The sequence below is a fragment of the Ursus americanus genome, chromosome 6 (genome assembly GCF_024610735.1).
Source record: "Ursus americanus isolate L20-20 chromosome 6, mUrsAme1.1.p, whole genome shotgun sequence".
NCBI lineage: Eukaryota > Metazoa > Chordata > Mammalia > Carnivora > Ursidae > Ursus > Ursus americanus.
This window is the reverse complement of record NC_142132.1, coordinates 79,994,988-80,247,116: the sequence shown is the minus strand read 5'-3', so window position 1 is coordinate 80,247,116 and position 252,129 is coordinate 79,994,988. Positions and strand designations below refer to the sequence as shown.

The following is a 252,129-nucleotide window of genomic DNA, read 5'->3' as shown; positions in this document are numbered from 1 at the left end:
CATTGCTATCTAGAGTAAAAGCATTATAGACAGAAGGAAAAAATACGTGTAGTATATACAAATAAAACTGAAGTATATCCTAAAAAACTTTCTAGAAAGACACCCTCACTATTTATAATGCAGTTTTACATTCTATTTCAGCCTTGCATATGAACATGTTTTGCCCAAATCCACTGAAAGAACAGCCTATTAATAGATGTCATCCTACAATTTTAAAACCAAAGCTCCAGGAGTTACAAAGAAGAATGGGATTGCTGGGTCACAGAGCTGGTCCTCTCAAAGAGACCATGCCAACTCTGTAGGGCCCAGAGGACACTAAAATGGGAAGAAACATACCAGCGAGGGGAGCACAGACACAACCAAGCTCAGTGGTGACTGTCCTCTGTAGGCCAAGACTAATGGGAGGAGACACTATGGAACTGCTCTCACGAAGGCCAAAGGAGATGATGGAAGTCTGACACCGCACAAGCCAGGTGGCAACACTAACATCAAATATAGAGCAAGTAGAGGCCACACCCCATGACCACATGTCATCCTAATCCATTCCGAAGGGCCCCAACCCCTACTACCATCATATGGCGAGGCTGGCTTTCAACAAATGAATTCTGGCGGGACACAAACATTCAGTCCATAACAAGCAGAAACCAAAAATGACCTCGTCTTGGATTTATAATGCACATATAACAATTGTAACAAAAAGAACAGTGTCAGGCAGGAGGGAAGTGGACTTTTATGGTTGCAAGGTTTTGACATTTTGTGTGAAATGGTACCTTATTAACTCCAACTACAACGTGCAAAGTTGAAGATGTATACTGAGGTAGTTTCTCTAGCAACTGCTATACATATAATGCAAAGAGATATTGCTAAAAAGACAACAGCTCAATTAAAGTGGAATTCTACAAATACTCAAATTCGATAGAAAAGGGGCAAAAAATCAGAGAACAAAAAAAGAGGGACCAAACATAATGAAATTATAGAACTAAATCCATCATTAGCTACATTAAATATCAATGGAGGAAATGAGGAGAAGGATGGTAGTTTTGGAGAAGGCCCAGTATGATCCTGAAAGGCAACTGTCTCATGGAAGGAACCTGCACAGTCTCCAGAAGTGGTAGGGTATTGTATTAAAGAGAAATGGCTTCTGCAGCCAGCCTGAAGAGTTTAAGAGAACCTCTACGCTCAGAACAGCTGCCAATTTCCCCATTCTAGATCTCAATTTTCCACTCCTTTATGAGATTCCTGAATTTCACACAAGAAGTCTGTAACACCCGCACCGTTGCAATCTCCCTCCATCCTGAAGTTAAACCTTGGGCATGACTTAACAGGACACAGCCTCACTTCTCAGGACATAAGAATCTTTGGAATGCTTTTATGGAGGTCTACCATCCTTCACTGTGTGCCCCATGTTGACAGTTAGCTAACCTGAACCTGTATCTTCAAGGCTTCTAAGGCAGAGAAGTCTGTAAGTCCACAATTCACAAACTTACCATCGCCCCATCCTGTTCCAAGTGCTACCACTACCGCACAGGACCATCTACCCGTCCTCCCCTGCATCTACCACACAGGAGAATCCTCCTATTATTACAGGATGACGAGGGTTATCCTCATACTATCAGCAACGTGGCCTTCGTTGAAATGTGACTAATAAATCTAGTTTTAGATTCCAAAACTCAAGTTCTCATTTCAAGGAACACTTTTGGCACCAACAGGACTACGCTGGGTTTGCTCAAAAGCAGAGACAGACAAGGATAGGCAAAGAGAGTTTATTTTGGAGGTCACCCTGGGAAAACAGGGAAGGTAAGGAGAGAGCTGGACAGTTAAGGAGGGAACGTTAATAAAGTGCCACTGGAGAGAACAGTGTCTAACACCACTGTGGACTCTGAGTCACGCTAAAGGATGCACCTCAGAAGAGATCCTACTGAGGGATGACCGGGGCAAAATTAACATTCAGTGTGTTTCTTCCCTATCATTTTCTTACCGTTTGCTCATATTCCACTGGTACTGATGTTTTATTACTGAATGAAATATGGAAAATTACTACCTATGTTCTTTACCAGTCCTATTTTGAAATATAATTGGTCGTTAGTATTTTTCTCTTTATATATACTGAGTACCACATCAGGTGGTGGTATGGTTTTTTGCTTCCAACATGAAATAACTTAAGCAGCTTATGAAAACAGTTTTATACTTACCCATATTTTTACCCATTCCTTCTTTCTTTTTTTTTTTTTTTTTTAAGATTTTATTTATTTATTCGACAGAGACAGAGATAGCCAGCGAGAGAGGGAACACAAGCAGGGGGAGTGGGAGAGGAAGAAGCAGGCTCATAGCGGAGGAGCCTGATGTGGGGCTGGATCCCGTAACGCCGGGATCACGCCCTGAGCCGAAGGCAGATGCCCAACCGCTGTGCCACCCAGGCGCCCCCCATTCCTTCTTTCTTTTCTGAATTTCCAAGACTCCTTCTGTTATCATTTTCTTGAAAAATTTCCTTCAGCCACTGTTTGAAGGTAGGTCACCGTGCAATAAGTTCTGTTTTCCTTTATGAGAAAATATTTCCCTTTTATTCCCAATGGCTATTTTTAAAATAGACTTCACCGTAGACAATTATTTAATGGCCTGAACAATTTTACTCCATATTCTTCTGGCCTCCAAGGTTTCAGGTGAGAACTCTCTTGCCATTTGTATTGGTGTTCCCTTAAAGTTAATACACAGTTTTTCTCGAACTTCTTTCAAGATTTTTTCTGTTATTAATGTTTTTAGGTTGATTAAAATGTGTCTCTGCATGGACTTGTATTAATTTATCCTCTTGTGGTTTACTTTCCTTCTTCAATCTGGATGTTTATGTTTTCTGCCAAATTTGAGAGATTTTCAAATACACACATACTTTCTTCTATTGTGCTTTGCTTTATAGCATTTCACAGATACTGCATTCTTTACAAATTAGTTTTGTAGTGATCCTGGGTCCAGCAACACTATTGGCACCATTTTTCCAGAAGCAGTTGTTCACTTCATGTATCTTTGTCACCTCTGACTAAGTCTCACAATGCTTCATACGTGTTCATTATTATTTTTGTTATGGTGATGTGATCAGTGATCTTTGACGTCAGCACTTTAGTTATCTGGGGGCACCAGAACCGTGCCCATCCAAGGCGGCGACCTTAATCATAAATGTGTGTTCTGACTGGTCCACCGACCAGCCATTCCCCCATCTCTTCCTCTCCACGCACCTCCTTACTCCTTGACACATAACAATGTTGAAATTAGGCCAATTTATACCCTACAATGTCCTCTAAGTGTTAAGTGAAAAGTCACATGTCTCTTAAATCAAAAGCTGGAAATGATCAGAAGCCAACACAGGCCAAAAGTTAGGCCTCTTGTGTCAGTCACCAAGATATGAATGCAAAGGAAAAGTTTTGGAAGGAAATTGAAAGTGCTACTCAAGTGAACACACAGATGGTAAGAAAGCGAAACAGCCCTATTGCTGATATGGAGGAGGTCTGTGCAGTCTGGATAGGAGGTCAAACCAGCGATATTCCCTTAAGCCAAAGACTATTCCAGAGCAAGGTCCTAACTCTCTTCAATTCTGTGAAGGTTGAGAAGGGTGAGTAATCTGCAAAAGAAAAGTTGGAAGCTTGGAGAGGTTAGTTCATGACACTTAAGAAGCCATCTCCATAACATCAAAGTGCCAGGTGAGGCAGCAGATGCTGATGGAGAAGCTGCAGCAAGTTCTCCAGGAACTGAGATAATTAACGAAGGCAGCTACACTGACCAATAGATTTTCAGTGTAGACAAAGCAGCCTTCTACTAGAAGAAGATGCCATCTAGGACTGTCACAGCTAGAGAGAAGTCAATCCTGACTTCAAAGCTTCTAAGGACAGGCTGACTGTCAGTACGGGCTAATGCAGCTTGTGACTTTAAATTGAAGCCAATGTTCAATTACCATTACTAAAATCTTGGGGTCTTTAACAATTGTGCTGAATCTACTCTGCTTGTATTCTGTAAATGGAATAATAAAGCCTGCATAAAAAATTGACAAGGCAAGAAACAACAAATGTTGGAGAGGATGTGGAGAAAGGAGAACCCTCTTACACTGTTGGTGGACTGCAAATCGGTACAGCCACTTTGGAAAACTGTGTGGAGGTCCCTCAAAAAGTTAAAAATAATTGACCCAGCAATTGTGCTACTGGGTATTTACCCCAAAGATACAGACGTAGTGAAGAGAAGGGCCATATGCACGCCAATGTTCATAGCAGCATTGTCCACAATAGCTAAACTCTGGAAGGAGCCGAGATGCCCTTCAACAGATGAATGGATAAAGAAGATGTGGTCCATACATACAATGGAATATTACTCAGCCATCAGAAAGAACGATTACCCAACATTTGCAGCAACATGGACGGGACTGGAGGAGATTATGCTAAGTGAAATAAGTCAAGCAGAGAAAGACAATTATCATATAGTTTCACTCATTTGTGGAACATAAGGAATAGCAGGAAGATCGGTAGGAGAAGGAAGGGAAAAATGAAGGGGGGGTAAACAGAAGGGGGAATGAACCACAAGAGACTATGGACTCTGGGAAACAAACTGAGGGTTTCAGAGGGGTGGGGGTTGGGGGATTGGGCTGGGCCAGTGATGGGTATTAAGGAGGGCACGTACTGCATGGAGCACTGGGTGTTATATGCAAACAGTGAATCATGGAACGCTACATCAAAAACTAATATAGCATAATAAAAAAAATAAAGGCTGCATAACAGCATATCTGTTTACATCATACTATACTGAATATTCTAAGTCAATTACTGACATGTACCACCCAGATAAAAAAATTCCTGCTCATTCACCGGCAATATACCTGGTCACCCAGCTCTGATGAAGATGGACAATGAGATTAATCTTGTTTTCACGTCTGCTAACACAACATCCATTCTGCAGCCCAAGGATCAAGGAATAATTTTGATTTTCAAGTCGTACTATTTAAGAAATACATTTTAGGGGTGTCTGGGCAGCTTAGTAGGCTAAGCATCTGACTCTTGATTTCAACTCAGGTCATGATCTCGTGGGTCATGAGATCAAGCCCCACGTACAGCTCCGAGGCAGGCAATGGAGTCTGCTTAAGATTCTCTCTCTCCCTCTCCCACTGCCCCTCCCACCACTTGCACTCCCTCTCTCAAAAAAGAAAAAAAAATTTTTAAAGGCTATAGCTGCCAGAGTGATTTCCCTGACAGACCTGGGCAAAGTAACTGAAAACCTTCTGAAAAGCATTCCCTAATTCCAGATTCCCATGTGGTTCTGGGAAGAGGTCAAAATATCAACATTAACAGGGGTTTGGAGGAAGTTGATTCCAACCCTCATGGAGGACTGTGAGGAGTTCAAGACTTCAGGGGAGAAAGTCACTATAATGTGGTGGGAAGAGCACGAGAACTAGAATTGGAAATGGAGCCTGAGGATATGACTGAGCTGCTATAATCTCATGATAAAACCTGAACAGATGAGAAGTTGCTTCTTATGGATGAACAAAGAAAGTGGTTTCCTGAAATGGAATCTACTTCTGAAGATGCTGTGAAGACTGTTGAAATGACAAGAAAGGATCTAGACTGTCACATAAGCTTGGCTGATTCAGCAGTAGCAGGGTCTGAGAGGACTGACTCCAATTTTGAAAGAAGTTCTGTGAGTAGAATGCTGTCAAACAGCAGCACATATTACAGAGAAAGTGTTTGTGAAAGGAAGCATCAACTGTTGTGGCAAACTTTGCACTGTTGCCATAAGAGATCGCCATGGGCACCTGACCTTCAGCAACCACCACACTGCTCCGTCAGCAGACAGCAACACTGAGGCAGGACCCCCCACCAGGAAAAAGATTAAGACTCCTTGAAAGCTCAGACAATGGTTAGCATATTTTAGCAATAAAGTATTTTTAAATTAAGGTATGTACTATTTTTTTCTTTAGATATAATAATATTGCACACCTAACAGACTACAGTATGGTGTAAACATAACTTTCATAAATACTGGGAAACCAAAAAATTTGACTCGCTTATTGGGACATTTGCTTTATTGTCATGACCTGGAACTGAACCTGCAATATCTCTGAGGTATGCCTGTATCTAACAAAGAACTATAATCCAGAATATACAAAGTACTCTCAAAACTTATCAGAAATGGGCAAAAGACAAAAAGAACCATTTCAACAAAGAGCAACACAAGACAGCAAACATACAGATGAAAACTTTTCAGACACCCTTAGGGAAATGCAAATTCAAATGACAACAAGCAGGACGCGTAAGTGGCTCAGTTAGTTAAGCATCTGCCTTCAGCTCAGGTCATGAACCCAGGGTCCTGGGATCTGTCCCACATCATGCTCCCTGCTCAGCGGGGAGTCTCTTTCTCCCTCTCCCTGCCACTCCCCCTGCTTGTGCTCGCTCGCTCTCTCTGGCAAATAAATAAAATCTTAAAAAAGGAAAAAACTAAATGACAGCAAGCTGTCACTACACACCTTATCAGAATTTTTAAAAAAGATTTTATTTATTTGACACAGAGGGAGAGTGACAGGAAGAGCACACACAAGAAGCAGGGGGGGAGGCAAAGGGAGAGGGAGAAGCAGACTCCCTGCTGAGCAGGGAGCCCAATGTGGGGCTTGATCCCAGGACCCTGGGATCATGACCTCAGCCAAAGACAGACGCTTAACGGACTGAGCCACCCAGGCGCCCCATCAGAATTTTTTTTAAAGATTTTATTTATTTATTTGAGAGAGCACAAGAAGAGGAGGGGCAGAGGGAGAAGCAGACTCTCCACTGAGCAAGGGGCCTGATGCAAGATTTGGTCCCAGGACCCCAGAATTACTACCTGAGCTGAAGGCAGACACTTAATTGACTAAGCCACCCAGGCACCCCTATCAGAATTGTAAAAACAAAAAAGTCCTAACACAAATGATGGTGAGGATTCAGAGAAACTAGATGACTTACACGTTATTGGTGGGAACACAAAACGGTACATTCATAGCAGCTTATTTGTAATAGCCAAAAACTGCAAAAAACCCGGATATCTATCAATGAATGGTTAAAAAATATGTTACAAATAAATAAATAAATAAACAAACACACTATTCAGCAACAAAAAGGAATGAACCATTGACACTCACAATAACTTGGATGAATATTCAAGGTGGTGTGTCTAGGGGAAAAAAGCTAATCCCAAAAGTGACATACATATATATTTATGTAACATGTTTGAACTGACAATGGCAGAGCACACAGGAGTAAAGAGTGTGTAGTTATAAAAGGGCAACACGAGAGGTCCTTACAATGATGAACTATACAGTATTTTGACTATAGTGGCAGATACAGACAACCTACACAAGTGACAAAGTTGTATTGTACTGAATACATACATGCAAACAAATGAAAAGAAGAAAAACTGGAGAAATCTTTATAAGGCCTGAGAACTGTATCAATGTCAATATCCAGGTTGTGATATTTATACAACAGTTTTGCAAAATGTTACCATTAGTAAAAACTGAGTAGTGTTCCCAGGACTTACATGTATTGTTTCTTAAAACTGAATGTGAACCTATAGTCATCTCATAAAAATTTCATTAAAAAAAAATAGCAAGATGGTGTATGTTCACCTAAGAAGTTACTCAAGATTATCAGACAGGATAAGAGAGCGAGAGTCAACTCTATCCTATAAAAAAAATTCACTTTAAATAAAAAGACAAATATAGACCAAAGAAAGATGGAATTAGATATACCATGCAAACACTAATCATAAGAAGCTGAAGTGGTGATATTAATATAAAAAAGTAGATTTCAGGAAAAGGAATTTTGCCAGGAATAGGAAAATTTCACAAAGAGAAAGATGTAACAATCTCAATGTAACTGTGCCTAAAATAAGAGCTTTAAGTTATATGACAAACCAACAATAGAAAAACACAAAATCACAATTACAGCTGGAAACTTCAACATACCTTGCTCAGGAATAACTAAAACAACTGAAAGGGAAATTAAGCACTGATATGTGTAATTTGTAAAACATTATCAACCAACTGACATTTTAGAACATCTCACCCAGTAAGAGCACAAAACACAATCTTTTCAAGTTCACACGGAACATTCACCAAGAGAGATAAACTTAAGTAAAATCATAAATTCTCTGAACACAAACAAGTTAGAAATGAACACACTTTTCTAAATAACCCATGGCAGGGGTGGGTGGAAAAACCTCAAGGTAAATTAGAAAATATTTTGAACTAAATGAAAATGAACACATAACTTTCCAGATTTTCTAGATGCTAGAGTGAAATTCAGAACTTTAAAAGCTTATAATTAAGATGAAAATAGTATCAAGACCAGTGAAAACCCAGCTTTCATTTTAAGAAGTTAAAAAAAGAACTAACCCCATAGTGAATGGAAAGATAAAAATAGTAGAGAAGTGAACATAAGTCAATGAAACAGAAAAAGGACAAATAGAGAAAATCAATGAAACCAAAAGCTCATTCTTTTGAAAAACATAAGCAGTAAAACTGGTAAATTTCCTCCAAACTGATGAAGAAAAAGAGAGAAAACAAATTATCAATGTAAAAACAAAAGGGGCGATCAGTACAGATCATACAGACATCATTCTTTATGAATATTGACACAACTGTCTTTAACACAGAATCTGCAAATCAAACTCAGCAATAAATAAATGAGGACAACAACCAAATGGATTTTATTCCAGAAATACAAGGTTGTTTAAACATTTAAAAGTAAACGTAATTAATCATACTAGAAAAATTTTAAAAAGAATCTTATAATTATTAGATCTTTTGCTTAAAAGGCCAAATTACAAAAATCAACATTTATTCATGATAAAACTCTTAGCAAACTCGAGTAAGAAACACCATTCTGTGCCTGAGAAACCCACAGCTGACATGAAACACATGGTAGATGATTCAGCGCTGTCTCCTATGACTGAGAGAGACAAGGATGTCTTTTGTCACCAGTTCTCTTCAGCACTGTAGTGAGAATGCAGTAAAGGCAAAAAAAAAAAAAAAAAAGAAGAAGATGCAGACAGCATAGAGACTGAAAAGAAAGAAGCAAATGCAGGAGACATGATCATATACAATTAGAAAACTATGGAATCAAAAAAGCTACTAAAATGATGTTTGTTTATCAAGGTTACAGGAAACAAGGTCACTATACAAGGATCAACTGTATCGCTACCGATTAACAAAGAATTACTGAAAGTGAAATTACATAAACAATACTACTTATAATAGCATGCAAATCAAGACAGACTTAGGGATAAATCTAACAAAACATACAATATAGGGATAAATCTAACAAAACATACAATTATCTCAGGCAATATTAAAACGCTTTTGAGAAATACTGAAGGCCTAATTAAATGGTGAGATAGATCATATAAATGGATCAGAAAACTCAGTATTAAGATGTCAACTTTCCCCAAACAGACATATAGAATCAATAAAGTCCTAAAAGCAGTATTAAGGCAGCCTTTGTTTTTGTTTTTAGAAACCGACAAGTTCATTCTAAAATGTATGTGGAAATGCAAAAGACCTGGAAGGGCCAAAACAATTCTGGACAAGAGAACAAAGCTGGAGAATTTATACAATTTCATTTAAAGACTTAACAAAGATATGGGAATCAGACAATGTAGAGAAGCTAAACAGATCAGTGGGACAGAATAAAGGGTCCATAGGTAGAAGCCATCCCCTGACACACACAAAGACAAATAATCAACTGGATGTCTTAAAAGGTGCCAAATGAAATAATATAAATTTTGACCCTTAAAACAGTATACACAAAAATGTATTCCAAATAGATCATATACCTAACACAGAGCTAAAGCATTTAGAAAACAAGGGGGAAAATCTCTAATATTACTGGTCTGTAAAGATTTCTTAGAGAAGATTAAAACTGATAAGTTGGACTTTATCAAAATGAAAAATTTCTAAAAAGCAACAAACTAGGTGGGGGAAAAGGCACAGACTGGGGGGAAATATTCAATCAATAAAAAATACTCAAAAGTACGACAAACAATCTCCGAAGTGGGCAAATGATTTAAACAGATGCTTCTGTTTAATCAAAATAAGATAACACAAATGGCCAATAAGTAAGTGAAAGATGCATAACATTATTCTTTATCAGGGAAATGCAAATGAAAAGCACAGGGAAACACCACTATGCACATTAAAGTGGCTATATTAAAAAGTAACAATACCAAGCATTGGCAAAAATGTGAAATAACTACAACTCTCACACATTCGTCACAGAAATGTAAAATATGGAACAACCACTTCAGAAAAGTCTGACATTACATATACTAATCCTACAAACCAAGAAACTTTGCTCCTAAGTATTTACCCAAGAGAAATAAAAACACGCCTACATTAAAATGCACATGAAGTTCACTGCAGCTATGTTCATAATAATCAAAAACTGGAAAGAGAATGGATAAACAAACTGTAGTATACGCATACAATAAAATATGACTTAATAAAAAATGAAGACACAGATGCATCTCAAAATCATGCTGAATGAGAGACAGACAAGGAATGGGACATCTTGGATACCTCCGTTTATGTGAAATGATATTTTAAAAAGTCAGTCTAGCGTTAGTTACAAAAAGCGGATCATTGGTTGCCAGGGGCCAGGCGGGAGGGGGAAGTCCCAGGAGTGACTGGGAAAGGGAATGAGAAACCCTTCTGGGTAATGGGTGTGTCTCTCTTAACTGTAGGAGTCATATGTATGCATATACTCTTATTAAAACTCAAGGTGATATATTTATCCCTATTTAAATTATTGCCCAGAGTTAATTTTTAAAAATTTGGAAACATTATTATTTTAATAACACAGCTCTTAAAATTTTGAAAAGCATAAACAGGAAAGTAGACAATATTGTTATAGTCATATATTATGCTTTATTAAAATGAGTCAACTAAAGCTAAATATATCAATATGTATAAATATCAAAACCATGCACTTGAAGACAAAAGCAAGTTGCAAAACACGTGTTCCCACTGACACATTAGCAAAACAATATTACACACACACACACACACACACACACACACAGAAATATATGTAAAAAATTATTGTAAAAGTAATGAGCTGTGAGATCAATATCAACCAAATTTAGAAAAGTGCTGAAGGTGGGAAAAGTTATAGGATATGGAATGAATTTGGGGATGGTGTGCAGATACTTCAAGTATCAGTGCACTACATTACTTCCAACCTGCAGCAGACACACCAATGGTTATAGTATTCCTCATATCTGGACACACATATGAAATATTTCACTAAAACAACACTAAGTTTCTCTCCTCTGGAAAGGTGGGCTAACATTGGGTCAACAGGCCCGAATTCAAGAAAGTGGAGCTACAGTGAGCTTCCCATAAATTTCAATTGGGACACAAAGGTCATATGCCCTACAGTACTCTACTTTCCTTAACCCATTCGATGTTACTGCTGGTTCCTCAACCTAAGACGAGGAAGCAGATACATCCTCCAGACTGTCCCTGGCTGGTGGCAATGCACATTCTGGTATGGATCCAGCCCATGGGGAGAATGCTTAGAGTAGACCCCAGGATGAACCAGACCATCAAGCATTATTGTGGAGGTAACAGCATAGTCTGGGGACAAACTAATCAAAAACCTATGATGGCTCACGATAGGGAGGGCCAGGGGGTGGTGTTTCTCCCAAAGTGAAATCAGAGTCTGAGAAGATTATTGTTTATTTGTTCTTTCAAAAAGCTTCACATTCCACAGTTAATGTTTTTGTAAATGTCTGTTTTCAGCTTTATTTCTATTAAAAATTTTGAGCTCAGAGAAAAACATAACTTTAAGAAACATCTTTATGACTTCCTCCAATATCAACTGTATTGCTCAACAAAATGGCATTTCTTGATAAAGGGTCAACCATGTGTCCTGCATTCTTTGGGTATCTTCCTTATTATTTCCCTGACATACATTGAGTACAACTTGTGTATGAAGACCTCAAAAAAATACAAGATGTTGACACTTTTTCCCAAGTGTGATCTGATTGTTATTTATGGCCAAATTCTGGAAGAACATTTTCACCCATCTGTTTGATTGACAGGATTATCTCCTGTGTAAGTTCTTTGTTTAATAAGCTCTACTTCATAATAAAATAATTCCCCGTATTTCCTACATGCATTAGTAGGGTTTCTTCTACAAACAGTCACTTTTAGTTGTCTTATTTACAACAGTTTTTCAAACATTCACCAAATTCAGAGTATTTTCCACTATGAGTATTCTCTTGTTCACTTTGGAAGATGACTTATGGTAAAAGATTTGCCATTCTTTACATTCAGAGGGGTCATGTCCTTTGTGAATTTTCTGTGGTATTTTGAGGTATAAATCACAAGAGAAAGATTTCTCTCACTGCTATATTTACAAATTTTCTTCCCCTGTGTGTAACCTTGGATGTACTGTGATAACTGATTTCTTGGAGGTTTTCTCACTCTCAATACACTCGTAGGGTTTCTCTCTTATGTGTCTTCTCTGATGTACTTTGAGGCCTGAGTTGCAACTGAAGGTTTTCCCACAATGATTACATTCATAGGGTTTCTCTCCTGTGTGTGTTCTCTGATGCTTAGTGAGATCTGACTTATGATAGAAGGACTTCCCACATTCGTTACACTTGTAAGGTTTCTCCCCTGTGTGTATTCTCTGATGTACGGTGAGAACTGATTTCTCAGAAAACGACTTTCCACACTCATTACATTCATAGGGCTTCTCACCTGTGTGAGTTCTCTGATGTGATCTGAGGACTGAACTGCAAGTGAAGGTCTTCCCACACTGCTGACAGTGATAGGATTTCTCCCCTCTGTGTATTTGTTTATGTATTGTATAGTCTGACTTATGGCAAAAGGTCTTCCCACATTTTTTACACACATAGGGTTTCTCTCCTGTGTGAGTTCTCTGGTGTACTGTAAGATATGAATTCCTGGAGAAGAATTTCCCACATTCCTTACATTCATAGGGTTTCTCACCTGTGTGAGTTCTATGGTGTTTAGTGAGGTCTGATTTATTGTAGAAGGTTTTTTCACATTCATTACACTTATAAGGTTTCTCCCCTGTGTGTATCCTCTGATGTACTGTGAGGACTGATTTCTCAGAGAAGGATTTCCCACACTCACCACATTCATATGGCTTCTCCTTCGTGTGAGTTCTCTGATGTACTTTTAGACCTGAGTTGCGACTAAAAGTCTTCCCACACTGAGTACATCCATAGGGTTTTCCCCCTATGTGAGTTTTCTCATGTTTAGTGACATCTGATTTGTGACAAAAGGTTTTCCCACATATCTCACATTCATAGGGCTTCTCCCCTGTGTGAGTTCTCAGATGTACTGTAAGGTAGGAGTTTCTAGAGAAGAATTTCCCACACTGATTACACTCATAGGGTTTCTCGCCTGTGTGTGTTTTCTGATGTATTGTGAGGACTGAGTTGCTTATGAAGGTTTTTCCACACTGATTACATTCATAGGGCTTCTCCCCTGTGTGAATTCTCTGGTGTACTGTGAGATATGACTTATGGTAGAAGCTTTTTCTACATTCCTTACATTCATAGGGTTTCTCTCCTGTGTGTGTTCTCTGATGAATTATGAGGTGTGAACTTCTAGAGAAGCATTTCCCACACTCCTTACATTCATAGGGTTTCTCTCCCGTGTGGATTCGCAGGTGTAATGTGAGGAGAGATTTCCGAGAGAAGCGCTTCCCACATTCCTTACATTCATAGGGTTTCTCTCTTGTATGTATTTTCTGGTGTTTGGTGAGTTTTGACTTTTTGCAGAATGCTTTTCCACATTCATTACATTCATAGACTTTGTCTCCTATGTGTGTTGTCTGAGTTACATTAAGGACTGACTTCTCCCAGAAAGGTTCTCCCAAGTTGTTATATTCAAATATTCTCTCTCCTCTGTCAGGGAAGTCTGATCTCGCATTGAAATTATCCACTCTTTCAATATACTCATAACCTTTCACCTCTAAATGAACTCTGTGTTCCAAGAGAGATGACTTCTCAAAAGGTTTAGCATATTCATGAAACTCGTAAAGATTTTCTGTTCTTTGTGCCACCTTATGGACCATGAGGGTTGAATTATTACAGAATGTTTTATCAGATTCATTATGTTCACAAGGACTCTGTTCTATGTGAGCTTGGTTATATGGGATGACAACTGCCTTCTCATGGAAAGCTTTCCCACATTCCTTGTATTCCTTATTGCTTTGAATAAAGGATTGCTCTATATTTTTAATTCTCTGATATGGGATGAAATCTTCATTATGAATGAGATATTTTCCATTTTGAATGAATTCACAAGGTTTCTCTCCCATTTGAGTTTGTTCATGGTTAATATGAAGGAACAATTTCGCGTATGTATTGAGGTCAACAGGCTTCTTACTTAAATAGTTTTTCTTATTAATAATTAATTCTGAAATACATTTCAAATTCATAACACACGAGTCACACCTACAGGGTATTTTTATGGAAGGAACTGTGTCTGTGTTGAAATTAAAAATGCTTCCTAATACATTACCTCTGTGCATAGTCAGTGTTTTGTTGTTGATAAATGGAGCTTGCCAGAAATGTCTGTCCTGGGCTTCTTGATTCTGTTCTAGTTGGTTATCAACTTTGCAGACTTCTAGAAATGAGAAAAACAAACCATAAGCCATGAATCATACCATAATTATGATGAAATCACACTTAAAACAAATGCCCTTTTACATTACTGACTTAGTTTTGTGAAATAAGAGTGATCCAAATAGTCATGTTGCCCCATCCTTTCGGATTAGAAATAACAAAATCTGACAGGCCGGAAAAGGGGGATAGAAACTTATAACACACACATCTACATCTGGCAATTTACAACTACATACTTCAAGCTTGATATATACATTAGAAATATATATAAAGCATGGTGGAAAAAAGAAAACAGACTTAAAAAAAAAAAAAGGCTCTTCTAGGAAGGGGAAATGCAGAGAACTAGAGAAGCCATGAAACTGAGTAGGTAAGAGTACCCTACAGAAATAGAGGAATGATTTGACACTTTGAAGGATCAGACGTCACATAATTTCCCTCTCATACTTACATTAGTGCACCTAAATTCTCTCTACACTTTCCATGTTTCCAGTTTCATTCTCCTCCTTTTAAAATTACTTGTTTTATTATATGTTAATTCAGTATACTGTTAATACCATATCAAATTTCTGAAAGCACTGATTTCTTTGTGCTTGTGAACAGAGTCCTATAGTGTAGTTTCTAATTTTCCCTCTACTCACGTTACTCAGAAAAAATACAAATGTCTACCAGGAAAAGTAAAATCAAAAAGATGAGAAAGAAGACTGAAAGCCGACCAAATCCATCAGTTGTTTTCAGCTGTGGTATATTCAAGCTTATTTGGTCAGATATCCTACCGCCAGATGCTAGTTTTCCCACACTGAAAACTTGCTCTGACATAATATTAATAAAATTTTTTTTCTTTTATACCCAGATTTCTACATTTCTTGGTTGTATTCATATTTATAACCATGGAAGACCTGACCTAAAACATTCAATAATATACTTATTTACCCTAAGAATTCTCCGCTATGCTTCACGTTACTTTCTTGCTCAGTACATACAACGTAACAATGATGGCCCTGTTTAAAAACCTATTCAAAGCCCATTGTCTCCAAGCACCATTAGAGCAAACACACTGCAGTTATAATTCGGGGGGGGGGTAGCTTGTCCACAACACCATACATATTAGGTATTTAAGTGGTCACTTTACTAGTCCATAATAAATGTCTTCTTTCTAGAAATGCCAGACTACTAATTTGCCAAAAATCATTCAAGTTCTACCAAGACTTTTCACTCAGCTGCCTTATTCCCATTTTGGACTTGCTCAGAACTTCACTCTTTAGGAAAATGACACTGTCTCATAATAAGTGTTCATAAACATCTCCACCATTTTAAGCCCTGTTTACATTGAAATTTAAAATTAATCACATTCTATACATCTCATTCTATTAGAATGTTGGATAATACTCCCATGAAACTAAAATATACTCTGTTAACTGCTGAAATTTTAAATACTCCAGTATCTTTTTTTTCCCCCACTACAACCTATGGTGTCACAAGTATTTACATCTGATTTCCTCTGAATATATCTGAGTGGATATTAAAGTTGGTCCTTAACAAGTGGTGTGCTTTTTCAAAACAAAGCTCATGTTTTATATAAATCCGTAAGTTTGAACTTTTAGGTTTTATAACCTTACAGGTTTATAACCCAACATGTCCATTTAGAAGTTAATTCTTTGTATTTTTTGCATATAAAAGTTCTCTCACTCATCAAGAGGCACAGTTAATGAATTAAGTAATGATCCAATATCCATTATATGTTATATGACAACATAAGATAAGCTCTCTTTGAAAGAAATCATAATCCACATAATACCTTCTTCAGTCAACATCCACGCACTATCAGGAATCAGATTCTATAGTAGATAATGTAAATCAAAGCAAGGAAGGAACATTTTACAAAAGCTGTGGAAAGCTGAGCTTAAACTTAAAAAATGTGCTTAAAAACAATGGTAATGACATTAACAACAGGAAAAGTAACCATTACCATAAGCCAAGCACCATCCCATGTACTTTTCATGTATTAATTCCCAAGAATCTCCAACTATGTTAGGAAGGAAATGTGGACTTGTATGGCAGGAAAGCATATCTGTGGGTGATCCTAGGAAGAAGGATTAAATTGCAGTTTAGCACCAGTTTTGTGCCACAGCGATGAGATGTAGCCATATTTAAGAGTCACTGGGGCACCTGGGTGGCTCTGCTGGTTAAGCGTCCGACTCTTGGGTTTCAGCTCAGGTTGCAATCTCAGGGTTGTGAGATTGAGCCCTGGTGTAGGGCTCCACACTCACCACGGAGTCTGCTTGAGATTCTCTCACTCTCTCTTCCTCTGCCCTACCCCTACTCATGTGTGCTCACTCTAATAAACAAACAAATAAAATCTTTTTAAAAAGGTAAAAAATGATTAAGGGTCGTTAAATGAGAAAAACATAAATTTGCTATAATACATACTGGGGAAAATACAACTCAAGATATTAACATGATAAATTAGATGCTTTGGGGGGCAAAGTCTAATTGCCTTTAGGATTTAAAACAATCAAAGAGTAAAACAGTATGCCCAAGAGTTTTGGGTGGTATCAGTGCAAAGTGAGAATATAAAAAGAATTTTTTAAAGTTTACAAAAATATAACAATAGTGATCTAACATTAGTAAGAAAGGAAGACAAAAATAAATGATACTATGTCAGTTACAAGAGAAGACTCATAGAAGGTAACAAATGAAGTGGGGAAAATTAATGACTTGTGAATGCTAACTGTGATATTACTTCTTGCCACACTGAAGGGATGAGGATATCCTGAATATTCTGTATACAGACTGGTATAACACTGATCTCCAGTGGGCAAAAGATGCTGAAAATATAGGTATGTGGTTATCAGAATAAATGAAAACCTATTACCTTAGCTATAGCAAGGTATTATTATGTTTTGAAGATCCAATTTGACAATTTGTACTTCACCAGGTAAATGAAGCCTGTTTCCATTTATGATGATTACTGAAGTATATCAAGTCGTCTCTCACATTTTACTTGCTAATTTATATTTGTCACAATTTTACTATGAATTCTATTGTACTTTTCTTACTTCTTTTTGAAATAATTTCATACCTTTCCCATTTCATCTTCTTTACAACTTTAGAAGTTATACACACCTGGTTCTCAGCTTTAGGTGGCTATCTATCACATCATACCATGAACATTTAACTTAAAATCTGGAGTAATTCAGTATCTTAAACCTCTTTTTCTGAATAACAGAAGCATCAAACTCAATTTGATCACCTCTCACCTCATTTATATGCAGTTATTGCTTTGTGTATCATGTTTTTTCCTACACATTAGGTATAATTGCTTTATGTACCTATTGTTCAGATTTACCTTTATGTTTTGTCATTTCTTATCACTTACCACTCCTTCTTTCATCTCAAACATTCTTTTGGGTTTCATTTTCTCTTTTCCTGTAGTATCTCCATTAGAATTTTATTTATTTTTTATTTTATTTTATTTTATTTTATTTTATTTTTATTTTATTTTATTTTATTTTATTTTATTTTATTTTATTTTATTTTATTTTATTTTATTTTATTTTATTTTATGATGCGCTCTGACACGAACTCTCCTGTTGACTAAACCTTGGTTAGTGTCCTCTGAGCCCTATTCTCAACTAGGCCTTGACTAGGCCTTCCAGGTCCATCTGGGCTGAGCTCAGGTTTAGCAAGAATCCTTTTAGTCAATCTAGTGACAATCCCTTCATCCTTGATATCTGATCAAGTTCCTTATACCTTGCCCCTGATGTATTAGTGCCTGGTCTGCATTCAGGAAGAATCCCCCTACTGTTGATGTTTCTCTTAGTACTCTTCTAGCCAGTGGTCCCCCCACTCTGCCTGTTTTCGCAGTATTTGGAGTTGAACTCAGTTTTACTGATACTTCTTGCCTCCTATTCCAACAGCTACTGAATAAAATCTGTATCTATCACTGTTAGCTGGTGTCTGGCTTTATTTCTCATTGAAACAGCATGAGCTCAGTCGACTGCTGGAAGAGAACTAGGAGTAGAGAGATAAACCCTCTGTGATACAGGCTTGGATGGGCAGCCAAAGGCTGAAAATGGAGCACAGACATTGAGAAAATTCTCCTGACATAACAGGCCCAAGGGAACAGTATCAAATACAGCCACACATAAGTAACTGGAGTCCCAGGAAAAAATAAAGGATGAAATATATCAAACCATTTAGGAAACTGAGAAAACAACAAGAAAAATACCCAGGAAACCCCGAAAACCAAATCGAAGGTAAACCTAGAAACATCAGAGCTGAACAACTGAAAACCAAAGATGAAAAGAAAATCTTGAAGGCAACAAGAGAAAATAGAATATGAACTATGGAAAAACAAAGATTTACAAATCAGAGGAGAAAGTAAGTATGTAAGCCAGAAGACAATGAAGTGAATTAAGTATGGATGGAAAAGAGTATCGATACCGATTTCTGTAACTAGAGAAAACATCCTGCACAAATGAAGACCTGGAGGCAGAAAGAGCTGCTGCCTTGTGGGGTTTGAAGTAAAATATCACATAGGAAGGGAGGGAGGAACAGAAGCATATGGTTATAACACTGCACAGCCTCGTATAAAATAGTATGACGTCGTTTGAAATCAGACTGTGGCAAATTGAAGGTATTTTGTATTCCACAGGGCAACCACTTCAGTGGTTAAAATATTCCCATTAAAGAACAGCAGTTTTCACATTAGTTAAAAAAGACCCAACCATGTGTTAGCTACAGGAAATCCATTCTCAATGTAAACAGGTTAAAAGTAAAAAGATGGAAAAAGATATACCACGTAAACACTACAAGAAAGCTGGAGGTGCTATGTATGTTTTTTTCTTTTTTTTGCCTTCTGACTAACTATGAACTGTGGGTTCCCATGACTAGCCAGTGATAATCCACTAGAAAAGCTCACAAAGCTCAGAAAAACAATTTACTTATATATTACTAATTTATTATAAAGGATTCAATTCTGGAGCAGCCAAATGGAAAAGATATATAGGCAAGGTTTCGGGATGTGTGTGGTGCGTGGAACTCCCACACCCTCTCCGGAGCACACTACTCGAAGTTCCCCAAACTGTTGCTTAGAGGCTCTTACAGAGGCTTCATTACCTAGGCTTGATTGATTAAATCACTGGCCACTGGTGTGGCCACCCCCATGCTGAAGTGACCTAGTGGCCCCCAGCCACCCATTATCTCAGTATACAAAAGACACTTTGCACGCCAGAGACTCCAATGGTTTTAGTAGCTGTGTGCCAGGAATCACAGGCAAAGATAAAAAGAAATTTTTTTTTTGTTATATTATAGTCTCTCTCACTACTAAAAACTGCAATGGATCCCCCTTTTTTTTTTAATGAAATTCAAATTCTGCAGCATGGCCTACAACTTCAAGATCAAGTTTACAGTGATGTGTCCAACTTTGTTTCACGCTGTGGCTCACTGTGCCTGCCATGCTAGAAACACACTAGCCATCTTGCTATTGACTGAATGAGTCAGCTGTGCTCCTGCCCAGGGCATCCCTGCCTCTCTCAGGAATACCCTTCTCACGGATCTTTGCTGTCAAGATTTTTCACATAATTTAGGTCCTTTTCAAATATAATCTTGACGACGCTACCCTTGCCCACCTGGCTGAAACAGTCCTCTTATCCCCAATACCCTCTATCACATCATCCCATTTTCTTGTCTTTAAAACCCTTAATAGCATTCGGCATGACCTGAAATTATAGGATTGATTTATCAGAATCCTCTCTTCCTCTGTGGTCCTTACCTCTACACCTCCCTCCTGAATCTAAGCTCCACAAAAGCAGAGTCCTTGGCTTTCTTATTCATTGATACATCCTGGGCTTTCAGCAGGGCATCAGTTAAATGTTAGTTAAAAGTATAAACTTCCTGAATGCCTATTTTAGTAAGGCACTGTGTATTTCTATGTTGCCTCATCTGATGCTCACAAGTATTGTGACAAAGATATTACCTAAATTTACAATGAGGAAATAGAGGCTCATAGAAACTAAGTGACTTGTCTAAGCTCATAAATGGCTTAGCTAGGATTTGTGGACGAGCTGTATTAATATCAGAGTAGGCTTCTGAACAAAAAGTTCTACCAGAAATAGAGACATCATCATAAAGGGGTCAATTCATCAAGAGGACATAAAGATCCTTTTATACACTTCATAATTTTTTAAATTGATAAAGGAAAAACCAATAGAACCAAAAGGAGAAATAAATACAAAATTACAGCTGGAGACTTCAACGCTGCCTCTCATTGTGTCCCTGACAAAGCTTTTGAGCATTAGATCCCAAACCCCCTTTTCCCATTAGCCCTGCGATTTTCAGCACACCACGTTATATGCAGCAGTGGAATACACATCATGTTACAACAGAATCCACTGCATCTGTACACCTTCTTCCCTCTCCATTTTTAGCCTCCTCTTCTCTACATAGATACACAGCCTTTCTGTGTTGCCCAGATTTGCAACTGGTACAATCTCTTCTGTCATCTAGCTTCCACATTTGCTTTAAAATTACTTCTTCAGGGGCACCAGGGTGGTGCAGTCGCTTGACTGTCTGACTCTTGGTTTCGGCTCTGGTCCTGATATCAGGGTTGTGAGACAGAGCCCCTTGTCAGGCTCCATGCTCAGTGCGGAGCCTGTTTCTCTCTCCCTCTCCCCACCATGCTCACTCTCTCTCTTTCTCAAATCTTTAAAAAAATAAAATTGGTTGTTCAGTTAAATTCAGGGCCCACTACCAGCCTTTTTACCATGCTTCTTTATGCCATTCCTTCGTTACCTGATATCCACTCTCTAATAGAGGCTTCTAGGAACAAAGATCATAGAGTTCTCATCTATTCAGAAAAGATTTGCTGTATTTGTTAAAGAATATCTTCTTAACCAGGCATAATATTCTCAATGTGACACCTTGAGGATTTTGTAGAAACTGCTCTGCTCTTAGCTACAGATTTTACTAGGAAAAGTCTGAGGCTAGTTGGACTTTCTCTTGTATTGGCTGGTTGTCAAAATGACTATTTGTTTTTGAAATCTAGTCCCTTTATTAGAATATATCCTAATGTTGATGAAGATTGGTTCTTTTATGTAGATTCAATTATACATTTCTTCCCCCAGAAAAACTGCTCTTAAAATATTTTAAGTATTTGTTCTATTTCTTTCCTTTCTATTTTGGGGAATGAATTGTATGTATAGTATGAATGTGAACTCTCTTTTTAATGTAATCTTCAAAATTTATTTCATTTTCTTCTTGCTTACATTTCTCATTTCTTTCTCAACAGAATTTTGACAGTACCCAATCTTCCTTGGGATTCCTCCAATTTACTTTCTTTACTGTGATTTTAATTTCTGTTGTAATTTTTTTCTGAGTTTGATACCCCACCATTCCCTTATTAATATCTTTCTTAAATTCTTGTATCACAGAGATAACTAATTCAATTAGTTCACCCTTCGGAAATTCATGATTTAATACTTGGTCACATAATTTATCTACTTTATGACTACTTTGGTCAGATGATAATTCATTCACCAACTAGCTTTCTTCCTGATCTTTTTTCACCCTTCTTTCTTGCAGTAGTTTTGTACGCATTCTGTGCTGGTTCCTTTTCTATTGCTTGGGCTCAAACGATGTGAGCTTTTTAAGGAACAGCAAAAGGTTTACTTGGGCGAGGGAACAGAATCATGTCTTAGGCTAGTGAGGTAATTCATTATGAGCAAGTGTTTTACACACGTACTGGTCTCAGTTTATAGATCAACCAAGATGTAAGATGTGCCTTCCTTGTCAGAGCAGCCTCAGCAATGGCTTGCTCTCCTGGTAATCACGGAGTCAGGTTCCTGGGGCTGGCACTGCTGCAGCTCCAAACTGAAGAAAGTGGAGTGTTGAGCTGACTTCATAGAAACCACAAGCCCAAGAGGCTGAACTGGGCCCAGGGAGGCTCTGACTTCCCCAGCATCTGCCCAGACAAACTGACGCAATCCAGAAAACAAAGGTAGTTAAAACTCTCTACAGAACAGTTTCATCTACTGAGAGAGAGGAACAAGACAAGAGCTAGTTTCATTTCCCTTCCCCCTTTCTAACCAGCTGTTCTGGCACACAATGGTTCACATCAACACTCAGAAAACACCCTGCTGGTCGGAGCAATCAGATGTGCTAATTACAGAGCTATAGTTACCGAGGTAATCACCCCCTTGAATCTTCCCCTCCTCCTAACCAGCCTTACTCCCCTGCTTCCCTCATTTTTGCAAAAGGTCTGCACACTCTGACCAACTGTCATCAGGTAAGTTTTTGCTGCAAATTCTGGGTCCTAGGAGTATCCACTAAGATGGCATATAAGATTATTTCTCCACATTTAAGTGTCTGTGAGGTTGTTTTCCCAAAGGTACCACCTTTCTTGCATCATCACAGAAACAGAGGACTACTGAAAAATATGGTTTGTGCTTCTACACTTTACTACATCTGCTTTGCAGAACCAAACTGTCTGCAAGGGAGCTCAGCTATCTCGCGTACGGCACTGTTGTTCATGTAAGTCTTATGTTTCCCGCCTCAGAGGATGTGCTCCGTTCATGAAAAGCACACTGCCAGTCCCTGTGAGCGTCAGAAATGCTTTTGTTTTCTACCCACCTGCTGATACATACGCTCCTTGACCCTTTCATCAACTTTGCTGCATTTACACTGGTACTGATTTGGGATTTCAGATATCCACTAGTCGTATAGTTCATCAACTTTGCTGCATTTACACTGGTACTGATTTGGGATTTCAGATATCCACTAGTCGTATAGTGAAAATTGTGTTGCTCATTTTCCTTAATGCTTCTGGATGATTTGCAGGCAGAGACAAAAAATGCTGACTTTATATACCTTCTTCAAGAAGTTCATTTTGTCTTTGAAAACTGTCTTAACTTGGCTATAGGACACCACGCTCTCTGTTTCCCCCTTATCCCCAAACTGCTGCTTCTCATTTTCATGACTTCTGAACGTTAGTTCAGACCTCTCAAATCTGTTCATTCTTACCTCTAGGGACAGGTGGTTACCTGATCCCTTAGCTTCAAATGCTAAATTTAAAAACTTTAAATCCTACCATAAGTTGATAATTTCCAAATAAATATCTCCAACCTGCGGTCCTCCCTAAACTACCTCTGCTCATACAGTAAAATGCTTATTCCCATATGAACCTGTATATTTTACAATCACCTGAAATTTGGTATATGCAATCTAAACCCCTACTAACCCCTCCAAAACTGTTTCTCTCCAGTATCCCCCATCTTGGGACCTGCTACCCATTCATCCAACTGCTCTGGATGAAATTCTTGGAGTTGTTCTTGACTGCTTGCTTTCTCTCACATTCCTTACCAACTCAAAGCAACTCTTAGAGGTCCCATCTTCAAAACATATCCAGAAGCCAATCACTTTTAATCTTCTTCACCACTTCCAACCAAGGGTAAGCGATCATCACCTTTTCATAGATTGAAAAACTGTCCTGATGGTCTCACTTTCATCCCTCTGCCCCTATAGTATTTTCTCTGCCCAGCAACCAGAAAGAAAATTTAAAAGATAAATAAGCATATGTCACTTATACTAGGTAAAATTATACCAATGGTACCTCACTTCACTCAGAATAAAATCAAAGTCTTTACCACGACCCGATGGGCCTACGTAATTTGAGCTCCATGACCTCTACAACGCCAGCTCTTACCACTCTCTGCTCACTCCTCTCCCCCAATCCACAGTGATACTTGTGGGTCCTCCAAAATACCAAGTACATTCCTGCCGTCGTGGACTCACACTTAGTGTCACCTCTGCCATCAAGACTCCCCATGATATTCACCCTCATTTCATTCAAGGTGATATCATCAAAATGCCTTCCTGAACTTCCTCTTCTCAAGTATTACATTTCATTATTTTCAATCTATAACTTCCTTGCTATTTTATTGACATATTATACATAAAGTATGTGTATGTATGTACTGTTGTTTATTTCTTATCTTTCCCTATCAGAAATGTAAGGTCCATGAGGTCAGGAACAAATTTAGTTTGCTGATGTGTTCAGCACCTAAAACTTGAGTGAGGCACAGCAGGTACTCAGTATTTGTTAAATGTGAAAATGAACATATACACAAACACTTGGGAATAAAAACAATTCATACCATGTCACCTGGTGTCCACCTGTTTAATACATACTAACTCACCTGGGTAGCTCTGACTTGGGGACTCTTCCTCTAGTATCCATGGCTGCTCTCCTTGTTCCAACTTCAAGATTACTTCTGGTTTAGGGATGCAACACCCTGTAATTGGGAAATGACATGGGAATTAGGCTACGCTCTCGGGCTTCAGGGCCCTTGAAAAAGACAGAAAATGAAGCTTCCAGGGCCAATTACAATGTTTCATTGAAGAAGAAAACATTCTTTATGGTGTTTCAACAATCCTGCTTAATACTTGAATCTCAAGCCTAAATATCATTAAACTCAAAGCATCTACAGGTGTCAAACCAAGAAAAGAAGTGCATACTAGCAGTCTACAAGGAAAACAATCCCTACCCAGTGAGACAAGGTGGCTATAGTTCTCCAGCATCACATCCCTGTACAGGGACCTCTGCGCAGGGTCCAGGTGCTGCCACTCCTCCTGGGTGAAGCCCACAGTCACATCCTCAAATGACAAGGATCCCTGAAACAGCACATTTGTGTTCAAATGTAAGTAATCACAATTGGAAGGCATGGAAAAGCCATCAGAAAATTGTTATGGAATTCACTATTCACAATTAGAAAATGTGTTCTGACACGTCTCCTTTTTTTCCTTGGTTGGAGAAGGAGAAAGCATGATGGATATTCCTCACCACTGTGGTAAGTTACTGGTGTCCTGTTATGTGCCTAAATGCCATAAAGAACTCTTTGCGAATGTGAAAACCAATACAACTGTATCACTGTTCTCAAGGAGCATGTAATCTGACAAACAGACACAAACATTAAGCATCCAACTACCACACAGCACACCGTGCTACTACGGTAAAAAGATGTGCAAAGTAGAGGGAGGTTACAGAGGGGAGAAAAGTTCTCTTCCTGCTATTAGGGTGGGTTTCACTGGTAATAGGGTATCATTCATGAGCCTGGGGCAATGGCATAACCATGTACATATCTAAAACGTAGTTAAAGGAGTAAGTGACACAGAGGAAAGTACTGTTGGCCTATGTTCACATAATGAGCTAGAGTAGTCTTTGGGGAATATGTTACTGAGTAACTCTGGACATAACTCCTGTAGGACAGGGGTGTCCAAAACTTTTGGTTACTCTTCCATCTAGGAAACCTTTTTATATAAATAGTAACTTTGGAATGCCAATCAATACATTGCTTTATTATTATTTTTTCTAAGTCACTTTAATTTTTTTCAACTGAATAAATTTGGCATGTAACATTGTGTAACTCTGATACGCTTACATATTATAATGATTGCCAATGTAGCTATATTTATCACATTACATAACTGTAGTACAATATTACTATCTATATTCATTTTACTGTGTATTAGATTTCTTCATTCTTCTTTTTATGGATTAAAATAAACCCAGGGAGACCCCCCAATATTTTCTTCCCATAACTGAACAGACTGTCTTGTACAGTTCCTAGGTTATACGCCACCCACTAAGAGATGACCACCGTGGAAAATATTGCAAGCAGAAACAGAGACATGTCATTCCCAGGTTATCAAAACAAACAGCTAATCAATACTCATGCCACAAACTAAAAACTGGGTAATAGGAAAAAGAATAAACTATTATCCAGAAATGTATAAAGTATTATTGTGAAAAAACAAAGAATACCTAAATAAATGAAGGAATACAATACATTCATGGTTTGGACAATTCAGTATTATAAAAAATCTAATTTCTCCACAAATTGGCCTATGAATTCAAGACAATCAGAATTAAAATCTTAGCAGATATTTTTGTGGAAACTGGTAAGTTGATTCTCAAAATTAGATAGAAACTCAGATGGTCAAGAATAATGAAACCCATCTTGGAGAACAAAATGGATAACTTCCTACTAATTGTGGTATAAAGAATCTAAAAGATGACCTCCAGTGGATCCAACACCCTAATATAAACTCCTCGTAAGTGGAAGACACTTATGTCCCTGTGATTATGTTACATTCTATGGCAAAACAGATTTTGCAAGTATAATTAAGATCCCTTAATCAGTTGATTTTGGTCTATAAGGGAGATTGACGTGGGTGGGCCTGACCTAATCATGTGAGTCTTTCAAAGAAGGTAAAAATATCAGAGACACTCTTCTATTGACCTCAAAGAAGCAGCAAGCTACCGTGAGTTCTACAGCTGTGCAGAAATAAATTCTGCCACATATGTACAGAAGGGAACCCAACCAAACCTCAGATAAGGAGTCCCAGACGACGGGGCGCCTGGGTGGCACAGCGGTTAAAGCGTCTGCCTTCGGCTCAGGGCGTGATCCCGGCGTTACGGGATCGAGCCCCACATCAGGCTCCTCCGCTATGAGCCTGTTTCTTCCTCTCCCACTCCCCCTGCTTGTGTTCCCTCTCTCGCTGGCTGTCTCTATCTCTGTCAAATAAATAAATAAAATCTTTAAAAAAAAAAAAAAAAAAGAGTCCCAGACGACACCCTGACTGCAGCGTTATGCCTAAGAGAACCTAGTTAACCTATTTCTAGACACCTGATCCACAAAAACTGTGAGATAATAAATGTGTGTTGTTCTTACCTGTAAAATCTGAGGTAACTTATTATGAAGTAGAAAACTGATGTACTAGTGGATATAGATTTATTCTGAAGTTAGAGTAATTTAAGAGTGTGCTATCAGTAAAAGAATAAACTGAAAGATCGATGGAACTAAATTTATAGTCTAGAAACTGACCCACAAACATGGACGCCTGGTTTATAAAAAAAGTGTTTACAGTAGTGCAGTGAGAAAAGGACACGAAAAAAACAAATTTGATTTCAAACTCACGTAATATGTGAAAATCAATTCTAGATGGATTATAGGTTAAAATGTGATCAGTAAAACTTCCAGAAGATAACACAAAAAACTGTCTTTACAATCTGTGAAGAAAATTTTAAGCAAGACACCAAAAGCACTAATCATAAAGGAAAAGACTGAAATAAACTGGATGACATTAAAATTAAGAACTTCAATTAATCAAAAGGAAACCATTAGTTTAAAAAAAGCAAATCAGAAAGCAGAAAAAGTTGGCAACATATTGAAATGATAAAGGGATTATATCCAGAACATAGAAAAAAACTTCTAAAATCAACATGAACACCACAATCTAATGGAAAAGTGGAAAAAGGACCTAACAATGACTTCACAAGAGAAAAGATCTATGGCCAATAAACACAGTAAAAGGTGCTCAACTTAAACAGTCAACCACTGGATGAAAGGTCATTGGGAATGAAAATGTTCACATAGTCTCCAAGTTTCACCCAACAGATTATTAGTTTACAAAAGGAGAAAAGAAAGTCTACTTCTCAAGTGGAGATATTTGGTAGTATTATCAATAATGGTACAGTCAGACCATACAAGCAGTACACAATAAATGAGCCTAATAAAAATAGATATTCTGAATCTAAACATGAGGAAAAACAGATCACTCAACACAGACATGGGGGCATTCTACAGTCATGCTTCTCAACACAGCTGCACACTGCCAGGTGTCATCCCCAGAGTCTCTGACTTAACTGGTATGGAGTGTAGTCTCAGTACAGGAATATTCAAAGAGTTCCAGATGATTCTAAAGCGTAGTTAAGTTCAAGAACAACTACTCAACAAGACATGTGACCAGGGCTTAAAAAAAAAAAAGTCCATAATATGAAAAAATACAAGGGCACGATCTTTGATTGGATGCTAAAACCAACAAAGTTTAAAGGACACTTTAGGTACAAACAGGGGTATATCACAGATAAAGAAAATATGTGGGGAAAATGCTTGTACTTTTTAACTTTGTAAAATGTAAAAGTTGAAGTAAAAATACTTAGGCATGAAGTTGTAATAAGAAAATGAACAAAACTGGAGCTCCTGGGTGGCTCAGTTGGCTGGGCATCTGCCTTTGTCTTGGGTCATGATCTCAGAGTCCTGGGATCGAGCCCCACATTGGGCTCTCCGCTCAGCGGGGAGTCTGTTCCCACTTCTGGGAACCAACCACAAGAAAGAGGCCAAAGAAAGAGGAGGTATAGGGACAAGGCTATATCACTATTTATATTTACAAAAGACTAAAAACAACCCAAATATTGATTAGCAAGGAACTGGCTGAATGTGTTATGGTATACTCACACCATGGAGTGATAGGAACTGGAAAAAGAACTGAGGAATATCTCTAATGTAGGGCTACAGAGTGAACTCCATAATATATTATTAAGTGACAAAACAAAGTTTAAGTGAGAAAATCAAGTAAAATGTGGGACACACAAAGATCTACGTATGGGCCTGCTTATATTAAAAATAATAAAATGAGAATCACTATACTGCACATCTTAAATATAAAATTGTATGATAATTAATTGGAATTAAAATAAAAACTTAGGGGCGCCTGGGTGGCTCAGTCGTTAAGCGTCTGCCTTCGGCCCAGGGCGTGAGACCAGGATCCTGGGATCGAGCCCCACATCCGGCTCCCTGCTCTGCTGGGAGCCTGCTTCTTCCTCTCCCACGCCCCCTGCTTGTGTTCCCTCTCTCGCTGGCTGTGTCTTTCTCTGTCAAATAAATACAATCTTTAAAAAATATAAAAAAATAAATACTTAAAAAAAATGGCCACCCACACTGGGTAAGGGAAGGAATAGGATAGAGGGGGCAGAGACAGAAGCCAGACTGATCTCTAAATATGCTTTGCTTTATATTCATAGTCCACCTTCAGAAAAATATAAAAATATTTTTTATATTTATATGAAAATAATTATCAAAATGAAAACAAAACCCTAAAAACAAGGAGCACATGAAACAAATGAATCAAATTGCGTCTGAATTTGATGGTACACCTCAGAGAGGAAATATCTGCTAAATTCAAGACACAGGAATGTGACTATGTATCACAATGGGAATAACCCGAAGGATAAAAGAACTGCAAAAAACAACACAACGATGAAAAAACAAAACAAAAAGAAAAAGCCTGAATAAAAACAAAAACCATGAAAAACAGATTCACAAATCTGACTACATCAAAATGTAAAACTTTGCTATGACCAATGATATATATAAGTGGAAAGAGAAGACAAACCCTGGAGAACATATTTACTGATGAATAAAACAAAGACTACTATACAAAACTCATAAAGGATATTTATAAATTAGTAAGAAATACAAAACAAAATTTACAGAAAAATATGTAAAAATATACAAAATATATAAATCAACAAAAGGCCCAATCTTATCCATAATCAGAGAAATACAAATCAGAACAATGAGGTTTTCATCGTCCATGAGACTGGCCATAATTTTGAAATAACAGTATCAACTGTCAACAAGGAGGCAAAGAAAGCTGTTCTATCATGCAACAGCTGGTGTGAGTTGTATGGTCACTCAGACCAACTTGGCAGTACCAAGTGACATTGGAAGTCCTTAGTCTTTAGGCCCCAACAATATTAATTGTGTGTACACTACGGAATGCTTGAAATGCTTGCTCTTATATAGGCAGAGAAAATATAAAACGGTCACTGAAGAATTATACATAATGGTAAGCAAAATGACATAAGAAGAAATGGACAACTAAAATGTATGCTATCATAACAATATTAAAAGGAATCAAATATTAACCAATTTGCATAAATCCTAAATGCAACATTAAATTTTAAACACGGGGTGCCTTGGTGCCTTGGTCAGTTAAGTGTCTGGCTCTTGATTTTGGCTCAGGTCATGATTTCAGCTCAGGTCATGATTTTGGGGTCATGAGATCAAGCCCCATGTCAGGCTCTGTGCTCAGCATGGAGTCTGCTTGAAATTCTCTCTCCCTGTACCTGTCCCTCCCACTTGTGTGCACTCTCTCTCTAAAGCAAATGAATAAATCTTAAAAAAAAAAAAATAGCCAAAACAATCTTGACAAATTTGTCAAGAATTTGTTCAGGAGAACAAATTGGAGAACTTACATGTCGACTTCAAACTCGCTACAAAGGTAAAGTATCGAAACAGGATGGAACTGGCATGATAATATACATATAGAGCAAATGAACAGAATTGAGAGTCCAGAAATAAACCCATACATCTATAGTCAACTGATCCTCAACAAGGGTGCCAAGATCATTCAATGAGAGAAAAAAACTGTCTCTTCAGCAAATGGTACTAGAACTAGATATCCACATGCAAATGAATAAAAATGGACCCCTTCCTCATATCATATATACAAATTAACTGAAAATAGATCAAAGATCTAAACGTAAGAGCTAGAAACTACAACATCTTAGAAGAAAACAGGTATGAATCTTCATGATCTTAAATTGACAGTGGATTCTCAGATACGACATCAAAAGCAAATGCAACAAGGGAAAGGAGATAAACCAGACTTTACCAAATTAAAACCTTTTATGAATCAAAGGATATACTTTCAAGAAAATGAAAAGACACAACTCACAGAATGGGAACAAATATTTGGAAATCATATGTCTGATAAAAGTCTAGTATCCAAAATACTTTTACAAGAAATCCAATTTAAAAATAGGCCAAGGATTTGAATGGGCATGTCTGCAAAGCAGATATACAAATATCCAACAAGCACATGAAGAGGTACTCATTAGTCATTAGGGAAAAGCAAATCAAAACCACAGTGAGATACTACTTCAGGCCCACTAGGATGGCTGTCATAAAAAGACAAGCATTGTCAACAATGAGAAGCAAACTCTCATACACTGTTGGTGGAAATATAAAATTGTGCAGGCATTGCGAAAAACAGTTTGGCCATTCCTCAGTAAGTTAAAACTACAACTAGTGTATGACCCAGCATTTTCACTTCTCAGTAAATACACAGAAGAACCAAAGACATGTATTCAAGCAAAATTTGCACATGAATGTCCAGAGCAGCACTATTCAGAATAGTGGTAAGGCAGCAATAAGCCAAATGTTCATTAACTAATAAGTGGATAAACAGAATGTGGTCTTTTTATACAGTGGAATATACTTCAGCAATAAAAAGGAATGAAGTCTTGGTAAAAAGGTACAGACATTCAGCTACAAAATGAAGGTCTGAGGATCTAATGTATAACATGGTGACTATAGTTGATATCACTGTGTGATACAATTAAAATTTGCTGAGAGCAGAACTTAAATGTTCTCACCAAAAAATAACAACAAACAACAAAGAAATATGTGAGGTGATGGATGTGTTAGATTAGATAGGAGGAATCCTCTCACAATGTATACAAATCTCAAAGTCATCACGATGTTCACTACATAGCTCAGTTTTGTCAAATACACCTTAATAAAGCCGGAAAAGAAAAAGAACAAAGTCTGTAACATGCTCCAATACAGACGAACTTTAAAAACATTATACTGGGGCGCCTGGGTGGCACAGCGGTTAAGCGTCTGCCTTCGGCTCAGGGCGTGATCCTGGCGTTACAGGATCGAGCCCCACATCAGGCTTCTCCGCTATGAGCCTGCTTCTTCCTCTCCCACTCCCCCTGCTTGTGTTCCCTCTCTCGCTGGCTGTCTCTATCTCTGTCGAATAAATAAATAAAATCTTTAAAAAAAAAAAAATAAAAAAATAAAAACATTATACTAAGTGAAGGAAGACACACAAAAATACATATATGCACGATTATATTCATAGAAAAGATCCAGAAGAGGCAAGTCCACACTGACAGAAAGTAGATTAGTAGTTGCCAGGGTCTGTAAATTTTGGAGTTATTTTAAGGACATGCAGTCAATTTATTCTATAGAAGTTCTAGGTTTTATCAAAGGAAAACAAAACAAACCAAGACCATGGGAAAGCTGTCTACATGGGCTCCAGTAACACATTCTCCTAAAAAACATCATTAACTGGGTTCTGCTTGGTACTCTGTCTTTTGCTTCCACTGAAGCATAATTACAGGCATTTAGTTCATGGTTTGCCACCAGAGGTTGTTCATCATTTATATAAACAGACACGAAGGTTTTTTATTCAGCTTTCAATGCCAAAGTCTTTAAGTCCAAAAGGAAATCTGGATGCTCTATATGTGTGTTTTATTTTGGGGGATGGGGGGGTGGTGGGCAAGTCATGGCTAAAAGGTCAGAAATATCTGCAAGTTGGGGCGCCTGGGTGGCACAGCGGTTAAGCGTCTGCCTTCGGCTCAGGGCGTGATCCCGGCGTTATGGGATCAAGCCCCACATCAGGCTCCTCTGCTATGAGCCTGCTTCTTCCTCTCCCACTCCCCCTGCTTGTGTTCCCTCTCTCGCTGGCTGTCTCTATCTCTGTCGAATAAATAAATAAAATCTTTAAAAAAAAAAAAATATCTGCAAGTTAAGTTTGATAACCATCTAACTTCCTATGATCTGTGTGTGTGTGTGTGTGTGTGTGTGTGTATCCCTTGCCAACGTTGCCCTATTGATCTGCTAATCCAATGCTTCTCGTCTACAGACCTCAACATCACCTGCAACCTTGCTCAAAACGAAAAGTCTCAGGCCCTAGTTTATGGTTAAACAAACTTCCCAGTTTCAATATGATGCACACCAAAGTCTGAGAACCACTGTGTCATGCTGTTTCCCTTAGGTTCATTTTATCTATTTCTACTTTTCCATTTTAAATATAGGAGTCATTAGCCTACTAAGATCCATTATAAAAGAAAGCAGAAAATGACCTCAACACCAACTCACATAGGACTTCTTCATATTTTGCTGGTCTCTCTTGGAAAAATGTAGAAATCTCTGAAGGCAGAGCTGGGATAGAAAAAGAGGAATGAAGTCATTAGAGGTACAGACTGCCTTGCAGTTCCTGGACTTGCCTTCTTAAAAAGCTGCAAACATCACCACGGTGAAATGCCTCTCTGTGGGAGAATATCCTTTTCACCTTGCAGAAGGGGCCGGAAAGGACATACGATAAAGCACCCACACATCTGTGTGCAACTGTGATTTGGCCATGCAGACCTTGGGTGTGCAATTTTTCACTGGGTGAATGGAACTGTTATCTAGGACATTTTTAAACTGCGTCTGTACCCCTTTGTTCTGTTTCAAAGACATTTTAAAAATGAGAAAATTGGTTAATAAGCCAATTACAATACACTAAATGAAGGAACACTAGACCTTCAGCAAAGGTCGTACAACAAAAGTTGTTACATGTATATTTCCTTGCCTACTCAAGTTAGAGAACACAACCAAAGCTATGGAAAAAAGGATGGAAGCACTTTCAGGTAAAGGTACTTTTTAATTGTTTTTCTAAAGCACGTGCAATTTCTCAAATGGCTGTGTTTCAAGGAATGTGTTTTACCAGTGATGATGTGGGCAGCACCGACTGGGGTGGGGGAACTCAACATCTCCTCTGGGCTCTGGCCCAACACAAACCCAAGAAAACTCACTTAGACTCTCAGCACCAATTTCTCCTCAACTTGCAAGAAGAAAAACAAACTCTTCCTGTACTGCTGTCCTATAGAGAACTCATCAGCACATCTTTAAATGCCAGATTCATTGTGTGAGAATAGCTCAGAATCTGGGAGGAGTGAAAGAAAAATGGAGTGGGGGTTGAACTGGGATTGGTGAGACAAAATTGACTCACATCTAGTTTTAAGGCCCTTTCCCACATATCCCTGGAACGCCTCCAGTGAAGTTCTAGTTCCTGTGTCACCTGACGGTCCTTCACTCCTTTTAGCCCAGCTGCCCTGGTCCAGGCTTCCCTCCATCAGGCAGCCTGAGAAAGCTGAATGTGGTAACATTCTCAAATCTCACTCATTCTGAACAGGCTGTGAAAACCTAGGATCTGCTCCTCTCTGGGAACTACACTGACTGTGCTCAAAACTCATTCAAGAGGTGCCGGGGGGTTCGGTCAGTTAAGCGACTGACTCAGCTCAGCTCAGGTCATGAGCTCAAGTCCCACACTGAACCTACTTTAAAACAACAACAACAAAATCTCAAACAGTGGGATGGTTCTCTCCACCAAACATTATGCACTTAGAGATTCCTCCTTCTTACTTTACAAGAGGTGCTCTGTTCTAAGGTATTAGAGAAATGCGCCTGAGGGGTAAATTCATTTTAACTGCAACTGTCACCCAGGCTCATAGTTCAAATGTATTTGTTATTTCTTCAATAAACTCAAATCAAAGCTGCTGAGAACTGTTACAAAACTAACTCAGTTGAGAGAGACTATGCTGTCTCTATCAAAGGCTCTGAAGACATCTAGAAATCCCCGAAACAGAACTACTACATGTAAGATTCATCGTTCAGATCATTTCTTCAAAGATTATTTCTGCTAAGTGCTGTGTAGGATGCAATGCTGGCTTTTATAACCAAGACAGTAAGCTGCAAAGATCATGACATTTGGAGAAATAACTAAAATTGTCTTCTAGTGGGGCGCCTGGCTGGCTCAGTCGGTTAAACAGCTGCCTTCGGCTCAGGTCATGATCTCAAGGTCCTGGGATCAAGCCCTGCTCAGCTGAGCCCCTCACTGGGCTCCCTGCTCAGCGGGGAGCCTGCTTCTCCCTCTCCCTCTCCCCGCCCCGCTCATTCTCTTTCCCTCTCTCAAATAAATAAATAAATAAAATCTTTAAAAAAAGAACATTTAAAAAAATAAGATTTTCTTCTACTTTATCTGCAAATGTTGTGCCCACAGGGTATATAACGTTCTTCTCCGTCTCAGTTTTCTAATTTCTTACAGCAGGGAGAGCTATACCGCCCTAAGTGAGAGGTTGTAAACATAAAGTATCGAGTGATAAGAATAAGCCTATTAACAACAGCAGGCTAATATTTACTGCTAGGCACTGAGCTACAGTATTTAATCCTCTGAACAACCCCACGAGGCAGGTGTTATTACTATCTTCAGTTTTACAGACATAAAATCTCACCTAGGTTATCCTTCCCAGATGGCACTTTTTTTATATCCTGTTCAGCCCTGCACGAATCAAAGCACCCGCTGAACTCCGGCCCTTCCACGACCGAGTGCAGCCATCGCGCATGCGCAACGCGCTCTCCTCCCGCGGCCGCACAAACCACGCCCGGGCATCCACGCGGAGTCTGCATCCTCCCCGGGGTACCCAGTCCCCGCCTCCCTACCTCCCTCTAATAGAGACTCTCCCGTCCCGTGGTCCTCCACCCGGCCAACGCCTCTTCGTACCCAGTCTCTCGGATAGAACAGCCGAGGGTCCCGCCGGGGTCCGCGGGCCTCTTCCCTACTGCCGGGCACCGTCGCCCCCACCCGCTTCCTGGAGCCACGCAGGGACCCTCTTGGATCTCCTCAACCCTCTGGCCTCGCCCACCTTCCCACTCGGGCCGCACCAGTTCCCAGAGCAGCATGTAGCCCTCCAGAATCCTGGAGGTTCCGGACCGTCTCCCACAGCACGCCGGAACATCTAGAAGAGCCTGCGAGGTACTGCACATGCGCAGAAGGAGCCGCAGAAGACCGGCTCCCATGACCACGTCCGGCGGGTTCACAAACTTCCGGACTTCAGTTCCCATAAGCCTGCTCGCCCAGGACTTGGGAGAATTTCAGAAACGTTGTTTCTTTAGCAATTCAGAGATTCTGGCATGGGGTTGTCGCTTCTGTATGCAGCTATGAATTTTTTCAGTACCTCAAAGAAATCGTTTCACAACCAGTGTGCCTTTTGAACGCCAAGCGACCACAGGAGGCAAAAATGTAAATCAATGTGCGTTATGAATAGAAGTAGAAAGGGTACCCTAAATACTAGAAATCTAAACGAATTAGATACTAGGAAATGCTAGCAATAAAATAGTAATACAGGTTCAAAGTAAACAATGGATAAAATAATAGCATTTCAGCAGTGAAGAAGGTAAGCAACTGGGACCTTCAAATATAAAAATAAATCCAGACTTCGGTAAGGAGAAACATTTCAAAAAGACTGTTGCAATAGGAACAATGCTCTGACTTCAGGATCTGAAAGCATCTCAAAATCAAATACAAAAAGGCTTCTTTGGGTCGCCTGGCTGGCTCAGTTGGGGGTGTGTGTGACTCTTGATCTCAGGGTTGTGAGTTCGAGCCCCATGTTTGGTGTAGAGATTACTTAAATAAGTAAATAAACTTTAGAAAAAGACTTTCAGAGGGTGGACTAATATGGGTCAGCAGGAACTTTTGAGAAGAAACTGGGCAAGTGAGTGGGGGAGGTAGTCTGACGTGAAATGTTCCCACTGTGGTCAGCAACCTTGGGATGAGCTGTTCAGGGTGCTTGCTCAGACCTGGGAACAAAACAAAATTCAGGAGCTTGTGAAAGGAAGCAAAGCCTGACCAAAATTTAGTCAAGCTAAGTCAGTGTGCACTTGACCTCTAAAAAATTCTAAAAGGCGTCCTTTAGCATGAAAAGGAAGAGCACTAGGCATTCGATAGTAACTTGAAACCATATTAAGAAATAATACTAATAAAGATAACTATGTAGGTAAATATAAAAAACCAGTATCACTGTATTTTTTTTAGTAACTCTTCTGTTTCTCATGTAAGGTAAAAGATAAATGCACCAATGATAAATATAAAACAATGTTCTTACCAAGAAACACATAAATTACCAAAACTCAAGAAGAAATAGAAAAGCTCAACAGATCCATAACAAATAGAGATTGAATCAGAAATGAAAAACCCCTCAACAAAGAAGAGCTTAGGATCAGATGGCTTTACTGGAGAATTCAACCAAATATTTAAAAGAATAATTAACATCAATCCTTTCTCAACTCTCCCATAAGACTATGGAGAACACTTATTCTATGATGCAAGCATTCTCCGTATTCAAAACAAAACAACAAAGACATCACAAAGGAAAACTACAGATGAAAATTATCAGTATAGTTATAAAAATCCTCAACAAAATACTAGCAAGCAAACACACACAAACACACACACTCTACTAGCCCTGGTATATAAGTTAGATTGTTTCAAGATACAAAATCAATACTGAAAAATTGCTTGTGTTTCTATACAGCAGCAATAAATAATCTGAAAAGGAAATTAGGAAATTCCATTTCCAAAAGCATACAAAAGAATACCTAGGAATAATCTTAAGAAGGAAATAAAGAAATTGTACACTGAAATCTGTAAAACATTACGGAAAGAATTGAAGTAGACTGAAATAAATGGAAAGACATTCGTGTTCATGCTATGGAAGACATAATGTTGTTAAGATGGAAATATTACTCAAAGCAATCTATAGATTCAATGCACTACCCATCAAAATTCCAACAGCCATTTTGCAGAAATGAAAAAAACCAATCCTCAAATTCATAAGGAAATATGAAGCATCTCAAATAGCCAAAGCAATGCTGAAAATGAACAAAGTTGAATAAGTCACACCTCATGATTTCTAAACCTACTACACAGCTACAGAAAAGAAAAAAAACTGTGGTGCTGCTTTAAGAATAGACATATAGAATAATGAATAGAATGGAAGGTCTAGAAATGACCACATACATCCATGGCCAATTCATTTTTGACAGTACGTATTGGTATATAAAGACAGAGATCAATAGAACAGAATAGAAAACAACACAAATGCAGTCAACTGATTTTTGACAAAAGAGCAAAGTCAATTTAATGGAGAAAAGATAGTTTTTCAACAAATAATGCTAGAACAATAGGACAAACATATACAAAAGAAATGAATCTAGACATAAAACTTACACTTTTCACACAAATTAACTCAAAGTGGACCACAGACCTCATAAACTTCTAGAAGAAAACAGGTGAAAATCTAAGAGATTTTGGTGATATATTTTTATATACAACACGAAAGTATCATCCATGAAACAAAAAAAATGGGCAAGTTGGACTTTATTAACATCAAAAACATCTACTGTGTGCAAGACAGTGCTAAGCAAATGAAAAGACAACAGATTAGGAGAAAATATTTGCTAAACACATATCTGATAAAGAATTTGCCAAAAAAAAAATGTGCATCTAAATCATTCGAAGTGTTCCTAAAACACAATAAAAAAAGAGCAATCCAATTATTGTATATTAAAGTATATTGTAAGAAATAATGAAATGTAAATATTTAAAATATCACATAATATATTGTTAAATATATATATATATATATATATATATATATATATATATATATTAAAAGTGCCCAAAACCAGAATACTTACGTAAACTTAACAAACATGTATAGGATCTATATGCCGAAATCTATAAGCACAGATGAAAGAAATTAAGGAAGATCCAAATAAATGATGTTCCTGGCTTCTAACACCAATATTATGTGTTAATCCTTCCCTTCAGAACTTACTCTAAACCAGTAATATTAAAAGACAGTGTGGTATTGGTGAAAAGATGGACACAGAGATCAGTGGAACAGAATACAGGAACAAAAATACAGCCACACAAATATGGTTGTTGACACAGGTACAACGCCAAGTCAGGGAGAAAGGATAGTCTTTTCAACAAATGGTGCTGGATCAGTTAAACATTCAAATGCAAAAAAATGAAAACAAACAAAAAGAACACCAACCTATACTTCACACCTCCTGCAAAAATTAACTCAGAGTGGATTTTAGACTTCGGTAAACTTAAAATTCTAAAACTTCACAATGAACAGATGGGAGAAAATTTCTGTGATCTTGGCTTAGGCAAAGAGTATTTTTAAGTTTTACACCAAAATCACAGTCCATAAAAGGAAAAACTGATAAACTGCACTTTAACGAAAACTGAAATCTCTTGCTCTGTGTAAGATACTGTTAAACTGAAAAGACAAGCCACGCACTGGTAAAAAAAAAAAAAAAAATGTGCCAATCACATTTCTGACAAAGCATTTGTGTCAGAATATATAAAGAGTTCTTAAAAACACAAATAAAATAAACAATCCAACTTTTAAAAAGACAAAAGATGTGACATGTTACTAAAGAAGATTCACGGCTAGCACGTAAGCATGTGAAAAACATGTACAACATTTGTTTATAAGGAAATGCAAATTTAAACTGCCATAAGGCCTTTCCAACCCTATTAGAATAGAAAAACAAACAGACAAACACTAAAAATACAAATTACCACTGTGGATTTTGAGAAACAAGAACTCTTATTCATTGGAGCACCTGCATGGCTCAGTTGGTTAAGCGTCTGCCTTTGGCTCAGGTCATGATCCCAGGACTGGGATCTAGCCTCGAGTCAGGCTCCCTGGTCAGCGGGGTGTCCGCTTCTCCCTCTCCTTCTACTTCACCCTCTTCCTCCCCCCAACTCGTGCTCACATGTGCTCTCTCTCTCAAATAAATAAAATCTTAAAAAAAAAACACCTCTTATTCATTGCTGTTGGGAATGCAAAATAATACGAACATTTTGGAAAACAGTTTTACAATTTCTTATAAATTTAAACATGTACTTACCATACAATCTAGTGATCTTATTCCTGTGTATTTACCCAAGTGAACGGAAAACTAAGTCAACACAAAAGCCTCAACACAAATGTTTATAGTATCTATTCATAATCACCGAAACAGCTAAAAGCTCAGATATCCTTCAATAGGTGAATAAACTGTGAAACATCTATAAATGGAATACTATTCAGTAATAAAAAAAGGAATGAATTAATGCCTCACACTACCATATGAAAAAATCTTAAGTGACTTTTGCTTAAGTGAAAGAAGCCAAACCTCAAAACTGTATTTTATATCATTCAATCTATTTTGACATTCTCAAAAAGGCTAAATCATAGGACAGAGAACAAATCAGTGGATGTCAGGGGCTAGGGGAGAAAGCAGGGGTTGAGTAAGAACTGGTCACCCAAGGGAAATTTTTATGGTAATAGGATTGTTGCACATGGTACCATGATGATGCATTCATCGAGACTCAGAGCTGTACACCACCAAGAGAGAACGTAACTATTCAAATAAAGAAAAAAAAAATCAAACGGGTACAGATGTAATGCAGACCGTGACAAGTGATTTTTTTTTTTTTTTACAAATATAGGTATCACGGAATCTGAGGTTAGAAAATGGGGGAAAAGGAGATGACCTAAATAATTCTGTAAAAACAACATTTTGACTGGAGACGTGAAGGCTGAAAACAGAAAGAACTCACTCTAGTTGGTAAATTCTCACAGGGGTTAGCAATTCTGAAACTACTTTACACATACACAAGGGCAAAAAGAATACATATATTGTAGATAATGTAGTGTCTGCCTATGAAGTTAAAAATAAGCAAGGGGTGAGTAGGAAGGCTAAAATGAACCCTGGGTTAGACTAAAAAGTATCAGTGCTAGCTCATTAATTTTCATATATGTAGTCATGTCATACAGACTATATCATACAGATATAGAAATATGGATACTGTGAGGCAGATGACGAGCCTGGATTGGTACACATACATTTATTTCTTAGATGTGTTCACAGACAGGGTCTAGAAACAGTTTCACCCAGTACCAATCAGCACACCTAGAGTTCAGATCTTGATTTCTCCAATAAAAGGAACGAGCTCCTTGGAAAAATGCCTGATTCTGGGGCTGGGGCACAGAAAATACAAAAAAAAAAATCAAAAAAATAAGGAAGTGCTTTAGAAACAATGACAAAGATTTGTTAAAAGTACCCAAAAGCTGCGGTGCTTGGGCGGCGCAGTTGTTAAGCGTCTGCCTTCGGCTCAGGGCATGATCCTGGCGTTATGGGATCGAGCCCCACATGAGGCTCCTCCACTATGAGCCTGCTTCTTCCTCTCCCACTCCCCCTGCTTGTGTTCCCTCTCTCGCTGGCTGTCTCTATCTCTGTCAAATAAATAAATAAAATCTTAAAAAAAAAAAAAAAGGACCCAAAAGCTAACCTGTGATAGCTCCCAGTGCCCAAACTGGAACAATTTAAGCAATATAATAACATAATAGCATGGGATGAAATGAAAAGAGTGGGGAGAGGCGCTGATCTGAGAAAAGGAGCAATAACACAAATGAATCTTAAAAGAGTTTTGTGACGTGAAAAAAGCCAAATTCAGGAGATACATATTATATAATTTGGTTGACATTCTGAAAAGGGTAAAATTGTAAAACATAAAATAGATCAAAGTGTTGGGTGAGAAATGTGGGATTGAGTAACAACGGTGGAGAAGAAAATAGATTATCCATGAGCCCGTACTGACATAAGTAAATGATGGAATAAATAAATGGGGAAAATGAAAATCTTTCCTTTACAGAAGAATCCCAATAAATACAGAAGAAATAGAATAGAAAAATCACCACTTAGAACACCACAGTAAAAGTGGTTGCAGGCAAGATCCAGAAATGAAAGCTAAAATGAGTGGCCAAAACTCTAAATAGAAACAGTACATTTGGGTAGCGTCAGAGGGCCTCTCTTCAAATTTACTAATATACGTGGTGGTTTTAAAATATGACCACAAATTTGAAATGGAGCTAATTTCCTGTCCCTGAGTGTGCACTGGACTTAACAACCCACTCAAGTGTTGACTGGAAATGGAAAAATCCTAACTATATAGTGGAGAAACCTGTCAGATACCACTTAACCAAGTACTAAAGGTTAGTATGACAAATCATGTTGATATCATGTCACCTGATATATCGGTAGGGCACATCCTCCCAAAGGTATTCTTCCTAAAAATTTATACCTCAGTCCAACAAGGAGAAAACATTAGACAAACGTAAATTCAGGGACATTCTTCACAATACCTGCCCACTATTCTTCAACCATGTGAAAGTCATGAAAGACAAGGAAAGACGAAAAATCTCCCACAGACTGAAGCGGACATGATGATTAAATGTACTGTGGGATGGGGATTGGATCCTGGATCGGTAAAAGGACATTAGTGGAAAAACTGACGGAATCTGAATAAACTCTAATTTAGTTAATAGAATTGCACCCGAGTTATTTTCTTAGTTTTGATAAAAGTACCATGGCTCTGTAAAATGTTAACATTGGGGAAAGTTGGGTGAAGTGTATATGGGAGGTTGCGGGAGATGACAGCGTGCTTTTCTCAAGTTTGGTAGACGAAGTTTTTTACACATCAACTTTTTTTTAGTATTGTTTAACCATGCTGGCCACAGATACCACATATGTAAATGAAATTCAAGCACAGCTTTCCTTCTCTCGGCTTGTGTCTAAAAGGCACACTGCTTTGATGCACAGGTCGAGGGGCAAGGACAGAAGCCTGACCCCAGGCAGCTGGAGTATCTCAGTAATCTCTCAACTCAGCAAAGTCGGCAGAAACTCTCCAGCTGATTTCTCAAGAAATGGGCATGGTGTACACAGGGGAAGAGAATCTTGCGAGAGCCACTGAACAATTTATGTGCCAGACATACGTCCTAAACGCCTCTAATCTTCACTAAAACCCTGTTAGCTCGGTACTGTTAGCTTACTTTTTACAACTTTGGGGTGAGGCATCCCTTCCTTAGAAGTAAAGGCACTTGCCAGGAGCGGAGTTCAGCTACCCTCCGCCGCCGCGCCGCGCCGCTCCCTCCCTCTGCGCATGTGCATCCCCGCCTTCTCCTCCCGGCTCGTCCTTCCCCTGTCTCCAGCCCCTCGTGGGAAACCTTTCCTGGCTTCCGGGTCCACGCGGCGAGGGAGCTACCGGTGAGCCCCAGGGGGTGGGGGCGTGGGCCGAGGGGTCCCTGCGCCGCTCGGGGGTCCTGCGGGGGCGGCGGTGGTAGGAGCCCCGCGGACACTGGAGGGACCCCCAGGCGTCTGCGGCGCCTGCGGAGTTGAAAGGACGGCGGGCGGGGGCGTCTCTTACTAAGGGACCAGGGTCCCGCGCGGCAACAAGGGCTCTCGGGCTCGCAGGGCCCGCAGGTGTCCAGCCCCAGCGTTAAGCTGGCTGCGCCGTCGCGCGGCCGCAGGTGGGGAGTGCGCGTGCGTGACGTGTGCGCTGGGCCCACGGGGGGGGGTGGGGCTGGGAAGGAGTGAGTGCGCGTGCGCGACGTGCGTGCGCGCTTGGCGTTTTGACGTGTACGCGTGCGTCGTATGTGCGCCGGGCTTACTAGGAGGGGTGCGGTTGTAGGGGAACCAGGCAGGGCGTCTCATGTGAATGAATTGCTCTGACTGAAGAGTCGACCTGAGACTTCGTCTCCTTACTTGTAGAGTGTGGATGTCAGTAATACTTACCGCGTGGCATTGTTCTGAGCACTCAGATTTTGTTAGCTGCTATTGTATTTGTTTGTTACATATATAATACATGCGGCTGGAGCTTGGACAAGTCTCTGGGGCCTTCATTGCTCAGTTAACTAACTCATTTGTGCAATGGAAGAGGGAAGAGGCTGGACTAGCTAGCCACCAAGGCCCTTTCCTGGCTCTGACATTCCCCAGGTCCCCAGTTATTATTTATTATGTATTCATTTGTTATTTGTTATGTATAAGCATGGCAGTATCCTGAAGCCATCGAAGGCTGTGTGACGGTGGAAGGTCTGGGACAAATTTATGAAGAGCGAGGTGAGCTGGAGCTGAGAGGGGTGGGCACGCAGGCGACACAGGAAATGTCACTTCTTTGGAGAGTTTGTGAGGGCATGGTCGGGAATGAAAGGCTCACCAGCCATAACAAAGGCAATTCTGTCATCACCCCTCCCTGAACACCACCTCCTCCCCTCATTTTCCGTTCACTATTTCCCATTGTTGATGGCATCTAGAAAGATGCTGAGGTTCCCACTCTCCTGGCCTTATAGACGCACGGGATGGTAGTGCAGGCAAGTTTTTTTTGAGGTTATCTGTTTTGACCTTATTTGAAAAACGAAAAAAAAGATTTTAATTCTGAGAAGGTGACTGACCGAGATCATGCAGTTTGTTAGTGGCAGAACCATGGTTAAAAGTAAGGTCTGCAAATTCCCAGGCCACTGCCCATTTTGTCACTGTTAAGTCAAAGATAGTTTCTTATTAAAAGACCTTTTGAAAGTTGTAAGAAGGTTAGAACAAACATGAAACATTTTTTATCTTGCCTTAAACACCCCCATCTCTTTTTTTCAGAGTTTTCTTGGATAATCTGACCTCAAGGGGTTAATGGTGTTAAGAGGAAAACATTAACAATGTGGCTTGAGGTTTTTAATTTTTCCGTACCACATCAGTTCTGACAAATCCATAGCGTTTCCTCCTTTAGGTTACTGTTAAATGTTAAACTCATCTTCTCATGTTTTTAATTTTTCTGTGTCACAGAACCTAAATTGGTAATAAATCAATAAGAAACAAATGTTTACATTCACTCAGTGAAAAGTATCATGTCTAAGCTCAACATATATCGGAGCCACACATGGACACGTAAGTATCTTCTATGTGGAGCTGTGTAGGCAGGTAAATCCAGGAACTGCAAGGCAGGCCAAGTCTCTCCTAACTTCCTTCTCCCTTCCTTCTTCCTCAGCTCTCCCTCCTTCAGTAAGAGCGGAAAATGAACAGATCCCAGGTGAGCTTTTTGTTTATTTATTCCCACTTTGTTTTAAAATGGGTTTTCTAAAGTTTGTAAGGATTCATATTTTTAAAAAGAAAAAATAGAAATAGGCAAGAATTACTTGAAGGGAAATATGTTGAGAGTAGCAAATTCAAAGAGCAGTTGGCAGAATCAGATGCAGGACTCTTAATTTCACAGAATTGTGCAAGTTGTAAATTTTCCTCTGATTTTTCTAATAACAACAACTGAAACTGCCTATAATCATTTCTGATAGACACAGCACTGTGCCAAAGATGCGTGGATGCTTTTCAGGGGACCAAACAAAGAGGTTTGAGTAGACAGCCCTCCATGGTCTTGCTTGATGCAGGAATAAGACTTTGAAGACCTGGCAGAATGGAGGGACCACACGTCCTCCAGATAACTCTCCTTAAGTGTTTGTGTCAGCTTGGTTGTGTTTCTAGCTTGAGTAGCAGACTGTTCTGGGTTTGGTCTCTGCATTTCTCATTTACATTTCAACCTCATGCATGCATTCTTGCTCCTTCACCACCACCACTCACCTGAATCAGTTCTGGAAAAGGCCACCATATTGTAGTCAAATCCAATTTTTGTCTTTGTCTTACTTGACCGTCCTGTGGCATAATCCTCAGTCTCTCTTGTCTCTGACACCTCCCTCCTAGCTCTCCTTTCTTAACTCTGATACATTCTCTTTCTGTTCCTCATGAAGTTGTCTTTCCCTTTTGCTCCAAATGTTGCCTCTCCTTGGGTATATTGCTTAACTGTCCTTGGCTCACTGCTTTTTTCAGTCTTTTTTCTTTTCTTTTTTTTTTTTTTAAAGATTTTATTTATTTATCTGACAGAGAGAGACAGCCAGTGAGAGAGGGAACACAAGCAAGGGGAGTGGGAGAGGAAGAAGCAGGCTCCCAGCGGAAGAGCCTGACATGGGGCTCGATCCCAGAACGCTGGGATGACGCCCTGAGCCGGAGGCAGACGCCTAACGACCGCGCCACCCAGGCACCCCTTCAGTCTTTTCTCTTGACTGGCTTTGTCTCTCTCTCTTTTTTAATAAAATACTTTTGAATTAGTAATGTATTAACATGGCTAAAAGGTTAAGTGATGTTCCCTCTAGGACGGGTGACATTTATTTCTCATCTAAATTGAGACACTTCTGCCGAGAATGAAAGAGGTTCTGTAAAGTTATGATGGGACAACTGGCATATATTGGGACAGTCCCAGACAAACGGGACTGTATGGTCACCCTACTGTAGATACCCATCTTTCTTGTTTGTCCTACCAGTGTTTCTTTATTCAGTTAAAAGATACTCTTGTATGCCCCCTACTTTTATTTAGAAGGGACTCCATCATCCTTAGGGCTTTTCGAACTTCGATGCACCTGTACATCACTGGCATCTGCAAAAATTCGGATTTTGATTTAGTGGATCTGGTGGGGCCCTGGGTTTTGCATTTCTAAAAAGCTCCCAGGTGAAGCTGACTCTGCTGCTCCGGGCACCACACTTTGAGTAGCGAGTCTATACACGGTTTCCCATTCTTTCTTCGCTTTTTTTCCACTGTTTTCCGCCTATCTCAGACATCTTTCTGTAAACAGAACATGGATTGCTTCTTTTTTTGTTATAACTGCACAGTAATCCAAGCATGGACATTCCATAGTTTATTAAACTGGTTATTAGTTATGAACTATTTCAAACCTTTTGCTACTACAAACCATGTTCTAACGGATGACCTGGTACATACAGGTTTTTTCTATCAGATAAATTCCCAGAAGTGGGCTGCCAGGTCAAAGTGTGAATATAATTGATAAACTTGATCATTTGGGATTATGGTATCATTTTGTGTCACTCCCATTGACACCTCGTGAGTGCTTCTTTGTCTGCAGCTTCTTCCATAGAACACGTGGTTCAACTTTTGGAATTTTGGCAACGGATAGACTACAAAGTGGTATTTTATGAACTTTGTATCTGCAGTTTTCTTAACTGGGTGAGGTTAAATATTTTTTCATATATTTGAAAGATGTATTTACATTTCTGTGAACCCTCTGTTCATATCTTTTGCCCATTTTGCTCTTAAGTTTGTCTTTTTTTTTCTTTCTGTGACTAGCTCTTCTTCAGTGACTAGCTCTTTATATATAGGGATACTAATGCTTGTCTATTATATGGATTGCAGACTATTATGGTATGTAATTTTTCTTTTGATAATTGACCGTGGTGTTTTCTCCTCCATGCAGGTATTCTGTTTCAGGGTACCACATTTCACTTAGTTGTTTCCTTAGGCTCTCCTTGGCTGTGACAATTTCTCACTTTCCTTGTTTTTGATAACCTTGGCAGTTTGGAGGAGTACATTCAGGTGTTTTGTAGAATGTCCCTTAACTGGGAATTGTCTGCTGTTGTTTTCATGATTAGACTGAGGTTATGGGTTTCTTGGAGGAAGACCACAGAGATATAATGTCATTTGGTCACATCATGTCAAGGGTAAGCGCTCTCAACATGACTTATTATAGTGATGTATCACTGTTGATCACTTGGCTGAAGTAATGTGGTCACGAGTAGTGGTAAAGCTACTTTTTCTTTCCTCTGTTTTCACACTGTACTATTTGGAAGGAAGTGGGGAGTTACAGTATACCTCCTTCCTGCTGGAGCATCTACATAAATTATCAGGAATTCTGCACAGGAGATTTTTCTGTTCTCTCCTATTTACTAATCCATTTATTTATATCAGGATGAATTCATGGCTAGTTATTTTATATTTTGGTTATAGTATAGTGCTCCGTTGTTCCTTTTGTTGCTCAAGTTGTTCCAGGTTGGTTATTAAAAGCATCTTCTAGGGTTGGTTATTAAAAGCATCTTCTATTAAAAGCCTGGGCTGCTGAGTTGGTTGAGTGGCCAACTCTTGATTTTGGCTCAGGTTGTGATCTCAGGGTCCTGGGATTTTGAGCCCCACGTCAGGCTCTTTGCTGAGTGTGGAGCCTGCTTGAAATTCTCTCTCTGCCTCTGCTCCTCCACCCTGCTCACGCTCTCTCTCCATCTCCTTCTCTCTCAAAAATAATTAAATTCATCTTTTAAAAAGCACCTTCTGTTGGTTCCTGTGTCTTTTGACATACCCTGTTATTGTTTGAATACTTCTTCCTTTCTCCCTGGTAGTAGATTTTCCAGGTTTCCTGCTCTAGAATTAGCCTTTTTTTTTTCCTAAATAGCTCTGGTTCTTTTCATTGGAGCATAGTATGAGAAACCAAGATTGGGGGACTAGGTGTGTTTGTTGCTACTGGTGTGTCATTGCTTGCAGACCCTCTCAGGTAACTGAACAAGGAAATATATGTGTATACTCACTCGTGTATATACAGTGTCTATAAATATTTCAGTATGTAACCATCTATATCTATATTAAGCTAAGTATTAGTTCACACTGTTGTCTCCTGTTGTAAACATTGCCACATGGAACATTCTAACCTTCTCTCCTTGCTTATCTGTAATCTCCCACTCTACAAAGAGAATCCGGCTAACATCATCTGGATTTCACTTATTTGATAGTTCAATTCCAGAATACACATACATGATTTCAGAGTTGTTAACCCATGGACTCTTGATTCTTCCAGTTTGGGGCCATTGCGAATTAAGGTACTAGAAATATTCACATGTAGGTTTTTAAGCAGACATAAATTTTCAAACATGTAGAGTGTGGAATTGCTGGCTCAGTTATGTACGTATGTATGTATGTTTAGCTTTGCAGAAATTGCCAAACTATTTTTACAAAGGTGCTGTATCAGTTTGTATTCCTACCAACTACGAATCAGAATCAGAATCTTTGTTGTTCTGATTGTGGACCTGAAATTGGTATCATCATTATTTTGGATTTAATCATTCTAATAAATGTGTCATGTTGTCTGCATTTTCCCACTAATAGATGATGTTGAGCACCTGTTCCTATATTTATTTGCTATCCTTATATGTTTGGTGAAATGTTTCTTCAGCTCTTTTGCCCTTTTTCAATTGGGTCATTTGTTTTCTTATTCTTGAGCTTTAAGAGTTCTTTGTATTTTTTAGATGCAAATCCTTTATCAGATACATGTGTTGTGAATAATTTCTCCCAGTCTGTGCCTTGTCCTTTCATTTTCTTAGAAATGTTTTTCACAGAGCAGATGATTTTATTTTTAGTATTATACCCTCTAGATCCATCCATGTTGTTGCAGTTATTAAGATTTCATTCTTTGGCTGAGTAATATTCCATTGTATATATAAACCACATCTTCTTTATCCCTTCATCTATCGATGGACTCTTCCATATCTTGCCTACTGTAAATAGTGCTGCTATTCTTTGTTCTGTATTTTCTTCTAGAAGGTTTAAAGTTTTGCGTTTTACATTTAGATCTCTGATTCATTTTTAGTTAATACTTGTGTAAAGTCTGTGGCTAGGTTCATTTCTTTTGCATGAGTGTCCAGTTGTTCAAGCACCATTTGTTGAAAGACTGTCTTTCTCTTTTTATTGCCTTTGTGCCTTTGTCAAAACATTTGACTTTATTTTGGTAGACTATTCCTGGACCTTCTATTCTGTTCTGTTGGTCTATGTGTCTCTTTCAGCACTATCACACTATCTTGGTTATTGGTAGCTTTATAGTAAGTCTCAAGATCAGGCAATGTGAATTCTCATTTTTCTTCCACATTGTGTTGGCGATTCTAGATCCTTTTCTATATAAACTTCAGAATCATTTTGTCAATATCTGCAAAATAGCTGGGGGATTTTATTTGGATTGCATTGAATTTATAGATTAAGTTGGAAAGAATTGACATCTTAGGCATTTTGAGTCTTCCTATTGATGAATTTGGAATCTCTCTCCATTTATTCAGATCTGTGATTTCTTCCATCAGTTGTTTTGTTTTTCTGTATATACATATTGTGTTAGACTTTATACTTGAGTACCTTTTTGGGGGGTGCTATTGTAAATATTTTTTTTCATTTGAAAATTTGGAATTCTAATTCTTTATTCAGATATAGGAAAACAGTTGACTTTTTTATGTTGATCTTGAATCCTGTGATGTTTTGATATTTCCTTTTACTTCTAGTAGATTTTTTTCTTTCTTTTTGTAAGTTACTTGAGATTTTTTCTAGAGACAATAATATTTACTTCAAATAAAGAGAGTTTTGTTTTTCCTTCTCAGTGATACACCCCAGTTGTCTCATCCCCTCTTCCCACCCACCTTCCCTCTGGTAATCACCAGTTTGTTCTCTATATTTGGGAGTCTCTTTTTTTGTCTCTTTTTTGCTTTGTTTTGTTTCTTAAATTGCACATGAGTGAAATCATATGCTATTTGTCTTTCTTTGTCTGACTTATTTCACTTAGTATTATACCCTCTAGATCCATCCATGTTGTTGCAGTTATTAAGATTTCATTCTTTGGCTGAGTAATATTCCATTGTATATATAAACCACATCTTCTTTATCCCTTCATCTATCGATGGACTCTTCCATATCTTGCCTACTGTAAATAGTGCTGCAATAAACATATCTTTTCCAATCAGTGGTTTCATTTTCTTTGGGAAAATAGCCAGTAGTGGAATTACTAGATCATAGGATAGTTCTATTTTTAATTTTTTGAGGGAACTCCACACAGTTTTCCATAATGGCTGAACCAGTTTTCATCCCCACTATCAGTACACAAGTGTTCCTTTTTCTTCACATTATCACCAACTCTTGTAATTTCTTTTTTTTTTTTTTTTATTCTAACCATCCTGATACGTGTGAGGTGATATCTCATTGTGGTTTTGATTTGAGTTTCTCTGGTGATTAGTGATGTTGAGCATTTCTTTATGTGTCTCTTGGTCTTCTGTTCGTCTTCTTTGGAAAAATGTTTATTCAGGTCCTTTGCCCAGTTTTTAATCAGCTTATTTGGGGTTTTTTGGTGTTGTGTAAGTTATATATTTTGGATATCAGATCCTTAACGCATATATCATTTGCAAATATCTTCTTCCATTAGTAGGTTGTCCTTTTGTTTTATTGATGGTTACCTTTGCTGTGCAGAGCTTTTTGTTTTGGTGTAGTCCCAATAGTTTAATTTTGCTTTTATTTCCCTTGTCTTGGGAGACATATCTAGAAAGAAGTTGCTATGGCTGATGTCAAAGAAGTTACTTCCTCTGTGCTTTTCTAGGATTTTTATGGTTTCAGGTCTCACATTTAGGTCTTTAATCCATTTTGAGTTTATTTTTGTGTATGGTGTAAGAAAGAGGTCTGGTTTCATTCTTTTACATGTAGCTGGCTGTCCAGTTTTCCCAACACCATTTGTTGAAGAGACTCTCTTTTTCTGTTGGATATTCTTGCCTTCTTTGTTGAAAATTAGCTGACCATATAACTGTTGGTCTATTTCTGTTCTCTCTGTTCTGTTCTACTCTGAATAGCCAGAGCAATCTTAGGAAAGAAAAACAAAGTTGGATTTGTTTCACAAATTGATCACAGTCCCAGATTTCCAGCTATACTACAAAGCTATAGCAATCAAAACAGTATGGTACCGGCCCAAAAATAGACACATAGATCAATGAAACAGGATAGAGAGCCAGTCATTTATGTTTTATTTCTGGTTTTGGGTTGGTTTGGTTTGGTTTTGGTCTTCCTGCACTAGCTAGGACTTCTAGTACAGAGTTGAATAGGAGTATTGAGGTAAGACATCCTTGCCCTATTCCTGCTCTTTAGGGGAAAAGTGTCCCAGTCTCTTAACATTAAATGTGATGTCAGCTGTAAGGTTTTTATGGATGGTCTTTATCAAGCTAAGAACATTCCCCCTATTCCTGGTTCACTGAGAATTTTCATAATGAATGGCTGTTAGATTTTGTCAGATGCTTTTTTCCCATCAATTGATTTGATCATGTAATTTTTCTTCTTTGGCTTATTGATGTGCTGCATTGTATTGATTGATTTTTTTTTTAATATTGACCTGGCCTTCCATACCTGGAATAAATTCCACTTGGTTATGGTTTATAATGTGTTGTATACATTGCCAGATTTGATTTGCCAGTATTTGGGGATTTTTGTATGTATGCTAATGGGAGGTACTGGTCTTTAGTTTCTCATGTCTTTATCTAGTTTTGGTATCAGGGTAATGTTGACCTTATAATATGAGTTTGGAAGTGTTATTTACTGGAGGAGATTGTGGAAAATTAGTATTTTTTCCTTAAATGTTTAGTAGAATTCACCAGTGACACTGTTTGGGCTTAGTACTTTCTGTTTTGGAAGTGATTTAATTAGTAATTCAGTTGTTTGTTTGTTTGTTTGTTTGTTTGTTTAACAGGTATAGATCTGTTCAGGTTATCTATTTCTCCTTGTGTGAATTGGTGGCTGTGTCTTTTTTTTTTAATTTTATTTATTTATTTATTTTTATTTATTTATTTTTGATGTAAAGTTCGATGATTCATTAGTTGTGTATAACACCCAGTGCACCATGTGATACGTGCCCTCCTTACTACCCATCACCAGTCTATCCCATTCCCCCACCCCCCTCCCCTCTGAAGCCCTCAGTTTGTTTCTCAGAGTCCATAGTCTCTCATGCTTCATTCCCCCTTCTGTGTCTTTTAAGGAATTTATCCATTTCATTTAAGTTAATTTTTCAGGAATAAAATTGTTTGTAGTATTCTCTTATTATTTTAGTGTTCATAGGATCGGTAGTGTTGACCTATCATTTCTGAGATTCACAGTTTGTTTCTTTTCTCTTTTTTCTTGGTTAGGTTTCTGGAAGTTTATTAATTTACTGATCTTTTCAAAGAAGTGGCTGTTGGTTTCATTAATTTTCTTTTTTTCACGTTTTCAATTTCATTGGTTTATTCTAATATTTCCTTTATTTTGCTTCCTTTTGGCTTAATTTACTTTTCTTCTGTAGTGTGTTAAGATGGAAACTTAGGTTACTGATTTAAAATTTTTCTTTTCTAATATATACACTTGCTATAAATTTCTATGTACTGCTTTCAATTCATCCCACAAATTTTGATGAGTGGCATTTTTATTTTTATTTCATGTACAATATTTAAAACTTTCTTTCGAGTTCTCTTTGAACTACAGGTTATTTATAAGTGTGTTGTTTAATTTTTTAGTGTTCGAGTGATTTTCCAGCTCTCTCTTTACTGATTTCTTTTCCATTGTATTCAGAGAATGTATTTTGTATGATAGCTATTGTTTTAAATTTGTTAAGGTGTGTTTTATGGCCAAGACTATGGTCTCTCATGGTGAATGTTACGTATGAGCTAGAATAGAATGATAAAATGTGTGTTTTATTGTTTTGGATGGAGTATTTTGTAACTATCATTTAGATCATGTTGATGGGTAGTGCGGTTCAGGTCATCTGTATACTTACTGATTTTCTGCCTCCTTGAACTCTCAGTATTGACAGAGGGGTGTTGAAGCCTCCCAACTATGATTATAAATTTGTGTATTTCTCCTTTCAGTTCTATCAGTTTTGGGGGTATGTATTTTGGTACCCTTTTGTTAGACACATACATGTTTTGATACTCTTGTTAGATTTATATATGTTTTCCCTAATAGGATTTTGAACCCACTTAATGAGTTCTTAATTCCAGTGTTGTATTTCTCAGCTCTAGAATGCCCATTTTATCTCTGTATGTATGTGCATGTATATGTGTCTGTATACGCATCTATCATAGGTCCCCAAGACCATCCCCAGGCTCAGTGACTTCCTAGGGTGAGTCTGCAGGTGGTTCTACTTATGGCTGTGACTTATTAAAATGCAAGGATATAAAGCAGAATCAACAAGGGGAAAAGGCGCACACAGCATAGTTGAGAGGAAACCAGGAGCAAACTTCTAAGAGTCTTCTCCCAAATCTAGCAATGAGATTGACAATAAATGTGAAATATCTGCCAGGGAAGCTTAGCAGACGGTGCTCAGTGTTTTTAATCGGGAGTTGATCGCATTGGTCTTCTCTGCTTGGCGCAGAAACTTCCGGACTTAGAAGGAATGTATGTGTGCAGCATAAACCATATTGCTTACACAAACAGTTTAGGCTCAGTGAACCATTCTTATTAGGGAATTTAAGTTCCCAGATGCCAGCCAAGGGATACCCTCATAGCAGCAGACCTTTCAAAGGAGGGCAGTCTCAGGCCTGCTCTAGTAATTCTGTTCTGTACAGTACACACCATATATCCATTGAACTCCCACTTATTTTGTTCGTATTTTCCTCTGTTATATTGAACATATTAATCACAATCCATTTTGAAGTTCCTGTTTATTATTTCTGGTATCTGGGTCCCCTTCTGGTCTGCTTTGTCTGTTTTATTGTCTATTTTTTTCTATCATATAAATGATAATATTAAAGAACTATCTTTTTCTTGGTCTGCTTTCCTTCCCAGTCTACTGTGTGCATACTGCTAGCTCCTGCAGTGTATAATTTAATAAATGTTATTGTATGTATCTCCTCATTAGATCATAAGCACTTTGAGAATAGGAATGGTGTGTGTTTGTTTTCATCAGTAGTATTTGCAGCAAGGGGAACAGTTCGAGGCCTTTAGTGGAAATGCTGTTTGTACAAGATATTTCTTTTATCCTACAAAGTAAATAGCACAAAAGAAGGCATCCTGTGTATCAGTTTTTAGCAAACTCTAAAGAGATTAGCTCTTTTAAAATTCTTCCACGTCATATAGTTCTGACAGCTTCATATAGAAAAGAAATATACTATTACAGGAACAAGTGTCATTCAAAGATGTATGTGTGGACTTCACTCAGGAAGAGTGGTATCTGCTGGATCCTGCTCAGAAGATACTATACAGAGATGTGATTCTAGAAAATTACAGCCATTTTGTCTCAGTAGGTAAGAATCTTTTTTTTCCTTGTGACTACCAGTAGCATGCGTTTCTAGTTGTTGAAACATATGAACTGCCTGTGGAATTTTGATTGACACTTGAGATTCAAGGCCCTAAGATGACCAGTCTCTTTGTCCACCATAAACAATGCTGTGTTCTTTTTTTTTTTTTTTTTAGATTTTATTTATTTATTTGACAGAGATAGAGACAGCCAACGAGAGAGGGAACACAAGCAGGGGGAGTGGGAGAGAAAGAAGCAGGCTCATAGCAGAAGAGCCTGATGTGGGGCTTGATCCCATAATGCTGGGATCACACCCTGAGCCGAAGGCAGACGCTTAACCGCTGTGCCACCCAGGCGCCCCCAATGCTGTGTTCTTAACCTGCTCAGGCATTGGTTCATTTGGGCATCTCCCTTGGGCAACTTCTGAAGCTGTACCTTTCTTCCCCATCATTTTTTCAGAGTCCCTGAAGCCAGGCTATTTAGCCATCATCTTGTATTATTTTTGCTCAACAGGATATTGCATTACTAAGCCAGAAGTGGTCTTCAAGATAGAACAAGGAGAAGAGCCCTGGATATTAGAGGCAGGATTCCCAAGCCACTGCAACCAAGGTGAGTTAGTGACTGCACAGGCAGGTGGAAGACAAGGGAATGAGGTCTTAGGCCATTGGTTTAGGGTTTATTGCTTGTGAAATATTCTTCAGAAATTTCTTTTTTTAATTTTAGACCTTTGGAAGTGACTAGGGACAGTTGGCCCACATCCCTCCATTACCTTAATCACACTCCTCCACATGTAACTTTCTTGCATAAATGCTTTCCTTTGTCCTTTGATATTTTAGAGTGATTTACCAATACATATAATGCAGACTCAGTTGACATCATCTTAGGTAATTTTTCGTGGTTAATTTATCTTTTAAAATTGTTTGCCTTCCCTCTATTCTCTTTGGACACCTTTTGTTACCTGGTATGTATTCATGCTATACTTGAGATATTCATTTAACAAATATATGTTGGACACTCACTACAACCCAGTTACGTTTTTAGGTAATTAAGAGATTAACATCCCTTTTATCATGGAGCGTGTATTATAGTGAGGGACAAGAAGCATGTTTGTGTGTGTGTGTGTGCACATACACAAGTGTATGCGTGTGAATGTGTACATACAGTATTTGTTGTGGTAAGCACTGTGGAGAGAGTTAAAGCAGTGGGGAGGGGGTGGAGAATGATGGCATGTGCTAATGGGTAAGGAAGTCAGAGAAAACCTGTTTGATGAGGTCCACAGGAGGGATGAGGCCCTAGTAAAGTGAAAGTGCGAGCTCTTCCAGGCAGGTGCCAAACTTCTCAGCTGTGTTCTTAGTGTTTGAAAAATGTCAAGGGGGCTGTTGTGGCTAGAGTTGAGTACGTGTGAGGGAGAGTGATAGGAGGTGATGTCATAAGAAATAGCATGGACAATGGTAATTATGTTGAGTGATGTGAGAAATCCTTGGGGTTTTTTTTTTGGTTTGTTGAGTAAATATAAGTGAGATTAAATCATCAGATCTGATTTACAGTGTATGCAGTAAATACAATCTGGTGGTTAGGTGGTGCTTGGGCACGAGCAAGGAAGGAATACCATTTAGGAGACTACTATGTATTCCAGAGGAGAGCGGATAGTGGCTTAGGTGATGTTGGGAGGGCTGAGGAGTTGTAGGTTTGTACATATATCTTGACGATGAGGCCAACAAGATTTGCTGTTGGGTTGATAGTGTGGAAGAGAGACAGGAGTCCAGCATGACTCAACTGATAGGTCTTAAGCAACTGGGTAAATCAGGGTGCCATTTACTGAGGGGAAATTAGATTATAGGGGACTTATGACATACCTAAACTTGGACACGAGAAGCTGGAGAGAACTGCTAGAACCCAGTCTGTGTGTTGAATAAGATGTTGGTTCTATGTGAGTGTGGTGCACGTGGCTGAGGCCAGAGCCAGAAGTGCCCACATGAGAGGCGTCAGCTGTGGGTGTGGTAAAGGCACGGGGCTGGGTGAGAGCTTCTAGATGGGAGGTTGGTGGACTCTTATGTAAAGACAGTAGCACATATTTTAGGTTTGGTGAGTCACATGTGGTCCGGGTGGCTGCTCCTCCTCTTTCCTGATTCTGTTTTTCCCTCTCCTCCCCTTTCTTCTTCCTCCTCACTCCTCCCTACTGTCTCTGCTATCTTTTCCCTCTAAAAATGTAAAAAACACTCATAGTTCAAGGACCCTTGCTCAGCAGTCTTAGTGTGCAGACTCCTTTTCTAGAGAGTGGTTGCTTGCACATGAGAGCAGTGGTCCTAGAACAATTCCACTTTTACAAGATGTGAAAATCCATTCAATCTCATCATGAGAGGAGCTTGGGGAGAAACAGTCTAAGCGAGGTGAAAACGAGATGAAAACATCCTACCGTCCTATTACTACCTTAAATGGCACCATCTCTTAATTCAGTGTTCAGTGTCTCTGTCCCGCTCACCCCATTCTCTGAGCTTCCCTGAATCAGCCACTCCCAGCTCCCTGTGCTTTGAATTTGCACCCTTTTCTGTCCAGTTTTGAAGGTTTTATATTTAAAATGTTAAATGTCCTTGCCAGTTTCCATTCCCAGTTTCCACTGCAGCATGTGTTTACTTTCCGCTGAGACCAGGAGGATAAAGGAAACGTATGCTTGGATGTAGTTCACGCCAGGAAACTGAGCCTAAAACAAAAGAATCGACTACATGAAAGGGCGTTTGTGTGAGTTCAGTCCCATTAGACGTGTACTAGTATTCATAAGATGTGGTTATTTTTCTCATTTCTAGAAGACTGGAAAGTTGATGACCTGATAGACAGCAGCCAGGACAATGAAGATGAACATTTTTGGCAACTTGCTTTCACCGCCAACAAAACATTAAATATAGATAGCGGTGATAGAGTAACAAAAGCTTTCAATCTGGGCACAGATTCTGTTCCTTCAAGAAATTTTCCATATAAGATATGTGACTCGTGTGAGATGAGTTTGAAAAATATTTCAGGCTTAATTATTAGTAGAAAGAGTTATTCTGGAAAGAAGCCTGATGAGTTTAATGTGTACGAGAAATTGCTCCTTGATATTAAGCATGAAAAAACTCCAGGAGGGAAATCTTACAAATATAATCAGAAAAGGAATGTGCTCAATCATAGCCACAATCTCAGTCAGCCAATTTTTGACCAGCCTTCTGAGTATAATGAAAATGGACAAGCCTTCTGTGAGGAAGCAGCCTTTTTCACAAACAAGAAAATTCAGATAGGAGAGACGCTCTGTAAATATAATGCATGTGGAAGAACCTTCATCCACAGTTTAGAACTCAGTTTATCTCAGAGAACTCATTTGGAAATGGAGCCATATGAATGCAATATTTGTGGGAAGTCCTTCTATACAGATTTAAGATTGGGACATCAGAGAACTCTTATAGGAGAGACTCCTTATGAATACAATGCATATGGGCAAACCTTCTGTGATAACTCAACTTTCATTATCCATCAGGGAACCTATGCAAGAAAGATTCCCCACGAATACAAAGTGGGTCCTAAAACGTGGGAAAAGTCAACTCTCTTTAAACATCAGATAGTACACATGGGCAAAAAACCTTATGAGCACAATGAAAATGGAAGTAACTTCACCAAGAAGTCACATCTCACCCAAATTCGAAGAGGTCACTCAGGAGAAAAAACCTTTGAATGTGGTGAATGTGGGAAAACATTCTGGGAGAAGTCAAACCTCACTCAACATCAAAGAACACACACAGGAGAGAAACCGTATGAATGTACCGAATGTGGGAAATCCTTTTGTCAGAAACCACACCTTACGAACCATCAGCGAACACATACGGGAGAAAAACCCTATGAATGTAAGCAATGTGGAAAAACGTTCTGTGTAAAGTCAAACCTCACAGAACATCAGAGAACACACACAGGGGAGAAACCGTACGAATGTAATACATGTGGGAAATCCTTCTGCCACAGGTCAGCCCTAACTGTCCATCAGAGAACACACACAGGAGAGAAACCCTTTATGTGTAATGAATGTGGGAAGTCCTTCTGTGTGAAGTCAAACCTCATTGTACATCAACGAACTCACACAGGGGAGAAACCCTATAAATGTAACGAGTGTGGGAAAACCTTCTGTGAAAAATCAGCTCTCACTAAACATCAGAGAACTCACACAGGGGAGAAGCCCTATGAGTGTGATGGATGTGGGAAGACCTTCAGTCAGAGGTCGGTACTCACAAAACATCAGAGAATTCACACAAGGGTGAAAGCTCTTTCAACATCCTGATGTCCAGAAGCCTTTACCCGCCCTTTCAGATTCTTACACCATTTTAAAAAATGAGACGATTGAAGCCCAAAGAATGCCTCATGTTATTAGAAAGTGATGTCTTGTCATACTTCAAATAATTAATACTAGCACAAAACCTTACTGATATTTTGAGTACATGAAAGCTCTCAAGAAAAACTGAAACTTTTCATCAGAAAATTTATATTGAGGGGAAGTTTATTCACTTAAGGAATGTGGTAGAAATCTTTGTCTAGAATTTATGTTGTGTCATATTCCAGATGTGATACCAAATTTTTTGTAAATATAGTGGATGGTATTCATTCATATCCATATTCACAATGGAATCTGAAGCTTAAAAAAAGATGAATCACAACAACATTAAACATTTCTGAAGAGTCCCTGATGTTTGCAGGCCAGATGTGGGTATAATAATATAGCGGAAATTAGAGGTATGCTTAATTTGCATATTGGAGTCCAACAACTTGTGAGGAGACAATATTCCCTAATTAAATAACTACTATGGTCTATACTAGTATCTCCCACACTAAATACCACCAGTGTCTTTATGGATTGACATAATTATATATGTATATATATGTAAATATATTTATACACACATACCCACACGTATGCAGTGGTGTGTTAGAGTAAGCTCATGCTGGCTTGCAACTGCCGATGGTTAAATTTTCAGGAATTTAGTGAGCCAGTTCTTAAACATAGTCATTATTTAAAAATTAAATTATATTAAAAACAAAGGTAATAAATACTCAGCACTCATCACTTCCTAATTATAACATTTTGCTCTTTGTTCTTTAGGTCACTTACATTATTGAGTTGCATGGTAAAAATATGTCTAATGTGCTTCTGCACATCTCTTCCCACCTCTGCACTCAGTGTCGTCCCGTGGGTGGCTTGGCTTTAGTGGGAGCATTTATGCCCTGGAAATTGGCAAACTCTACAAACGGGGGTTTTATTTTCTCAGCGAACCTGTTGTCAAATACTTCCCAGCACACCATTGTGTATATATGAAAATATATCTGGACAATTTAAAGTACAAACAACATACCCCTCTCCCATATCCTGACATAAATAAATGACTATGGCCATTATTGCTGAACTGCCTCATAATAAAGAAGCCCAAATTTGTTTTTGTGAGGTTTTTTAACTACCTCTGCATCCAGTCTTACTTGTAAATACTACCTGAGTCTCTTTGTCGTTTGGCCAGTATACGTTATTTTACAACCACATCACCAACTTTCCCTCTGACGTTGCTGGCAAATAGGAATCAGTATGGCCGTTGTTACTGATCTACTACTACTTCCCAAAGAAGCCAAATGATATTTTTCTGAGGTTTTTCAGCTGCCTCTGGGCCAGTCTATAATGGTGTAAGTGCTGTTAATAACAGTGGGATTTACATGAATTTTTCAAAGGTTAACATCATTTATGAACAGGAATACCCATTGCACTCCACAAATAAAAAGCGATGGTATGTACTCGAATGCCACTTTCTTACTCTTAGTATTTCATTATTGTATCTATTTAGGCATGATCTGTATGTGACCCAGGAACTCTGTATTTGTATTTAAAATAATAAGGTGTCATACACTGTCCCTGCCTCCTTTGTCCTACTGTTTTCCCACACCTCCTTGGAACACACTGATCAGCAGTTCCAAGAGACACTGCACACCCACTACCCTGCTTCTTATGTGCTGGGCTCTGTTTTATCTCTGTTCATTCTTCCCCCAGATGATTTAGGAGTAAATCCAGAGTAATCTAAGTTAATCGTGGAGATGCTATTCTAATGATTTTGTTGAGGTGTTTGGGAAATATTCTGCGGTACTTCTGGGAAACATCTCAGTGATAAACTATTGTCATGACGTGAGAAGACACAAGGAGAGATTGTCTCTCTTATGCTGGACTTTTTCCTGTTTGTATGTTATACCAAATTATAGCTCGTGGTCCTGAAGGGCAATATCCTGAAGATAACAGTAGACAAAATGGGAAAAGCCTGGTTCAGAGGCGATGTCATTGAGCTGCACAGCTCCATCTGGACCTGTTCTCGGCTAGGACTTTCTGTTACTGCGATAATAGTGGTTGCTTATCTGTTACTTCTAGCTGAAGGCATTCCAGCTGGTACAGATGAGTACTTAGTTCTAAGTGTTCATGTTCTATACAGTGATTTGGGGGAAGAATGATTTCTTTTGACAAGTTAATACGTGGATAGCTATTTGTATCAGCCCTGCTTCTAATGACAAACAGAACTCTACCCCCACCAAGAGGATTGTAATGGTAGACGTAGTACAGTGGTGTGGGCCAGAAACAAGGGATACCGAAGCACCTAGAGACTAGCATCACCCAGAAGCCATGACCATTCTAAGTCGTAAAGGGGCAAAGGATGGAAACTAGTGTCACCAAAGCCCAGTGGGAGCTGCTCTCATGGAGGAGAAACCACCTCCTAGGAGATACTGTCCCTACCAGAATTGTGGCACCGAATTGCTGGTGGAGAACCCAACCAGATGCGATCGGCAGGTTAGCCCAGGTGGGCACAGAGAAAGTGGAGAGAAGGTCTGGGTGGAGCCAATGGATTCTAAGCAGCACGGTATTTTTTTATTTCTGTAAATTCCTATGTAAAGTCTCAGTAATAGAAATAAACTTATTCTACTAGTTGAAAGCTAACTATTTCTACTTCATTGTGCTTTTGTATCGCCATAAGTAGATTCCTTTTGGAACTGAGCACTGTGGCAGGTATGTCTCTGTTGACATGCATGAAGCAGACATTATGTTAAATGACATTATTCATATATCTTTCTGTGGTGTTTCTTGTTATATGTGTTATGAGAAAAGCAGCTCTGTATTCTTCCAAATAAACAGCCAGTTGTCCCTGCATTGTTTGATTAATTTACCCTTTTCCTTGTCCGCTTGATAGGGCATTTTTAGCATGTACTTAAATATTATGTGTAGCTGCTGTTGCTTTTTCTCTGCTCAAGGCAACTTTTCTACATTCTTGCTGTAATATAGCCCATCCTTGTGAACACAAGAGTTGACATTTATGCCAGATGATACCATCTCTTCCTGGCCCCGTGTTTGTAATGATCCAGGAATGGTCATTTGTTACAAAATAGGCCAGTGATAACTTATTCTAGAATATTTTTCACAAGTCACTATAACCAGATAATTTGTGTCCTTGTTGCTGCCAGAGGTCATATCAAGAAAATATGTCTGCAAGGGAGAAGATGATGGGGATAAGTGCTGTAAAGTAAAGTGAGAGTAGGGGAAGTTGTCAGGAAGATGTTTGATTCTACGAAGCATGGAGAGGGAATGACCTCACTGGGAAGGGTACAGTGGAGGGAGTTAGCCATTTGGTTATCTGGAGAGAGTGCATGTTTGTGTGTGTGTGTGTGTGTGTGTGTGTGTGTGTGTGTGTGTGTGTGTGTAATACATGTACATGTATAACCAACAGTTTTACATACCTATGATTTTGTTTCCTGAAACAACATCCTAATTACCTGTACTATACTTTGATGTTTTATTTTGTATTGTACCACATTCTGTTAAAAGAAATGCTTGTTCCCATATACTAAACTGATTTCACAGCCAATGAATGGGTCATCTCCCAGAGCTTGAAAACCTATGCTCAGGTGCAAAATCAGAAAAGGAATGACTGGGTCACAGGGATGGCTTTCTGAAATGGCTAAGCAATTTATGTTCCCAGTGCCTGGAAACTGTTTCCTGGTTAACTCCCTAGAACCTGACTTTTGGGAATTAGGCCCGTTTTCTATGTGGGAGTTGGCCTTCCCTTTCCCAGTGTGTTCTGTCACTTCACATACAGCCTATACTGGCACGGAAAGGTAGAGCCAGAGCCTCTGGAAAGGTTCAACCCCTGGGCATCCTAGATGCCCTCAACCACCCTGCTTGTTGCCCCCAGTAGGCAACTGCAGTTTGTAGCTGCCCTTGCCCTACACCTTTGACCTTCATGTTTGTGGGGAAGGCTTAGCCTTCCTGATTTAGCCTTAGCCTGATTCCTTTTATTTCTACGGAATCTTGTGCCACTGAGTTGACGGGACACTGTGTAATCTCCGCCTCCTCCCTCTTCCCCACCTGCCTCTTCTTTCAGACTCTGCACATCCCCAGGCTTCTCTTTCAGATGAGGAACTGGTATCTCCTCTTAGACACCACTTTTTAAGAGCAAGGTCACATCAGATACTTGGGGAGTTGGAAAGTGATGCTTGCTATCTTGCCCGCTGCACGTCTGGAGTCCATAGTTTGGGATGATTGATCCTCTCTGGTTCAGTTTCCTCATATACAAAGTGGGAATAGTTATCCCTGTCTCAAAGAGCAGGCCTTAATTTCAGCTTACTTGTAGTGACACACAGGCAAAAAATTCTCTCTTGTCTAACCCCCCAAAAGAAGTTCACTTCCTCAAAGAGCAGCAGGGGAGTTTAGGACTACCTGAACTCCAGCCCCTAGTGAAGGCATGTCCTGCTCTGTTGGGTCTCCAGCCACATTCTTTAAACTAGAAAAGGAACTTGGAGAAGCATGGCAACCATGACTAGTGCCCAGGAGCTGGTGGGACTTCCTTAGCCTTCCCAGGACTGGGTGCTCCTGTGCTGATGGTCTATACCAGCTGCCCATGTTAGGGGAAGAGGGTATTAACGATTCTTCGGAATGTAACAGAGTTATCGTCTTCTCCCCCGCCTCTCAATAATTGCCTCTCTAAAATAACTATTGGTTTTTAGTTCAGCATGCATCCTAGGCCTTTTTCCATGCATTTTAATCCATATTTGTTTACCTACAGAGAATTTATAATGGACCAGACTCTTACGGGCATTTGACTTTGGCAAATCAGAAATACTGTCAGAATATTAAAATTCTGTATTGCAAGCAAAAGTATCCATGCCGTTTCCAAATAACATGTTGTTGCCTGGAATTAGACAACTTTAAGGCTGTCATGCCCAGTGGTTTGCAAGGTGTATTTTTAATTGCTACTGAAGAGAAATAAACCGTGTAATTTTTAATAGCCTATGGATCAACAACTATTATTGTTTTATGTTATTTGGCGTTTTTTCTTTCCAGATGATTTGGTGATTTGTGCAGATATTCTATATTATTATAGTTTGAAACATTTAAAACTTCCTATAAAATGTGTCCAAAAGTTTTAAGACTGCTACTGTTAGTGGTTGTGGTGAAAACATATCTGAACCTCAGTAACTTTAGAAGAGCAGATACTATGGAAGGCTGTGAAAAACTTTTACCTATGAAACAGCATGCTGTTAGTTTAGTAGGTAACAATGAGAAAGTAATACTGCTTAGCAAATATAAATAAAATGCCATTAATATACCACAGGAGTCATAGACTTATATTCTCTGAAATGTGTTCTTCAATTTTACTTATATGGGAAAGTTAATGAAATCCTAATACTGTTCCCTGTTTTTCATCGTAGATGGGTGTAGTTTTGTCTCTGACATTTGTTTGGCTGCTTCTATGTCAGTGTTCGTTTTGGAAACACACACACACACACACACACACACACACACACACAGTATTAGGATAGCGTATATACTGTAAACTCCCATTTTTTCATTTCACGACATGTGATTAACATCTTGTCCATGTTGGCTTTTCTGCCCTTACGTGCTCATTTTTAATGACTAAGTAGGATTTTCTCCGTGGATCAATACCATTTTACCGATAAGCTATTGATTCTCACTTAGGTGGCTTCCAATATCTTTATTATTATCGGTTAACGTTGTAGAGGAATACCTTTGGCCATATACCTCTCTATATTCCTTCAAGTTTTCTTCCTTGGATTTCTTTCTAAAACTGTAATTTCTGGATTGAAAGGTAAGTTCATTTTCAGTTCTGATGAAATTGACTCCAGAGGCCTGTATGAATTTCAGATCCATCCAAAGTTTGGAAATCTGAGTTCTCCAAACCCATTTCCCTGAATGGACCCTATTCTTTCCCTTTTCCCTATTCTTTTCCAACCTTCTGTAATAGTTCTTGGATTGATCTTCTAGAGACATTGAGCAATTTAACACTCTTTATTGACTGCTCATCTTCAGTTTCTTGGTTAGTGTTGACTCATGTCCTTAGCTTCATTTTATTTGATTGATTGATTGATTGATTTATTACATTTCTAGTTTTATTGTTTTACATCAGGCTGGGTTTTCAAAAACATGAGCTGCAGATGGACGCAGGGTCCGTGTTTTGGGATTCCTGGGGCAGCCACACATATGGGGAAGGAGGTCAGCAAGTGGGTTTGGAGGAGAGGTCTTGGGCTCCTGGACGCCAGGGCACAATGTTCCTCTGGAGCAGAGCTCAAACGCCTCACTGCGACCTTGTAGCGGCAGGGGCAGGCCCACCAGGGGGAGCAAGAGCAGGAGGAATGACTTGACCGTTTGCCGTCACTGCTCCCCCACTTCCCCATGAGGGCTGGCTGCAGCTGTCAGACTCTGTCTGGCATATGCAGAAGTAGGACCTGCAATGCCTTTGGTTCCTTAGCCTCAGTTTAATTGAGGTGCTCATTTTATAATACTTGGTCATAAAAGAATATTACATCTTTTCTTGATTTATGTGCTCTTCATAATAAGAATCTATGTATTTTATCTCTGTTTACAGCAACAATGAGAACTATACATAATGGCTTTTTTCACTTTATAACATTATTCCACACTAATATGATTCCCTTTCTCATTATTTTGGAGAACACTCTAAAATTTGTCTACAGAAGGATTCTTTTTGAAGTCAAGATTTCATAAATTCAAACCTTTAAATAAGTTTTGTCTGCTGTTTGGTGTCCTGCATTCTCAACATTAAAATTATGAAACTCATGATTTTTGAACTTTGACAGTTTAAATTGCATATTTCAATTAGGAATACTTATAATTACACACAGGTGTGTATTCATTACAATATAGGAAGTAAACATCTACTCTTTCTAGCTGTCTAGAGACACCATCAGTTACCCCGGGAGGCCCATTTCTTTCTACCTCTTGTGAATTGTACAATTATTACATACTATATTCTTTTTTTTTTTTTTTGCAGGGTTGCACTTAATTTTTTTTTAAGATCTTATTTATTTATTTTGACAGAGAGAGATAGAGAGGGAACACAAGGGGAGTGTGAGTGGGAGAAGCAGGCTTCTCGCTGAGCAGGGAGACAACGGCTGAGCCACCCAGGCGCCCCTACATACTAAATTCTTACATGATATTAGGACTTTAATTTTTTTTTCACAACTCAGAACTAAAATATTTAGATTATTGTAGCTATTAAAGACACTTTGGTTCAGCTTCAGTCTGCCTTTTCACAAAATGTTTGCCTTTTATTATTCTACATAAAATTTACATTTGTCCTGGCAACAGAACACAAAAATGTGAAAATAAGAGAGTTTGTGGAGATTTTGTTTGGAATATTGTACCATAATATACTTCATCTTTTTATTTAGGAAAATGATTTGTACCTCTTATTACTCAAATCTTTTAAATTATTTTTCACTGAAGTTCAATAGTTTCCTTCATACAGACTGTACATTTCTTATTTATGTATAGATTTTTTTTCTCTGAACATGTAAACCTCCGTACTATATTATCATCATGGACATGAGGAATTTTATATTGTTAAAATATATTTACCAATAAAGATTTTTACTATGTACTATTCGATAAAGGGATACTCACAAAGCATCTTTCTCTTTATAAAAATGCCAGAGCTTGCACTTAAAGTTAACTCCAAGAGGAGGGGCGTCTTCTTTTGGATTTTATTTCTTTTTAGAATTTTTCCATTTTGTTTAATGTTTATGTAATTTTCCCAAGCAAACCTATTTTGCAGCCCAAGAGAAATCTCGATGATCATGGATATGACATTTTTTAATTGTTGGACTCTGTTTTCAGCTTTTCTTAAATATTTTACTTGTGTTCCTAAATGATGTATCTGTGATATACCTTTGTTTGTGGTAGTTTTCTGTCAATATAGACACAGGCTATGATTAAATCCCACTTTTAAACCCTGTCCTTAGGGACACCTCCAGGGAGAGGAGATTGTTTTGGCCAGCTCTAAATGAGGGGCCGTAGAGGCTAATGGGCACTGAATCTAGAACTGTAAAGAATGGGACCTCTGATGACATCAGGAAGGGAAGGCACAGCTCTTTGTTCTGCACATGTACGGTTCCATGTTGTCTCCAGCCTCCTGAGTTGCATGCGGGAGGCTCCAGCCTTTATCCTTTGGACACCTGGTTTTGGACAGAGAACTGGAAAGGAAGTTTGTGCTTTTTTGGGTTCTGTGGAATTTGGTAGTCAGAAAGAAAAAGAGTTGTAGTTGGATTGCAGTGGGTCGTGGTCACAATCTCCAAATGCTTCTCAATTGGGTGTTTAATGTGTGTAGTTTTGAGCCTGCCCAGGATTTACCTTCAGAGAAAGGCCTTTGAGGATAGGCTTTGCCAAGTGTCTGCTGTTTCAAGGTGGTGGGAAGGGTGTAGGGGAGGATGAGGACTGGCATCCAGCAGGAGATGAGCTGTGATCGCCTCTCTCACCTTCTTTGAGGAAAGCTCCTGATATGCCATGAAATGTATGGGCCTCAATCCTGGAAGGTCTGTTCTTCAGCTGCATGTGCCGGGGAGTGAGGCTCGTGATTGTGACTGAGGAGAGTTGTTACAGGCTGTCCGATAAGAGCTGGGGATTGTGGGGTCTTAGTGGTCTGTAGTAAGACACTGCCAAGGAGCATGGACTTCCCAATCAGTCTGGTCCGCATACACATCCGGACTCTACCACTCAACACATTTGTGACTTAACCACCCAAATCCTCAGTTTCTCCCTCACTAAAAAGTGAATGACAGCAGTAACTACTTTATGGGGTTGTTATAAGACTTAAAAATAAAATATGTAGGTTCATTTGCCAATCAGTAGATGTGCATCAAACAGTTTTGTAGTTGATGAGGAGTTATTTGAAAATGAAACCCAAAACTGTTGGAGAGTGATGTCACCAAGATGATGAAGTAGGGGATCCCGCCTCCCCTAGTTGAGATCCACAATTACACACCTTATTCATGAATGGAAACAGCTGGCAAAGCTCAGGTGCCCACTTACCAAAATTCAGCAACAGTAGGAAAAAAACCTGAGAATCACTTTTCAAAAAGAGAAGGAGAACAGCTTCATTTTGCCCCCTGAATCCCCCTGCCCCGGCTGGCACTGCTCAGTGCCAACAGGGAACTCCCAGCCAGAAAGGGTTCTTGCTGGGAAAGGAGGAGCCAGGTGAGCATCCAGCTTTCTGAGCCATTCAGGGCAGCATGCAAAGGACCAACTTTGGTTTTGCTCCACCCGGAGACTGGCAAAGCTAAGACATGTACAGATGGCTAGGAGCAAGGACAAGCAGGAGCTACCAGTGTCAGCACAGGGCGGTAGTGACCGCAGTTCCCAGGGACCCGCCCTGCAGAGGACCCTGGCAGCTCTGGTCACTGAGGAAACCAGTGGCCACTCAGTACTGTAGTGATGGGGAAACTTCTCGCAGACGCGTCTCACCTTGTGGACATACCTCTGAGCGTCCGAGAGTCTGCCCAGGTGATAGCAGACCCAGGCGTAGTTACTCCAGCGCCGCCTCACCGCGGCCGTTCACGTGTTGTATGTAGGCCATGAGGTTGTACGCCATCGCTCTGGAGTCCGTGTCTAAGAATGCAATCTGGTGACACACTCTGTCTTCTAGATCACCCGAGACGCCATCTGGTTTCAGTAAGTTCCACGTGAAATGGCATTTCAGCTGTGAAAGGGCTTTCTCCAGAGAATCCTTGTTGACCTCACTGTGGAGAAAATAAACAGGGTCACTGTGTTGCCGGGCGTTGCACCCTGGGCCGCGGCGACACGTTGTTCATGTGTCAGCTTGCCAGGCCGTGGGGTTCCCGGCGGTTGGTGACACATGAGCTCGGGGGGTGTGACGGTGTCCCCAGGAGAGATTAGCAGCTGACTCGGGGGACGGAGTGAGAGCAGACTGCCCTCCCCATGTGGACGGGCCTCACCGCGTCTGCTGAGCGCCTGAGTAGAACCGGAGGCAGAGGGCGTGTGCAGTCTGTCTGTCTGTCTGTGTGAGCTGGACATTGTCTTCTCTCTCCTTAGACTGGAGCTTCTACCGTCAGCCTTCCTGGTGCGCAGTCACACTGGGACTGGAGCTTGTGGCGTTATCCCTCCAGTTCTCGGGCCTTTGGACTCTGACTAGAATTACACGCTTGGCTCTCTGCTGGGTTTGTAGCTTGTGGACAGCGGACCGTGATTATGACCCTCAGCTTCCGTCATCATATGACCCAATTCTTCAGTGTTTTAATATCTAGTGAATTTTGAAGTCATTTAATAGACTTTCGAGTCTAATATTTAAATATAGAGGCTTATAGCTATATTATTGTTTTGATATCATAACTGTATTTTATTGTGTGCAGAGTCCCTACTTGGGAACATAACCTTAATTACAACATTATTCCCAATGGGGGAAATGACTTGCTGCCAAATAAAATATGTCCTGCAAAATGTGACAAATGCTTCTTCTGACAGGTGAGGACTTTAGTCCTGGCTTTATGAAATACTCAAGTAAAGATCATTCCCTTCCCTGTTCTTCCTTCTTAAATAAACAAATGAAATCAGTAAAATAAACAAAAACAGCAAAGCCTTAAGTAAATCAAACATTTAAAAAAACTTATTCATGAAATACATTGCAGTATAGCTGTATGTTTGAGTATGCATAGAAAACATCTGGAAGGATACATATTAAATTGTTAACAGGTTGCCATGGGGGTAAGAGATGCTCTTACTTTTAAATTCATATGCTTCTGTTTGTTTAAAATTTTACAATGAGAATTACTTTTATATTATTTTTGTAATAAAATAACAGAAATTTAAAAATAAAAATAGTAACAATAAGTAAAAAATACACAGTAGTCTTAAGGCAGTGTTAGTGTGGAGAGTCAAATCACACGGCACACTTTTCCACTGATACTGTGGTGGTAAATATAAGTGTAGATGAAAATCAAAGAAACGTTAGAGAAGCTACTGTCAGCAGCATCTCGATTTAAAAAAAACCCCAGGGATAAGAGCTCTTAAGCAGTAGACCCTTCAGGTGGATACTCAAACCAAACACAGGGCTTAACTATTCCTGGAAGGTCTACAGGAAGACATGTCAGTCTGAAACCTTCAGGTGAAAGACAAAGCTACACAGACGTAAGCTTGGAATAGTCAAGGAGTTAACCAAAGGCCAGAAATTGGGGGGAACCACCCAGCCCAGATCCAAAACCAATCACTGAAACCTCGGTAATCTATGGATGTGGAATGGGGATATCAACTTTACCCATTTTTTAAAAATCATTTTTCTCAATCTGCTTTCTGTCTCAATAATTTTATTTTATTTTATTTTATTTTATTTTAAGATTTTATTTATTTATTTGACAGAGATAGAGACAGCCAGCGAGAGAGGGAACACAAGCAGGGGGAGTGGGAGAGGAAGAAGCAGGCTCATAGCAGAGGAGCCTGATGTGGGGCTCGATCCCATAACGGCAGGATCACGCCCTGAGCCGAAGGCAGACGCTTAACCACTGTGCCACCCAGGCGCCCCTCTGTCTCAATAATTTTAACCTAAAATTTTTGTAGTTTTAGTTGGAATAAAATTAATTCCATTTAGGTTAAGTTTATTCTTCTAGTTAAAAGACCAGAGAAACTTGAGACAACGATTTTCCATTGTTCATTTTTTCCTCAAAACTGTTTCTAGTTATGCAGTAAACATTTTGGGGAGATAATACTTCTGATTTCTCATGGGCTCCTAAAGTTCTACATTTAAAGAAATCCTTTCCCCCCGTTTTAGTTTTTTTCTCCTTTTATTGAAGTCATCATAGATGGCAGACTTTTTACTATTATGAATTTTTTCTTTCAACAAAAAGGATTCTTTAAGTGACTGTCAGGTTAATGGTTAAATATCCTCATGAGTCAGAACTGGATAGGATCCATCTTTTGCAAGCTACATAGTTAAGAGCATAACTCATAATTTTGCACTCCTGAAAGAACGTTCTTGACCTAGGGGTCAAAGGCTTACACAGGATTATGCTCACTGCATAAGTGAGCAGTATGGGAAATTTGACAAAATTTAATCAGAGAATTATTATTATTATTATTATTATTATTATTATTTAAAGATTTTCTTTATTAGAGATACTTGGGGGGACACGCAGAGGGGGAGGGAGAGGGACAAGTCGACTCCGAGCTGAACTTAGAGCCAGACGTGGACTCAATCTCATAACCCTGAGATCATGACCTGAGCTGAAACCAAGAGTCAAACGCTTAACCGACTGAACCACCCAAGTGCCCCTAATCCGAAAATTATTATAAATAGCAGAGATAAAGGGGATATAGTCATAATGGCCATACCATTTTTGAAAGCTACAACATCTGGAATGTTTTTGTTTCCAAAAGGATTACAGTATTTTAATTAGAAAGAACAACAATACCCAAAGATTCATCACATTTAGGATGATGCCTGGTATACAGTAAACATTCAATAAAAATTGGCTCTGTAATTAACGATGGATTAAAACAATAAACAAAAATATATGAGCCCAAAATGGGAAGAAAAGCTTCAAAGAAATTTCCTAGCAATTTTCTAATTAAATAGAAAGTGGAAGCTCACGGAGAGCAGCCAGGAACTCTGCATTTTCTGGATATATCCTCTGGGCTTGCTCATAGTACTCAGCAGCTTGCCCCTCTTCTCCCTCCAGCTTGTGGACAAACCCTAGGGCACGTAAACTCTGCATGTCTGAAGCATCGTGACCAATCTCTTCACAGCCAATTTCTTCACAACACTTGTCAGTTTGGGACAGAGGGAGGACTGGTCGCTGATCTTTAAGGCCTCTAAATAATGGTGGATGGCAGTACTTTCTGATTTACAGTGAAATTCCTGAAAGCGGCCATAGTAGTAGTGGATCTGATGTCTGTGATCATCGGTTATGTTCTCCAGATGAAGGGCTTTCTGGAAAACTTCTGCTTTGCTACACTGGCCTGTCTCGACATACATGTTGGCCAGGTCTGTGTAGACAAATGGGAACTTGGAGTCTCGTTGCACAGCTACTTTGAAATGAGATATAGCCATTGTAATAAGCCTATCCAGTCTCAGTTTATCCTCCCCTTTTGGTCTGTTGTCTGTGGCCTTCTTGATTTCGATCATTTGCGCCCTATAGCAAAGTCCCATCTGGTGATGCAGGAACGAAGACATTGGTGTCACCTTCAAGGCCTTTTTCAAAACTTCAAGAGCTTTATCCCAGGAATTTTTCCTCCTGTAGAATTTGGCTGTGCAGCGAAGGACATGAGGTTGGGAAGATATTTGGTCCAGGATTTCTTCAATATACCTTTCCCCTTCATCTTCTGCTTGTACATCTTGAAGCTTCAGCGCCAATAAAACTTTAATGCAGGCGTTACCTGGGTTTAGGGTGACAGCCTTCCTCAGCGGGCCCAGAGAAAAGCTCTTTATACACCCATGTCTGTCAGTATCGTCCAGCCGGTACACTGTGATGGCATAGCCGATGTTAAATTCTGGATCATTGGGTTCTGCTTCCAGAGCCTTCTCAAAAGCCGCTTTTGCCCTGTGATAATAGTTTCCTCCAAATTTCAAGAGTGCCCACCCTTTCTCACAGTCAATCTCAGGCCTGTCCAACTTGTAGTCAGAAGGACTGGACAGTTTCTTACAGACGATCCCTATCTTGTCTAAATGCTTCTGAGCTTCCTTAAGCTGGTCCATGTGATAATACACCCAAGCATAGTTTCCCCAAGTGACCAGACGTCGCACTTCTTTTTCCGAGTGCTCTCGCTCGATGAGGTCTTCTGCTTGTTCCAAGCATTCTAGGGCATCTTCATTTTGGCCTTTTAGGAGTTTCACATAGACTAGTAGGTTATAAAGAGTAAGTCTGGATTCTGTGGTGACAAATTCAAGCTGCTGCCCAATGGTATCTTCTATGTCAAACAGAATGTCTTCCTTAAGTAAATTCCATGTAAAGTGAATTCTAACTCCTACAGAATGGCCTTCAAGGGGTCCTTAGGAATTTCACTGTCAAAGATAAAATCCTTTTTAAATTTTTGAAGAAATAGGTCCATTTTTAAACCTTAAACAGTGTTCTCTGCTTAGCAACCAAATTGTTCTTCAGTTGGAATTTACAGTTGAAGCACTAGGCCCTTATAACTTTATATTAGTTTCCTCTGTGTACAGCTATATCCTAGAAATATTTCATTAAATTCTCATTATTTATTGCAAGACCAGTTCCAGAAAGATGGCAGGGTATTGATTTCCTTCTGGCAGTCACTAACCGACAAGTACCACCTATTTTTACAGAAATTTAAATGTTTTGCTTACTAGCCTTGAAAATTAAGAATCATAGATCTATAAACAGTCAGTAACAAACACAAAAATTCCATGTCTGTATAATGAGTAGGATGGGAAAGAAGAATAGTGAGAAATAAGAAAAAGAAGTGCACTGAAGGAGACCTGGGAGCTGTACCAATATATCGTTTTTGCTGAGGGAGGAAGGAAACCCCACAGAGAGAAAAGGCCCACAAACAGATAGGAACAATCCACCAAGAGACGGGGAAAGCAGAAGTTTGAGGAAGATAAAAAGGAGAGTAACAGATTTCAAAGAAGATAGGGAAAAGGCAGAAGGAGGCTGAGTAATAAACTCAGTAGGTTTTTTGTTTTTTTTTTTTTTAAGATTTATATTCATTTGAGAGAGAGAGAGCGCACACAAGCAGGGGGAGGGGCAGAGGGAGAGGGAGAAGCAGGCTCCCCACTGAACAGGGAGTCTGAGGTGGAAACAGGATCTCTGAAACTAGGAAGATGAAGGGGAAAGGAAGGGATAGGAAATATTCATTACAGGCAGCCTTCTATGTGCAAGAGCTTCTGGATAACCCTGGGGGTGGAACCCTGAAGGAGACACAGCCCTGCTTATACAGAGCTTGTAAGGAAACAGTCACAACTCAGCATGGCAGCCAAGGCCCATGGAAGTGACCCAGGAAGTGTACACAGTCCAGTGCTGCGGACGTCTGCGGCTTCGACTTGGTGAGGATCCCTCCTCGTGGATTTCGTTTCTGGAACATCCTCTCCCTCTGCTCTCGGTTCAGGTGATTTGAGGTGGGTTGTCCACCATTCACTCCAGTCTGGGAAGGCTCAAGGTACTCCAGCCATTCCCTGGTCCCAGTGATTTACTCAGAGAGAGTCCAATTAAGATACCATTTCACTGAAATGGGACTTCGCTAGAACTATGTCTCTTCCTCCTAAAAATTTTAAACTGGTAGAATATAAGCTCAGATTTGCTGGGGGCCATCTTCCCAACCTGAGGACAGCCTGCCTGAGAAGGAATCTAACAGAGTAGAAAGCAGAGCTTCAACAGGAGGAAGGACAGAAGGCCCAAGATAGTGACTTAGCAGCCTTGCCTGGATCACCCTGTCTACCCCTGAACTTCTCTTCACCTGAAGAAATAACCCTCTTTTTGTTTAAGCTAGTTTCAGTAGGTTTCTACTATCTGCATTGGACAAAGTCCCGATTAATATTCCTAGTTTTATTTGTTTGTTTTTTGATGGCAGTGGTAAGGCAGTCAGGAAAGACTTTCTAAATCTGCCACTGGCCATAGTTAAGAAATATACAGAAAAAAAAAATTCCTTAAGGCTTCTCTCAAACAGAGGAGTGCCCTGCTTATGGGATGAACAGGGTACACTGTGTGTGAGAACATGCATGTATATTTCCCTTTCCACTGCATACAGGACCCCCATCCCCACATGTATTTGTATAAATGTTTATGGGAATTGTTGTACTATTTCCATCAAAACATTTATTGACCACCTCATGTCATCCATGCCAGACAATATTCTAGTTGTAATGGATAAAGCAGCGAGCAAGTAAGTTCAAAAAAAGGCCCTTTCTTCATGGTAATTTCATTCTAAAAGAGGCGGGAATAAAAGGAATTGAAAGAAAAGGAATATGGAAACAAATCAACAGGGAAACAAATGGACAGCATAATTCCAGATAGGGAGGAGTGTTAAAAAAAGAAAAAATCAGAGTAATGGTATTAAGTGGTGGTGGTGTGTGGGGGCGGGGGGAGGTACTTTAGTTAAGATTGTGAAGGAACAGCCCACGTAGAAAGGGGCAATTGAAATAGTAAGATCTCAACAGTGGAACAGAGGCAGTCCTAAAAGGTCTGAGGGCAGAATGGTCTAGGCCACTGCTTTTCAACCAGGGTGCTTTTGCCCCCCCTGGAGACATCCGGTGATACCTGGAGACCACTGTGGTCATTACAGTGGAGGGATGGTGCTGGCATCTGTTGGGTCAAGGCCAGGATGCTGCTGAATATCCTGCAGCACACAGGGAGGCTGCAACCACCACGAGTTATCAAGCCCACAGTGTCCATCAGACTGAGGTCGAGAAACCCTGGTGTGGGCTGGGAGACCAGCAGGTGCAAAGGCCCTGATGTGGGAACAGACTCGGAGTGTTCAAGCGACAGAAGGAAGGGAAGCGTATCCGACGCACAGTAAAGGGGCAGAGTGGGACCTGAGGCGTGGTAGTCTCAGGGACAGAGGTGCAGGGCTTGCAGGCCATGGTAAAGAATACTAATTTTACTCTCGTTGCAATGGGAAACCACCACAGGGAGATTTTTAAGTAGGGAAATGAGAATGTTTGATACAGGCTTTTAAAAAAAAATCCCTCTGGCTGCTCTGTGGAGAATGGACCATAGAGAGGTCAAGAAAGTTGGGAACCTGATAGGGAAGTATTTATTCAACAAATATTTATACAGAGCATTTATTCAGGGCACTGTTCTAAGTGTTGGGATGCAGCAGCGAACAAAACAGAAAAAAAAAAAAAAAGCCCTGACTTCATGTATCTTATATTCTAATAAGCAGTTGGCATTGGGGAGGGTGTGCCATAAGAAGACCTGAAAATAATTGAAAATATAGAGTAGGTGAGATGGGTAAGAAGTATAAGGAGAAAATTAAAGCAGAAAAGGAAAAATGGGAGGCTGTCAGGGGTCAGATAGGTAGTTAAAATTTAAATAGCATGGCTAGAACAAATCTCCCTGAAGAAGGCATGAAAGCAGCTGTTGATGGGCCACAAGGGGAGCGTGAGCTGGCCAGTGCTGGGGTTGCAGTGGAGGGTAATGAGGTCTGGATGGTTATGTCTGAGACAGATCTGACAGGTCTTTCTGATGGGTTGGGTATTGGGTGGACCAGAAGGAGAAGAGGGAATCCAGGGTAACTCTTAAGCTTTGACTTCAGGAACTGAGTGGGTAACTCGAGAGGACTATTTAGAAATGTTAATTTTGAGATGTTGACTAGACATTTAAGTGAAGAGGCCATGAATGAAGCTGGGTATTAATGAAGAAAGTACTGGGAATGAAGAGAGTGCAGTTAGAACTAGGGATATAAAACGGAGTCATCGGCATGCACATCAACTTTTTTTTTTTTTAAGATTTTATTTATTTATTTGACAGAGAGACAGCCAGTGAGAGAGGGAACACAAGCAGGGGCAGAGGGAGAGGGAGAAGCAGGATTCCTGCCGAGCAGGGAGCTCGATGCAGGGCTGGACCCCAGGACCCTGGGATCATGACCCGAGCCGAAGGCAGACACTTAACGACTGAGCCACCCAGGCGCCCCACACATCAACTTTAAAACCATGAATTCTAGAATGAAATTACCCAAGAAGTGAGCACAGGCAGAGAAGGTCAGAACAAAGCTGTACTACACTCCAGGTCAAGCAGGGTAGGGGCAGGAAAGGAGGCCAAGCAAGAGCAATGCGTGAGGGAGCTGGAAAGCACTGGTGTCATGAGAAGAACCAATATTGTTAAAACTTCCATACTACCCAAAGCAATCTACAGATTTAATGCAGTCGCTGTCCAAATACCAACAGTGTTCACAGAACTAGAACAAATAATAATAAAATTTGTATGGAACCGCCAAAGACCTTGAATAGCCAAAGCTGACTGAGGAAGAAGAACAAAACTGGAGGTACCACAAACCAGATCTCAAGATTTACTACAAAACTGTAGTCCTCAAAGCAGTCTAGCGCTGGCACAAAAACAGACACAGAGATCAATGGAACAGGACAGAGAGCTCAGAAATAAGCCCACGCTTACACGGTCAATTAATCTTCAACAAAAGAGGCAAGAATTTACAAAGGGAAAAAAAACAGTCTCTTCAAAAAATGGTGCTGGGAAAACTGGACAGCTACTTGGAAAAGAATGAAACTGGACCACTTTCTTTTACTATACACAAAAATAAAATAGGGGTGCCTGGGTGGCTCAGTCAGTTGAATGACTGACTCTTGGTTTTGGCTCAGGTCACGATCCTTACAGTCATGATATCCAGCCCCGCGTCAGGCTCCACGCTCAGCACAGAGTCTGCTGGTGATTTTCTCTCCCTCTCCGCACCTCCCCTTGCACACTTGCACGCACTCTCTCTAAATAAATAAAATTTAAAAATTAAAAAACTCAAAATGGATTAAAAACCTAAATGTTTTTATGACCTGAAACCATAAAACTCCTAGAAGAAAATATAGGTAGTAATTTCTTTTACATCGGCCATAGAAACATTTTTCTAGACATGTCTCCTCAGGCAAGGAAACAAATGCAAAATTAAACGACTGGGACTACACCAAAATAAAAAATTTTGCACAAGAAAGGGAACCATCAACAAAACGACAAGGCAATCTACTGAATGGGAAGAGATATTTGTAAATGATATATCTGATAAGGGGTTAATATCCAAAATATATAAAGAACTTATAGAAGTCAATACCAAAAAAACCAAATACTCTGATTAAAAATGGGCAGAGGACCTGGAAAGACATTTTCCAAAGAGGACATACAGAAGATCAAGAGACACATGAAAAGACGCTCACCACCACTAATCAGGGAAATGAGAACAGAGTTTCCTCAAAAAATTTAAAAGAGAAATACCACTACTAGATATTTACACAAAGAATACAAGAACACTAATTCAAAGGGGTACATGCACTCTTATGTTTATCACAGCATCATTTATAATAGCCAAATTATGGAAGGAGCCCAGGAGTCCACTGATAGATGAATGGATCAGGAAGATGGCGAGATACACAATGGAGTATACTCAGCCATAAAAAAGAATGCAATCTTGCCATTTGCAACAACATGGATGGAGATGGCGCTAGAGAGTATAATGCTAAATGAAATAAGTTAGAGAAAGACAAATACCATATGATTTCACTCATATGTGGAATTCAAGAAACAAAACAAATGAACGAAGAAAAAGAGACAAAAGACCCAGACTCTTAAATACAGAGAACAAGCTGGTGTTTGCCAGAGGGGAGGTGGATGAGGGGATGGGTGAAGTAGAATATAAAAAAAAAATCCATGATGTCATGAAAGCCTAAGGAAGAAATATTTATTTCAGGAAGAACAGATGGATATCGATATGTACAATGACCCTAAGAGGTTGAGTGATTGAGGACAGAGAAGAGATCACTGTTTGCACTGGAGCAACGCTGTGGGGGACCTTGATGAGCATTTTACTAGAAAGGCAGGGATGAAAACATTACTGGTTGGGGGGACAACAGGAGGTGAAAAAGTGGATATGGGGAATATAGGCCACTCTTTTCAAGGAATTTTACTATTAACGGAATAGACAAATAGAGCTCCATCTGGAGGGAGGCTGGGGGAACTGTCAAAAAAAAAGTTTTAATCATGAAGTTTTTAATGGCTTAATGATAAGCCATTGGGAATGATCCAGTATTGAGGGAGAGAATGATGCCTATGGGAAAGAGTGAGGATAACTGCAAGAAAGATGGAACATGAAGCAGAAGTGAAGCTATACGTTGTTAATACTCAACTCTTGATCTCCAGCCTCAAACTCCGAACCGTGGTTGCCATGCTCTTCATCATCTGTTCCATGTCTACTTCTCTAGCCTCATTTTGTACAATCTCCTCTCATTCATTGTGCTCCAGTCACACTGGCCTTTAAAAAAGGTGTATTTCCTCTGCCAAGTCTACCTACCTCAGGGCATTTGCATCTGCTTTTAACACCCTTATTCTGTGAATTCCTCCTAAGAGAATTCTAGGGATTACTTATCCTCATAATTCTGGTCTTGGCTCAAATGTCAGCTCTTCACAGAGGGGTACCCCTGACCACTCTAGCTAATGCTGCACCCCCACCTTGCCAGTCATCCTGAAGTCTAGTATATCTCATTTTCCTGTCCTGCATAGCACTCATCAATATTTGCTGGGAGTTGGGAAGGAGAAGAGTGCTTTGAATCACATACAAGATTGAGGTTTTAAACTGCATGGGACTGAGTCTTTGGGAATGGGGAAGGGACTGTCTTAATAGCTAAAAGTGACAAGAGTTAGAGAACTGGATTAGTGGCACAACCAGTAGTAGTAATCGGACAAATAAAACCATTTCATTCTTACAATCTAATCTACTCCACGAATTGTTTTCCAGCTTTTATAAAAACTAAATTTAAACCTTAATGACAATATTATCTTTAGTACACATTTAAGTTAATTTGTAAATTATTAATTTCAGTTTTATAATTTTCTTTTTTTTTTAAGATTTTTATTTATTTATTTGACAGAGATAGAGACAGCCAGCGAGAGAGGGAACACAAGCAGGGGGAGTGGGAGAGGAAGAAGCAGGCTCATAGCAGAGGAGCCTGATGTGGGGCCCGATCCCATAATGCCAGGATCACGCCCTGAGCCTAAGGCAGACACTTAACCGCTGTGCCACCCAGGCACCCCAGTTTTATAATTTTCATATTTATTGTCATTCTTTCTGGGTACATATGCACATGTCTATAGGTGCCATGTTTTATTGATTGTAGGTGCTAGACCAGAGCTTGCCAACAGAACTTTCTTCCATGATGGAAATGTTTTTATCTGTGCTGTGCAATGTGATGGACACTAGCCACAAGTGACCACTGATCCCTTGAAATTTGGCTAGGATGGCTCAGGAACTGAATTTTACATTTCCTTTACTTTTAATTAATTTAAATGACCACATATGACTCATGGCTCCTGTATGAGACAGGACACTGGAGATGCTGGGCCTGTCTGGCTTCATAGAATAAAAGGCCTCCAGCACAACAAGTTAGAGCTCTCCTTTAACTTAAAATTGTTTGCTATTTTATTCAAGGTGAAGAGCTAAATAAAATGGCAAATACAGATAGATTTGAAAAAACAACTTCATGCATATGACTGGGCTCACTGAGATTCGGCTCAAAAATGCAAATGCTGCACCATTTATAATATACTATCCAGAATCAATCAGGTGAATACTGAAAAACAACACAAAACAAACCCCTGCATAAAACTGGATGCTGCCATTCATCGCTAGTTTACTGCATGCCAGGCAGTGTGCCAAGCACCTCTAAATTACATTTAATTTTTATAACATTTTAGTATGTTCACAATTGTATGGATGGGGACTGAGGGACAGAGTTTAAACTCCATGCCCGAGGTTACTCAGCTATAAAGTGGCTGAGCTCAGACTCAGACCTCGTCCTGCCTGACTCAGAGTGCTTAAAGCTAATGTCTTTCAACCATAGTGCTGTACCAGCTCTTTAACATAAACATTGGAAGTTGTTTTTAGAATAGTTTGCTTTAAAATACAGAATATATGTAATGTATTTAAAATTCATTTTGCCTGGGGAGGCCCTAAAAAGAAAATGTGAAGGGATTCTAGAGCAGCGTAAAGAACAGCTAAGACGTCTGTGTGGCTGCCCGGGGGGGGGGGGGGGGGGGGGGGAAGGACAAGCCAGGTGTTTCCAGATCTCAGGTGAAGAAAGTGATGGCTTCAAATATGAGCCCTCAGTCAAAAGTCCCAACATTCTACATTGTTGCAGCTGTGTCAGATGGAGCCACTTCTCACCAGGACTTGCTGTGCAGAGTGCTTTAGATAAGAAGTGGCAGAGGGATTTATTTCTTGAAGGATGATTAGTGGCTCTCTCAAACAACAACAGAGCTAGGTAAATAAAGTGATCTGGGGGCATCTGGGTGGCTCAGTCGGTTAAGCTCCTGCCTTTGCTCCGGTCATGATCCCAGAGTCCTGGGATTGAGCCTCTCATCCAGCTCCCTGCTCAGCAGGGAGCCTGCTTCTCCCTCTCTCTCTGCCTGCTGCTCCCCCTGCTTGTACTCTCTCTCTCTCTGTCAAATAAATAAATAAAATCTTCGAAAAAAAAAGTGACCCGAAGGAAGGGCAGTGATCTTAGTTATCAAAGATAAAATTATCATCGAGAAATGCATTAAAATACTTTACTCCTACAATCCAATAAAGACTTCCTCATACAACATGATGACCTTTCAACATACTTCCTCAACTTCTGATCTTTCCCCTGAATTTCAGACTTAAGGAATTTTTAGTTCACATCTTCAATTAGAAGTTCAGTTGGCATCTGAAATAAACATATCCAGTACAGAAACCTGGACTCCTTAATTCTGTTCCTCCTGTCTTCCCGATCTTGTTTGGCAAATAACCTAGGAGTAATCTTTGATCCCTCCATTCCTCTTGTCTTAACCCCTCAACCAATCCAGTACAAAGTTGTGTTAATTCTACCACATCTCAAATCCATCCACTTTCCTGCATTTCCACTGCTGTTTTCCTAGTCTGAACTACAATCGCCTTTCCTTGGGGCTGGGGCCAAAATCTCTTCTCCCTGCTTCCTGTCTTAATTCCCCATAGGGTCCTAGTAAACTTTTGAAACTGTAAACCAGATCATGTCAGTTTCCCGCTTACAATCTCCCAATGGATACCCAACACCCTTAGATATCAATCCAGCCCTTGCCGTGTCCCACAGGTCCCTAAAGGACCCAGCCTTGCCTACCCATCTGATTTTTTCCCTCCTACTCTCCTCATTCACCGTATTTGAGACATACTGACTTTTCTTCTATCTCAAACACATCAAGTTTAAGGACTTTTATACCTGCTGTTTTTACTCTACTTGGGATGCTCTGCTTCTGAATTTTTGCATGACTAGCTCTTTCCTGTTACTCACTCAAATATACCCTACCCAAGAGGCTGCCAGGGCAGAGTTATCTAAAACAGCCCCCTCCATTCTAGGTCACTCTCTTAGCCCATTACACTATTTTATTTTCCTTGGAGCTCTTATCACTTTCTGAATTATGTTGATTATTTACTCACTTAGCTATTGTTTATTTCTTCCATTTAAATATAAGCACCATGAGAATAGAGACCTTATTGTGATTTAATTTTTTTCACCTCTGTGTCCGCAGCATCTATTATTCTAGGCAGATAATGGAAGCTTGGTTAATATTTGTTGAATGAATGAAAATGTAGATACATACTGGCAACTTCTGGCACGTCCAGCCCAGAGGTTAGGCTTAGCATAAAAAGCACCTGGATTCCAGATGAGGAATTCCTGCTAGTTCTTCCCTTCCTGCTAATGGCTCCAGACTTTTTCCCACTTAGTCTTCCCTATCCCGCTTGGCTTTATGTCTTGGCATGCTGTCTGGCCCTATGTTTGGATTCTGGAAATAGGTTTTGGATTGTCTTCTATGGTCCTGACTGGGAAACCTGGTATGATTATCCCTTGGTGGCTAGTGGTTTCTCTCTCTGGTGCAAGTGCACCAAAATCATGGGAGGACAACCCCTTCACAGCCTGCCCAGATCCCTGCCAATACGGGCTTACCAGCCGCCTGCCCATGCACCCTGTACAATCCCTCTCTGCTTCTGTCCTGAAGGTCAGCCCTAGCCCAGCCCAAGGAGGTTGAGGAGGGCTGTCCCGGAGAATGTGATTGTGACCGTGAGATCTCAAAGGTACATTCAGCCAGTCACTGAAGTGCTTTGCCCAACTCTGGAATTTGTACACAACCGGGTGCCCTGCTAAGTTTTACTTTTTAACTTTGTCCAGTTAGTTTTTAAACTTTGTCTCTGGGAAGCTGGCAGAGAGAGGCTCTTGTGTCTGAAAGAGGCAACATTTATCTTAAGGCAATTTTGATTTCTAGCCAGGAAGGAGCATCTTTCTTTGTTCTTGGGGGACACTCCCCAGTGGGGTCCACCGGCTTCCAGGCCATCCTGCATACACAGAGTGCACCCCTTTTCCCTTTCTTCAGGCACCTTCCTGAAACCCCCCTCCCTTCCTGCAGATGTTAGAAGTGGGGCACTGATTAAATTTCATTTTTTACTTCACATAATATTTGCAAATATTCACATGATAAGCAGTTGATTAACTCTTTCCACAGTCCTAAGATTTGGACGTCATTCGTTTTTACGGATAAGAAACGGACTCACAGAAATTAAGAAATGTTGCTTTGGGTCATCCAACGAGTGGGTGTTCAGAGTCGGGACTTGGAACAATAATTTAGCCTCTAATCCCTCCACTGATGAATGCGGACGGTTCACTAATCAGGCGCAGGGCAGGGTGCCAGCACCTGGGCGCACAAACCGGGGGAGAAGAGCAGCCCTGCCCTGTAAATTGGTAAAGGAGACCAGCTACAGACACCCGCACAATATCGCGCACTGGGGGGGTCAACAAGAATGCAGCTCCCAGGAGGGGACGAGCTGAGACCTGGAGACCTCGAAGTCAGAAAGGCACCAGGGCAGTAGCAGCAGATCCAGGTGACAAGCCGGCAGCGACAGTCCCGGGAGGGAGTGGGAGGCCAGCGCCGGTGGGGCCCGGGCTCACGGGGGCGCCCCAAGCCGACGCCCGCTGTGGGGCGCCCGAGGCTCGGCCCCTGGAAGTGCCGCGGCGCTGCGCGGGCCACGGAGTCCGAGGCCTACGCGGAGTTTGGGAGCAGAAGCGGAGAGAAGCCTCACCTCATGGGGGCGGCGGGCCGTCCTAGGAGGCGGCTGTCCCCTCGGGCTTTCTGCGGAGGATGGGGAGCCCGGGGCTGCTGAGCGGGGGGGGGTGGGGGGAGGGGTGCGTGGGTGCGCGTGAGGCGCGGGCGGGAGGGCAGGCGCGGGCGGGCGTGCGGGGAGTGCGCTTCCCGCGGGCGTCTACGGCTCGAGGTCTGTGCCCCGGGCCTTCGCCTTTATAAGAGCCGCACCCCAGCGGGAAAACGAAACTAGGTGGTCACCCTGCTCCAGGACGAGGCGGAGGCCAGAGCCCGGAAGCGAACTTCTGCAAGATCCTGGGGAAGAGGTTTGCGGAGCTGGGGGTGGTTCCGTGTGCGATTTGCAGCGGGGCCTCCGGACTTTGGTCTGGGGTCTCGCCTGCCTCGCCGAGTCTGTGTGCCACTGGAGTGACTTTTTTTTTTTTTTTTTTTTTAAATAAAATAACAGGAGAGGGGCACCTGGGTGGCTCAGTCGGTTGAGCGTCTGCCCAGGTCATGATCTCAGGGTCCTGGGGTCAGCGGGGAGTCTGCTTCTCCCTCTGTCCCTCCCGCTCGCTTGTGCGTGCGCTCTCTCTCAAATAAATAAAATCTTTTTAAAAAATAAAACAACAGGAGATTGTTCTGTGTTATTTTTGTTGTAAATGGTGGCAGTGATGTTCTTTGTTATCTCTTTGCATTCTAAACGGAAAGAAGTCCCTGCTTCCCGCCTCAATTCAACAGACAACACAGGTGTGCTGCTGTGCACCTGTGCCATTATTCCCGTTGGGTAAAGTTAGGAACTTTGGAGTCAAAGCGAATATACATTTTAGAATTTGACAGCTATTGCCGAATGGCTTTGCCGAGAGATTTCCACACCGCTTCGCGGACTTAAATGACAGTGCTCGTCTTCTGTGGCACTGCTTTGCTTAATACTTCTAATAAAGATGGGGGTGGTATTGGGGATCTAAGCAGAAAACGCCAAATACCTATACACTAAAATTTTTGTCCCCTTTGACTTTAATCATTCGTTCATTGATTCAGCAAATTATGTTGACCTGCCGAGAGCCAGACATTGTGCCGGACATGATCAATACAGCAAAGAAGAAAACAGAAGGGACCTACCTTCAGGGAGTTAATTTCTGGAGGGAGTAGATCAAGATAATAAACAACAAATAAAGCATTGTGTGTCAGATGGTGCTATGGAGAAAAAGCACGGAGAGGGTTACAGTGCAGGGTGTTTTCCATTATAAATATGTGGGGGGGGAAGGTTTCACTGAGTAACATTTGAGTAAAGAACTGAAGCAGGTGAAGAAGTGAGCACTGTGGTTATGGGGCCAAGGAAGGAAGTTCAAACCCCAGAAGGCGGGCATATACTTGCCATGCATGGATGGTGTGGTTGGAGTAGGAAGAGCAGGGAAAAAGTTATAAGAAATGAGATCAGAGAGGTACTGTCATGGGCCTGAAGGCTATTGTAATGTTTAACTGAAGCAGGAAGCCACATTTTACTTATTTTTATCTTTGTAAAGATTTTATTTATTTGACAGAGTGAGTGAGAAAGAGAGAGAGAGAGAGAGCAGGAATGGGGAGGGAGGAGAAGACCCCTCACTAAGCGGGGAGCCCAATGCGAGGCTGGATCCCAGGATCCCAGGATCATGACCTGAGCCGAAGGTAGACGCTTAACCAACTGAGCCACCCAGGTGACCCAGGAAGCCACATTTTAGAAAAGGTACTGAAGACTTTGTTGTGGGTGAAAAATAAACCCACAATTTCCTCCTTACCAAGGATGTAGAAAAATTTAATAGCACTCTAGTGCTTGAAAAAATTTTCAGTGCATTGTTTTCTGCCTCGTTTCTGCTTCTTTCCCTTCTTTTCTCTTAACCATATCTGGGCCAAGAGATTCTCTTTGCTTATTATGGTTTAGATGGATAGCAACTAAGTAATCAGAGGTAAACATGGAAGGGAAAAAAAGTTCCTGGTTACCTACTTATATTGTTTAGGAATTTAAATTCAGAAACACAAAAGCCATCTGTAAATACAATTTCAAAGGAAGATACATTTTCAGGATTGAAAAGAAACAAGCCTGGCTGTCGAGTGGGTGTTGAACATGCCAAAATTACTAGATGGAATTTGAATATTGATCTTTTTTCACAGACTGTTGGAATGGGTGAGTTCTTGGGAAAATCAGTAGTCCTTTGTCTTTTGAATTTATTCTTTTTTTATTTTAAAGATTTTATTTATTTATTCGACAGAGATAGAGACAGCCAGCGAGAGAGGGAACACAAGCAGGGGGAGTGGGAGAGGAAGAAGCAGGCTCATAGCGGAGGAGCCTGATGTGGGGCTCGATCCCATAACGCCGGGATCACGCCCTGAGCCGAAGGCAGACGCTTAACCGCTGTGCCACCCAGGCGCCCCTTTTGAATTTATTCTAATCAACACGTAAAACATAGCAGCTACCAACAAAGGGAAATAGAAAGTGAAACATGGCAGTTGATCTAAAATCTGCTTGGGAAACCAAAACATAAGTAATAACTCTTTCAAGAAATAGGTGTAGGAGAGGGTTTCTCAACGTCATGCTATTGACATTTGGGCTGTATGATTCTGTGTTGCGGGAAGCTGCCCGGCATCATGAGATATCGAAGCAGTGTCCTTCCACATACCCATTAAATGTTAGTAGCACCCTGCAGTTGTGACAAACAAAATCGTAAGGTGCCAAAAGCAACTTTTTTTTCCCTCTCAGGGCAACTTTCACTTCTCCCCTCACACCCTCCCTCCTTGAGAATCTGTGCTATAAATGATACTCTCATGTATTTGTTTGAATTCATTGAGTTAGTCCTCACAACTGGAAGAGATAGAGCTGGATTTCAGGTAGGAGAGAAAGAGTTGAACACAGATGGAGAGCAGTTGGGCATGATCCTGGAGTTCATGAGGAGGCCTGAGTAAAAGGGAGGATACCAAGGGGAATGTTGGAGAAGGCCCACTCCCTTCAGCGTGGGACTCTGGAGTGGAGGCTGTTGTATCACATTTGGTCTGGCTGGGGGCAAGCCACAGGGCTGTGGATTCAGAGTGAGGGTGGGTCATTCAAGCTGGGGCAGGCCATGGGTAGGGGCCCTCATTCCCAATGCAGTTCCAGCACCAGCAGCATCATGAGAATGGAGACACTGGTGGCCAGGGAGGGTCCTCAAGGAACTGAAGCTTGCAGTGGTGTGCTGACAGCAGTTAGCAAAGATCTGGCCTGGGGGCACCTTCACAGTAGTGAATGACAGGAGCTGTGGCTTGGCCTGATTTAGGAGACATGAGAGACATTTCCTAGGCACTTGGAGAAATTTTGGAAACTCTAAATAAAGACACCAGCTGAGGTTCTGCCAGTCATTTCCATGGGAGTAGCCAGCTCCTGGAAGTCAGCTGTCAATTTAAAGAGACTTCTTGGTAATGCCTGGAGATAGTCATGTGTAAGCTTGGCAGTAGTGTTTTCAATACCAAAAAGCATCTGTTTTTCTGGATTTGCTGCTTGTTGTTTTTCTCTGCAACATCCAGGCTATTGCAAACATGAGAGCTGCTGAGCCCTGAGGGTGCAGAGACTTCCTCCAGGATAGGGAGGGAGGGGATAGAGAGATGGTATTAGGTTATAAGACACTGTAATAACTGTGGTCTCTGCAGATTGTCAAACACACCTCACACAAACATATCATATAATCCAGAGACTTATTGCACGAATAAGCTCTGCTTTCTGGTGGCAAATGATGGATAGCAATACCTGGGAAGAGTTGCCTAGTAGAGAATCAACCAATTATCCAACAAGTATTTACCTTCAGTATTTTTCTCTCTGGGAGAGTTGGCAGCGGTCAGACTCATTTTTAGCACCACCTGGCCTCCTGCCCCAAACATAAGCACTGTAAGAAGGCCTTTTTGTTCCATCTAGTAAGTCTCTGATTTTAATTACAAGTTAAGTGGGGAAGATTGCCTCTCTGTTACTGATGTTTGCCCTTCAATGATAAAAAGTCTGGTCCCTTCAGTTCCTGTAGAATTCCGGTAGGAATCCAAAGGCCTGTGCAGTCTGTCTGTGAATTCCTTGAGGACTTGAATTCTTGTGGATTAGGATCCCCACCGAGAAGTGCAGGCTTTCCTCTTGTAGTTGAAAAAAGGTACAAAAGGGCTTGTCCCCTAGAACCTCTGGAGGCAGCGTGGCCGGGCCAACACCTTGATTTCAGTCCAACGAAACCCATTTCAAACTTCTGACCTCCAGGACTGTAAGAGAATAAATTTCTGTGGTTTTAAGCCACCAAGTTTGTAGTAATTTATTACAGCTGCAGTAGGAAGTTAATACATCCACCCCCCAAGTAAATAGAAGAACGAAAAAAGTCACATGGTTTCCTTATTTTATCCTTTTAAAAATATTGCTCGGTATACAACCCCTTTTAATAAAATGTCATAATCAAAGGTGATTGTACTGATGGTCTCTCAGATCATTTAGTATCCTTTTCCTATGTCTTGATCAAGACCAGAAAACAACTGAATAAATCGTGCTTCAAATGGCATAAAACAAGAGGAGCTGCTTGGAATAATTTGGCAATAAATTAACTTCCAGACATCTTCCTGGAGAAAGCTGACTTTTAATTGACTGTGCACTTGTTTTACTGTCTGTGTAGATTGTGAATTTCAGGAGGTTTGGGGAAGTGTCTGCTTTCTTCACTGAAGGATAACAGAGTATGCACCCCAAAATATGTCACGTTGGCATATGGATTATTTTTATTTTTAAAGATTTTATTTATTTATTTATTTATTTATGAGAGAGAGAGAGGGAAGGTGCATGCACATGAACAGGGAGAGGGGCCGAGGGAGAAGGAGAGGCTAAGCAGGGAGCCTGATGTGGGTCCAATCCCAGGACCCCGGGATCTCGACCTGAGCCAAAGGCAAATGCATAACGACTGAGCCACCCAGGCGCCTGGCACATGGATTATTTTCAGCTGAAGGCAATTAAGAAGCAGATGTAAGGAAAACTCTCTGCAACCCCCCTATCTGCCTAAAAGCAGTACATAAATTTGTAAAGATGTCCCCTTACCCTCTCTATCCAGAGAGAGAAGTTGATTGATGCCTGAGACCACTCTAGGCCCCTATCAGCCCAAGTCACTACCGGAGAAATCTACATGACAAACCTTATTAACTAGCTCTTATTTTCCATTAATCTCCCCCATGTATTTACATTCCTACAGTTTGCCACACTAGAAACTCAAGGTTCTTTTCCTTTTTCTTATCCCTTCTCTAAATGTAATGTTAGTTTGTTAGGATGCCATGTAAATCCAAGTTCTAACCACCCTTTGAGCTACTCATCACTGGGCGCTCCCATGTGTATGGGAGATGCATGTGTTAATCAACCTGTTTTTCTCTTGTTCATCTGTCCTTGTCAGTCTCACTACAGGGTCCTGGCCAGTGAACCTAAAATGGGTGGAGTAAAAAGATTTTTTCCTCCCCCACATCACCATATTCAGTATCTAACACTGAAAACTATATGTTGATAAAATGAATGAATAAAACATTTTATTTTATGTAAGTCCAGTGCTTTATTTGCTACCAGTCTACTCAAAAAACTGTTTTTCTACTAGATAACATTCACAGAGAAATGGTTCCTCTCACTCTCACATACAGAAAGGTATACATATCTGTTTCACTATCCACTGTTGAATACAAACAATATTGTATCAGGTTTCAGTATAAATGTTAAAAACTTACATCACTATAGTGGATTACTTAATATGTTTTTGAAAGCAGCAAGCAGAAAAAATGATTAGAGTTAACATGTTTACCTAAAAATCAAACAAAATGTGAACGCCGTTCATATTTCCACGGCTAGGGATCCTGTCTCAGAGTTCCCAAAGTCAGCAGCCAGCCGCAGGGCCCGCTCATAGTACTCCAGGGCCTTATTCATCTCTCCTTTGACTTTGTAGATGAACCCAAGAATGCTCAAGCTTTCTACATCAGATGCATTTCTACGAAGTTTCCTTAAAGCCAATTTCTCCAAAGATTTCATACTTTTATCCTTTAAAAATGGCGCCTTGTCTATTTTTACTGCTTTCAAATAATGGATAATTGCATTAACCTCAGATTTCTTTTGAAATTCCTGAAATTGACCATAGTGGAAATGTATCTTTTGGAGTTTTTCTTCTTCCAGTGATTTCAAGCAGAACGCTCTTTGATACGTGTCTTCAGCTCTTCCGTAGTCGCCAGCTTCTATGTACATACTTGCCAGGTGTATATAAGCAACGTCAAATGTGGGCTTTTGTTCCAGAGCAAATTGAAAATGAGATAAGGCTAATCTTATCATTCTATCAACATTTTCTCTATCCTTTCCTCTGGGCTGCCAGTTGGCAGCTCTCTTTATTTCGATCATTTGTGCCCTGTAGCAAAGCCCTATCTGGTGGTGCAGGAAGGCGGAGGAGGGGGTGGCCCGCAAGGCCATTTTTAAGAGCTGAAGAGCTTTATCCAGAGAGCCTTTTCTTCGGTAGAACTTGGCTGCGTATCGGAAGACGTAGGTCTGCGAGGACATGTTGGTCAGTGCTTCTTCAATGTACTTTTCTCCTTCAGCTTCTTGGCCTACGTCCTGAAGCTTCAGGGCAAGGAGAGCCTTAATATACGCATCTTTTGGGTTTAGCCTGATGGCCTCTTTCAGGGGCTGCAGGCAGAACGCCTCGCTAGCCTCTGCAGCTGTGCTGAAGACGTCCAGGCGGTAGATGGTGATGGCATACCCAGTGCTAAATTCAGGATTTTCCGGCTCCACTGCCAGAGCCTTCTCAAAGCAGGCCTTGGCGCGTTCATAGTTCTTCCCTCCACATTTCAGCAAGGCCCATCCCTCCTCACAGTCCATCTGGGGACACTCCATCCTGTAGCGGGAGGGAGCCTCGAACTTCTGGCAAGTGCTCTCCACCATGTCCAGGTAAGCCTGGGCTTCTGCGGGTCTGCCCATGTGGTAATACAGCCAGGCGTAGTTGCCCCACGTGACCAGACTTCTCGCATCTGATTGGGCGGCATGTTCCTGTTGGATGAGGTCTTCTGCTTCCTTCAGGCTCCCCAGGGCTTCCTGGTTCTGGCCCTTCAGGTGTTTCACGTAGGCCAGCAGGTTGTGGATCCCCACGTTGTATTTGGTGTCTAGGAAATCAATCTCATCGAAGATCCTGTTTTCCAAGTCAGGCAGTTCAGTGTCTTCAATCAGTAACTCCCAGGTAAAGTGACATCTCAGCTGAGCCAGCTTATCTTTGACCTCATCCGCATCCTCACTGTAAAAACAAAAACATTTTCTTTGTTGAATGAGGAACAATCAATAGAAAGAAGCCAGATAAAACACCTCCTTTTTAGAACTTCGCCTTGGAAAGGGCATGCCTGCTTTGGTTTTCCTTAGAGGCGTATATGTCTAGGATCTGCGCGGACTTTGAATGCGGTTTGCTAGGTCCCATACACCGGTTTCACCACTTTCCACCAGGTCACCTCTCTGCTTCGGAGTCTTGTTTGTAAGATGGGGATAGTAATAGATTTACCACACTTGAGTCTGGAGTTGGGTGAAAATAAATGCGCCTGTTTCTGTGGAGCACTTAGAGCATATGTATTATCTGCTATGAGTGTCCTATGTTCTTGTACCTATAATCGAGACAGAAACCAGTTAGAGAGGAAGAACCTTACGAAACGTTATTCACTTCAGGACCTTAGTCTGTAGATTTTGCAACAAACGAAGGCCCCCTAAAAGGGATGATATTTGTTCAACCAAGTTTTTCCCCCCTGTTTATTATTTGAAAATAATTATAGACTCACTGGTACTTGCAAAGAGAGCACAGAGGTCCAGCGTACCTTCCCCCAGTTTCTTCCAGGGATTGTGCCTGACCGAACGAGAGTACCATAGCAGAGATACTGACATTGGGACAGTATCTGTCAGTCGGTGTCATTTCATCACGTGAGTAAATCCATGGAACCGCCACGTCAATGAAGACGCAGAACTACTTTATCATCGCAGACGTCGCCCTCATACTATCCCTTTAGAATCACGCCTGTTACCCTCCCTTCTCCTTGCCAAAACCCCCTAGCCTCTGCTCACTTGTTTTTATCTCTATAATTTTGTCCCTTGAAGGATGTCATATCATGGAATTATACAGTGACATTTTGAGATTACTTTTTTTTTTCACTGATTGTAATGCCCCTGACATCTATCCAAGTTGTTGAGTTTATCAATGGTTCATTCCTTTTCACTGGGGAATAATATTTCATGGCCTGGGTGTGCCGCAGTCAGTTTATCCATGCATCGATTCTGGGACATTTCCATTGTTTTTGGTTTGGCCCTATTACAGATCAGGGTGCTATGAACAGCTGTGCAGACTTGTGTGTGGACGTACATTTTCATTTCCCTGGATAAATGCCCAGGAGTGACATATAGGTCATATGGTTAGCGTGTGCTTATGTTTTTAAGTAACTGCCAAACTATTTTCCACAGTGACTGTATCGTTTTACATTCCTGCTAGCAATGCATGAAGGATCCAGTTCTCTGCATTCTTACCAGCATTTGGAATTTTCACTTAAAAATTTTTTTTCCTTACCTCTCTTAATAGGGGTTAGTGATACGGCATTGTGGGCTTAATTTCCCTTCCCTAAGGGCTAGTGGTGTTGAAAATCTTTTCCTGTGCTCCTTTACCATCCACACATCGTCTTTGGTGAAATACCTGTTCATATATTCTGCCTGTTTTCTAATTGGATTGTTTGTTTTTTCATTGTCAGGTTTCAAGAATTCGTAATAGATTCTAGATGTGAGTCCTTTGTGAGGTGTGTGGTTTTCAAATATTTTCTCTCAGGGTGTAGCCTGTCTTTTTATCCTTTAAAGATAAAGGTCTTTTGAAGAACAAAAGTTTTTATTTTTGATGAACTATAGTTCATTGATTTTTTTCTCTCATGTATCATGCTCTTGGTATTGTGTCCAGGAACTCTGCAGCAAGCACTGAAGATTCTCTCCTATGCTTTCTTTTTCTTTTAATTAATTAATTATTTTTAAAAAGATTTTAATTTATTTATTTGTCAGAGAGAGAGAGAGAGAGAGCACAAGCAGGGAGTGGCAGGCAGAGGGGGAAGCAGACTCCTGGCTGAGCAAGGAGCCCAACTCGGGGATTGATCCCAGGACCCTGAGATCATGACCTGAGCAGAAGACAGACGTATAACCAACTGAGCCACCCACTGGGCCCTCCTGTGATTTCTTCTACATGTTTTATAGTTTCACCTTTTACATTATATCTGTGATCCATTTGGAGTTAACTTTTGCATAATGTAGGAAGATTAATGTGCTGGCTCATTTTCTGCCTATGGGTATCTGATTGTTTCATCATCATTTTTGAAAAGACTATTATTTCTTCATTGAATTGCTTTTGCACCTTTGTGAAAAATCAGTTGGCAGTAATTATGTGGGATTATTTCTGGGTTTCTTATTCTGTTTCCCTGAGCTGTGTATTTATACCTACAACGATACCATATAATTTCACTTACTGTCTTTTAAAATTGTGTAGGGTGATTCCTCTCACTTTATTCTTAAAAATTATTATCTGGTTCCTTTGCCTTTCCATATAAATTTTTTTAAAGATTTTATTTATTTATTCGACAGAGATAGAGTCAGTGAGAGAGGGAACACAAGCAGGGGGAGTGGGAGAGGAAGAAGCAGGCTCATAGCGGAGGAGCCTGATGTGGGGCTCGATCCCAGAACGCCGGGATCACACCCTGAGCTGAAGGCAGACGCTTAACCGCTGTGCCACCCAGGCACCCCCCATATAAATTTTAGATTAATATTGTCTATATTTATAAAAATCTTGCTGGAGTTTTTTTAATATTTCTTTTTTTTTAAGACTATTTGGGGGAGAGAGAGATACCGTGCGTGTGCATGTGAGAGAAAGCATATGGGGTGGTGGAGGGGCAGAGGGGGAGGGACAAGCAGACTCCCTGCTGAGCAGGGAGTCCGACTGGGGTTTGATCCCAGGACCCTGGGATCACAACCTGAGCTGAAGGCAGATGCTTAACTGACTGAGCTACCCAGGCACCCTGTTGCTGGAATTTTGATAGGAATTTTATATCAATTAAGGGAGAGTTGACAGTTTTGCTATGTTTAGTCTTCTAATCCATGAACATGCTATATTTCTGTTTATTTAGACCTTCTTTGATTTATTTCATAAGCATTTTGTAGTTTTAGGCATTCAAATCCTATACATTTTATGTTGTGTTTACAAGTAAGTAATTATTTGAAGCAACTTAAAATTATATTGTATTTTAACTTCAATTTCCACATGTTCATTGCTAGTATACATAAATACAATTGGTTTTTGTACATCAGTCTTATATTCTGCTACCTTGATGGGCTCACTCATTAGTTCTGGGAGTTGTTTTATAGATGGGGTTTTCTAGGTAGACCATCATGGCATCTGTAAACAGCGTCAGTTTTATTTTTCCTTTCTGAGCTGTATGCCTTTTATTTCCTTTTTTTGCTTATTGGAGAAGAACTTCCTTTACCTATTCTTTTAGGGTAAATCTTCTGGGGACATCTTTTAGTTTTCCTTCATCTGAGAATGTCTTTTTTTTTAAGGTTTTATTTTTAAGTAATCTCTGCACCCAACAGAGATTTGTGGAGTTTGAACTCACAGCCCCAAGATCAAGAGGAGCACACTCCACTGACTAAGCCAGCCAGGTGCCCCTCATCAGAGAATGTCTTGATTTCATCTTCATTCTAGAAGGATATTTTTGTTGGATATAGGATTCTGGGTTGGAAGTTCTTTTCCTTCAGCACTTGAAAAATGGTGTGCCTCTTTTTTCTAGACTCCATAGTTTCTAATGAGAAATTAGCTGCCATGAGAATTGTGGGTTTTTCTCCCCATTATAGGTAAGGTGTCATTTCTGTCCCCTACTTTTGTCTTTAGTTTTCAGAATTTTGACTGCTTGTGTCTTGGATTTCTTTGGGTTCATCCATTTTGGTGTTTGCACTGCTACTTAAATTTAGTATGAGATTGGATAATTTCTATCATTCTATCTTCAAGTTCATGAGTTCTTTCCCTGTGTTCTCCATTTGGTCTCTAGGTAAGGCAATGTCTTTTGTTAAGTGGGGGGAAGAACACATCCTCTTACTCTTTCTCTGTAGGATATGTATGGACTTCCAGAATAGAGAAGTCTAACCAAGGTTTCAAATGGTAAAGTTGGATTGGGGAGTGTGGGGATGCACTGATCTGACTCGTGATACTGAACTGGTGCTGCCAGTCTTTGGACAAGACAGTCAAGAACATCTAGCACAGGCAGGCACTGCCCAACAGGCCGACTGCATTGGGGAAAAGGAACTGAGAAGACAACACTCAGCATGTCCAAGTTGGCCAAGTCAGAAACAGTGTCCTTTTACTGAGTAAAAATGTGGGCCCATCTGTGTTAGCTTCTGGTCTCCACAGTTATGTTGGTCACTCCACACTTCCTGGCAAATGAGACACACAGGGTGGAGTACATTCTCAGTGAGTAAGTCTCCCATCTTCTACTCTAATTAAATGACCCTAATGCAAAAAAGCAAAAAACTCAGACAATAAAAATATAAGATGGTGATCTAGGTGGCAACATACATAGGTATGTGCCTATGTACATTTAAAAACTCTCCCAGCAAAGAAAAGCTCCAGGCCAGATGGCTTCACTGGTGAATTCTACCACACTTTTGAAGTGTCAGGAGCAAGGCGGAGCTACCAGATGTCAGGGGAGCCAATTAAAGCAACCAGCCCCAAAGGGAAGAAGTAAGCCTTTATTCATTACTGTGATAATACAAGTAAGAGGCTAAAACTGGAGAAAACGCCAACTCTGCTGTTCCACTGTCCCACACAAAGTGGCATACTGGTTGTAGGCCACGTAGATCAGCGCAGATGTGGCCAAGAGCCCCACAGAGAAGTCTCTGGCCATTTATGAACCCTGAAGTTGGGGGTTGTGTAGGTACTGAGTCAGAGTGGGGAGACGTGTCTTCCAGCTTTCCCTCTCCACCCCTCTGTCACATTGTCTCAGCAGAGGTACGTAAGGAAGACCTCCACCCAAGGCTTCAGATAAAGAGACCAAGGAATGAGGGGTCCTGGGTCAGGAACTGCAAATATGTGAGGAGCGTGGTGAGCCAGAGGGGCCTGCGTCTTGGACTGCAACTTGCTTCAGAGACTGCATTTCACTGGCTGTGCCACGTCGGTGATGGGGGAGGCAGCTGTCCCTCACGAGGCCTGTCAGGTGAAGCCTTTGTATTTTCCTATGGCAGGTCTGGAAGATCACATATGGAGATTTAACCAGGAGTTGGAACCCTCATAAAAATTCCAATTCTCCTAAAACTCTCCCAAAAAATTAAAGAGGAAGAACACTACACTTTCCAATTCATAAATTCTACGGGGCCAATATAATAGTGATACCAAGGCCAAATAAAACAAAAACAAAAAATTAAACTACAGACCAGTTTTCATTATGAATATTAATGCCAAACCCTCGATACTAGCATACTGAATTTAACAGCATCTGAAAAGGATTATACACCATGACCAAGTAGGATTTATTCCTAGAATGCAAGAAATAATAGTTCAATGTAGGTAAATCAATCACTTGAATATGACACATGAACAGAATGAAGGAAAAAATCCATATGATCGTCTAAATTGATGTAGATAAAGCATTTGACAAAATCTCAACATCTTTAAGGTAAAAACACTCAACAAACTAGAATAGACAGAAACTACCTCAACATAATAAAAGCCATATATTGAAATTCCATAGCTAGCATCACACTCAATGGTGAGAGGCTGAAAGCTTCTCCATTAAGATCAGAAACAAGGCAAGGATGCTCAGTTTTGCCACTTCTCTTCAACATAGTTCTGGAAGTCCTAGCTATAGAGCAATCAATCAAGAGAAGAAATAAAATACATTCTAAGTTGGAAAGGAAGAAGTAAAATGATCTCTGGTTTACAAATCATGGGATTTTGTACCTAGAAATTCCTAATGATTCCACACAAAAACTGTTAGAACTAAGAAATTATTTCAGCGAAACTGCAGTATACAAAATCCACATGTAAAAATCAGTTGTGTTTCTGTGCACTAACAATGAACAACCGAGGAAGCAAATTAAGAAAACAATTCTTTTTATAATGGCATCGAAAAGAATAAAATACTTAGGAATAAAGTCAGCCAAGGAGGTGAAAGGCTAGTACACTGGAAACTGCAGAACATTGCTGAAAGAAGGTAAGGAAGACAGAAATAAAGTAAGAAGCATCCTGTGTTCATGGCCTGGAAACTTTAATGTTGTTCAGATGTCAGTTCCACCCAAAGCAATCTACAGATTCAGTGCAATCCCTGTCAAAATCCCAATGGTGTTTCTTTGGCTTTTTTTTTTTTTTTTTGCAGAAATAGAAAAATCCATCTGAAAATTCAGATGGAATCACAAGGGATCTCAAATAACCCAAATGATCTTGAAAAAAACAAAGTTGGAGGTCTCATACTTGCAGATTTCAAAACTTACTACAAAGCTACAATAATCAAAACGAGGTGGTGTGAGCATAAAGACAGACATATTGATCAGTGGAACAGAACAGAGAGCCCAGAAATAAATGCTCATGTTTGTAGTTGCATTTGTCTTCTAGGGTTACCATAATGAAGTACCATAGACTGGGTGGCTTAAACAGCAATTTATTTTCTTGTAATTCTGGAGGCTGGAAGTCCTGAATCAAGGTGCCCACTGATTTGTTTCCTGATAAGGGCTCTTACTGACGTCCACATGACTTTTCCTCTGTGGTGCATGGATTGAGAGAGAGCCAGTGCACTTCCTCTTCTTCCAAGGATATCAGCCCTTTCAGATTAAGGCCCCACCCTTATGGCCTCAATTAACCCTTAGCACTTCCTCACAGGCCCTATCTCTACAACAGTCACAGTGGGGGTTAGAGCTTCAACATACCACCAGAGGAACACAATTCAGTCCATAACGATGGCCAGATTATTTTTTTTTAAGATTTTATTTATTTATCTGACAGAGATAGAGACAGCCAGCGAGAGAGGGAACACAAGCAGGGGGAGTAGGAGAGGAAGAAGCAGGCTCATAGCGGAGGAGCCTGATGTGGGGCTCGATCCCATAACGCTGGGATCATGCCCTGAGCCGAAGGCAGATGCTCAACCACTGTGCCACCCAGGCGTCCCCAGATGATTTTTGATACATGTGCCAAGACCATTTAATGGGGAAAGGTGTTTCAACTAATGGTGCGGGGGGGGGGGGGGCGCACCTGGGCAGCTCAGTCAGTTAAGCGTCTACCTTCAGCTCAGGTCATGATCTCAGGGTCCTGGGTCCGTCTGGCTCCCTGCTCAACAGGGAGTCTGCTACTCTCTCTCCTTCTCCCTCTGCACCCCCCCCCAACTAATGCTTGCTCGCTCTCTCAAATAAATAAAACCGTAAAAAAAAAACCCAACCCCCCCAAAAAACAAATGGTGCCAGGAAAGCTGGATATCCACATGCAAAAGAACGAAGTTGGACCCTTACACTGTATCCCAAAAAACAAAAACCTCAAAATGGACCAAAACTACAAAAATCTTAGAAGAAAATAGGAAAAAACTTAATGACGTTGGATTTGGCAGTCTTGGTTAGGACACCAAAAGCATGGGCAACACAAATAAACAGAGATAAACTGGATTTCATCAAAATTAGAAATGTTTGTACATCGAAGAGCACTACTGACACAATGAAAAGACAATCCACAAAACGGGAGAGATTATTTGCAAATCACGTACCTGATAAGGGATTAATATCCAGACTATATAAACAACTCTTGTAACTCAACAACAACAAAAACGAACAACTGGGGCACCTGGGTGGCTCAGTTGGTTAAGCATCCGACTCTTGATTTTGGCTCAGGTCGTGATCTCAGAGTCCTGGGATCGAACCCCACGTTGGGCTCGCTGCTCATTGGGGAGTCTGCTTGAGATTCTCTCTCTTCCTTTCCCTCTCTCCCTCCTCCTACTCATGCTTTTTTTCTCTCTCTCTCAAATAAATAAATCTTATTAAAAAAAACACAACAACTGACTAAAAAATGGGCAAAGGATTGAACAGACATTTCTCCAAAGAAGATACACAGGTGGCCTTAAGCACATGAAAGATGTTCAGCATCACCAGTCATTAGCAAAATGCAAATCAAAAGCAAAGTGAGATACCACTTCACACCGTTAGGATGGCTACTATCGCAAAACAGAAAAAACAAGTGTTGACGAGGATGTGGAAAAATTAGAACTGTTGTGCATTACTACTGGGAATGTAAAATGGGGCAGTTGCCATGGCAAATGATGATGATTCTTCAAAAAATTAAATAGAATTGTCATATGATTCAGCAGTGCCACTCTGGGATATATACCCAAAATAAATGAAAACAGAGACTTTAACAGATATTTACATACTTATATTCATAGCAGCATTGTTCACAATAGTCAAAAGGTGGGAGCAACCTAAATGGCCATGAAGGGATGAATGGATAAACAAAGTGAATGTACGTACAGTGGAATATTATTCAGCCTGAACATATTAGGACATTCTCACACCTGCTACAACATGGATGAACCTTGACCACATTATCCTGAATGAAATAAGGCAGCTGCAGAAAGCCACTTCTTGCATGCTTCCACTGATAGGAAATATCCACAGTAGGCAAATCCATACAGAGAAAGCAGATTAATGGTTGCCAGAGCCTGGAGCGAAGGATGAGTGGACAGTGACTGCTTAAAGGGTATGGGGCTTCTCCTCAGAGTGATGAAAATGTTCTTGCCCTAGGTACTGGTGATGGTTGGACAACATCGTGAATGTACTAAATACCACAAAATCGTATGCTTGAAAATAGTGAAAATGGCTAATTTTATCATACATATATGTTATCACAATAAAAAATCATGCTACTAACCTGAAGAGAAATTCTACAGGTGATATATACATATTTTTCTTTAGTACATATTGAAAGAAACACAAAAGCATTAAAACATAAAAACTAATTAGTATGCAGTCTGATATGATCTCAGGAACCCCTCACTGGTACACCTTAAGAAATATGGGTTTAGGAGCGCCTGGGTGGCTCAGTCAGTTAAGTGTCTGACTCTTCTTTTCAGCTCAGATCATATTCTCAGGGTCTGGGCTCTGCACTCATCGGGGAGTCTGCTTGAGATTCTCTTTCCCTCTACCCCTCCCCTGCCTTTCTAAAATAAATGAACAAATCTTAAAAAAAAAAAAAAAGAAAGAAACATTGGTTTAAAGGTTAAATGAGGCATCACTGAAAACAGATGCCGGTCCCTGTCTCAGCTCTATCATTTGTCATCTCTGGGATTCTTAACGTTTCTAAATCTAAGATTCTTTATTGCAAAATCAGTATGATCTGAGTACCTGCCTCATTGCTGTCTTTTGAGGGTTAAATATAATAATTTACATAATACTTTAAGAAGCCAGGCTGGCACTTAATAAGCATTGAGGAAATGATAGCTACTTCTATATTATTATTATTATTATTAATATTATTATTATTATTATTTCCTTTATCAGTGATAACCCACTCCATCAGTCTATGGACTAGGGAGAAGGATTGATCATAGGCGTGTAATTATGCACTTTCTGGAACTTCTGTCCCTTCAAAATTTTGTCCACTGGAGCAAGTCAATATTAATTAAATTAATCTGCAAGTCAATATTAATTAAATTTTTTTAGTCTGTTGATATCAAGGGTGATTTAAATCAAGATTCAGTTTGGACAACATAGAAATTCCCACATTAGGGCCTTTAGCTAAGAGAGATGTGAATGTTCTAAGTACCCAACTCCGGTCAAGCCCCGTGGCCAGCAGGATATCAAGGATCTGCAGACCACTGGCTTCCCTAGCAGAGAGGTAATCTGCTCATCTTAAATCCCGTCATACTGAGAAGACCTGCCGTGGGCACCCAGCAGTGCAGACGGTGAGACCGGAGGCCTACAGAAGAAGGTCTTGTTGTCCAGGCCGCAAGCTTCTGCTACCCCATGTCCACAGAATTTTTCTCAAGAATCTGAGAGAACCCGGGACTGTGGCTCATACACTTAGCCCCCATAGTGAGGAGCCAGCAGAAAGCATTGTCTCTTTCCAGACTAACTTTCCATTCCTAGGTCAGACAGTAGTGAGTTTAGGGAAAAGAATTTCAGAGACAGGGGGTCATTTCCTCCCTTCCTAGAAAACTCTTTTCCTGCATCCCTCTGCTTCTTTGGGCCTTATTATGAGGTAAGCTGCCTCAGGATGATGGTAACACAAAGGAAAATGCCTGAATTAATGAACACTCAGTCCACAAGCAGATGCCCAAATAGAAGAGTAAGGGAACTTGACATTACTGAAACGAGGTCTCTTGAGATGGTTTTGATTAACATTTTTTCCAAAACTTTAGACTGAAAGGCGGGGAAGCAGAGAAATCCTTACCTCATGGCTGCGGTGAATTAGACAGCAGTTCTGCAGCTCCTCAGAGACCCAGCCAGTCTTCAGGATGTTCTGGACTTAAGCCCCGTCACGGGGCTAAATAAGATCAACAGTTAATGATGTAAGCTGTAGGCGTGTTGTTACCAAATTAAACTGGAAACCAAGATAAAAACTGAAAGTGGAAACTGAAACTAGTTAGCAGAGTTCCTGCTTGGGGAAAATGAAACAGGGATTGCTTTCTTTGTTCTGTTTGAAAAAACCGATAGAGAAGAAGCTGGTGAAAGGAGTTTCACTGATCACACTAATTCCTTTCTCGGGCTCTGCATGACCTTGTGGAGAGCGGGAAGGGGGGCGATGCCAGGCGTGCAGAGTCCACTGAGTCCGGGGCCAGGGATGCCTGTGAACATCAGCTTCTGTGAACTTGCCAAGCTCATGCCCCAGATCTGTGCCTCTATTGGCTCATCTGGAAACAAAGTGTTCCTTTCATAGTATAAAATTCTGCACATATCTCTAAACTGGAGTCTGAACCCAAATTTGATGCGATTGTCCGAGAGGCTGTGTTTTACTAGTTCTACTCTGCCTTTGTTTTGCATACCCTTCCTGAGAATGGCCAATGACAGTAAGAGCCTGTATCTAACCTCTTCCTTGTTCATTGGAACAGAGAAAATGTCTGTGCGAGCATCTTGAGACTTCCAACAGAACACGTTAGGCCTTAATGACAGTATTTTTAATTGTCTCTGTGGTAGTGGCCTAAAGCTTCTTGTTTCTCAGACTTGACTCTCATAGCTGTGCAGGGGCACTGTCCAGTTCTGTCCGGTTCTCTAGGTGCCCGTGGCTCTGTTTAATCAGCTGAAAGAGTAATAGGTGCTGGGGCGCCTGATGGCTCAGTCAGGTCAGCGTACGACTCTTGGTTTTGGCTCAGGTTATGATCTCAGGGTGGTGAGTTTGAGCCCCACGTCAGGCTCTGTGCTCAGCGGGGAGTCTGCATGAGATTCTCTTTCCTTCCTCTGCCCCTCCTGCTTGTGCTCTCTCTCTCTCTAAAATAAATAAATCTTTAAAAAAAGAATATTAAGTGCTTATATAGATTTAGTATTCCTAACAACTCTCAGAAATATAATAGCAGTTAATCCAAATAAGTTCATGTGCCCTAGGATTAATCTTTTCTTTTTTAAGATTTTATTTATTTAGTTGAGAGAGGGAGAGAGCACAAACTGAGGTAGAGGCCGAGTGGGAAGGAGAAGCAGGCTCCCCACTGAGCAGGGAGCCCGATGCGGGGCTCGATCCCAGGACCCTGAGATCATGACCTGAGCTGAAGTCAGATGCTTAACTGACTGAGCCACCCAGGAGCCCCTAGGGTTAAACTTTAATAAATAAAAGCTAACCGAAGTTTGTTGGTTTAATTAAAACTGGCATGTTTTCAGAGCTAGCAGCATTAGATGTAATGCAGATAAGCAACTTTTTCTATCTGGGTTTACTAATCATACAAGGTCATGTTACCTCTGTTATAGAATTTGTCAGCAAGAAAGATAATTTAAAGATAACAGTTAGCTGTTTAATGTCTTGTGAAATGTTCATGACTCATCTAAACATAATTACTAAGAACAAGTGAATTAAATAGATATAAGTAAGATAAACTTTATAAATTAACTTTCTAGCAATATTGATGTCTTCAGAAATAGTGTGCCCAAATCTTTTTGGCAACTTAAAACTCCAACTTAAAACCTTGGAGTTTTGCTGAGTTAAATTAGATGATGGCTAGTCATTAAATATTTAGGTCATTTCCTAATAAGATAATACATTGAGATATTGATCGCTAAGCATAAGTTTATTTGCTTTTGTCTTTTAATTTTTACAGAGAGACTATATATATAGTCTCTATATAAGTCTCTATATAAGTCTCTCTATATAAGGTGTTTTTTTTTTTTGGTTTTTAATTTTTACAGAGAGGTTGTATACATATAGACTTTACATATATTTAGTCCTATTAATAAATAGGTTTTATGACAAAAGAATTTAAATTACCATGAGGAGGACTATACTTCTAGAAATTATGAAATGTGTTTATAAATTTGCCAGGCCGTTATTGTTGCTTTCTTAGTTTTCACTAGGAAATAAGAATTCTAAGAGTTAAAAATTCTAATTAGTATATGTAAAAGTAATTACCAAAAACATTTTCTTAGATTATAGGTCTGTTCTTTTTTAAAAAAGGACTTTATTTACTTGAGAGACAGAGAGAGTGCGCAGGCACACCCGAGTGGGGGGCGGGAGGGGCAGAGGGAGAGGAAGAGAGAAAGAGACTCTCCAGGAGACTGCATGCTGAGCACAGAGCCCAGTGGGGCTTGATCTCATGACCACTCCCCAAAATTGACCCCTGGCTTGAACTCATCTGCCCTCCACCGCCTGTTAATGACTCTATAAATACTCAGCATTGCTGGTTTGATGTATGCACCTGAGGGGTATATTTTTGTTTGTGGATATGATCACCAGTCTTGGGCTTATGAATGTCTTGATAGTTGGAAAGCCATTGGTGGCATGTGTTTTTCTTGTTTTTTATGTTTTTTGGCATTTAACATCCTCTTTAACTTTCTCAAAATGGCTACAACCACTACTCCCGAATCTTACTCAAGAAGGAAAAGGGCCTTATCGATAATAGATGATTACCCTGATGAGGAACTTTTTGAATATGAAGACAACAGCTGTGGTCATAGCCAAGGCTGTGACCTTCCTGCCAGATATTCTGGGGATCAGTTTAACCAATACCTTGGAATCATAAATTCATGGCTTGAAGTAGACATGGCCAACTTAGAAGTTATGATGAGAAACCATGTTAACAGAAGAGCTCGCTCCACTGCCTGAACCGTTGAGACCCAAAAAAAGCTTTAGATTCCCTAGCGCAAGTGATCCTTGGTAGTAGAATAGCATTAGACTGTTTATCTGTAGCTCAAGGAAAGCTCTGTGCCGTTGCTAACACCTCATGTTGTACATGGATAAATACCTCTTCACAGGTAGAAGCAGAACCCCTAAATTACTCAGATGAGCTAAATCCTTAAAGAGACATTCATATTTTACATCAAAATGGTTTGATTTTAATTTCACCTATTTTTAGCTGACTTCCTACTAGACGCAGAACTCTCTTATCCTCAGGATTGCAAATTTTTGTGCTGTTAATTAGTGTCTTAATTTGTGCCCTATTCAGCATCTTCAAACTATTTGTGTCATGCATTTATTTCTTTTTGCTGTTTCTCCCCAAAATATTGTGACGGTAGCTCAGAGACTGGAAATGATTGACCAAGCCTTCCCTCCTGAACATCTTTCCTCAACTGACCCACTGATGCATCTGGCTAAGGACAATGCCCAAGATCCCCTTCCCTGAGTCTCCCTGTTGCTCAAATGTGGACATGGTCCTTAGGACGACAACTCCTGCATATACATCTTTTTCTCCTCTGTGGGACATGCCGTATCGGAAATGAGCCTTCTTATGATGGATAAATATCTCTTTGCCCATCAGCTTGAAATTTGTTAAGAGGAGGGGTGCCTGGGTGACTTAGTCAGTTAAGTGTCTGCTTTTTGGCTCAGGTCATGATCCTGGGGTCCTGGGATTGAGTCCTGCATCAGGCTCCCTGCTCAACAGGGAGCCTGCTTCTCCCTCGGCCTCCTGCTTGTGCACTCTCTGTCTCTCTCTCATAAATAAATAAAATCTTTAAAAAAATTTGTTAAGAGGAGACCATTAGACTTGCTTCCCTGAAAACTGAATCTGGGGTATGTGAGACCTGTCACATAGGCATTTGGGTACCATTGTCAGCCACGTTTTTTTGTGTGGCCTGAAATAATAAAACCAGAAGAAGCTTATTGAGACAGAAGAACAGCAAGTGTTTGACATGAGAGAATAGAGAACTGAGGTGAGAGATGGAAGGTTCTGATGGTGCCTTTCGTCCACAGCTTCACCATCAAGAGTCAAGGGGCAAGGACTGTGTGCAGTGTCTCGTGGTGTTTCCAGGTGACTACAGAGTTGAATGAAACCTGATTACCAATGACTGTGGACCTGGCACCATCTTGAGGGGCGTTCCTAGTGGCGTAAAAACTCAGTGACTGGCCAGTGTTTGGACCCAGATCTGCCTCCCACCCTACAGGAGAGCTTCAGCCCTCTGTTGCCTGTCATGGAGGTTGGTGGCTGTATTCTGGATGGCTGTGTAGGAAAGGAGAGATTGAGGGAGGTAACCCCATTTTCAGTTAGTCTCCTAACTATAGAAGGAATCTACTGTAACATATAAAAACCTACTCTTACTGAAGTGGTCAGGATTCTGTTGCTTTTGGTTTCAGCCTGACAGAAATAAGCAAGCCACCTGGTTCAAGAACGAAAGGAATGAGCCAAATGCCAAGAAAGCCTCTTAATCCCTGATCACTTGGGCAGGAGTGAAGAGCAAGGTGTGGTTTGACATAAGAGTGCCCAGCTCACCGTGCATCTCAGCCCTCACCACTAATATAAGCTTCCTTGGAGGTGTCCTAAACTAGCCAGAAAGGTCTGCACAAATAAAAGCTTCTCAATACATAAGACAGGTTTATCCATATGTTCTGACAAATGCTCAGGCCATAAGCAAATGCCAAAATACATGAATTAGAAGAGCTCTCCTGTTTTGGGAGGCAGGTGTCTTTGGAATTCTTGCAGAGAAAGGCGATTGGGTTTGTAATTTTCCAAATGCACTGGATAGCATGCAGAGAAGCAGACAGAATGTCTGTCATTATTGTGCATTTGGCAGCAATCCCGGTTCTGAGGAGCTTTGGCTCAGAGTGAACAGATATTCAGAATCTTGCCCATGAGTGACATTAGAGAGAGCAGAAAGGAAATAGCCAACAAAGGACACACACATGCACGCCTGTGAGTGACTGTGTGTGTGTTTACAGTTGAGAAAGAAAACAAGAGCTGGAGAAAACAAAACTTTCAGAAAATGAAATTTCACCAAACTAGGCGATGATGAGTCCATTACCAGGAGTCTCAGACCAGCTCCCTGAGGGACTGACCAGCTGGGATGAGTCGCTTCGCCTCGGTGAAAATCAGTCTCCTCAGCTGGTAAACCAGTGATTTGGAATAGATGATTGGATCTCAACCCTCACTGCACGCTATAAGCATCTAGGGGGTTTTAAGAGTGATGCTAACTAGGGCGCCTGGGCAGCTCAGTGGGTAAAGTGTCTGCCTCGGCTCAGGACCGCATCGGGCTCCCTGCTCAATGGGGAGACTGCTTCTCCTTCTGCCTCTCCTCTCGCTGGCACTCTCGATCTCACAAAAATAAAAAATCCTTACAATAAAAAGGAGAAGAATGCTAACTAGGCCCCATCCTGGGCCAATTGAGAAGTCTGGGAATGGGCCCCCACCCCTGTCTCTGTGTTAACAGAAATCCTCAGGTGATTTTGATGCACAGCTGGGCAGGAAGCAGGCCCTAGATGATCCCTGCAATCTACTGTATAACTGGAATTCTCTGAGGGACCTGGGACTCCATCCCTGGACCTACGTCCTGTTCTGCGTGGCCCGGATTCAGTGTCTTCATTACTCTGTGCCTTATTTCCCCACCTGCACAGCAGACAATCACCTCCACAGTCTCTTCCTGATGCATAGGACGGCATGGAAGAAGAATGGAAGTTTGAGTGTCTGGACCACTGTGTGAAAAGCATGTTCTTGGCTTTTGGGATTATTCCCAAATACTTGGAATCACATCCGTGGAGAAGAACTCAAAGACACAGAAATCCTTTGTTGCGAACGGTCTAATGGATTTCACATCTTCAGCCCTTCACTTGTCCTCTCAGTCCACCTTGACCCCCAGTATGGCCTACTGCAACATAATCAAGTACTAACTGAATTTGTATCATTGCCTTTTTGACATTTCAGGCTTATTCTGAAATAATTACAGGCTCGCAGGAAGTTGTAGGAGGAGCCTTGTATGCCATTCGCTCCACTCCCCCCACCTGCCCGTGGCTCATTCCTGTATAACTGTAGTACAGTGTCAAAACCAGGAAAGTGACATTGGCATTCTGTGTATATTTTAAAGATAAAACAGACCATGAGTTCATCTTACAAATTCAAGTTGATAAGATTTTTACTTAACCTAATTGACGTTACATCTGTGTATCTTTTCTCCTGAACTGAATGTCTAAGTGATGCTGATATTCATATGATCTATTCCACAATGCACCTCAACAGCCTCAGAGTAAGAAAATCAACAAAACAACCTTCAAAATGATGGCTGAGTAGAGTTTAAGATTTTTTTTACTTTTGCTGTTCCTTTCGTCCATAAGCTATATCCTTCTAAAAATAGACAATCAAATTACAGCGTACGGAAAAATCACTGGGGTGGGGGGGTGATACTGACCTTCGGAGTGTTGGTTCCAGCACCATGGTGCCCTCAGGAAGTTCTTCATGGTGCGGAGCACTGTAAGATGAATCTGGGGAAACGCATCACCACTCTGAACGCTGCCAAGCTGGGACAGACACCTAGATAGTTTGTGTGCTCCCCCCCCTCCCCACGTGGCCTAGGCCCGGCAGAAGCAAGATCCCAAGACTGCAGTGGCTGGGAGAACTGCGACCCAGTGACTGATAGGGTCTTTCTTGGGTGCTCAGCCCTGGCCGTCCTGGGGACTTGGAAAAAGGGCCTGTCTTTGGGGAGTCAGATGAGCAGATAGGGAAGAAAGGGGCCCACACCCTTGCAGAGGGACTGCGGAGAATCGCCTGCACTGGGGAGAAGCTGCATGAGAGGGAAGCTGTCATCACTTTTGAGCAAACTGCGGCCACCATAGATAACGCAAAAGACTGGAGCAAGTTTGTCCTGGCCTATGAGCCCACGTGAGCCATTGGTACTGGCCAGACTGCAACTGTACTTCCTAAGTACACGAAACGCTCCAGGGATGGCTTAAGTCTCACGTGGCCGATGCAGTGGCCCAGAGCATCCTGTTTATTCGTGGACGTTCTGGGACTGGAGGAACCTGCAAGGAGCTGGTAAGCCAGCCTGCTGTGGGTGCCCTTCTTGTGGGTGGTGCTTCCCTCAGGTCCAAACTGGGGGACGTCATCAATGACAAACTGCGCCCCATCCATTCCCCCTACTCCTCCTGCTCAGCCAGGGACAAGGTAGCTCAGAGGCGCAATCACTGCGCACCCTACGGCCCCCCAGAGCTGCACATGCTTCTGGATGGTGTCACCTCCACCTCCTCACGGCCTAATCCAAACTGTACCCCTTCTTTACCTTTACCCCTACCCTGTAATGGTTGGGCCAGGCCTCTCCCTTCTCCACTTATTGTCATGGTTAGCACGACACAGGTGACCAAGGCGGCTCTCCTTGGCTGAGAGGGGAAAGGCGTGGAGTTGGCTCGCGGGTCCCCTCGGTCCTGAGGGCAACAGAGAGAAGCCAGCTTCTTCTCCCGTCTCGCGCCACGAGGCCAAGAGCTGAGAGCCGGGGGTGCGGCTCTGTCCCACGGAACCGACTCCTGTGTGTGTTGTGTGTTGAGTGTTTGTGAAGTTCCACGTCTGGGGAAAAGAAACACCCGGTGCTTCAAACAAATCACCTGGAATATTTTCTCTCCATGGGCTTTTATCCTCTAGCCCATATATATTTTGGTTCCCTTGCCTCATTTTTGTTTCCCTTTTAGATTTTTTTCCCTTTCTATCCGAACAGTTTTGTTTTGAGCGTCATCAAACAGAGATAAGTAGAGAATTTTACAACGAACACTAGTTGTAAGTGTTCTTCTCACCACCTGGATTCTACAGTAACATTTTACTGTATTTGCTTGATTCCATATCTATTCATCCTCCAGGTCTCTATCCATTAATTTATCTTTGTTTTTGTTGTGTTGTAAGCAAGCTGTCAGTACCACTAGCTGACACGTCAGCATGCATACCGTGATGACTTTAGTCCCATCTTGTTTGCAAGAAAAAGAGTATTCCTGCTCTAGTAGCTTTTTGCAGGTTAAATATAATAAATTCGTTCTTTGTTTAATAGCAATAAAGTTGAAAAGGGTGCTAATTACGTGTTTTGTGTTCCCTGAATGACCACCCCCAACACTGGTCAGTTCCAGGCCTCAGGGAAAAACCAGCCTTATAATCCCATGGCCTGTAGAAGTAAATCCCTACCCAATATTTTAAAAAAATTCTCGGTAGTGTTTATATTCCCAAGGCTTCTACTACCTTTGACCTTCTACTGCTCTAGAAGTTGCTTCTGTGTTTTTCGACTTCCACCCAAACATAGAATATACACCTTTAAAAAAGTTCCACCCATAAAATGCACTCAGAGACATTGTTAGCTTATCAAGTGGTTAATTTTACTGAATGTTTTGGGAGAAAATATTTTAGTTAGAAACAGGAGAAGATTATATCATGCACGCACAGCAAACACTTAAAAACTGAGTTAATGTATTTGTCACATTTAGCTGGCATGTCCTAAATCGGCTTTCCCTTTGTCTTTCCTCAATACGTTTTAATTTTTCTTAGATGTGAGTACATGTCCGGCAACATGTTTGGAACACATAGATCCTTTGTGATTGCCAGTAGCTGGACAAACGTATAGCGAAGAGTTTGAGTTCCTTAGGAGGTTAGAGACTTGGCTCACTGAGCAGCAGGTCTTGGCAGCAGGACGGCCCTGGGAAGTGGGCCCCGGGGCTGGAACACGGTAGTGACCCCCTGAAGTCCCTTCTCCTTTTTTCTTTCTCATCTTTGCTCATTTGCTTTGCCTTCAGATCTGGTAGGTCAGCGTCCCTGGCCACATGGAAAAGAAAATCCTTTCTGTTTTTGTTTTCTGTTTCCTATGCCTTTAACTTCTGAGTGGGTAGTAGTGTCAGGTATTTTCCAAATATAGAATGCACATGTGCACAAATAATCAGGAATGCGCCTGTGTGAGCTCAAGAATCAGCCAGTGTGGAGAGAGATGCATGAGGCATGTGTATATGAGTAGCCTGTGCCCTCGGTTCAGGATCACCGCCTCCGGGAATTCATGCCTTGAGTGCGCAAACCAAGCAGCAGGAGTGTCTTTGGATCAGTGTATGGGTGTCCTGTGGGTGTGTGCCTGCAGATGCCGGGTGTGTGCACACAGCTACGCTGGCGTGTGACTGGTATGTAAGACTCCTCTGTTCAGGAGACCAGACAGACTGAGGGTGGAAGGTGCTCTTCCCAATGCAAAGCCAGAGGGGAAAGGACTCTTGTTGGTCTAGCAGGTAGCAGGTGCCCCAAACAGCCTTCATCAGCCTTGGCTAATGAGTACAGGGATGTCTTATAGAAGAGTGGATGCTCCTTTCACAGATGCATGGACGGAGGGGGAAAGAAGAGGGGAGGGGATCAGCAAGGAAAGAAAGAGGAGTGTCTTTGTTCTGTGTTCTATCAACTGTTTTTTATTTCAGCATGTTCTATGTTTCTGAAAGTGGCGATCAGCAAAGATGTTTGTTCTACTTAGCTATGAGCATATTAAATAGGTAATGGTGACCTCTAGTTCAAATCACGGTGTTGAAATCAGCAGCCAGCCTGAGAGCCTTCTCATAACACACAAAGGCTTCCCTCACTTCCCCTTTCAATTTGTGGATGAACCCAAGGATGCTTAAACTTTCCACCATACAGATATTCTGATGAACACGTCTTTTAGCCAGCTTCTCTAAGGCAGTGAGAATCTTTCCCCTGGTGCTGGAGGCTACTTTGATTTTGAGACCTTTTAAATAATGGGTGATTGCTTTATCTGCAGATATCTTGTGCAGTTCTTGGAAATGGCCATAGTGGTAATGCTCAACACTTTCTGAAAAGTGTCCTCAGCCTTTGTGTATTGGCCTATTTCTGCATACAGGTCAGCCAGTTCAACGTAAGCCAACTCAAATGTGGGCTTTATCATCAAAGCCTTTTGAATTTCATCTATAGCCAAGTGAGCCAACCTGTGGACATTTTCTCTATCCTTTCCTCTGGGCTGCCAGTTGGCAGCTCTCTTTATTTTGATCATTTGTGCCCTGTAGCAAAGCCCTATCTGGTGGTGCAGGAAGGTGGAGGAGGGGGTGGCCCGCAGGGCCATTTCTAAGAGCCGAAGAGCTTTATCCAGAGAGCCTTTTCTTCGGTAGAACTTGGCCACGTATCGGAGGACGTAGGTCTGTGAGGACATGTTGGTCAGTCCTCATCCAGAGAGAGATCTTGTACTACTATCTTTATACTGGAATGCATAAAATAGATACATTTCCTGTATGATATTCCTTTTCTGGGTGCGCAAACCAAGCAGCAGGAGTGTCTTTGGATCAGTATATGGGTGTCCTGTGGGTGTGTGCCTGCAGGAATCACACACAGGAGTCAGTGTGAGGGAGAGGAGTTTGGAGTAAGTGGAGAAAATGACAGGAGAAGATTCTAGTAGAAATCCACAACTTGGGGCTCTGAGCTGCCCCTGCGGTAGAGCCTGAAGCCTCTTGGCCTGTGCCAACAGAATCAGGAGATAGCACGGCAGAGCGCACAGAAATGCACGGGAGCAGGGTGGTTTGGTTTCATACAGTTACGGGCTTGAGTGCCAGTCATACCTCTTCCGAGCTGTGTGGCCTCGGGCAAGCTAGCAAACCTTTCTGAGCCTCATACCTTCCACATTGGTTTTTAGATGCTAGCAATGGGCTTAGCACAGATCCTGGAACGTGGTTCGGAGGCCAGGACATAAGCCTGCTATTGTTTTATTGTTACTGTTTTGTAGCTTGGGACACTTACCGTTTTATCTTCCCAGCACCCTCTCCTAGGATTCGGAGAAGTTGTCTTGGAAGGTGTGACCCTGAGCTGGTGATAATGGCAGTGTCACAGTTCTCAGTGGAGACAACGTGTTCCTATATTCCTCAAAATTTTTTGAGAGCCTCGTTCATTCCAGGCACTGAGTGGCTAAGCTTGAGGGGAGGAGTCCATGGTTTCCCCTGGGGAGGTGGACCCCCGCTCCTCCAATCGTCTCTTTTGTGGACAGCCCTGGGATCTGCTGGGACATGCTGTGTGGCCACCAGGTGAACCCGCACTTCCGCCTGGCTGGTAAAATGGGGCCAGTCTCGGAGCTCTATGTCCCCACCAGCTTACTAGTTGGGTAAGGTTGGGTATGGTCCCAGGTAGTAAGGAGGAGTGGACGTCCGTGAAAACCAGCAATTTATGCAACCCCCTCTGGGTCTCCGGAGGCCCCATTGTGTGAAGTCAGGGCCCCACCAGGAAGTGCGGGGGACGTTCCCTCAGACAACGGTACACTGTAGGTGCAGAGGTGTCTTTTCAGTAAAATTGCCCGAGCAGCAAAAGAAATCACAGCGTACGCCATGTAGGTCAGGACCGGTCAATAGCAATTCTGGGAGCCTCAACACCATCTGGAGGGTGGACGGGACTCTGAGCCTGGAGGGACAGCCTGGGTGTAGTCCAGGATCCTTCTGGGAGTCAGCTGTGTGCAATCCCTGGGGATGGGACCAGGTACCCCTGCTGGCAAAACCTGTGCTCTCCCTGATCGCGACTACTGTTTAAAACCTCTGTGTCCCTGAGCACGTGTGTTTGCTTCTAGATAGCCTGTTCCTCACGTATACGCCCCCCAGCTGTAGCCGTAGCCAGTCCCCACCTTGCCCCCAACCCCACGCTCTTCCACGCTGTCCATGTTGGTTTCCATGGTAATATTCTTTATGCGGGCCCAGCACCTCCTCTGGAACCGGACACGAGAGACGGTGCTGCTCTAGGCCAAGGCTAGCCAGGCATCAGCAATGCACTGCTGGGCACTCAGCCGCCCCCCAGCCTTCCGGGAGCCAGCAGATAGTTCAGGGCTGGGGGGCATTGCTGCTTGTATAGCCAATGTAGCTTATGAAGCATCTTCCCGGAGTTCTCCTTCTGTATGAGGAAAGGGTCAAGTTTCTGACTCTCCACTCATATAGGAGATGGGAATGCCAGGCCCTCTGTCTTGCCTGGGAACTGGCATGTAACAATCTTCCCCTGCACACACACAATCAGATGATACCACTAGGAAACCATACGCATGCAAGCCTTGTAAGTGGGGTGAGGAGAGGTGGATGGTTGCTGCATGGTGGACGACACTGTGGGTTTCCCCAGCTGGGAGGTGACTACTTGAATATTTGCATTCGCTTAGGAGGGTGAAGATCTTTGCCTCCGACCAGCCTCGTCCTGGTGCCTCTTACACACAGTCAGGGAGGCCACTGCCCAGGTATTTCTGCTCAGGAGCAGCAGCTGCTGACCGGGCCCTGGGCTCAGCCAAGGCCCCTGGCCTGGAACAGGAGTCAAGGGCAGGCTGGCTCCTCCTTGGAGCTAACGGGGCATGTGGAGAATAGTACGGCATGGCTCTATCATTTACCCACTGTCCCTAGACAGAGTCCCGAAGAGACACCTGGGGAATGGTTATCACTCTTAGTCACACATGCAAACCACACAATTACTTTAATCCTGAGTTGACATTTTCAAATTTATCGTAGCATCGCTATCCAGAACACACATTTATTGCTGTCTCGCAATCAAGAATGTATATAAACACATGGCTGAAGCCGAGAGGAAGACATAAGCAACATTCCAGGGTTAGTCCAAAGGGGGCTAGTCTTTCAAGGGGTCCAGAAGGCTAGAGAGCAATGGGGCAGAGGCCGGGAGAGCTGTTGGCAGGCAGCGGCCAGCTATGAGCCTCGGTAAGAAGGGCAGAGTTGGGGGACATCTGAAGCACGGAGCGCAACTAAGACTTAGCATCATGCAGGCCCCAAGCCCTGCATCCACGGGTCATGTCATTGGAAGGCCCACTGACTAGAGGGGTGTATGCGGCTGAGATGGAAAGGAGAGACAGATATGAGGAAGCAGTTCCACAAAGTGTCCTAAAGCAGTCCCGGGGCATCCCAGGTTCCCTGACTGTGCTCCTATCCCTCCCTGCCTTTCAGCTCAGGGCTCCGGGAGCTCTGGGAGTGGGGTTGTGCGGGCCCCGGCCTGCTGCCTCACTGCCTTCTTCAAGCTCAGACGGCGGCAGGAAAAGGCTGCCTATGCCTGTGGGGCTGTTCCGTAAGAGGTAGCCCAACTCCTTCTCGAAACATTCAGCTGCCTGCTGCAGCTCTCCGTTCAGCTTGTGGACTAATCCTTGGAGATACCAAGAATTCGGTGCATTTTGTGGAAGCTGATTTCCAGCTCTATTCTGTGGTGGGTATTTCGTCTTTCCTGCCTCTGTTGATTTGGTGCTTGTGGGCAAACCCTCCAAATCACGTTGGGTAGCAGTGTCTTCAGACTTCCCATGACACCCAGGAAAGTCGCCATAGTGCTGGTGGGGTTGTTGCCTCTGGGTGCCGGGGAGCTCCTTACTGCAAGCTATCTGATAATAGTCTTCTGTTTCCAGGAGCTCATCAGAATAGGCATACAGCGGATCTACGCCCTTGTCAATAGCTTTAATCACGTAGTCAATAGCACACTGCTTTAGCTCTCCAATCTTCTCTCCATTCCTACTAGCTTCAGATTCCCCTGCATTCTGAATTTGTTTGACTTTTGCCCTGTAGCAGCACGCAATCTGGTGGTAGAGGTAACCATTGTTTGGAATGGACTTCGATGCCCTTAGAAACAGTTCAATAGCTTTGTCTAGATCACCTTTTTTTTGGTAAAACGTGGCTGCATTGCGAAGGACATCTGTTTGGCAAGGCGTGTTCCCCAGGGCCTCTAGAACCAGCCGCTCCCCATCATCCTCTTCATTCATCCTCTGCAATTTCAGGGCCAAGAGCACTTTGATGTACTGATTGTCGGGATTCAGCTCAAGGGCCTGCTTCAGAGCGTCCATGGAGAATGGCTTCTGTGGTTTATTATCCAGACAGTACGTGGCAATGGCCAGTCCGGAAGAGAATTCTGGGTGATTGGGCTTCTCTTCTAGAGCTTTCTCAAAACACACCTTGGCCCTTTCATTGTGCTTTGCTCCACACTTCAGCCGTGTCCACCCTTCTTCGCAGTCAAGCTCGGGACACTCGATACTGTATGGGTTTGAAAACTTCTCGCAGACGCGTCTCACCTTGTGGACATACCTCTGAGCGTCTGCGAGTCTGCCCAGGTGATAGTAGACCCAGGCGTAGTTACCCCAGGTGACCAGACTGCGGGTTCCCGCCTGCTCGGCGTGCTCCCGCTGGATCAGCGCCTCCGCCCGCCACAGGTGCTCCAGCGCCGCCTCGCCGTGGCCGTTCACGTGTTGTATGTAGGCCAAGAGGTTGTACGCCATCGCTCTGGAGTCTGTGTCTAAGAATGCAATCTGGTGACACACTCTGTCTTCTAGATCACCCGAGACGCCATCTGGTTTCAGTAAGTTCCACGTGAAATGGCATTTCAGCTGTGAAAGGGCTTTCTCCAGAGAATCCTTGTTGACCTCACTGTGGAGAAAATAAACAGGGTCACTGTGTTGCCGGGCGTTGCACCCTGGGCCGCGGCGACACGTTGTTCGTGTGTCAGCTTGCCAGGCCGTGGGGTTCCCGGTGGTTGGTGACACATGAGCTCGGGGGGTGTGACGGTGTCCCCAGGAGAGATGAGCAGCTGACTCGGGGGACGGAGTGAGAGCAGACTGCCCTCCTCGTGTGGATGGGCCTCACCGCGTCTGCTGAGCGCCTGAGTAGAACCAGAGGCAGAGGGCGTGTGCAGTCTGTCTGTCTGTCTGTCTGTCTGTGTGAGCTGGACATTGTCTTCTCTCTCCTTAGACTGGAGCTTCTACCGTCAGCCTTCCTGGTGCACAGTCACACTGGGACTGGAGCTTGTGGCGTTATCCCTCCAGTTCTCGGGCCTTTGGACTCTGACTAGAATTACACGCTTGGCTCTCTGCTGGGTTTGTAGCTTGTGGACAGCGGACCGTGACTATGACCCTCAGCTTCTGTCATCCTGTCAACCAGTTCCTGATAGTACATCTCTCTTTTTCACTTTGTGTGTGTGTGTATGTGTATATACATATATATATATATGTATATACACATACACACACACACATATATATATATATATATATATACACATACACACACACATATATATATTTTAAACCTGGAGTAGGTGAGAATCTTTGTTTTAATCTTTATTTTACAGGAAAGTAAAGAAAAAAGTAGGTAAAAATAAGTATGTTTAGAAATTATTGTAGAAAGAATAAAAAAGAGGGTTAAAATTCTTAGTGAGGAACACCAAAAAATATGTCCAATTATATAAAATATGTCCCTTGCAAGAAATGGGACTAGGGCTGAAGATTCAGTTTGGTTTTGCTGTTGACAAATACACAAGGTCACAGAAAACCCAGCTGAGGTCAAACGTGGTGAGTCCACTATTTGTACCTGCCTACTCTTGATGTGAGCGAGGCTGATGGCTCCAGTGCAAGGCCGAGCTGATGACAGGACAGTCAAGAGTTCTCCATCCTGGAGCCCATCCTGTCTTAACCCTCAAGTGGAAGCTGAAGAAAAAGCCCTTAGTGAAGCCTGAGCTCTCGAGTTGGCTGACTGAATTTCCTCTATTATGGTGCTCAGAATCGTCTACTTCTTGGCCAGCAAACATGGCGAAGAACCTGGAACAACTACCTTTAGCAGATGCTTGCTACCTCTCTGCAGCCTTGGTGGTGGGGCCTGACTTCACCCAGCAGCTTATATGTCTATACATGTATCTCCTACTAGTTCTGCCTCTCTGGAGAGCCCTGACTAATCCACACCCTGAGTTTTTCTAGACAGAAGAGGAGGTACCCTCCCTCTTGCTTCCCAGCTTCACCTCCTATAGCTGTGGTCTGTGCAAGAATCCACGGAGCACGTGCCTTCCACCGCATGGGCAGACATGCAAGGCAATGTGGGGTGGGGTGCATGGGAGGAGAGGAACTGGGACCTCTTGTCCTGCTCCATTAGAAGTCAGGGCTCAGTCCTCACATTCTGGGCAAGGTTGATTCAGCCATCTGACGACCCTTCACAGGGCTACTCCTTTGTGTCACTTGGTTAGTTTTGAAGTATACTAATTTCATGGACTAGCACAATATCAGAAAAAAGTTATGTGCCAAATAGGGTTGCCATCTCATGGGAGAAAATGTATCCCCAAAGATACCAACCACCTATGCTTACCAATACCGTATTAAAGAGAAAAAGAAAGAAGCATTTTTATCGTTACTGAAGAAGGAAGAAACATAAAATCAGAATAAAGGGAAGTCCTTTAACTACTCAAAATACATTTTGCTCCCTGAGGAGCCACTGACTTTATCTGACTTTATTTGGAGTTTCCCGTGGACCAGCATGGCCCACACACGCTGCTGCCCGTGCTCTGCTCTAGCTTCTTTGTCTCTCCAGCAACACCTAGCTAAGCCGTTGCTGCCCCAGTGTGATCGCATCTGAGATGCTCCATAGCGAGAGACACAGAAGCGAGGGAATCGACCCAAGGCAAGGCAAGGGAGGGTTTGCTGTCTATCTAGATACCTTTTATGGGTGGGCCTCTATTCATGGCAGTCTTTTCCATTCTCTTGGTCCCTGGCTAGAGCACCACAATGCCAATCTTTTGTCTCCATTCTAGGGTTTTCCAATTTGGCTTCATCTGGTGAGTCTAGCTGCCCTGTTTGAGGGACTACAGATCATAACTCAGGGTAGCAATTATTAGAAAATAAATATTAAGGACAAGTGACAAAAAATGATCACTGAACAAATATGTTTGTAACCGTTAAGCAATCAAGGGACAATAAAGGCATTTCTGTGTTTCCACATTAGTTAACTGTGCTGATTGCCCAATGAGGGCATTTGGAGAGAGGAAGGCAGGCACGAGTTTCAGATCAGTAGAATGTATCTGTAGACATAGGTGCCTGGAAGTAATGGGTGGACACTCTAAGGATTAATGGAGGGTATTCACCCAACTTCTCAGTGAGCCTAGAGAAGGGCAGGTGACTTTAGACGTTTTTGCTGCAGCAAAACCAGGAACCACCTTGCCAGTTTGATCACACTATCTTTCTTTTTTTTTTTCTTATGGTGGTGATGCCGGTTGACATATCAGCAAACCAGAGGGATCTTACCACACTACGTTTTTTAAAAAAGATTTTATTTATTCATTTGAGAGAGAGAGAGCACAAGCAGATGGAAAGGCAGAGGTAGAGGGAGAAGCAGACTCCCCGCTGAGCAGGGAGCCTGACACGGGAATCGGTCCCAGGACCCTGAGATCGTGACCTGAGCCAAAGGCAGATGCTTCACCGACTGAGCCAACCAGGACCCCAACAGACTACATTTTTAAGCACTTATTGGTAAAGATTCTCTCTCCAAGATGAAATATATTCCCACCCTGTCATATAGAAGCTCCAGGAGATGTCAGTGGCTGATGAAGTGTACGGCAAGCAGAAAAGCTTGCTCTCCGCTCCAGAACCTGTAAGAGCATGGAACACTTCAGAATATTCCATCCATACCACCTCTTCACCAATGCTAGAGTTGGCCATGCTAAGACATTTATGGTAACAAAGGGCAGTTTATTCAGGAAGATAGCCAACTATGTAAGTGGAGGAGTAAAAAGGTATGCTTTCAAACTTAAATTATATACCTAAAATAATCTGTTATTGATATAAGATGTTTTACTTAAGCCTCATGGTAACCACAAAGAAAAAACCTATATTAAATACACAAAAAGGTAAAGAGAAAAGAATACAAGCATACCACTACGACAGAGAAGCGTGAAATCACAGAGGAAGAGAGCAAAGGAATGGAAAGGAAGCAAAGGGATTATAAAACAGGCAGAAAACAATGGACAAAGCCATAGAAAGTTTATAACTATTCCATGTAAACGAACCAAATTCTCCAGTTGAAAGACAGAGAAGGGCTGAATGGATGTAGAGAACACACGCTGCCTCCAGCTTTCGGGACACACACACTGAAAGGGAGGCCATGCATGGGTAGCTCTGTGCAAACCAAAGGAAGCAGCGCTGGCTCTACTTACATCGGATGAAGTAGATTTCAAGTCAGAGGGGAAGACAGTCATTACGTAACGACAGAGCAGTCAGTCCAAGGATAGGATAGGACCTTTATAAATGCTTATGCGCCCAACCCAGGAGCACCTAAATACATAAAGCAAATATTAATAGCCCTGCAGGGGGATAGGCAGCTACACAGTAAGAGCAAGGGACTTCTGTACCCCTTTCAGCAGTGCATAGATCATCCAGACAGAACATGAATGAGGAAACATCGGAACACTTCAGATCAGAAGAATTTAGACGTTTGGAGAACATTCCGTCCAATGGCAGCAAAATACACCATCCTTGGAGGTGCACATGGAACATTCTCTAAGCCAGATAGTATTTTAGGCCACAGAGCAAATCTTTAAAGAGGACTGAAGCCATATCAGGCACCTTGCCTTTCTTTCTTTCTTTCTTTCTTTCTTTCTTTCTTTCTTTCTTTCTTTCTTTCTTTCTTTCTTTCTTTCTTTCTTTCTTTCTTTCTTTCTTCTTCCTCCCTCCCTCCCTTCCTTCCTCCTTTCCTTTCCTTTCCTTTCCTTTCCTTTCCTTTCCTTTCCTTTCCTTTCCTTTCCTTTCCTTTCCTTCTTTCCTTTCCTTCTTTCCTTTCCTTTTCTTTCTTTCTTTCTTTCTTTCTTTCTTTCTTTCTTTCTTTCTTTCTTTCTTTCTCAGATTTATTTATTTATTTTAGAGAAAGAGAGAAGGTGTGTGGGGAGGGGCAGAGGGAGAGAAAGAATCTCAAGCAGACTCCCCGATGAGCGTGGAGCCTGATGTGGGACTTGATCCCACAACCCTGAGATTATGCCCTGAGCCAAAACCCAGAGTCACGAGGTCAACCAACTGAGCCACCCAGGCACCCCGAGTTACTGCCTTTTTAAAAACCAATACCCATTGTAAATGGGATGGATTCCCTAATTTCTCTTTCTTCAGTCTCATTGTTCGTGTATAGAAATGCAACTGATTTCTGAGCATTGATTTTGTATCCCACCACATTACTGAATTGCTCTATAACTTCTAGTAGTTTCAGAGTAGATTCATTTGGGTTTTACATATAGAGTATCATGTCATCTGCAAAGAGAGACAGTTTGACTTCTTCTTTGCCGATTTGGATACCTTTTATTCCTTTTTGTTGTCTGATTGCTGTTGCAAGGACCTCTAGTACTATGTTGAATAAAAATGGTGAGAGTGGGCATCCTTGTTGCGTTCCTGATCTTAAGGGAAAGGCTTCCAGCTTTTCCCCATTGAGAATGATATTTGCCGTAGGCTTTTCATAGATGGTTTTTATGAGATTGAGGAATGTACCTCTATCCCTACACTCTGAAGGGTTTTAATCAGGAAAGGATGCTGTATTTTATCAAATGCTTTTTCTGCATCAATTGAGAGGATCAATAGCACCAAAAATCATACGTTATCTTGGAATTAACTGAACCAGAGACATAAAGGATCTATATTCTAGAAACTATAAATCACTCTTGAAAGACATTGAAGAAGACACAAAAAGATGGAAAAATATTCCATGCTCGTGGATCAGAAGAATTAACATAGTTAAAATGTCCATGCTACCCAGAGCAATCTACACTTTCAATGCTATCCTGATCAAAATAACAATGGCATTTTTCAAAGAACTGGAACAAATAGTCCTTAAATTTGTGTGGAACCAGAAAAGGCTCCGAATTGCCAAGGAATTGTTGAAAAGGAAAAACAAAGCTGGGGGCATCACAATGCCGGATTTCGAGCTGTACTACAAAGCTGTGATCACAAAGACAGCATGGTACTGGCACAAAAACAGACACATAGACCAATGGAACAGAATAGAGAACCCAGAAATGGACCCTCGGCTCTTTGGGCAACTAATCTTTGATAAAGCAGAAAAAAACATCCAGTGGAAAAAAGACAGTCTATTCAATAAATGGTGCTGGGAAAATTGGACAGCTACATGCAAAAGAATGAAACTTGACCACTCTCTCACACCATACACAAAGATAAACTCCAAATGGATGAAAGACCTCGATATGAGACAGGAATCCATCAAAATTCTAGAGGAGAACATAGGCAGCAACCTCTACGAATCGGCCACAGCAACCTTTTTCATGACACATCTCCAAAGGCAAGAGAAACAAAAGATAAAATGAACTTGTGGGACTTCATCAAGATAAAAAGCTTCTGCACAGCCAAAGAAACAGTCAAAAAAACTAAGAGGCAGCCCATGGAATGAGAGAATATATTTGCAAATGATACTACAGATAAAGGACTGGTATCCAAGATCTACAAAGAACTTCTCAAACTCAATATATGAGAAACAAACAAATCATAAAATGGACAGAAGATATGAACAGACACTTTTCCAATGATGACGTACAAATGGCTAACAGACACATGAAAAGATGTTCAAAATCATTAGTCATCAGGGAAATTCAAATCAAAACCACACTGAGATACCACCTTACACCAGTTAGAATGGCAAAAATTGACAAGGCAAGAAGCAACAATTGCTGGAGAGGATGTGGAGAAAGGGGGTCCCTCCTACATTGTTAGTGGGAATGCAAGTTGGTACAACCACTCTGGAAAACAGTGTGGAGGTCCCTTAAAAAGTTAAAAATTGAGCTACCCTATGACCCAGCCATTGCACTACTGGGTATTTACCCCAAAGATACAGACGTAGTGAAGAGAAGGGCCATATGCACCCCAATGTTCATAGCAGCATTGTCCACAATAGCTAAATTGTGGAAGGTACCGAGATGCCCTTCAACAGATGACTGTATTAAGAAGTTGTGGTCCATATATACAATGGAATATTACTCAGCTATCAAAAAGAACAATTTCTCAACATTTGCTGCAACATGGATGGCACTGGAGGAGATAATGCTAAGTGAAATAAGTCAAGCAGAGAAAGACAATTATCATGATTTCTCTCATCTATGGAACATAAGAACTAGGAAGATCGGTAGGAGAAGAAAGGGATAGAGAAGAGGGGGGTAATCAGAAGGGGGAATGAAGCATGAGAGACTATGGACTCTGAGAAACAAACTGAGGGCTTCAGAGGGGAGGGAGGTGGGGGAATGGGATAGGCTGGTGATGGGTAGTAAGGAGGGCATGTATTGCATGGTGCACTGGGTGTTACACGCAACTAGTGAATCATCGAACTTTACATCAAAAACAAAAACAAACAACCAAAAATCCAATACCCATTTGCCAAGGCTTCCTCACTTACTAATTTAGCTCCTACGTGTTTTTGAAAGTTGCTCCAAATAGTCTTTATATGTATATGTGTGAAATTTATGAAATTATTGAGCAATAAATAAATTCAGATATTTAAAGGGGAAAAAGCAATCGGGTTAGGATGACTGCTGCAGAAACTTGATAAAGAGAATGTCTAAGTTCAGGTGAAACTTGGGGAGTAGAATGCCCTTCCTACCTGGAGATTCTGTCTCTACTAGAAACCCTTGCATGGCGGGAGTCCTTCTGGCCCAGGAAGAGACTTCTCATGCCTCCAGCTGCAGCCAGGAGGTTTTGCTGAGCAAAGCAGGTAAACTGGCAGTGCTAATCCTCAGGAAATACCCAGATCTGACCCACTGAGGCTCCTTGTTGCTTCTCTCCCCCACCTTCCTGGATGGTGACAGTCTGTTGGCGGGACCCACGGGCCCCAGCGTAGATGCCACTTCTACTTCCAAGGCTTAGTCAAGGCCATCACTAGAGTAGAATCTTGAAATGTTCAGAAAGAGGCCCTTACCTTATAATGATAAGAGCAGGAATTTCCAGGGAATTTCTGAGGCCCCTTGTCGCTTGGGGTGCTCTGGTTATGCTCCCACTGACCATGTGCCCACTTAGTTGGTCAGAAAGGGCACCACTGAGGGAGCCCATCACTTCAGAAAGTGAGCCAAGGAACTCTCCAGAGCAGTGCTGCCTCCACTCTGATGTGCACAGGGACCAAATCACCCGAGGGCCTTGTGCAAATGCAGATCTGGATTCGGCGGGGTGGGAAGCTGTCAGGCTCGGCTCACGCTGCGAGCAGGAGCGGTAAGCCTCCAGGAAGATTTCCCTTTTTGGCAGAGATTTCCAATCACCAGTCTCTCATCCTCAAACACCCCTTCAATGGCCTTGCTTTGTATCTGCGTCCGTCCCAGGCCACCACCCCCCACCCGCTCTGGGTGTCCTGCACTCACACTTGCGTACGCACAGTGTGGGGAGCATTTCGTGTTAGGTGAAGTACCTGTACCTCTCAAAATACGTATTTTTTCTCTGGGCCTCGTTTCTGATCTACTCAACCTGGATTTCAGAACGCAGGGCCTGCCGGTGTGCATTCTAACAGAGCGCCCTGCTCGGGTGGGGCACCCACCATCTGCTACAGTTCACTTTGTCCATGTTCATCGTCCACAGGAGAAGCCTGTGGATGATGTTGGGCCAGTAAGATGATGCCTCAGGTAGATGCCGTCAGCTCAGAAGATTTTTTTTCTACTGCTCTAGGTTCTTTGGCTAGTCTGGTAATTAAGTTGACATAAGACAGATGAGCAGGGAAGAAAATCTCCCATTTCGTGGGTGCAGGAGCCCCATGAAAGTGTGAGACCCACAGGCCGTCCGGCCGCTGAGGCTCATGTGCCCACTGAGGACTGGATGGGGGCTGGGGTCTCAAACCTGCGGGGAGAAGTTCCCAGGAAGAGGAGTGAGACATAGGTAATCAGCCTGTGCCCTGCTGTGCATGCGAGTCTTTCAGATAAAAAGCTATCTCTGGTCACAGCTCCCTTTGGGGGCAGGCCCCATATCGAAATTCTGTCAGGCAGTTAAGGGAGAGGTGAAGGTTCTTCTGGAGCTGCTGGGTCTAGATTGCATTTGGCTCAGAATAACCCACAAGCCAAAGTGGCACATTCCGGGACTGGCATTCCTTCCTCCCTTTCAACATATTTCTCAGTTCTGAAAGAGCACATTTCCGGGGAAGGGCAACCCCGTTATGACCTGGAGTTGTGCAGTGCTGCCTTAGTCATCAGCACCTGGGCAGACAAGTAAACACACTTTTGAAATAACCACAACCACCACAACAAAACTCACTGACTCAGTCTTTTCACATAAGAAACAAAACAGGAGCCAGGACCTCCCGACTCTTCTGGAGGGCCCCAGCCCTTTCGACGGGATTTCACCAAAAGGATCCGGGATCCAAGCATGCTCTCCCTCTGGGCTCTCTCAACAACTCCGGCCCCTTCCCACCCACCAGGTCCAGCTCCCCGGGGAGCACTTCCCTCAATGTCTGTAAATCAGAACTGGTCACAGAAATAAAAATGCGTGAGCTGTTAAGATAGATTTATGACCGAATGAGATAAAAGTGTATTTAATCTCTAAGCAAGCACGGAGTCGGCATCGCTTGGGAAGTAGCATGCGAGAACAAGAGTTGTGGGAAATTCTCAACTTTCTATCCGAAAAGTCGGGCAGATTTCCCTCATGATGGCTATTTCTCTCAATTCTGAAAAGCTGGGGTCCAGGCTGATTTTATCTTCTGCTCAAGGACGGAAGCAAATGCTGAAGAGCCCCCCCCCCACCCCGCCCCGCTCCCCGGGGAAGCTAGTCCTGAGGTCTGTACTTTGATCAAACGGGAAGGGAAGGCACAGTGAGCCTGAGGTCGCGCTATCTAGATCCCCTCCAAGGAGAGGCTGAAACGAATGTGTCAGAGCTGAGGTCACCCTCTGCTGGGAACAGGGCTCCACACAAACTGGTGGGGGTTTGGAAAAAGGCATTGTAGATACAGGCCCCAGTCCCAAAGCGTCTGTTGAAATCTGGGGGTGGGCGTGGGCTCAGGAATCTGCATTCGTACAAGCCCCCTGGGAATTCTGTACCTGCAGGAGCCCCTCCCTGTACCACACCTTGAGAAGCACTCTTCCACAGGGACTGTGAAAGGCAGATTCCATGCACTGGTCAGAGATAATGCAGTGAGTCTACTGGTGAGTCCAACAATCTAGAATAGAGGAAAATGACCGCAAGACACCCTGATTTCTGTCTCCCTTTCACCGCTCTGGGTTATTTCTTAAAATCGTGCCACTAAGCCTCATTTCCTTACATTCGAAATGACCTTGAATGAATTTCCTTTTTCCTTCCAGCCGAATTCTAGGAGGTAGGCCCTGGCGAGAACCACTTTTCCCCTCACCTAAGGTGTGGCTCTGTGCACTCTAAGGATGGAGTTTCCCTCGCAGCTCTCCTCACGCTCCAGTAGGGACCCTGACGGCCTAGTCCTTTTAGTCCCTGCCCCTGCTCTCTACCGGGAGCATAATTAATAGCCTGAAGACACCCGCCCTTTGGCCTTTATGCCCAGTTACATGATGCTCAGCGCTAATGACGCTGCTCTGACACCTGCTCTCTGGGGCAAGTACTTCGCTCTCTGAGCCTCATTTTGCTCATCTCGAAAATGAGGCTAATAAAAAATCACAGTTCCTCCTTCCCCAGGCTATTGGGAAGATGATCTGAACGTGGAAAGGACTTAGCAGAGTAACACTACCGGGACTGCTGAGCACATAGAAACTGTTACGGCCACGATCGCTGGCATTAGTAGTGTCATAGTTCTAAGTGAATTTTTCGTGGGGCAGAGGAGGGCACCCATCAGCCAGCTGGCAGGTGCTAGGGGTGTCCCCGAGGTGCTTTTCCCCTTTGGCAATTTTAAGCCCTGTTGGCAGGGAGCAGCGCCACCTGCCTCTGTCCCTACAGTCTCTGGGAACAGGGCAGCTTGATGTGGGTGTCAGTCCGCCAGAGCCCAGAGGGCCCCCGGGCCCCAGATGTGCTCAGGTCAGGGGCTCTGGACACACCCAAGCACAGGCCGCTGTAAAGCCTCTTGGGCAAACTGGCTAACGAGGTGCTGGGCCACATTTTCTGGTCAGCCCCACTTATGGAGACACGTATTTAGAAAAGCATAACCCGGAGAGGGAGTTAAGATGGCAGAGGAGTAGGGGACCCCTCTTTTAGCCGGTCCCATGAGTTGAGTTGCATAGGTACCAGACCAGCCTGAACACCCACGGAATCAGCCTGAGATGCAGGAAGATACATCTGGATCTCTACAAATGAACATCTCCAGCGCTGAGTATTGAGGTACGAAGCGGGGAGCCGTGAAACCGCGCACAGATATCAGAAGATAAATGGAAGGGGGAGGGAGCCGCCGCGTTCGGGCGCCGGGAAGCGGTAGCCACCTGCACGGGGGAGCGGGCGGACTCGGGGACCAGCATCCGGGAGAGAGCGGACTGAAACCGGGAGCTGGGATCGCGCGTCACCAGACTGAAATGGAGCTCCGGTGTGCTCACTGGAATCAGACTGAGACCGGGAGCTCTGGGGGGGGGGGGTGGGGGGCGGCAGCTGGCAGCTGGCGGTGTTAGAAACACAAAGGACAGAGACCCGCCGGCGTGGGATCCCTCTTACATTGTTGGTGGGAATGCAAATTGTTACAGCCACTCTGGAAAACAGTGTGGAGGTCCCTTAAAAAGTTAAAAATTGAGCTACTCTATGATCCAGCCATTGCACTACTGGGTATCTACTCCAACGATACAGACATAGTGAAGAGAATTGCCATATGCACCCCAATGTTCATAGCAGCATTGTCCACAATAGCTATATCGTGGAAGGAACCCAGATGCCCTTCAACAGATGACTGGATTATGAAGATGTGGTCCATATATACAATGGAATATTACTCAGCTATCAAAAAGAACAATTTCTCAACATTTGCTGCAACATGGACGGCACTGGGGGAGGTAATACTAAGTGAAATAAGTCAAGCAGAGAAGGACAATTATCATGATTTCTCTCATCTATGGAACATAAGAACTAGGAAGATCGGTAGGGGAAGAAAGGGATAAAGAAAGGGGGATAATCAGAAGGGGGAATGAAGCATGAGAGACTTTGGACTCTGAGAAACAAACTGAGGGCTTCAGAGGGGAGGGGGGTGGGGGAATGGGACAGACTGGTGATGGGTAGTAAGGAGGGTACGTATTGCATGGTGCACTGGGTGTTATACGCAACTAATGAATCATCGAACTTTACATCAGAAACCTGGTTTGTACTGTATGGTGACTAACATAATATAATAAAAAAACATTAAAATAAAAAAAAAAGCATAACCCGATGCACTTGGCGGTGACTTCCTCTTACCTAGCGCATCCCCAAATACCAGCCTGCAGAGCATTTGTGGGGAGAGGGAGGGGGACTTTCTTTCCTCACTCCCTGAGTGGTCACTGGGATCCTCCCTCCCCATGGGTGTTTGATGGGAGCAGCTTCTTCTTCTCTCAGCTCTATCTGATGAAAGAACTTCAGCATGTCTACAAGCATTTTAAAGAACCAAGTTCGCTGAGATTATACTTTACAGACAATAAAACTTTAGGTGTTCAGTTTGATGAATTTTGACCGATATATATACCCAAGCAACCACCACCACTATCTCCTAATAGATTTGACCTCATCCCCAAAGATTCCCCAGTGTGCCCTCCTGGCCAGCGCCACCCGCCCCCACCATCCGGGCAACCACTGACCTGCTTCCCATCCCTAGAGATGACATCAGTAATAAAAAAGAGATTAGGTCACTACGTTTTGAAGGGAGACGGCTTCCTGCTCCCCAGCTCTCATCACAGAAATAAAAACAAACCCTAAGCTTCTTGTTTTGTTTTTGTATAAGATTTCTGGGGAAATGTCCATCTGTAAGAATTGGTTCTTCCACTTGCCACCTTGGACCGATCAAACGTTTCAGGGCAAAAGTCCTCTCAGCAGGAGTGGAGTTTGCTCTACCAATTCCATCTTTAATAATATCTGCTGAAAAGAAATGCTTCCTTGTAAAATGGCAAGAAGAAAACCTCTTAGTCCTTTCAAAGAAAACAACCACCAAAAACCCCTAACGAGTAACTTCCCCGAGGTCTCACTTTGAATCTGCAAACTGTGCTTGACTGGGTCAAACACTCCTGCCAAGCCTTTCTGTCTTCCAGGCTCCCAGCGAGGGGAGCAGTTCTAGAAGCTCCGGGAGCCTGAGTGTGTCCACCGGAAAAAAACACAGAAACAGAAAGTGCCCACACTGAGAAAGGCACGCTTCATCCGTGAGCAGCCAGACCACACGGGACCCTGCCTGCACCCAGGCTCAGTTCACAGTCCTCATCCAAGATCAAGGGTACTGACGCATTCCTATGTCACTGACCTCATGTCTGCAAACTGCTCCTCTTCCATTCTGAAGAGCAGTGCTCCAAGCTGATTCGTTCTTCCGAAATTTTCTGAGTCTGCCTCAAGTTAGCGCTGAAGGAGCTATATAAGGGGTGTGAGGGCAGTGGGGGGGGCACATCAGCTGATGTTTTATCCTGTTTCTAAGCGTTTGCCTCAGTAAAGGGGAAGGGAAATGGAAAGTGAAACTGATTCCGTTCAAGAGGAGGAAAAGAAAACTTAGGGTGGAAATCTGTGATGACTCAGTCAAAGCATGTTGTTTAAAAACAGGACTCTGAAACTTACCGTTGGAGAGAATGTGAAAGCACTCCCAGGAATCTGACCGTAAATCTAGGGCAAGTCCCAGGAAACGGCTTTTCTTTTTTTGCAAGTGAACATTTCATTTTATTTATCTTGTTTGAAAACAAGAAAACCATTAAATACAATAAAATCATACAGGTACAAGACACAAGAAAAATATTTTTTAAATAACCTGTTTTTCTATTTGAAAATGAAAAGAAAAATTTAATGAAGAACCTAGAATGAGGAAACACAAAATATAAATGTAACGGTGCTGTGTGTCACCTTGACCATCCCTAGGATTGAATCCCTAGTATTAAATCACATGCTAATCAAGGTGTTACTTTGATGGCATTTTGTAAACATGACATACTCAATCGACTTTTTTCTCAAAATTAAAACCTTTTTTTTTTTCTAGAGAGAGAGAGAGAGATTGAACGCTGGGTGAGAGGGTCACAGAGAGAAGGAGAGAGAGAATCCCAAGCAGGCTCCACGCCCAGTGTGGAACCCAACACAAGGCTCGATCTCACGACCCTGAGATCATGACCTGAGCCGAAGTCAAGAGTTGACCGCTCAGCCTACTGAGTCCCCCAGGGGCCCCCAAAACGTTTTTTTTAGTGTAGTTGACACACGATATTACATTAGTTCCAGATGTACGACTCAGTGATTTGACAAATGCATACATTATGCTGTGCTCACCGCAAGTGTGGCTGCCATGTGTCCCATTGCATGGCCACTCCAGTATCACGGACTGCATTCCTCATGCTCTGCTTTTTATCCCTGTGACGTACTCATTCCATCGCTAGAGACTCTGTCTGCCTCCCCCTCCCACCATTTGGCCCAACCTCCCACCTCCCTTCTCTCTGGCAACCATCAGTTTGTTCTCTGTATTTATAGTTCTGATTCTTCTTTTCGTTTGTTCATTCATTTTTTAAAGTTTCCACTTATGAGTGAAATCATATGGTGTTCATCTCGGTCTGATTATTTCATTTAGCATAATAGTTTCGAGGTCCATCAATGTTGCCTCAAGTGGCATGATCTCATCCTTTTTTGTGGCTATGTAATATTCCTCTGTGTGTGTGTGTGTGTGTGTGTGTGTGTGTGTGTGTGTGTGTGTACACACCTTCCTTATCCATTCATCTAATGATGGACACTTGGGCTGCTTAGATATCTTGGCTACTGTAAATAATGCTATAATAAACATGGGGGGGCATGTATCTTTTTGAATTAGTGTTTTTATTTTCTTTGGGCAAATACCCAATAGTGGAATTATTGGATCACATACTGTTTCTACTTTTAATTTTTTGAGGAAACTCCATACTGTTTTCCACAGTGACTGTACTAATTTACATTCCCACCAGCGCTGCACGAGCGTTGCTTTTTTTCTACATCCTCGCCAACACTTGTTATTTCTTGTCATTTTGGTTTTAGCCCTTCTAACTGGTATAAGGTGGTATCCCATTGCAGTTTTGATTTGCATTTCCCTGATTAGTGATGTTGAGCATCTTTTCATGTGCTGTTAGCCATCTGTATGTCTTCTTTGGGAAAATGCCCATTCAGGTCTTCTGCCCATTTTTTAATTGGATTGTGTGGTTTTTTGGTATTGAGTTGTATAAGTTCTTTATATATTTTCACTATGAACCCATTATTAGATATATCATTTGCATAGATCTTGTCTCATTCAGTAGGTTGTCTTTCTATTTTGTTGATGGTTTCCTTTGCTGTGCAAAAGCTCTTAATTTTGATGTAGTCCCAATAGCTTATTTTTGCTTTTGTCTCCCTTGCATTAGGAGACATATCAAGAAAATGTTGCTATGGCTGATGTCAGAGAAATTATTGTCTTTGCTCTTTTCTAGGATTTTTATGCTTTCAGGTCTCACATTTAGGTCTTTAATCCATTTCGAGTTTATTTTTGTATATAGTGTAGGTAGGTGGTCCAGCTTCATTCTTTTGTAAGCAGCCATCCTGTTTCCCAGCACCATTTATTGAAGAGACTGTCTTTTCCCCATTGTACTTTGTTATGGATGAATTGACCATATAATTGTGGATTTATTTCTGGGGTCTCTGTTCTCTTCCATTGATCTATGTGTCTATTTTTGTGCTAGTATCATACTCTATGAATTACTACAGATTTATAGTAGGTCTTGAAATCTGGTATTGTTGTATCTCCAGTTTTGTTCTTTCTCAGGATTGTTTTAGCTCTTTGGGGTCTTTTGTGGTTCCACACAAATTTTGGTAATATTTGTTTTAGTTTTGTGAAAAATGCTGTTGGGGGACGCCTGGGTGGCTCGGTTGGTTAAGTGTCTGCCTTCGGCTCAGGTCATGATCCCAGGGGCCTGGGATCAAGTCCCGCATTGGGCTCCTTGCTTAGTGCGGAGTCTGCTTCTCCCTCTGCCCCTTCCCTGCTCGTGTTCTCTCTCCCTCCCTCCATCTCTCTCTTTCAAATAAACAAATAAATTTTTTTAAAAAAAAAAAGAAAAATGCTGTTGATGTTTTGATAGGGATTGCATCAAATCTGTAGATTGCTTTGGGTAATATGGACATTTTAAAAGTGTTAATTCTTCCAATCCATGAGCATATAATGTTTTTCCATTTGTTTGTGTCATCTTCAATTTATTTCATCAGTGTCTTATAGTTTTTGGAGTACAGGTCTTTCACCTCTTTGGTTAAGTTTATTCCTAGGTATTTTATTCTTTTCAGTGCAATTATAGATGATTTTATTTTATTTAAAGATTTTATTTATTCATTCGACAGAGAGAGAGACAGCCAGTGAGAGAGGGAACACTAGCAGGGGGAGTGGGAGAGGAAGAAGCAGGCTCCCAGCGGAAGAGCCTGACGTGGGGTTCGATCCCAGAACGCCGGGATCATGCCCTGAGCCGAAGGCAGACGCTTAACGACTAAGCCACCCAGGCGCCCCCTAGATGATCTTATTTTTAATTTCCCTTTCTGCTACTTTGTTATTTGTGTACAGAAATGTCATCCATTTCTATATTAATTTTGTACCCTGCCACTTTACTGAATTTGCTTATTACTTCTAGTAGTCTTTAGTGGAATCTTTAGGATTTTCTATGTATAGTATCATGTCATCTGCAAATAGTGACAGTTTAACTTCTTCTTACCAACATGGATGCCTCTTATTTCTTTTACTAGTCCGATTGCTGTGGCTGGGACTTCCAGTATTATATTGAGTAAAAGTGGTGCGAGTGGACATCCTTGTCTTGTTCCTGACCTTAGAGGGAAAGCTCTCAGTTTTTCACCATTAAGTATGATGTAAACTGTGGGTTTTTCATATATGGCCTTTACTATGTTAAGGTATATTCTTTCTAAACCCACTTTGTTGAGAGTTTTTATCATGAGTGGATGTTGAATCTTGTCAAATGCTTTTTCTGCATTTGTTGAGATGGTTAGATGATTTCTATCCTTCATTTTGTTGATACATGTATGGTGTTAATTTATTTGTGAGTATTGAGCCAAACTTGCATCTCTGGAATAACTTCCTCGGGTCATGGTGAATGATCTTTTTAATGTATTATTGTACACAGTTTGCTAATATTTTGTTGAGGATTTTTGCTTCTATGTTCATCAGGGATATTAGCCTGTAGTGTTCTTTTTGTGTGTGTGTGGTGTCTTTTTCTGGTGTTAGGATAATGCTAGCCTCATAGAATATATTTGGAAGCATTGCTTCCTCTTCTATTTTTTGGAATAGTTTGAGGAGAATAAGTATTAACTCTGTTAAATGTCTGGTAGAATTCCCCTGTGAATCCATCCGGTCCTGGACTTTTATTTTTTGGTAGTTTTCAGATTACCAATTCAATTTTGTTACTTATAATTGATCTGTTCAGATTTTCTATTTCTTCCTGGTTCAGTTTTGGAAGATTGTATGTTTATAGGAATTTATCCATTTCTTCTAGGTTGTCCAGTTTGTTAGCATATAATTTTTCATAGTGTTCTCTCTCATTTCTGATTTTATTTATTTGGGTCCTTTCTCTTTTTTTTCTTGATAACTCTGGCTGAGGATTTGTCAATTTTGTTTACCTTTTCAAAGAATCAGCTCTTCATTTTTTTGATTTTCTGTATTGTTGTTTTAGTCTTTGTGTCATTTATTTCTGCTCTAATTCTTATTATTTCCTTTCTTCTACTCACTTTGGGCTTTGTTTGTTCTTTTTCTAGTTCCTTTAGGTATAAGATTAGATTCTTTATATGAATTTTTTCTTGTTTCTTGAGGAACGCTTGTATCTCTTTTTACTTCCCTCTCAGAACTGGTTTCACTGTGTCCCAAAGATTTTGGACCACTGTGTTTTCATTTTCATTTGTCACCATGTATTTTTTTATTTCTTCTATGATTTCTTTGTTGACCCATTCATTGTTTAGTGTCATATTGTTTAGTCTCCATGTGTTTGTGGTTTATCTAGTTTTTTTCCTGTGATTGATTTCTAGTCTCATATCATTGTGGTTGGAAGAGATGCATGGTATGATTTCAGTCTTCTTAAATTGATTGAGGCTTGTTTAATGGCCTTATATGTGATTTATTCTGGAGAACACACACTTCAAAAGAATGTGTGTTCTGTTGTTCTGGGATGGAATGTTCTGTATATACCTTTTGTATCCATGTGATCCAATGTGTCATTCAAAGACATTGTTTCCTTTCTGATTTTCTGTCTGGATGATCTATCTTTTGATGTAAGTGGAGTGTGAAAGTCCCCTACTATTATTGTATCACCATCAATTTCTCTCTTTATGTCCATTCATATCTGCTTTATGTATTTAGGTGCTCCAGTGTTGGGTGTGTAGATATTAACAATTGTTATATTCTTTCATTGAATTGATCCTTTTATTGTTATGTAATGCCCTTCTTTGTCTTGTTACAGTCTTTGTTTTAAAGTCTTTGTTTTGTCTGATATAAGTATTGCTATCTTAGCTTTTTTTTTCTTCTTCCATTTGCATGGTAAATGTTTTTCCATCCCTTCCCTTTCAGTCTGTATGTATTTTTAGGTCTGAGGTGAGTCTTTTATAGGTAGCATAGGTGAGTCTTGTTTTTTTTAATCCGTTCTGCAATCCTATGTCTTTTGATTGGAGTATTTAGGCCATTTACATTTCAGTAATTTCTACACCCAACATAGGGCTTGAATTCATGACCCTGAGGTTAAGAGTCACATGCTGTACTGACTGAGCCAGCCAGGTGCCCCTAGGACATTTACATTTAAAGTAATTATTGGCAGGTCTGTACTTATTGCCATTTTAAAATTTGGTTTCTGGGTGTTTTTGTAGATTTTCTTTGTTCCTTCTTGCTTTCTTTCTTTGTGGATGATGAGTTTCTATAGTGTTATGTTTGGCTTTCTTTCTCTTTATTTTTTGTGTATTTATCACAGGTTTTGGGTTTGGTTACCATGAAGTACATATATAACACCCTAAGTAAACAGCAGTCTGTATTAATTTGATGGTCTTTAAGTTTAAACACATTCTGAAAAAAGAAAAAAACCTCTTTTTTCCTTTTTCTTTATCACCTTTCTTCCCCTTTTATTCCCTTTTCTACATTATATGTATATGTGTATTTTACATCTTTTAATCATAATTTTCTTACGTCTAATCGTGACCATTTCTTTTCCACTTAAAGAAGTCTCTTTAACATTTCCTGTTAGGCTGGTTTAGTGGCGATAAACTCCTTTATCTTTCTGTCTGAGAAACTTTATCTCGCTTTCAAATCTGAGTGATAACCTTGCAGGGTAGAGTGTTCTTTGTTGTAGGTTTTTTCTTTCAGCACTTTGACTATATCATGCCACTCCCTTCAGGCCTGTGAAACTTCTGCTGAAAAATCAGCTCATAGGTTATCCCTTTTTGTTTCTCTCTAGGGTTCTCTTTGGGATTCTCTTGTTATCTTTAACCTTTGACATTTAATGATGATGTATGGAGGTGCAGACCTTCTTGGGTTCATCTTGTTTAGAACTCTCTGTGCTTCTTGGACTTGGAGATCTATTTCCTTTCCTAGGTTAGGGAAGTTTTCTGTTATTATTTCTTCAATTAAGTTTTCACACGTTTCTCTCTCTTTCCTTCTGGGACTTCTATAATGTGAATGTTTACTTGATGTTGTCCAGGAGATCTCTTCATTTATCCTCATTTTTGAAAATTCTTGTTTTGTTTTGCTGTGCAGCTTGGGTGCTCTCCGTTATCCTGTGTTCCAGATGGCTGGTACATTCTTCTGCATCCTCTCATCTACTGCTGATTCTCTCTGGTGTGTTTTATATTTCCGTTCTTGTATTCTTCAGCTCTGACTGGTTCTTTTTAATATTTTCTATCTTTTTACTGAGGGTCTCACTGAGTTCTTCCACTCTTTTCTCCAGCCCACTGAGCATCTTCACAATAATTACTTTAAATTCTTTGTCAGCTGGAACAGCCGGCTGGCTCAGTCAGTAGAGCATGTGACCCTCAATTTTAGAGTCATGAGTTCAAGCCCCATGTGAGAGCTACTTAAAAAAAAATTCTTTATCAGGTATGTTTCTTATCACTGTTTCATCTAGTTCTTTTTCTGAGATTTTTTCTTGTTCTTTTTTTGGGGGGAGCATATTCCTCAGTCTCCCCATTTTGCTTGACCTTCTGTGCTTATTTCTGTGGATTAGGTGGAATGGACACTTCTCCTAAACTTGAAGGAGTGGTCTTGTGAATGGTGTCACCTCTGTAGATCGTGTGCTTGGTGACTTTTGCTGGCTGGCTGTGGCTGTGGCTGTATATGCTAGTCATTCTTTTAAACAGTGGCTTTTTAGAGATGTCAGTCAGAGAAAGACAAATACCATATGATTTCACTCATATATGGAATTTAAGATGAACATAGGGGAAGGGAAAGAAAAACAAAATAAGATAAAAACAGAGAGGAAACCATAAGAGACTCTTAGCTATAGAGAACAAACTGAGGGTTGCCAGAGGGGTGGAGGATGAGGGGGATGTGCTAAAAGGGTGATGGGCATTAAGGAGGGCATGTGTTGGGATGAGCACTGGGTGTTGTATGTAAGTGATGAATCACTAAATCCTACTAAATCCTACTCCAATCAAATCACTAAATCCTACTCCAATACTATACTGTGTTAATGAATTTAACATTGAATTTAAATAAAATCTTGGGGGGTTGTGCCTGGGTGGCTCAGTCAGTTAAGTGTCTGCCTTTGGCACAGGTCATGATCTCAGGTCCTGGGATGGAGCCCCGCATTGAGCTCTCTGCTCAGCTGGGAGTCTCCCTCTCTCTCCCCCTTCTCCCTGCTTGTGCCTACTCTCCCTCCCTCTCTTTCTCTCTTTCAAATAAATAAATAAAATCTTTAAAAATAAATAAATAAAATCTTGGAAGAAAAAAATAAACTGGTTTTCTACAGAAAGAAAAAAATAATGATAATGATAACAATAATAATAATAGAAGAAAATAAAAGAAGAGAAAAAAGAAAAAAGAGAGAAAAGCAGAAAAAAAATTAATGAGAATAAAACAAAACCAAAACGAACACAAATTAAAACAAAAGAAGATGAATTTTAAAAAATTAAAAAGTAAGATAAAATAAAAATTAAGAAAAAAGTTTTAAATGAAACCAAAACAAAACAAAAAAAGAAAAAATACCCCATGGCATATTTTTTGTCTCCCAGCACCGCAGAGGTTGGCGTGGGCTTGCGGACACGGGGCTTGTGGAGGTGACAAGCTCTCTGTGGTGACTGGACCCACCACTTACAGCATCCAGACCCTGTTCCCACTTTGGGCTTTTAAGGGGGAGAGAGCATCCCCACAGCTCCTTGGCCTTTTTAAACTCTGGCTTCTTTTCTCTGTCTCAGCAAGACCAGGGCTGGTGTGGGCTTGTAGACCCTGGGCTTGCTGAGGTTGCAAACTCCCTGTGACAGCTGGACCTGCCTGTGATGATGTCCAGTCTCTGCTCTGATCTAGGCTTTCAGGTGGAGTGGGAACATAGTGGGAACATAAACCAAGTCGCTGTCCTCTGCCCCAGAGTGTTCCCACTGCTCCCCCACTCCTGGGCGGAGTTCTCCTGAGGGCTCTTTTTTATGTTAGTTGTGGCTCTTCTATATGTTAGTTGTGGCTCTTTTATATGTTAGTTGCTCTTGCTGCTCTCTTTTTTTCTGTGCCCCAGGGCAGAGGGATGGTTCTCCATCCCTCAATAGCTTCCTCCCCACTGCCATTGACAGCGTGGGGGTTGGGGTCGCGGTTCCCTTCCTTACAATGTCTCTTGCTGTTCTCTTATCATTCTCTCTGCCTTTGGTGGTTCAGTAGCTCTTCCGTCAGCCCTCAGTACTTCAGGGGAACTTGTTCTATTAATAGGTGTGATCTGATATGTTCTGGTGGAGGGAGTGAGTGCAGGGTCTGCCTACACTGCCAGACCCGACTCCCGGGAACTCCTGGAACCTGCATTTTTAATAAGTCTGCAGGAGATTCTGATGCAGGGGTTCCTGGGACCACATGATGTGAAAGACTATCCAGAAATATTTTGCAAAAAGGAGTTTCTTGCCGTAAATTTACTTGTGGGAGACGATTTGCAACGGGAGACCTGCATTAATTTTGCATGTTCAGTTTACTAGCTGTGGGATGATCCACGAGTCAAATCACTGAGTCTGAATTTCCTTTTTTTGCCCCACACCGAATACAGGATGCCAAGCCCTGGAGTGCAGTTTAGATCTGTGAGGTCTAAGTCAATCCTTTAGTTTTCTCGGCTGTAAAATGGGAATGGTAACCCATGTAATATTGTTTAATGACTGTCTCATAAATTCATGTATTTATGCTTCCAGCTCAGAAGGAGTGATATTATCCTAAGAGATTTTTAAAATTTTTATAGAACTTCTAGCCATGATGTGTATAACCATAAAAACCTGGGGAAATTAGTTCTCATGGTTGATTTGACGAAAGAACCATCAAGTGCCTAGGAGAAAGGCTCCCTCCATTCTTGAAACTGCAGAAAGCTGAGACTCTTGTGTAACAAAACTGACATATGATTTTCCCAACAGCAGGAGTATCATGAGCTATTTTGAGTGCAGAGATGATTGTTGTATGTTCTGAGAGGAACCTGCAACTTCGAAAAGTCTGTAATTCTGATTGGTTCTCTTACTTCACGATTTGTTATCCTGGTCGTAGGTAATAAAGTGACACACCTTTATAAATGTAGTACTATAAACGGTATAAATACTACACTTAGACCGAGGTAAGAGGGGTCCCTGGCTTTGGCCCTGTGCTTTAGAGGGTACCACATTTCATAGACACACACAAAAAATGTAAATTTTTAAAAGAAGACATGGCGTCTCTGCTGCTCAGAATCGGGCGCTCAACCCCGACAGAGCAGGACTTGCACAACCTCAACGTCCAGCCCAGGGGAAATGTGTGTCTGTGTCTTACCGCCTTTGCTCAAAGAGGAAGGAAGTTGTATTGTGCAAGTTTCTGTGTTGGGAGGGTGCTGATTTGAGAGACACACACAGGTTTGGAGTGCAGGGAGGAGCTGAGCGACAGAAGTGGTTAGATTAAGGAAAAGGCAAATTTATCCACCTGGTCAAAGCCTTCCTCTCAGCCCAAACGAAGAATTATTTTCCAGTACAGTAGCACCGGTTGCTGCCTATCTTCTTCTTTTTTTTTAATTAATTAATTAATTATTTTAAAGTTCCATGATTTATTACTTGCATATAACACCCAATGCACCATGCAATACGTGCCCTCCTTAATACCCATCACCAGCCTATCCCATTCCCCCACCCGCCTCCCCTCTGAAGCCCTCAGTTTGTTTCCCAGAGTCCATAGTCTCTCATGGTTCCTTTCCCCTTCTATCTTCTTGCTTCTCTTCTTATTCTAATTCCTGGCTCAAGAAGCCCTCATGAATCAGTACAGTATTTGCAACAGTTGCATTATGGTGGTCAAACAACATTCTGCAAATTAAAAAATTCACAGTCCTCTTAAACCTGTAAGCATGTAGATTTAGATATCTACACTGAGTCAGATTTCCTTCTGCATTTGGACTCTACTTTGGAGCCAGTTTGCCCATGAATGGTTTTTCGGTACCAGTGTTTAAAGATAAAATGATACAGGACCAGATTTTCATGCCCGTACTCTACTTAGACAATAGGATGCGGGAGTTCTCCAACCTCTGTTGAGTACAAAAGCAGTAACTTTATTTTAAATGCTAGTAATAAGAAGGGTACAATACAATGAAAACAAACCTAGAGGTTAAAAATAGAAGGCAGCAGAAGAAGAGCTTGCTTTCTTTACATTCATTTGTAAAAAGAGTCAATTCATCAGTTGATGAATCTACTTTTTGGCTATTAGGAATTTTTTAATAGTTACATTGAAATATAATCTATATACTGTGCCGTTTACTCACTTACAGGGTCCAATTCAATAGCTTTCAGCATTTCACAGAGATGTGCAAACATCACCACAGTTAATTTTAGAAGATTCTCATTACCCTCAAAAGAAAATTCCACACCCGTTTGCTGTCATGATCCTGCCATTCACCCCAGCCCTAGGCAACCACTATCTACTGTCTATCTCTATGGACTTGTCTTCTCTAAGCATTTCGTACTAATAGACCTTTTGTGATTGACTTCTTTCATTTAGCATAATGTTTTCAAGATTTATCTGTATTGTAGCGTGTATCAATGCTATGTTTCTTTGGAAGAAATGTAACAAGTACTACACTTATTTTTACTGCTGAGTAATAGTCCACTGCGTGAATATGCCTTATTTAATAGGTCAATTTATCAGTTGATGAATCTACTTTTTTTTCCTTCTTTTTTTAAGATTTTATTTATTTATTTGAGAGAGAGTGAGAGAGAGCACAAGCAGGGGGAGGGGCAGAGAGAGAGAGAAGCAGACTCCCTGCTGAGCAGGGAGCCTGATGCAGGGCTCAATCCCAGGACGCAGAGATCATGACCTGAGCTGAAGGCAGATGCTACGTTTGGTATGGTAATGCTACGTTTAACCATTTGAGGAGCTGCCGAACTGTCTGTCAGAGTCGCTGCACCGCTTTACATGGAAGATTTTAGTTAGTTTCCCTCTTGCTGCCTCCCAGGAAGGTACAGATCACCAGCAAGCAGCAGAGGCACTGTAAACCATAAGGAAAATTTCTTACTTATTAGTCAAACCAAATGACTGCCTTCCCAAGACAAGATGATGGGGGCAATGGTGGAGGAAGGGGGGTAGACAGGAATACACGGTCTCTGGGTGGAACCCACATTTCCCAGGTCGGCAGCCGAGGGTGAGTGTGCACACGTCATACTGGGTGCAGATTGGGAAAGTCAGTTGACAGGAAGTAGAAGGAAAGAAAACATCGACCATGACTCGCAGTCTGCTGCTCCTGGGGACTGTCTCGAGCTCTGTGGTGAAAGGGGCTATGGGAAGAGGCTGATGAATCTTTCACTGAGGACTCCGAGGCTGTACTCAGTACTCAGGGCTACTTGGCACCCAGCCAGATGGGAGAAAGTCTCTTTACTCCTTCACCGGCACTCATGTATTTGAGAGCATCTTTCCAGGGTATTAGGACTCTCAAGGTGACAATCAGATGTAGAGAATGATGACATATCGAAGCAGTTTTTTGGGCAGAGGACATTAGTGCGTATGGGTGCCTGAGCATACACATAACAGATGTGACCAGGTCATTCTGACAGACTTGTTTATCAACACCCTGGACACGTCTGCCGGGGGCTTGTGATTTTCCTGGGTGGGTATCTAAGGGAATCAAATATCATGCACTGGGAAATGGGGTTAAAAGCCAGGGAATGACGAGTCATCCCAGTCAACATGGCTCTATTTGTTGTGCCTAGATAGTGAGATTTCAGGAGACATGAGCTATAAACATAATTTTGTTTACTGTTTTCTAATCATTTCCATGGGCTTTAAGTCCTCAAATAAAAAAAGTCATCTGTCTCCTCCCTATTCTTTCCACCTTTTTCCTTTCAGGAACCTGTTCTAGCAAGGTTTTGCTGGTATTACATGCATGGGCAAGATTGTGTACACCTGGTGGACCTTCTTCAGCATTCTGCAGGGGCCAGTGGTCCTCTTTCAAGGTCAGCGCACCTGCCCCTCTTACCTTCCACCCAGAACACCCCTGGCTTTCCTCCCCAGGCACCAGATCCAAGGAAGCTAAACCTTTGCTTAAAAGGTGTGCTTGTCCGGTTCAGAGCAATGGGATGAATTTACCTTTGCAGCAGGCGTGAATCGTATTTTCCATTGAGACCTCTCTGAAAACGAGAGAGACTTCAGGGCTGTTTGTCTCTTTCTATTCTTTAATTAATAGGAAAAAATCTCCAACATGTATTTGGATTGCCTCCAGAATGTGGCATGTAGCAGAATGGGCGACACTTTCTCATTCTCATAATGGAGGTCAGAAGAGGAGACAGAATGCAGATGCAAACACATGGTGTTAACAAGATGTAACAGAGAGAAGAGAAGCAGCCCACCCACTGTCAGAGTGGGGGGGCAGAGGGTCTGTGTGCACTTGGGTGCACGGTGGTGGGTGTCAGGGTGTAAGCTAGAATCCTGGATTCCTAAGGTTTAGGGGGGGGGAAAGTCTGCTCCATTCAGTGGTTATAATGTGAGACCAGTCTGGGTTATATGGAGCCGGTTTGCAACCAATATAATGTTTCATTAATCAGTAGCTGGGTCTAGAAGACTTATGGTGCAGCAAAATTTAAAAAAAAACTAGAACACTCCTTTATGTTCCATCACCTCTAAGTTATTTATTCATTAAATCTATGGCTTTTTTCAGGAATCCATACTATGCATACTGGTGATATCAAGTGCACGCAACATGATTTTTAATACAGAAAATAACATGAAAACTGTTAAAGTAGTTGGAATTTTTAACTTATAAAAATCTTGAAGTTTATATAATGTTTTAGTTGCTTAATAAAAATGTTAATATATACTTATATTTATCAAACTACATTTCACATATAATTCTGTGCAAATTTAAGGTTGATTCGATACATACGATTGTCGCAAAAGTTACTGTAGCAATAGTTATCGCCTCCATCATGTCATATAATTATCATTTCTTTTCTGTGGTGTGAAAAATCAAGATCTAGCCTCTCAGCAAGTTTGATGATTATAATACGATATTGTTGTCTATATTCACTATACTATACCTTAGACCTCCAGGATTTACTTATACTAGCTTTAAGTTTGTACCTTTAAACAACATCTCTCCCACTTCCCCAAACCCCAGTCCCTGGTAACCACTATTTAAATTTAAATTAATCCAAACAGGCAAATATTTTGCAACCCAGAGGATGACTGAGGATCTGTTTCATGCTGGGTCACCTGACTCTGTTTTGGTTCACACTAACCCTGATGTCATGGGCCATTCAGTATTTACCTAGAAAACCCCAATCACCCCAAGAAAATCATGAATTCTGTGGTTTCCTTGAAGATTTTCAGGGTGAAAAGAAGTTTTATGTCACCTAATATACAACACGTCTAATTGGGGAAAAAACTCTCCATTACTGATGTCATTTCACGAGAACTTTCACTCGGTCCTTGGCGTCCATATGAACCTTCTGTTCTGCTGTTTTTCTATGACCTTGGGCCTGGGCTCATGCAAGCATTTTTGAACAAAGCAAGTCTTCATCGTACAAGGAAATTTTCCTTACAGTGGCCAAGAAAATACGATTTTTTTCTCCATATGATTATAGTCTATAATGACAAACCAGCATTCTTCTCTCTTTCTCTCTTTTGTCTACTCAATCCCGTTCCCTATGGGCATGACATTCTTTTTCCACACCTTTTAAAGAAATGTATTATTTTGCTTTCTAGCATATTGTACAGAACCCCCCTTTTTATTCTTCACACGCCGTGATACGGCAGGCAGAATGCAGGTGAAATCTCCCCATGTGCCTCCTGAAACTCTTGTACCCTAATGGCCTGACCCCATTGCTTGTCTTGGATATGTTTCTTCTAAATTCAGCCTGTTCTCTGCTCTCGTTTTTTCAAACTATGTTCCCACCCCAGTTAACAGGATAATTGAACTCAGGTTGTATAGGACAGTCTAGATTGAGGACTGTCTGGGGAGGAGGCAGAAGTGAGGGAGAGGAAACATCCAGCCCTATGGAGGCTTTGGTCCCTCAGCCTTTGTTTGCATACAGCACATTAGCGTCTATGCAAGGCCAAACTGTGCAAGATCTAAAATGACTCCAAGGGTGGAAAAACATTGCAAAAACGGACCACAGTGTTACAGATGTGAGGGATCCAGCTGCTGTATATAAACCTAGCGACAAACCCAAGGCATCACCTCGCGGAGGCTGACTAAGGGAATGGCACAATGCAAAGTGCTCTCACGAGGTCAGTTGGGAAGCAGCTCCCTTGCCGAGCCCCAGGACCCTCCCCCCTCCAATCTAGTCCCTGTCTCACAACTCCCTGAACAATGCGTGTGTTAACACTCGGCCCACCAGGTTCCTCCACAAACCTTGTCCAGACCCATGGCCAGCAGCTCAGGCCACGGCTACGCTGCCGTACCTGTTGTCCAATATTGTGAATACCCACTTGGTGGAGGGCTTTCTGCTCCCTTCCCTCCAACGTCCCACCAGCACCATATCCTGATTCCTCATTCCTCAGCAAAGGATGCTGAGTAGAGGAAGCTTCCAGAGTCCAAACGGCTCTCAGAGTTGTCATCTGCTGGACATACGTCTCCACTCAGCTCCTGAAGAAACGCCAAGAGATGCAAAGCCATGGCATCACCTTTGTTTTTAGAAAGCCTGATACAGGCAATTTTTCGCAGCTTGTTTTTCATCTTTTCGTTCTCCTTTGATTCCTGGTCGATTTTCATGCCCTGTATGAAATGATGGATGGCCTTGTCTTCGTTCTTCAGCTGGTACAGCTGGAAGTTGCCATAGCGGAGATGGAGCACTTGTCTGGCCCCTGGAGAAAGCTCTTTGCTGAATTCTTTCTGGAAGAAATGCTCCGCGTCGTCATACTGACCTGCCTGCGCGTGGAGGCAGGCCAGGTAGGAGCAGACACAGGGCAGGTTCGCACCGGCCTCCTCCGCTCTCTTTAAATGGTGCACAGCTTGTCCTATGGCTTCCTGCAGCCTTTCCCTTTTCCCGGTCTCGTTCTTGCCCGCATCCTGCAGCATCTCGAGGACTTTGGTCCTGTAGAGGCAGCCGATATTCCAGTGCAGGTAGGCATCGTTGGGCGTGCCTTCCAGAGCCTTTGTCAGCAGCTCTGCAGCTTTGTCCAGCGCACCCTTTCTCTGATACAGTTCTGCGGCTCCGCAGAGCACATCTGAGGCACACGGCGCGCCCTTCAGCGCCTCCTCCACCAGCCTGTCTCCTTCCCCTTCGTCCTTCAGCTTCTGGAGTTTCAGAGCCAAGAGGACTTTGGCATACTGGTTGTCAGGATTCAGCCGGATGGCCCGCCGCAGCGGGTCCACGGGGTTCTGAGGCTGCGACCGGGTGTCCAGACGGTAGCTCGCGACGGCCAGTCCCGAGGCGAACTCCGGGTTCTTGGGCTCCTTTTCCAGAGCCTTCTCAAAGCACACCTTGGCCCTCTCGTTGTGCCTCCCTCCACACTGTAACCGGGCCCACCCCTCCTCGAAGTCCAGCTCAGCACTCTCCATTCTGTAGGGGCTGCGAAACTTCTTGCAGACGCGTCTCACCTTGTCGACATACCTCTGAGCGTCTGCGAGTCTGCCCAGGTGATAGTAGACCCAGGCGTAGTTACCCCAGGTGACCAGACTGCGGGTTCCCGCCTGCTCGGCGTGCTCCCGCTGGATCAGCGCCTCCGCCCGCCGCAGGTGCTCCAGCGCCGCCTCGCCGCGGCCTCTGCGGTGCTCGATGTAGGCCCGCAGGTTGAACACTGTGGCTCTGAACTCGTGGTTCTGAAACCGCGCGGGGTTACACACCTCGTCTTCAAACTCGGCCAGGGACTGCCCTCCCTCCACCAAGTTCCAGGTGAAATGGCATTTCAGTTGCCGTAGACAGCTCTCCAAGGCCGTCCTGGTGCTGTCACTGCAGGGCAAAACAGAAAGACGCTCGCTTTCAGACACAGCACGGGTTCTCCTGGCAGGAAACCGGGAGCATGGCAGGTGTGATTCTCTTCCGCCTCCCCCCCCCACCATGGTGTTCACCCCAACCGGAAAAGAACAATATTTCCTTTCCGTTTCTTTCTATATTTTGGCGTATGCGTGAAGTGCACGGGGTCGCAGGGGTTGGGTGACCGTGGGCAGCAGACATTAGGGAGAGGGTTGGGGTGGGGCTCGGAGCCCCGGGCTAGGTTTCCCTGATTAGGGCGCTTTGTGTCAGGTCGGGCTGGCCCTCTGCTGTCTGCCCTGAGGGCCTGTGCAGGGGCAGCCGCATCTGGGGGAAGGGATTTGAGCGGAGGATTGACTTTATGCCGTTTTGTTTCTGTTCTGTCAAGATTTTATGAGAAAGAGAGACGGAGACAGCGTGAGCAGGGGAGGGGCAGAGGGAGAGAGAGGGAGAAGCAGACTTTCCGCTGAGCGTGGAGGCAAGGAGGGAGGGGCGGTCCACGTGGGGCTCGAGCCCAGGACCCTGAGATCATGACCTGAGCCTGAGCCGCAGTCAGACCCCGAACTGGCTGAGCCGCCCAGGCACCCCTGACTTGACACAGTTTTTAAGAAGAAAAGCTGATTGCTTCATGTTTCTGTTCATACCTAGCACTTTCTTTCCTGGTTTGAATATTTCAGCTTTAGAATTGTCTATTCTGTTCACGTCTTTCCAGCTTGATTTTTAATCACATTATCCCTCTGAAATTCAACTGCATTTTGTCTCATATTTTTAGTTTCTTAATAAGAATCTAAATTACTAAGAAACTAATTACTGTACTTATTACTAATTTACTTATTACTTTACATTTCCTGTCTTATTCGCGGAGCTTTACATATATCCTTAACTGATTTTCTTTGGTGATCCAAACTTCTTTTTTTTTTAAATCAAATTGGTTTTGCCTTGTCTTTTTATTAATTCAGCATTCTCTGTTGTGCTTTTATCTGAATTTTTCCATTTTAACCATTTAAATCATATGTCAACAATTCTAAATTCTTATTTCCTCTGCTTTTGTATTATTCTGCCACTTAACTTTATTATTATCATATATGTTAGCAATGTTTTAAACTTTTATTTTGGAGGGGCACCTGGGTGGCTCAGTCGTTAAGCGTCTGCCTTTGGCTCAGGGCGTGGTCCCAGGGTCCTGGGATCGAGCTCCGCATCCGGCTCCTCTACTGGGAGCCTGCTTCTTCCTCTCCCACTCCCCCTGCTTGTGTTCCGTCTCTCACTGGCTGTCTCTCTCTCTCTGTCAAATGGATAAATAAAATCTTTAAAAAAATAAAAATAAGCTTTTATTTTGGGATAAAATATAATCATTTTTTCTCCCCTCTACCCCACTGCTATTTCTTAGGCGATTTCTGTTCTTAACATTTTTCATTTGTATTGGTCTATTAAAACTTTTGCATTTGTTGCTATAATTATCTTTTGAAATTTTCTTTTTCCTCTCCTGTGGTTTGCTTTCACATAGGGTGTTGGAAGTGAGACTATAGGAGGAGGCTTACAAGACAGCTAGCATCTTTTCTTATGGGAAATGCTCTTTCTCCCTTGAGGTACTCTTGCAATTCTTCGGGGACGATTTCCCATTCCCTTCAGTGTTGGTTCTTAAAAATAAAATAAAATAAAATAAAATAAAATACCCACTACACAGAAACCTTATCTTGAATAACTTCAGAGATGAGAAGATTAAAAATCATTAACTGTCCAAAATCATTCCTCTGCATTGCTTATGTACCGGAGTTCCTGAAGTATTGCTTTTTCTCACTTAAAAACATTTTTTTTCATGGAATATATTAATTAGCCCTTTTATGAGGAGCCACTATTCTAAATATTATGGATTCTGACATAGACAAGCAGTAGATATGTGGGAAGTTAGGTAATGTGGCAAAGACCATCTTTGAAATGCTTGTCCAAATAAGGTTACATAAGCTTAGCAATAAGCTTTTCAGCAACTTTCTTATTTAATGTTTTCATAGATTTATTGATTTATTTGAGAGAGGGAATGCGAGCAGGGAGGGGGGAGAGGGAGAGAGAGAGAGAGTGAATCTCAAGCAGACTCCCCATGGAGTGTGGATCTCACAACCCTGAGATCATGACCTGAGCCAAAATTGAGAGTCAGACGCTTAACTGACTGAGCCACCCAGGCTCCCTGCAACTTTCTCATTTTATAAAAGAAACAGAGAGAGTGAATACAGTTGAAATTACCTCCAACATATAAAGCATATAGTCAATTGTGCATTTGCAGGATAGAAGCATTTACTATACACACTTACGTAAAATCCCTTTGAACAGCCATTCAAAAGCATCCAATTTCACTATGTGATTATGGGCTTTTATTTCCACCAGTAAATCAAAAACTGGTTCCAGACGCTTGCTTGCAGGACTCAGACTTTGGAGACCTATGCTTCTGATGACTCGAGAAGTTCCAACTGTTGACACCCAGTAGTGTCTTGCCCTGCTTCTTGTCTACATGAAAGCCACGGTGACACCGCTCACCAGGCTCAGAGCTGATCCTGCCGCCAGTGTCTTAGGGCATTACTAGCACCACGGAAGAGCCTGTTAGAAATGCACATCTTTGGACCTCAATTTAGGATTATCAAATCAGAATCTGAAGTGGGAGGGTTGAGCCCAGGAATACTCAGATTTGAGAACCACTGTGTTAGAGCACAGGCCAATGCCTGGTGACAGTGCCTATAGCTAAGGGACCAAAGAAAATTAAAAAAGAGACCGGGGTGGGGGGTGTCTGTGTTATTAAGGGAGAGAGTCTAAGAGAAGACCACACTAAAGTTCTAAGCAATAGGAACAAGGTTTCTAAATATTCTGAGTTACTCTAGAAACAGACATCTGGAAATAGATCTTTTTCTTTCTTATCAGGCAGGCAAGCAGAGTAGCTTACTCTAGAAACAGACATCTGGAAATAGATCTTTTTCTTTCTTATCAGGCAGGCAAGCAGAGTAGCAGAAAATAGATCGCTTCAAGAAGAGACATCGGGAAGCTTATAGAAGGAGGGCAATGTGTCCTGTAGGAAGTGAGAGCTGGGGCTGGTGTCCCTGCATGCTGGAGCTCCCAGGACTGGGGCTGAGGCATCCCATCTGGCCACACCCCCAGAGAAAACAGAAAGCTCCCTTCTTACCCTGCTTCCTCCCAGGGCAATCTTATGTTTCTGGGGTGTAAGAGCATTTTAGAGGTGGGGGCTATTTTCTCCAAGCATCCCACCTCCAATTCACACTTCTGAGAGAAGGACTCTAGTAGCATTTGGGGGTAAAATATATTTCTGTTGAATGAATGGATACATTTTACCAGCCCTAATACAGATACGAGATGAATGAACACATTAAAAGTAAAATCTAGGGGCGCCTGGGTGGCTCAGTCGTTAAGCGTCTGCCTTCGGCCCAGGGCGTGATCCCAGGGTCCTGGGATCCAGCCCCACATTGGGCTCCCTGCTCCGCTGGGAGCCTGCTTCTTCCTCTCCCGCTCCCCCTGCTTGTGTTCCCTCTCTGGCTGGCTGTCTCTCTCTCTCTCTGTCAAATAAATAAATAAAATCTTAAAAAAAAAAAGTAAAATCTAGTTAGCATGAGCTGGGGTTGCTACCCAGAGTACATTTTAACCGCATCTGCTAAAAACAGATCCTTCGTTAAATAAGAATCCTATTAAAAGCCCCTTGCTTCATCTTTTCAAATAAGAAACAAAAGAGAGACAGTTTACAGGAGGCTTCCCCCCGCCCCATCTTTAAATGAAGCACCTGCCGGTAAGCATCTTTCTCTGCCATTCCTTCCTCCCTCCCTCCTCTGGACCTCAGCTGTCAGCTTCCCCGGTGGTGGGGCAGGGGTTGCCCTGAGGAAGCTTGACAGTGTGGGGCAGAAAATCACAGAAATAAACAAGCCAGCAACAGTGAGACAAATACACGACCTAGAGAGATACCGTAAGGCTACAAACAGACACGAAAGCAAAAAGCCAGGAACTTATGTTTCCGGAGCACAGCTGTACGGGATTTGCTTTCCAGAACAAGATTGATTGGACATTTTCAACACGGGGAAGGAAATGAGGGCAGGAAAACATTTACCTCATGATTGCGGAGCGCTTCTCAGCTGTTCTGAAAGGCAGCCGCTCAGGCTACCGTGCTCTTCAGAAATCTCTCTCCTCTGCCTCCAAGAGATGCTAAGGAGACCTATATATCGAAGCATTTCTTGCTTCCTTTGCCTTGTTTTCCTGCAGTTCACTTTAGGAAAGAGAAACTGGAACTGGAAAGTGCAACCAGCAGGGCTCTAAGAGGAAATGAGTCTTGAGTAAGAGCCACGCCTATAGCAACTCCCAACCCCCACCCTGTAGTGAGTCAGAACTTCTCCTTTGTGATTGTAGTGATGGCCTAAATCAGCTGACTTGAAGGGAGCCCAGCTTGGAGAAGGACACCGGTACCAAGCACCCAGCACCCTGCCTCATTACTGCAATGTTAACCCATCCTCACTCTGCCTGCCCTTCTCACCAGCATGGCCTGCAGACCCCTGTAAGGTGCATGTGTGGGACCTACACGGGGCAGGGGTTTTCGTCTGTTTCATTCACTGCGGAGTGTCTAGTGCCTGCGGTCATAGCTGGCTCCCACAGGCATTCAGAAGGTAGAGGCTGAATGAATGAATACATAATCAGGACCATGGGCTCTGATGTCATCTGTCTGGATTTGAACCTAGGCTCCACGTATGTGCTGGGACACCGGAAATTACCGAACGTTTCTCTGTGCTTTAGTTTGTTCTCCTATGATATGGGGATCCCACTACTACTACCAACTCATAATGGTGTTTCGAGGATCAAATGGCTTAAAGCGTGAAATGTCCTTAGAATAATGCCTGGCGCATGAGAAGTGCATGTTAGCTTTTATTATAATTAGTAGCTACAGCCATTAACCGAAGAGACCAGAAGGGAAGCTTGTAATGTTGCCTTCTGTAGAGCCTGGGCTCCCCTGACAGTCCACCATCCATCTGTCGCCAGCGCTAACCTAAGCCAAACAGCTCCTAACACCTGTACACATTCTGGGCTTCCCCGAACGCCACAACATTTAAAATTCCTTGGCTCACCCTGGTGTCCAGCACTCCCACATCACAATTTGCAACCACGGCAGTTTGCTAGGATGGAGGAAATGTACTTTCTTTGCTTTTCCTTATTCATACCCTTGATCGCAAAGGGTGGACCCGAGAGGACAAGAGGTAACAGCACTAGCAGCCTTTGGTGTCAGGAAATTACACAGAGCGTGAGTGAAGCCTATTCTCCAGGACCACTGAGTACAGCTGAGGCACGTAGTTCAGTCTTGGAGAAAACCTTACTGATGGCGGGTTGTGTCTGCGAGCTGCTGGGCGGAAGTCAGAAGCTATGCTTCTTGGCGGTTCTCTACCCTTTGACTGGGACACACAGCTGAGCCTATCCCAGTTGGAAACCCTTACTTGTAGGTGTCATTCAGGAGTTGAAGTTCCAGTGTGCATTTATAGAAATGTGTGCTAGTGGCGCCTGAGTGGCTCGGTCGGTGAAGCATCTGCATTCAGCTCAGGTCATGATCTCAGGGTCCTGGGATCGAGCCCTGTGTTGGGCTCCCCGTTCAGTAGGGAGTCTGCTTGTCCCTCTGTCCCTTCCCTTGCTCATGCTCTCTCTCACAAATAAATAAAATCTTAAAAAAAAATGTATGTTAGGTGTACAAGAAATGCTGCAGAAGGAAACTAGGAACAGCGTGGGATTTTTCGTGGTGGTTGGTTTTACATTTGCATTCAAGAAAACGATTGGATAGAAATGTTTAAGTCTTATTATAAAGGTACCAGGTGGGGAGAAGCACAGGGAAAGCACGTGACAGCTGTGTTTTGAAATGCCTGGCACTGCTGTGTTACTCTTCAGAAATCCGTGTGGATTTGCGTGGATAATGCATTCACGCGAGGGGTGTAGCAGCTGCTGTGGCGGCTGGGTCAGTGTCAGAAGAAGCAGTGGGAATGCAAAATAGAAACTGGGAGAGAAAACCAGCTCTTTTCTGGTAATATGTCTGTTATGAGAAAAATGAAACTTACTCAGCGAGAGTTCTGATTACTTGGACTGTTATAACTAGTTATGCGTCTGTGTCCCAGAATATAGGCCTAGGGCGGTCCCTGTCTCAGCCTAGACTAAGGGAGAGTCCTTGTTTGCTGTTCTCAGAATGAGGAAAGCCATTTCCTCATTGAGTGGTTACATCAACTACAAAGTTGTTGCCATCACGTTGCACGTTGCCATCACAAATGCACGTTGCCATCAACCCCAGGAGATGTCAGTTTCACCAGGAAACCTGCCACAAATGCAAATTCTCAGGCTCCATCCTCAATAAAATGCCTCAGAAATTCTAGGAGTGGGGCCAAGGAATCTCTGTGTTAGTAAACTTTCCAAATAATCCTAATGCATGCTATAAAGTCTGGGAACCACATAATATTTTGACTGTAAGTAAAAAGTCTTTTAATTCCATAAAACAAAACTCTAGGTTTTTCTTGAGATTTACGGGGGGAAAAATGGCCCTCTTCTTTGTTCTCAGTCTCCGTGGAGAATGTTTGATGTAAGCTATGTCTACCTAGAAGAGTTGATGGCTAGTTCACACCTGCTAGAGGACTCTTCACACCCTAAATACCCATAACGTGCCCTTCTTCCTAAACACAGAACATACTCAGGCCTTTCCCAAGAGAGTCAACCCAGAGTCAAGGCAACCATTATGCCCAGCTATGCTCAGGGAACGCTTGGTGATGCACGGTTCCCCTCAATGGACAGGGTGTGACTTCCTGTGGTCTGGTCAGAAATTAAAAGACTAGATAAGATTAGATAACTCCTATGTGCCCGGGTGGGCACAAGAACCATAGAAAAAAATCCCAATTGAAGAAAGGGAACGTGGAGGAAGCTCAGAGGTCACAAGTCAGTATCATTGATGAACATCTGCTGGATAGGCATTTGGAAGATTCTTAGACCCAGATTCTGCTCTCCCATGAGAACCTTGCCATCATTCTCCATATCCCTGGCTCCACCCCCTGGGAGGCTTTTTGTGGCATTAACCCTTGTGTTCCCACGTCTTCTCCCACTGGTTGGGATTCTGTGTTCACCTTCTGGGCCCCAGAGACTCCTGTGCTCACACGGAAACTTTGTTGATAGTATCCCTCGATGGAGAGCATTTATTCAATGAAGCAATGCTTTCAAAGAATGCCTCAAATATTTGTCAGTGTCTGATTCTGACAATAAAGAGTTTTAAAAGTTGATTATCACGGAAGCATTAGTAGGTAAAAGAGAGGTGAGAAAAGCCACATAAAGGTGCAGCAGAGGAAATGTGTGGAAATGCGTCTCTGCATGTGTACCGACTTCTGGTTCTCTTTGAACTTAGCAGCAGGAGCTTTTCCACTTCTCTCACCGGCTGCTCCGCCAGCTCTCTGGAAGCAAAGTCAGGGCTACTTCAGTTTCCAACCAGACCTGGCACATTCCTTTGTGTTCCTCTTGCACTTACTAAAGGGCCACAGGCAGAGAGCCCCATAACATGCAAGGCCAAGCAATTCCAGCTAAGATCGCCCCTTGATGTCAGGGCAGGGAAGCGTCACCATGAACTTTCTGGAATTTATGAACTGGGGGGAAGGTTAAAGTTTCATCCGTCTAATGACAGAGAGGGGGAAGTACTGCAACCCTGGGGTTGATGAAGTTCTTCCCTCTTCATCGGGAAATGAAACAACTGCATGGCGTGTGCTGTCAACAGAAGCACAATATTGCAGCATGAACTTAAAGAGTTGTGCCCTTCATCTTGGTGCATTCTCATTCATCATGGTCCCTGGTGTCTTATGGGAGCTCAAGAGAAGTTTGTTGCACAAAAAGTAAATTCCTGAACACAGATGGTGAGAGAGACAACAGAGTGGGACAGGTGGAGGAGAGTGGTCAGAGCAAAGGTCCAGGACATGGTTACACTTCCAAGGATCAGTTACAATGGACACCGTTATGGATCAGCGAAGAGAGTAGAGGACACGCTGTATGTGTTAGCGGAGGGGTGAGTGGATGGTGGGAGTAAAGATGAAGGCATGGAGGAAGACCTGGAAACCAGAGACTTGTGGATTATGTGCAGAGATCTTCAGATGTTGATGAGTGTGGCTTGAGCCCAGCGGGAACCAGTTGCAGAAAGGACACCAGTGGGGTGGTCACGGCACTCTGGAGTGACCATCTTTTCTTTTGAATTTGTTTTGTTGCATTCTTTATTTGACAATGTGATATATGCTCTGGGCATCACATTCAAAGTTAAAAAAATCTATACAGTTGAAATATATGTCTTCTTCCCATACAGACTCCCAGACAACCCGTTCCCTCTCTGGAGGTTACCCTAGAGGAAATATATCCTTTCCTATATATTCTATGCATAATGTGGTATTCTTTTTTTTCTTCCTCCTACCCTCCCTTCCTTCCTTTCAACAATGTTAGCACGCTGTATACACTCTTCTGCACTTTTATTTTTTTATTTTTTAATATATCTCAGAGATAGTGTTCTGTATTTTTACATTTAGAGCCACCTTATTATTTTTTACAACAGTTGCGTGCTGTTCTGTATATGAAAATTGAATTAATGAGTTCCCTAGTGATGAACATTTGAGTTGTTGTCAGTCCTTTGTTATTATAAACAAAGCTTCATGAGTATCTTTATACATGCCTTTGCATGCGTATCCAAATACAGGGTGGATTAATGAGTGAATTGCTGGGGTGAAGATTCACGAATGCTTAACTGCCATCCACAAATGCTCTCCATCTACACGACTTATAATCTCAATGGTGATGCATGATGGAGCCGGTTTACCCACATCCTTGCTAGTCCCCTTTTTTGAAAGGTGTTTCTTTGGTTGACCTAAGATGACCTCTCTTAATAGTGTTGGTTTGGTTTGCTCTTAATAAGAGCAGCTTTGACAATCATTTCCTGTGTTTAAGCCATTTTAATTTCCTGACCTTTGCCCATTTGTCCAAAGGAACTGTTTCAGCATTAAGGAATTCAATCCTTTACCCAGTAATGTACTGAAACAGTATTTTTAAGTCTGTCATTGATCTTTCGACTTTCTGGGGGTCCCTCTTCTATGAAACACGTTTTAATGTGGTGGAATTTCTTTACACTTTTGCCCTTTTGTGTTTTGTTTCATACTCACAACTTCCAGACCCTGTGATTTAAAAAACCCTCTCAAGAATTCCTGTAGAAATTTTGTAATTTCTATTTTTTAAATATTTCAATCTTTGGTGTGTATGGAATTCATTTGGGAGCACAAGGAGCATGGAAAGAGGACCAGGCCTCAGAGATGTTGTCTTCACTTGTGCCGTCAGCGATGTTGAGTGCCTACTGTATGCCAGGCCAAGTGCAAGGCGCTAGGGGAGAATTGGGTGGTGCAAACTGGAACTAAACCAGAGTCCCACGGGTCCCAAAGCAAGTGCGTGCCATCAAAAGAGCTTTTGCTCAAAATATCTATAGGGCAGAGGAAAAGTGATTCTGCATTTCCAGATCTGGCTGAGAGAATTTTGGGAACCCAGAAAAAGAGACAGCAAAATTAAAAGCCCAGCCATGTGGCCCAGCCCATGCGAGTTGCAGCTACTCTGTCTTACTGTGTTCCCATTTCCCTCCCCTTCGTGACCACCTGGCCAGGCCTCCTACCCCTGTCTCTTGCCCTCGCTCTGGCTCTTCTCTGTCTGAAGGCCCGAGGACTGGTTATGGGCTCGCCCTAGGCCCTTCTGCTCCTCTGGGTGGTGGGCCCCACCTGCGCCCTCTGTCATTTCCTCACTGCCTTTCTCAGCCCGAGGGCCAGAGGGGACAACTCCACCAGCCTCTGCGGGCGGACTGCCCCGTGGCTGCCCCTTTCTATTCAGCTCACGAATGAATCTGGAGAGTTGCCATCCCACAGCATCGGAGGCATTTTCAGAGAGTCGTTTGTGGGCAATTTTTCTTAGGTTGACGATCAGCTTTTCCTTCTCGGTCATCGTTCCATTGATGTTCAAGCCCTGCAGGCAGTGGCGGATGGCGGTGTCATCATGCAGCCGCTGGTACTCCTGGAAGTTTCTGTAGCACAGGTGGAGCTCTTGTCTCTCCGCTGGAGGCAGATCCTTCCGGAATTCTTTCTGGAAGTAATACCCCACCTCATCGTACTGGCCGGTGATGGCATAGAGGCAGGCGAGGTCTGAGCAGGCATGGGGAGGGTTCATATTCAGCTCAACAGCTCTCTTGAAGGGACCCACCATGTGTCTCGTCATCTCCTGCAGCTCTTCTTCATTCCCCTTCGTGGTGCACCTCCTTGACCTCTGTATTTGCCGGATTTTTGCTCTGTAGCAGCGTCCAATCTGCAGGTGTTGATAGACGTTGTTCGGTACCGATTCTAAAACCCTTTTTAAGTAATTCGATAACCGTGTTGAGAGTTTATTTCGGTAATATTTGGCCGCGCTGCAGAGTCCGTCCGTTGGGCACGGCGTTTTCTTCAAGGCCTCTTCGACTAGCTTATCTCCTTCGGCTTGTTTCTGGGCCTTCCGGAGAGTCAGAGCCAGGAGAGCGTGGTGGATATACTGGTTGTCAGGGCTCAGTTGGATGCCCGCCTCAGAAGGCGAACGTGCTCTCCGGTGGTGCTTTGTCACCCAGACGGTAGAGTGTGATGGCCAGTCCCAGGGAGAATTCTGGACTGGTGGGTTTCTTTTGCAAAGCCTTCTCAAAGCACTCCTTAGCCTGTTCATAATACTTTTGTCCCCATTTTAGAAGTGCCCGTCCCTTTTCACAGTCCATCTCGGGACATTCGATTCTATAGGCGCTTGCAAACTTCTTGCAAAGATGTCCTACCTTGTCAAGGCGAGCCTGCGCTTCTGGACGCCTGCCCGTGTGGCAATAGACCCAGGCGTAGTTTCCCCAGGTGACCAGACTTCAAATTTTGCCTTGGCAGTCCTGTCCATGCAGGTTAAACTCTTCTGCTTGCCGTAAGCATTCCAGAGCCGCCTTGTCCTGGCCTCGGAGGTGTTTAACATAGGCGAACAGATCGTACATGATTGCTTTGAATTCTTTGTTTAGAAATTGTACCCGGTCACGCACTCTGTTCTCCAAGTCATCTAAGGATCTTTCTTCATCATACAAATTCCAGGTAAAATGGCATTTCAATTGTAATAAGTTATTTCCCAGGGAGTGTTTGATGATTTCACTGTAGGGGAAGAAAAGCAGACATTTGGGGATGTGAGTGAGCAGACGGACCAAATAAGAGGTTTAGGGCATGGCCACTTGACCACTTCTGAGAAGAAGGCCAAAACAGTGCTGGCACTCTGATCCAGAATTGTGATCGTTTCTAAGCTACCCAGTCTGTGGAATTTTGAAATAGCTCCCCGAATGGATGGAGATGATGGGATGGCCCAGAAAGAAGGGGGAGTGGAGGAAATTTATTACCCAGGGACACTGCAATTCCACTTTTGCCTCCAGGACCTCTGCAGTTTCAACAGCAATGCAAGGAAATTTCTCTGTGAAATTCGGCAAATGGTGCCATCATACTATTTAGTGAGGTTGGTTTTTTTGTTTCTTCTCTCAAGCACGGAAGCCAGGGTGTGAGCCTGGACTTGTGATCCACCCGAATATTTAGGGAAACTCAGAGGAAATGCTGGGCTTAAGACACCAAGAGATGAGAAGGGAATCGTTTGGGGCTGGGTGTGAATAGCTATCCCTGGGGGGTCCTTTCCTAGGGCTGGAGTGTGCACAGAGTGTTAGTTTATTCAGGTCGGCCCAAACAGGCTGTGGTCCATCTGATGTTGGGCCAACAAGTGTAGCCCCGTCTGTCACCATCTCTTCCTTTGCTGAGCTGGCTCTTCGGGCAGATTCACGAACTAGAACAACTCGAATACTCTGCACCCTCTACCTGGTGCCGGGATGGATGCTGTGGTCCACCACCCTTCTGACGGGCTCAGTGGTCACAAAGACAGTCGTCAGGTTCCTGACAGAGACAGAGAGACATCTGGAGCAGAAGAGAAACAGGACACAAAGAGCCCACATGCAAACGCTAGTCACAAAACTCAAAGGACAAACTACGAAACAGAAATTAAAAGACTATAAGCATGACAAGAGGTATCCCGTTTAATACCTAAGTGGCTCTTCTAGTATTTGCATTTCAGAAGATACTAATAGGAGCAGGTAGCTCAAAATTTACCAACACACATATGAAAAAAAATGGTCACTAATCAAAGAAATGCAAATTAAATCAACAGTATTTCAATGCCATTTAAAACTTCGGTTACAGAAAAAGATTTTTAAAAATCACAGCTGGGCACTTCTACTTACATGTGAGGGTTTGGATATTTTGACATAGAACTTGCATACGAGGAGCTCTTGACATAAAAATTTGAATGTTAAGACTGTATAGAAAACCAGACATTCAGTCAAAGGTTGTGATGGCCTATGGTTGTGTCAACTCGGCTAGGCTGTCGTGCCCAGTTACTCGATCAAACATGAACCTAAATGTTGCTGTGAAGGTATTTTGTAGATGTGATTAAAGTCCACAATCATTTAATTTTAAGTAAGAAAGATTATTTTACGGAACCTGGGTGGGCCTGGTTTAATCAGTCGAAAGGTTCAGAGCTAGCGCTGAGGTTCCCTGATGAAGAAATACTGCCAGTGGATAGCCACTGGCGCCCATGCCCTGGAGTCCCCGTCACCTTCCCTGATGGTTTGCCCTGTGGGGTTGGACTTGACTATCCAGTCCTCGTCCTCACATAGGCCAATTCCTTGCTTCAAGTCTCTTTCTGTATGTCTCCTGCTGCCTCTGCTTCTCTGGCCACACCCTGACTGCCACACAAGTTTGTGAACAAGGGATGTTCATCGCAGGATTAGTTACAACTGCTTAACACTTTAAACTAGGTGATGGTGGGAAAAGGAAATATTTAAAGGTATCATGAGGCGACCCATTGAACACGTGAGACTCTTTTAGCCCCCTCCTCAAATCCTACTAAGGTGACATGGTTTATGAAGGCTTCTAACCATAAAGGAAAGAGAACACAAAGACGGCAGAATCTTGGAACCCTGACACAGCTAGACAAGTGGGGATTGGTTTCACTAAACGTGGGAAAGCTAACTCTGCCAGCAGGGGGGAACCCCTGGATAATGCAGAATTTCCCAAAGCCTCAGAGGTTAGCAGCACAAGGTGCTGCAGAAATGTGTGTGTGTGTGTGTGTCGGTGTGTGTGTGTGTGTGTGTGTGTGTGTGTCAGTGTGTGTGTGTAGGGGTGAACTGAGGTCCCTGGGCTCTCCAGCAATGGAAAACCACCAGAGGCCAAACAGGAAGCTCCAGGCACGTCCTTTATTGGGGCTCATGCCAGATCACAAGGCAAACAGCACAAAGGAAAGGGTCCTCCACGCTGGCTCCCGGAATGAAGGCTAGGGGAAGATTTTAAAGAGACTGAGGTGGGAAAGAAGTGATGTCTAAGCATATAGGCGAGGGAGGGAGACAGGAAGTTGCGTGCTCAGGTGCTATGGACCCAACCTGCACCGCATGTCTCATTAGCACGTTGGAGCTCCGCCCTTGGGCGTGATTTCTAGTATAAAGAGGGAGAAAGTCTGTCAAAGGTCAGCGCTGGGGTTCACCTTGCAGGAGACTGGTTTGGTTCTGTCTTCGCCAGTCTTCATGGTGGAGCCCCCGCTTTGGTAAGCCTCCTGCCCCGGTGTTCCTGCAAGGTGTGCTGCTCGGGGACTTGGTTTCAGCTGTCAGGGAACACTGGGGTTCCAGTCAAGATGGAGGGGACCGGAGTCCAGTCCCAGCTCTGTCTCAATGGGAAGGCTGATGAAAAGTTAGCTTAAGAAGAAGCTGTACCCCTACACTCTGCCTCTGGTCCTTGCAATGCCCACCCCCCCAACGTAGCAGAGGTTGTACGTGTCTTCTGTACAGAGGATAAAACAGAGGGTCTTGGACAGTGGTTATAGGCACAGCTGGACACCTCGGGTACTATACAGCAAACAAGAGAGTTAAATAATTGTTTGCGTGTGGAATTTTGAGACCACATCTTCCCGAGTCACATGAGGCAGCCTGGCTTATTTCTTCCGGGCAAGGGTTGAGTAGCCTGTTATGGAGGAAGTCGAGGAAGTCCAGGACACCGACATCAGGGGGTCCTCATCAGAGGGAACAGTGAGGTCACCATAAAAGGAAGCCCCTCGCAGGTGCTCCAGGCTCCCCGTTGGCTTTTTAGCATTGCTCTCTCAATCATGAACGGGTGTCAGAGGACCCTAATGTTTTAGGAAAGGCCTCTCACCTGCAGGACAGTGGCCCAAACAAACGTGCTAAAAGTGTCCTGAAGGGAGCAGAATACTTAAAACAACATGAATAAGAACAAATAAAGGGCCATTGATAAATTGAGATACGGGAGAAAACGCTGCATTCATGGAATAAAAGCAAATGCTTTGAAAAAAAAAAAGCCCAAACATTTAAAGAACGTGGAAGAAGTCTTAGAAATTAAAACAATTAAATTAAGTGAAAAACTCAGAAGATTAAGATTGAAAGGAAAAGTGGTAAAAAAAAAATCTTTTAAATAGTAGAACAACCAGATAAAAAGAGGACAGGTATGATATATAACACAGGAAAATTAGAAAGACAGTCTTGGAGGGCCGACATCTGAATAATTTGAGTTCTAGAGGGGACAAGGGAAATGAAAGGAAGAAAGAACATTCTAGAAGAATGCAATAAAATTTCCCTGAACCGAAAGTTGTAAGTTTCCACATGGTAAAAATAAACTTTAGCCCCTTTGGTCGGACATCTTAGTGAGGCTGCAGGGGGAGCAGTGGCTCCCTGAGCTTTGCGATGAGCCGCCCAAGGACGAGAAGAAGAAAGATGCCGGGAAGTTGGCCAGGAAAGACAAAGATCCAGGGCACAGATGTGGGGGCAAGGCCAGAAACAAGTGGCCCAAAGGCAAAGGGAACAAGCTCAATAACCCAGTGTTGCTTGGCAAAGCGACATATGCCAGGTCTGTGCTCAAGTTCCTAACTGTAAGCGTAGACCCGCGGTCATCTCTGAGACTCAGGGCTCTCTGGCTAGGATGGCCCTTCGGGAGCTGCTTAGTCCGACTTACTAAACTGGTCTCAAAGCACAGAGCTCAAGTCACTGACGCCAGAAACACCGAGGGTGGAGGGGTCCCAGGTGCTGGTGAAGATGCTTGAACACATCCTACCGAATGCACGTTTTGGAGAATAAAACTTTATTAAATAAAACAACAGCAACAACAACAACAACCCTTTACCAAGTACTTGATGGTAAGCTTTTAGAACACTGGTGATGGACAGAATTCTACAGTTCCGGGGGGCAAAGGCTGTATAGACACAACAAGAGTCCAAATGCTGTTGAACATGTCCAGAACGCCGTGAAAAGCTGGAAGACAATGGAGAAATGCCTTCCAAAAACTGTAGGAAAATAATTTTAAATTTAGAATTCTAAGCATAGCCACGTAATCATTTAAATGTGAGGAAGCATGAAGACCCTTTCACACACGTAAGTAACAAATTTACGTGTCAGACACTTGCTCAGGAAGCTGAGAGGAAAGGCCCCCCTCAAAATTAGAAGTAAACCCAGGTAGTAAATAAAGAAATGGGATTTAGGAATCACAGGACGAGGTGCAAGAGAAGGTCTTACATAAGATACGGGAGAGAAGGAAATCCTCCATTCTTCCCCACCCACCTGGAGAGCAGCCAGTGTGGACAGGAGTAGGTCAAAGGTCCTGTGAGTGATCGCCACGGAGATGTGACAATGGCAGCTCGCCTCAGGTTTTAAAATAGGGAAAGGAAGTTTGTTCCATTAGAATAGAGGTCAGGGCTGAGATGGTGGTAAGTACTTAGAAACCTGAGAAAAAGAAACAAAGAACAAAACCACTTTTGTTTGTTTGTTTCCTTTAACTTCAGAAAAAATGAAACAAAATAGGGGAAAAGAAAGGTCATGGTTGAACAAGACAGGGCTCAGCTGTGAATAGGGTTTGTGTGGTTGTAATAATCCAAATACTGAATATTGATCCAACCAAAGTCACAAAGAGATGTTGGGAGGAGAGGGTGTAGGAGAGGAGGGGTGTGTGTGTGTGTGTGTGTGTGTGTGTGTGTGTGTTGGCGAGGGGGTTCAATGGTGGAAAACAAATCGATAATGGCTAAAATTTAAAAATCAAGAACTTCCAATATAAGCATATTATTTAAGTATATGGCTATAAATAGCACAATAGTCACTAAAAGAATGACTGGTTCCTCTGGGTAATGGGAAATATGGTGGGGGGTGGGGGCTGCTGTTTCTCGGACCTTGTAGATCATGTTGACTATTTAAATGGTATGAATGCATAAATTTGATTATAAAGTAAGGAATCGGGAAGGAAGGAGGGAAGGAAGGAGGAATGGAAAGGGGGAAGGAGGGAAGGAGGAAAGAACAAAGGGAAAGAAGGAAGGAAGAAGTCATAATACATCCATATTTTGCAGCATTATCGAAGCCCTTGATACTCATGATATTGAAAAATTTTACTGATAACAAAATATAATGTTAAGTAAAAAGATAAGATGAAACTGTATGGAATCTATACCCTTAACTTTGAAAAGATTTCCCCCAAAATCTATTTAATAAAATATCTATATCTACATCTATGTCAAATGTTGAAATAGTTTATTTCTGGTTGGTTATATAAGAGACGATTGAATTTTCCCCCTTAGACTAGCTGGCATTTTTCCCAAGTTCTTTAGTGTGCTCATAGTATCTTTATCCTGAAAAAAGTCCTTCATGATTCTAGTTGTTTTTTGTTTGTTTGTTTTTCAAAGATCACTGAGGATTAAAAACAAAACAGAAAAGGAAAGTGTGGGTACCGGGACTGATGGAGCCCAATTTCTCTGCAGGATCTGGGGAACCTCAGAGATGTGAATTCTGGTTTAGTGCTCGACTGCGTTTCTTTGGAAAAGAATTAGTTAAATCCAGTTCATCCTTTATTAGGGCATCCAATGCTGAGCTTATAAAGAGTACGATGCTCTTAAAAATTATAATTAAATAACCCCAAGCTCCTGACTTTTCCTTTCAAATGAAAAACAGAAAAACAAAAGCTTGTAAGAATATTTCTGCCGGGTTGGCATCCTTAACTGATGAAAATTTGCCTGCAACAGAATGAAATAAATTTGCCCTTCCCCCCACGTCTCCTGTTCCTTTTCTTCCCTGCTCCAGCCTCTGGCCACTTCCTGGCTAGGATTTCTAAAAGTTTCCACTGGGGACAGCCTGTGTGCATCTGAAAAGTGCTGCAAAATTTAAAATGCCTGCAACAATTATGATCTAGACTTAAGGTATATTAAATACTTAAGCCGATGCTGAAATCTGGCACTTAAGAAAAATTTGTATTGAGATTTTTCAAAGACACTAGACACAATTTCAAGAGATCAATGCAAGAAAAAACCTTTTACCTCATGGTCGTAGGCTGAGTGCTGCCCAGCGGTCCTGCAGTGTACTGGCAAACGCTGACTTGCTGCTCAGAAATCTTCCTGAGCTGGAAACCGCCTTGGGCCCCTGGCCAACCTAGTAGTCTTCAAGCCCACGTGATCAATTAACTAAACCTTCCCATATTCATACATCATGCATCTTTTTTTTTAATTTTAAAAATTTAAATTTAGTAGGATTTATTAGTAACACAATTACACAGAATAAAGTTCAGGAATTCACCAATGATGGTCACCAAGATGTGCTTCTTTGTGGCTTTTTAAACAGTATTTCTCATGATTCAAATTTATTCAGAGTATAGGTGAATCTCATACATAGCTTCACAATATGGATGTTACAGGTCTTCCATCAGTAAAATTAATGAAAACATATCTTTCATGAAAGGCACAGGAAGAATCTAAACTAACACATTTAAGAAAGTGTGATAACTTTGAATTTCTTTACAAAGAAGAAAAACGAATCCCCAAAATAGAACAGGTGAAAATGTAGTCTGTGGTTACCCCCCCCCCCCACATACACATACACGTCAAGAAATATACTTCAACAAAATGATAGCACTTCATAGAGCAGAGCACTTCTGCACCTCACCAGACTCTCCTGCGCCACCTGCTGGGCACTAAGGAACCAGATCGGGACACAACTTCTGAGCACCAAGGTAACATCCACGGCAGGTGCTGTGGACGAATCTCCAAGGACGAGAACCACAGCACTGCTGACGAGGGGTGCCTTCGTCTGTACTTGCACGTGTGAGTGGAAATGTCTCCTGGCAAGTGCAACTGACTTTCAGCTATGCTGGTCTCCTGCTGGGGGAAAAGGAGACCTGACCAAGGAGAGCTTTGCTCTTTCTGATTGGGAACTCAGCTGGGACAAAATGTTTTGGAGGAAGCATACGTGAAGATGTTCAAGGTGGAGGAAAATTTACCGGAGGGAGGACCCGACATGTAGCAGTCAGAGAACTAGAAATCCAAGTGACCACTGCACCCGTGTGGCTTGAGGAAACCGTGGCCGCGGTCAGACCACTAGCTGATACTGATGGCGAAACTTTGCTCAGGGCTTCAAAGGACTCAGGTGATTTACTCCATTTGACCCCCTTGGGAGAGATGGCCATTTATCAGAGGAGTAAGAGAAGACTCAGCCTGCTTATGGAACATGCCCAGGGAGGCAAGTCTGGGTCTGCTGACTCAAGGACCCCACTTGTTTAATTGTGGAGCATATGGGCACGGAGTCTCTTGATCTAAAGGTCTGAACTACATAGTTCATTGATACACTGCTGGCAGGAATGTGAGTTGGTGCAGCCATTATGGAAAACAGTATGAAGCTTCCTCAAAAAATTAAAAATCGGGGGCGCCTGGGTGGCTTATCTATCTATCTATCTATCTATCTATCTATCTATCTATCTATCATCTATCATCTATCTACTCATCTCTCTTTCTCTGTCAGTCTGTCTGAGAATCTTTTGCTCAGACTCAAGATAATTCTTCCAGTCGGTTACTGGCCATCTTCATCTGGGATAATCATAAGTTAGGAGCTAGTGAACTACAGCCTGTGGGCCAAATCCATTCCTCTGCCTATTTTTGTATAGCCCTCAAGTTAAGAATGCTTTTAAAAAATTCTTTTAGGTGCGCCTGGGTGGCTCAGTTGTTAAGCATCTGTCTTCAGCTCAGGTCATGATCCCAGGGTCCTGGGATCGAACCCTACCTTGGGCTCCCTGCTCAGCAGGAAGCCTGCTTCTCCCTCTCCCACTCCCCCTGCTTGTGTTCCCTCTCTCGCTGTCTCTCTCTCTGTCAAATAAATAAATAAAATCTTTTAAAAAATGTTTTAGAGTTGTAAACACACACACACACACACATACACACACACACTCAGAAAAACGTGACAGAGACCACCGTATGTGGCCTGCAAAGGCTAGAATATCTACTCTCTGGCCCCCTGCAGAGAAAAAGTTGCTGACCCCTATCATAAGTGAATTTAGTAAGTCTAAAATGGAATTTATCTTTCTCTACAAAACTCCTCTTCTTCTAGTCCCTATAGTCATGAAAGGCCCCATAATTTACCCCATTATGCTGCCTCATGGATTAGTAAAGACCTGCGGGAATGTTTTATATTTACTGCCTGCCATGTCCAGATTTGTGTAGGGGAGAGTTGCCACCATTAGAACATGCCTTTCTCAATGGGATGCCTTCTTCCGTCTTCTCCGTCCTCATCAGGGAGCCCCAAGGCAGCTGGCGCTCCTGGTACGTCGGGCACGGCCTTGTCTTCAGAGTTCACTTCATGTGGCTTAAAGCTGCTATTTTGGAGATGTACCAACTGTTTCCTTATAGGAGTTCACTCCTTTCTTAATTCTCTCTGGAAGTAGCCTCTTGCTTTTCCACACTCCTCTGTCTCCATGTACGTGTGAGCCAGATGGCGGCAGGCAGCAGATAGTCCCACTGGACTCAGTAGCTGCCTTTAGAGAATTTAAACCACTGTGGAAAACAACAGGGAGTTTCCTTAAAAAGATAAAAATAAAACTACCATGTGATCCAACAATTCCACTTCCAGGTATATATCTGAAGGAAAGGAAGCTACTACGTTGAAGAGAGATCTACACCCATCGTTCACTGAAGCATTATCGACGGTAGCCAAGATATGGAAGCAACCTAGGAGTCCATCAATGGATGAATAAGAAAAAAAATGTGGTGTATATAGATGTGTATGTATGTGATGGAATATTATTCAGCCACGAAAAAGGAAATGTTACCATTTGTGGCAACATGGATGGGCCTTGAGGGCATTATGCTAAGCGAACTAAGAGAAAGACATACTGTATGACCTCACTTAGACGTGAACTCTAAAAATACCCCAAACTCATAGAATAAGAGATCAAATTTGTGGTTGGCAGAGAGGCAGGGGTCTTGGGGAGTTGGGTGAAGGTGGTCATATGTACGAGCTTCTGGTTATAAGATAAATGCGCACTGGGGATGTAATGTACCACATGACCACAGTCACCAACGCAGTCTGGTACCTTTGAAAGTTGCTAAGAGAGTAGATCCTTAAAGTTCTCATCACAAGGGAAAAAATTTTTTTTTGTAACAAAAACTTTTGTGGGGTGATGGATGTTAACTAAACGTTGTGATAACCATTTCACAAGATATAGGAGTGTCAAGTCATTACGCTATATCCCTTAGACAGTGTTGTCAATTATATCTCAATAAAAATGGAAGAAAGAAATAACAATAAAGGTACCTTACTGAAAAAAAATTGATAGCACATCTTAGAGCCTGTACAACTTATTCATTCCCATATGCTTTTGCATTTTGAATGTGTTTGGCTTTTTCCCCAGCGTAGTTTCAGATCTGGAGAACCAGGTAGGCTGTTTTTGGTCAGAATCCATAAATCTTTTATAAGTAATTCAGAGCTTTTTCCAGATTTCCTGTTCTGTGTCAAGCTTTGCCCACACTATAACGTATGGAGTTTGTATCAAGGCCTCTATTAATGACCTTCCTACTTCTTCTTCATGCTTCTTCTGAAGTTTCAAGGCCAAATAATTTAAGGCATTGTTGGTTAAGATTCAGCTCAGAGACCTTTCTCAGGAAATGGAGGGATTTCTCTGTTGGTTGCCTCTACCATTCCTTGTGGTTTGGCTAGAATTTCTGGTCTCCAACTTGGGGTCATGGCAGGACCTTGGTTTTTTCCCAGTGCATTTGGAAATCTGAAATCCTTCCTGAAGATGGGAGCCTCCTTCATGCTCATTCTGCCCTGGATTCCACCACCTGCCACTCAGAGAGAAAGTTAATCCCAGTTGCTTTTCCAGAACTGTCCTTTAACTTCATGGCTGCCCGGAGCCTCCCTGTACCCTACATCCATCCTCTTCTAAGGAATAGTCCCTTTTGATTATTCACTGGAGATTAAACTCTCGCTGAGCTAAGCAGAAGGGAGGAAAGTGGGGTATGTCACAGAAAGGAGAAGGTGGGTTTCTGTTCATCCCTAAAACCTGGGGTCTCAGATGATCAGATCACACCAAACAGAATCTTGTGACCGGTGAGCTTTGAACAATTCTCACCTCCCTTTTTTCTTAAACTGTTCTGCTTCTAGTAATGCAGCCGAAAGTGGCAGCTATTTTTCTGGAGCATATCATCTTGGTACCAACTGATCTTTCACACAAGCCACGTTCTTAAGTTATTTTATATGAGCTTCTGTAAAGCATGTGTTGACAAAAATCTCTCTCATTCGGTTTCCATTATGTATTCTTTTAGAATATATTTTATTTTTTATAATATACTTTTAATTTATTTAGAGCATATTTGTATATTCTCTTAAATGATATTATATATGAAATTTAAAGTTAGGATTATTTTATATTATAGAACATAAATATGTATGTGTAAATACACTATTATTATAGCAATATTTAAATATAGCATAAACATAAGGCAATAAAACTATATCAATATATTGCACAGTATTTATATTATTATCATAGTATATTTTCTATATAATGTGTAAAAATAATATATTCTATCGCATAATATATCATGTTCTATTATATATCTATATAATTTGTGTATGTGTAGCAGTAATATATATTCTATGTGCTTCTATTATTACTTTTTTTAACCTAAACTTGACTTTATATTTTTCACAATTCGATTATATTTTGTGAGACTTCTTGCTTTTTCAAAGCACAAAAGCCTATTTGGAGCCTGTCTTCATAATTGTATTTTTTGGGCTTAATATTCCAAACTAACATAATTGTCTAGTCCTCTAGCTCTGAAGTAAAATAGGGCAACACTCTAGCTGTGTGTCCTTGGGAGAGTTACTCAATTTGTCTCTGCCTCAGATTTTTGTCATATTCATTTTTATCAGGATTAAATGAAATAAACCAAGGATGGCACGCTGTTAAGTGTGAATTACATTTTATTACTGATGTCCATTCTGTGGGCCTCCTCCCCACCTGTCTGATACAGGGCAGCGGAGAGAAACTGATCCCTTACGTCTTGTTTATAGACCTTCTGGACACAGTGACAAATCCTGGGTCAGTCCAGCGTGGCCTCTCTTGCCTGTCAGAAGTTTTATATAAGGAGAGCACAAGTCTCGTCCCCTCTTCTTTCTCTTCCAGCCTAGATAGGACAGCGTGGAAACTGAGAAAATAAAACCAGCCTCGTTATACTGCCCGGGAAAGAAACTCCGGAAATTACCTTGGTAAGAATCACTCTTTCTCCTGCTGTCACCCTCTTGCTGGTCTCCCTGCGACTCTTGGTCCTGAGTCAAGAGATTCACGCAAAGACTTATTCCGAGTGAGGAGAGGGGGACTGAAGGAAAGAGGCAGGATTGGATGACAGGTCCTTGAAACGTCAGTGTGCTATGTCCTGCCCCCACGTGTGTGCAGCACTCTGTTGAAGTGAGCTTTGTAACTCAGCTGAGACTGGAACCCTTAAAAACAAAACAAAGCAACAAGTTGGGGGGGGAGCATGCTCCCATGCGGAGAGTGGGAAGGGGCTGTTGTTTGTGTAAAAACAACCGTAGGGTAAAAGAGGTTCAACCTTCCTCTGGATGAAAGAAGGCACCGCTGCTCCCACCCCAGTCCCAGCCCTAAATCCGATCACGGGCAGCAGAGCGTGTTCTGAATGATTTCCGCCATTTACAAATAATCACCAGTAATTGATCAACAATGGTTCCCTCTGTTGTGTCTGCACTTTTCTCAACAGCTGAGGGTAAATTCAGGAAAACTGAACTCGGAATACATATTCTGTCTGTCCGTCCGTCCGTCCGTCCATCCATCCATCCATTTCTATTCGTTCACTAACTCAGTCGATATTTATGGAATTGCAACCATGTGTGGAAGACTGTTCTATCCTTCTAATATTTGAATACAATACAAATCAAAGCAAAGACAGCTAACAATTATTGATCCTTAGCCATGGGCTAGGAATTATTTTAGTTGTTCTGCATATACCATTGTGTTTTCTCTCTGAAACAGCTTTGTCATGTATACTGTGATTATCCCCTTTGTAGAGATCAGGAAAGGGACTGAAAGGGATTAGATACTTCGCACAAGACCGCATACTAGCAAGTGGTGGAGCTTTGCTTCAGCCCTGGTGGTCTGGCTCTGGAACCAGAAGGAGGGGGAGAGGAGGTGAGTGAGGACCTATGGAATAAAATTTAAGGAGGCACTTGCTCTCGGGGGCTATAAAGGCTGCCCCTGCACTTGCATGACTTGAGTGTGTTTCCTTAAATGATGTGCCCTAGGAGCCCCACTCCCCTCCTCCTGCCTTGTCTGAGCCCATCCAGCACCTCCGTTGTCAAAAACTGCCCTTTACAGATTAACATTCTCTCCACACTTACGCTCTGGGGTAGAAAGGTCACACTCTGATCTGAGCTGGCAGTGCCGTGCGTCCCACAAACCCTCTAGTCCGGCGTTGAAGATGATATAGAAACAAACGAAATCATAACAGAACCTTCGGACCATGCAGTTAGAGTTTATTTTTAATTTTTTATTTAAATTCAATTTAATGAACATATACTGTATTATTAGTTAGTGATTCATTAGTTGCATATAACACCCAGTGCTCCTCACATCACGTGCCCTCCTTAATGCCCATCATCCAGGTACCCCATGCCCCCCCACCTCCCTTTCAGCGACCCTCAGTTTGTTCCCTAGAGTTTAGAGTCTCTTATGGTTTGTCTCCCTCCTTGTTTTCATCTTATTTTACATTTCCTTCCCTTTCCTTATGTTCACCTGGGGAAACGCATGAGTGAAATCATAAGGTATCTGTCTTTCTCTGACTGACTTATTTTGCTTAGCATGATACCCTCTAGTTCCATTTGTCTTTCTAACACACAGAAAGCAGAATACCAGTGTACTTTAAAAAATCCATTCATTTTGGGACTCCTGGGTGGCTCAGTGTGTTAAGCATCTGCCCCCGGCTCAGGTCATGATCTTAGGGTCCTGGGAACCAGCTGCTTCAGGCTCCCTGCTCAGTGGGGAGCCTGCTTCTCCCTCTCCCTCTGCCTGCCACTCCCCACCACTCATACTCTCTCTCAAATAAATAAAAATAAAACCTAAAGAAAAAAAATCCATTCATTTCAAGCTTAGTCTGTCCTGACCACGCATAAAATTTCAAAGATTTCCCTTCACAAGCCTTCTACAACTTTCTTTTGCATAAAAGATTTTGTCCCAAGCTATTTCTTTCCAAACAACCAGTCTCATTTAGGATAAAATTACTTTCTTTTACCTTCAACAAAAATGTATTCCCATTCCTTATGCCTTTCTTACACCTACAGAGTTGCTTCCCTAATTCCCATCAGTCTTAATTACATTTAGCAGAATTTTAACTCTTAGAAACCCTAGTCTCCAGTGAAAACTAAGTAGTAACCAGTTGTGAATTGTCACACCAGAATTCTTTAGATGGCAGATTTATGAATCAGCTAAGCACAAAGCATGTTTTCCCACAGACCCAAATATCCTTAGTTTCTTTGCAATAAGTCAAAAGCATAAATCTACATCTAATAATCATTGCTTTAGCACTTTATCATATTTGGAAAAGACTAGATAACCAATGAATTCAATCCAATCTATCATCCAAGCAAAACTTTAAAGGTTCAGGTTACCAAAGACTTTGAGAGCTATCTTAACAATTACCCATGAAAACTTTGGGACGGACAAAATTAACCATCATCTTAAGTCATCTTTTTTGCTGACAAATTGCAGCAGAGATCACACGCGCTTATTCGACATTTAGCAAACCTTGGTAGAATAAAAGTTTCATGTTCAGTGCTGGTAACTCTAAAGACATGTCCATTTTAATTAAACCAACAAACTTAAATTAATTTCGATACCGAATTATGTTCCACCTGGGTCCACTTACAAGTCAAACAATTTGTTCCGCATTGTCAATTCTTACCTGGGACACTGGCGGGGAAATCTAAAGTGGGGGGTGTATGCAGGCTGCACCCAGGTTGGTGCAGAAATGGGAGAAGGAGGAGGGGAGGCAAAAGAGGCAGAGTGCTGCTGCCAGAAGGTGGAGAAAGAGGGTTCCTCGTTCTAAACCTCATAGGCTCAGACTGATGAACAGGGGCCATGTTTTTTCCTGCCAATGCGGAAAGTGCGGTCTGTACCCAGCCAGAGAAGACAGGGAACTTCCCTGAAACAAAGGGAGTTTCAGCAGCTGCTTGGGAACATTCCTTAAAGTCCCCGTCCCGAGGGAGATGAAACATAGTTGGCTCCAGTTACAGCCATTAACCCGGGAAAAGAGGGAGAAGCCCCCACATCTATTAGGAGGAGGAACGGAGAGAGAGAGTCACAGTCCCCTTAGGGATGGCCTGTGTTTCCTCCAGCAATCTGGATTCTAGGAGGAGGAGGCCTATTTAGATAAGTATCACCCTATATGTCAGAAGGTAGTTTACTAGCCTGGTTACTGACCAAACACGTTTGGCAAGAGGTCCTTGGCTCCGGGTCCTGGTCTAGAGCCCCGAAGGCCTGGACCTCGGGTACCTTCACCATTTGCCCTGTTTCATGCGGGAGCGATCTAACGGGTAGACCCTAATGCGGCCATGCAGTGTTACAGGGGCTCAGTCCTTTCCCAAGTTTTGCGATCTGAATTGTCTCCAGTGGGTTCCAAGAGGCCAAAAGGCATTCCAAGAGCATGTCCTTGGGAACTGAAGAGAAAGTCCCTTACCCAAATCCCCCCCACTCCCAGGTGGGTCCCACGCAGAATATGTCACAGGTTCCAGGTGTCAAAAGCCACCAGAGGCATCCCTCAAATGAGAAATCGCTACTGACCACCATTGTGCCTCAGCATAAAAGCCCCAGGGATGGATGCTAGTGTCCCCCTGCTTCCCCACTGCATCCTAAGGCTACAGATATGGGTGCCTGGCGTATGGCCCGAAATACCGAGCCGTGCTGTCCCATGCCCAGAAGGCTGCGTTATTGCCCTGCTGTGAAGGTTGTGCTGCAAAGAACCCGCTGTTTTTAACCCAAGGAAAACACTAGAAAAGTTTTTATAAGGGGAAATTACCCAATTTTGTAGCTTAAGTGGTTAGTAGAGGATATTGACAGAAAACAGTGAAGATTGAAATCCATCATGGTCTAAGTGACATTCTACCACATGTAGTCCTTACAGCCAACTTCCCTAGGAAACTGTCCCCGGTTGGGTTTTAATTCCTTCGGGTACTGGTTTCGGCTGGCTCCCAATGGAGGTCGTATGGTCAGAAGCAGCTAGACCGGAGATGTGAAGGGGATCACATTAGATCAATCAGGAGGAAACCTCACAGGGGAGTCTTAAGATTGGCAGCTGTCCTGTGACTTAGGTGGCCGTCCCGTGCCCAACAGACAACTTCATAGAAGGACAGGAATAAAGAGAGGGCATCAAGTTTCTGGATGTTATTACCATTCCAGCCAGGGTACTAACTGCCAGCCAAACATATACATCATGTAATATATAATATAATATCATATATATATGTGGGAAGAAAAGTCAAAAGAAAAAAAATTAAATTTCCTTACTGCCTACAGCCCACTGACAAGTCCTTGAAACAGGCAGAGTGACCTTCCTCTAGGGACTCAGCTGCCTCCATGTTGACACTTTGCTGAGGGTCATAACGTCCCGTGATGGAAACCGAAACTACACCCCAGGCAATAACGACTGCCCAGAGGAAGCTTCCCGTGGCCCAGAGCACCCCGCCCCATGTGAGCTCAAACCCGGACTCACGCCTGCGCCGATGGACCGTGGGGTGACCCACAGGCACCTCTCCCTCATTACAACACAAAATCTCCCCCCAGGGAGGAGCCCGAGCCTATTTACAGAACATGCAAGTGTGCACATGCCTTAGGGCACCTGCTCAGCCTCATCCCTGCCCCTACATCCGAGGACCAGGCTCCTTCGTCCGAGTACTCATCCCAACCTTAAATACAAGGAACGCACCGCCCTTGCCCGGGGGCCCAGCTTTGGAGGTTATTCCCCGAGATTTCCTTAATTTGCTAAATAAAGTTTCCTTTGTGCGACAACCTGGCTGCTGTAGTTTCTATCCGACTCACCAGGCAGCGAGCTCACGTTAGTTGGGTTACACTTGTTTTGACTTAGATATGAAATTAACATCTCTTCACAAAAACATCCCTTCCCACAATACATCAAATGCCCCGTTGTCATCCAGCTTCCCCTCACCTCTTGAATCTCTTTTGTCAGAGGACACCCAGTCCCCACACCCCATCTCTCTCCTTCCTCTACCCAGGGACAAGATGTTCTCCCAAAACATCTGTATTTCTGTGTCTCTATTTCTCCAAAAAAAAAAAAGAGAGAGAGAGAGAGAGAAAATAAAATGAATATGAAAAAAGCCCCTCCCCCAAAGAGGAATTCTGATGCCAATGCTCTTATTTAATTAAAAAAAGACAGTTCAACTAATCCCACACTAAAATGCTAAAGGAATCTCAGGGTTCTGAGATTGTGGGTAGTTTTTGTTTTTTTAAATTTTTGGGTTTCAGTATTTTATCAGCTTTCAGTATATTCTTTTTCAAATAAGAAACACAAAAGAAAAATGGTCGTTTTTTTTGTCCAAAGCACTCACTTCTGAAGAGGGTGTAGAAAGGCCTCTGTGAGGGAGGCAGGTAGACCCATCACTGCAGACCAGCTTCTGAGGGGCTGGTCACTAGGCCAAGCAAGCCCCCTAATGGGAAAGCCTGCGATCTCCCTCCACTCCTCTAGGGTCTGTGAAAATTGCCTTTGTAGAAAAAGCTCCTTGACATGGGTCTTGTCAATAACTTTTTGGGTTTGAGACCCAAAACACGAGCAATGAAAGCAAAAAACAGCAAGTGGGGATACATCAAACCAAGAAGCTTTTACACAGCAAAAAAACCAGTCAACGAGAGGCAACCTATGGAAGGGGAGAAAATATTTGCAAACCATACATCTGAACAGGGGTTAATATCCAAAATATATAAAGAACTCATACAACTTAATAGCAACAAATTTAAAAAAATTGCTAAAAATGGGCAAGGGACTTGAATAGACGTTGTTCAACATCACTCACCACTAAGGAAATACAAATCAAAACCACAATGAGCTCTTACTTGACACCTGTTAAAGTTGCTGTTGTAGAGGAAGAAAGGAGAGAACAGATGCTGGTGAGGACGTGCAGGAAAGGGAACGCTGGTGCGCTGTTGCTGAGAATGTACACTGGTACAACCACTATGGAAAACAGTATGGGGCTCCTCAAAACACGACAAAGAGAACTGCTTGGGGTGCCTGGCTGGCTCAGTCGTTAGAGCGTGCGACTCTTGATCTCGGGGTCGTGAGTTCGAGCCCCACGTTGGCGGTAGAGATTACTTAAAATCACACAAACAAACTGCCCTATGATCGAGCAATCCCACTTGTGAGTGTGTATCTGAAGGAGGTGAACGTACTGTTTCAAAGCGGTGTCTGTACCCTCATGTTCTTTGCAACATTACTCACAACAGTCAAGGCATGGAAACAACCTAAGTGTCCGCTTGATGGATGAGTGGATAAACAAAATGTGAATATATATATAAAGTGATATTCCTTAGCCATAAGAAAGAAGGAAATTCTGTGATTTGTGATGCCATGGATGGACCTTAAGGGCATTGTGCTAAGTGAAATACGCTAGAGAAAGACAAATACTGTCTAACCTCGCTTTTATGTGAAATCTATAAACATCCAACGTAGAACCAAAGAGCCAGGGGCTAAGGGGTGTGGGAAATGGGGAGATGCGGTCAGAGAGCACAGACTTTCAGTTATGGGATAAATAAGCCCCAGGGGTCGACTGTATAGCATGTGGCTATAGCTAATACTGGATCACATCCCTGAAATTTTCTATGAGAGTAGAACTTTAATGTCCTCACCACCACAACAGTAAAATGGTGATTATGTGAGGGGAAGGATGTGTTAACTAACCTTATTGTAGTAACTGTTTCCCAAATATGTACGTCTATCAAGTCATCACACCGCGCTCCTTAAACTTCTACAACGTTCTGTGTCAATTATGTCTCAGGGGAGCTGGAAAGAAAGTACGTTGCCCTTGCGAAGGTCGCCAGCAGGGGACCCCTCGCTCCTCCTACCCTGCTTGCCCTGCTCCCAGGAAAAGGGGAGGGCGGGTGCAGGAGCAGGACAGCCACGAGGGGGAGCCCAGTTCCTAACAGTCTGCTTTGACCCAGTGGACTCATTAACTTCTTGGGTTGTAATGAGTGTGTGGCCAACTAATCCAGTGTGTCTGCCGGGCGCGCCGTAAACCCGTGAACAAAGGGCTGCAGAGCTTTTGCAGGGAAGAAGGCTAGGCTATGTATTGGCATGGCGTCACCTGGGAGAATGGGGGGGCTGATGTGCAAAGCCCAAATCCCTCCAATGGCTGACAAGGGACGGTTTTTAAAGGCAACAGTGAGAGGTAGGCTCAGGCAGGCCTGGCATTGAACAATGAGTTAATAACATATCAGGTATTACAGTAAATCATCCCGTGATTCCTGTCCGTAGTCATTTATTCCCTGGAAGTATTTTAAGTAATTTCAGTGTTACATTAAGGATTGTCTATTTTTAAAAAATATTTTTTAAAGATCTTATTTATTTGAGAGAGAGAGAGAGCAGGGGTGGGGGCGGCAGAGGGAAAGGGAGAGGCAGACACGCCCCCCCCAGCAGGGAGCCCGAGGCAGGGGCTCAATCCCAGGCTTGTTTTAAAAGGCCAGTGGAGAGGAGTTAAGATGGCGGAGGAGTAGGGGACCCCTTTTACAGCCGGTCCCCTGAGTCGAGCTGGATAGGTACCAGACCAGCCTGAACACCCATGGACTCAGCCTGAGACACAGGAAGATACATCTGGATCTTTACAAATGAACGTCTCCAGAGCTGAGTATTGAGGTACAAAGCGGGGAGCCGTGAAACCACGCACAGATATCGGAAGATAAACGGAAGGGGGAGGGAGCTGCCCCGTTCGGGCGCTGGGAATTGGTAGCCACCTGCACGGGGGAGTGGGCGGACTCACGGACCGGCACCCACGAGAGAACAGACTGAGACCGTGAGCCGGGGAACGCACGCCACCAGACAGAAACAGAGCTCCGGTGTGCTCACTGGAACCAGACTGAGACCGGCAGCTCCGGGAGCGCGGGGGTGGCTGGCAGTTGGCGGTGTTAGTTACACAAAGGACAGAGATGCTCTGGTCCTGGAAGGGAGGACTGGGACACCGGGTGTGGGGCGCACATCCCGGGACACTGCAGGGTTGAGCAGCACCAACAATAACAGAGTTAAAGTGGCCAGAACATCAGTGGAGACTGGTCCGCGATCCCTCTGAGACAGAGGCTGAGATTCGGCCACTGCTGCTCTGACTCTCAGAAGAGGCACAGCAAACCACCAGGGAAAGCTGCCAGAGAACCAAAGCTTGGAAATACCTGCTCACGGTGTGCCCATACCCATCCCCCCTCGCAGGGGACACGGAGACTCTACCCAAACAGGATTGCCTGAGTATCGGCGCAGCAGACCCCTCCCCCAGAAGGCAGACTGAAAAATCAAGAAGCCCACATCCCTGAGGTCCCTATAAAACAAGTGCACACTGCCTGGGTCCTGGTCAATAATTTGGGCTCTGGAAAACCCCGCAACCTCTCCTCATCAGAATGACGAGAAGGAGAAATCCCCCACAGTAAAGAAAAGACAATGAGTCTGCAGCCTCTGCCACAGAACTAATGGATATGGATATAACCAAATTATCAGAAATGGAATTCAGAGTAACAATGGTCAAGATGATGTGTAGACTTGAAAAAAGTATTAATGAAAATGTTAATGAGAATATAGAATCTCTAAGGGTGGAAATGAGAGCAAATCTGGCAGAAATTAAAAATTCAATGAACCAAATGCAGTCAAAACTAGAGGCTCTGACGGCCAGGGTGAATGAGGCAGAAGAACATATCGTCGGATTGGAGGATGGGTTAGTAGAAGAGAAAGCTAAAATAGAATCTGGGCTCAAAAAAATCCAATCTCAAGAATGTAGGTTACGGGAGATTACTGACTCAATGAAACGTTCCAATGTCAGAATCATCGGCATCCCCGAGGGGGTGGAGAAAAACAGAGGTCTAGAAGAGATATTTGAACAAATTGTAGCTGAAAACTTCCCTAATCTAGCAAAGGAAACAAGCATTAGTGTCCAAGAGGCAGAGAGGATCCCTCCCAAGCTCAACCACGACAAACCTACGCCACGTCACGTCATAGTGCATTGTGCAAATATTAGATGCAAGGATACAGTATTGAAAGCGGCCAGGGCAAAGAAATTTCTCACGTACCAAGGCAAAGGTATCAGAATTACGTCAGACCTATCTACACAGATCTGGAATGAGAGAAAGGGTTGGGGGGCATTTTTAAAGCTCTTTCAGAGAAAAACATGCAGCCAAGGATCCTTTATCCAGCAAGGATGTCATTCAGAATGGATAGAGATATAAAGACCTTCCAGAATCACCAGTCACTGACCAATTTCGTAACCACGAAACCAGCCCTACCAGAGATATTAAGGGGGGTTCTATAAAAGTAAAAAGTCCCCAAGAGTGATACAGAACAGAAAGTCACAATCTATAGAAACAAAGACTTTACGAGCAACATGGCATCATTAAAATCATATCTCTCAATAATCAGTCTCAATTTAAATGGCCTAAATGCTCCCATAAAACACCACAGGGTTGCAGATTGGATAAAAAGACATGACCCATCCATTTGCTGTCTACAAGAGACTCATTCTGAACCTAAAGATACATTCAGACTGAAAGTAAAGGAATGGAGTACCATCTTTCATGCCAATGGACCTCAAAAGAAAGCTGGGGTAGCAATTCTCCTATCAGACAGATTGGATTTTAAACTAAAGACTATAGTTAGAGACACAGAAGGGCACTATATTATTCTTGAGGATGTATCCAACAAGTGGATATGACAATTATAAATATATATGCCCCCAACAGGGGAGCAACAAGATACACAAGCCAACTCTTAACCAGAATAAAGAGACATATAGATAAAAATACGTTAATAGTAGGGGACCTCAACACTCCACTATCAGCAATAGACAGAGCACCGGAGCAGAAAACCAACATAGAAACAAGAGCTTTGAATGCAATACTAGACGAGTTGGACCTCATAGATATATATAGAACACTACACCCCAAAACCAAAGAATACTCATTCTATTCTAATGCCCATATAACATTCTTAAGAATAGATCATGTTCTGGGTCACAAAACAGGTCTCAACCGATACCAAAAGACTGAGATTATTCCCTGCATATTCTCAGACCACAACACTTTGAAATTGGAACTCAACCACAAGGAAAAATTTGGAAAAAACTCAAACACTTGGAGACTAAGAACCATCCTGCTCAGGAATGATTCGATAAACCTGGAAATCAAAAATCAATTTAAAGAATTTATGGAGACCAACGAGAATGAAAACGCAACAGTCCAAAACCTATGGGATACTGCAAAGGCAGTCCTAAGGGGAAAATACATAGCCATCCAAGCCTCACTCAAAAGAATAGAAAAATCTAAAATGCAGTTTTTATATTCTCACCTCAAGAAGCTGGAACAGCAACAGAGGGACAGGCCTAATCCATGCACGAGAAAGCAGTTGATCAAGATTAGAGCAGAAATCAATGAATTAGAAACCAGGAGTACAGTAGAGCAGATCAACAGAACTAGAAGCTGGTTCTTTCAAAGTATAAATAAAATTGACAGACCACTGGCAAGACTTATCCAAAAGAATAGAGAAAGGGCCCAAATTAATAAAATTATGAATGAAAAGGGAGAGGTCACAACCAACACCAATGAAATAGGAAGGATTATTAGAAACTTTTATCAACAGCTTTATGCCAATAAATTAAGCAATCAGGAAGAGATGGAGGCCTTCCTGGAAACCTATAAACTACCAAGACTGAAACAGGAAGAAATTAATTTCTTAAACAGGCCAATTAATTATGAAGAGATTGAAACAGTGATAAAAAACCTTCCAAAAAACAAAACTCCAGGCCCAGAGATTTTCCTGGGGAATTGTAGCAAACATTCAAAGAAGAAATAATACCTATTCTCCTAAAGCTATTTCAAAAAATAGAAACAGAAGGAAAGCTACCAAACTCATTCTATGAGACCAATATTACCTTGATCCCCAAACCAGGCAAAGACCCCATCAAAAAGGAGAATTCAGACCTATTTCCCTAATAAATATGGACGCCAAAATCCTCAACAAGATCCTGGCTAATAGAATCCAACAGTACATTAAAAGATTATCCATCATGACCAAGTGGGATTCATCCCTGGGGTGCAAGGGTGGTTCAACATTCGCAAATCTATCAGTGTCTTAGATTTTATCTAGAAAGAAAAATTCAAAAATCATATGATTCTCTCAATAGATGAAGAAAAAGCATCTGACAAAATACAGCATCCTTTCCTGATTAAAACCCTTCAGAGTGTAGGGATAGAGGGTACATTCCTCAATCTCATAAAAACCATCTATGAAAAGCCTACAGCAAATATCATTCTCAATGGGGAAAAGCTGGAAGCCTTTCCCTTAAGATCAGGAACGCAACAAGGATGCCCACTCTTGCCATTATTATTCAACATAGTACTAGAAGTCCTTGCAACAGCAATCAGACAACAAAAAGGGATAAAAGGTATCCAAATCAGCAAAGAAGAAGTCAAAATGTCTCTCTTCGCAGATGACATGATGCTCTATCTGGAAAACCCAAAAGAATCCACTCCCAAACTACTAGAAGTTATAGAGCAATTCAGTAATGTGGTAGGCTACAAAATCAATGCTCAGAAATCAGTTGCATTTCTATACACAAATAATGAGACTGAAGAAAGAGAAATTAGGGAATCCATCCCATTTACAATAGCACCAGAAACCATACGTTACCTTGGAATTAACTTTACCAGAGACGTAAAGGATCTATATTCTAGAAACTATAAATCACTCTTGAAAGACATTGAGGAAGACACAAAAAGATGGAAAAATATTCCATGCTCATGGATTGGAAGAATTAACATAGTTAAAATGTCTATGCTACCCAGATCAATCTACACTTTCAATGCTATCCCAATCAAAATACCGATGACATTTTTCAAAGAACTGGAACAAATAGTCTTTAAAGTTGTATGGAACCAGAAAAGGCCCCGAATCGCCAAGGAACTGTTGAAAAGGAAAAACAAAGCTGGGGGCATCACGTTGCCGGATTTCAAGCTGTACTACAAAGCTGTGATCACAAAGACAGCATGGTACTGGCACAAAAACAGACACATAGACCAATGGAACAGAATAGAGAACCCAGAAATGGACCCTTGGCTCTTTGGGACCCTCTTTGATAAAGCGGGAAAAAACATCCGGTGGAAAAAAGACAGTCTCTTCAATAAATGGTGCTGGGAAAATTGGACAGCTACATGCAAAAGAATGAAACTTGACCACTCTCTCACACCATACACAAAGATAATCTCCAAATGGTTGAAAGACCTCGATTTGAGAGAGGAATCCATCAAAATCCTAGAGGAGAAGATAGGCAACAACCTCTATGACATCGGCCACAGCAACCTTTTTCATGACACATCTCCAAAGGCAAGAGAAACAAAAGATAAAATGAACTTTTGGGACTTCATCAAGATAAAAAGCTTCTGCACAGCCAAGGAAACAGTCAAAAAAACTAGGAGGCAGCCCACGGAATGGGAGAATATATTTGCAAATGATACTACAGATAAAAGACTGGTATCCAAGATCTACAAAGAACTTCTCAAACTCAATATGCGAGAAACAAATAAACAAATCATAAAATGGGCAGAAGATATGAACAGACACTTTTCCAATGATGACATACAAATGGCTAACAGACACATGAAAAAATGTTCAAAATCATTAGCCATCAGGGAAATTCAAATCCAAACCACACTGAGATACCACCTTATACCAGTTAGAATGGCAAAAATTGACAAGGCAAGAAACAACAAATGTTGGAGAGGATGTGGAGAAAGGGGATCCCTCCTACATTGTTGGTGGGAATGCAAATTGTTACAGCCACTCTGGACAACAGTGTGGAGGTCCCTTAAAAAGTTAAAAATTGAGCTACCCTATGACCCAGCCATTGCACTACTGGGTATTTACCCCAAAGATGCAGACGTAGTGAAGAGAAGGGCCATATGCACCCCGATGTTCATAGCAGCATTGTCCACAATAGCTAAATCGTGGAAGGAGCCGAGATGCCCTTCAACCGATGACTGGATTAAGAAGCTGTGGTCCATACATACAATGGAATATTACTCAGCTATCAAAAAGAACGATTTCTCAACATTTGCTGCAACATGGACGGCACTGGAGGAGGTAATGCTAAGTGAAATAAGTCAAGCAGAGAAAGACAATTATATGATTTCTCTCATCTATGGAACATAAGAGGTAGGAAGATCAGTAGGGGAAGAAAAGGATGAAGAAAGGGGGGGGGTAATCAGAAGGGGGAATGAAGCATGAGAGACTATGGACTCTGAGAAACAAACTGAGGGCTTCAGAGGGGAGGGGGGTGGGGGAATGGGATAGGCTGGTGATGGGTAGTAAGGAGGGCACGTATTGCATGGTGCACTGGGTGTTATATGCAACTAATGAATCATCGAACTTTACATCAAAAACCAGAGATGTATTGTATGGTGACTAACATAATATAATAAAAGAAAGTAAAAAAAAAAAAAAATAAAAGGCCAGTGGAGGGGTGCCTGGGTTAAGCCTTTTAAAACAAGCTTGTTTCCTATGCGCTGCAGCGATGACAGGCTTTCAGTAACGCAAGACTGGCTTTGGAGCCCTTCTGTCACCAGGCTTTCCCAGGCCATTCCAGCCTGGAGTCAAACCCAGGGTTTCCACGGGAGAAACATGTAAGAGGAACCAAATTGTTTCTCCGGCTCCGTTTCCACCCACAACAGCAGAATCAGGTCCTGCCCTTGCCCACCTCCCACTCCCAAATACTTCTGGGAGCTCCGAGGAGTGTCTGCAGAGTTTCTCCTCCCTGCTCCACATGCCATGGGGACACTCCTGCCGCTGCTTTTTCCAGAGCCCAAGCCAAGCCTGCTGCTGGCTGCTCTGGAGCTTTGCCAGGCCACGTGCTCCCCTGTGAACTGGGAGGAAGGTTGGTGCTGCTCCCCTGCGTATAGCCGAGTTATCGCCTGGGGTCACTGCAGTGACAGTCTCCACTCCTCCAGGCTCTGGCACAGGTGCCTAGGACGGGGAGGGAGGGCAATCTAGAATGCAAAACGCACCCAAAGCCGCCCCTCCCTTTTCACACTGAGCTGTGTTCCTTGTGCCAAATTTTTTTCTTTCTCTCTCCCCTTCCCTTAACCTCTTAGCCAAGAGCCTCCCGGTCACTTCCACGAGAGCCCCCCGGAAGGACACTACCCCAAACAGCAGCACTGGCACACGAGTAACCACGGGTTCCCGAATGCCCCGGTGGCACGGTGGAGTCACAGAGACTCCGCTTAGCACAGCTTACGTTTCGAGGCTGAAATCCTGCTTCTCTTTCCTAGGCACACGCACACGCACACACACACTCTACACGTATACACACATAAATGTACACACTTACATGCACGTGCACTGATTGCTTTCTGTTTGGGATATTCCTATCTCATCACTGTTGGCATTCTACGGGTCACGCACCAGTTGCATCCTCCTGACCTTTCACAGTCTGCTCTGCAGTATCGAATCAGACAATTATAGTCCCTCCAACTGATTTTTGTCCCCCTGACGCAGCCCTGTGCATGAGCCAGCACGAAGTCATTAGATCTTCCGGTGCCTCTGACTCTATCAGAGAAGGACAGTGGGGTCGGAGGGGGGAGATGTACTGACAAGAGCTGGCGATAGAGATAGGGAAGGGAAGCTGGAGAACCGGTGGGGCCGTGCTTGGGCTGCCCTGAAACTAGGAAGGGGCTCCAGCGGGTCCAGCCATCAGTCACCGAGGCCGGGGGACCGGCTGCATGCTGGCCCAGTGCCCCGTGCTGCGTCGGGCTGGACACTCCTGCGGCCGCTGCAGCAATCATCCCACATGTGGGCGCTCAGAGCAACAGCAAAGTGTTCACTTAGTTCTAGAGGCTATGGTCTGAATCAAGGTGTTGGCAGCGCCACGAGCCCTCTGAAGTCTCTCGGGGAGAATCCATTCCTTCCTCCCACAGCTTCTAGTGGCTCCTGAGGCTGCATTATCCAGGCTCTGCCTCCACTCCCCCATGGCTATCTTCTCTGTGTGTCCCTGTGTCTTCTCCTTTTCTGTCCTAAGGACACTGTCATTGGATTGAAGGCTTGGCCTAAACCCGAGGTGATCTCAAGGTCTTTAACTCAGTCAATAAACATAGCAGCTCCACGGAGAGAGTACTACACGCCAGGCACTGCACATGTACTTCACCCAATTCTCACAACCACCCTGCGAAGTTGAGCATTATTAGTCCCATTTTAAAGATGGGAAAAGTTAGGCTCAGAAAAGTTGCCCAAAATTTTAGAGCTAGAAACTAATAAATATGACCAAGTTTACTAGCATACTCCTTACATCCTTGTTGCCTCCTCACTCCCTCCCTCCCTCATTCCCTCCTCTCTCGCTCTCTCCCGCCTCCCCCTCCCGTCCTCTCTTGCTCCTTCTTTCCTTCTGCCTCCCTCCCTTCCTTCCCTTTTTCCTTCCATCCCTCCTTCCTTCCTTCCTTTCTTCTTTCCCCTCCATCCTTCTCTTGTTCCCTCCCTCCCTCCTTCCTTCCCTAAACATTTGTTGAATGCCTACTGCACGTGAGGAACCACACGCAGGGTGTTGAAGATAGAAAAAACAAACACAAACCACTGCAGGAAGCTGATATGCTAATGGTAGAGACAGACATTAAGCAAATACGTAAAGTGTATAGTAAGTATTTTGAATGATATTGCTATGGTGTTATTGCTATGGAAAAGTTATAAAGCAATGTGTGTACCTTATTTGGACTTTTATTCAAACATACCGACTGTAACAAGACATCTTTGAGACAACGGGGAAATTTGAATGTGGACTGGTGTCTGATACTGTTAATTTATTTCATCTGATCCTGGCATGGTGGCTCTGTTTCTAAAATGTAATTATTTCAAAATGCAGACAGAAATATTTATGGATAGACTAAGATCACAAAAATGTTGATTATTGATGTTAGATGAGAGATTTCTATGGAAGGGCCTTTATACATTTTACTTTTGTGTGTACTTGAAAATTTCCATAATACAAAGTTTCGGTTGGAGTGGCAGATAAGACGTGTGAAGGATGCTGTAAGACCCAATAGGTAGATGAGGGAGGGCCTCGCTAAGAAGGCGGTGTTTTAGCAAAGGCTTGAATGGCACGTGGAAGCAGCTATGTGAAGAATGTTCTCTGAATGTTCCAGAAATAGCTTGTGCAGAGCTGAGGTGGGAGTGTGAGAAGGGAGAGATTTACCCCAAAGAAACCTGGCAAAACTATGATTAAGAAATGAATATATGACAACCAGTTTCCCATCCGCTTTACAGATATTAATAATGTATTTTATTGTGTGTTATGCAACAGAACATTTTCACGTAGTATCACAACGCTAATTAAGTTGTGGCATCATTTTGAGACCAATCCTTCTTTAAAGAAAAAGGAGTTGAAATTTTAAGTGTAAACATTACGACTCTTCAAAAGTCAAAACTTATGGCCAATTTTCAAACTAGAAAAGGCCACCGAAGTATCCTATGGGTTTTAACTTCTAATAAGGTAAACATCATTTGGAATAACCCACATAAACAAAAAGCTCTTTGGAGTCCTTAATGTTTGTAAAAGACTAAGGGATTTTTGAGACCAAAAAGTCAGAAAATAACTGTGGATTATTCCCGGCCTTGCTAGGTCTCACTGAGTTACTGTTTTGGAATTCCAAGGACCAAAGAAATTTCCTGGCTGGGCCTAGGTTATTGACCTTTATGGCACAGGAAGCTGCTTTTCAATGACCTGAGGGACTTTGGCCAAAATTAACTGTTTCTTCCCTGGTGTTTTTGTCTGTTGGTTATTAATTTCCTTTTTCTTTTTCTCATTTTTTCTTTATTTTTTCGTTTTAAAATTTTCTTTCCTTTTCCTTCCTTTTATTCATGTCTCCTAGTTTGTTAGTATTTATTTATTTTTGTCTGGCACTGTGTTTTGATTCTGTCCTAAATTTCATGAGATGAACTTTGAACTGATTTGGACCAAACTTCTCACCAGCTTTTCCCAAATGTAAGCTGACCTCAGGACACCTTGAACTCCAAGCACAGCGGCATATCCAACACGCTGTGGGGCCTCTGGGCATCTCTGTTGAGGAGAGACTCATATCCACAAAGGTCTCCTCAAGACCACCGGCAAGGGCGACTCGGCCATGGTGAAGTTGGTCCAGCACGTCCTGACTGGCAAAGCAACAGCCGTGAAGATCGCTGATGAGACTCAACAGAACTCCAGGCTCCAGAGACCATCCTGCCAAGCAGGATCCATGAAGGCTCGGATCATCCCAACAGAGTGAAATTTTGAAGTGGCGGAGGCTGAGAAAATCTCCGTCTTGCTGGGAAGGGGGCTAGTGGAAGGGAGGTGTTTGAGCCCCTAGTGGCTCCTGGCAGGAAGAGAAGAGGCTGAAGGCTGATGCCATCAGAGAGCGTCTGCTATGTCAGCTGTCACCAGAAGTGTATTGTCCATAGAGACTTAAAGGCAGAAAACCCGCTCATGGATGCTGCCATCCTGGGGCTTCAGCGGCAAATTCACCTTTTACAACAAGCCACATACCTTCTGTGGCAGACCCCCTTCTACCACCCCCAGGACTCTTCCAGGGTCAAAAAGTACAACCTGGTGGGCGTATGGAGTCTGGAAGTCATCCCGTGTACGTTCGACGGGTTCCTGCCTTTTGTAGGACAGAAACTCAAAGAGCTCTGAGCGTGGGTAGTGAGCAGAAACTATCACATTTCATCCTGGTCAGTGGTATGTGAAAATCTGCTTGAGAAATTCCTCACTCTCATCCCAGCAGGAGAGGAACTTTGGGGCACACTGTGAGGGCTCAGGGGATTTCTGTGGGTCACAAATATGAGGAACTAACGCTCTGTGTGGAGCTGCTCTCTGACTACAAGGACCCTCAGCAGACTAAATTCGGGGTGCCGTGGGTTACACATGGAAGGAGGGACCCAGGACTCATGACGGGCCAGAAACGCAATGAGGTAATGGCCACATATCTGCTCCTGGTTATAAGAGACCCGAGCTGGAGGGCGACCCTGCCACCCTGAAGCCTGAGCCTTCAGCTGATCTAACAGCAGCTCTCTCCCCCCACCCCAAGGTACAGCAAGGGTCTCTGCCACCCTCGGGCCGCACAGTGTCAGCAGCCTGCCCTTCCCACTGTGACTGCCACTCGGAGAGTACTCAGAGGGGCCACGCAGATCCTGAGGTGGCTCAGGGGACAGGGTGCAAGGCCACAACAACCAGCCTGCCAACCCCTGCCCAGCCTGCAGCCTGCAGGGAAAGAAGAACCCCCCCCCCCCACACACACACATACCCCCGTCCCCTGCCGCCAGCAGGGACTTCTCCAGCAGCACAAATCAGAGCAGGAATTCCTCACTTTGGGGGAGAGCCAGCCTTGGCCAGCCTCCATGCAGAATGGCAAAGACAGCCTAACCCTGCCAAGTCCATGGCTCCACAGTTTCTGCTTCTGTCTCCCAGTGCCCCTGCCCCACGAACCCAAGTGCCTCTGGGCTGCACCCCATGGAGAGTACCTATGGGGAGCCACCACCCAGGAAGACCCCCCAGTGTGTCCGTGTGGTCTCCCGTCTACCCACAATGTCAGCAGGGGTGGTGGAGACCTGGGGATGCCCACAGGGAACCCTGGCAGCCCAGACAGGGGCTAGACCCAGAGATTTTGCGGAAGGTGAGACCCTTGCTTCTCCCCATGGCAAGGTCCACTGCTGGCAGGGGACGACTGGGAGCTTCTTCAGGAAGTTCAAGTTCAAATCCACAGGAAGAAATCTTTGTCCAAGTTTTCCCAGAAAAATCTTGAATGAACCTGAAAGCAAAGAAAGAAGGAAAGCACTTTGAGAAACACACTGAGTGTGACACAAGGAGTTTCCAGTGGCCAAGCCACAGGGACGACACTTGAGGTGGAGGGTAAAGGTCACAAGCCCTCTGGAGCCCGGTGAGCTCCTGCGGGAGACAGGCTGAAGATCCAGGCAGACAGCTGCAGGACGTGGGCTGCCCAGCACCCTCCAGGACAGTCTCCTGAGCCCGGGGCAGTGTAAACACAGATCCCCACTTCCTTGGCCTTTAGAGCTCAGCCTCCCAAACCACCACTGCCTGGGGCAAGAGGGGAGGCCACTCCCAGCTGCAGGCCACAGTCTGCCCCCCTGGGCCAAGCCGCAGCCAGCCTGGGCGTTTCCCTGGAGCGCCGGCCCTCTCCTGCCCTTCTCTGTCTTCTCCCTGCCTTGTGGGGACGGGAGATGGCTCTGTGGGAGAACAAACACCATTCCGGTGAGGGCCGATGGAGGCTGACTGCTCGGAGCGTGCGGAAGGGGGTGGGCCACCATCCCTTGCTTTGAGGGGAACTCCGGGCAGGCAGGGCAGCAGGAGAACTTCCTGGTGGAAAGGGAAGACTCTCGATGTGCCACAGGCACTTTGGACACCATCCAATCTGATGAGTCGTATTGTCCAACAGCTCAGACCTGTTGCAGACCCTTCTCTTGTTCGGCCAACACAAAACCAGCCGCCTTTAGGGTCATTCAGAAAATGGGTCCGAGTAGCAGGCACAGATGCAGTGTGTGCTGTCTCCGAACTCCATGGGGACCCTCTAGGCTCGCTGCCTCTTTCTCAGTGGTCGGAGGGAACAGATGAACAACTTGTTCACACTGGAAAGCACATGCCCACATGTCTCGGACACTGGACTCCGAGAAATGTCATTGAGGTGGCAGACCTCCGAAACTTCAAGGGGCTTATTTCCCACCTACTGATATGCATGCGTCTTAGCCAGGTGTCCAGAACAGTTGCAGCTCCTGCCTACCACATCCAAATCGGCCTAGTGCCGCCGCCATCACACTGGGCCAGCCTGATGTCTTGTCAGATGGAGGAATGATCCACTCTCTGCAGGGAGAATAGTGACAGAGGACTGGAGAATTGTAGATCCCAGGGCTTGGGCAGGGAAAGGGATTTCTGGTCCTGCCAGCAGGAAGCAGACTGCTTTTGTCAGTTTTCACGAACACAATAGAGAATACAGCGTTGACCAGTTACATGGCTACATAGCACAGGCCGGAGAATGTGTTGATTTGCTCTAAAAACAAAAAGACATCTGCGACAGCAGCTACATCAGAGTGGCCACGCGATGAAGTTGAAAATAAGCCAATGTCACCAAAATCCACCTGCCCCTTGTATAGGCACAATTGAGCAATTCTTTAAAAAGGAAGAAATCAGGGTTTAGATTGTGCAATAAATGTCTGGCCAGAATTCAAACCCATCCGTCTGGTTGCGAAGGTGAAGCCAACTTCTGGCAGCGTGAGACCTCAGAGGCTCTGTAGTCACCTGGTGTTGCCACCTGTTCGTCTAGACCTGCAGCCGGTGCACGACTGGGAAGAGTTAGTCTCACTCTTTGGCAAAAAATAAATTAAAAAAATTCACCCTCTCCCAAATCTTAAACGGATGGAGAGGTAGTTACCCCAAATAAGATCCAGTCCTTCGGCTAGCGTGGCACGGTTTCTGATGGAAGTCCGCAGGGTGACTGGCTGCTCGGTGGCTTTTTGGCAACAATTCAGTAGCCTCAGCGGCCTTGCCTCGAGGCGGTGAGACAGGTTCACGCTGCGCTCCAGGTCTGCGCAGCGGCGTCTGGCGGAGCTGCGGGAGGCGTGCAAAAACGCCGGCAGCGGTTCTGTACAACAAAAAATGCACTCTCAAGCCGCCCCGAACGCTAACCAGACCTTAGACTCTGCAGCCGAACTGCAAACGGCCGCCGCAGAACGTGAAGGGCTCGGAGGGCAAAGCGCAGGGCTCCACTGGGGAAGTGCGGGTCGTGGGCCCAGGTGAAAAGCCACCGCGAGCGCGGTGTGGACACAGCTGGGGCCCCGAATTCTGGCACTGACACTTAGCATTCCGTGCCCGGTTCCTGGCGCTTCCTCTGCGGATACCAGCAGGCCTTCCAGAGCAACCTCGCGCCAGCAAGGACTGCGCACAAAGGGACAGAGGCTTCCCAGGTGCAGAGGGCAGCGCCAGGGCGCAGGGACACCCTCCGCGCCCAAGGCTGCTGGGCGCCTGCCTCCGCACCCACTGAGGAGTCCAGTCCATCTCTGACAAGCTGTGTCTTGGTTGGTTTAAAAGGATCACAGCTGCACACCATTGCCACCGAGGCGGACACCACTTGGAAGAAAACGCAAGTGCTCCAACTTGACAGCCTTTATCGTGCTCAGAACTCGGAAAAAGCCTGGTGCATGAAAGTGCTGAGAACTCAAGCCCCAAACCCGGTGTTCCCGCCCCACCCGGGTCAAGCAGAGGCATTGCCTTCCCAGCAAAATTGTTCGTGATCAGGGAGGAGGGCTTCCTGTTTCCCCAGGAGAAAGAGGGCGGGCACAGGGATAAGAAACTTCTAGATGACCTCCCTGCAGCTGGGCTCCTACCACGTCCCCCGATGCCCACACAGCCTTTCCTAGAGAGACCACCTCGGAAAGGGCAGAAACAGGCGCCAGGAGATGCAAACCAAGGGCACAGCACAAAGATGAGCTGGAAGACCGACTCTGAAAACGCCGAGCTGCCGTCGGGAGCGGGGAGGCATGGAGAAGAGTATGCGTTCTGAAGACAGGCATCGGGGTCATCCAAGTCTCTCGCAGTGGAGACGGGGTCACCTCATCGCCGGCTTTTTAACAGTATCAAGGTCAGTGTCAGACACTGTGGAGGGCAAGAACTTTATAAAGTAACACCAAGGAAGCCATAAAAAATGTCGGATGCTGACATTCGTGAGCGTGAGAAGTTTCACGCTCGAGCGTTGTGTTTCATGGCGGCGTTAATCTTTGGCAGTTATGTCTTGCCGTCCTGAGGGCTGCTTCGAGGAGAGCACGCTCTTGTTTTCTTTAAGCCAAATGAACAAAGGCCACTGCTTTTTTGTCTTATTCTCACCTCTGTCAAATAGTATTTATTATGTTTCTTTCAGTGAAATACTGAGTTGTGCCAGGCAACCCCTAAAATGAATTAGGAAAGAAGACATAACTCTTTTATTTTTTGAATGAAAGCAATAGTCTAGAGAATTTTAGGCGTAATGTTATTGAGATGTTGGATGTGAAGAACCTAGGAAGGAGCTCACAGGAAATGCTTATAAATGTGTGTTTCCTCCTGTGTCTTTCATTAGAAAGAATGTTCTTTTTCTTCTGTTTGGGCATCAGGAGTATTTCTAGTATAAGCTGGAGGGTGGAGGGTCTTTCAAGGTGACCAGATTTTACTGGAGTAGACTGGGATCTAGGAAAAGCTCAGTTGAAACAAGTACCTGAGTTTATGCTCTTCCTGTGTTGGTTCATTGACCTAACAGATACGTTCATTTCCCGGACAATAACATTTGGAAAGAAAATCCCTATTTTCAAAAGCTAGAGTTAAATTGCTGTCTTGCCAATACAGCACTTTAAATTTCCCCCAGAGGGACCTACATACCATAAAGTAATAATAACATAGTTTCTCAGTCCTTTCCCCATTCACTGTCCAACTATTTTACAAGTCTGAGCAGAACAGACATTGACAACTGGCAATTTAGGAGATGCCAACAGAAAAGGTTTGTCTGTAGTCAAGCACCATGCAGTCCCTTGAGACACCTGCCTCCTTATTTTGTACCCAACGTGATCGCTGGTGATGATGTACAAAAGTAATCTTTCTTTCCTCCCTCCCTCCCTCCCTCCTTCCCTCCCTCCCTCCCTCCTTCCTCCCTCCCTTCCCCCCCCCCCCCATTTGGAACAGGGAGGGATGCCTCCCCTACCCTGTAGAAGTAGTATTACCAAACAGCAAGGGTACAGAATTTATCGTGGCATAACGCAAGACCAGAGACAATCCTTTGCTCCGTTCTATTATTGGGTTAATATTCACTTAAATTAGAGTTCACAGAATGGATGGCCTCACGGATGAAGGAGGCGTTGGTCACATTCTAAGTGGCTCCTGGAGGATCGTGCAGGTACACCCAGCACAATCTCTCTGGCAGCATCTCAGTGACGGGGAGGGGGGCCACGAGAAGCCCCTGGGATTATACCACGGAGAACTGAGGCTCCCCGACCCTGCATTTTTCACATTAAGAGCATCTCGAGGGAACAGGCTGCTTTAGTGATGTGATCTACTTTGTGCCATCAATCCAACGTTGATCCTGAGGTGGGCCATCATTAGACAGCTTATCATTTTACCTAAGGGCCGAATATATAAAGCTGTCTGCTCTAAGGACCAGAAACTGCGTGGTTCAGCTAATGATTCCTTGGCTCCTGCCTTCTCCTTAATGGCATCCAGAGAAATAGCAATCAGTCCCTCTGATTTCACTGTGTGCACAGCGAAGACTTATTCGAAATGTGAGAATGTTTGACAATTTGAGAAAAATCAGTCAACTGACAAAATATTGTTGGTTGCCTACCAGATGCTCTGTGGGACACTGAAGCCGTATGCCACAAGGAGCAGGCGTGCCCGATGCAGTGTCATTTATTTGACTACTTAATGCTGTGTCCTGTATTTTGGCCATATTAGGGACTAAGCACTTGTCCATCTGAGGGGCAGGTCACATCCGGCCTATTTTATCTTAAAAATAAAAATTTATTTAAAAATATTTTTAACATTCTTTGCTCTTTACTGTCATTTTTTAAGTTTTTAAGTTTTTATTTTAATTCCAGCTAGTTAACATAAAGTGTTATGTTAGTTTCAGGTGTACAGCATAGTACTTCAACACTTCATACGTCCCCCGGTTCTCATCACAACAAGTGCCCTTCTTCATCCCCATCACCTATTCCCCCCACCCCCACCCACCTCCCCTCTGGTGACCATCAGTGTGTTCTCTGTAGTTAAGAGTCTGTATCTTGATTTCTCTCTCTTTTTTTTCCCCTTTGCTGGTTTGTTTTGTTTCTTAAATTCCACATATGAGTGAAATCATATGGTGTTTGTCTTTGATTCACTTATTTTGCTTAGCATTAAACTCTCTAGTTCCATCTATGTCATTGCAAATGGCAAGATTTCATTCTTTTTTATGGCTGAATAATATTCTATTATATATATTATTACATATTATTATTAGAATAATATTCTATTATATATTATTATGTGTTATTATATATTATTATTATATATTATGTATAATATATATGTGTGTATATATATATATGCCACATCTTCTTTATCCATTCATCAGTCTTTGGACACTTGGGCTGCCTTCATAATTTGGCTGTTGTAAATAATGCTGCTATAAACATAGGGGTGCCTGTATCCCTTCAAATTAGTGTCTCGTATTTGGGTAAATACCCAGGAGTGCAATTGCTGAATCACAGGGTAGTTCTATTTTTTTAAAAGATTTTATTTATTTATTTGACAGAGAGAGAGAGACAGCCAGCAAAAGAGGGAACACAAGCAGGGGGAGTGGGAAAGGAAGAAGCAGGCTCCCAGCGGAGCAGAGAGCCCGATACGGAGCTCGATCCCAGGACCCTGGGATCACGCCCTGAGCTGAAGGCAGACGCTTAATGACTGAGTCACCCAGGTGCCCCATCTATTTTTAACTTTTTGAGGAACCTCCATACTCTTCTCCACAGTGACTGTACCAGTTTGCATTCCCACCAACTCCGCATCCTTGTCAACACCTGTTGTTTCTTGTATGGTTGATTTTAGCCATTCTGACAGGTGTGAGGTGATATCTCAGCCAGATTGGTCCCAATACCCAGATATTTACCTTGTATGGAAAGAACAGTTCCAGCAAGAAATGAGATAAGACTTTGTGAAGTCCTGATGCAATCTCTTGCTGTCTCGTCTCTTTGCGTGCCAGCGGTGACATGGCAGCCTAGCTCAGTAAGTTCACATGTTCCTGGGCTTTTCACTGTAGACTGTCCCCTAGACTGTCCCTCCAAAAGTGGTGGTCATTGAGAAGAGAACTTGGCAAATGCCCACTAGGATTTCTGTTGAAGTGTGAGCAAAGTAAGCATTTGGAATTGTTTTAATGAAATTTACCAGAATTATATGGCAAATATTTTCAATATATAAATGAATTTCTGTGTTGGAATCTTGCAAAGTGTGCTTCTCAAACACTCGTCATATGAGTCACCTGAGGATCTTGCGGGTATACAGATTGTGATGGTCTGGGGAGGGGGGGGGTCCCAGATGCTGCATTTTTTACACACTCCCAGGTAACATCAATGTTCTGGCCTGTGGACCGCACTTTACGTAGCGATGTTGTGAAGGTTGGGACAGGCTGATGACGCCAGCAAAATGGAGATATGAAAAAATCCCAGTGTGTTTGGAAAAGCTGGGACTCAGGAAAAACAGAAACAGATTCCACAACCCTCCACTCCTTGTGGTACCAGATGGGGACCTTCGACTCTGGGCAGACAGAGACCAGGAGAGAGACTGCAGGACATGCTGAATAGAGAAAGGAGGGACCTTGAGAACAGCTGAGGAATCGAGTCCAGGCCTGGACTGAGGCCACTGAGGAAAAGGTCCCCAGAGATCCAGTCCCCCCCACTTTTTTTTAGAGAGAGAAAGAGGGAGGAGGGACAGAGGGAGAGGGCACGAGAGAATTTTAAGCAGGCTCCACTCCCAGCCTGGAGCCCGACACGAAGCTCAATCTTACAACCCTGAGATCATGACCTGAGCCAAAATCAAGAGTCAGGTGCTTAACTGACTGAGGCACTCAGGCGCCCCTGGGAGACCCAGTTCCATTTAAGTAACACCTCATTGCCTGCATGACAGTGGCCTGGACTTTGGTTTTGGAGAGCTCAGTGCAGTGATGTGTGGTAAATGAGAGCTAACAGTTCTGTGCCTGCCTGTAGAGGATACTGAGGGCAAGCGAGCCCTCAGCCCAGTTGCGTGGGGAAAAAATCTCCCTTTTCTACCATCTCATTTGATTCTAGCTTGGAGACGCCAACAGCAGGGATTGGGGGGAGGTGAAAAGCAGGGAAGGGGAAAGAACAGAGCACATCCCCCTTCCTGAGGCTGGGCCAAACTCAAGGCAGGTCTGAGGCGAAGGAGGGGAAATTGAGGTTGGAATTGGACTGGTCATGGCAGGGATCAGCCCGAGGGACTTTTGAGGGATGGGGAGGTGATTTCAAAAACAGCTCCTTGGAGCGCAGTACTACTCTTTCTCCATGTACCCAACAAGCTCAGCCCGTCACACGTAAAGCACCAACGCACAGGTTCGAACAAGGAAGAGTAAGAACAGATTGGAGAAGGTGAAGGTCAGGAAAAGTGGAGGCCTTTTCTCCCCGCACTGCAGGTGGCTGCACTTGAACTCAACCCCGGGGTTCTCCTGCAACCCCAACAGACTTATTCTCTTGTAATTGAGAGCCAGCTCTCTCCCTGCTCTCTGTGAAGCCTGAAAGACCCCAGGCTTTGATTTTCTGAAAGTGTTAAGCTCTGACTCATGCAGGAGGGGGAAGGGTTGCAGGAGTGGGTGGAGGGTAAGAAGAGACTCTAGAACACTGCCTACACAAATAAGGAAGGAGCCAGGGGATATAAAGGCAAGGACAGCTTTTAAGGCTAATGTTGCATCTGCTGTTGCATCGATAGCTGCTTCCTGAACTGCATGCAGATCTCTGCTCTCCAGAAACATGTAAGTAAATTCTGCAAGTCTGGCAAGGACTGATCTTATTGAGTATAATTTTCAGATGGGCCTGGAGTCTAGAATTGGCTAGAACTTAGAGCTGGCAGTCTTCCCTGCACCCAGGGTTTGCCGTGTAACAGGCATCCTGGGGGAGAACTCAGCATGGCTGGCACTGAGCCCATTGTGGTCTTTCTTGGTCTCAGCCCACCCCTTTCACTCTCCTCCTGAAGGTCCCAGGATTTGGCCTAGTCCTTCCCTTCTCTAGAAGATTCCTTCTCTGTATTGAAATGAATGGTACAGGCTAAACGTGTCATGCTCACTCTTTCTCTAGTATCTCCCCCGGTTTTTTTCTTTTTATGTGTTTCTTTTGTTTTGTAACCACGAATCACCTCTAAGTGATGCTATGTTATGGAGCTCCAAGAGAAATGTGTGGATTTTAGTGTGAGGGAGGGATAGGACCCCTTAGACAAATGGGTTAAAGACATAAGCACAATTTCGTTGCTTTAAACTACTGTGTAAGTGTGTAATAGAATGACCATCAACCCCTCAGTAATCACCAATATTAGAAAAGAAACAATGAAAACGTTTGCAGATAAGTAAAAGCCTAAGTCCTCACAAGGGTTTACGAGGCCATGCATGATGGCCCCATGTCCTTACCCTCCTCCTCCACCTTATCGGCCGCCTCGGTGGCAGACGCCAGGGGCAGTCAGGCCTCTGCACCGGCTGGGTCTCCTCCTGGACTGCCCCCACCCCTGCCCCGGTATCTACATGGCTACTCCCCCATTTCCTTTAGGGCTCGACTCTACTGTACCCTTCTGTGGATAAAGTAAAAAGAAGTTGGCCTGCTGGTAGCTGAACCAGTAACAAGGAATAGGAAACAGAAACAGAAACCACAATTCTAAGAGTGCCTGGACTCGCAGCAGTGATAAACTGCCAGACTACACCCTGATGTGGGTCACAGCTCGAGGTCTTTTTTTTTTTTTTTTTTTAAGAGATTTATTTATTTATTTTAGAGAGAGGGAGAGCACACACTTGAGTGGAGGGAGGTGGAGAGGAGGAGAGAGAGAAAGAGAATCTCCAGCTGACTCCCTGCTCAGCAGGGAGCCCAATGCAGGGCTCCATCCCAGGACCCTGAGGTCATGACCTGAGCTGAAATCAAGAATCGGATGCTTCACTGTGGGTGCCCCCCAAGCACCCCACAGCTCAAATTCTTTCCACACCAGTTTGCTTTGACTCACACACCTTTTTTAACAGTTTTATTGGGATGTAATTCACACGCCTAAAATCCACCCTTTGCAAGGGCACAGTTGGGTGGTTTCTGGTATAGTCACTAAATGGGGTGGGGTTCAGCAATCCCATGGTGGGCTTGGTTGACTTCCAGAGCATTTGTGTCATCCCCCAAAGAAACACTGTACCCAGGAGCAGTCACTGCCCGTTTCCCTGTTGCCTTGGTGTCTGCCAGCGACGAAGCCACTTTCTCTTTCCACAAGTGGAATTGGACGATGGGTATGATTCTTCCGTGGCTCCTTCCACTCAGCGTGTTTTCCAGCTTTGTCCCCCGGGAGCGGCAGTCAGCGTTGCCTTGCCTTCCTTTTTACCCAATATCTGGCTCTGGTGTGGAGACATCACATTTTATCCATCAGTTCACTATTATTTTTCTTGCAAACACTGCACACTATGTTTACCTCAGGCAGGACAGCAGCCCACGGACTTTTCGGGAAGCGACTCTATGTTATTTCCTGGGGCAATTTTACATGTTTCTTTCACAGTGTAATTAAAGGCAGCTTGACTCTGGTCGGAGGCAATATGGTAAACTTGTTTTTCGCTAAGTTTACTTTCAGACAATACACTAGAAATAAATCCTATTTCAAATTTTATTTATTTATTTGACAGACAGAGAGCACAAGCAGGCAGAGCCGCAGGCAGAGGGAGAGGGAAAAACAGGCTGCCTACTGAGCAGGGATCCCGATGTGAGACTCGATCCCCAGACCCCGGGATCATGACCCAAGCCAAAGGCAGACGCTTCACCGACTGAGCCACCCAGGCACCCCAGAAATAAATCCTTTTTAAACCTCAGAGATATGTCCAAAAAAATCAGATGACCTAATTAGTCAAAATAAATCAGAACTTACACACAAACACACACACACACACACACACACACACTCACACACACTTACACAATCCTAAAAAAATCAGAGTATAAAATGTTATACATAAAATATTTCATCATGGGGGCGCCTGGGTGGCACAGCGGTTAACCGTCTGCCTTTGGCTCAGGGCGTGATCCCGGCGTTACGGGATCAAGCCCCACATCAGGCTCTTCTGCTATGAGCCTGCTTCTTCCTCTCCCACTCCCCCTGCTTGTTTTCCCTCTCTCACTGGCTGTCTCTATCTCTGTCGAATAAATAAATAAAATCTTTAAAAAAAATATTTCATCATGGAAAAAATAAATAATTATGTGTGCAAGAAATCGGTCTGGAGAGATATATAGTAAACGTTACCCAAGTTTTTCTCTTAGATTATTGTAGATTTTTGTTTGTTTTACTTACTCATTTTCTGTTTTTTTCTTTACTTAACTTGGATTACTTGTGGAATCACAGGAATAGAACTTATGTAATTAAAAAACAAGTAATAATAGATAACAAACGCATGCTTAGTATTTTTCCATACAATGTGTAAGTACTTCCTGTGTGTTTTAAAATATTAATACATGGGAATGTATAACTCATTTCAAATTCTTGAGAGCCCTTGTAGATGTGTCCTCTGATAATTCCCATTTTACCAATGAAGAAATTGAGGCAAGGGAAAGCCCCAGAAATATCTGAAAAGGGAACAAACTTTACTCAAAGATGCACGGTACATTGTAGAAAAACCTGCACATTGTCGGCCAAATTAGTGAAGCATTAGAAAAAAAATCAGTTACTCGAAATACTGATTTTGACCGGTGCTTTGACAATTTGTTGTTGACTAACTTACCTGGAATCCGTGTATACCGGCTGAGATGCGGGGCATGGGAGCCGGAGAAGGAGGCTTCATTGAGAAGGTATTGCTTGAACCAAATCTTAGAAGATGGCTGGACGCTCCCTGAGCTGGCAGGCTGGAGGGAGAGGGTATGGATGGGTGAAGACGTCCCATAGCTGGGGTGGAGAAGATGTAAGATTTTTTTTTACGTTTTTTAAAAGTAATAGATTTTTATGCGAGCTCCTTTTATTTTTTATCTTTATTTTTATTTTTCCCATTTCTCATGGGTTTTTAAGCCTGCTTGTATTAATTAACTATAAGTAATACAAATATTCCAAACATATAAACAGACCCTTAATGGCATCCTACGTTTCACGTTTATGAATGCAACAGATTTATGAAACCATGACTCTGTAAGCAAGGTAGTCAGAGCCCAATAGCCTGGTCACCGTGGGAAGCAGGTCCCCTGTCCTCCAAATGGCATCTTGAGGGGGAAGTGTCAGGACACGGAATGTCTGCTCTAGGGCTAAGACCTACAACAGGGCATGGGACAGTGGGTCACTGTGGGGCTGAGAAACAATGGTAACCAACTGAAGACCTGAAGGGGACATGAGGCTTACCTTCCACAGGCACTTGGCCCGGCTGGGACATGGGATTCAAGCCAGGCTTATGTGGGGGCTGCCCTCCTGAATGAGGCCTCAGCAACAGGGCAGGGGCAGCAGGTCTGGACGGGATCTGTCTCCCAGGGAGTGACTGCCTTTATAGACTTCCCTGCTTTTAGCACAAAGATGCTTCTGGGCCATGGTTAACAGAGGTGAGTTTGTATGCTTACAAAAGGGGCAAAATCTTTGGGAGGCAGGAGAGAATGAAACAGAAGGTTCTGGGTTAACTGAAGGCAAATTTACACAACCTCTCTAGAGTCAAGGACCCATGGGCCTACAGAATATCTCCTCTACAATATGCAGAGTGGAAACTCTTCCCTGACCAGTGTCCACACGGTCCTGCGTCCAAAGCTCCCCCTGTGAGAGGGACATGAACATCCGGCTTTTGATTTAGAAGCTCAGTCAGAGAGACACACTGTGTCCCTGAAGAGGCAGCTTAAAGATCTGAAGCTGGAAGGTGGGCTGATTCAGGGCATGGCTGGTGTTGGGGCTGACCAGGCACAGTGGCCTTCTGCCCCCTGAAGACAGCTTCCAACGGCAAGGGCTGATGGGAAACCCCAGAACAGATCCTGGGCTAAATTGCTTCTCTCCCAAGCTTGCCCTCCTGGGAAACGGAGTCTGGCCGGATTCCTCGGCGGGGCAGGTTTTGCAATCGTCACTTGCCCCTAACACACTGTGAAATTGGAAACCAGACAGCAAAGAATGACTTCAGGCCAGCTCTGGTCCACATGGATGGACCCTGTTTCGCTTTATTTGGTCGAGTTCTTTCTCCACCAAAGGCAGGAGAAGGGGGGAGAGCTCCTTTGATTTTTAATTGGCAGCCACTAACTCAAATTTCTAGAACATTCTTAGGGCCCAGCTCTGTTGGCTGATGAAACATATCTGTGGGGTTTGGATCTGACCTCTGGATTAGGCCTCGTGTCCAGTTGCTCAGGCATGTAGGAGGGCACTGAAGCCTTGGACTCATTCATTTCAGTGTGCCCACCCAGGGCTTGGTATTTTGTAAGAGTCTATAAATATTGCTAATGGGAATCAAAGGCAATTGCATGCTGGGAATTAATGGGCCCTTACACAAAGATCTTTAGAAATTCCTCTGGTGCTAAAATGTGCTCCTGTAAGCCACCATCTGCTTTTGGTGATGGAACTAACTGGAAAGCCCCAGTTGGAAAAGGAAGAGGCAGCCCTTTCCCCCCTTCTCAGGTCGAAGCCTGGAGTGTCCCGGATTCCTAAATGCCGTTGATTCTCTGTGACGGTTCCTTCCCCTAACCCCAAACCCATTTCACCTTGTAGCATCAAATGCATGCCAATAAGCATTTTATCAGAGCTTCTAAAGGAAACAGAACAAAACAAGAGACATTGAAATTGCTTCCTTTTGGGAGGTGGGGTGGTCACTCTAATTTACTGAGCACATGGAGATGGATTCCCTGGAACCTTAAGGATGGAAAAGTGTGCAGGGGGAAAGATGGGAAAAACAGGGCCAAAGGCCAGTGAGACCCTGAGGCCCTAAGCTCCAAATGGGACAGGACCTCCCTGTAGGAGATCCAAACATATAGAGCCAGTTTTCTTGGGGAATGTCTGCTACCTATTAGCCATGAAGCATGAGACAACCTTTTGTTTTAATGGCTGAAGACTCAGCCTCTCTTTTCCTGCACCTACTGAGCCTCCTGCCCACGGGCCGGGAGAGCTGAGCCTTCCTGCTTTAAGGCTCCAGATCCCCAACTCCTTGCCTCCTGCATGACAGTCTGAGGGCAGCGGCCAGTGTTGATTAGTTCTGGACCCATGACGCCCAGGAGAGTGCCTGGCGCTCAGAAGAGAAACAAGGAAGGGTTACAGTTCTCACATAGTGAATATGAACTGGGCTTCTGGCATCAGGCTGAGTTTGATCACTGTTTTCATGATGTTAGCCCTTACACCCTCATCTGCGGGAAAGGAAAAATAACCCTGTTGAGTGGTTCATGATTCAATAAGATAGTGTATGTAAACTACTTAGGATCTGGCACAGAGCAAGAGCTCAGCAAATGGAAGCTATTAGCGTTTTTAAGAGTTTTATTGAAGTCTAACTGATGAAGATTAAGTTTCACATATTTAAAGTGCACATTTTGATGAGTTTTGATATACATCTATGGCTGTACAACCATTGCCATGATCAAAATAAAGATATCCACTCCCTCACATGTTTGCTCAAGCTCCTTGGGGATCCAACCTTCTCTCTTATCAAAAAAAAAAAAAAATTCCCTTCCCAAGCAAGCAGTCATATTCTTTTTGTCAATGTGGATTAATGTACACTTTCTAGAATTTTCTACAAAGGAAATCATATAGTGTATACTGTTTTTGTCTTCTTTCTCTCAACATAATTATTTTGATAGCCATGAATGTTGCTGTGTGCATAGTTTTTTTTCTCCTGAGTAATATTCCACCTACAGATACGAATTTGTTTATCCATTTAACTGTTGGTGAGCGTGTATGTCATCTCCAGTTTCTGCTTATTACAAATAAGCTGCTATGGTCACTTGTGTACAAATACTTTTCATTTCTCTTGGGTGAATACTCAGGAGTCGAATAGCTGGGTCAGATGGTAGGCCTATGTAGAGACTTCTAAGAAGGTTTCAAACTGCTTTCTAAAGTAGTTGTACCACTTTACATTCCCACCAGCAGTGCAGAAGATTTCTAGCTACTTCTCGCCCTCGTCAACACTTTTTAATTTTAGCCACTCTGGTGGGTACAATAGTGGTATCTCATGGTGGCTTTAGTTAGCATTTCCCCAATGACTAATGATGGTGACCCTGTTTTCATTTGCCATCTGCATATCTGCTACCTTTTCCCCATTTTTGACTGGGTTTGTAGTATTGTTACTAAATTGTAAGGTGTGTATCGTATCACTTTGATGAGGCCTAGAGAAACAGCTCATTGGGGTATAAATCACATACCATACAATTCACTCATTTGAAGTGTACAATTAAATGCCTTTCATTTAATCCACAGAGTTGTGCAATGAACACCACAATTAATTTTACAACCCCTTTGTCAGGGCAAAAAGTAATCCACAACCTTTAGCCGTCTACTCACATTGTCCCAACCTCCCCTCCTCCCCACCCTGCCCCCATCCACAGGCAACCACTGATCTACTTTCTGCCTGTATAGACTTGCCTCTTCTGGACATTTCATGTACGTGGAATTATTTCCCTTCCTTTTTTTGTGGCTGGCTTTTATGACTTAGCATGCGTTCAAGGCTCGTCTGTGTTTTAGCAGCACGCATCAGTACTGCATTTTCCTTTAATTATGCAGTACTATTCCATTGTATGGATGCATCACATTTCATGTATCCATTCGTCAGCTTGTCGACATTGAGCTCTCTCTGCTTTTCGGCTCTTTTTTTTTTTTTTCAAAGATTTTATTTATTTGACAGAGAGACAGCCAACCAGATAGGGAACACAAGCAGGGGAAGTGGGAGAGGAAGAAGCAGGCTTCCAGCGGAGGAGCCTGATATGGGGCTCGATCCCAGAACGCCGGGATCATGCCCTGAGCCGAAGGGAGACGCTTAACAACTGAGCCACCCAGGTGCCCCTGCTTTTCAGCTCTTATGAATAATAATCCCATGAACATTTGTGAACAAGGTGTTTCATGTGAATGTGAGTTTTCATTTCCCTCGGGTGTATACACAGGAGGGAGTCGCTGGGTCACATGGCAGCTGCATGTTTTGCCTTTTGAAGAACTCCAAACTGTTCTGAAAAGCAGCGGCACCATCTCACGGTCCCCCGGGCTTTTGGGTCCCCTGCATTTCCCAACATTCTCACCCACGTGTGCCATTATCTGTCTTTCTTATTACAGTCACCCTCGTGGATATAAAGTGGAATTTCACTATGCTTATAAAGTGCTTTCTGAAGGACCGAATTCTTTTTATTTTGAAGAAATCCACTTTGTTAATTGTTTTCTTTTCCCATGGTTGTGATTTTAATGTTCTATTTAAGAAATCCTTGAGGCAAACCCAGTATTTTCTCTTATTTCCACTGTGCCCCCCCCAAAAGTCCTATAGTTTTAGCTTTCCGATGCATGTCTATGGTCCATTTTGAGTTAATTTTTGCATAAGGTCAAAGTTTACTGCTTTGCTATAAGCTATCCAATTGTCCCAGCACCATTTGTTAAAAAGATTATTCTTTCCCCATGATATAGTCTTGTGAAAATCAACTGAGGGTCTATTTCAGGACTCCTACTTTTAAGTAGTCTCACTTAGGGATAATTTGGCTCCATGCCGAGGCAATAATACTCTTCTGAGTCTTCTCCCCAGTGCCTTTAATATAACAAGATTTTTCCACTCTGGCCCAGTGTCACCTGAACTATTCCCAATCCTGTGTAAACTTGGGGGATTTTCCCATTTGTTCCTTTCAGGTGTTTTTCCCTCTGGTCTAGTGTAGTTTCTTCACATGCAAACTCCAGTTAGTTCTCAGTGCCAGACTTGAGGGGAATCCTTAGCAGGCCCCCAGAGCTCGCTCCCTCTCTCTCTGCAACTCTCTCCACCTCAGTCCTCTCCCTGCAAACTCGACTGCCTTAGTCTTCTTAATTCTCACCTGAGTCCACTCAGAGAAACTGCTGGATTTTTCAAAAAAGATGTTATGTATTCATTTGAGAGAGAAAGAAAGAGAGAGAGAGAGAGCATGAGCAGGGGAAAGGGACAGAGGGAGAGGGAGAAGCAGACTCCTAGCCGAGTAGGGAGCCTGAACGTGGGGCTCGGGGGATCATGACCCGAGCCGAAGGCAGACCCCCAACCAACCTAGCCACCCAGGTGCCCTGAAACTGCTGGATTTTTACCTAAGTTCCCCTCTCCCTGAACTGCAGCCTAGAAATTCTTCCCAGGCTATTATCTGGGGCAACTGCAGGGCTCACTTCATTTAGTTTCCTTTTCTCAGAGACCGCTCTCCGCTACAGTCTATTGTCCAATGTCTGAAACCATTGATTTCTCTCTCTCTTTTTTTCCTAGTTGTTTACAGTGGGAGAGTAAATCTAATCATTGTTACTGCATATTGGCTGGAAGCAGAACTGCTTTTAGAATTGTTTCAATCTTCGATTCACTGGTGTGGCTTATAAAGTGCCCATCCCAAACACACACACACACACACACACACACACACACACACACACACACACACACCACCTTGCACCTCCTGTCTTCCATGAAGCTTTCTCTTTATAGTAAAAATATGGATCGTCTACTAGTCGCTGTGGCTTACAATGGCCCGAAGCAGGAAGTGGGGGAAAATCCTCCTTTACGTGGGTGAAGGAACTTCATTGTTGGATTTTTCATTTATTTATTTATTCATAGACAAAAATCTGGACTTAATTAGTCTGGGTTGCATTTTGGACCACTTCACCCCCCACCTTGTGATTTGGGGGAAGATATTGATCTTTCTAACCCTCCATTTACCCACCTGTAAAATGGGGACTGGAGGTAGTTTTGAGGATTGATGGAGACACTCTGTGGAAAGGGCTCTCTTAGCACAATGCCTGACACACAGAAATACTGCTAAGCCTGACGCTCACTGCTCAGTGCTCTTTGCACTCGGGTGCCCAGGCCAAGCATTAACCCTTTCTTAAGTTTTTTTTCTTCCCTCAAGTACAACACTCTCAGCTCTCCTCCAACCTCACTGTCTGCTCAACTTTGATATCTTCTGAGTCTCTGTTCGTGTTCTCTGTTGCTTACGCTTCCTCTCTGGGAGACCTCATCCAGTCTCGGGGCTTAAAACTCCGTCTCTATCTCCAGCCTGGGATTTGACTTTGAACCCTAGATGTGTACGTGCCAGTGCTGATCTTTGCCAGTTTGTCCCTAGATCCATTCCCTGCCCATCCTCTGCTCTGTGTCGTGGAGGGAGGAGGGGTCTAAGTCCCGTGGCCTGCATTTCTTAGGCTCCTCTGTCAACCAGCATCAGGTTGCATTTGACCCAGAGGAGGGACTGGTGGGGGACTGCAGGGCAGGAGGCAGGAAAGGCCACAGCACGTCTAATCCTCCTCTCTTGGCCTTGGGGTTGTCCCTGGCAGAGCCTGCTGCTCAACACAACCACCTCTGGTCTCTGGCGACACTGTCTTCCCCCAACACCACCGCAACCCATCCTACCATTGCTGGTCTCTGTGGGGCTTGTCTAAACCCTCTTTGACTTCCCTGTCTACCCCCAACACCACCGCAGCCTGTCCTACCGTTACTGGTCTCTGTGGGGCTTGCCTAAACCCTCTTTGACTTCCCTGTCTACCCCCAACACCACTGCAGCCCGTCCTACCGTTACTGGTCTCTGTGGGGCTTACCTAAACCCTCTTTGACTTCCCTGTCTACCCCCAACACCATTGCGGCCCGTCCTACCGTTACTGGTCTCTGTGGGGCTTACCTAAACCCTCTTTGACTTCCCTGTCTACCCCCAACACCACTGCGGCCCGTCCTACCGTTACTGGTCTCTGTGGGGCTTGCCTAAACCCTCTTTGACTTTCCTGTCTACCCCCAACACCATCGCGGCCCGTCCTACCGTTACTGGTCTCTGTGGGGCTTACCTAAACCCTCTTTGACTTCCCTGTCTACCCCCAACACCATCGCGGCCCGTCCTACCGTTACTGGTCTCTGTGGGGCTTACCTAAACCCTCTTTGACTTCCCTGTCTACCCCCAACACCATCGCGGCCCGTCCTACCGTTACTGGTCTCTGTGGGGCTTACCTAAACCCTCTTTGACTTCCCTGTCTACCCCCAACACCATCGCGGCCCGTCCTACCGTTACTGGTCTCTGTGGGGCTTACCTAAACCCTCTTTGACTTCCCTGTCTACCCCCAACACCATCGCGGCCCGTCCTACCGTTACTGGTCTCTGTGGGGCTTACCCAAACCCTCTTTGACTTCCCTGTCTACCCCCAACACCATCGCAGCCCGTCCTGCCGTTGCTGGTCTCTTGCCTAGGGGGTCTTGCCTAAACTGTGTTTGACTTCCTGCCAATTCCACCACCTATGTGACCATTTGCTCTGTTTGTAATACCTAGAATGGATTCTGTCTGCTGACAGGGCCTTAGCTGAGAGAGTTCTCTAACAAGTGTCTCAAAATCAACACATCTAAAACCAAGTCTTGATCTCCTTCCCAAGCTGCTCTTCTTGGTCCTTTCTCCATTTGAATTCATGGTACTTTCTCCATTTGAATTCATGGTACTTTCTCCATTTGAATTCCAGTATTTTTTCCACCCCACTGCTCCCACAACCCCATTCCAAGCAATCATTAACTCTCACTTGGACTATTGCAGTAGACTTCCAACTTGTCTCCCTGCTTCCCTAGTTGACCCTAGCAGTCAGAGTGATCTTTCTACACTGTAAATCAGAGTATGTTGTCTTTCTATCGAAAACCTTCCACCGGCTTCTTATCTTGGTCAGAAGAAAAAGCAAAATCTTTACAATTGCCCCTCCAAGGCACCCAAGTACCTCTAGGACTTCACATGTTAGTACTCTCCACCATCACATTCTATTCCAGTGACACCGACCTCATTGCTCTTCCTAGAACCCACCAGAATATTCCTGCCTCAGGGCCCTTGCACGTGCTATTCTCTCACCCCAGAATGGTCTTTCTCCAGTATGGATGTGGTTCTCAATCAACTTCCTGTTTGTGTTCAGTTCCATTTCATCAGAGTCCTTTTCTGATTGCCTTACACATAACACAACAGCCTCCTTCATTGTTCCTTTACTGGTTTATTGTTCTTCATAGCACTTTCTACTACCTTATGTTATATATTTATTCACGGAGTGTCTGTTCACATTGGGTTGGCTGCTATACCCCTAGTCTCTTAACACTGGACATTTTAGAAATAAAAATAAAATGTACAGCAAGATTGTTTTGCATCGGGTAAATGCTAAGCGCTTCAGACGGAACATACAATTTCTTTGCACTTTCAGAGCCCACAGCTCTATGCGGGGGGCAAAGGGTGCGGACCCTGCCAGAGAAAGCCTCAGCAGCCGCGTGCAGGTGCAGCTAGGGATCAGCCCAGGCTGGGGCCGGGCCCCAGCGCATGCTCCGTGGCGGCGCTGGACGTGTGGCCCGCCCACGGCGCATGCTCCGTGGCGGCGCTGGACGGGGCGGGGTCTCGGCGGCACTTCCCCACGACCCGCCGCTCCGATTGGAGCCTGAGCCGGGAGGAGTACCTGCCCTCGCGTCCGGTCGTCCCCGCCTCTCCAGGTGCCCAGCTCCACGAGCGGGCACTGCGGCTCTGGACAGCGGCCCGGGAGGACCGGTGCAGGTGAGTGCCGCGAGGCTGAGCCGCCTGTGCAGGTGCGGGTACGGCATCTCCGGCCTCCGCGTGCGCCGCCCTCCCATTCCCATCCCCACCCCCACGCCCGAGCCTCTGCAGGCCGGCGGGACCCCCTGCGCTTGGCTCGTGGCGCATCCCGCCCGGAGCAGCTGCGGGCGCCTCTTCTGAGCGGCGCGTGGTCCAGGTTTCCGAAGTCGCCCGGCCTTCCGTGGGAGCCCTCCGATTTCCCGGTCGATCAGCGCAGCCGCCCAGAGACCTCAGATTGCGGTGACAACCGGATTCCTGATTCCCAGCCACCCCCTTCCCCTGGTTAAGCTCCCCCTTAACCAGTTGGCACTTTGCTTCCGTACTTGATCTAGGTGCAGCTCAGCTCCCCGAAACGAGGATTTAACGGTACCGCACCGACATGCTGGAGGAGGAGTTAACATTGGTCCGAAGCAGTGCGGGCGGTGTCTGGAGCGTAGCTAGAGTTTAATGGGAGCCGAAGTTATTGGTGGTGGTGTTCACATTGTCATTAGTGGGAAGCAAAATGGGAGGCTGCTTCGGGGCTTTTCTTTTCTTCAGCCACTGAGCTTTTGGACCGACCCCTGCCTCTTTTTTCAAAATCTGTACTGTGCGTCTCATAGGTGCAGGGCTCCTCTATAGATCCTAAGGGTTCAAAGTTGAGTCAGAAGCCCTCCCTGCCCTCTGGCTGGGGCGAAATAAGGGCAGAGGAGCACGCACTTGCAGTGTTACAACGTAGAGAGAACTGAAAAAAGAAGTTGCTAAGAGAGCCCAGAAAAACTCAGAATCCAGCCTGGAAGGGGGCTTTTACTCCGTGTAAACTTCTCAGTCATCATCCTTCGGAGAATCACTTGACTAGATGGTTGAAATACTTGCTTAATGTCGGGTTGGAAGGAAACATGAGCAGGTGGTATGTGCAGCAGCTGAGGGTCTTCAGCTGTGACCCCCTTGGAGCTGCTCCGTGGACAGCTGGTCCACGTTCTGTGGGATCGAACCGAGTGGAAAGCCTCTGCTGCCAGAGGATTTTTTGTTTTAAGTTGTGGGCACAACCTCCCTTTTTCCTTTTCAATCTACTCCCTGTTCCCTAGTAAAAATGGACTTCGGGGAGGCTGGATTATGATAAAAGGTGGCCTGGGAGTATACAGCCCTTCCCAACCACCATAAAGAAATAAAAGTTGTGAGTAAACACCGAGTGAGCTTGCTTTGCCAGTACAGGCTCAAGGTTGCCTTCCTTTCTGTCTAGATGTTCAGGGTTCATCATTGCTTGGAGAAGTAACTGCAGCACCAACAGGACTTGCATTGGCAGAACTCACTGTAGTCATCTCCAGAGAAGCAATCTCTTAAGAGTTGTGGAATACACAGTTTAGCACAAGTCTTGAAAACAGGCCTATTGTATTGCCATACAGTAACAAGACATTTTAAATGAACACTTTTATCAATTTTGACATATGTATACTCCCATGAAACCATTGGTAAATTCACTAAATTAGTGAACCTGTCCATCACCCTCAAAAGATTCCTTGTGCATACCCCCTTGTAATCCTCTCCTCTTGCCCTTTTTCTTAGGCAGCCCGAGATCTGCTTTCTGTCAATAAAGATTAGATTGCATTTTCCAGAGTATTATATAAATGGAATCAAATGTATTTATTCTTTTTATTGTTTTTGGTCTGGCTTTCATTCACCGTAATTATTTTGAGATTCATCCATGTTATTGTTTGTTCATTCCTTTTTATTGCCGAGTAGTATGTATATATCATGTACATTTTATATATATATATGTGTGTATATATATGTGTGTGTGCATAGTTATATATCTCCATCCATTCACCCATTTGGGGTGTTCATGTTTTTCGTTTTTGATTATTATACCCAAAGCCGTTATAAACATTTTTATACAAGTCTTCGTATGGATATACATGCATGCATCTTTTTTTTAAGTGATTATATTTTTTAAAAATGCAGGGTGCCTGGGCTACTTCTAGTTTTGCCTCTAACCATCCAGATTTCTTGGGAGACTCACTTCGCTTTGCCTTTAACATTCAGCCCCAAGGTCTTTGCTGTGTTGTGATTTTGCACCATCACGGGCAGAAACTAGATCATCTTTTTTTGGTGGTTGGGGGGCCTCAGAAGGGGAAAAGTGTGGTCTTCTATCCTGTTTCTCTTTCAGGCTCCCTTTTCATTTCACTCTTTTCCTTGAATGACATATTCGTTTTATTTCTCTTTTAAAATGCATTATTATTTTTTAACTGAAGTATAGTTGACACAATGTTACAGTAATTTCAAGCGTACACCGTAGTGGTTCATCATCTTCCTGTGTTATGCTGCATTCCCCACAAGTGTAGCTACCGTCTGTCACCATGTAGCTCTGTTCCAACACCATTGACTGTGCTCTGCCTTTCATCCCTGTGACTTACTCATTCCGTAACTGGAAGCCAGTGCCTCCCACTGCCCTTCACCCATTTTGCCCATCCCCCACCCACTTCCCTCTGGCAACTGTCAGTTCTCTGTATTTATAGGTTTGTTTCTGCTTTTTGTTTGTTTATTCATTTTTTAGATTGCACATGCATGTGGAATCCTATGTTATTTGTCTTTCTCAGTCTGGCTTATTTCACTTAGCATAATATTTGGGTGACAAATTTGAATCCTGATGGGTAATTTTGGACAAGAACAGAAATTGACAGTGGGAGGCAAGAAGTAATACTGAACTTAAAAATGAAAACTGAAAAATGTTTAAATCACGATTAGAAGGGAAAAGGTGGAAGGCTCACAGGATCTGGAATTTTGTGGATCCTCCTTTTTTTCCCAGCCTATTGTCCTGTAAGTCCCCTCCTCTGTTTTTTCTCCATAACAATTTATTTAACCTCATGGTGAGACGGTGAGTGGGTGTGCTGGGCTCCAAACGTCACATGTTAACCGGGGGTGGCAGGTGGGGGAGTTTCCTAGTAAAAAAATAATCCCCGCCTTTTTTTGTTTGTTTCCAGATATGGCTGGGGTCCTTTGTTTCCTATTTGCCCTTAACCTGATGTTTACTTGCCCTAAACCTGGTTCAGAACTTTTTATGGGAGTATTAATCTACCAACATAATCTGTGTAGTGAGATTCAGACAAATAACAATAGACTGTTTCATACAGAATGAAAATGCAGTTCCTGGGATTGGTGGTCTGTTTGGTCCTTGGGACCCTGCATTGCGAGGCGTCCGAAGGCAAGCTGGATCCTGAAACAAATATGAATGTGGTAAGTTTCTCAAAGTTCAGTTATGTGGGCTGCATGAAGCCACAAACCAATCTCTTTATATATCATTGTGTTTTTCATGGTCTCTGAATCTTAGATTCAGTTTGCTGACTTTCCCACCAGGTAAGGTGTATTTTACCAACGGCATTTAACTGTTAACACTTCTTAATGGGATAAATGAAATTTTTATAAATTCATTTCATTTTTAAGTCTCACTGAATTTGTTGAAAGAATGATAAAAATGTATCAAAACTTTGCAAGAATGTTACTACTGACTGCTGTTCTTATACATTGAACAGGGAGTGTGATTAGCAAGGTCCAGGGAACACAGTTCAATACAAAAACCAAAATATCTGAAAAAAATTTTTGTTGGAACAAATAAGCAAATATTATTTGTGGAGTAATTGACACATTTCAATGTTATTAAGTTATTAAGACATAAAATATAGGGAAAATACAAATGACTAAAGAAGGTAACTATTTTTTATTATTATTTTTTTTAGGGAGAGAGTGAGAGAGTGGGCTTGGTGGGGAGGAGCACAGGGAGAGGGAGAGGAAGAATCTTAAGCAGGTTCCAAGCCCAGTGAGGAGCCCGATGCCAGGCTTGATCGCCCCACCCTGAGATCGTGACCTGAGCTGAAATCAAGAGTTGAACGCTTGACTGAGCCACCCGGGCGCCCCCCAAGTAGCTACTTTGAAACAGATGATGCAGTGACCCCACTGAAGAATCAAGGCGCTCTTAGTGGCAGATAAATCCATCGTGAGCCAAGAGAATATCACCTGATATCAGGGTCTTAAGGTCAAGTTTTACTTCTCGTCCCCAATTTTTTCTTTTATTCCTCACCCTCCTTTGAAATTTTTTTTCCTATAAAGATGATAAAATTGAATTCTTCAAAATACTCGTGGTAGAGAGGATGGTGAGCACTTACATTAAATCTAGATAATTGAGTTCTCCATGTCCCACTGAGCTCGTGATTAACACTTGCTCCGTGGTTGGAGAAGTGAATTTGATGATAATTTCCTATTTTTCATCTCTTCTTGTTCTTCAACTCCACTGTGCTATTGTGTATTCTATTAGTGTCCTTTGTTAGCATAAGTGTATTGGTTCATTGATGAAAATGGATTAATGCTATGCTCTGTTTCCCAGAACAGGACCTCTTAAAATAAGGGTAGGGGTAGCTCACAATATTAGCTGACATATTTAGAAGAGAAAGAAAGAAAGAAGTGTGTCTATTTGTGGAGCCAGGATGGAAACAGAGAGGCGCAAAGCAGTGGTGAAATTAGACACATGCAGTGTAGAAATTGCTAGAATATTGAAACCAAGGTTAATCAGACACCTGTCACTGGAACACATGGATAAAAGATGTGGAGGATTTATTCTTGCATGGGAGGTACTGTTCGATTGAGCACACTTAAATTTCAATAACAACTGTTTTCTTAAAGCCTGGAGAGTGTCTGCTGACATTTTGTCTTCTCCTTTGCCTGCTAATGTGGGAGATCTTGTCAGATTCTGTCCATAGAATTTCCAATATTCTTTTTCTCTGTAGAGTGAAATTATCGCTCACTGGGGATTCCCTAGTGAGGAACACTTCATCGAGACAGAAGATGGATATATTCTTTGCCTTCACCGAATCCCTCACGGGAGAAAGAACCATTCTGCCAAAGGTATGGGTGTTTCCTGTGGTGAGAGAGGAACTCTCTGAGAAGTACCTGCATGGCTGGAATTGGCTGGTTTTCATGTCAGTAACCAAGTTGAGATTTAACTTGAAAACATTGAAATGGGGTTATTTTTTGGGCCAAGGTACTAGAAGTGTTACACTTATACAAGGCATATAAAAATACTATTTTGAAAGAACTAAGGACAAGTCATCTGATTTCATATTTTGCTTAGAGATTCAAAGGTCAGTTTTGTTTAAGGATATGCTGAAATCTCTCCTTGTTATAAGGAAGCATCTTATTCATGAAATGTTTTGAGCATTAAGGAGCTAGCTTTTGCTGTTTGAAAATTAATTGATTGAGTAGGCAATGTATTCATGAGGTTCAAAACTTAAAGGAAATAAAAAGCCATACTGTGAAATTCCTCCCTCCTGTCTCACTGTTCACCTCCCCAGGTCTGTGTGGATCCTTCGAGCATCTCTTGAATTTCTTAGCTCTAAAAAATCTCTTTAGAAACAAATATAATAATATAATAAACAAATATTATTAATATTATTATATTATTCTTTTTCTCTGCTTCCATTTTAATACAAAAGATGTAATATAATGCACATTCTTTTGTTCCTTGAATTTTTACTTAATATTTTGGAGACTTTTCCATACAATACATGGAAGACTTTACCATTCAATTCTGCAGACACTTGGCATTCTACTGCATACCTGTATCATGATTTATTTAACAGATGTCCTAGTGATGGGCATGGGGCTGTTTCTAGTCTTCCGGTAGAAGACAAAGCTTGGTGCTGAAAATAACCTTGTACGTGTGCAAGTTTGTTTATAAGATACATTTCCGGAAATAGAATTTTTGAGTCCAAGGATGCTGTATACATTTGTGATTTTGATAGATATTCTTAAATTGCTTTATATGTGGTCTTGTTCTAGTAATTACTCTCGCTAGCAATGTATGAAAATTCTTACAGCTTTGGAGATATATATGTATCTTCCCATAGCAAACTGTGGTTTCCAGTTCAGATTAATGAATTTCTAGACAGACTACTTGAAATTGTTAAACATATATCAGAATAAGGATCTGATCCCCATTCCATCATCTCTCCACACTTACCTTATTCTTTAACATTTGCTCTTTCTAGTGACTTTCCTTGGAAAATTAAGATTGAGATTAAGGAGATTTGATGACTAACTGTTCTTCAGTTAACACTTTATGTGAGCAGAAGGGCCTTTTGCCTCAATTCCTTCCCAAATTATTATTCAAAGCAAACTATAAACCCATGTTAATGTGAGCTTTGTAGCATTATTCCTTTTTAGTTTCTTACTATAATCTGGTTTGTCTGTTTTTTTCTCCCATAAATTCTAACTGTAAGAAGGCATTTCATAATGCTAGAGTGGCTGAGACAGCCAGTGCTCTTTTTGAAGTTTCACTTCTCATTCTTGAGATGTTTATGATTTATACATATATGTTATTAAGCTTCCTTCTAAGTGTGTTGCAAAAATAGTGAGCTGTAGTGAGGGCTTCTATTTTTTTTTTCCTGCTCAAAACACTCAAAATGTATATACTTTATTCCAGTGTGGACATCTGAGCTTACTTTCCTTGCTTTTTGTTTATTGTAAACCCTTTGTTGTTGTTGTTTTATTATATATATATATATATATATATATATATATATATATATATATATATATATATTTAAAGATTTTATTTATTTATTTGACAGAGAGAGAGAGACAGCCAGCGAGAGAGGGAACACAAGCAGGGGGAGTGGGAGAGGAAGAAGCAGGCTCCCAGCAGAGGAGCCTGATGTGGGGCTCGATCCCAGAACGCCGGGATCACGCCCTGAGCCGAAGGCAGACGCTTAACCGCTGTGCCACCCAGGCGCCCCTGTTTTATTATATTTTAATGTTAGTCACCATACAGTACATCCCTAGTTTTTGATGTAAAGTTCCATGATTCATTTCTTGCATATAACACCCAGTGTACCATGCAATACGTGCCCTCCTTAATACCCATCACCAGCCTATCCCATTCCCCCACCCCCCTCCCCTCTGAAGCCCTCAGTTTGTTTCCCAGAGTCCATAGTCTGTCATGGTTCATTCCCCCTTCTGGTTACCCCCCCCTTCCTTCTTCCCTTTCTTCTCCTACCAATCTTCCTAGTTCTTATGTTCCATAAATGAGTGAAACCATATGATAATTATCTTTCTCTGCTTGATTATTTCACTTAGCATTACCTCCTCCAGTGCCATCCATGTTGCAGCAAATGATGAGAAATCGTTCTTTTTGATAGCTGAATAATATTCCATTGTATATATGGACCACCGCTTCTTAATCCAGTCATCTGTTGAAGGGCATCTTGGCTCCTTCCACAATTTAGCTATTGTGGACAATGCTGCTATGAACATTGGGGTGCATATGGCCCTTCTCTTTACTACGTCTGTATCTTTGGGGTAAATACCCAGTAGTGCAATTGCTGGGTAGCTCAATTTTTAACTTTTTAAGGGACCTCCACACTCTTTTCCAGAGTGGCTGTAACAATTTGCATTCCCACCAACAATGTAAGAGGGATCCCGTTTCTCCACATCCTCTCCAGCAATTGTTGTTTCTTGCCTTGTCAATTTTTGCCTTTCTAACTGGCGTAAGTTGGTATCTCAGTGTGGTTTGGATTTGAATTTCCCTGATCGATAATGATTTTGAATATTTTTCCATGTGTCTGTTAGCCATTTGTATGTCATCATTGGAAAAGTGTCTGTTCATATCTTCTGCCCATTTTATGATTTGTTTATTTGTTTCTCATGTATTGAGTTTGAGAAGTTCTTTGTAGATCTTGGATACCAGTCTTTTATCTGTAGTATCATTTGCAAATATCTTCTCTCATTCCGTGGGCTGCCTCTTAGTTTTTTTGACAGTTGCCTTGGCTGTGCAGAAGCTTTTTATCTTGATGAAATCCCAAAAGTTCATTTTTTCTTTTGTTTCTCTTGCCTTTGGGGATGTGTCATGAAAAACGTTGCTGTGGCCGATGTCGTATAGGTTGCTGCCTATGTTCTCCTCTAGGATTTTGATGAATTCCTGTCTCACATCGAGGTCTTTGATCCATTTGGAGTTTATCTTTGTGTATGGTGTGAGAGAGTGGTCAAGTTTCATTCTTTTGCATGTAGCTGTCCAATTTTCCCAGCACCATTTATTGAAGAGACTGTCTTTTTTCCACCGGATGTTTTTTCCGGCTTTATCAAAGATTAGTTGCCCAAAGAGCCGAGGGTCCATTTCTGGGTTCTCTATTCTGTTCCATTGGTCTATGTGTCTGTTTTTGTGCCAGTACCATGCTGTCTTTGTGATCATAGCTTTGTAGTACAGCTTGAAATCCGGCATTGTGAAGCCCCCAGCTTTGTTTTTCCTTTTCAACATTTCCTTGGCGATTTGGAGCCTTTTCTGGTTCCACATAAATTTAAGGACTATTTGTTCCAGTTCCTTGAAAAATGTCATTGGTATTTTGATCGGGATGGCATTGAAAGTGTAGATTGCTCTGGGTAGCATGGACATTTTAACTATGTTAATTCTTCCGATCCGTGAGCATGGAATATTTTTCCATCTTTTTGTGTCTTCTTCAATGTCTTTCAAGAGTGATTTGTAGTTTCTAGAATATAGATCCTTTACGTCTCTGGTTAAGTTAATTCCAAGGTAATGTATGATTTTTGGTGCTATTTATTGTAAATGGGATGGATTCCCTAATTTCTCCTTTTTCAGTCTCATTGTTCATGTATAGAAATGCAACTGATTTCTGAGCATTGATTTTGTATCCCACCACATTACTGAATTGCTCTATAACTTCTAGTAGTTTGGGAGTGGATTCTTTTGGGTTTTCCATATAGAGTATCATGTCATCTGCAAGGAGAGACAGTTTGACTTCTTTGCCGATTTGGATACCTTTTATCCCTTTTTTGTTGTCTGATTGCTGTTGCAAGGACTTCTAGTACTATGTTGAATAATAATGGCGAGAGTGGGCATCCTTGTCGTGTTCCTGATCTTAAGGGAAAGGCTTCCAGCTTTTCCCCATTGAGAATGACATTCGCCGTAGGCTTTTCATAGATGATTTTATGAGATTGAGGAATGTACCCTCTATCCCTACACTCTGAAGGGTTTTAATCAGGAAAAGATGCTATATTTTGTCAAATGCTTTTTCTGCATCAACTGAGAGGATCATATCGTTTTTGACTCTTTTCTTGTTGATACGATCTGTCATACTGATAGATTTGCAAATGTTGAACCACCCTTGCATCCCAGGGATGAATCCCACTTGGTCATGATGGATAATCCTTTTAATGTACTGTTGGATCCTATTAGCTAGGATCTTGTTGAGAATTTTGGCGTCCATATTCATCAGCAATATCGGTCTATAATTCTCCTTTTTGATGGGGTCTTTGCCTGGTTTGGGGATCAAGGTAATACTGGCCTCATAGAATGAGTTTGGTAGTTTTCCTTCTGTTTCTATTCTTTGAAACAGCTTCAGGAGAATAGGTATTATTTTTCTTTGAATGTTTGGTAGAATTCCCCGGGGAATCCATCAGGCCCTGGAGTCTTGTTTTTCGGGAGGTTTCTGTTCACTGCTTCAATCTCTTCATAATTAATCGGTCTGTTTAAAAATCAATTTCTTCCTGTTTCAGTCTTGGTAGTTTATAGGTTTCCAGGAAGGCATCCATTTCTTCCAGGTTATTTAATTTATTGGCATAAAGCTGTTGATAAAAGTGTCTAATGCTTCCTATTTCATTGGTGTTGGTCGTGATCTCTCCCCTTTCATTCATAATCTTATTAATTTGGGTCCTTTATTCTTTTGAATAAGTCTTGCCAGTGGCTTATTGATCTTATTTATTCTTTCAAAGAACCAGCTTCTAGTTCTGTTGATCTGCTCTACTGTGCTCTTGGTTTCTAATTCACTGATCTCTGCTCTAATCTTGATCACCTGCCTTCTAGTGTGTGGATTAGGCCTGTTCTTCTGTTCCTGTTCCAGCTTCTTGAGGTGAGAATATAAAAACTGCATTTTAGATTTTTCTATTCTTTTGAGTGAGGCTTGGATGGCTATGTATTTTCCCCTTAGGACTGCCTTTGCAGTATCGCATAGGTTTCGGACCATTGTGTTTTCATTCTCGTTGGTCTCCAAATATTGCTTAAGATCCTTTTTAATTCCCTGGTTTACCCAATCATTCTTGAGCAGGATGGTTCTTAGTCTCCAAGTGTTTGAGCTTCTTCCAAATTTTTCCTTGTGGTTGAGTTCCAATTTCAAAGCGTTGTGGTCTGAGATTATGCAGGGAATAATCTCAGTCTTTTGGTATCGGTTGAGACCTGTTTTGTGACCCAGAACATGATCTATTCTGGAGAACTTTCCATGTGCATTCGAATAGAATGAGTATTCTGTTGTTCTGGGGTGTGGTGTTCTGTATATATCTATGAGGTCCATCTGGTCTAGTATGGCATTCAAAGCTCTTGTTTCTTGGTTGATTTTCTGCTTAGGTGATCTGTCTATTGCTGATAGTGGAGTGTTGAGGTCCCCTACTATTAACGTATTTTTATCTATATATCTCTTTATTCTGTTTAAGAGTTGGCTTGTGTATCTTGCTGTTCCCCTGTTGGGGGCATAGATATTTATAATTGTCATATCCACTTGTTGGATAAATCCCTTAAGAATAATATAGTGTCCTTCTGTATCTCTAACTATTAGAGATAAATCTAATCTGTCTGGTATGAGAATTGCTACCCCAACTTTCTTTTGAGGTCCATTGGCCTGAAAAATGGTATTCCATCCCTTTACTTTCAGTTTGACTGTATCTTTAGGTTCAAAATGAGTCTCTTGTAGACAGCAGATGGATAGGTCATGTCTTTTTATCCAATCTGCAACCCTGTGGTGTTTTATGGGAGCATTTAGGCCATTTACATTGGTAGTGATTATTGAGAGATATGATTTTAATGATGTCATGTTGCCTGTAAAGTCTTTGTTTCTATAGATTGTGACTTTCTGTTCTGTATCACTCTTGGGGCCTTTTTACTTTTATAGAACCCCCCTTAATATTTCCTGTAGGGCTGGTTTCATGGTTACGAAATTGGTCAGTGACTGGCGATTCTGGAAGGTCCTTATCTCTCCAATTCTGAGTGACAGCCGTGCTGGATAAAGGATCCTTGGCTGCATGTTTTTCTCTGAAAGAGCTTTAAAAATGCCCCCCCAACCCTTTCTCTCATTTCAGGTCTGTGTAGACAGGTCTGATGTAATTCTGATACCTTTGCCTTGGTATGTGAGAAATTTCCTTGCCCTGGCCGCTTTCAATACTGTAACCTTGGATCTAATATTTGCGAAATGCACTATGACGTGATGTGGCATAGGTTTGTCGTGGTTGAGCTTGGGAGGGATCCTCTCTGCCTGTTGGACACGAATGTTTGTTTCCCTCGCTAGATTAGGGAAGTTTTCAGCTACAATTTGTTCAAATATCTCTTCTAAACCTCTCTCTTTCTCCACCACCTCGGGGATGCTGATGATTCTGACATGGAACGTTTCATTGAGTCAGTAACCTCCCGTAACCTACATTCTTGAGATTGGATTTTTTTGAGCCAAGTTTCTGTTTTAGCTTTCTCTTCTACAAACCCATCCTCCAATTCACTAATTTGTTCTTTTGCCTCATTCACCCTGGCCGTCAGAGCCTCTAGTTTTGACTGCATTTGAATCATAGCATTTTTAATTTCTGCCAGATTCGCTCTCATTTCCGCCCTTAGAGATTCTATATTCTCGTTAATATTTTCGTTAATATTTTTTTTTTCAATTCTACACATTATCTTGACCATTGTTACTCTGAATTCCATTTCTAATAATTTGGTTATATCCATATCCGTCAGTTCTGTGGCAGAGGCCACAGACTCATTATCTTTTCTTTACTGGGGGGGATTTCTCCTTCTCGTCATTCTGATGAGGAGAGGTTGCAGGGTTGTCCAGAGCCCAAATTATTGACCAGGACCCAGGCAGTGTGCACTTGTTTTATAGGGACCTTAGGGATGTGGGCTTCTTGATTTTTCAGCCTGCCTACTGGGGGAGGGGCCAGCCACACCGATACTCAGGCAACCCTGTTTGGGTAGAGTCTCCGTGTCCCCTGCGAGGGGGGATGGGTATGGGCACACTGTGAGCCGGTATTTCCAGGCTTTTGTTCTCTGGCGGCTTTCCCTGGCAGTTTGCTGTGCCTCTTCGAGAGTCAGAGCAGCAGTGCCCAAATCCCAGCCTCTGTCTCAGAACAGAGAAATCGCAGACCGCTCTCTGCTGAGCTCTCCTGGCCACTTTAACTCTGTTTCTGTCGGTAGTGCTAAATCCTGCAGCATCTCGGGATGTGCGCCCCACAGCCAGCGTCCCAGCCCTCACTTCCAGGGCCGACAGGTCTCTGTCCTTTGTGCTTCTAACACCACCAGCTGCCCCCGCGCGCTCCGGAGCTCCGTTTCAGTGGGGTTCCCCCGCACTCCGGAGCTCCGGTTTACAGTCTGGTTGCATGCGCGTTCCCCGGCTCACGGTCTCAGTCTGCTCTCTCGCGGGTGCCTGTCCGCGAGTCCGGCCTGCTCCCCAGTGCAGGTGGCTAACGCTTCCCGGCGCCCAAGCACGGAGGCTCCCTCCTCCTTCCATTTATCTTCCGATATCTGTGCACTGATTCACGGCTCCCCGCTTTGTACCTCAATACTCAGCGCTGGAGATGTTCATTTGTAGAGATCCAGTTGTATCTTCCTGCATCTCAGGGTGATTCCGTGGATGTTGAGGATGGTCTGGTACCTATCCAACTCGACTCAGGGGACCGGCTGAAAAAGGGGTCCCCTACTCCTCTGCCATCTTAACCTCACCCCCTCTTTAGTAAATCCTTTGATTTCAGATCCCACATAAAGAAGAATAGGTACAGATGTCATTTCTCTTTAAAGTGGTTGGTTGACTAATAGAATTGGTAATGTGAATCACTTAAAAGAAGCTCGGTAAAAACATGCTTAGATAACGCACCCTCCGTGTTCTCTGTCTTCACCCCCGGGCTTCTGTCTCACGCAGCGCTTAGCTCAGGGAGTGCCACCTGCCCCACGTACGGAAGTACATAGCTACGTACTCCTGCAGGTGAGGCGCTGTGCCCCCAAGGTGAGCAGAGTGAGCACGAGTCTCCACGTGCTCCCCGGTGGCAGGAAGGAGTCAGGAGAGCTCAGTGCCAGATCTGCGCTGGCTGCTAGGGACGCGATGTGTTTTCGCCTCTGGGTGCCTTGGATTCTTCATCTGTAGAAACAGTCGATTGGCTGGGATGATCCCAAATTCCCTTTGGTCCCTCTGGTGCTGTGGGTTCTAGTCCCTACGCTTTTGTTGTTCTTGGCAGGCGTGTGTGCTGCAGGGGGGTAGATACCCCTGGTCTTCAGAATGGGGGGCACGGACTGAAAGCTCTCTGAATGTGGTCACAGCGAGAGGTCTCCACCTGCTTTGTCTGCTCTGCAGAGGTCTCCTTGTAGGGCGTCCGTGGTGCGTGTCCCACAGCTGCTGTGCGCTAAGCTGCGTGTTCAAGGAGCGCTGCGGGGCATGACTCCCTTATCTAAGGCAGCTCCTCATATTCCTGAGCACTGCGTAGGACACATGGTTTGCATGACCCCGGCCCCCGGCAGGGACCCCTCACTGTCCTCTCCTCCTGCTCAGGAGCAGCATTGTCAGTGGTCTTGCTTTGGCTCATTTAAGCCAAATAGACAAAAAGAATTCCTAAGAGTCCTTCACAGCCAAGGTGGAACTCATCCTCTCGTTCATGCCACTCCCTCCCCTGACTTCCTCGTCTATTAATAACACCATCGTCCTCCCGATGATCCGGCCCTGGAAACTGCAGAATCACTCTTGACTCCGGACCTCGAGCAGCTGTCAGGCCCTCTCTAGGCTGCCCACGTTATGTGGCTCCAGTTCCTCTCTCCCTCCGCTGGGCTGGGTGCCACCCTACTTACGCTCTCCTGACCGTTTAACCCAAAGCCTGCAAGAAGGTCACGATCCAAGAGAGGCTTGAGCCACTTCCATTTTTGAGGCTTCCCATGTATTAGAAAAAGGAAGAATTTCAAAACAGGCAGATGCAAATTGTTTCTCTTTTACAAAATTAGTGCTTCTACTACACCCACATATAATGGCCTGCATCTGTACTGATTACAAGGCATTGCAGGGTGCCTTAAACCGTTCATTCATTTCCTGGGGAGATGGTGAAACTGTCCCTCTTGCCCTTTTTAAGTCCATTTTCTCCATTTCTGTGCTGTCCTGCGGTGCCGTGCCACCTGTGTGGGGAGCGCCTTCCAGGCCTGCCGCACTGGCCTGTTTGTACGGAGCGCCTCATGTAGAGATTATCGGAGGGCTTTATGGTCCCAGCGTTTGGCCCCGTGGCTCGTCCTCCTACCCCTGTCTCGTCCACCTTGTGTAGTTTTGCAGGATGAAGCTTCTCCGAGCCAGGGGTCGTTATAGGATAGGGCCATCGGGCAGTCCTCAGGTCCCTAACACACAAGGCGACCTACCTTTCCTTACTACTGTTTCCCCGTTGCCTGGACCGCTCACATGGCAGAACTTCGAAGCTGCCGTGGGTGTGGCAGAGACCTTCGATTCAGCACCTCGGTGATGACCATCAGGGACTGTGATGTCTGCAGTGTCTGTGTCTCCTCCCAGTGGGGTGGCAGACCGCAGGTGCGTCGGTTGCCAGCTGGGTTCATTCGTTGGCGACGAAACTGTCGTCATTGATCAGCTGTGAGGGTTGAAGCTGGCACCTCGGCCCAGCGATAAGTGACTGAAGTCGCGTCTGCTGTGGTGTAAGTATCAGAGAACGACTTTCGGATGCGCTGCGATCCAAGCAAGGCAGTCCCTGTCTGCGGAGCTCCCCCTGGGCTCCGGCGGGTGAAAACGGCCTCTCGGCTGCTGCTCCCCCTGCCCACCATCTTCATTTCTATGTATTTATAAAAACCATTCTTTCCCTTCCTCCAGGCGCAGCTTCCCAGCAGCTGTCCGGGTTGCTGGAGCGGGAAGGAGACGTCCTTCCTCTGAGCTCCCCAGCACCTCGCTAACACCGCTCTCCTTCCTCTGCCGTGCTTTCCTTCCTCTGCCTTGGGATGGACTGACTTCTGTGCTGCCTCCTCCCCACTGTCCCTCTCTGCAGACACTGTCTGAAGGCAGGGCTGTGCCCTTGTCGTCCCCGTGTCCGCCAGCACGGTTGGCAGCGCCGTGCCCTCTGCCCGGCCAGCCTGACTTCAGAATCGGGGTTCTGAACCGCATGAAGGCAGTGCACCTTGTCGGTAGTGCAGTAGCACAGAACGCTGCTCACACATGTTACGTACGGTTGTAGAGAGTGTGCGGACCCAGTGAAGGACCTGCTGATTTAGACGGTCATTTGCCTGTTGGGTCAAACTCCTACAGCTGGTCAGCTTGGAACACGTACGTGCAAAGTTCCTAGCAGCCTGTGGAGCCTATGTGTGTTTCTCAGGGTGAAGCCAACTTCTCTGTCAAGTGTTGAGTTACCCCTGCTCTGCACTAACTCCAAAAGGGAATTGAAATTCCGAAATTCATCCTTAATAGGGAAGTGGTTCTCTTTTCACGTGCTCAGCCTTATTTCAGAAAGTCATGGGATGTCAGCACTGCAAGGGTCTCAAGGTCCTGTGTGAGCCAGGGATTCAGAGAGTTTGCATTTTTTTTTTTTTTAAAGATTTTATTTATTTATGTGACAGAGACACAGCCAGCGAGAGAGGGAACACAGCTGGGGGAGTGGGAGAGGAAGAAGCAGGCTCATAGCGGAAGAGCCTGATGTGGGACTCGATCCCGGATCGCCAGGATCACGCCCTGAGCCGAAGGCAGACGCTTTAACGACTGCGCCACCCAGGCGCCCCTCCAGAGAGTTTGCATTTTTAACGTAGTTCCTAGTGGATTCCAGGGTAAAATCCTTGGGTTCTGGAGCCTGTGTGCTAGAGGAACACCTCATTTTCTGGGTGAGACAAAGAGAGAAAGAAATTGGCTTTAAGGCAAAGAATAGTGGCCCAGCCAGTCTGGCTGCAGAGATAATGTTCTTTGAACTAGAGAATCCAACCTTATGTAATAAACATTGAGCAAGTTGATCCCATGATAATTAGATACTTATTTTATTTGACTAAAACAAGGAAATGCATATTGTCTTGCCTAAAATAGAGAGAACAGTGACTACAACAAGGCAGACTTCTTGCCTAATTGGAAAATACGTTGTTCATAAAGCAATCGTCAAAGCACCACTTGTGATTATTTCTGATACACGTATATACGTAAATACATACATGCACATATGACATATCTTATCTCTGATATCTGATATGATCTATGATAGGTATCTGATGGCCTAATGAGTGAAGTGGTATTCTGGGACATGAATAATTCTCTTCAGGCATTTTGAACTTCACCTTGGCAAAGACGCCCCAAGGCTTGCCTCTTGAGCTTTTTAAGTCATAACTGAAAATTCACCGTCTGGCTTTGAATGAGATCTTTGGACAGAAAGCCATTGACTTGTATTCTCATTTGATTGTTTTAAGATTCTATTATTTCTGGATTTTCTGTCCTCCTCTATGCAATTCCTGAAGGAACCGTCTGTTTGAGTAAATGCTGTGTTCTGACAAGCATCCCAGAGCCCCGGGCGAGCTGAGATGTAATTCCTTGCCTCCTGGCAACACTGGGCCAATGTAAGGTCGTTAATGGATGCCCAGGCTTCTGGACTCTGGCCAAACTGAACTCCCATCCAGCTGTGCTTGACTCTGATGGCTCTCGGGGTGGCAGACTGTGTTCAGACCTTTGCCTACGGCCTGCATGAGCCAACAAGAGTTCCACCTGTCCCCTCCCGTGTGCAGGTTGGGGCTGGAAAGGAAGAGTGTGCCCTGCCAGCACTCTCCGTCTCCTGCACCCTCTCTGTCTTCCTCCCGGTTAACCGGTCTTACCCGTTCTCTGTCCTCATCCTCCGAGTCACGTCTTCAGGGAACAGTCTCCAGCCACTCATTCTCACGGCTCTCTGGGTGTTTCCTGCCTAGCACAGAGGGCAGAATATCATAGGTCATGATGAGGGATGTAGGTGACAGTGTGTGTGATTTCCACCTTCACTAAACTGTAAGTTCTTTGAGGCCGAAGCTGCTTCTGACACTTGATTGTCACTGCAGCCAAGGCTTCAGTGTCCCTCCTCTGGGGCTGGGTCCTCCTGGGACGCGGTGGAGCAGGGCGTTGATGGCCAAGGCCACGCTGGTGAAGGGTTCGGTCCTGCTGAGCTGAGAGCCAGCCACAGATGCAAGTGTGGGACGTCCCGCGCTGCGCGTGGAATCAGGCCGGACACCTCGTATGTGTGCAGACGCCGAGCGAGCATGTTGGCGACCCTGGCCTGGGGTTTAAGTTCCCGCTCCACTACTGTCAGTAGGTGTGTGACCTTGGCAGTTTACTTCACCTCTTCATCTACTAACCAGGAAGAGTAACACTTGTTATTTCATAGGGCTTGTGAAAATTAGATGAAATAAGGCCCATAAAACACCTTGTGTTACACATGGAGCTCTAGTTTCTGTTTTTAATGAAAAAAAAAAAAAAGGCATTTGCCAGTTGTCTCCGATGTCTGCTTCCTCAGTAGCCAGCCCCTGCCCCCCGGACAGGAAAGGTGCTATCGCCGAATGTTTATGTCCCCCCTGAATTCCTGTGTTGAACCCTAACGCCCACTGTTCTGGTGTTTGGAGGTGGGGCCTTTGGGAGGTGATTTGGGGCTGGGTGAAGGGATTCGGGCCCTCCTAGAACAGAGACCCCAGGGAGCTCCCCTGCCCCTTCTGTGAGGACACCGTGAAAAGACAGCTGTTTGTGGACCAGGAGGGGGGTCCCTACAAGACCCCAGATGTGCCGGAGCCTCCATCTTGGACTTCCAAGCCTCCAGAAGCGTGAGATAGAATTTCTCTTGTTCATGAGCCGTGCAGCCTGTGGTTTTCTGTTGTAGCAGCCCGAATGCACGGGCACGGAATGTATCCCACACTCTCAGGAAAGAAGGACGTCTCCGTCGGGATTTGTGTGCTGTGCACAGATGGTGCTGAAGGGAGAGAGAACGAGCGAGAAGTAACCGCGTGTGGAGGTCGGAGTCCCTGTCTCTGGCCAGTGCCCGCGGAGATGCCCTTGCCTCTCTGGGCCCCTCTGTTCTGCTAACTGAGCATTTTGAATTAGAGCTAGGTAATTCCCCAACATTTGGCCAACGGTGAGGCTCCATGAACTCGAGATGCCACAGCGCGAAGCCTCTCGAAGGCAGGTGGTGGTCGCGGCAAGGGGCAGGGAGAGCCCAGAGGCGGCTTCACAGGGAGAGGACGCACGTTGCTGACACGTGACCTGGGTTCGGTCCCCGGCTTGACCGTGTGCTACCCGTGTGTGTCCTGGGAGGACTGCTTCTCCCTGGCCTCGGAGTCTCCGTGTGCTGGGGGGACAGTGGGTTAGCGGCCTGGTGCTGCCCAGAGTTGCCGTAGACTCGTGGGGGGCGTGCTGGAGAGCGCGTGCTGTGCACGGCGTGCCTGTGAACACCGGAGCGGTTCTCTTGCTTCGCTTCATTATTCCTTCGCGATGGCGTGAATTCCTGAGTTGTCACGAGCGAGCGGCACGTGCCAGACTCCGTGCGGGGCTCTGGGGGCGCTGCCGGGGATCGCTCCGACCGGATCTCCGCCCTCACGTTGCGCAGTGACCACGGCGGCCGTGGCGGGTGCCGGGGAGACCGGGCTGGTTCTCTGGGCAGCTCTGAGATCCGAACACTGTCGTGTCCCCTCCTGCAGAGAGCCACCCCTCTTTAGCAGGGCGACTCTGGAATGTGCGCACCGTGATCCGGCCCCTGGCAAAGCGCACACCTTTCTGAGGGCTTCCTGGGGAGGGGCCACGGGATCCCTGTGGGTCGTGAGTGATCTCGTGCAGCTCTGTCCCTGTTACAGGCGAGAAAACCAGGGCTTAGAGGGCTTGATGACTTTGCCTGTGGCAAGGCAGTGGGCTTAGGCTCGAGCTCCTCCCCATGCAGCCCTGGGGACAATGGCGATGTCGCTGATAAAGCCACTGTGTGGGAGGTGCTCTGTTTGGGTAACCTGTGCACCGGCTTCTGTCGTGAAAGTTCCTGGCAACAGATGCTTTGGGGATGAGCTCCTCCTCCTCATTTTCTCCAGTGACTCTGCGTGTTGTGACCAAGGCTTCCCGCTATTGTTTGCTGATCGTGCTTTCGGCTGTGTTTTGAGGCCGACTCTTCAAACCAGCATTAACTGCAGAAATTCACTCCGTCGTCCTGTGCTTGGGATAAATGGAGGTCTACTCTCAATAATCCTTGAGAGGGAGGCCCTGGAACTACCTCCAGGAGCCTGTCAGATGGCAGCCAGGGATCTCGGCATCTGGCCTCTCTCTGGGCACTTAGGCAGCGCGTTTCCCCGGGCCCGGCTGGAGGAGCAGAGGGCGGCCGTGCTCCCTGTTGGATGAAGCCACCTTGACCCCAGCTGTGGCTGGGCTGCCTCAGACGCGCTGACGGAGCCTGTCGAAAAGAAACCCTTCTGGGCTCTGCCCCTGGAGTTCCTGGTCCCCTCGCTGAGGAGCTGGGGCAGAAACGTGTGTGGTTTTGAAGTGCTCCAGGGCATTTTGACGGGCAGCGAGTGTTGGGAAAGAGTGCTTGGCTCGCTTTGAAGTGACTGCGTTCAAATAGAGTACTTGGAAGCACACCTCTTCTCACCTACCACTTTGTTCTTTCATGACACAATTTTTTGGAGTAGTGGTCGAAGCGGGGACTTTGGAGTGAGAAGAACTTGGGGTGAGTGTGCGGGCCACTTAACCTCCCTCTCTCTGCAGGCATCAGTCCCCTTATCTGTAGCATGGGGTAGATGTTCACATGTCTCTCATGACAGCATAATCCATGTGGAACACAGCGCCAAATCCATAATCGGGAGCTGTTTAAGAAATACTGGTAATACCTACAAATTAGCCAGGTGCCAGATGCTTGCTATGGTCTAATGTGAGTAGTTGGGGAAGGTTCAGGAGTTTCTGGTGACCTGAATCCTGTCTCAGGGATGGTTGGCACCTGCCCTGGACTTTGGGCTCGTGCACGGTTGAGGGCCAACTTCGCGGGGTCTGAAGCTCGCTTGAATTGTCCAGTCCCATGGATGGTGGCAGGGGGTCTGAAACGAGGGGCGATTCTGACTGTGCACTCCTCTGTGAGACACGGCGGCAGCATGTGGGCACCGTAAGCAAGTCCTCGTGGCCCGTCTGTCTAGAATCTGCCTTGGCAAGGGGGGGGGGCGTATGTGACTTGAAACCTACCTTCTAAGCTATTCTGGAAGGTTTTAGGTTATGCAGGCTCCTTCTAAAGCAGCAAGGAGCCCGGCCTCTCTCTTCTTTAGGCCCCGGAGACATACTCCCATCTGTCTGTTCTGGTTCAGGGTTGCTGGCTGGGCTCCTTAGCCATACTGTGGCTCAAAACACCACAAATCTGTTGTCTTACGGTTCTGAGGTCATAGGTCCAAAGATGAAGGTGTTGGCAGGGCTGCGTTCCCTCCAGAGGTGCTAGGGGAGAATCTGTTTTCTTGCTTTTTGTGGCATCCTGAAGCTGCCCACATTCCTTGGCTTCTGGCCCCATCCCCTGCCTTCAAAGCCAGCAGCAAAGCATCTTCCAGCAATCTCTCTCTCTCTCTGGCCCCCTGCCTCCCGCTTAGAAGGACCCTTGTGGTTACACAGCCCGCCAGCTAATCCAGGGTGGTATCTCCATTTACGGTCTTTAATCACATCTGCAAAGCCCCTTTCACGATGTAAGGTGGTACATTCACAGGTTCTGGGACGCGGACACATCTGGGGGCCCCGTGTTCAGCCTACCACACCCCCTCAGCTGTTTGGTGATAATGCGTGCAAGGTGCTTGGCACAGGGCCTAACGCAGCACTTAGTAGGCTCCTGCTGTACCCGTGATCATACTGTCCTGGCTAAGGGTGCGACTTCATTTTGTCTTTCTTCACGGTGCTTGTGTTCTGATGCTGTTTTGTGACCTTTGTGTATTTACTATGGTTACGAGCGACTGTTACTCGTTGATCTTCACTGCGTATCAGCCGCTGCATGATTCCCGCTTCAGAAAGTAGCGCTTAGACTCCGGAGAGCTTGAGTCAATCTTACCAGGTTTCACGTCTAGTGAGAACCAAGGTCTGTTTCACGCCAATGCCCTGACCTCGGTGACCTCATTTTATTGTCCCTGTGCTTCTTGGACTCAGCTGACTTCACACCGTGGGAGCACAGCGGACGCCTGTCCACGCAGCGGCCTGGTGAAGAGGGCCAGTGCCTTGGGAGCAGGAGGGCCTCCCCGCCCGCCTGGTCCGCTTCCTCCCGGGAGACTGTGGGCTCAGCACATTTGTGTTTGGAGCCTGAAATCCCCTCCTCGCTTCCACCCGTATTCAGGCCGAGTCAGGCAGTGCTGTGGCAGCGGGGCCCCAGGCCGCTGCTCCTCGCCGGCTCTGTGCTGTGGAGGTGACCTTTGGCCCTCTCTGGGCTGAGGGGCTTCCAGACCCTTCCCTCAGCCCCCAGCTCTCCCAGAGCTAGTCTGGCACCAACAAGCCGGCTCTGGGCACAGCCGAGGAGCCAGCCCTTGTTCCGTTGTGTTAGTTAGTTGCTCAGATGAACCAGGCCGCAGGCGCTGGAGCGTGTGGCCTGGGCTGGGGCTTGGGCACCAAGTCCCTGCCTCCTTCTCTGTGTCTCCATCCACCCAAGATTACTTTCTTCCGAGCGCCTGGTCCAAGGTAGCTTCCCCCCTTCAGCCTGTCCTTCTCCAAGGGCGTCTGCGTGCTACAGAATGACTTCTGTCTTGGTAACCTTCTTTTTATGGCAAAGCGGTGAAGAGCGTGGACCCTGGCATTGGACATCCGCGGTTCAAATCCCAACTCCCCCTTTTAGCAGCTCTCATTCGACCTTGGGTGAAGTACTCGGCTTTTCTCAGCCGTCGTGCCCTGTTCTGTTTTTGGCGCGGTACCTTGGAGCGTACAAGCACGCAGTAATAGCGAGTTCTTACTTCAGTCAGCTTTTCTCAGCAAGGTGAAAAGAAATCCCATTCAACGAATTCACTGAAAGACGTGAATGGCAGTAGGATTGAGCCTCCCAGAGAGATACTTCTTTTCCAGAAAATGCTGAAGTTCTTGATTGGTAGCGGGATGGGAAAGAATGACGTAATGCTTCCTTTCTCTCCCCTGGTGGGGGCGGGTGAGGGAACCGGCAGGTGTGTGGGCAGGCTCGTTTGCAGGGCCCTGTCTTTTCTGGGTGTCCTTCTGCAGTCGCTGATTGCCAGAGGGAAGGGACAAGCTTTCTCGCACCCCTTTGCTACCCTAGGCCAGGCTTTGTTAATGTTTTGTCTGTCTGATGGAATCATGGGTGCTGGAAGCCCAGAGGGTACTTTGGTTCTGGAAGGAAAGGAAACTGGCCCAGCTGAAAGGATGTGCTCCCTACAGGGTCCCTCATGTCTCAGGTCAGACAAGGCACTGACCTTTACCAGTGGTCCCCCGTCCTGCCTGACATCTGGCTCCTGTAGGGGGCTGTCAGTATGCACTCTGGGGTCCCATCTGGCTGCGGCCTGGGGCACCCTGTCCGTTCTCCACATCCAGGGTCCCTTTTCTTCCCCAGAACTCTCTGTGGGATGGTCTGTCTCTCACTCGGAATCTGGCTACCATGTCCCTGCCTCTGGCTGCATGACTTTCTTTCCTGTGGGCTTTCCTGGGTGGGGTCTGGCTTCTTCACGCTGGCCTATAAGGTAATTATACGTCTATATTCAGGGCTGGAATGGAGCTCCTTGGGGGAGGGAGTGTGACTTACCCACCTTTGTGTCCCCCACATCTAGCACGAGGGCAGCCGTGGGGCCTGAGCACATGCCCCACCCGGCCATCCGCCCTCTCTCGGCTTCATGCTTCCCTTCTGAGAGAGCGCCAGGGACTTCTCGTTGCCCGTGGAAATCCTGGAATTACTGACCTGTGGTGTTTCTTTTAAAGAGTTTTCTGGTGTGTCTTCCACTTGCCAGTTTCCACATTTCTCCTTTGAAGCTCCCAGGTTAGGGCGGGAACTACAACACAGATTTCAGAGGGGTTGTACATGTTCCCCAAGGGAGGGGGCTGAGGCCTGGTCCCCCACAGGCTGTCCCCTCTTCCTCCCAGCCTCCCCTTCCAGCCTCAGTCCTGACCTTGCTGCCCCTCGTCACCCTCCTCTTCCTCCCCATGGACACTGGTCCTGCCTTTCTCAGCTGGGCCCTGAGGAGTGGCTGAGCAGAGGCAGGTTTCCGTGTGCCATGCCCCTGGCCATCCTCACTGCCCGTTCCCCAGGGGAAACGGCTTCATGGGCAGACCATGGTTTTACATCACCGGTGCCGGGCAGGAGCGCCTCTTGGAGCCAGGCAGTCCAGCCCCGGTCGTGCCGAATGTTGCCGAAGGGTTGCCTTGATCAGCCTGACTTCCTGGTCTTTTAGGGTTAAGTCTTACTCCTCCTGGCGTGGCCCCAGAGCACCTTTGAGGAGAGATAGTGTCTTACTGGACAGCCTCGTGTGGCTCCCGGGCGCCCTTCCCGCAGCGATGCCCAGTTACCCTGGGCGACCGTGCTCTTGTCACTGTCCCCACAGGCAGCCCTGCTGAGGGGCACCTGTTACTTAAAACGCATCTCGTGAACTACAATTTCACGACGAACTAATTTCAGTAATCGTTATCACATCACTGAAGTTTATTTGAACTTTCCATGATGATTCTTATTTCCCCCGCTACGATCTTCTTCACTGAAGGCGGGTGGGGGGAGGGGCAGTTGGCCTCTCAGATGCCACAGATCCCACGGGGCCTTTTCCGTAGAGCTTTCCCAGCCACGTAGTCCTGGTAGCGCAGCACCAGAATGAACGTCCAGACAGCCAAGTGCTCGTCAGGCTGCCCCAGTCTTGATCTATTCTGCTCTCTGTTGTCTTTCCCCTGGGAGAAGGTCACGGACGCGACCCCGGCCGTGCAGAGGGCTGCCGTGTGTCCTTACAAAGTCACGGGAGTCGTTTGGACCTTCGCCTGGCAGGCCGCCCCGCTGTCTCTACAGATGAGGGGAGCAGCGTCCACACGGCATGACCGTGGGGTGGTGCTCGTGCTGCCAAGTATTTGGACGGCGCCTCCTGGACTTGTCTGCAGAGCCCACCTGCTGCACAGGGAGTCACTTGAGAAGCAGTCGTTGGTTACCACATCCATCAGAGGACATAAACAGAAGCAAACATCTGTCCGTCCACTTCCCGTCTGTCCAGACGAATCTTCCTTTCCATTTGTCCTTGATACTTTTACAGCCCTTCTCGCTGGCACACATCGCTGCTGTCTAGCTGTTGTCCAAAGAAGTCTATCGATTTGTGCTTTGCTCTTTTCCCCCCTTCCAGGCTGGGTTATGAAACTTTCTGGGCGGCCACAGCCCTTGGCACTGTGGATGGCTGAACTATTGCAGTGAACTATTGGACCACTCAACAATCAGCTTCCCCTGGCCCCAGCGTTTCACTCTCCTGACAAGCGGGCAGAAGGCAAAGGGAGCCCTTATTTTGTGATCTCTGTGTCCGTCACTTAATTACCTCACTTGTTTCTGTTCACAGTTACTTATGGAACGGAGACTCAGACTGGCTAGGTGACAATAATGAGCTAATGTTTATTGAACTCTTACTGTGTATCGTGCACTTTGCTAAGAACTTTTCATGTCGTATCTCCTAGCTCTGTGCATACCGCATTTCCCCGCTAAGGGGATGACATAAGTTTCAGGGCATGTTGAAATGCTTTGCACGGGGCTCGCGTCCGAAGCTGGAGAGGACAGGTTCAAACCCAGGTGTGTCTGTCTCTAACACTCACGGTCAGTATAACCTTAGCTCCGTGATGGTGAATTGTTTTCCTCCCACGTTTGTTCTCCACCATGTCCCCAGTGCTGGGAACGCCTGGCACATAGTTGGTGCTCAATAAATGCTTGGTTAATGAATGACTAAATGGTTTTAACACAAAGTAAGTAGCCAGAGGTCCTGTTTCTCTGGCTCCTGAGTCTTTGTTCTACTACTACATCAGTGTATAGGTGAGTAGAAAATAAAAATAAATAAAAATATATGTGTAAATAAAAGAATATGTGTAAGTATATTTATGATTTTGTAGGTATATAATTTTTTTTAAGATTTTATTATTTGAGAGAGAGAGTGAGCAAGTGAACCTGAGCGGGAGGAGGAGCAGAGGGAGAAGCTGGCTCCCTGCTGAGCAGGGAGCCTGACAGAGGACTCGATCCCAGGACCCTGAGATCATGACCTGAGCTGAAGGCAGATTCTCACCTGACTGAGCCACCCAGGCACCCCTGTGTATAATCTTTTTTGGTCTTTTAATTTATTTCATTAGGATACATTGTAAGAAATGCAATTACTGGAGCAAATAAATTATAGAAACATTTCATAAGGTCTTAATATATCAACATTTTTGTACGGTTAAGTCAATGTGTCTGGTTATTAGTTATGCAGAATAGTCTAGTTTTGCTACAACTTCGTCGGCACCGCTTAAAAAGATATTCCATACTGATGTTATTGGAAGTACGTTGGTACGTTGACATTTTGATTTGTTCTTATCTCATTCTTTGCTTCGGGATCTTTTATGAATTATCTGCTCGGCAAGATTCACGTTGGCTTTACAGCGAGATGCTGCTGTCTCCTAAACACAATTGTTTTTCAGGTCCTAAGCCGGTGGTGTTCCTGCAGCATGGCCTGCTGGCAGATTCTAGTAACTGGGTCACCACCCTGCCCAACAACAGCCTGGGCTTCATTCTGGCAGACGGTGGTTTTGACGTGTGGATGGGGAACAGCAGGGGGAACACCTGGTCTCGGAGACACAAGACTCTTTCAATTTCCCAGGATGAATTCTGGTCCTTCAGGTATGTTTGAATCAACGGGTCTGTTTCCTTAGCACCCTCAATGCAGGCACATCCGGAGAGGCAGCTCGGTGGGGAACTCAGGACTGTAGGAGAGGAAAAACTGATGCCTCATGAAAGGTTTTAACCTGGTGAGGAACTTAGTAAATCACTGTTGGGTAAATGATAAGCAAATCATTGCGTTTTAAGAATTAGATTCATTTGGGGCGCCTGGGTAGCGCAGTCGTTAAAGCGTCTGCCTTCGGCTCAGGGCGTGATCCTGGTGTTCCGGGATCGAGTCCCACATCAGGCTCCTCCGCTATGAGCCTGCTTCTCCCTCTCCCACTCCCCCTGCTGTGTTCCCTCTCTCGCTGGCTGTCTCTCTGTCACATAAATAAATAAAATCTTTAAAAAAAAAAAGAATTAGATTCATTTACAGATTTTTTAGTTATTTTGGCATTTCAGGTCATGTGGGAGCTGCCGGGTACATCGTGTCCTAGAACCTTCTTCCTTCCTCCATCAACATGCACTGTTCTCTATTTCCGGAAGTTGTCCCCTCCTCTCTGTTACTTCTGGCTCTGCCCATCACCCGCTGCGCGGCACTGCGCTTGTCGCATAGGCCCTCCGTGTGTCAGTTTTCTTTTTTGTAAAATGGGGTGAATGAAGACCTATCTCGTGAGGTCGTCAGGAGAATCAGAGGAGAGGATGCAGGGAGAGAGCCTGGTGCCTTGCACGCGGTGGTAACAGTCCGCTCACGCATCTCCTGATGACAAACAACTCCCGTGCGCGGGTCCAGGGCGGCGTCTTGGTTCCTGGTATTAGAGAAGGTCAGAGCTGTGGACTCCTTCGGGCTTGTTTCCCATTTGTAAAACCACAGCTTACCTAAGGGCAGAAAATGCAAGAACAGGAGCTTTTCCCAAAGGCACGTGCGAGGATGTATATGTTGTCACACCATTTGTAATAGCGAACAGTCGAAGCTGCCAAATGCCCATGAGCCATGAACAGACAGATGGAGTGCTGTGTGTCTACACAGAAAACAGCCAGCAGCTACACAACAGCATGGACGTAGCCAGATACACAAGCATATGTACTGTTTGATCACACTTATGGAAAAGCTCAAGAATGGGTAAAACTAATTTATGGAATCAAAGATGAGGACAGTGGTGAGGGGCCCACGCGGTGCGGTTCATGTATTCTGCGCTCAGTGCTGCTTTCCCGGCTGGGCTTGGCTTACGGGCACCCGTCCCACCGCACCCTTGCTGTTGGCGGGCGATTGTGTTTGCCTGCGATGTCTTAATGAAAGCGTGCCTTTTCTGGATTCCAGTTTTGATGAAATGGCACGTTATGATCTACCAGCTTCGATAAACTTCATTCTGAACAAAACTGGCCAAGAGCAAGTGTATTATGTGGGTCACTCTCAAGGCACCACGATCGGTACGTATGTGATAAAGACTGGAGCCTGATAGGATGTCTTAGTACAGAGTTCGCCTTGGTTCTTCAGAGTGGAATATAAAAAAGTAGTGTTAGTTCGAATAGAGGTGTGTGTTTGTTTTTTGTTTTAATGCTAAGTGGAAACAATGAATATGGGGAGGGCAGGGAATTTGGGGTTGTATTTCACATTCTCTGGGAATTCAGACTTCTGTATCAATGGCTAGACGTGGTGTATGGTTCTCTTGACGTGGAAGGAATTAACGGAAGCCACAGCCTAGTACATGGTTTCCTGGTTTAGCAGAATGGGGATGGGAGAGGATAGAAGACAAGGGCTTTCTAAGTGCGGAGACTTTTAAACAGAAAATAAAAAAGTACACGGACTCTTCAGTGGAATAAAACTAACTACAAACATGCCATGTTAGGCTTCATTTCTAAATAGTTTCTAAAAGTCATATGCATTTTTTTATTTATACTGATTATACAAGGAATGTGTTCATTGTATAGAAAAATAAAAAAAATTTCGGGGCACTGGATGGCTCAGTCAGTTAGGCATTCAACTCAACTCCGGTCTTGATCTCAGGGTTGTGAGTTCAAACCCTGTGTTCAGCTCCCTGCTGGATGTGGAGCCTACTTTAAAAAATTTTTTGGCAAAGTTTAAAGAAAATAAAAATTGCCTGTAATTCTAGCAAATAAGAGTTCCTCTGATGAGGGCCTAGGGACCTGTGCCATGATTTATTTAATTCCTCCTTTTAGTGTGTGCTAAGGTTAGTATCTGTGTTTCTATCACATGACCTCCTTAGAATACATTCCTAAGAAGCAGAATCAGTCAAGGAAAGGTAGTTCTGCTCTTAAGAGTCGTGCCGTGTTTGGGTGCATGTCCGCGCCCTCGCTGCCTCCGAGCACTCTCAGCCAGTTCGAGGGTCTATACACACAGAGGCGACATGGGTGCGTGCACCTTCCTTATGAGTCGAGTTAAGCATTTTTTTTTTTTCATTTATAATCCTTCTCCCATGACTTGCCTACTTGTGACCTCTGCCCCATTGCCTTCTAAAGTGACGCTCTGGGACCAAGTTCAAGGCAAGGAGGGACCCGAGAGGAAGCTAGAAGATATTTTAGAGTAGGAACCTCCTCAGTGTGTACGTTCCCTCTGAGTCATTGGCGACTGATCCGGACGCCTCTGTGAATTATTCCTGGGGATGGGCGGAGGGGGGGCTGGGTGGTGGAGTGCCCTCTTGGGGAGCCTTTCCTTTGCTTGGCTTATGACTAAGGGAACGGGGACAGCTCTGGCTCTCTTCCAGCGTGTATGTAGGTTGAAGACTGAATCAAGCCCTTTACAGGCACTTGATTGACTAGTTTAATCAAAGTCTGCACAAAGTTCAGAGGCCCCCCCTCCGCGGGTGGGTGTCCTGCCTCTTGGTGGGGGTGATGTTGCTGCATGGCTCTCGGGCTGCCGCTAGAGGGCGTATCGCATGACCGCCTTTGTCTTTCCAGAGAAAGTCCTACAAGATTCAATTCCTGTCATCTTCCTTTTCTTCCCACAGGTTTCATAGCCTTTTCACGGATTCCCCAGCTGGCCAAAAGGATTAAAATGTTTTTTGCCCTGGCTCCTGTGGCTTCAGCCAAGTTCTCTCCTAGCCCTCTAGTTAAATTAGGAAAATTTCCAGAATTTCTCTTAAAGGTACTTGGACTCCCCTCACCCCCCTCTTGCCCCACAAACTTCTTTTTCAGACCTGAAGAATTGGCCTTTAGAGGGAGAGTCTGTGCCTTCAGCTCGTTGAAAGCCAGCTGAGGCCAGATGGTCCGTCATGCACACACTATCTGTGTTTAATGTATGATACATGCTACACAGCACGGAATCCCATACAGGAACATACACTTACAATCAGGTACGACATATCGGCCGTGTAAGGGACGTTCGCAGGGAATGCCGACTACACTCTGACCTCAGGAAGTGCAGCTTACTTCACCAGACTCCTAGGTTGTTACTGACCTGCCACTGCCATGTCCCTGTGCCCTTCATCCCGAGGAGGTAAAATGGCTGTGTCATGGGAGTGTTCCGGGTTCAGTGTGATTCCTGGAGATTGTGATCTAGTAGCTTAGTAAAGATACAGACCCCCCCACTCCCCACCTTGGAGGTGGTGGCCCGTGCAGTCTGGAGAGGGGCCCAGGACCTGCGTTTTCATAGAGCACCCCACCGGATCCTAATGTAGACAGAACAGACTGGTCTTTGGGAGTCACTGTCCCCGACAGTGGTGTTTTCTGATATCCTGGGACAGTGACAGAGGGAAAAAAATCAATGTTCATAAAACCTTTGCATTTGCTGCTCTGGGAAATCTGCGTGGCCCACACAGAAGCTTAGTGCCCTAACTCTCAGAATATAAAGTTATAAATCAGAAAGACATCAAGGTGGCTCTGAGTGGGCCTGTAAGTGTGTAAGGTGGATTTTTCTTTCTCTGGACATGCCGTCCTGCTTTGACGGAATTCCCAGGGGAGCGTGCCGCACAGTGGCCTTCGGAGAGCAGTTCTGAAGTTCAAGGTCAGCTTCACGTCCTGGTCAGTCCAGAGGGAAGCGAGGCTTATTGCGCTATAAGTCAGTGATGCGCTATTGTCTTGTTTTTAGAAGAGAGCCTCGAAAATGTCTGCATGCATCACTAGCGACCGTTAGGTAGACCCCAAGCCAGGAGTTTTAAACACTGCTGCCTTTCCTGCAGTCTGACCTTCTCTGCACACGATGTTTCTCGATTCCTCCCAGCTACTCGTCACGTGGTTAGTCAGGAGAAGAGGCACATTTCAGGAGACCCAGTGTGTGTCTTTAGATATTGGTTGACTCTCCTGTAGTCGACAGATTGGACAGGCTGTGTGTACGTGGACGGAATCTGCCCAAAGAAGTGCGGAATATGGCCCATACGGTCTTACAACTTCAAATTCGTCACACCCTTTGAAAAACATATCTAATGCTGAAATCTTCATAATTGATTATTTTTTGAGGGGGGAAGAAAGGGCACTGTGTTCAACAAAGCAGGTGCGCCCTTGGTCTGGGCTATGATTTACATTCACCGTGGTTCTTAACACCTCCCGAAACCTCACTCTGAGCACGAGGCTTTTAACATTCGCCCTTTTACACGTTTGCAGTTTCTTGCCTGCCTGCACCAGTCCGTTGGACCATGCTCGCCCCTGGCTTCCGGTGCCTTGCTTGGCATCCCTTGGCTTGTGAGAGTATCACTCCCGTTTCTGCCTTCATTTCCACATGTGTGTGGGCTCCCTGTGTGTGTCTGTCTCCGCCCAGATTTCTCCTTTCTATAAGGACCCCAGCCCTACTACGTCGGGGCCCACCCCGATCACCGCATCTTCCCTTGATGACCTCTGTAAAGACCCTGTCTCCAGAAAAGGTGACATGCTGAGATACTGGGAATTAGGAGCTCACATCCCTTTTTTTCCTGGGGGGGGGGAGGGTACTGCCTTAGAAGGCATTTGAATGTTTCACTCCTGGTCGTCCCTCTGTGGGGTAGGCATCATCAGAAGTGTAACTTAGAGGGAGACACATTTGGGTTCAATCTAAGGAAGATCTTTTTCCGGTTTCCCGTTGCACCAGTGTGTGAAGATCTTTGCGGGCATGGCGACTGCCCCCGAAATACTGGAGCACGTTAGTCGGGGCTTACGTACACCAGAAGTCAGCAGACTTTTTCTCTAAAGGTCCATATGGTAAATACTGGTGGCTTTGTGGATCCTACAGTCTCTGTTGGAACTAGTGAACTCTGCCACCGTAGTGTGAAAACAGCCAGAGACAAAGAGAAAAAGGAGTGTGCCTGCGCGTGTGTCAATAAAGCTTTATTTATAAGAACAGGCAGTGCTGGTGGGGGAGGAATGAGGAGTTCTTGTTTAATGGGAACCGAGTTTCAGCTTGAGGTGTTGGAAGAGCCCTGGAGATGGGTAGTGGTGCTAGTTGCACAGTATTGTGCGTGTCCTAACGGCCCTGACCTGAACACTCAAAAATGGCCGAAAGGGTAAATTCTGTGTTATGCACGCTCTATCCCAAGAAAAAAGCGTTGAAAGAAAAAGACAGCAGGCAGCGGGCAGGGATCGGCTCACTGGCCAGTAGAATTGGATTGGGCGTGCGTGCCCTACACAGACACATTGTTGACCCGTCTTGGCTTCGACTCTGTCTTGGAAGTCACTACCAACCCAGCAGTCCGTGACACCTTTTGGGGATGGCCCTGGGATGAGTGATCATTAATGCCCCTTCCAGTGGCGAAAAGTCTGCTGTGAACGGATTTGATTTTCTGCTGCTTCTCTTCATGGGAGACGTTAAATACTCCTCTCTAACATCTGCTTTTGCCTTATTAGTAAACATATCGTCTGCGTGTCCTAGTGTGACTGTCCACTGGTTGCCATTTCTTTTCTGGGGTCCCCTATGGTGATGCTTGGCGTGTGTCTTTGCTTCTGAGGTGGGTCAGGGAGGCTTGTCTGCCAGAACAAAATGCTGAGATATTCTTGGGTTCCTTTTTATTTTATAGGACATATTTGGGGTCAAGGAATTTCTTCCGCAGAGTACGTTTTTGAAGTGGCTGAGCGCACACATTTGCAGCCGCGTCGTTCTGAAGGAGCTCTGTGGAAACGCCTTCTTTATTCTCTGTGGATTTAACGAGAAGAACTTAAACATGGTATGTGTGTTTACGCTCAGACTTGCTCTCACTTTCAGTGAGTCTCTTTCCTCTGCGAAGATGCTTGTTGGTGCTGGAGGGTGTGTGAGACGCGGGCCGACCTCCCCAGAGAGCCCTGCGGGGTCTCTCGTTGAGACACAGAGTGAAGCTCGGCTGGGGCCTGGGATGCTGTCTGCCGGGCCTGCTGTTAGCAGCTTCCTGCTGAACGAGGAGACTTGTCATAATTTAAGTCCTGGTATTTATATTCGTTCTAGTGCTCTGTTTCTTTTAAGAGATACTGTAAGTGTATTTAAGTGTGTGTGTGTGTACACATTTATTTTCTTATTTTATAAAATATAGACCCTCAGTCAGCAATATGCCAATGTTTCTGATGCTTTTTAAAAAAAAAATTCTATTTATTTTGAGAGAGAGCGAGAGAGACAGAGCATGAGCGAGGGGGAGGGGCCGAGGGAGAGGGAGAAGCAGGCTCGCCACTGAGCAGAGAGCCTGTCTCGGGCTTGGCTCGATTCCAGGACCCTGAGATCATGACCTGGGCTGAAGGCAGACACTCAACTGCCTGAGCCACCCAGGCGCCCCTTTGCTGGTATTTCTAATATATTTCTTGTTGGTAATGTTGCATTTTGAAAACAGGCTTTAAAATTCTAGAACGAACGCTCTAGGGAATTTTTTACAGTAGGTCTGATTATTATGTGAAATGTTGGAAATTCAGAAAAGTTTGAAGAAGAAAATCAAAATGACCAGTAACCTCAAGCCATGCAGCCCTTCCATTAGTTACCACGTTGCTCTGCTCCCTCCGTGTTTTCTGCACGGGTGCTGTTGTATGTATTTTTATAGGACATTTTTGTAGTCAAAGAACTAGAACTTTTTTCCTTGCTCTTAATCTCCTATATTTGAGATTGCGGCTCTGAAGTGCAAAATATGTTGACATCAGTGTCTCCTTAATGCTGTGTCCATTCTTTATTTCACTGTGTTTCTTTTGCAGTCCAGAGTGTCCGTGTATATAACACACTCTCCTGCCGGAACGTCTGTGCAAAACCTGTTACACTGGGGCCAGGTAGGCGTCCCGGGGTGCAGCGGGGGTTTGTGTCAAATCAGCCTCACAGGGCTCTGTGCCCTCGTGAAGCACTTCTCTGCGAGCCCTTCCCAGGCCCTTCCTGTCCCTCACAAAGCCCGGCTGCTGACCAGTGGGGCTGGTTTCCTTCCCCAGAGTCCTGGGTTCCTGTCATTGTGCTGTTGTGCTGTGGGCGAGTTCACCCCACAGCTGCTGGGCTTAATGTTTTTGCCCTCCCCTCCCCTCCCCTCCCCTCCCCTCCCCTCCCCTCCTGTCTCCTCCCCTCCTCTCCCCTCTGTCAGTTTTTCACTGAGTCCTGGATTTATTTCTGTGTTGCTTCACAAAGCAAGATTTGGGAGCATCTGGGAGAGGGAGTCTGCGATGTCATCATGAACCCATGAGCCCAATAGGACTGAAACCATTAGTGGCTACGCCGAAGTAAACCAGTCATGGGCGTAAATGGGAGCCACTTGCTTTTAAAATGCAGTTTTGATTTTTTATCACATACCCCAAACGTAATGCATGTTCGTTCATTCTAGAAAATTTAGAAATTATGTATAAGAAAAAGATAATCTCTTATGATAAAAAAACGAAACTCAGCAATCAGACACAGAGATAGAAAACATGTACCTGGAGATATGAAGTGTCTCGGCATTCTTCTCCCTACCTCTTGCTGCAGATGATTTCAGAAAGAACTGGTTAAAGACGCAGATAGAAATAATAGTTGTAGAAATAGATTAATTGAATTCTTTTCTTCTACTTACTCTTTTATGACTTGATTTTGCCTCACCTAACAGTATATCAGGGACTATTTCTACCTCGGGACATATTTTTGTCGGAATTTCCTTCCTAACTTTTTTTTTTTTTTAAGATTTCATTTATTTATTTGAGAGAAACAGAGAGTGAGCAAAGGAGCTAGAGCATGAGCAGGGGGAGGGGCAGAGGAAGCAGACTTCCCGCTGGGCAGGGAGCCCGATGCGGAACTCGATCCCAGGACCCCATGATTATGACCTGAGCCGAAGGCAGATGCTTCACCGACTGAGCCACCAGGCGGCCTCTACCTTCTTTTTAAATATGAAATAACTCACCATTTAAGCTCCAAACCGAGATGCTGTGGATGTCTTGTGGAGCAGTTGCCAAATGCAGGGCAGACATCGTCTGCATCTGAGTCAGGAGTAGCCTTTAAAATTACACCTTTTAATAAAATATTGTTTAAAAAAAGTAAGGAGAGTTGGGCTCATGGTAGAGCTGTTGGGTTGGCTACAATCCAGGTTTCTAAAAGTGGATATGCAGAAGCTATGCTGGGGATGGTAAGTAAATGTATTAATTCACAGATTAGTATAATGTGGTATTTATATTAGTCCATATAAATATGTTCACATATAATCAATATTTTTCATACTAATACGAATGTATTAATCCATATAAATACATATTAATCTATATATGTCTTTTTTCAGCCAGAGTTTATGAATTTTAATACTCTTTGTATGACAGTATAAAATACATATATCTTTATATTTAAATTCAATTAATGAACATATAGTGTATTATTAGTTTCAGAAGTAAAGTTTAGTGATTCATCAGTTGCATGTAACACCCGGTGCTCATCCCATCAAGTGCCCTCCCATATAGAAGTCTTAATCCGTATATTGTATGTAATATGTATTTCTTTCCCAAATAAGAGAGCTGATTCTTTGAAAAAGTTCAAGATTCAAATTTCAGTAAAAGTCAGCATGAAGTTTATCTGACGAGTACAATCATCGGCCCAGGGTCATTCACAGCATGTGTGTAGTGGCTTTATTGTGTGATATGGTAGCTACATGCCAATCAAAATGAAATAAAATTATTATGTATTTTATTGAAGTATAGTTGACACACAGTGTTACATGGGTTTCAGGCGTACAACATAGTAATTCCACCAGACTTCACATTGCGCTGTGCTCCCCCCAAGTGTGGCTACCACCTGTCACCAGACAACAGTCTTACCATACCAGTGCCATTTTTAACATTTATTATTTATTTATTTAAAGATTGTATTTTTCATTTATTTAGAGAGAAAGTGGGGAGAGGGGCAAAGGGAGAGGGAGAGAGAGAATCTCGAGCAGACTCCCCACTGAGTGCAGAGGCTGACACGGGGCTCGATCTCACGACCCTGAGATCATGACCTGAGCCAAAGTCAAGCATTGGACACTTGACACACTGAGCCAGCCAGGTGCACTCCCCACCTCTCCCGTGCCATTTTATTTTAAATTATACTTTGGAAATAAAGAGTAAATCTGGGTACTGTGTAAAATGGACTTCTGAGAACACAGCTAACTAGCCACCTGTGAGGCTTTCTCAAACTTCCGTGTCAGATAACATGTTCCCCCAAATTATCTTTTTAGCTTATTAAACTCCAGAAGTTTCAAGCCTTTGACTGGGGAAGCCATGCCAAGAATTATTTCCATTACAACCAGGTAAAGGCATCGAAAGTCTTTAGAATTGAACGGGGCTCTGAAGACCCACAGAGGAAGCCAGCTGGAGTCAAGGGGCTGCTCGGGGGCCCGGGTGCTGCGGGAAATGTTGGGGAGAGTTGAGTAGATGGCATTGGTTTCCCTCCGTCTTCCGGAACAACCTGAGCTCTGTGGTTGGTGTCGTGGCCTGGGCCTCCCCTCTTGGTCCTTTTCCCTGCCTCTGTAACAGGAATACAGACTTCAGAGTTGGGCTGGCCTCTGTCTGCTCCCTGGCCGCTGGTGGGCCTTGGCCAGACCCCATCGCCTGAGCCTTGCCTTCCACATACAGAGAAGCAGACCATATTCTGAGAGCCAGGAGCTCTGAAGTGTGAGGCACCCTGCCCCTAATTTTCTTGTTTAATTCTCACGCTGCCCATGTGACAGGTGCGATGTTATTGTTACAGAAGGTGAGGGAACTGAGGCTACAGAATTCCGGGGACACGTGTTGTACCCCAGGTGGAGAGGAAGCGACAGTGGGAGGCATGACTCCGGAGCCAGCAGCCAACCCCTTGGGTTCCAGGCTTTCATGTCTGCCAGCGGGGAGAGGAGCCCCTCCCTCCAGGGCTCTGAACACAGGGCCCCACTTGATGGGCGATGGGCAGCAGCCAGGCTTCTGCCCTCGGGGGTTAGGATTCTTTTTGTTCTGGTAGCAATGACTTGAGAAGTACACTGAGAATGGTTATCAAACCCTGGGTCTTCCACGTCATGTTCGCTCAGCACTATCTAACGTGGGTGTGTTCTGCTGTTTCTGCAAATTACAACACCAACGAAGCCTTCTGTTGGTTTTATTATAGACGTACCCTCCCCTGTACAACGTGAAGGACATGCTGGTGCCCACGGCCGTCTGGAGCGGGGGCCACGACACGCTGGCAGACGACAAGGACGTCAGCATCTTACTGCCACAGATCACCAACCTGGTGTACCACAAGCGCATCCCTGAGTGGGAGCACCTGGATTTCATCTGGGGCTTGGACGGCCCTTGGCGGCTCTATAACGAGATAGTGGATTTGATGAGGAAATATCTGTGAGAGGCACGGAGGGACCATCACGTTGGGTGATCGGCCATGTTAACGTGTGTGCGCTTCATTTCTCTAAAACAGCTCTCTGTCTTTCCCAGGCTGTTTGCATTTTTGTCTCCGATCAAATTATGATTGATGTTGTTCAAGTGCCTCCAGCATTAGAAATGCACTTTTTTTGGTTTGATCATGGCCTAGTCGAGGCTAGCATCTCAGACATAGTGCGGCCTCTCGAAGACTTTTTGAAAATGCCACTGACTTGTAAAAGGTCCTAACCATTCTGGATATCCCTGCCATTTAAAATACACATTATCGCCTTCTTACCGTCATACAGGACATGGCGAGGAGGTGCTGGAATTTTAGGCTGTGGGGTCTGTTGGCAAATGCCCTGACACCGATTTGAAAAAGGTCCGTGTGCACTCAGTTTTTACCTCTTTGCCTTAAAGGGCTCTTCAGTCCGGTGGCCTTGCGGTCACTAGGGAGCTAAGTGACAGGTTCTCATGCTCTCGTGTGGTGGGTGCAGAGTCTAATCCTGTGACAACCCCAGCCGTGCCAGGTGCAAGGATTCTTTAATGAATTTTATCAAACCTGACCGTGATAGTCGTTATTTAGCAAATGTTTAAATTGCTCAGACCAAGCCAAATAATTTGCTGGAATCTTCAGAAGATAAATGACATTCGTTAAAAAAAACAATAAACACCCAAAACCTTATATTTTAAATAGCTCGCAGACTGATGCAGGCAACCATCTACACTCACGAACTCGTCAATGTGTGGCGGGCCGTACATCCGCGTGTGTGAGAAGACGGGTCCTGGGGGGAGACAGTACCACGCTTTCCTGCGAAATCAATGCATTCTCTTAGCTGCTGTAGCCCGGTGCTCCTGTGTACGAAGCCAAAGCCCAGGGGCTGCCCGGGAGGAGTGTCCCAATCATTTTCACACAAAAGAAATGTGAGTGTGAATGTTTTAAGACAAATGCTCAGGGATTCTTTCTGTTTTTTAGTTTTGTACGTGTCCGTATTTTCAATACTTCGGATGTGTATCCCCAGTTCGGGACGCCCTTATTCACCTGTTTTTCTCGCTGCACAGTTTCCTTGCAATACTGCCAGATGGACAGAATGACAATTGAGATGTTTTTCTGAGACAGCTCTTTTAGCTGCGATAATAAACAATACTTGGAATGGGCTAATGCATGTAACATTTAAAAAGTCTTCACTGAACTTTTCAATAAAACTCAGTAGCTTCCTAGACCTGAAGGACTGTGTGTATATGTGTGTTCTCTTTTATTGCCTGTGAACCTTTGATCCCGTCCCACAGTGAGGAGTTTTCTCAAAGTAAGGGGGTTTGGGGGATCAGTTGGAAACGCTGGCTCTCAGCCTTATCCCACAGGGTCCATTCGAGCTCCGGAGGCTACGTGGAGACCAAGCAGAGACTGACCCATCTGCAGGGGGGCTCAGGGACTGTCCATCTAACTTCCTCCTCAAAGGAGGCAGAGACGAGTCATTCATGCGATAAGGTCCCCCAAAGTATAGATCTGGGTGGGGGGCGTCCAATGCGACCTGCGCCATGGATGACTTGTCTCTAGCTTTGGTCAGGCCACAGAGCTCCCCCAGACTCCCTTGAGAATGAGTCAGTAAAGCCATCGCACTCGAGGTGATATGGACGGGCAGGGGGGAGGGGTGTCCATTCTATAGAGTCCACCTCTTACTGGCGTGCATTTCTCTTCCCCTCCTTTCCAGGCTTTTCTCTGGGGAATTTTCTTCAGTGTGGGGCTAACCTAGAGGTGGAGATGTTGCCTAGCTGTTCTCGGCACAGTCCTATTACCTTGCACGTGTGCCTTTGTTGGTGGCCTCTTATTCCTGACTTTGCTGCATAGGTCCTTTATAGCCTTACAACCCTGGCTGCATTAATGTTTCATCGTTGTTTTATTTTATTTTTTTAAAGATTGTATTTATTTGAGAGAGAGCGTGTGCAAGAGAGAGCACGAGCACGGGGCAGAGAAGGGCAGAGGGAGAGAGAGAAAGAGAAGCAGGCCCCCTGCTGAGCAGGGAGCCAGACACAGGACTCCATCCCAGGACCCCGGCACCACGACCTGAGCCAAAGGCAGACCCTTAACCGACCTAGCCCCCCAGGTGTTCCTGTTTTATGTTTAAGAAAACAATCTTGTTTTATCTTCTCCTGAGTGCAATACTCTTCAACTTGGTTTGATATATAGTCCTTTGAGCAGCACATAGAGATCCACAGATCTCTAGGGCAAGAAGACTAATTAGCACACTGCCAACTTGGAACTCTTAAGAGGCCGTAGTCACCCAGGGCCAAGCCACCCAATGAAGTTACAATTGAGAACAAAGTCATTTCTTTCCTTCGCCATCAGAGGGCACTCTTGGCTTTGCTGCCAAACCTTTTCTTTACGAAAGGAGGCTTTCTCTAGTCCCTTCCTCTGAGAAAGGCAGAGGATTTTGTTGATTGGAGAGCCAGTTGGTCATTTGAGGACTGGTGAGACGAACCATGTCTCTGGTTATTTCTCTCCAGGATTATGACCAATTCTGGCCTAATTCATAATATCTGAAAAATGTCCTCAAAGAATAGCTGTGCCCCAAATGGGACATGAGGATGAAAATTTGCCTAGTGGGTAAAAAGAGTGGTCAGAACCTCAGACATGTTAAATGCAGTGGGGGAGGCTTTAAGCTAAGCCTCACACTTACGAAGGACCAAAATTGAGACTATTGATACGATCTACAAATAATGAAGATTATTTTATGTTTGTGAGTATTCGAGGTGTTAATGTGTTAAATGTAAACATTCAGAATATACTGTATTTTTAACTTTTGCCATTTAGTTTTTAGTATAGGGAGATATTTTCAAAATGTGACCCCCCTGAAAGGGAACATTGGAGGACAATAATTATTCTGATTTTTATTTATTTTATTATTTTTTAAAGATTTTATTTATTTGGGACGGTTAAGCGTGTTCCTTCGGCTCAGGTCATGATCCCGGGATCCTGGGATCGAGCCCTGCATCTGGGTCCCTGCTCCAAGGGGAGCCTGCTTCTTCCTCTCCCTCTGCCCTGCTTGTGCTCTCTCTCTGTCTGTCAAATAAATAAATAAAATCTTTATGAAAAGGAAAAGATTTTATTTGTTTATTTGAGAGACAGCAAGGGCAGGAGAGAGCAGGCACATGGGGAAGAGCACAGGGAGTGGGAGAAGCAGACTCCCTGCTGACAGGGAGCCTGATACAAGGCTCCATCCCAGGACCCTGAGATCATGACCTGAGCCGAAGGCAGACGCTTCACTGACTGCTTAGCTGACTGAGCCACCCAGGCGCCCCTCTGATTTTTAGAAAGCTTGTCAGTAACTCGTTCAAGAGTATTTATTGAGTATCACACCGTGCTAGGTGCATATTTCAAGTTCAATTCCAAACTAAGCTAGTAAGGCTCTTTCTGCCAACTTGTTTTAGTGGTACTAAAAAATACTTTGAATTTTACATTGTGCCTTCTGATTTTTAAAACCTTCTCACAAGGCCTGATTTTTGCAGCAACTCCTGTTGTAGGTGAGGTATTTTCTCTGCTTTACAGGCAATGGGGTGCCCTTGTAGTGGAGATGATTTTTATATGCTTTAAATATTTTAGAGGGGTTGGTGAAAATTCTGACAATCTCAGTAGAAGCACACACTTAGCTGCATGGATAAAAAGCAGAGAGAACGTGTTTGATACCAAACACGCATATGCATCGGTGTGAAATAGGGTCTCCAGAGGCGTCTCTTGGGAGGGGGGAGATAACATCTCCCACATTCTTCATCAGCATCTTCTGTTTTGGTGTGGGTTAGTGTTTTCTGAGTCTTTTGGAAACTTCCCTGTAAGTGAAACCTCAGGGCCTCATTCCAACACCGAAGTCCTTCTGTAGCCGTATCTACCTTGAAACTGACAAAAGGTTCTGCTTTCACTTTGGCCGTAACTTTCCATTCAACCCTAGCTAGTCCTGACGTTTCTGACCAGAAGCCTTCATTTTTACAACAACAGATTACATTTTTAAAAAAACATTTCATTTATTTATTTGGCAAAGAGCACAAGCAGGGGGAGCAGCAGGCAGAGGGAGAAGCAGGCTCCCCACTGGGCAGGGAGCCCGATGCAGGACTCGATCCCAGGACCCTGAGATCATGACCTGAGCTGAAGGCAGATGCCCAACCGACGGAACCACCCAGGGGCCCCAAGAGATTACATTTTAATGTTTGAGGTTACTCCATCCTCTCTGAGTCCTATGTGCTACAGCCGCAAGGCATTATAACACTTCTCATCTCTGATAGCAGGCAGCATCTGTTTCGGTTAGATAGATCGAAGAACATCTTGCCTAATTTTGGAAAGAAAAAAACCATAAAGGTCACATAGAAAAAGAGAGGATGTCCTTGGTAATCCAACTACATGTTCTGTCTGTGGGGGTGGGGGCAGTATCCAAAGTCTTTGAGATGTGTTAAATTCGCACAGGCTTGATAGCTGCACTCCTGACAGTGGGTTTGATCTCTGGGCCAGCTGGAGAAGAAAAGAATCCTGTCCTCCAGCCTTGATAGGAAGACCATGCCAAGATAAAAATGGTACACAGGATGTCAACTGGAGAAGCCCAAGAAACAGTATGGCCAAAGTCCTAATACCCCCAGAGCTCAGTAAATACGCCCTTCTATGCAAAACCATCCCAGTGGGTAAGTAGCTAAACCACCATCAACCAGTGCTCTAGGGAAAAAAAAAAATCTAGTTTTTGGCTTCGATTTAGAGCTAGTATCTTTAAAAACAAGCATTGAGTCAGCAAATATCTTTTGAACACTCACTACGTGCAAGGTATAATGCTTGGCACTGTGGGGGAAAAAATCCTAAAAGATAATATCTGTGTCCTAAAAAGAACCATTCCCCTAGCAAGCTGTGAAATATACTTTCTGTACATGAAGTGCTTAAAGGTGCACATTTGCCAATTCAGGAAATGATACCACTTTAGTCAAGACTAAATAGGGTTCGATTTTGAGTCCATCAAGTGATGCTTACTTTTTCGGCAACCTCCCTATGACATGGAGTGGACAACGATGAGATTTTAACTGACTACTTTCCCTGAGATGGTTGCATTTGAATATGGGACACAAATTTCCATCCTCGGAAGCTGATGGGCTGGAAAGGCAGGGAAGCCGATGGCTGTTCTTCAAAGTGCTGTAAGCAAGAGGGGAGAGCCTGGGCGAAGCAGGGGGCAGCCAAAGCTTCTGGACCTTCCTGCACAGGACTTTATGCAACCGGCCCATGGAGAGTATTCTAACAGGCTTAGTGATAGAGGATGGAAGAACCGAAGAAGACAAAGAATGCGCTGGTTGGGGCTGGGGGCTTGAAGGGGACAGTCCTGACAGTAACCGAATAGCTAAGTCCAAATTAAGCAAGTCTGCCAATGCCACCCACTTAAAAAATCCACAAGAGTATCCAAAGCACCCAAGCATGATAGGTGAGACCACAAAAAAGGACAGCGTGTGCTGAATGGAAATTTGAAGGTTGACCTAATTTCTTTTGAGGGCAAATCTGAGCGATAATTTACCCCTGAACAGAATTCATTCTGGGAAAGTGAACTCTGACAGTCCCTTTGGAGCACTGAGGAGTCCAAGAGCGAAGGAGGCCAAGCCCTTCCTCTTCTCTCCAAGATGATGCTTGAGCCATGCAAAGTTCAAGGGCAAGCCCTGTCTTCCAGGAATGGGAAAAAAGGAAGTTCCTGGGTTGCCCTAATGGTGAATTGGAAAGAACCTTAGAGGAGGGGAAGACTGAAGAGGAGCCTAGAGCCAACAGGTTGTCTACGTGCTAGAAACTCACCAGCAAGGGAGGCCAGGGGCCTGCACTGTACCCAGCTCTGCTACCATCTAGATATCCCAGCAATTAGAAAATCCACCCTCTTCACATTTTTGCATTGCCTGTCAAGAAGCTCAGAGCTGTTTCTGAACCTTTGTCTCATCAATACACAAGCAGAATATCATAATACTCTTAGCACACTGAAGTTTTAAAGAAAACAAAGCTGCAGTATAGCCAGAGGGTAGAGGCCCCAGAGAATGGGCTTCTAGGGAGTATGCGTATCCCATTAAGGGTAGTTAAGGGACACATGCCATCTAGACGCTGGGTGAATCCCCGCCCGCGATCCCAGCTCCCATGTAATTTCAGGCTGGGAAAAGTGTGGGCTCTTCCTTGCTTCTGGAAGGTAATAGCTAAATATGAACGTTGGAGCCACCCAACACCTGCCTAGAATTATGAAATGGTTTGTTATAGGGTGTGTGTATAACAGCTGATACATTATTAGATATTAATAACCATTATATTTTATGAACTGGCTTATGATATAGGTATGTACGTAATACTTTATATATTGTTATATTTCTAGGTCCATATACTGGTCTCTATTTCTGTCATCTTTGTTTTTTCCTCCTAATATGTGGCTGTACATCTTTTATTTCTCTTTATGAGATTCTGATTTTAATTGTTAACTTCCCTGGTTCGTTAGGTAAAACGTGGAGCACAAATTGAGAATCATATGCGTCTTCCGTTGCACGTTGGCTGTGTGCCAAGCACCCCGCTTTTGCTTCTGTAAGGCCACAGCGCTAACAGCGATGCCGCTTCTGGGCAGCTTGGGGTTCCGAGCCCTGGATGAAGTCGCTTCAAGTGAAACACTTAGCTAATGCCTAGCTGGCATTATAGTATTATTATTGTTGTTGTTGTTTTCCATTTCAATGCTTGAAATAACCTCGTGCGATGGCTACTCTTACTTTCCTTTGGCGGGTGGGGGTAGGTGGGAGGCGGACAAGAAAATGCAGAGCCTCGGGGAGTGAGGTGCTGGACCCCTATCCTCTAGAGGATTCTTGGGTTGCCTGTGACCCGGATGAGAGGCGGAGGTGGTTTTCTACGCGGTCCCGGCTCGCCCAGTCCTGGCGTCCTGCGGCTCCGTCCCCCGTCCCCCGAGAGCCGTGGAGGCGGGCCGGCCGCGCAGTCCGGCTCTGCGCACCGGGGGCGGTCGTGGGCACGCGGGTTGAGGACCGGCGGCAGCCTGGCCCGGGAAGCCCGCCCAGAGGAGCGCAGTGTGGGCTCGATGTCCTCGGCTCGGGGCAGAGCGTCCCGCGAGGCTGCAGGCACGCACTAGTGCTCCGTGGAGGGACAGAGCGGGCGGCTTGCTGCTTTCACTGCTTCCATCCCAAACTGAGACGTGGCGGCTTTGTAGCCAGGTCTGGGCAGGCTCTCCATGTTAAAACCCAGCGCTTCCCTTCCCCCCCCGTAAGTTGAAGCCTCACAGCCGCGGTCCCTGCCCTGTCGCCGTGCCTCCCCGTCGGGGTCGCTGGTCTGGGCCCTCCGCGCGCGGCGGAGAAAGAAGCGAGTGGCTGCCCGAGTGTGCGCACCCCGCCGGGGGAGTCCGCGCGCACGGGGATCAGGAGCTTGCGGCGAGCCGGCTCCGCTCCGAGACGCTGGCGCCGGAGAGATTCGGGTCCCGCCAGCCGTCCGCTCCCGACCTCCTGCGCAGATCGCCGCCGCGCGCGCCCTGGCGCTCCGCGGTTCCCCTGCGGAAAGGCCGGTGCGCAGCCCGCAGCTCGTTAGATCGGTCGGAGGTGTGCAGACAGAAAAGATCCGAAATACAGAAGGTACGTCGCTTTAAAAAGGTTTTTTTTTTTTTTTTAAATGCAGTGATGGTTGCCTCTTTATGAAAGCACATTTAAAAATACAAGCGATTGCGCGCTGATTGCAAAAGGACCTCTTTACGGTGGTGGCGGAAATATTCTCTATTTTGTTTGGGGCGTGATGATGACAGAGGAATTAGTTGTCAAAATTTGTAGAAACTACACTGAAGATCTGCGCACCATATCGAGTGTACACGGTACAGCAGTTGAAAAAAATTCGGGCCACAAATCTGCGTGCATATACAAAGTTAGTAAGTAACATTGCCTGTTGGCGCACAGAAAAGCCGCTACAGTGCAGCTGTTGATGTACATTTTGGCCACTGAGCGCGACTCCGTGCGATTATTTCTGCCAGCTCTGCCCGGTCGGGAAACCTAGAGGGAGAAGGCGGCTGACATCACTCGGGGCGGGGCCGCGGCGCTAAGAAAAGTCGGCGGGGCCGGAGCCGCCGCGGCACAGCCTCACCATGAGCGGCCGCAACACCTCCGAGGTCCGCATCCTCTGCAGCCCCGGCCAGCTGTTCCTGCAGCCGCTCTGGGACCAGCTGCGGGCCTGGGACTCATTCACGCAGTCGCCCTTGTTCGCGGTCCTCTTTTCCATCACCACGTACGTGGGCTGCTGCCTGCCCTTCGTGGTGCTGGACGTCCTATGCCCCTGGGTGCCCGCGCTGCGGCGCTACAAGATCCACCCGGACTTCTCGCCGTCGGCGCGGCAGCTGCTGCCGTGCCTGGGGCAGACCCTGTACCAGCACGCGGTGTTCGTGCTCCCCTTGACGCTGCTGCACTGGGCCCGTGGCCCGGCGCCCTGGCCCCGCGAAGCCCCCGAGCTGCTGCCGCTGGTGCGCCACGTCGTGTGCTGCCTGCTGCTCTTCGACGCCGAGTTCTTCGCGTGGCACGTGCTGCATCACAAGGTGCCCTGGCTGTACCGCACCTTCCACAAGATGCACCACCAGAACTCGGCCTCGTTCGCGCTGGCCACGCAGTACATGAGCGCCTGGGAGCTGTTTTCCTTGGGCTTCTTCGACATGCTGAACGTCACGCTGCTCCAGTGCCACCCGCTCACCGTCCTGGTCTTCCACGTGCTCAACATCTGGCTGTCGGTGGAGGACCACTCCGGCTACGACTTCCCCTGGTCCACGCACAGACTGGTGCCTTTCGGGTGGTACGGCGGCGTCACGCACCACGACCTGCACCACTCGCAGTTTAACTGCAACTTTGCCCCGTACTTCACGCACTGGGACAAAATCCTGGGAACTCTTCGGTCCACTCACGCCAAGTGACGCGCAGCCTCCCTCCCCGGCCGTGGTAGGGGGGCACAGGGGGTCCTCTGGACCCAGGACTGTGGCAGTAGTGCACTTGACACTTGAATCAGGAGAAACACACCTGAGTTGTTTTGTCTTGGTTTGTTTTGTAAGTAATTTATTACCTGCTGGAGATTTATGGATAAAATCTGATGTATTTTCACAGTCTGATGAAGTAATTTATATCGTTTCTGTATATTGGCGGTTGTATTCTTAAAGTCAAATTCCAGCTCACTTCGATAGCCTTGATTCCTGGATATGTTAGACACTCATCACTGGCATATTTAAATCATCTCAAAAAGGATTTGATTGTAGGACAAGGAAGGTCCTGTGTTTTAAAGTGTTGTAGAAATAGGCTAAAGTGACATATTCTTATGGAGAATATGATCTTTGACTCTATTAGCAACAAAACATGTTCCTGCTGGACAGTGATCACAATTGTTGTGCTTTTTTTCTATTTTTTCATGTAATTGTATATTTATATTGAAAGAAATGTTGTTTGTACTTTAAAAAAGAAAAGAAAGAACAGAACATGAACCAAATGAGTCCTGGCTGCTGTCTCACTGGCATTTAGACTGATCAATACTAAAACCAGAAGAGGGAGCTGGGGCGGCAGGTGTCCTCAGAGCCTCCATCAGCCGTAGAAGGAGAGGAATCTGGTGGTGGGGTGTTTTGTGGGGCATTTGTAGGGGTGTTTTGTGGGGGATTTGTAGGAGAGACAGGGCAGAGGCGGGAGAAGGGGTCAGTTAGTCTGTTTGGGTCTAGCAATTGCACAGAGGGAGAACCACTATTGTTCTGAATGGTTTTCAGCTGATTTCTGCATAACAAGCAGCTCAAAGAATTACCATCTCAAGTTTTAGAGAGATTAACACCGCTCAACCATTTGATTATTTGTAGGAGAGTGGTGTTTGGGGATGAACAGAATTAGTGGAGTGCCTTGCTTTGCAAAACTGGCGGGTCAAG

General features: G+C 43.7%; 8 protein-coding genes and 4 pseudogenes across 24 annotated transcripts; 5 read left to right on the top strand and 7 right to left on the bottom strand.

The window, feature by feature from the left end:
• Window positions 1-9,065: 9,065 nt before the first annotated feature.
• LOC123795534 (uncharacterized) lies at window positions 9,066-33,487 on the bottom strand. The gene is given in 6 exon segments (XM_045802352.2): window positions 9,066-12,376; window positions 12,378-12,436; window positions 12,438-14,665; window positions 24,858-24,953; window positions 25,206-25,332; window positions 33,456-33,487. Coding segments are annotated over 6 exon segments (2,562 nt in total). The 5' UTR covers window positions 33,471-33,487; the 3' UTR covers window positions 9,066-12,339.
• Window positions 33,488-43,163: 9,676 nt separating this feature from the next.
• On the top strand, window positions 43,164-62,069 carry ZNF248 (zinc finger protein 248). 9 transcript variants are annotated; one of them, XM_087863162.1, is made up of 7 exons: window positions 43,176-43,286; window positions 44,067-44,138; window positions 44,853-44,954; window positions 45,055-45,096; window positions 54,764-54,890; window positions 55,397-55,492; window positions 57,688-62,069. In XM_087863162.1, exons 4-7 carry the CDS (start codon window positions 45,082-45,084, stop codon window positions 59,181-59,183), a joined length of 1,734 nt encoding a protein of 577 aa, XP_087719288.1. In that variant the 5' UTR covers window positions 43,176-43,286; window positions 44,067-44,138; window positions 44,853-44,954; window positions 45,055-45,081; the 3' UTR covers window positions 59,184-62,069. The 9 variants fall into 9 exon arrangements, with proteins under 9 accessions (XP_087719289.1, XP_087719290.1, XP_087719288.1 ...); XM_087863163.1 differs by lacking the exon at window positions 44,067-44,138 and having other exon boundaries at window positions 43,164-43,286; XM_087863166.1 differs by lacking the exon at window positions 44,853-44,954.
• LOC148110017 (triosephosphate isomerase-like) lies at window positions 54,861-109,563 on the top strand (annotated as a pseudogene). The gene is made up of 3 exons (XR_015724884.1): window positions 54,861-54,890; window positions 55,397-55,492; window positions 105,355-109,563. The product of XR_015724884.1 is annotated as a triosephosphate isomerase-like (transcript).
• LOC123795507 (interferon-induced protein with tetratricopeptide repeats 5 pseudogene) lies at window positions 70,577-73,289 on the bottom strand (annotated as a pseudogene).
• Window positions 89,481-128,557, bottom strand: LOC123795539 (antiviral innate immune response effector IFIT1-like). Of its 3 annotated transcripts, XM_045802360.2 has the most exons (4): window positions 128,440-128,557; window positions 107,778-107,850; window positions 101,419-101,511; window positions 89,481-91,239 (listed from the first exon to the last, which is right to left on the bottom strand). In XM_045802360.2, the coding sequence occupies exons 3-4, from the start codon at window positions 101,421-101,423 to the stop codon at window positions 89,802-89,804; spliced, it is 1,443 nt and encodes a 480-aa protein (XP_045658316.1). In that variant the 5' UTR covers window positions 101,424-101,511; window positions 107,778-107,850; window positions 128,440-128,557; the 3' UTR covers window positions 89,481-89,801. The 3 variants fall into 3 exon arrangements, with proteins under 3 accessions (XP_045658316.1, XP_045658315.1, XP_087719296.1); XM_045802359.2 differs by lacking the exons at window positions 101,419-101,511; window positions 107,778-107,850 and having other exon boundaries at window positions 128,440-128,553; XM_087863170.1 differs by lacking the exons at window positions 107,778-107,850; window positions 128,440-128,557 and having other exon boundaries at window positions 101,419-101,809.
• Window positions 109,791-112,963, bottom strand: LOC123795540 (protein IFIT1 homolog B pseudogene; annotated as a pseudogene).
• LOC123795538 (interferon-induced protein with tetratricopeptide repeats 3-like) lies at window positions 113,844-128,576 on the bottom strand. Of its 3 annotated transcripts, none has more exons than XM_087863169.1 (3): window positions 128,440-128,546; window positions 119,282-119,399; window positions 113,844-115,737 (listed from the first exon to the last, which is right to left on the bottom strand). In XM_087863169.1, exon 3 carries the CDS (start codon window positions 115,587-115,589, stop codon window positions 114,279-114,281), a length of 1,311 nt encoding a protein of 436 aa, XP_087719295.1. In that variant the 5' UTR covers window positions 115,590-115,737; window positions 119,282-119,399; window positions 128,440-128,546; the 3' UTR covers window positions 113,844-114,278. The 3 variants fall into 3 exon arrangements, 2 of the variants coding, with proteins under 2 accessions (XP_087719295.1, XP_045658314.2); XR_015724883.1 differs by lacking the exon at window positions 113,844-115,737 and adding an exon at window positions 116,401-118,717; XM_045802358.2 differs by lacking the exon at window positions 119,282-119,399 and having other exon boundaries at window positions 128,440-128,576.
• A 10,476-nt stretch (window positions 128,577-139,052) lies between these two features.
• On the bottom strand, window positions 139,053-149,006 carry LOC123795541 (interferon-induced protein with tetratricopeptide repeats 2-like). 2 transcript variants are annotated; one of them, XM_045802362.2, is made up of 2 exons: window positions 147,026-148,780; window positions 139,053-144,698 (listed from the first exon to the last, which is right to left on the bottom strand). In XM_045802362.2, the coding sequence occupies exons 1-2, from the start codon at window positions 147,046-147,048 to the stop codon at window positions 143,297-143,299; spliced, it is 1,425 nt and encodes a 474-aa protein (XP_045658318.2). In that variant the 5' UTR covers window positions 147,049-148,780; the 3' UTR covers window positions 139,053-143,296. The 2 variants fall into 2 exon arrangements, with proteins under 2 accessions (XP_045658318.2, XP_045658319.2); XM_045802363.2 differs by lacking the exon at window positions 147,026-148,780 and adding an exon at window positions 148,816-149,006 and having other exon boundaries at window positions 139,054-144,698.
• Window positions 149,007-152,218: 3,212 nt separating this feature from the next.
• On the bottom strand, window positions 152,219-162,216 carry LOC123795543 (interferon-induced protein with tetratricopeptide repeats 2-like). 2 transcript variants are annotated; one of them, XM_087863155.1, is made up of 3 exons: window positions 162,147-162,186; window positions 160,411-160,572; window positions 152,219-155,914 (listed from the first exon to the last, which is right to left on the bottom strand). In XM_087863155.1, the coding sequence occupies exon 3, from the start codon at window positions 155,457-155,459 to the stop codon at window positions 154,392-154,394; it is 1,068 nt and encodes a 355-aa protein (XP_087719281.1). In that variant the 5' UTR covers window positions 155,460-155,914; window positions 160,411-160,572; window positions 162,147-162,186; the 3' UTR covers window positions 152,219-154,391. The 2 variants fall into 2 exon arrangements, with proteins under 2 accessions (XP_087719281.1, XP_045658320.2); XM_045802364.2 differs by lacking the exon at window positions 160,411-160,572 and having other exon boundaries at window positions 162,147-162,216.
• On the top strand, window positions 155,554-159,896 carry LOC123795508 (small ribosomal subunit protein eS25 pseudogene; annotated as a pseudogene).
• A 31,587-nt stretch (window positions 162,217-193,803) lies between the features above and the next one.
• Window positions 193,804-243,453, top strand: LIPA (lipase A, lysosomal acid type). 2 transcript variants are annotated; one of them, XM_045802366.2, is made up of 10 exons: window positions 193,804-193,900; window positions 208,909-209,011; window positions 210,556-210,673; window positions 231,370-231,568; window positions 232,869-232,978; window positions 234,517-234,653; window positions 237,490-237,636; window positions 238,619-238,690; window positions 241,075-241,146; window positions 241,977-243,453. In XM_045802366.2, exons 2-10 carry the CDS (start codon window positions 208,910-208,912, stop codon window positions 242,208-242,210), a joined length of 1,191 nt encoding a protein of 396 aa, XP_045658322.2. In that variant the 5' UTR covers window positions 193,804-193,900; window position 208,909; the 3' UTR covers window positions 242,211-243,453. The 2 variants fall into 2 exon arrangements, with proteins under 2 accessions (XP_045658322.2, XP_045658321.2); XM_045802365.2 differs by lacking the exon at window positions 193,804-193,900 and adding an exon at window positions 205,607-205,762.
• A 5,777-nt stretch (window positions 243,454-249,230) lies between these two features.
• On the top strand, window positions 249,231-251,758 carry CH25H (cholesterol 25-hydroxylase). Its single transcript, XM_045802299.2, has one exon. It carries the CDS (start codon window positions 250,333-250,335, stop codon window positions 251,143-251,145), a length of 813 nt encoding a protein of 270 aa, XP_045658255.1. The 5' UTR covers window positions 249,231-250,332; the 3' UTR covers window positions 251,146-251,758.
• The last annotated feature ends 371 nt before the right edge of the window (window positions 251,759-252,129 follow it).

Coding starts and splice junctions, on each gene's coding strand:
- ZNF248 (XM_087863168.1), top strand. CDS start 47,505: ATGGGTTTCTTGGAGGAAGACCACAGAGATATAATGTCATTTGGTCAC. Junction 54,891..55,396: donor CAGCCATTTTGTCTCAGTAG/GTAAGAATCTTT, acceptor TTTGCTCAACAG/GATATTGCATTACTAAGCCA. Junction 55,493..57,687: donor CCCAAGCCACTGCAACCAAG/GTGAGTTAGTGA, acceptor TCTCATTTCTAG/AAGACTGGAAAGTTGATGAC.
- LOC123795538 (XM_045802358.2), bottom strand. CDS start 128,468: ATGGAAGAGGAGCAGTTTGCAGACATGAG. Junction 115,738..128,439: donor GAGCAGTTTGCAGACATGAG/GTCAGTGACATA, acceptor TTTTCTCCACAG/TGAGGTCAACAAGGATTCTC.
- LOC123795539 (XM_045802359.2), bottom strand. CDS start 128,468: ATGGAAGAGGAGCAGTTTGCAGACATGAG. Junction 91,240..128,439: donor GAGCAGTTTGCAGACATGAG/GTCAGTGACATA, acceptor TTGTTTTTACAG/TGAGGATGCGGATGAGGTCA.
- LOC123795541 (XM_045802362.2), bottom strand. CDS start 147,048: ATGGCTGTTCAAAGGGATTTTAC. Junction 144,699..147,025: donor GCTGTTCAAAGGGATTTTAC/GTAAGTGTGTAT, acceptor TTTGCCCTGCAG/TGACAGCACCAGGACGGCCT.
- LOC123795543 (XM_045802364.2), bottom strand. CDS start 155,459: ATGAACAGGCTAAGGAGTGCTTTGAGAAGGCTTTGCAAAAGAAACCCA.
- LIPA (XM_045802366.2), top strand. CDS start 208,910: ATGAAAATGCAGTTCCTGGGATTGGTGGTCTGTTTGGTCCTTGGGACC. Junction 231,569..232,868: donor GATGAATTCTGGTCCTTCAG/GTATGTTTGAAT, acceptor TCTGGATTCCAG/TTTTGATGAAATGGCACGTT. Junction 238,691..241,074: donor ACCTGTTACACTGGGGCCAG/GTAGGCGTCCCG, acceptor TTATCTTTTTAG/CTTATTAAACTCCAGAAGTT.
- CH25H (XM_045802299.2), top strand. CDS start 250,333: ATGAGCGGCCGCAACACCTCCGAGGTCCGCATCCTCTGCAGCCCCGGC.